The 288,358-nt window shown below is 37.9% G+C and overlaps 3 protein-coding genes, 2 long non-coding RNA genes and 6 other non-coding genes across 34 annotated transcripts in view; 5 read left to right on the top strand and 6 right to left on the bottom strand.

The window, feature by feature from the left end:
* The window catches only part of LOC136827178 (uncharacterized), a 145,652-nt gene extending 116,245 nt beyond the window's left edge, over positions 1-29,407 (bottom strand). The window contains exon 1 of the long non-coding RNA XR_010849788.1: positions 29,170-29,407. This is a non-coding gene — a long non-coding RNA (uncharacterized lncRNA). The remainder of the gene's footprint in view (positions 1-29,169) is intronic.
* TRNAL-CAA (transfer RNA leucine (anticodon CAA)) lies at positions 1,861-1,986 on the top strand. Its single transcript has 2 exons — positions 1,861-1,898; positions 1,942-1,986. It is a non-coding gene; the product is annotated as a tRNA-Leu (tRNA).
* TRNAT-AGU (transfer RNA threonine (anticodon AGU)) lies at positions 6,862-6,934 on the top strand. Its single transcript has one exon. It is a non-coding gene; the product is annotated as a tRNA-Thr (tRNA).
* TRNAL-CAA (transfer RNA leucine (anticodon CAA)) lies at positions 10,176-10,304 on the top strand. The gene is made up of 2 exons: positions 10,176-10,213; positions 10,260-10,304. It is a non-coding gene; the product is annotated as a tRNA-Leu (tRNA).
* On the bottom strand, positions 17,563-17,635 carry TRNAT-AGU (transfer RNA threonine (anticodon AGU)). The gene has a single exon. It is a non-coding gene; the product is annotated as a tRNA-Thr (tRNA).
* Positions 29,408-43,172: 13,765 nt separating the features above from the next.
* TRNAL-CAA (transfer RNA leucine (anticodon CAA)) lies at positions 43,173-43,301 on the bottom strand. The gene is made up of 2 exons: positions 43,264-43,301; positions 43,173-43,217 (listed from the first exon to the last, which is right to left on the bottom strand). It is a non-coding gene; the product is annotated as a tRNA-Leu (tRNA).
* Positions 43,302-50,050: 6,749 nt separating this feature from the next.
* TRNAL-CAA (transfer RNA leucine (anticodon CAA)) lies at positions 50,051-50,179 on the bottom strand. Its single transcript has 2 exons — positions 50,142-50,179; positions 50,051-50,095 (listed from the first exon to the last, which is right to left on the bottom strand). It is a non-coding gene; the product is annotated as a tRNA-Leu (tRNA).
* A 26,153-nt stretch (positions 50,180-76,332) lies between these two features.
* On the top strand, positions 76,333-225,259 carry Nc73EF (oxoglutarate dehydrogenase Nc73EF). 14 transcript variants are annotated; one of them, XM_067084446.1, is made up of 23 exons: positions 76,333-76,449; positions 84,080-84,333; positions 105,648-105,854; positions 134,721-134,823; positions 148,086-148,208; positions 150,828-150,960; positions 152,699-152,786; positions 158,903-159,049; positions 159,163-159,342; positions 164,086-164,266; positions 170,217-170,326; positions 174,556-174,726; positions 175,043-175,108; positions 177,535-177,718; positions 177,862-178,022; positions 191,151-191,168; positions 194,108-194,383; positions 200,662-200,784; positions 200,926-201,089; positions 201,444-201,591; positions 202,094-202,248; positions 212,375-212,539; positions 222,191-225,259. In XM_067084446.1, exons 2-23 carry the CDS (start codon positions 84,112-84,114, stop codon positions 222,288-222,290), a joined length of 3,225 nt encoding a protein of 1,074 aa, XP_066940547.1. In that variant the 5' UTR covers positions 76,333-76,449; positions 84,080-84,111; the 3' UTR covers positions 222,291-225,259. The 14 variants fall into 14 exon arrangements, with proteins under 14 accessions (XP_066940547.1, XP_066940524.1, XP_066940562.1 ...); XM_067084423.1 differs by lacking the exon at positions 134,721-134,823 and adding an exon at positions 127,316-127,436; XM_067084453.1 differs by lacking the exon at positions 76,333-76,449 and adding an exon at positions 76,616-76,670.
* LOC136826957 (uncharacterized) lies at positions 102,275-265,626 on the bottom strand. The gene is made up of 3 exons (XR_010849766.1): positions 265,488-265,626; positions 182,920-182,950; positions 102,275-102,393 (listed from the first exon to the last, which is right to left on the bottom strand). It is a non-coding gene; the product is annotated as an uncharacterized lncRNA (long non-coding RNA).
* On the top strand, positions 246,097-270,610 carry LOC136826941 (uncharacterized). Of its 3 annotated transcripts, XM_067084536.1 has the most exons (5): positions 246,097-246,346; positions 251,537-251,935; positions 269,274-269,315; positions 269,549-269,799; positions 269,938-270,610. In XM_067084536.1, the coding sequence occupies exons 2-5, from the start codon at positions 251,740-251,742 to the stop codon at positions 270,256-270,258; spliced, it is 810 nt and encodes a 269-aa protein (XP_066940637.1). In that variant the 5' UTR covers positions 246,097-246,346; positions 251,537-251,739; the 3' UTR covers positions 270,259-270,610. The 3 variants fall into 3 exon arrangements, with proteins under 3 accessions (XP_066940637.1, XP_066940646.1, XP_066940654.1); XM_067084545.1 differs by lacking the exons at positions 246,097-246,346; positions 251,537-251,935 and adding an exon at positions 265,689-265,818; XM_067084553.1 differs by lacking the exons at positions 246,097-246,346; positions 251,537-251,935 and adding an exon at positions 268,523-268,652 and having other exon boundaries at positions 269,938-270,410.
* Positions 270,611-280,819: 10,209 nt separating this feature from the next.
* The window catches only part of LOC136826851 (uncharacterized), a 39,936-nt gene continuing 32,397 nt past the window's right edge, over positions 280,820-288,358 (bottom strand). For all 9 annotated transcript variants that reach the window (XM_067084366.1, XM_067084350.1, XM_067084356.1 and 6 more), the window contains 2 exons: positions 284,653-284,879; positions 280,820-283,182 (listed from right to left, as the gene is read on the bottom strand). In XM_067084366.1, coding sequence (XP_066940467.1) covers positions 282,859-283,182; positions 284,653-284,879 — 551 coding nt within the window. In that variant the 3' untranslated portion in view covers positions 280,820-282,858. The remainder of the gene's footprint in view (positions 283,183-284,652; positions 284,880-288,358) is intronic.

Raw genomic sequence — 288,358 nt, 5'->3', positions numbered from 1 at the left:
AACTACGAAGTATAAACACAGAGAAGGGTTATTAAGTAAAAATTAATGGGTCTCAGGCAGTGGCTGAGTGGGGTTTGTAAGACATGTCTGGGTGAAAGAGATATTTCAAAGGAGTTGGCGAGAGGCTTAACTGTGGCAAGGTCTAAAAGAATGATACTGGTTAAAATCATGTGCCTTCTGTAAGATAAAAGAAGAACAGTGTAGTTTAAGACATGGTAATGACTGTGAGAGTGCAAAAGCAAAGGGGAAAAAGCTTTATGAGGAGTACGTGAGCCTAGAAAAAGCTTCCACCAGACTCTATGGGGAGGTTCTGGAGGATACGCGGTATAAAAAAAGGTTTGTGTTAGAACATGAAGATACAAGAATGACTGGTGTACGGTAAAAATGGGTTTGGGCAAGGGTTGTTTATACTCGTGGATGAAGTGATACAAGCCAAATGGAAAGTAAGAAACAGACTGGGGTCAAGTGTGAAGATACTACGCAAAATAACGAGAAGGCTTGAAAGCTTTGGCAAGCAGAGAAAGTCGAGAGCAAGGTTAGGAAGTGTAAGGTTAGAAGAGTAAATGGCAATCACAAAGACAGGGCACATGACAGCGGTTGAACTGTATCGGTATTTGAGTATAAAACGGTAGATGATAGTCGGATGAACAGAGTGGTGAGTTACAATGAAGGTGGCAGGGTGTAGGGAGAGAGACATCGGATGCCTATGGAAACCATGAACAATAAATATGAGAAGGCTAATGAGCAAGCTGTTTTGAGAGGAACTGTGTGTAGCACATGTGGAGGAAGAAAAGCTGGGAGTGAGAAATGTTTCGAGATAACCTGGTTATGTAGGGACAATAGAGGAAAACAGGATTGTATAATTTGCAGGTGTTAAGAGGCGACCTGAAAGTATTGGAGAAAGAGGTATTAACAAAATATTTTTACATATATATATATATATATATATATATATATATATATATATATATATATATATATATATATATATATATATATATATATATATAATATATATATATATATATATATATGTATATATATAATATATATGTATATATATATATATATATATATATATATATATATATATATATATATATATATATATATATATATATATATATATATAATATATATATATATAATATATATATATATATATATATATATATATATATAATATATATATATATATATATATATATATATAATATATATATATATATAATATATATATATATATATATTATATATATATTATATGTACAGTATACATATTTATATTGTGTATGTGTAAATATATACATATATATATCATATATACACATATATACATACATACATACATGTAAATATTCATATACCTATATATATATTTTATATATACTGTATATATAAATCTGCCATGGGAAAAATGTTGGCCGTGAGGAAGACTGTGTCGTGTATACTAAATTATAACGAACAGAACGCAAGGTACAGAGAGTAAACGTACAACCGAAATGAAATCTTTTCAGGCTACATGAGACAAACGAAAAGTACAACCACTCCCTGATGATGCAATTTTTGACAATTTTACCGTGTAACTTGAATGGATTTGTTATCTAAGGGTGGCCTGAATTATTATACTTGTAAACAGCTACGTTTAAGTCTTCCGTAACTATCGATTTGCCATATTCCATTCTAATTTTGAACTGCACATCCAGTCCTGTATAACGGTACGGTGGAACAACTTTCACTTAAGCGTCACATGAAACGGTGGATACAAAAATGGCCAAAATAAAATATTCAAGGTTTTGTTAACATTCGAGGGATGAAATTAATGGGTCTTATCCAACACGGGCTTCACGCTTACACAGTGTCAGGATGGCCGAGTGGTCTAAGGCGCCAGACTCAAGATTGACTCTTCCCTTCCGATAGAGGGGTGATGAACTGTGGGATTTCTGGTCCTCTCTGAGGGCGTGGGTTCGAATCCCACTCCTGACAGCGTGTTTTAACTTCACCGGTCTCCAGCGCTGGCATATTAACACCTAGAAGGTTTGCATTTGCGGACATGTATATTAATGGCCTAACATTTCAAATCTATTCGTTCACTTCACTTCAAGCTAATTTCAAATCTATTTATTCACTTCAAGCTATAGTCTAATATCAAATCTATTCGTTCACTTCACTTCAAGCTAATTTCAAATCTATTCATTCACTTCAAGCTACAGTCTAATTTCAAATCTATTCGCTCACTTCACTTCAAGCTAATTTCAAATCTATTCCTTCACTTCAAGCTATAGTCTAATTTCAAATCTATTCGTTCACTTCACTTCAAGGTATAGTCTATAGTTTAAAATCACACATTTAATCTAGTGGCTATCAAAAAAAAATGCTTTACAGACGCTAAAAATCAACGCGATTTTTTTTTTTTGTACACACGCATAACACAAACACGAAGATTATTTTAAGTCCTCGTTATTAAAATGAAACAATGCAAGATTTGAAACAACTACTACATTATATGGAAACAACATTGTACAGAATCTAAATCAGGAGGAAAACGATTACCTTTACAGGTTCTAAACTAAATGGAAAAGTTAATAATTTGAAGTCTCTAAATTCAATTGGAAAAACTTATAAACTTCACAGCTTCTCCACTACATGGAAACACTGGGATTTGTACATTTAAAACTTTCCTAGAAATGCATTTTCATTGTCGTCAGAGACAAATAGTTAAATACCCGCAAACACCTTGAATGAAAAAAAGAAATCGTAAACTTTTGTCTAATTTAAATGTAAAACTTTCAGATTTTATAACCTCTAAATAAAACAGGACATGTAATTTTAAAATTCAAAAGATTTAAATTAAACAGAAAAACTGGAGACTTAGTAAGTTCTAAACCAAAATGAAACTGTACTTTTTGAAAAATGTTACAAGACAATGGACACGCAGAACATGTCACAATAACTAGTCGGTAATGTTGTTTATCATTTACTGGAAGTATATCAATTTTCCACAGTCCATTAAAAATAATTATCTAGGAGGACCTTTCCTTCAAACTGATCAACCAGCGTACTCGTCACAGGTCCATCATAGGAGAATCTGAGAGAAAGCCAGTTTCAAGCAGGATAGAGTACAAGAAAATTTTACTCTTCCACAACATAATCCAGTTTGGTGATGATAGACTAGTACTGTTTAAGAAATAGTGGAAGACCAGTAAATGTTTGCGTGGTAAGTGTCAAATGGACAGGAAAACAGAGGAATAAGAACGTCGAAAACAGCGAAGTGGCAAGACTAAAAATACATGGAGATTGAAAATACAACTAATTATGGTATTTTTGAAAGCAAATGTTAAAGGAAAATAGATAGATGACATTTGAGAACTTTACAAGGTGGAGGGGGAGACAGTAGAATATACAAAATAACTATTAAGGGGGTGTAGCAGAAAGGTAGTAAAATAATTAACAGAAGTGAATATAAAACTCTTGGCTGCATGACTAGTGTTGACCGCTTGAACTGGAAACAGCACACTATCTTGAAATAAATACCCTGCACTGCATATTTTCCACTTCTCTCGATTCCTTTTCTTTAATGTAACTATGTCTCGATATTTGGAACCAATACTGGGACCAGTGCTGTTTCACGTATTTTTTGTCTTATTTCCAAGGCCAAATACCCTACTTTCATTGGGCTGACACACTTCTCATTCTCTTGCATTTCTAAGGGGTCTCTTTTTTCCTCCTAGACAATTAATAACCGCTTTCTTATTTTCATTTATTTTGTAGATGATTAATGCTTTCTCCCAGCCAATTGTTTTTTCTACTTCTTTTACACAGCCTTTGAAGTTTGTCAAACCATTTCTATATACCTCCAAACGATACTGAAGCGAGTCATCTATGATGAAGAATTATAATCTATTTCGGCAGTCTTTTAGTAGATGGTCGACTGTCTTATCCTCCCTCCAATATTTTGCTCGATTTCTAAATAATTTAGGTCGTGTTTTATGAACTTCTATAGAGAAATGGTGGCCAAGTGTGTTCGTTAGCAGACTAACAAGATATGATAGATGCTTCTCATGGCCAAATCACAACCGAAACTTCAGCTATAACATGGTCAAAAGTATTCCCAGCAAGAAGCATTTTCTCCATCGCATTTCTAGAGCAACTCGCGTAAACTGTCACTCGGTACCAGCGACTGTCAGCATTTTCAACGAGGAAAACTGCGGAGAATCAGCAACCAAGCCATCAGCAGCCATAGCAATGCCAACTACAGTAGGGAAAGCCCCGGACCCAAATTCGGTTAAAAACCATTTTGCCAAACTCACTACACAGATGATTATGCCGAGTTCATCTATGTAACATATTTGTTTAGCGAGACAAGATTTGAGACGAGATCAATTTTATATCGGAAAAAAAGAAACACCTTCGCGGTTTTGATCTTGTGCATTTCACCAGGTCAAAAGTGAGATGTCTTGAGTATTTCTTCCAAAGCGGCATCATTTTGGTGTAAAAGATAGTTAATTTTTACACATATGCACACCTAAAAACGGCATCATTTAAGTGCAAAGGACAGTTAATTTTTACACATATCTGCACCCAAAACGGCTTGACAACTGTCTTACATAAAAGCGCTTCTTCGACTACGGCGAATGCTTTGGGTCGCATGCAACCTGAGTTCCCCTAATTTTCCCTACTGACAGCGCTTCAGATACGAATGTTCACTATACATTTATGGTGAAACGCTGTCAAATTACTTCACGTTTAAACGAAATTACACGAAACTATACAACAGCATCCCTTAACTGTACGTTTTCTTTAAACATTTCATTCCGCACAGTCCACTTCCGTCTTTACTGACGAGTGTGGGAGGATGGGCTTGTCATAAACTTGCGCTGACGACGAATTCTGCCCGTGCAAAGGCAGATTTATGGTTTCTCTGGAACGATTTTTACATAGGAGCAGCCACAGACAACGAGAGGCTTTCAATCATACTGCCATTCAAGTTTTCCCACAAAGGAGCCTTCAAGGCATCAGTTAAACAATTATACTTTTTTTTATGGCGTTTCAAACATTACAGACGATATGTTCTATTAACTGTCTTTACGCTTTCGGAATGTAATTAATTGTTCCGACAGAATATTATTCATTCAATTCAAGCCACTCTGGGGATATCCAGATAATTAGTAAAATCCCAATATACCGAGGACCATTCCAATATAGACCACGAATCAAAAATGTTTTTGGAATATGTCTTCACAATCTGTCGATTCCAAATTTAGTTACGGCGTAGATATTTAAATTCTTAATCGATCCATACCTCTTTGTTACTCTATTCATAGTCAAATGGAACACATCAGGATGTTTGCAAGCAGATATTATTACGAATTACAATTTCCTTGTGTAAAAATTACGAGTAACTTGAAAACAAACAGGAGCTATATAATGTCAGTGTCTGGGATTTTATTGTGCAGATTTTAAATCTACCAGCAACGAAAGCTTTAAGGTTCAGCAAATTCTTTAGCTATCTCATAACTGTATTCTTCTGCACATTTACATTAATTCTGAGGACGAGTACAAATCACTGTTGTGGTCAGTCATTATTGAGACAAAACCTCCAAAAAGAAATTATTCAGGATCTAATTCTCAAAAACACGAATAAATAAAAATCGCGATTTCAAACAGTTGGGGCCTACAGGGACAACCTGGCATTTACTGTAGGTCGGACAAAGTTAAAAGGAAATACACTATACAGGTGTATTAATGACAAAGCGTGTATCAGAAAGACACTTTGCAAAACCACCAGCCCAAATAAGAAGGTATTATTTATATGGGAAACAATAAACCGTAAATGAAATTTAAGACCCCTAATAATGGTACGTGTCTATAGCGCACATTCTATCACCCACGGTTTCACGAACTTCCCATCAGAACGTACAAACTGGAAAAAAATAATAAGAGAAAAACAATTACAATTAAGTGTCATGCAAATCTAATGACTTTTAAAATTTTGACAGACCATTTAAACTTTAAAGCTGATTAAGTTTTATTCACCACTGCACAGAAATCGGCGACGAAAGCGTTTTAAAAATTACTTATCAATAAAACCACAGGCCACAGAAAGTGTTATCTGACCTTAATCAAGAGCTGTCTTCATGTTTATATTTTCTATCTTATCTCCAAGTCAATGCTTACAACACACTTCCTTTGTCGATATTATCATATCCTCCTACAACAATTGTTTGAAAACATGATCACTTGTGGCCGCAGTGGTGAGCATATATCCAGATAGTCGAATCAGACAAACAATGGGCATCTGGCAACAAGCATTGTTAATTATGGAATAATAGGGTAGTATGCAGAGTAGGGTGACAGGGATTTCTTACGCCTACCCCTGCCTCCCTACTCTACACCCAGGGTGGTATGCAAAGTAGGGAGACAGCGATTCCTTAAGCCTACTCCTGTCTTCCTACTCGACACCCAGGATAGTATGGAGAGTAGGGAGACAGGGATATTCAGTGTTACTTGGGGGGAACCCTAGCCAAGTCAGGCACGCGCCCTAAGTTAGTTAGGAAGGTCTGGTCTAGGGTCAGGACACGGCATTCTAGGAAAGGTTAGATTTCTAACGCCTAACACCCACCTACATAATCTGCATCCGCCCCTGAATAATAAATAAACAAAACATCTCCACAATGTTACCCCTAACTACCAAGTTCTCTAAAACCTTCATCTTCCGTCTTTTAAAGCTGTCTTTCACGTTAACTTAACTCTGATGTGTGTGAGTGAGGGAGAGTTCAAAATCCAAACATTTGGAACACCTGGAACTCACTAATTTCACAATGGATATATACTTCAAATCCATCTGCCGGGTACCGTTGCGCCTTCATAGCTCAGTGGCTAGAGCGCTGGTCTAGTAAACCAGAGGCCGGGAGTTCGATCCTCCCTGAAGGCACGCAAGTGATGGCACTGCCTTTTGCAGTGATAAGAAAATTATATATTTAACCGATACAACAGAATACCTCAGAGTAAACACACCTAGCAAGAGAAACTGTGCCCTTTCCAACCTTAGAAGCAGCTTCTTGAACAGAAAGTAAAGCCTTTTTTAAATTCCCTGGACAGAATGCAACCTTAACTTGTAGCCTATTTCTTGGGTAGGATGCAGCTTTAACTTATAAACTGTTTTCAAGATTACTTGGTATTTGAAAATAATTATTAAAAACTGTTGAGTAAAACCACTTGCTGCATTATGCTAACAGACATCAAACGTGACTATACCAGTTGCAAAGCTTCAGACAAACGACGGAGTGAAATTAAGTTACTTTAGTTAATTGCACGTCACTACTGGACAAGGCGTGCAGCAGGAGTCTCTTGTGAGGATGCAACTCCACTGCCTTATGGAAGATTGTTAAGACAGCTGCAGCAACCCCGTGAATTGGCTGTCATTATTTATCTTACCGCTGAGAGAGTAAGTGGATAGCACTGAAAGCGGGAACTGGATAACACCTACAGGGGGACTAGATAGCATGTTACAAATAATGAATCTGACACAACCAACTTGTGCAACCAGTTCAATCATTCCCTCAATATATTATAATATAGATGGTGGATCGAATTGGTGGATGCAATAGTAAGAAATGGTATGAATGGTGGAAAATCTGACTGTTACCATTCTAAAGTAGACTCAATGGGAGATGGAAAATTCAGTATAGGGACATGAATGTGATTGGAGTTATCATAGAGAAGTGGATGTAGCACATGAATAGGAGGATGAAAATGGGCAAAAGGTTAAAAGAAAAAGGGAGCATACTGGGAGCTTTCACAGTTTAAGCCAACAAAGGATACTTGAGGCTACGTTGTGTGCGAAGAAAGAATTATTATATGAGGGACAATTAAAATGGAAAAATGTAGAAAAGGGGAATATTGAAGTACTGTTGCATACATAAGAAAGGATCATGAAGAGAAATATCATTTGGGGATTGTGGGAAGGAGAACCAAGGAAAACTGGGCAATTTACAGCAAAATCTCAAGAAGAGGATTTATTGGAGATGTGCTGAAAGAAGAAAAAAAGAAAACTGAGATCTGAATGATGCATGAGTGGAAGGGGTTGATTTAGATTCTATAATGCTTGTTCATGAGACTACAGAGGATGCAAGAAGGCCAATTGTAAAGGCTGGAGAATGTAAACCAGCCTACAAGAAGGCCAACTGTAAAGGCTGGAGAATGTAAACCAGCCTAAAGTTGTTGAAACTATAAGATGAGATGCTTTACTAAGTAAATGAAAACTGAGTGGTTAAACAGTGTGTAAGAGATATGTTTAAGTAAGAGAGGTGACCCGAGTGATAGAAAGAATTATGAACAGGGCATAAAATTATTTATAATTACGGAAGAGCAGTGGCCCAAATCATTGATAATTTTTATTCAAAATGACCAAACATTCGTGTGGAACAAGCTTAATAGGACCCAAGGTTGCAAACCAAGCTTCCATCCCAGTTAAAGTATAGGCTAAATGAAAAGCGAGAACATAACAAATATAGGTAAATTAACAAAAAAAATAAATATACAGCCAGCATTACAAATTAAAAACACCAAGACAATGAAACAAGGCGCTTCAAAAAGTATTCCAGTTCCTCCAACTGAACACCATCAACATCAATAATACTGTAGTGCCAAGCAGTTCCTTTCATATCTTTAGGGTAAATGAATGAAGGACATCTGGTGCTATGACATAATAACAGTACATTATTATGGATGCAGACATATGACCATTCAGTTGCACAGCAAGTTTCCACAAAATAGAATACCCTTTCATAAAGACTAAAAAAAGGAAAGGACAGAGGTTTAGAGCGATTTATACATAATAAAGTTATGTTAATGTGTATTCCAATAAGCAAAAACATGCTTGTATTCATCGGTAGGTAACAACTAAATGAAATAAACTTACCTATACTTAATAAAATGAAAGTGAATATAAGTCTTCTGTATTATATAGTACAGGAAGGAAATGAAATAGTTCAGCTCAAGTGATAAGCTGAGGTGTAGTCTTTTTACCGTTCAAGTTACAAAACTCTTAAAAGAGAGCCTTAAGATTAGCCACATCAATGACATCACGCTAAACAGGCACTGATTAACCACATCAATGACATCAAACTGAACAGGCACTGATTAACCACATCAATGACGTCAAGCTGAACAGGAACTGATTAACCACATCAATGACATCAAACTGAACAGGCACTGATTAACCACATCAATGACGTCAAGCTGAACAGGAACTGATTAACCACATCACTGACATCAAACTGAACAGGCACTGATTAACCACATCAATGACATCAAACTGAACAGGCACTGATTAACCACATCAATGACATCAAACTGAACAGGCACTGATTAACCACATCAATGACATCCAACTGAACAGGCACTGATTAACCACATCAATGACATCAAACTGAACAGGCACTGATTAACCACATCAATGACATCAACCTGAACAGGCACTGATTCACCACATCAATGACATCAAACTAAACAGGCACCAACTTATATCCATTGCTATAGTCGTTTTGGACATTAATCCTCTGAACAAAGATTAAGGAGGCATCACAAGAGCTTCGATTGTTTCCTGCCGTGTGCATCCTGGTTGTCAAGAAGCATGTCACTTGATCGAAGAAATGCATAGAATGGTTTCAAGATGAACATCTCGGCAAGTTAATGACCACTTGAAGGACTCGTGTGAACCTAGTTATAAAATCAATTTCACATAGCTGGAAAATACTTGATACTGCACTCACTTCCAGTTGTTTCGAAAAATGTACGTACAAACCAGCTGTCAAAAAGTGCAAAGTATGGTGAAAAATGTCCTATAAATCTCTAACATTCAAAGGAAAATCTATCTGTACCGTCTATAACCGACTTTCTAGTAAATGAAGGTCTTTTTAATATTTCTAAATAGAAAGGTAAGAGCTGGCGTGAAGTAGCTCAAACTGGCAACCATTGGAATGAACGTGTTTTTAAACTCGTCCGTCCATTGAGGCACTTCTTTTAACTTCAAAAAAAACACGAAACATCCCATAAACAGAAAACTATTCGTATGTGGAACTACACAATACCGCAAGAGAAAAACAAAAAGGAATAAGAAAAAAAAAGTGATCCTTACTTACACCTCACAATCGAGCGCCACTACCAACAGTGTCAGGATGGCCGAGTGGTCTAAGGCGCCAGACTCAAGGTTAGACTCTTCCCCTCCGATAGAGGGGTGATGAGGCGTGTGGGCTTTCTGGTCCTCTCTGAGGGCGTGGGTTCGAATCCCACTCCTGACAAAGTGTTTTTTTCCCCTTGGATAAGAATTTATAACTAGCTCCAGTGACAGTAAAATGTGCAGGTCAAAATATAACCAATACACATGTACTGTATAAGGTCAACACCCATGACAATGTTTTTTTTTCCCTTGGATGATAATTATACGAGATCAAATACTAACACACTAGCTCCCATGCCAGTATAATAATATGAAGTTCAAAGGTTAGCCTATCCATACGTATTGAAGAAGGTCAACACTCATGACTGTTTTTCCCCCAGCTTGGTAATAATTAAACAAGATCAAATACTAGCATACTAGCTCTACTGTCGGTAAAATAATGTACATATCAAGGTATAGCCAATACACTCACACACACTATAGAAGGTCAACAACTCTGTGCACAACACACAAGCGCAGCAGTTTTATTTCACCTCGTTTATCACTCACGTTTTCACCGAATAAAAATTACACGGACTCTGCGCGAGAAACTCCACTCAAGAAAGCGTAGGTTTGTATTCCCATCGGAATAAACAATATACATTATTTTCCCGTTTTCACCAAATGAAAACAATATACATTTCCCGTTTTCGCCTTAAACAATATTTAATGTCATAACAAAATGAAAAATACCGAACGTAGACACAAGCGAGGCCATTTTTAGCGTTATTTACTAATTTCATTTTTTGCTGTGCTCATTTATCAATCTGATTGCTTTCTTTTTTTGCTTTACTCATTTATTAGTTTTAAAGTGGATGTCTCATTTCATTTATTTTTTCCTTTCAACTTTATTATATTTTTAGGCTCTGATGATGGAAAAAGTTTTTCCGAAACCTAAGCAATGATGATGAGTGAAAATGGGAATCACAAGGCAAATACCAGAATCTCTCCGAAGATTCTCGAACAGAATGTGCCTAAGATGGCAAAAACTGTCAAGATAAAGGATTGTTCAGCCAACTCTCCTTCATGGAAATAAAGTGTGGTCATAGTGGTAGGAGCAAATCTAATTGTTTTATATTTGTAAGTATACAGCACTGGCGCTCTAAAAATGTGTATCTTTCTGCTTTACTCATGCACAGATTCTTATGTAAATGTTTTATTTACATCTTTCGTTTAACTTTATTTTTAGGCTCAGACGATGGGAAAAGTTTTTCCGAAAAATAAGCAATAAAGGTGTTCATCACTACTCTGGTGCTTATATTTAAACACACAAACATGCACACACATACATACATACATACGTATATATATTATATATATATATATATATATATATATATATATATATATATATATATATATATATATATATATATATATATATATAATTACATTCAACACCGATCGGCTTTCCCTAACACGTTCCTACTTTAATTGCTCAATCATGGTGGAAAATTTCTTCATGCACATCAGTATGTCTTTAACACGAACTATCCCATTCAGCATTTTCAAGGTTATCATTTCCTCTTGCATAATAACACTTCTGTATTACACATAGTTTTCATCAACCTATTGTCTTCCATTCTTTCCAGATGACCAAACCAACCCTAAACACGCTGATTCATACTCTCCCAATGCTAACCCTTACACCACTTTTGCTCACCTCCAAATTTCTCACCCTTGCAGTTCTTCTCATGCCACATACGCTAAGTGATCGATTTATCCCAACAGCATTTAACTTTTCTCTTCGGTTCCCATTCAACTTCCACAAGAGAGTTAGCTCAACAATCTACCACGCTCCCACCCTAACTTCTATAGTCGTTTAACCTCTTCCCCACATTTTGATCGCACCCAGCTACCTTGTTTGCTACAACTATTCCATGACTTACCTCTCCTCTCATACTACAATGAAACTCACGTCAGCCTAATCAGTTAATAATGCATTTATACCTTGTTGGAATTTCTTAAGTCCCAATGACTTGAATAGAAAGATCCTTCCATAACAAAAAAAAAAAGAGGAAAAAAGCCAAGGTTGCTAGAATCACCGGCATATGTGCTAGGGGATGAATGCTGTAGTCTCGGGGGACCTGAAAGCAAAGGATGCTTATAATTCTATACAAAGCAAATCTTATGACGGTGCCAGAGATTTTATTAAAGTCCTGGAATAAGAAATTTACTGAAGTCGTTTTTAACCACCAATTTAAAATAAGGATTAAATGCCGAAGATCTAACCGGGGGATTAAATAAAAACATTTCCTTAGGATAAACAGATCCCCACAAAGACACAAGGAAATGGTCCACAGATCCCCGCAAAGAGATGGTCCACACATCCCCACAGAGAGATGATCCACACACCCCCACAAAGAGATGGTCCACACATCCCCACAAAGAAATGGTCCACACATCCCCACAAAGAAATGGTCCACACATCTCCACAGAGAGATGGTCCACACATCCCAACAAAGATATTCCACAGATCCCTACAAAGAGATGGTCCACAGATCCCAACAAAGTGATGGTCCACACATCCTCACAAAGAGATGGTCCACACATCCCCACAAAGAGATGGTCCACACATCCCCACAAAGAGATATTCCACAGATCCCCACAGAGATATTCCACACATCCCCACAAAGAGATGGTCCACACATCCCCACAAAGAGATGGTCCACACATCCCCACAAAGATATGGTCCACACATCCCCACAAAGAGATGGTCCACACATCCCAACAAAGAGATAGTCCACACATCCTCACAAAGAGATGGTCCACACATCCCCACAAAGAGATGGTCCACACATCCCCACAAAGAGATGGTCCACACATCCCCACAAAGAGATATTCCACAGATCCCCACAGAGATATTCCACACATCCCCACAAAGAGATGGTCCACACATCCCCACAAAGAGATGGTCCACACATCCCCACAAAGATATGGTCCACACATCCCTACAAAGAGATGGTCCACAAATCCCCACAAGGAGATGGTCCACAAATCCCCACAAGGAGATGGTCCACAGATCCCAACAACGAGATGGCCCACACATCCTCACAAGGAGATGGTCCACAGATCCCCGCAAAGAGATGGTCCACACATCCCCACAAAGAGGTGTTCCACAGATCACCACAAAGAAATGCTCCGCACATCCCCATAACGAGATGGTCCACAGATCCCCCACAAAGGTATGGTCCACAGACCGCCAAAGAAATGGTCCACAGATCCCCACAAAGAGATGGTCCACAGATCGCCACAGAGAGATGGTCCACAGATCCTCACAAAGGGATGGTCGACGTATGTTTATCGGAAGTAAGTTTCCGGTTATGAATGATACTATTTTAAATAAGCTGCATGTGCTTAAATCTACCGAAAACCAGCCACAACAGGTCTACAACGTGAAGATATTATCCATGCATATAGAGCGGCATCACTGTAAAAGCAGTTTTTTCTAAGCTAAACCATATTTCATATATATAAATCACAAGTTGAGGCCCAAGAAAACAAGACTGAGAAACACAAAAAGTAAAACATTACTACAGTCCATCAGCAACTACTCTTTGCAATCTACTATATAAAGAGGTAATGTCGAATATACGTCCAAGCAACTACAGATCTGAGAGCAGTCGACCATTATGTTACTGAGTTGCACCTCAAAGTGTTTCTTGTATAAAATCATTCCATTAAATTGCAGCCGACGCACTCACTCTCTGAACCGCAACTCTTAGTTGGGTATAATTACTGTATGCAATGTCAAATCATATCTGCTGGTATTTCTTTTCCAAAGATGTTAAGCCTGTTTCTCCAATTAAGAACATCTAAAATCACCACTGAACCAGACATTGCCTTTAATATGACAGTTCAGCAACAATGAAGGAATCTTCCTCCCAATCAGGCTGATAAAACTTTCCATTGAAAGAACGGCTATACCTCCTTCTACAACTGTGATCATTTTAATTGTGAGAGATGACTCAAAACGCAATTTCCTATCTCCTTAAAATTTGATCAACCACATCCATTGTCTCGTTATCCAGATATATTTGTAGAGAAGACATAACACACACACACACATAGCATATAGATATATATATATATATATATATATATATATATATAGAGTATATATATATATATATATATATACATATATATATATATATATATATATATATATATATATATATATATATCAATTCAATATATATATATATGTGTGTGTGTGTGTGTGTGTGTGTGTGTGTGTGTAATATAGTGCCTTTCCAATTATGTAGCATAGTCCATAGAGGATTCATTGGTTAAATACACTAAAGACAGCCAGTTCCTTGTAGTGCACCACTCATAGCTAACTAAAACCAATGACCCCATGCTGTCACCAACTAGTTTTAAAAAAGGTCATTTGCAAAGGAGACAAATCACTCAACACCTCAACTCTCAGCCACTGATATCTGAAGCTCTTCCTAAGCAAGGTCACACTTTTCAAACGTGGATCTAGCCTTTACCTCGGGGTGCTAATATACATGGCGGCAGGTGTTCAGAAGCTCAGCTCAGGACCCTAATCCGGGTACTAGTGGACTTCAGCTGGACCTGGGTCTCACTAAGGAGCAGGGAAGCAAATCCATGAAGGTATATACATTCACCAGTTACCCAAAGTAATGAGAAGAGAGTATGACAAAGGGAAGGAATAACAACAGATTGAGAAATGATCAGTGAGGTTGAATCTTTCAAAGTATTTTGGAACAGTGATGTCCAGTCTTGAGTTAGAATTTGGTGGAAGAAAAAAAAGAAAAAGACAAATCAAACAATAGGCATGCTGAATTTGATTTGGCAATCTAATAGACTGAGAGTGCATGTGAAAGTAAGATTATAAGTCTAATATGTTCGAGTATATCAGGAGTTGGATGACAGAACAGAGTTCAGTATGATACCATAGAAAAAATTAGGCCTACATAAAGTTCCCTACATAGATATGACGAGAGGAAGATGGAGATGGCTTTGACATGTTCCGAAGAGAATAGATCTATGTAGATGAGACCAATGAGAAGGGAGGCTCCAGGTGAGAGGAGATTTACGAAAGTTAAAGCACAGGAAAGACATGAGTGGCATAATTTTAAAAAAAAACCGTGTTTATCGTGCAGTGGTGTTGGAGGTTATGTATGTAAGAAAATTTTGTGTGTTTAAATGTATGTATTATATAATGTGTGTGTGTTCAGAATATATATATATATATATATATATATATATATATATATATATATATATATATATATATATATATCTACATTTAGATATATAATCTATAAATAAATACATACATACATACATACAAACACACATTATTATTATTAATAAAATAATTAACCAAACCACTGATCTGATTAACAGCTCTCACAGGGCTGGCCCGAAGGATTAAACTGAAACGGAGTACCAGCTCTAAGCCATAGGCTAAACATTGGTACTAAACGATGAATGAATAATGAAATTTATATATATATATTATATAATATCAACCATAAAAGCATTCAATAAATAAATAAGAGGCACCGCAAGCTGTCATTTTGCAATCTTTCAGGGATAGGTAATCGGTGTTATGTAAATTGATTTTTACCTATCATATTAACGTTTGGAGGAAATGTATAATTAAGCCAGGGTCTAGGACGCCGCTGAACAATGGTCGCAATTCTTGTTCAGCTAATAAAACAAAACGTTAGAGAAAAACCAGAGGCAGTACATCAGATTCATATATTTATTCTCTTATCGTATCTCATAGAACAGGTTCTCGTATGGTTACGTGATAGCAAAAAACATGAATACAGAGAGAGAGAGAGAGAGAGAGAGAGAGAGAGAGAGAGAGAGAGAGAGAGAGAGAGAGAGAGAGAGAGAGAGATGCAAAATCATCATCTCCGGGAGCTGCTGATTTTAATAACATAAACGTGGGATGGAAGCCCTAAATTCACGAATGTAGTAAAAGCGAAAAGAGACAGCATACTTTCTTTGGAAACTTAACCCTTCAATCTACGGAAGGTTATAGGGTTAATTATCGCAAGATAAGAATATGAATCTTCAATTAATAGTCTAATCCTTCACAAATTAGAGAGTTGTTAATCAGCTCAGTGGTCTGGTAAAACTAAGGCATACTTATGTACCTATACATTTCTCCCACATTTCACTGAGAGAGAGAGAGAGAGAGAGAGAGAGAGAGAGAGAGAGAGAGAGAGAGAGAGAGAGAGAGAGAGAGAGACCTAAGAAGCGCGTTTATAAGCTATTCCAATGCAGCAACACTTTTTCCTATCTTATGCCAACACCAGCAATACTGTTGATGACACCACGACAGAAGTATAACGAAATTACAATCAAGCACTCAAGGGACAATTATGCATTAAATGAATACATTAAATGTATAGTATAAATTGATGAATGTCGTCATGATCCACATAAACACACACAAACTGATATCATCATGCAAAACTCATATGTGACCTATTATTATTATTATTATTATTATTATTATTATTATTTTTATTATTATTATTATTATTATTATTATTATTATTAATCCACCATATGCCTTTTCCTTTAAGAAAGGGTTGGTGCCAGAAGAGGACAGTAATCCAGTTTCTCCGAAAGTCTTCAGAGATGAGGCTGCTGGCCCAACACCCTTTTTCTTGGCACAACGAAAGTTGATATCCATTTACTGCTGAGAGTGAACTGGTGGGCGTTAGCCCGGGAAGGATCCACAGACTTAGCAAAAGTGAGCCATCTGCTGCACCACTTAGTCACGGTGCCCCAATAATTGCAAATAAAACTTCCACAAGTGAATAAAATATTAATGCAAACTACAAAAACATATCTGTATCCACGAGATCCTGTCAAATCAGGTTCGACTGAATAAAAAGTACATAAATACAATGATTAAATTTTGACTTTCAATATCCTCTACAGACGGGGAGTGCATATAATCAACCTGTAAACTCCTTACTATAAATCAAAGAAACATTGGCCTTACTTTATTTTCAGAACTTAAAATCTCACTACACAGCAACTGTTTTGTAACAGTAAAATTGAATCGCGGTTAAAGAACGACTCCTCATCCGTGCGTAAGAATGAGAGAAAGCAGTAAACAACAAAATAACTGCAGAACTTTTTCGGCGAAACAAGGAACGCCGAAACAGCAAGACGGCCTTCAACAACTCCAGGTACGCCGACTACAACGGCGAATGAACCCAAGATTACAGCAGCAGCAGCAGCAGCAGCAGCAGAAAACTTCACATACAACACAGAAAGGAACTCTACAAACTTCAAAGTATTCTCCACGTAAAAACGGTGGAGTTGGCACCTATTCTCCGTGCCTTCAGGGAGGATCGAACTCCCGGCCTCTGGTTTACTAGACCAGCGCTCTAGCCACTGAGCTATGAAGGCTTATAACCTCCGCGCCATTTCCTCAAAAAAGATTTTACGTTTAGGCCTACATGTCGGCCGGATGTAAATCAAACATTAAATTCACTATATACATTGCCAGCAAAATGACCCAATAAACACAAATAGTGGCAACTGAAGACATTCACACTTTATGGCAGGTGAATGCACCGAAAAATGTAGTCTGCCGACCGACATCGCTTTCGCATAAATATGGCAAAGTTTATCGCTTTCGCATAAATATGGCAAAGTTTATCGCTTTCGTTAACTATCATTACAGTTTAGGCATTGGGTACCGAGACATTTTTTGACAATATGACTCATTTTATCGTTACCCCACCGTCATGATAAGAAATATTTAACAGCAATTCGTCTCCTTGGTTTCTCGATGCCGTAGACGTTTCCTACCGCGATAGCCTACGAACAGTATCTGTATAAGATGTGATTTAAAACGAAGTGGAGAATAATTGAGACACTCAAGGCATAAACTTGTTCAACAGAAATTAAAATCAAAATGATCTCGGAAGGACATGGAGTGGAGGGGAATCATATTACATCACGGAGCAGAAAACATCGCCCTATTCATCATATCTCACCAACACAAAATACTAAGAATCGCAAAGTTACACGAGAAGCTCCAAAACTTTCTGATTAATATTTTGAACCTTTTCATTAAGGTTTGACGAAAAGCACGTAGGCTATATGACGAATCGTTCGCTTTTTCACTAGGAACACCTGATAAGCAAATTGTACCTGATGAGTAAGTTGTTAATCACGGGGGCCAGTCTTTTCAAGACTAAACATATATAAAAATATAATCATGCAAGCACACATGCATGTAAAAATTGATGGTTGAAATTGCAAATGATAAAAAAATTACACTATTTCAGTTCGATGACCTGAGGAGGGTGTTCGAAATTTCAAAACTGGTATGCTGCAAAAAGCCTGGGCTACTTAAATGTTTTGTTTTTATTTGATATTTCAACGATCTAATTTTTTCATAACACGCGTGACGTCCCATTCTAATTTAGATTTTATACATTTAGACCTTTTATATAATTTGACTTATGGAAATCTTTCAGGCAAGTGTTCACTTGCCTTTCACTGGCAAGATACAGGCTATTCCACTTCACATGAAAGCAGAGTGATTGAGTTTAATTACAATATGCTCTTAAAGTAACAGAGATTGCAGTCGTTTGTACCAAGATACATTGTGATCTTTTATAGCACATCCAGCTTTAAAAATAACATTCTTACCTTTGCTGATGAACCTCCATAACCATCTGATAACCACTGAACTGCTGTCAACCCACATTTATCACGGGAGTTGTAACTTTCCAAGACAGACATAAGAGAGAAAGCTACGAAGACTCCTTGCATAATCCATCAATAAAACCAATGATACCTAAATCACTAACTGCCTGCTAATAAAGATAAAGGCTAGAAGATTTTAAGCAACAGTTTGTATATAAAAGGATGTCATATCTCTGGCAAGTTCCCAACAACCCTTGCCATATACAGAGACTAGGTATGAAGTTCGACAATCCACTCATCTTTCACTAGGTAGGCTACAAGTAATACACTGAGGAGAGGACGACTTGGTTGTTGTTTAGGGAGCTTTCTTAGGCCGCTTGAAAAATTGAGCCAGAAGATCAGTCATCGATTTCTTCAAAAGGTCAGAGAGGATCTCCTTAACAGTGTCTTGGAGCAAGAGATGGGATCTGCCTAATGGAGAGAACAAGAGAGCTGACTTGTGTTGCGGTGACTCCTTTAGTGGCAAAGGAGCACTGCAGCTCTCGCTTCAAGATTCCCATCAAAAACAGGGAGGCGAGCTATGAAGAACCATCCCTGCGCAAGACAATACTCTGAACCAGTCAGAAGAGAAACCTTCAGCCAAGACCAGACAATCCTCAATTTTTCTAGCTCAAGCCCCCACTGTCCAATCAAGGAAGCAAAATTTTCTAATATCTTAAACAGACTCTTGGCAAGATGGTCTAGTTTGGATGACAAGAAGGAAATCTAGGCTGCGGAGAATGCAGAACGAGTGGCTTCAACCAAGTTGGAGAAAACCCCCTGGGAGGCGGCAGAGACTCCCAAGCAGGGAGCTTCCCAATGACGAATAATCAATACTTTTCCTTGAGAAGTTTGGAAAGAGGGCTTTCCCTTGGTCTCTCTTCATGGCCAGCCACTCGTCCACCTCTGGAAAAACCTTCTTTGAGGAAGAGGAAAGCAATAGCTTGGGGAGGCAAACAACGTCAGCAGTTCATTTCCCCATAAGAAATGTCTAGCCTGGGGAAACATGAGTAGTAGGCTTGAAGAAATCTGGAAAATTCGCCAGAAAGAATCTTAGCAACAACGAATAAGCAGGTGAAGGAGCAATACCTTGTTCTAGTTCCTCCTCGTCCTTTTGGAAATGACAGTTTTTTTTTTTTTTTTTAAGCCTATAAGTTCCTCAAGCTGACACTTAATCGGGGCTGATGAAGGAAGAGGCGCCGAGCACCCAAATGTTGGCATCAAACACTCCACAGTTGGCACCGAACTCTCCACAGCTGGCGCTGAATGCTCCACAGTTGGTGCCAACGCTCTGTTGGGGATACAGCCAACGCCCAGTTCTTTCATTGGAGGGTGGCAGAGCTGGTTACACGTTGTTGGCCCAGCGTTCGACTTCTGACCTCGCCAATGAAGAATTAGAAGAATTTATTTCTGGTGATAGAAATTCATTTCTTGTCATAATGTGGTTCGGATTCCACAATAAGCTGTAGGTCCCATTGCCAGGTAACCAGTTGGTTCTTAGCCACGTAAAATAAATCTAATCCTTCGGGCCAGCCATAGGAGAGCTGTTAACCAGCTCAGTGGTCTGGTTAAACTAAGATATACTTAACTTAGCCTGAAGTTGGCGCTGGGCACCGGGAATTTGGCACTGAGCGCCCAGATGACGCCAAGCGTACAAATGTTGGCGCCAAATACTCCACAGTTGGCGCCGAACGCTCCACACGGCACCGAACGTTCCACAGTTGGTGCCGAGCGGTCGGGTGCAAAGCAGGTGCCAAGCAAGTCGAAATAGAGGGGCGGCACTCCGAGCTGATAGTGCACTCAGCAGAGCTGACAATGCACTCAGCAGACAGCAACAGGCACTTACTCGAAGTACTGTAACTTAAAGGTTGGTGACGAGCAGAAGAGAGGTAGCAGGAGGAACAGCAAAACTGCAGGAAGGCTGACTAACACTAGCCTCCTTATATCTCCTGACAGGAGGAGAGCTGTCTGCCACATCGAATTGTCTTTTCAAAGGCCGAGAGACAGAAGATCGACGCTGCTGACGCCTCACTTCTGGCAAAGTCTTCCGAATCCGACAACAGACGAGAAGCACTGAACAAGATGCCTTTTCAGTGGCGCTCTTTCGTAGCCTGGGACCGTGCAACAGGCTCGACAGCGGGGGTGACTGCCCGTGGGCAAACCCCACTGGCCTCCCATGGACTTCCAGTTTGTCTTCTTCCCAGTGCAGGGGAGCGGGACAGTGACCTTCATCTAGGAGCACCAGGGGACAGACAGCCACCTCAACACTCACAACAGTCACTGGGCACAACGCTAACACTTGGTGCCATTTTCAACACAAAATCCCTGAAAGAGGTAGTTAATTCCATAACAGTACTGGCTAAGAATTTTGCTTCGAGACTGGCAACAGCGCTGGGATCGGAAGCATGGGAACCTGGTAAAGGAGTGTGGGGTAAATGTGTAGGAGAGCTAAGGATGGGAACACAACATGAATCAAAGGAGAAGAAACAGCTATCTTCTACCACATCAATTAAAGGAGGAATCTCATGACTAGCTCTACTTTCGGCTCTAAGGGCCACCTTCCTTTTCCTATCTCGGTCTAAGTTGTTCAGATGGGATTTCAAGGTCTTCCCTTTACTATCTACCAAATCCTGACACTTTGGACATGTAAGCTCTCTAACAAGTCTAATTTTACACCTCTCAATGCAATAACAAATTCTTCAAGAGCTGGAGGGTGACATATTTGACTATCTTAGAAATAAAGTTAAATAACGATATTACTAAGATAGGAAAAGCCACCACAAAAAAAAATGAGAGAATACTTCACCAAAAATACAGGACAAAACATCCAAAAAAGATGAAGCAGCAACTGCACACGACTACCGACATTAATCGGGAGCCAGCAAAAAAATTAATTGAAGCTCAGGCTGTACCTATCAGTCCCAAAAGTGGGTGGGACCCTGTCACCTAGCCTATACTAGCGATGGCAGCGCCACCATGATTAGACTGCCATGTAGAAAGCTAGTAGCTATGTAATTGCTTGGTAAGTCACTTATATAAAAATATCTAAGAGCTCTCACAGGAAAAACAGATCTTTCCTCTTCCTCTGGGCCTAAACCCTCCATCTAGTTCTTTACTGTAAAGTAGCAGGGCCAGGGTTTTCAGGATATTTCGTTTTTTGGCAAGAAAACCCAAAGTTAGCAAGCAGAGTGCATCACCCTGGGAGAAAACCACTCTTTTGTTCAAGGTGTGGCGTCTGCTAACCCTCTTAGCTGTCATTAGTGTCATAAGATACAGCGTCTTCCTTGTTAAGTCCCTGAGGGAAGTTAAGCAAAGAGGTTCAAAACGCAGTCCTGAGCTCCACTTAAGAACTACGCCAAGACTCCAAGAAACTGTTGGTTCTGTTTTAGTTTTGGAAGAGTCAAAAGATTTAATGCGGTCCGAGATGTCTTGGTTTGAGATATGGTCCAGCCCGTGACGAAATACCGAACTGAGCATAGCTCTGCAACTTCTAATGGTAGAGGAACAGAAGCCTCTGGAGGATCTTAAATACAGGAGGAAGTCTGCCAGTTGTGTCATAGACATCTTGGAGGATGAGATGTTATGTCTCCTGCACCAAAGTCTAAAGCTGGACCACTTTGCTTGATAGACTTTATTAGGGGACTGTCATCTGCTGCTGGCAATAGCTTGAGCCACACACCTTGAAAATCCTTTCTGTCAAAACCCTGTCAGGGCTAGAGTGGACAGGTTTTGATGAAACCTCCTGGAATGAGACTGTCTGATCAGCTCTGGAATGGTAGGAAGGAGCCTCAGATAGTCCACCAGAAGGGTTAGAAGATCTGCAAACCACTCCTCAGTGCTCTGAATTGAAATACTTTGTTGTGGTACACAAACCTAAAAACTTTCTTGATGCCGGATGAATCGGGATGTGAAAATACGCATCTAGCATATCTAGGGAGATCATCCAATCTCCCCAACGGATCAACACAAGAACTGACTGATTTGTTTCCATCATGAATCTTGTTTTCTCGATGAAATTATTCAGGGCGCTCACATCAAGGACTGGTCTCCATCCTCCCGTTGATTTGGGGACTAAAAACAGCCGATTGGAGAACTCCATGAACATGATAACTTCTACTACTTCTATCGACTCTTTTCAGAAGTGCTGAGACCTGCTCTGACAGGGCTAAAAACTCTGATCCTGCAGAGTACGCTGTCAAGGCAATCGGCGTGTTGACCTGGGGGTGGTGGCATTTTTGAAAGGAATTGAGTACCCTTCCTTCAGTACTCCTACAATCCATGGTTCCACTCCTTTGGCGCTCCAACTCTCCCAAAACAGTTGGAGCCTGGCATCCACAGGTGCATGGAGGACTGCATCTTCACTTCTTCGATGCAGGCTTAGATGATGATTTCTTAATGGCTCGGAAGGAGAAAGTTTAGACCGAGATCGCTGTCTTCCTCCTCGTAAGGGCTGTCTCTGAAGGGGAGAGGTCCATTTGAAAGAAAAAATGGACCAATCCCTAGAATGTCTAGTGGACTGGGCCAAACAGTCTTGGGTTGATTTCTTCTGGAGTTCAAGAGTAATCTCATTCACCACTGCTTGTGGGAAAAAGTGATGGTGATCAAGGGGGGAGAAAAGAAGAGCTGGCCTCTACGAGACAGTAACACTCTTGGAGGTGAAAGAACAAAAGAGCTCTCTTTTCTTTAAAATTCCCATAGCGAAAAGGGGGGCCAATTCGTGGGAAGCATCTCTAATGGCTTTGTCCGTGCAGAAGATAACGCTGAGCCAATCTGAGGAACAATCTTCAGAGAGTGGGGAAAAATCCTGTATTTTTTGGCTAAAGCTCCAACTGACCAATCAAGGAAATTTAACACTTCCAAACTCTTGAAGAGATTCTTCAATAAGTGATCAATTTATGTCTCAGAAAACATCACTTTAGCAATAGCAAAAGTGGACCTGTATGCCGAATCTATCAGTGAAGGTTACACCCCTGGGAGGAAGCAGACACTTCCAGAGAGGGAGCCTCTATGGTAGAATAAGGCTGGTAACGCCCCTTAGACAGGTATGGAGGTGAAATGCAAAAGTGGATTTCCCTTGAATCCACTTCTCCGAAAGCCAAAGGTCCACGTCTTCCAGTCTATTCCTCTGTGCTTGAAGACGGAATTCAACATAGTTCTATGACCCTTGATGGCTGACGTGACCAGACCTTTCAAGGATCTGAGGAACAGCAAAAAATCTGCAATTTGAGCTACAGTCATCTGAGAAGAGGATATATTTCTGTCTCGACACCAGCTTTGAAAGACTGTCCTCTTCATTTGGTAGACTGCAGCAGAAGATCGTCGCCTACATCTTGCAATAGCTTCTGCAATAGCTTTCCTTGATGAGGAAGACAGAACCATACGAGGTAATCTGCCAGGTCCTGCAGGCTGTCGCATCAAAAAGGCCAATCCCGGAGAAGGGACAGCTGGAGAGAAGAATGGAGGATAGCAGATCAGGAAATATCTGAGCAGAGCTGAATAATTCAATGTAGGCTGTTCCTCTTCCACTGGTTCCTCGTTGGAGGAACAGGTGACATCGGAGGGTAAGTGGGTTCTTGAGCTACAGGAGCTGGTTTCTGAAGAAGGCTCAGAACTCTAGCCAGTCGGAGTTGAATCGGAGCCAACAATGGTTCTTCCACAACAGAAGGAAACTCACCTGCAATATCAGGTACTGGAAGCCCTACCTGCAGGACTGCACGCTTACTGGAAAGTGGACGAAATCAAAGGAAGCACCCACAGACACTGGACGCTCGGACACTGGGTGCCCACTCACTGCTGCAGCGGACACAGAACATTTAGAAAACACCACACTCTTAGCGGGTACTCATATGATGGGCGCTCGGAGACTTGACGTCCATACACTGAATCTTCCAATTTGGAACGTTCGGACACTGAGCGCCCACGAACTGGAAGCATGGACACTGAACCCTCAAGCATGGGCACTCAGACACAGTGAGCTCATATGATGGATGCTTGGACACGGGGCGCTCATACAATACACTTTCAGACTCTGGGCGCTCGGACACTTTAGGTCGATGTATGGGACTAGCATACACTCTTTTGAAGTCAGGATGCTCTTTGGACACTGAATGGGCGCGATAATCTTTAATAGGCAACTCCTAAAAGCTACATGAAGGGATTGGTCTATGTCCCCTCTCTCAAGCTCGTTAACGAAATGGGAGCAAACCAACTTTCAACGAAGCACACAGCCCTTTCATTGGCCTCGAAACCTTTGCAAAACGTCCACTGTGCTTACTGGGCCCAAGAGAGTCCGAATCACTAGACGACAAGGTATGAACATCTAAAGGGACGCCTTTCCAATGGCGGTCCCCCGCAGCCTGGGGCTGATGGACAACAGGCTCAGATGAGGCGATGACTGCTCATGGGCAAACTCCACTGACCTCCCTTGGACTGCCAGGTGAGCATGGGGAGCTTAGCAGGGACCTTGATCTAGGAGCATTGGTGGGACGAACAACTGCCCCTTACACTGACACTGCACCAACACTATTATATTTGTCCATCAGGACTTTCACAGAATTCCCTACCTGGGAAACAGTATTAACTAACAAATTAAATTTCTGATCCACATGTGCTTCTAAGCTGGCAATGGCATTGGGTTCAGAAGAATGAGAGCCAGGTAATGGAGTAACAGGAAAAGTCAGAGGACTGGAAATAGGAAAAAAAGCCGTCACAGATGTTGGAGGGACGGGCAAAGCAGCGATATCAATTCCTGGAGAATTAACTGAACTAGCAGAAGCCTTAGCTTCAACCCTAGCAGTAGCCTTCCTCAGTCAGTTACACTGCAATTTACCCAAGTGGGTCTGTAAAGTCTTCCACTTCCCCTTATCCCAGTCCTTACATTCCTAACAATTAAGATCAGGCGAGCAAATTTGCTCCCTACAAGAACTGATGCCAGACAAACTAGAATCTGACATAATTAGTCAAAAAGGTCCAAATTGGGACATTCACAATCAATAACAGCTCTCCTAGGGCTGGCCCAAAGGTTTACACTTATTTTACGTGGCTAAAAACCAATTGGTTACCTAGCAACGGGACCTACAGCTTAGTGTGGAATCCGAACCACATTATAGCAAGAAATGAATTTCTATCACCAGAAACAAATTCCTCTAATTCTTCATTAGCCGGACGGAGACTCGAACTCGGGCCTAGCGAGTGCTAGCCGACAACTCTACTGACTCGCCCAACGAGGAACTGTCAAAATCAATAAAGATAACTGAATATTAGCTAACTAAATAACAGCTGAACACTACCAAAAAACAGAGTACTTCACCAAATGAAGACATCCGACCATCCGGTGAAAAACGAACCAAGAGCTGCCAATAACCAGTGTTACGTCATTGGCTGGCAGAAACGAATTGAGCTCTTTAGTTATGTTGTACCTATTCATCCCCAAAAGTGGGCGGGGCAGTCTACCTACACCCAAAAAAAAAAGAGCGCTACCGCGATTTTTGTATTTTGGGCTGCCGCAAAAGTAGAAACTATAGCTATGTAATTATTTGCTAATTTACTTATATAAAACTATCAGTCTTCTAATGAACAAGTAAATTATAAATACTGTACTTACTCTGGCATACGTCTCCAGTATATATAAATATTTTTTTTCCTGCACAACAGTTGATTTTTACATCAATGGCATATATTTCAATAATTACTGAATTTACAAGACGTTTCTTCCAAGCAAACCCCTTAACAAATTACTAATAACATCAATATGGACCAATCATTGTCCTACGTATTTCTTGCTGTAAGGCCATGTTCAATTATTATTCTCCTCTTCTGTAACATTTGGTGCAACTCATGATGTCACTACACAGTTGCACACATGCAATGGTGCAGTACTTAAACTTGAACGTTCTTTAATACTGTATTCCTCGCTCCCATTCTAGTTTTCATAATTAATCTCAGGCATGTATGTAACACCTGTTATTCTTCATCCCCAACCTATGAAATGGCTTAGACTACCCAATGTCATGAAGTCTATTATTAAACGGTTCTTCACACAGTCCATTTGAAACCTGTTGAAATTGGTTTTTCTAATATAATTTGATTAGCCTTGAATAAATTATATTACTTTTCATCAAAAAACTTGGTTAACCCAAAGATAAACAAAATACTGTACCTTCAGGAACATGTTAAGAAAGGTGTGACAAGCATTCCTATTTGTCATTAGGCAAAAAGTTTCCGCTAGGTCTAGACTAATGTAGGCTATACTAAATTGAAAAAAAAAAAAAGGTATTTCTACATAACAGCTCCGCACAAATTATTACCTTGGAAATGGATTTTTCCTATACTTATAGTGTTGCTGACGAAGTAGGCTAGATAGTGTTGTTTATTGTCGGTCTACTACTATTAACATAAAACTCTATCCAACAATGTTGGGGACCCTGTGGGAATTCGGGGTTTTGGGTGGGGACATACACTGGGAGAAAACCGGACTGTTATGTTGGTCGTACGGAACGGTTCTGCGCATCTGCAAGTTATTAGGGAGCCATGTGTTCAAAAAGGGAATGGCTAAGGAAATCTATTATAAAATGAACCATACTAACTGGTGAAAGTTCGTTTCTTGTCCAAACTTCAGTTCCACATGAGGGCTAGTACTAAACAGTGATTCATCTACACTGTTTTGCTGTTTATTACTAGCCACTGGGGAGTCAAATGTATTTCATCATGTTTACTACTAGCCCCTGGGGGATCAAATGACCCTTCAAATGTCTCGGTGTGCATTTCGCAAAATTGGAACTTAGAAAAAATCCTCAATCATTTACATGTACTTTATTTTTTACTATGATAAATATTAGTTCGCAAGAATTATGTATATAGAATATTTTTTTTTCATTTTGTTTGGAAGATTTGAAAGATATATAAAATTGAGTAGGGGCATTCGGACCGGAGACGAACTTTATCCTACTAACCTAATGTAACCTAACATAACCTAACCAAGTAGGCAGTGTTACTTAACGGTAAATTCTTGATAAGCAACCACAATACTAGGCTACTGAAAAAGATACCATCAGAGTTGTTCCATAGTTCTGGCCACCGCCCCCGCACCCCAAAAAAAATACAACCCAATTTTGGCCATTGTCATCACTGTCTTTGACAGTGATGATACCAAACCTACCAAATTCCTAAGCAACATGTGTAGGGAGAGGTGTAAAATATATTGCGCCTATATTATAGTCGGGTAGAGTGCAGAGTATGGGTCACGGCCAGGTTAGGACACGAAGACGCCAGAAGTTAGGTTAGGTTAAAGTAAGTCTGGGTAGTTTATATTCCCTCTGAAATGCCTACTAGCCTAGGCCTACAGTAGCCCTGACATCATACTCTGCATTTGCTCTTCATGTAGTTCTGCCGAAGTGGTAAGTACTATCGAGGTAAACCATTCATTTAAAAATACCGACACATTTTAGTCCATGAATAGGATTTATATTTCTGTAAAACTTCATTTTGTTGCACGGTTGATTCTCCGCCAGAAATGAGGTTCATCACCAGATAGATAGCTTATTGTGATGCCAGGTCCTAACCTAAGTACATCTTACTAACCTAACACAAGGAGACGTGCCCTGACCTGGCCGGGTGGTGCTTCAACTTCAAAAAAAAAGGCCAACCTGTCTTGGTCAGCGACTGGGGGTATCAGGCCGTGCAGCACCACCCGGTCAGGTCAGGGCACGTCCCCTTGTGTTAGGTTAGGTAGGTAAGACGTACTTAGGTCAGGATCTGGCATCACAGTAAAGGTTATATCTACTAGTGTATGAGGAACCTGCCCCGGTCGACTACTGGCGGGAATCGGGCCGCGCAACTAAAGTAAAGTTTAGTTTTACCGAAATTTAAATCTTATTCATGGACTAAATATGCGTCCAGTACTTTTATATGAATGGTTAACCTCGACAGTACTTAAAACTTCGGTAGAACTACATGAAGAGCAAATGCAGAGTATGGGGTCAGGGCTACCGTAGGCCTAGGCTAGTAGGCATTTCAGAGGGAATATAAAACACCCAGACTTACTTTAACCTAACCTAACCTATGACGTCTTCGTGCCCTAACCTGGCCATGACCCATACCCTGCACTCTACCAGACTATAATTCAGGTGCAATATATTTTACACCTTCTCTCCCTACACGTTGCTTAGGAATCTGGTATACCCGGCGATACATGATTCATTATGCATTAAAATTATATAATAAAAATGCTAAACAATTATCCTTACCTTTATTGTATGACGTCAAGGTGACCTACTGGACTGGTATTCTTGGTCATCTTAACTTCTGTTCTATGGACAATCAGTGGGTTTGCACCTATTATTCCGACTAAATTTGTATGTTTATCACCATGTTCGAGAGTCAAAATGGTAGAAAATCCTTTTAACCGACACAAAACAACGCAAAATTAACAAGCACAAGAAACATACTACGAGGTACATAAACGACGGATGGTAAGAGACAACTGAGAAACTATCGTCGTGACGTCGTGTGATTCTCTATGACGTAAAAAGATGGCGAAAATTACACATAAATTATTACCTATTAATTGTTATATATATATATATATATATATATATATATATATATATATATATATATATATATATATTGTGTGTGTGTGTGAAATTTTTATCACACCGTGTTTATATACAATCATGAAGCTACAAAATTATGTTGTTTAATATCAAATTCACGCTACTTCGGTTTTATCATATCGTAATTTATATATGATCATGAAGCTACGAATGTTGTCTCATATCAAATTCACTCTACTTCGGGAATATTCCCGATGGGGAATTATCACCGAAGGAGATATTCCGGAAGTAGCGTGAATTTGATATTAAACAACATTTGTAGCTTCGTGATAATATTATATATATTTTTGTGAGTGTGTGTGTGTGTGTGTGTGTGCGCCCTCGCGCTTGGCTATTATAACAAGTACGTATGTGCAGTATATTGTGCTGGCTTGGATGTGAGTAAGCTTGACTGTGTACATAGGATGCAACTCACATCACTTATTCTAACATATATGTACGTCACATTTTGTACTGTACTTGTAGCTAAATTATCTGGTAAATAAAAGGGTCCCGCCTGATGGACGGATCTAGGACTGATAGGGAGGCCTGTAAAAGTCAAAAAGCACGATAATAAAACATGAAATTCAGTAATATTCATTTATCCAGTACAGACTTCTATAGCCGGGAGTGTCCTCTGACGTCATATTAGAAAAGAAGCTCTCAGTGACGTCATTACAAAACGTTGACTGCACTTTCCACGAACTGGTTGCGAGTGAACTAATGCGCAATCATCTTACATAGTTTCTCTACAGGGGTGACTTGGGAAATCGAGAATAAATGCTGGATTAAGCTTCTTACATGACTTTCATTGTAATTACTATTCTTCATATTTTTCATTGCGATAAGTAGCCTAATCATTTTGCCCACTCATGCTATTGCTCAACAGAAATAAGGTCGCCCTGTCTCTTTCCGTAACACGCACGATATGGTACAATACATTCAGTCGTCTTAGGGTTTCAGCTATTTTTTATATAATTAAAAGTTTACAACAAAGTCATAGCCGTAATCGACGAAATATGTCAAGATATGAAAGAAAGGACGATTAATCCAGTGCTATGCTATGTTCATTTGGCTACCAAAATTTTTTTTCAAGCTGAAGTTTTCTTTCGTCTGACCCGTTTTGATATACGTATATCAAAATTGATTTTCTCATCTGTGAGGCCGAGAGAATGAGAGAGAGAGAGAGAGAGAGAGAGAGAGAGAGAGAGAGAGAGAGAGAGAGAGAGGTGAGCGTTGGATGAGCACACGGTATAGAGAAGTTTAGACCATGGATAAGGCGGGCTCACCGAGATTCTCGGTGACTGTGGATAAGTTCCACGGGGACAAGAACAGCTTAGTATTCAAAAGGAAATAATAAACCCAAATTCCTTGGAATAATGACGTTTCCACATGATAACTGCACTGACTTTTGACACAGTGATTAAAGGTGGAGATATTTCATCAGCGAACAAGAAGATAACAACGTTCAGCAGCGCTCAGGCTACGTGCGCGGTACGTCATGAAGAAGGAAAAAAGAGAAAACCTGAAAAAATATTCCTTAGGCAGGAAGCCAGAGAAACCAGAATTACTAGTTATTATATAGGAAATAATAGGAAGTAGTAACAAGTGAAGGGTAGTGTAATAATGGTGAAACACAAAGAATGTAGGAAAAGCACGAGATATGATCCGAGAAATATAAGAAATATAAAATGCTATTTATGAAACTGTGGCGTTTGCGTCATTTGGCGATGATGATGATGATGATGGTGACGATGATGGTGGTAATTCCCACCATCTTTGCCAGTGTAGAGACCTGATGAAGAATAAAGGGCAACGAAATGAAGGAATTGGAGATTTGATAGACATGGAAGCAACGCTTGAACAACCATCATCTACACCATCTTAAGTTTAAGAGTTTGAAAGTTTAAAAAGCCATATGGCTTGCAGAATCTAGCGGTGAATATAAAATAAAATGCTGTTCCACATCATGATAGAAGGTAAGAAAAGATTAATGAAAGGATAACAGAAAACCAAATTGGGGCACACCATATAGACTGCTGAGGAGAATGTTTGATAGATATATGAAGGAAGAGCGAAATTATTGTAGGAGTAAAACATTATGCGAAACAAAAGATTAAAGAAGAAATGAAGAATAGAACTGTCAAGGAAATGTAAAAGGATCAGGAGGTAGCAAGGCTTTTACCCTTTCTGTACACTGCAGACAATCAGTCTGGATTTAAGGCTAACAGCTCAACAGACACTTGAATCCAATTCCTGAAAGAATTACTGAGCTATTAGTTATCGTCAGCTCCTGTTTTATGTTTTGTTGATGTGAAAAATATATTTGATAGAGTAAACCATCCGAAACTTTTTTCTGCAGACTCATAAAAGAGGTACACCATTATAATTAAAAAATGGCACATTATATTGCTGGTTCTCCACGCACTATTCGTGTCAAACGCGTTGTCAAATAACTTCGGTTCCTTAAACGGATTTCTTCAAGGCGGCATCCTCCCACCGTACAAAATGCTCTGAATGTCAAACTGAACTTAATCCCAGTCGGATGCATGATCAACGAATAACAATAAACAACCTCCGCTACGCCGATTATATGATTCTGATCTCTCGATTAGCCAAGGTTTCCAGCAACTAATCGAGATCTACTGCAGGTATGCAAAAGAATTTGACATAACATACAACGAAACCAAGACCCAGTACATGAATTCCCATATCTAGGGCACATTATCGCGGACGACCTAAAAGATCAGGTTTCTACAAAACAGAGATGACGTGTGTGAGACTGGCAACATGATCGAAAAAGATTAACCTACTGCCAAATTGCTGCTCTTCTTCTACGGCTGCTACTACTCGTGTGGTAACGTCCTGTGGACGAACTGTGCCTGGGAAACTGTGGGTATTACTGTTGTTCATAATGACACTCCAAGGTGTCTCCGTAACACACATCGCCATCATTCAGCTACGTAGGCCTACTTGTTCGTGGAAAATCGCCGAGATAGGCACAGCATACTCAGTCTGATTTTTTAGCAATCAATCACTTATGCGAGAAGATCTAAATTGATTTTTTTTATATTTTACTATCATTACTGTTCCTATGCTTTTATGTATTACAATTTTTTTACCTTATTGTCTTCTTAGGAGGGGCAACGTTTGTTATACATGCATGGAACGTTCCTGTTATGCTTAGACACTGCTTTCTTTTGTTTCTCTGTGGGTTTCATGTTGCCGCTAACGATGCCGTTGTTAGTATGAATCTCATTATCTTAACTACCTCCTACTGTGAATTCTATTCAATGACGTTAGTTATCCCAGTGCTACCATATATGTAAGCTCAGGTTTCGTCATTGTTCTATCTGCAGATGTTCTCAAGCATTGTTGTCAAGCAGTTATTATCGGATCAGTTAAACTTTTTTTTTTTTTAAACGAAGGAGAACATTGGTGACAGCCAGAAGCGATCTAAGCGACTGCTTCGGGTCCCCAAGCCATCAGGGGGCCCCCCAAGAGCACTTGGAAAATATTAAATTGATTAAAATTAGAAAAGCAAAAATAAGTAAAATAAAAAATAAGTAAAAAAATAAAGAAAAAATCATCCAGTTATCCAGTTATTGGATAAAGCTCTAACTGATTAAAACCTGCTTGAGATTTACCATGGCACAGAAAGACTGAGTGAACCTGCAATTATGAGTGTCGACAACAAAACTGGCCGCGAGATCGCGTACAATGAAATCATAAATGACTTCGCTTCCAGAAAAGCCAGGAAACAAAGACTCTAATGATAATTTAAATATTGAATTAGTTTGGTAACTTTGGTTAAAAAAGCAGTGCCAGTCCGTGCCATGTACTTATTACAAAATAAGAAGAGGTGAAAAGTAAATGCCTGTAGTATAGGCCTATACTTGTATTTTAGGTTAGGGTTCATCTTCGCACCTACCGCTTTCGTGCATAGCTTTCAAATATGATTGTTCATCTTAATTTTTGAACCCTTACTGTTATCATGTTGTGAATTTATCTGTTAATTTTGTGCATGTATTCAAGATTTTTTTTAAGCAGTTTATATATTTATTTATTTTTACGACTGCTGTTTCTTGTGTTAAGATATAAGTATGTTATTTGGTTTTATTTGTAGCGAGAAATTGCATTTTTGCACAATTGCTCCATTTTTTTTTTAAATATAAGCAATCAAATTGGTAACTTGTTTTATTGTAAATGTAGAGTCTTGCCTGCTGATTTGTTCTGTTACTTACAAATACAAGTTCGATATGCCACACAATACGCCACTCTGAAATTTAAAGGGTGCAAATAATACTGGACCATATTGTGAATTTGCTACCCCTATATGGTTAGCGATGCCTTTATAGTGCATGAAATGATCAAGCATTCAAGTACAAGTAATAGTCAAGCACCGGTGGCGGCGGCGATGGTGGTAATCCCGCTTAGGGCCCCATAAAGGCTTGGGCCGGTCCTAGGGACAGCCAATTACTGAATCTACCCCTGCACAAACCGTAATATAATGATAATAAGCAAAGACAACTGCACTAACTAAGGGATAGACGTAGGCACCGATTGCCTCAAGCAATGCATTATGGCTTAATGAAACGGACACAAGCTATTACCGAAGCCAGCAAGTTGTTGACTGAATGGGATGATGGACTTTGTTGTGACTGCATTTGCCTATAAGGGGTTATTTCTTTATTGACGAAATATGCACAGCAAGACAATTCTACGCTTAACATTTTGTTATACACTATGCAACATAGCTAACTTTACAGATATACCCTATGCAATATAGCTAACTTATAGATATACACTATGTAACAAAGCTAACTTTACAGAAATAATTATATTTAAGTACATAAAAATCAATAAAATTATCCAATCTTAACTGAAGTCTTAATTAATACTGTATGTTCATTATTAGATCGCCACATTCATTCATTTAGCTTCCTTTTAATAACCATCTACAGGCTATATAGTCTATTTACTCTCTAGGAGAATTCCGTTGTACCCCAGCAGTTTTTTGTGGTCACGACGAGGAAGGAAACGGTTCCTCAGACTCATTCTCAACAATTTCCTCGAATTGTACTCGCTTAGTCATCACCTCTGATGTGAGCCACGTCTCCGACATAGCATCATTACGTCTGTGTGTGTTTGTATTTTGCTTTTGCTTGATACTGTAAAAGTGGACAAAGATTCATGTGGAACAAGCCTTGAAAAGCAAGCCTCTACAGAATATAATTAAATATTCAAAGAGAGAAAACGAAAGAACACAACGAATCAAGTTAATAAGAATTAGTCTAACTCAACAAACAAACGATTATATTATATCCAGCATATAAACAGTAGTACCAGCTATAAACACTGAAGCATTGTACGTGGGGGTGGGGGTTAAGAGGAGTTTAAAGCCCCCCTCTCTCTCTCTCTCTCTCTCTCTCTCTCAATATCATGTAAGAATTATTTCTTAAAACCCCTCCAATGAATTTGGGAGATTTTTGTGGTTGAACACGTACTTTGGGTTCGATTCGGTGAAGAATCGACGAAGGAAACATTTTAGCCATCTTATGTTAGGCAATATAAACTACACCTTATTATTTTGATACCATTCGTATATTACATACAGTATTTATTTCCACATGCAATTGTCACGATTCACTACTGAGCACTTGTTTTTTTCTACTGTCGGCATCATCCTAATCACTTATATAAGCCTAGCACGTAATTAGTAACTGTAATGGTATCGACATGAGATGCAATTGATTAATTTCGACTTTATCTTGGCCGGTATGGCACAAACTGGCGCTATAAAGGAATGCCCTGAGAAACTCACACACACACACACAGTATGCCGCTAAATAGGCTACTAGAAAACAGATACAAAGAGTGACGGAAGGGAAAGAAAACTGGGGGAAAATCGGAAAGGAAAAAAAGGCGCATTCCGAGAGAGGCAGGGCGGGATGGCGTGTGATGTGCAGTAGATGTGCCCGGAGGAAGCAGACCTGGAAGACGTGCCGTTTTCTGCGTCTCTGAGATCAACCAAGGCCGGCTAACCTAACCGGTTTCTGACGTCACAGGAGAAGACGCCTGTGTAAAATGAATGGTACTACTGTTTAGACAGAATTCCTAGAGTGCTTTTCGATAGCGAAGAGGAAAGTATTGCGGTTTGAGTGGGAAACTTACACTTTCCTGTGATTTTACCCAGTAATAATAATAATAATAATAATAATAATAATAATGCGAAAGTTTTCTGTATATCATCCACGATTCAGTTGCTATTGTACGCATGTAACAGTGATCAGTGTCTCTCTCTCTCTCTCTCTCTCTCTCTCTCTCTCTCTCTCTCTCTCTCGATATCCCATATCAGTAGAAATGGCTTGATGTTGAAGCAGAAATAATAACGACCACAATAATTAATAATTTATTATAATATATATATATCTTTCTGGCTTGTGCTCTTGGCCGCACTACAAGAGGAAAAAATATTTTCAGTCGAGATTTTTTACCTATTTTGTTAGTTATTGTGCATATCCGTTGAAGTGATTACATACATAATTTAGGTTTCAAGTCGTCTAACTTCAAATTTTCTGTTTGATACTTTATAACTTGAGAATGTTATACCGTTTCTAGACAAGAATTGTAATTCAGTATTCAAAGAAGCCTTACTGTGCTTTTGGTTTACTGATACAGGCACTGAAATATATTATAAAGAAAGGAACAAGACTGTTCTGATCTTTCCAGGTCTTGATTTTTAGACGAAACCAATGTTGAAATGAATTAACACACAAATATATATATATATATATATATATATATATATATATATATATATATATATATATATATATATATATATATACATACGGTATGTATGTATATAGCTAATACTGAAGAATTAGAGGAATTTATTTCTGGTGATAGAAATTCATTTCTCGGTAAAATGTGGTTCGGATTCCACAATAAGCTGTAGATTCCGTTGCTAGGTAACCAGTTGGTTCTTAGCCACGTAAAATAAGTCTAATCCTTCGGGCCAGCCCTAAGAGAGCTGTTAATCAGCTCAGTGGTCTGGTTAAACTAAGGTATACTTAACTTATGTATGTATATGTGCAGGCCTATATAATTTAGGAATATATATATATATATATATATATATATATATATATATATATATATATATATATATATATATATATGTTTATGTATATATCACTGCCACATTATCCATATTTAAACTACTGAATCGAGGATGAACCCCATGCACAGAAAACTCCCATAGTATGAACTGCTTCATACAACTACAAAGAAGGCTCACTCTCCTCCCGGATGTAGAGGCACCTCCTTTCCAATACCTCGTTAACGCCATCTAGCCGTCGCTTTCTAAGTTATCCAGTCCCCATTCCGAACATTGCTAAATTCTATTCTCATTTCATCAGCCAATCATCCTCCATTCTTTCAAAATGACTGAACCATATCATTTCACCTTCTATATATATACATATATATATATATATAAATTTTCCGCTTCGAAGAAGTGGCTTAGAAGTATTAATTCTCCATGTTCAACAGTTCTATATTCTGGTAGCTGCTAGCACGGTCGACGAACTAATAAATTATGATACACAATTTTAATTTAACAGTGTGACTAAAATTGTTCGATTGCTAGGGACTTGAGGTGTTGTCCTGACTGTAGTTATATATATATATATATATATATATATATATATATATAGAGAGAGAGAGAGAGAGAGAGAGAGAGAGAGAGAGAGAGAGAGAGAGAGAGAGAGACTGAACAAACCATTTCATACCGAGAAGCGAGCCTGCTTGATGAATAAATGAGATACTGAGCGTTTCTCCAGAGAGGTTACTTATTCCTAATCCAAGTGTCTCATGTAAGATGAGGATTTTTTCTTTTCTTACCAAAAGGAAATTATGGTAGACTGTTTCCCTGGAGCACTTTTAGACCTACTTCCTAGATGCGTAATAAATGTGGTAACGTCTCTAAATGAATAACGAAAGGATTATATTTCGTTGTTTTACCATGAGTGGTTCTGATGTATTCTCGACGTATTGTATTTCAGATCAGCTCATGTTTAACAGCTAATCTCCCTCATTTTCTCTCTTTCACTTGTGGTCCCTTATCAGTTTGACGGGCACTGTCTAAATCATGGACTTTGGCCCCACATCTACTGTATAATCCGTCCCGTAATACATCTTTTTAAGCATCAGTTAGATGATATTCTTTATTAGATGGGAATGATTGAATTTGCTGAACTAATACGAAAGCCTCGGAAGGTTACGTAACAATGAAGAAGAAGAAGAAGAAGAAGAAGAAGGACGTCATTGTTGTGTAAGAGGAAGCGGAGATTGCGCTGAGTGTTAGACTCAGGACCATGGTCTAAAAAGGCGAATGCTCACTCTGCTCAGAACCTTTATCCGTTGAATTATGACGTCACTTCCTGAAAACTTAAGAAAATCTGACATCTGCTGAATAGGAGAATGAAACATTAAATCCAATAAATAAAAAAAAAAGAAATATAATAACCGTAGCTCATGCAAAACGAGTTGACTGAATGCAAACGAATAAGAGAAAATATCTCGTGTGGGTGCAGTGGCAGAGCCACATCGTCTACCCATTAGCGTCCTCTTGATAGACGGACCCATTGGAAGTGTAAGTGTTCTCCTCAGCGTTCATCACATAATTAACTCTGATTCTAAATTAAGCAGTCTTTAAAGAACTCGTACTTTCATTGTGTTCTGTGCTTAAAAGGAAATCTGTAAATATTTAGGCTTGCAAGAAATGTTTATTCTTCATCAAACGGATTACATTTGGTGTTAGTCTCATATGCTGTCTTAGTTTTAAACTCTGCTAGCCATTTTTATAGATTAGTTGGAAGCTTAGGGAACAACGGTGCAATTGTTTATCAGTTGGAGACTAAAACAATAAGGTGTCTTTCAAAGGCAAAAACCAGAAACGATGATCTGTTCTCACTTACGGATTCCTAAGTATACATGAAAAAATAAAAGATAATTTAAAGAAACTGAAGGATCTACGGGTAACTTAAACCTCATTAAACCCTTAAGAACTCTTGTAAACATTTCCCACTGTTCAACTAAAGAGGGATTCCCTGTAATGAACCAAACGGAAGGCAACAGAAAATGTTACTCATAGTCCTGCTGATACCCAACTCTTAATAAGCAATTTTGACAATTATCTAACAGCAAATTACTTAAATAAGAAACTACAAAGTGAGGGAAACCTCCTATCTAAAGCCATCATTACGCTCACCAGAGACCAAATGTCAATTGCAAATAGTTTGTGTGACAAGCAATTTATGAAGCAATACAAAGCAGTGCACGGAACCTAAGTTTACAAGGAGCGATGTGTTGGTCCCTTACAAAATATCTGCAAATGACCTTGACAAGGAAGCAAGGGCCATGAAGAGCGCCCTACTATTACCCTTTCGAAAATATCTACAAATACTCTTCTAAGCTTAGCGTACATCAAACATGTTATTTTATTTTCTTATGGCTTTCGAGTAATTTATGTCAATTTCTTCTTTTTTGCTAAGCCCGATGTACAAAGTTTAGGACTGGGGGTCTCATTTTATAGAGATTTTCATAGACTGCATGCCAAAACAAATTATTGTGCTATCATTAAAAAATAAAAGCATTAGAGAATAATGAAGCTATACTTTGAATAGGTTTGCATGGTCCAAACACCGTAAGATAAAGTGAGAGCAACCCACTACACACCAAGGGACTTGGTAAGAATGCAATAATGGGTTTGGCTATGGTTGGTTGGTTGGTTGGTTGGTCTAGAATAACTGGTTTGAGCCATCACGTATGATCGCGTCCACGGCCAGTTAGACTAACTCTTTCTTTTGTTATAATTTTTGAAAATATTACCTTTGTGAACACCTGTACATATAACTGATGTTTTAACATACGCAGTTATACCAAAACACACGCATTTAGGCTAAGTGTGCAGAAATAAAATTGGGCACATAGGATAAAACTCGCAGTAAGAAAGTTGTTAACACTTGCTCGTGCATATTCTTCTTCGATCGATGAGGAACATTCTCATGCAGAGGAAGTCCCCGTTAAAGCTGATCCAATCTCAGTGCCAGTCTCTCCTGGAGTTGCTCGTTGTGCTCAGAATTAATTGCTTCGGTTCGTTTCACGAATTACTTACATTGCGTAAGAAAGGTACAGATAACAAGGACGCGTACACTTGGATCCACTAATCTATGGCGCTACAACGCGATACCAACTCTTTTAACAAGTAAAACAACTAAAAAATGCGCCGCAGTTTCTTCGGCGCAATCGAGTTTTCTGTGCAACGTAAAATTAAGGCCACCGAAAATAGACCTATCTTTCGGTGGTCTCGGTATAATGCTGTGGTGGCCTGTCCTATATCGTTGCCAGACGCACGATTATGGCTAATTTTGACTTTAAATAAAAGAAAAACTATTAAGGCTAGAGCGCTGCAATTTGGTACGTTTGATGATTGGAGGGTGGATGATAAACATACCAATTTACAGCCCTCTAGCCTCAGTAGTTTTTAAAATCTGAGGGCGGACGGACAGACAAAGCCGGCACAATAGTTTTTTTTTTGTACAGAAAGCTGAAAAAAAGTAATGACGTCATTGTAACTGCACCTCGCAACCCTTTTCTATACTGCATTCTACAACAGGGATTCTCTTCCTTCTTCTGTTTTTCCTGACTCCTCTAACCTTTATTTCTTTCAGAGACAGGAAAGTCTATCGCTTTCTTATTATCGTGTTTAGTAGGGATTAGTTCAGATAAGGACATTTAGCTCCCGTAACATTAATGTCCTCTACAGAAATCATCCCGATATCTGTGAATTCTAAATTCTAAATTCTATATTCGAACTCAAGGATTTTAATTAAAAATATCCAAAATCAACTGAAGAATTCGAGAAGTTAAGTGTTAATTACCTGAAATAATATATATATATATATATATATATATATATATATATATATATATATATATATATATATATATATATATATACACACATACATTCATACCACAAATATATCATAATAATAATAATAATAATAATAATAATAATAATAATAAAAGAGGTATTGGGAGTTTATGACCTTAGTATTCAGTAAGTAAAAAAGTAGGTACAAGCCGGTGTGTAGAGGGGTTAGACATAAGGCTCCTATGTTGGTGTATAAAATAGCTTAATATTGTGAAAGTTTTGTTCAAAGGGACCTCATCAATGGTTTAATAGTTGAAATAGGGCTATATTGTGTTTTTCCGAGAGTCACTCCTGTTAGGGGAAACAGATTAATATACAGAGTGTGTATATATATATATATATATATATATATATATATATATATATATATATTCTACAAGAATACACAGACGGCATGATTGCATCTGTATATCTGGTACAAATTCAGCCCACGCGCCTCAAATTGGAATAAAATGAATAACCAAAGAAAAACAGAACTGTTTGTCAGGGTCAACCAGGCACCCTCCCCACCCCCCCACCCTCGCCTCATTTGGAGTTCCCTAGCCCTCATCTAAAACCCGGCCCCACTTCCTGTAGATCTTAATGCCCTTTTCCTGAAACAGTGATTTTCGCTCTCTCTTCCTCTCTCACAGGACCCTGTCGTTAGGGTTAGCAGATGAATGGCCACCGGCATAGCCAGAGGACGCCATTAGCTAGGAGAATGTTGGTGCGCGGACAGACCGAGGACTGGCGCCATATTAAGGTGCAGTGCCACATGGGGTCCACATGGGCCTACCTCCCATCATGCATCTGTGACTGTGGGAACCGCATGGCTTCAGCTCCCATCATGCATCTGTGGCCTGCTGGTCAGACCCTATAAAAGGGAGCTGCTGACCGGTGCCCTATTATGGGCTGCTCCAGGAGCAAGAGCCCGTGCCAGCACAAGGCTGGCTTAATCTTAAACAACAAACAACGCTGCCCAGAGAGAGAACGACTTGAGACTCCGAGAGCACCAGACGAGAGGCGACATAGCCTCTCTCCTTCGCCCCTCTATCTCTTGTCCTAGAGGCTAGAGCATGGGTTCTCAACCTGAGGGCCATGGCCCCCAAGGGAGCCATGACAAGAATTTATTGGGCAACAGCAGCCATGACAAGAATTTATGGGGGCCACAGCAGACTGTTACAAATTATACATTTCAAAATATTGTTAGAAATCACAGGTTGATTGAACTTTTTCCTAACTAAATTCAAATTTCCTGTGAGGCTAATGCCGCTAGTGACGGCTAATCTTTTGCAGTGTAGTTATTTAATTTCAGGCATTAAGCATACCACAGAAATCCATCAACTGAACTGTCAAGTTTATAATAAATTTAGTTCTGATAAAACAAAGGTGTTTTCCTCTTCAACATTTTATTTATTTATTTATTTATTTATTTATTTTATCAATTTTACCTCTATTGCGGGGGTGGTGGGTGTGGAATTTTGGAGAAAAATGAAAGGGAGCCCACACAAAGATTTGGGAATTCACGAAGGGAAGAATGAAGAGAAAAAGGTTGAGAACCGGTGTCCTAGAGTCTGTCAGTCATAGCTTTGCCTCCCCCCCCACTCCGCAAAGTGCCATAGTTTGTCGTCAATAGCCCACGGAGACGCCCTTGAGGATGAAGTAACGCGAGACTTGGAGATTGCAGGTCACCTTTCCTTCTTCTATTAATAATTTTCATCTTACCCTCCTCTCCATACCTAGAGCAATTTTAGTGACCCGTTTATTGATTAATATTGTACACTGATGAAGCGTTACTATTGTGTTTTGTGAATATTTATGAGAGAGGAATCCCCCGCGTTCAGCAGGACCCTCCTCAGTGCCAAAATCCATTCGTCAGGTAATCTCTTGACTGTATCATTGCAGATCAAACCTGACGCTGTGAATTGCTGTAATGTATCAGGAACCGAGGGGCCCTCCACAACCTTGAATTAATTGTCAATACATTCTTGTCATTACTTCGAGATTTTCTCTTATAATTACCTGTATATTTGAGTGTTTGGATGATATTGCTCTCTGTGTGTAAGCATGGTCGGATGCGACCTCCCCCCCTCTTGTGCCAATAGACTCAAGGATCTGTATTCACATGTATTATATATATATATATATATATATATATATATATATATATATATATATATATATATATATATATATATATATATATATAGATGCAGTAAGAAATAGAGAGAGAGAGAGAGAGAGAGAGAGAGAGAGAGAGAGAGAGAGGGAGAGAGAGAGATAAGAATAAACCAAGTATTGAACAATGGATATAAACAACAGAAGCTGACTCAGACTTTCTGATGTCGTGTGCACATAACAGTGGGTACGATCCAAAACAGCTGCGACTTGGCCCGTAATGAAGGCCGTATATCTGAATGTTTTAGAAAAAAAATCACTGGCATAGAAGAATTGTTAAGGGGAGTGTTCCATATTATGTCAATCAGGTGATACAGATACCCTCTGTAACGCAAGAACTTATTTTTTAGCATGGTCGGCCATGACACTCCTTTCTGGACAGTGTAATCATTTTGAAATTTTTCTAACCACATCACTGTCTAAACAATAGGTTTATGCTCCTACATCATGTAACTCTCGAATGTCTGCCACTACATACTACTGTAAAACCACTTGTCAGGAGTGGGATTCGAACCCACGCCCTCAGAGAGGACCAGAAAGCCCACACGCCTCATCACCCCTCTACCGGAGGGGAAGAGTCTAACCTTGAGTCTGGCGCCTTAGACCACTCGGCCATCCTGACATGGCAGGCGTCAACTTCACACATTATTCCTCTTCGTGTATTCTTTGGGAAAAAACGCATCTTTTTGGGACCTTCAACACACCATCCTTTTCGGAGTCTATAATCTAATCTATGAGGTCAAGCTCTGGTGATAGTAAGAGATTGTACAATTTTGAAAAGAGATTTAATAAAAAAAAAAAATCAACATCATCTTTTTACGCGAAACTTCTCCCCATAATTAAGTTCGGATAACCTGACTGGGAAAACACAGTAGAAATTCGTTAAACTATTTGCCTTCAGATCATCAGAGGTAAGTGATGCCTGGTTTGGTCACCAAGCAACTCGGGAAGCCGACAGCTTATAAACCTTGACATAAACCTTACAGTCATCTGGGTGAATGGAAATGCATAGTGCTTTTAACCTCATATACATACATATACATGCATGACACACATATACATATATATATATATATATATATATATATATATATATATATATATATATATATATATATATATATATATATATATCACACATTACCACAAGTGAAAAACAAGAGACAGGGCGTAGGTCCTGACCGGTTTCAACTTTATTTCCAAGCCATTGACGAAGGACTGATACAGAGTATTAGAAGTCACAAAATACTACAGGAACAGTACTGACGAACATACACAACCGTTAGAGACTACATATCCACCCATTGGCCGGCGGTCATGGTAGGAGTGGCCTTCAAAACTCATTTGTCTAAAAATCACAATATACTCTCAGGGGACAATACTGATGAACATACCGACCATAGGCGACATCAGATCCACACCTGACAGGTATCAGGGAGGAGGGGTTTGGAAAACTCATTAGCACTCCTGCCCCCGTACCGTACTGTGTTTACAAATATGATAATCTCATTTCCATACATCTCTACTGCCAACCTTAAATTTAAACAATTTACAAATTTCTTTTGATATTAAAGGATCAGGTTTATACATCCCTTAACTGATATTCATATTATGGCTGTAACTTTCTTTTATAAAGCTAGATTCAATGATATTCCTTTCCAGTGCGTTATTAGAATCCTTTTTGCCCCTTCCCAGTTGATAGCATGATTGTCTCTAACGGTTGTGTATGTTCGTCAGTACTGTTCCTGTAGTATATATATTCGTGACTTCTAATACTCTGTATCAGTCCTTTGTCAATGGCTTGGAAATAAAGTCGAAACCAGTCAGGAGCTACACCCTGTCTCTTATTTTACACCTGTGGTAATGTGTGATAAGTGAATCACGTACAAAAGTGATTATAATCATATTATATATATATATATATATATATATATATATATATATATATATGTGTGTGTGTGTGTGTGTGTGTGTGTGTGTGTATGTGTGTGTTATGAATATGTGTATATATATATATATATATATATATATATATATATATATATATATATATATATATATATATATATATATATATATATATATATCTTCTTCTCTTCTTCTTTCTTCTTCTTTAACGTGCTTTTATTCCCATTTTTTGTGGGGTATATATATATATATATATATATATATATATATATATATATATATATATATATATATATATATATATATATACTCAGCAGATGCTGCCATCTCTTGCATTTGCTAGTTCCCATATCCGTACCATACCCATACCCACATCTGCATCATACCCATACCCAGACCGATATCCATACCATACACATACCCATATTTGTACCTTACCATACCTATACCCATATCCATTCCATACTCATACCCATACCCATATCTGTACCATACCAATACCCTTTACCATACCCATACCAATACCCATAACCCATATCCATACCCATATCTGTACCATACCCACACCCATACCGATACCCATACCCATATCCTTACCATACCCATACTTATATCCATACCCATACCCATATCCATTCCATACCCATATCCATACCCATAACCATATCCAAACGCATATCCATGCCCACATCTGTACCATACCCATATCCATACCATACTCTTACCCATACCCATACCCATATCAGTACCATACCTTTACCCATATCCGCACCATACCCATACCCATTCTCACAGCTAAATAAACCCTATTAATAATAGTCAGCAAAAGTCTATGGGCAGCACCAACCTCGTTTACCTTCCGGTCATAAACAAACAACTGACCATATCTTGATATAGGCGCAGGGGCAGGACCAGTTTTGAACCAATACTGATGCCATTGGCAGTTCCAGACCATCACCAGCAGTGCCTGCTGTTGTTCTAGAATTACCCGCTGAGTCCATTTCGTTACGAAAGTAACAAAGCTCAGCCAAAAATCCTGTATTATATACCGCTGGGTCACTTAATGTTGAAACTTTCTGGACTATTAAAATATTATTCTTGAAAGACTTCTTCACAACTCCAGGATCCTTTGAAGCAGTCTTCAGCTCCTGAAGCATTCCTGGAGAAACGCCCATTGGATCATAACATCTTCTTAAATCTTAAAGACTCCAGGATCCTGCGAAGCCGTCTTCAGCTCCTAAATAGATTCCTGTCAGATCTGCTTCCCTTCAGGGAAGAAATCCATTATCTGTCTTTGGAATAATTCCTTCCACCTCCTGGAGAAACGCCCATTGGTTTATAACGTCTTCAAATCTTAAAGATTCCAGGATCCTGTGAAGTTGTCCTCAGCTCCTAAATAGATTCCTGTCAGATCTGCTTCCCTTCAGGGAAGAAATCCATTATCTGTCTTTGGAATAATTCCTTCCACCTCCTGGAGAAATGCCCATTGGATTATAACGTCTTCTTAAATCTTAAAGATTCCAGGATCCTGTGAAGCCGTCCTCAGCTCCTAAATAGATTCCTGTCAGATCTGCTTCCCTTCAGGGAAGAAATTCATTATCTGTCTTTGGAATAATTCCTTCCACCTCCTGGAGAAATGCCCATTGATTATAACGTCTTCTTTAAATCTTAAAGATTCCAGGATCCTGTGAAGCCGTCCTCAGCTCCTAAATAGATTCCTGTCAGATCTGCTTCCCTTCAGGGAAGAAATCCATTATCTGTCTTTGGAATAATTCCTTCCACCTCCTGGAGAAACGCCCATTGGTTTATAACGTCTTCTTTAAATCTTAAAGATTCCAGGATCCTGTGAAGCTGTCCTCAGCTCCTAAACAGATTCCTGTCAGATCTGCTTCCCTTCAGGGAAGAAATCCATTATCTGTGTCTTGGAGAAATGGAATAATTCCTTCCACCTCCTGGAGAAAATCCCTCAGATTGCTTCCTTCATCATTCCGTCTTGGAATAATTATAACATTGGATTATTCTCTTAAATCTTAAAGATTCCAGGATCCTGTGAAGCCGTCCTCAGCTCCTAAATAGATTCCTGTCAGATCTGCTTCCCTTCAGGGAAGAAATTCATTATCTGTCTTTGGAATAATTCCTTCCACCTCCTGGAGAAATGCCCATTGGATTATAACGTCTTCTTAAATCTTAAAGATTCCAGGATCCTGTGAAGCCGTCCTCAGCTCCTAAATAGATTCCTGTCAGATCTGCTTCCCTTCAGGGAAGAAATTCATTATCTGTCTTTGGAACATTCCTTCCACTTCCTGGAGAAATGCCCATTGGATTATAACGTCTTCAAATCTTAAAGATTCCAGGATCCTAGAAGCTGTCCTCAGCTCCTAAATAGATTCCTTGTCAGATCTGCTTCCTTCAGGAAGAAATTCATTATCTGTCTTTGAATAATAATTCCTTCCACCTCCTGGAGAATGCCCATTGGATCATAACGTCTTTTTTAAATCTTAAAGATTCCAGATCCTAGAAGCCGTCCTTCAGCTCCTAAATAGATTCCTGTCAGATCTGCTTCCCTTCAGGGAAGAAATCCATTATCTGTCATTGGAATAATTCCTTCCACCTCCCAGAGAAACGCCCATTGGATTATAACGTCTTCTTAAATCTTAAAGACTACTGTGATCCTCATAATGCAGAGGGTTCATAGTTACCACATAAGGTTGATTAAACACTTCATGAATTCTAAAGGTCAAGCAAGTTATATTGTGATTTGAAAAACCTGTACATTACTGTCATTAAAAAATTTACAACTAATTTTTTTAATAATATTCAGTCTCAACACATTTTATTTCATCATAAAACATGAAAAGGAATATGGAAGGGGGAGGGAGGGAAGAGGATGGAAAGAAGGAGGGGGAGGAGGAAGGGAGAAGGGGGAGGAAGAAGGGAGGGGAAGGAGATGAGGGGGTAGGGGGAGGAAGGGACACACACAGAAAAGGCAGCCAAGGAAATTAATATTAATATATATATATATATATATTATATATATATATATATATATATATATATATATATATATATATATATATATACATTTATATATATATATATATATATATATATATATATATACTGTATGTATATCTTTCATTAGAAAGTAATAACATCTTAATGCAACATCATGCAGCAAATAGAATGCATTTACTTTTCATGTGAAAATTTGTTGGTAATTTGTTGACATATCGAAACAGATTAGTGCTTGCTCATATTACCTTGTAATTTCATGAAAACTAATCCAAAATTTTCAAGTCACACCTATCAAGGTTATCTCAACGTCTGTCATATATATATATATATATATATATATATATATATATATATATATATATATATATATATATATATATGTATATATGTATATATGTATATATATATATATATATATATATATATATATATATATATATATATATATATATATATGCATATATATATATATATATATATATATATATATATATATATATATATATATATATATAATGTATATGTAGTCCAGAAGCATGTAATAGCATAACTCAATGTGAGCTTCTTTTGACAGATATCACGTGACGGTAAAGTTATCGGTTAGTACCTTGCAACGCAGCAACACTTCCACAATATGGCAGTTCCGACTGTCGGGATCGATGACTTCAGGGAGAGGAATGCTTTCACCTTCCTGTAACAACACTGTCAACGAGGCGATGTCAGGCTACATTGATTCGTACAAGTATTGAGTCTAATTCGTGCTTGATGTGCCATGATGGCTGTGTACAGACGTGTATAAGCAGCTCAAGCATAACTTGTAGCGTTGATGACTGTTGGTAATGTCTTGGCAAAACTAACGTCCTAAGAATTACTGTTGTCGTTAGCTGAATAAAGCGGGAATATGCCCAGGCTTACCTAAACTCAATCTAAGAAATGAACCAGTGCCAGAATTTCTTAAATAAGATATTAGGCAAAAATCTAGCATAATTAAAGGAAATTAATTTCTACAGCAGTTAACTAACAAGAAGACCGATAACTATAGAGGTAATATAGATCGTTAAGTGATTTACTGGCTACTTAGTTTAAACTCTAAATGACCATGACCTCCATTAACATTTATGAATTTTAAATTGAAATGAAAAAGCCTGAGCTTTGCCAGTTTGTTTGAAATTGTAATTTCTAGTTTGCCTCTCTTGACTCTCTTGTAATCGGATTCATCTGTAACTGTCAACGCCTACGCCTAAAACAATGATTGTGTGAGAACCATTATTAAGTCTGGCTCACAAGCAGTAACTAACTTCGTAATTAAAAGCCATATCATTCCCCATGTTCTGGGAAACAGATTACGTGAAGATTAGGCAAAAGAGATATTTTGATAACTTCTGTGTCATCGCAATGAACTGAACACTTGCTCTTTAGACTATTTCACGGTGCTCTTTGATGGGCAAAATGAGGAGCACCATTACTTGCCGTTTTTGCTTCTTTCGTTTCTTTGTTTACATGTTACAGTGATAATGTTAGCAGAGGCCATGTTCGTGTCCCACAAAGAAATGAACTGTTCTTAATGAATACTATGGAATAAGTTCATTGATACACTTGGTTGAGCTAAAGGAATTAACGGTCGTCATTCTGTGGACGGCATCATGGGGGTTGATGCTTCCAAATGACGATCCACAACCAATTTACAAATAAATATTATAATTGCGACTAATGTCAAACAAATGTTTCATTCCTTGCTCTGTATAAAAGTAAAAAACATTAGTTGACAAGTTTTACAAACCTGTGTCATTCCGTTAAATTTCACCTAGTGACATGCTTATGCATTTTTTCTATCCTTCAGCAATAGTTAATATGATTTGCCGTCCACTATAAGGTTTCGTTTTACTTTTACGAGTCATGTCTCTTAAAAACTACTTGCCAGGAGGAGTAGAATTCCCTGAGAGACAACCAAAAAGTTCACACTCCTCACCACCTCTCTGCCGGAGAGAGAGAGAGAGAGTGAAACTGAGTCTGGCGCCTTAAATCGTTCACCCATCAGATTTTGCAAATTTTCCTCCAGAAAAATAAAGTTCGTTAGGAAGACAAAATTACATAGTGCCACAATCAGAATTTTAAGGAACTGAGTTGCACTAAGGAAAATCATAAAGTAAGATTTTGTGAAGATATTACAATGGGTCTTTTTCTAAAAGTAAGGTCAGTGTTTCACTTGATTTTATCATTCCTCTCATTAAAGACCTATGAACAAAGAGAGTCGAAGACGAAAAAATAATGGCTGGGGTCTAATACGATACTTTTCCATATAAATAATTCTTTCTCTAGAATGCAACATACGCAGTTTGTACAGTAGCCAATCTAATCTGACTTCCATGGGCATCCATCTTCTTCCCTATGTTTGCAAGCTCTGTCATATATAATCTAAATATTTTCCAGTATGTTTGGAAAAGACGTTGTCAGGAGTGGGATTCGAACCCACGCCCTCAGAGAGGACCAGAAAGCCCACACGCCTCATCACCCCTCTACCTGAGGGGAAGAGTCTAATCTTGAGTCTGGCGCCTTAGACCACTCGGCCATCCTGACTGTAGCAAGTTACAAAACTCTCATGAAACGTCAGTTCTAGGGACAAAAAAATGAGACCACTGGGTTTGTACATGCCATCAGCATGTAATGTTCCAAGTGATCCAGACCACAGTGTTGAATAACTCTGATGATCTTAGGACAAATAACTTTGTGAATTATGATTGTACTCTATCAATCAGAAAGTCCATACTTAGTTGCTGAGAAATGTTTCATGTAAAAAGAAGACTTGACTGCAGTTTTCAAAGTGTTACACATTTCAAGTACAATGAATATTTTAAGGAATCGGGGACAAACGATATGTTGAAAAGATTACTCAGAAATAATGCATTTCAGGAATGAGTGGTGTAAGCTGCTAGACCGAAGATCAAATTCTTCTGTGACAGAGGTGTGAGAGCTTGCTGGTCCTGTCTGATAAGTTGCAAGGAGGCCAGTGTTTCAGTAAACAAGATTAATGACAAAACTTTAAATGCTTGTATTGCTGACATTAATTGCTACTCTATTAAACAAAGTTACAATCGTACTGAGATGTTGTTACTGTTGGAACACATTCCACAAAGAAATCCTAGGAAGCAGATGCCCTTCAGAGAATCATCACCAACGGAGTAACACTGAAGTGCTCGTGAGAGGCATGCAAGCGTCAACAGTAGGCCTACAATGACAACCGTAAGTACGAGATTTCAAACTCTTCGTAAGAATGGGGACATCTACCAGAATTTTGTGGGTGTGCACGACAAGGAACTCCTCTAAATGGGGATGGCTATTGGCGTCTTGTTGTCTCGGAAGCAATGCACATCGCCTTGCAGCAGCATATATACTATGAATATTCATATATCTTAGACTGTTTTTCCGGTCAAGCAGAAGGAAGTTCCTTTGCAAAAACCCAGGGAGAGGTGGTCTTGTGAAGCTTCAAGGAGAATCATCTGATCTGTGAAATTTCTTCGTTGATTGTAATTTTACTTCGGTTCTTGTTTTCATCTTTAATTTTTTTTTGTACCGTACTCAGTATATATTGGAGAGTAGTTGCGTTTGCGATTCTGTTGTAGCCCTAATAATCCCCATGAGGTAATGGTTGAAACAGTGGTCGGCAGAATAGAATGAAATGGAACAGCATTACAACAATCTTTTTCTTCAGAATTACAGCTCTGTGAATAAGAAGAGATCCATAAGACTAGAACAGTGCTGTCTTTTAACAGGAGAGACTATGCCAATATATATATATATATATATATATATATATATATATATATATATATATATATATATATATATATATATATATATATATATATATATATATATATAAATATATACATATATACATATACATATACATATATACGTATATAAATACATATATATCTATATATAAAAACGGATGTATTTATGTATGTATGTATGTGTGTGTATGTGCTAGCATAACTCTGAAACGCATTGAGCAATTTCAACCAAATTTAGAAATCAGCACTGTGGGCGTAGGACATGACTAGCACTAAAGGGCACCAGAGGGGTTGAGGGTTGGGAAGGGGGTGACAGAGAGAGAGAGAGAGAGAGAGAGAGAGAGAGAGAGAGAGAATGAGTGAGAGAAAGAAAGAGTGAGGGGGAGAGGATGTGAGAGAGTGAGAGGGAGAGGAAGTGAGAGAGAGAGTAGAGGGGGTGTTAGGGAGGAGAAAGAGGGAAAAAGTGAGTGAGAGAGAGAGAGAGAGAGAGAAAGAAAGTTTATCGGTTTTCATTCAGGGCTATCCCGGGTAACGCCGGGTTGGTTAGCTAGTATATACTGTATATATATATAAATACATATATATATATATATATATATATATATATATATATATATATATATATATATATATCAATATATGTAAAGATTTCCTTAATGGTTTCGTTCAGCCCCTGTGAACTTGGTTAGGCCTGTTTGTTGATAACAACAGGATTTTACCCGTAGTTTTAAAATCATGGTGGCAACAGATTTTGAAGACATACTTTACATCAAATGGGAAGTCGACAGCGAATTGATCCAAGGGACGACATCTACAATAAATGTAAAATAAGTTTGATATTTATTGTGATGAAATGACCGAGAGAGAGAGAGAGAGAGAGAGAGAGAGAGAGAGAGAGAGAGAGAGAGAGAGCTTATACACTAGAGTTTAGAGTATACTTCATTGACGATGCTGTCAGTTAACTGTAACGCTATTACAGTGTCATACTTAAAATAACTTTAGATCGAGAACAAAGTCCAAACTAACCCGTCAGTCGAGAGCAGTGTCAAGGCTCCAGGGAATGCGGCTCCCGGTGTGGAGAGGGTTAGGTGTAACACCCCCCCCCCTCCCCCTCACTGCACCACCCATAATACAGATATCCCCAGCCGAAGTGATCCCAATATTGATCGAACACTTGGAATATTTCAAGGTCAAGACGTTGTGTAAGAAGAGAACGTTGTATGCCTGCTTCATGAGGTATCGGTCAAATTAGATGGGATTACCTTGGGTAGTGCACCTCGCTGTTATGTTGCAATTAGTCTTCTTAGGTGTAGCTCTTTTCGTGATTGTGTTGCATTCACGTGCGTGGGTTTCTGTGTTCGTGAAGACTGCATGTCAGGCAACACCGTAGTTTGCATGTAACAATCTCTCCAAGCTTTTCGTACGTCTAAATTCGAGTCCGCATAGAAGGAGTCATACAGTACGTGCCTACGCGTACTCTCATCAAAAGCCCACCAGGTATATATATATACATATATATATCCCTTTTAACAAAAGAAAATACATCGTCTCTGATGACATAACCAGTGAGAATTATGTACATGGTAATGAGCCGATTGGTTGTCTGGCAGCTGGCTAGCAGCCTCATCCCAAATATATTGACCATGTCTTTCGCCTTTGTTGTCTTGTCTCCAGATTCCGATAACAATTCCCGTTTTAAACAATTCTTTGGGGGTGAGGGCTGGCTGCTAGCAACGACTTCCCAAAGTGGATTAACTGTCATGTACCAAAGTCACTCCTTAGGTCTACAAAGAAACAAATTATTTTATCGGGAAAAGGGCCTGATCAATTTCTTCAGTTAGATGTCGAATTTGAACCGTCATGCACTAATGACGCAGTTTAAAAAAAAAAAAAGTGTAAAAATAACACTCACCAAAGTAACTGAATTAGAACACAAAACAAAAAAAGTTAATTTGGATTGCACATAAACTCTTTACTCAATATTCAGCCTTCGTAGGCTAACGAAACATGTCTTTTATAGGGCAGACGACGAACGTAGCCAGAATTAATGACGGCTGATCTTGTGAAACTCTAGTGTGCTTAAAATTTGGAATGGGGATATCCAGCTGGGATATGCATACCAATCCATTTAGGCAAGAGTAACGGGCATAGGGCTACCCATATGGAACTGGGATGACAATCTGGGAGTGGCATTTGTACATCCTGAATTAGAATGTCCATCTGGGATAGCCGGTAGATACCCGTCTGGGATGGGACTATCAGGGACAAGGATACTTATCTGGGATAGAGATACCCATCTGGGATTGAGATAACTAATGAGACCATAGGCAATGGAATTAGATAAACAGGATACAGTATCGTTGTGTTAAAGCACACTAACCATAGATGATCGCATTCTCTGATATTTCGTGTTTCATGCAGACCAAAGTCTGGAGAGTATATGTAATCTCTAGACCTAGATGCAGACGCTGTCGTGAGGGTCCGCGCTGGTTCCCTGGCGGTATCAAGCGTCAGATTTACCAGCTTGGAAAACTGCCGACATGCAATCTTACTTGCCTACCCACTAGCTCAGTTTTTATTTTTTGATAGCTAGAAGTCGCATTGTTATGAACAACAACTTAAAGGCTTTCTTATTAAAAGAGGTCTATGTACCAGTAAATGTTCGGAGTTCGTTGTAATTTACAAAATTATGTATATGAAAATGACGAAAACAACATGCCGTTTCCACGCCTTTATATTCTCTCAGTATTTACGCCCACGGGTCTTATTTTTAACCGCAGAGAAATAGTTGGATACACTTCAGAGTATTGCAAGTGTCATCTTACTCGGGGGCCGGGGCTTGAGTAATAACGCCTTCTAAATTATGTTCTCGTCTGACCCACTACTGGTCCTAGGAGATACTGATGAACACTCCTCTCTCTCTCTCTCTCTCTCTCTCTCTCTCTCTCTCTCTCAAAGTTCTCCTATGCTAAGAATTCATTCAGGGAAAAGTGTATTTCGTATCATTGCCATCAGTCTCTGTGTACCACTTTGCGCTGGCTCAGTGCCCCAACCTTGGGAACATGAGAAATCGTTTCTTCTCAGAGTTCATCGATGAAGAGGGTAATTATCGTCTTTCCTGGGATATCAGACAGGATATTTTGAAGTTCGCGGAGGAAGCTGGTTTTCTTGAAAATTTTACAACGTATCGTCAATTTATTTTTACCATTTTATCAATTTCTTGGAAATTTTATGTTTTTTATTCCCTTGAGGCCACATTATTTATTAATGGCGATGATGACCATAGGTGTTGCAACGCTGATTTGTATGGGGTCTGTGAAACACCCGAAGAGAAGTCCTATTAAGAAGGGCCCAGTTCATAACTGCCAGCCGCGTTTAAACAGGGAGTCTTCAACTGCCCACCTGCACGAGCAGCATGGCGCGTGCCTCTCGCTAGTATTGTTATAAAGATACTCTACTAAATGCAAAGACCAGCAGGACTTGTCAGTTCCAGAGGTCTCTTGTTCCTCACACCGATGGACTGTGGATCAATCACCCTGAGGATGTTGCGCCCTTAGAACCTCAAAAGTTCAAGTTCAAGATGCGATGCATTACTACCGTAAAGCAATCCACTTCGTGCCTATGTACTTCTTTCTGTATTTTCTATAATCTTCTGTAATATCCTTCAAGTGAACATCATATCCTTGGGAAGCTTGAATTTTAAGCCAGTGGCCCATGAAGAAGGTTCGTCTTCAGTATGTCACCTTTAACATTCTAAAAAGAATGATAGTAGATAAAAGGGAAAATACTTACATTTGAAACTGGGAGGATGTTAGCAATGGTCTATCAGAGATAAAGAGAAAAAGCTGTTTCATATCCTCTCTCTCTCTCTCTCTCTCTCTCTCTCTCTCTCTCCCTGCACTTCTAAGGCCGGTGTCACACTATGCGGCGTCGCCGCTACGGCGAAACCGCATGCGGTGTCGCACACGGTGATATTACACAAACCAATGAGAGGTGTCACACTCAGTGTGGCGCCGCCGTTTCAAGCCGTACCGTGCCGCAGCATGCTGCGGCAGCGCCGACCGCCGCAACGCCGCATCCGTCCCGTTTCCATGGGGAAAACACACTCAGTTCTGGCGCACGTGGTCACACCAGACGGCTACGCCGCCGCTTCCCGGCGCTCCACTGAACCACTTGTTTTTACAAAGATGTTTGACGTTGATTTATTCATTCAATGCAAAGTAAGGCCATCACTTTGGGAAAGGGGTGATAAGATATTGTGATAAGTTAAAGACAGAAAGAAGAAGATCCAGACAAATCATTTTTAATATCCATTCTTCCTGATTACAAGCAACTTAATGATGATGAGAAATAGGGTTCCAGACTGCTGACTCTTTCAATTTTTTCAGCATCCACGAAAAAAATCACAGAACTTACAGCTGGGTCAATTACCCTGGCACCTATCTTTCATCTCATCAGTCCATACGAATCCCCTCTTATCATTTTCAAAGGTATCCTGCTTCTATGTCAAGCACTGATATGCAAGCACCATTACATACAGGGACCACTTCCATAATTATGCAGGCATCATTTCATCAAAATGCAGGCACCAGCTCAAATGCAGGGACCAGCTCACATGCAGGGACCAGCTCATGCAAGCACCAGCCCATATGCAGGCACCAGCCACATGCAGGCACCATCTCAGCCAACGCAGGCACCATCTCCTGTGGAAGCAGCATCTCCTGCACACAAGGATCCTCTGCAATCACCAACTCCTGTCCATCATGGCACCATAGATACCCAATCCACGTCTTCACAGGATCTTTAAATGATTGACGCAGTGTCTCCTCAATCTCCTTACTAAACATCTACTCTGCTTCTGCTTATGAAATACTTTTTTCAGGAATTCAAGAATATTTTTATTTTCACATTTGAATCTTTCTATTTGGATTTGAATTTATTATAATATATTGTAGTTACTGTATTACATTACCATTTTTTCCAGTCTGAATAAATCATGTAATAATATTTATTTTTTTTACTCAATCTTAGTGTAATTGTTAATCTTTCTTCTGGAGATATTGATCTTCGAAACTTTATATTTTAATTGTTAATCTTTCTTCTGGAGATATTGATCTTCGAAACTTGTATTTTAATTGGTTAATCTTCTTGGAGATATTGATCTTCGAAACTTTTATTTTGCTTCGAGATATGAGGCCTCAGCACTTCCAGCAGTTCATCAAAAGAAGCTTTAGATATTCGGTAATACCAAAAACCTTTCATCATATTTCGTATATTCTCATGAAACGTTTCTTGTTCTGCATTAGATGGGTGAATCAGTGGTTTACGACGAGTTGGCTCTTTCTCAGTAAGCCCTGCTTCTAATGCACAAATAACATTCAATTTGGACAACATGATAGTTAACCCATCTATGCTAGCTGTTAGATAGGACTGAGCGACTTCGCCGCTTATGTGTGACAGGATGCAGGTGATGCGGAGGTGCCGCATACGGTTTCGCCGCAGCAGCGACGACGCATAGTGACACGGCCTAAAACATACTGACGAAATATATTATCACCCAGCTCTAGAGAAGCGAATTTAAATTGAGTAGCTTACACAGCAGCAGACTTTGCGCCCTGATGATCCTATTTGTCAGAACAATGTTTGTATTTAAATAAAAGGATTTAAAAATTCAAAATGTCAAGTTGCTAGCTAAAAATGGACCGCCAATGATTGAGACTGCATACCCTCTCTCTCTCTCTCTCTCTCCCCGATCCTATTTGTCCGTATTTCGACGTTTCCACTTGTTTGTGAAGCACACAGCCAACAGCCGCAAGCAAAATAGAACTTGGGTATTTGCCGTCGTAAAATATTGACCATCGCAGAAATTTGGAAATCTAGTCGCAAAAACAACGAATATATATGACAACATTCTGCATTTTCAGTCGACAATGTTCTTTCTAAGATATATCAAACAATATTATTGGATTTCCTGGTAAAAATAAATAGCCTTAAATTTAGAAAGAATATGTTAATGTCAGCTAAATCATTGTTTTCACGTACATTATTTTTATATAAGAATAATTACTGTTATTGGTGTAGCTTTTAAATTGTTTGTTTTGTTAATGTGTTTTGTTGTGTCTGAAATCTGTATTTGTATATGATCTTGAAATTAAGTAAAGTGTATTTTATTATTATTATTATTATTATTATTATTATTATTATTATTATTATTATTAATGCAATATATCTCACTGCCGTGAGGAGGAATTTGCATTCAGAGTTGCACAGAAAATGGATTAGAGAGGGAAACATTTTTATATTTCTTGGCAATGAACTGGATGACCTCTGTACGAAGAATATGTTTATGTCTCTCTTTGAAGCGGAGAATTAACTTAGAAATGATCCGAAACGAAGCTCATTAATAAGTGCGATTAACAATGCTCCAACTTAAACTCTGTTCTCTACGTCCCCATAGCCCTATTATTGATCCAAGGACAAAAGAACCGGCAGCACACACGCACACACACACATACACACACACACACATACACACACACACACACACACACACACCCACACGCTTAGTCACCAGCCATACGCTGCCGTGAATGACGGATGTGCTGACGAGGAAAGTTCTGGACCCTGAACTCTTTTCGCCATTCAAGTTTAAAAATCTATGGGCAATCATCGTTTGGAAGTACCTGCTCTATGCTTAAAATTCGGATATGTACCCAAGGTATTTACCCACATCCTCGGGTAGGGCCAGAATACCCGGTTTATGCCCTTCTTTCGGGAAGGAAGTAATTTACCTTGAGTCTGGCGCCTTGGACCATTCTACCCTCCGTACTACGGTGACGGAAAGTTTTATGTTCTTTAGAAACGAAAGGCTTTGTCATATTGATTTCAAGCACGCCTTTCTGTAACAAAGGCGTATCCCTACTACTACTAGTACTACTGCATAAAGATGTGGAATTCATTAGTCAGTTAAGATTAAGCCAGCAGCTATTAGTGGCACGGGCTCACAGTTCTACAGCGGACCGTAAAGGAACTATGATAGTAATGGTAAAGGATTTATAATGGTAATGGTCTGACACACACCGTTTAGACAATTTAATAAGCAAGATTGTAAATCACTATATTCCTTTTATTTTTCTATTATCGAAAATATTTTAATGCTTCCCTATACCCGCACCTAAACATGGTCTGTTACTAACATTGCTGCATTCCATTATTCAAACAATTCAAGCAAGCGATACTCCAGTATTTTTTCGTAACAAATATAGGCTACTCAGCTTTATAATATAAGCTCAGACACAGATATACATTCGATGCATGACCTGATCTACTTTTGTATCACATGCGAAGCTTCGCTCACTCTCGCTAGCCATAACTGACTTTTGTCTACGATTTCCTTTTCGCTCTATTTTGCAGTCAGTCAATACTGCAATGGAACTCTCGTGACAGATATGATTTCATTTCAGCATTCGTGTGGGTGCACATCCGTTTACCGCTTAATCTGGTCCACGAACCCTTGCCTCGTCCAAAGCATGGAGTACTGTACGCCGTTAAACGTCTACCGAGGTAGGTGCCGTGTCTTAATCCCAAGTTCTTGAAACATTAGCTAATCGTCCCAAGTTCGTGATACATTGGCTAATCGTCTACCAAGGTGGGTGTCGTTTCTTAATCCCAAGTTCGTGAAACATTGTCTGGCTGACAACATTACCATTTGTTATCTCTCGGTTCCTACTGCGCTAAAGCCCTTAACGAAGACGATGTTTTCCAAACTTGTAAGATTAAGTTCAGTTCATATTTTAATCATGTAGAGAGAACTGATTTATCAGTCGATGGCTGCCCTGTTATAATTTCATTATTTGTTTTCCTTGTCACTAATAAACAAAATTCAATAAGTGAGACGAATTCTGAGGCAAATAGTTTCTTTCGGCGAGTTTATGGAGTTTTCATTGTTGTTTTTTAAAGTTGACATTTTGTACTATAGAAATTACTAGCTAATTTTCTCTTCTGTTGTTAGCAACGTGTCGGGGCCTTTTGTCTGTCAGGTACAGCTCATTTTACGTAACCTTATAGTAAAGAATGACGGTAATATAAGAGAGGGTCAAGATGGCAAGCAAAGACCCAACGAACGTCACTCACCGTCCTGTAGCTCGAGAATCACCTTCATTCTGCATTCGCATTGCAGGGTCGGTGAGGAGATATGATTTTCTGGGCTGGAGGACGGCAAAACAAAACACGGAGTTTATTGAAATTAAGATCATGTTTATTAATACACACAGCGTTTTATTGCATGAAGTTGAGCAAAGGTGATGGTTTCCCCTCGTCCTTTGAATGATGTCCTGTCTAGCCATCAACCGTAAGCTTCGGTTTTAAAGGCATTCCCCAAAAATTCGGCCTTAGTGCTTGAGCCCCATGAGTTAGTGCGAGCTGCTCGTTTTGCACACATCAGAGCCTTTATATAACTGATGTGACACAATGTCACAGTCCCTAGTACATAATTGCATAATTGCGGGACAGCCGGCCCTCAGTATTATGGGTGCGAGTGTTCGAAGGAATTGGAAAGGCAGTAATGTAAACGATACTCTCTCTCTCTCTCTCTCTCTCTCTTTATGTGTGTGTGTGTGAGGTTATGCGTCATTGGATGTAATAATTTCACTGTTTCATAAGAATAATAGGATATTGAAAATAATAAGGATACCTAGAAATCTAATAACTGAATACCACAGTCGCCGTACAAAATATTGCCCACTTTCAGCAATGCCCTTCAGTGCTTTGTCTAAACATATATTGCCAAACTCATGCCACTGGTATTCTAGAAATATTTGGTGTTTTATAAGAAAAATTAAGTTCATCAGCCTTCTCAGAAACAGAAATTTTATTGCCTCTCTTATTAATTTTCCTTCCTTCCATCTTCATGTTCAGTTTTTTCCCCCTGTTGTTCTCCTCAAGACGAAGCAGTTGCACGAACCTCTGCTTCTGGTGCATAATCCCCTAGTCGTCTTTTGTCTTCCTGATCCCCTCGCGACTGAATTTGAAAAACCACAAGCCTTTTGCTCTCATCGCAAGACCGTGCAAATCCTCAGGCGCATGAATAGCCTGAGTAACGTGATCTGAAATGCAAAGGTTAACTGTTGCCATCTTGTTATTTCGGTCTCTTGACGTTCAAGATGGCTGGGCAGACAAGGAGCCAACTTCTTATGAACAGCAAAACTAAATATAAAATAAAAAACATACTCCTGTCATTTTGCTTACGACGCTTAGAAGTCAGGAAGGCAGAGAACAAGTGCCTTCCTTTGCAGCAACAAAACATTTGTCCACAAAGCTTGAAATTTGGCTATAATTATTTGATGGCGGGGAGAACCTGCAGAATGTCTACTATGAGGTCAGATGTACGATAAGCAGGATTATGCGTGAGAGCAAATAATTGTCAAGTCATTATTGCCTCGTGGCGTCTGCGTGATCGCAACATCCTTGATCTTGATCTGATGCAAGCAACAATAACCTGTTAATCTCTCTCAGTCAGTACGTTCTGAAAACAAACAGATTTGAATCAATTCGTACGAGTGCTGCGGAACATAACAAACATGGTTTGCCAGCTTCGATTTGCATGGTTACCAGTATTGTGCAACAGAGAAGTTACTCGTTTGCATTTGGTTGCTTGTAATAATTTCACTTATGCTTATATATTGAACGCACACACACATATGTACACACATATATATATGTGTGTGTGCGTGTGTGTGTGTGTGGTTGATTTTTGAGAGAAATAAAAACTGATTGGGCTTCGTGATTTAAATGCAAAAGTAGCTGATTGTGAATGGAATGGTACAATGGAATATTAGGAGTCCTTGCAGTAATGAGAATGCAGTTAGTCTTCTAGAAGCGTATTTAGAAGGTGAGGGACTTGTTTCCTAAGAGTATATAATACTGAGGAAAGGATTGACCGGAAACATGCTCAGGCAGTGCATGACTGAAGCAAAAGTAGAAACTGACAGAAGTTTTAGTTTGACAGGAGGGTCTCAAAACGCGGTTACCGACTTAATTAAGATGTATGCTTCTGATAAACATAGGGGGAAGGATGGAGGAAAAGTTAGGTATACCTTAGTTTAACCAGACCACTGAGCTGATTAACAGCTCTCCTAGGGCTGGCCCGAAGGATTAGACCTATTTTACGTGGCTAAGAACCAATTGGTTACCTAGCAACGGGACCTACAGCTTTATTGTGGAATCCGAACCACGTTATACCGAGAAATGAATTTCTATCACCAGAAATAAATTCCCCTAATTCTTCATTGGCCGGGAGATTCGAACGCGGGCCCTGCAGAGTGCTAGCCGAGAACGGTACCGACCAGTCATGGAGGAAAATAGAATAGTGTAAAAGAACCACATTGGGAAGATTGATGAGGAATATGAAAAATTCAAGGATGGGTTTACTTTATTATTATTATTATTATTATTATTATTATTATTATTATTATTATTATTATTATTATTATTATTATTATTGCAAATCAAGTACCAATCCTCTTTGGAAAAGGATAGTACTACAAGCCCAATAGAGAATGTAGCCCAGTTCAGAAAAAGAAATTAAGGAGGGAAGAATGATTGAACTTCTGTAGCTCCGACAATTCAATTATAGGATTCAACTGCGCTGTACTGAACCTTTTAGAATCAGTTTTACGAGTACTGTCTGGTGGATGGCGTAGTCTGGGAATATCTGAGTGCAGAATTATAAAATATAAGATATTTCATAATTCTGCATTATACCATTTGCATAATGATCTAACTGAACGACGATGCCAGGGATTAATATCAAAAAGGATATAAGAAATCTGAAATATTACATGTTTTCGTCCAGCAATGAAAAATAGTCAGTTGGTGATGACCAAACAGGGGGGGAACAATATTCAAAACATGGAAGAATGAAAGAATTAAAACATTTCCCCAGAAAGAAAGGTTTCCAAAAATCTTGAGAAAACCAATTTACATAATTTTTGAGCAGTTGAAGAAGAGACAGACCATAGTGACTGCAATAAAGAATGTTGCCTATTAACGATCATATTTTGAGTGCTGTTAGGATTCAACTCCATCCCCCATAATTGGCCTCGTGCACTAATTTTTAAAAAATCTCTATCAAGGGAATAAGCAACCATAGGTCTATACTCAAGAAATGAGATCAGTACAAAGAGCAGCATCATTTGCATAAGCAAAGAGCTTGTTTTCGGTGCTAAACCACGTATTGTATGTGTATAATATATAAAAAGTAATGGGCCAAGAGCATTAAACTGGGGAAAACCAGATTACATTCCTGTAGTCGCTATAGACCGAACAGGGAGTGTCTGTGGTTATCGGAGGATAAGAAGAGAGTGTAAAACCAGTGAGTGATAAGGTGAAGTTAGAATTTTACTGAATGATTAGAAGAAAGTCTTATGAGATAGAAGTGCATGATAGCGAAGAGGATTTTGTACAGTTCTACAATAAGCTGGATTAAGTATTCATAAAAGGAATGCAACAGAGAGGAAAAAAAGCAAATAGTGAAATCATCGTATAAAAACTGAGCAGGTACTTTATGTAGTAGGTGTTCTACAGAACAGCAAATGCAAGAGAAGGATATTGGGAAAATAAAATGGATTTTAGAAAAAAATATCCAAATGGAGAAATTCTGTCTGCAGATAATGCTGTCCAGGATCAACCGAGTAAGTATTTTGAAGATCTGTTGAATGTGGAAAGCAGTAGAGACTCAGATATAAATGATCCAAGAATAGGAGGTGATGCTAAAAAGCTAAGAATGCTCGTGGGAATAACTACCAAGGATGCATGAGGCAAAATTAAAATGCTGAAGAATAGAAATGCACACAGAGTTAATGGAACTGCAAGTGAGATATGTTATGGTGGTGTTCGTGTAACTGGGTAACTGACTAGGTTTATAAGGTATGTTTTAGTAAGTTCCAAATAAACATGTGAGACGAATAATTGTGCTTTTCCACAAGGGAAACGATGGTAATGATGACTTCAAGAATTTAAGGACATGGCATTGCTAAGTATACCCAGCTTTGAATGAGAAAGCAAGACAGGTAACAAGAATTGATGGGAAAAAAGACCGAATGGGTCTAGACAAGGAAGTTGGTAAGTAGTTCAAACGTTTGTTATGAAGCATTTCTGTGAGAATCTTGAGATTAAAAGAAAAGGTATGGCATGGGCAAAATACATGGACCTAGAGAACACCGGTGACATAACTGGTAATAAATGACGGAGCTTTCATGTAGAAGGTGCTCATTCTGTATGGTATAGTAGGTAATCACTTGAGGGTTGTTAAAAATTTCTATGCTAAAAGTGTTGGAATATGTAGGGGATAGAACGACCAGTAGGTCTCCATGGCTGCTTGATATCCTTTTATGAGGAACAAAGGGAAGAGTTGGGAAAGAAGACTTGTAGGCGTAAGTGTGTAGGATGAGATACGGGTCATGAATGGTGTGGAATTTGACAGGGAAGTGAACCTGCATAGAGTAATGAAAGAGCTGAAGAGCATTTGCAAATAGAGAATATTGAAAGTATAGGTTATTAGAAGTAGAGTGCAGGGAGCAATGAATGTTAATACGGATAGTGGAAAAGGTTACGGAAAAGGTGAAGATTGGAGGATGTTGAGGATGTGTTGGAATAGTGAGACATCAGTTAAAAGGACACAGTATGCTTGGTCAAAACACTGAGTTTACCCAGGCTTTCTGCATTTGAGTTTCATCCCTTATTTAGTAACCTGTGGATATCTGGCTTTTAGAAACTGCAGTACTGCATTCGCCAGACTGCTGGTCGGCCGATTAGTGAAGTTAAGCAGCGCTGAGTCTGGTCAATATTTGAGTGGTTAACCACCAGGGAATGCCAGACTCGGTCAGCACATAAGGCTGTTAACATCGTGGGACTAGCAACTTCACCCCACCAGTAATTGCTGACAACCGGAGGGGTTACATCCGGAGTCTCACCTCCTAAAGAAAAAAGGGGAATGGTAAGGTATTATGTGTGTGTAATATATATAGGCCTATAAATATAAATGTATATATATATATATATATATATATATATATATATATATATATATATATATATATATACATACATATATACATGTATATATATACATACATACATATATATTTGTGCATGTGTTATACACTGAAAGATATTTCTATACAGGCTTGCGATTTCCTCCATGTTTCTTCTTGGCCGTCAGACAAAAGCTAATCAGCAACTCATGTAGTCGTTGCCGTGCACATATAAACGGTTGATGTTGTCATTCCTTTCAGATCTGGCCGGGTGCCCTCCTCTCCTACTTCTCGGTATGTTGTTTTCTGATAGTTAAGCAACATTCTGGATACACTTCACTACTGCTGCTTATAGAGATGGATTCCTTTCTCTCCTCTTCTTCCTCTTTTTCTTCTTCTTCTAATCGGCAAACATGATGCTATAGTCGGTGGTATTCTTCAGATGATATCACAAATAAACGGTCAAATCACTCTTTTATAGGTTTTTCTTTTGCCTACGCAGCGAGTCTATAAATAAGCATAGCTTCTATATTTTCTATCACTTGTACTCAGCGTTCTCTCTCCCATGAGGAGATTTGACTCAGCAATCATGCATTAGTCTTTGTTGCTATGGACACTCCTCTTTTCTTGTGTTCTCTCTCTCTCTCTCTCTCTCTCTCTCTCTCTCTCTAGACGGAAAGATAGTTATGTAGACAGATATATAAATACCTACGACTTGAAATCATCTCTCCTCATGATCGCCATCTTTTCTCAAGGCTGCCTTTTCCATCGCCCAGCATACTAATCTATTCATCAGCTACCTCGGCAAGCCCTTCCTCAGTGGGTTACAGTAAAACATTAGCGAAAAATGAACGTTATTTTATAGGTTTGTGGGCTAACCGAATGAGGACCTCGTTAGAATGATTAACTTAATGTTATCAACCCTATCGTTTATATACATGTTCTGATACCATGAAAGTGGATTCATTTTAAAAACAAAAGCAAATATGATTATTCTAGTCTGTTCTCTCTCTCTCTCTCTCTCTCTCTCTCTCTCTCTCTCTCTCTCTCTCTCTCTCTCTCTCTCTCATCTACGATTTCAAAAGATCATCTGTTCATAGAGTGAGTTAGGTAACGAACGACTAATCAGAGGCATCCTCTTCTTTTTTTTTTTTTTTAGCATGCAGTGCCCTTTGATCAGAACATGACGTTACGCACTCCACGCTTATTAAAGAACAATCACTGCACACATGCGCACGCGCAACCGCGTCATCGTGCTCAGGCATCCTGCTAACTTGAGCAAAGCATATCCACAGCATTTTCTTTTAAAGCCTCGCGCAAACTGATTTTCTGGTGACCACAGTCACCACACAGTAACACTTCCTGAATTTATGCTTGCGCAGGTTCTTCCTCTTCAGAGCTGCCAATGAAATAAACCGCGTATAAGACTTTCTAGTGGGCTCGAGTCCTATCTTCTTCTTCTTCTTTGTCTTTAGCTTTGCTCCTTCCATCTGAACTTTGGCCTTCCTCTTCTTCTCCTTCCCCCAACCTCCTCGGTCTTAACCATTTTACACAAATGAACTTTTCTCCCCAAAGCATAACCCAACCACTGTAGTCATCTTTCCTGGGCCTTCTTCGATGCTTCCTCTACCTTAATAGTTCCTCTAATAAATCAGTTTCTGACCCTAGCTCTTCTTGTGACTCCACACATCCATCTCAACATCATCACGTCTTCCACAGCAATGGGAAGAAATACGTTTGTGTTCACGCTACTATTCGTTACGATAAAAAAATATTTACGACAAAATTCATAATGAAAAGGGGGTGACAGTGAGTTAAGTGGAGAGGAGTGCTGATGTAGCCTACACTACTCGTAATCTTATTCATTCGGCCGTCAGTACACAAACGCATTTGCAAGATGGCTTCACCTCCCAAGAATCAGATGCTGATTTCTGTTCTCTCGCTCGACTCGCATTGTCTCTGTTCCTATCTCAACATATATCCTTATATTTCCTGTCGTCGAAATGTGCCCGGTATCTTTTTTGTCTCACTGTCAGCTGTTTTCATAACTATGTACCAAATGCAATTACATACACATGCATTTATGTATGTATATATATGTATGTGTAAATATATATATATATATATATATATATATATATATATATATATATATATATATATATAAAAGACAAAATCTAAGAAGGAAAGAGAAACAATGGAGTGCTGCAAGGCCTTTCGACTTATCGTCCTTTACTTAGCTAAGTCAAGGACAGTAAGTCGAAAGGCCTTGCAGCACTCCATTCTTTCTCTTTCCTTCATGGATTTTGTCTATATTTATATATCCATCACGTTCCATATTTTCGTGATTCAGTTATGTATGTATGTATATATATATATATATATATATATATATATATATATATATATATATATATATATATATATATATATATATATAATTGAAAGTTTCAGCACTGGGCTCAATCTTAATTTAGCACTTAATATTTAAATATCGCATTGACCATTTTTCTGTAAAACCAGCCCACATCAGAAGCTGCTTGCTGCTGAATATACATCATTATCATCGTCATCATCTCCACAATCATCATCATGGCCTGGGCCAGCCCTAGGAGAGCTGTTAATCAGCTCAGTGGTCTGGTAAGACTAAGGTATACCTAACTTCTCCACGCCTCGCTAAGCAAAGGACCACTGAAATATGTTTCTAATTTTGGTGATTTTAGGTCAACAGTTTTTCAAGACTGGGTTTTTCCTCTTCATTTTAGTGAAGAGACTCTCTGTTACTTTATTGTTTGATACGTGTAAAGTTTCCTAGTCCCTCAAAACACCTAATGAGAATTATATTACGTTTCCTCTTTTTTAATGGGTTCTTGAGTGTCCTATTGAAGGAGCTGATTAGGGTACCTCAACCCCTATATACTCTTCAACTCGAGACTAAGGGTTTTAAGCCGTACTACTACGAAAGTCGAATTATAGCGCTGGTTCCTTATCGTTACCGTTGCAATTCTGTACTGTAGTACTAGTTTGCAATCCAGACCACTACAAGTGTCACAGTATAACATTTGTAGAACAGTTGCACTGTGACACCGATCTTTTATTTATATGGTGAGTTCCGCACAATAGCACAGGTTTCTGCTCCACTTCACTGAGAGTACCGTATAATGACATACCATACCTTCTAAACACTATAAATGTTAGTCTGTAGCCTATCCATCAGAATGAGCATCTGATTGGCTGCTTGGAAGAACTGGGCCGTCATCTACTGTGACTCAAGGTACAATAGTCCTATAAGAGGCGACGAGAGTAAGCCTCGATTCATCATACGAAATACCACTTATCGACCCTTTATTGCCGTGACGCACAACACTCCACATTTCATCTCTCGTCTCAGCGTTTAATCTGGAATTCTGCGTCCTCAGTGACGCGGACAACGCGACGTGAACTTCAAGGTAAAAGCAAGATACGAGTTGTAAACAACCCACTGGTGAATGACGGAGACGCAGTAGGGACTGGTTGCCTGCCTAGCTCTGTGGAGACGAAGTAATAATTATACTTTGGATTTAGAACATTGGACTTCGGACGGCTTAATCTTATCGAAGTAAAAAAAAACTGAAGTAACCTTTTTTTTTCTCGGCAAACCCTTTAGTTTGCATTATTTTAATTGTGCGAGTGTCATGTTGCTGAAATTTTAATGAAACGTTGTTTTGTATTGGCAACCAATTTATATATATATATATATATATATATATATATATATATATATATATATATATATATATATATATATATATATAGAGCCAATAGGGGACAATATGTTTCACTGAAATTCAGTTATATGATTCTGTGATATACATATGTATATATTATATATGTGTGTGTGTGTATGTATATGTATTCCCATCAATTTTCAAGGTCACTTGGGTTTTCTTCTCTTTAGCAGCAAGGTTGAGCATCCTGAGCAGATATGAGAACACAGTCACGCGCGGACTCATGCACACACACATAGTTTATATATATATATATATATATATATATATATATATATATATATATATATATATATATATGATTTCGACCTAGATTATGAATTAACATCTATTTATGCTATAGTAACACAAGTACATTCGGTATGTCACAGTTGTATGTCGAAAAATGTTTTTACTTTCTATAGCGTCGCAGATTATGCCCTTCTCTCATATTCCATCCATGTTTACGATTATATGAACTACGTATATTAGTCTTAAACATTCATACGTTGGTGATAAACTGACTTTTAGCTAATTTCCTCATGAAATAGAAATCTGTTGAGAAGAAAAAAAAAGCAGACGATATTAACGCAACAGAAAAGAAAAGACAGTGCGTATATCAAATCTATTGCATGGATATTTCCTTAACTTGCAGCGTTATTAGGAACTACGTCCAATCTCCGTGGAAAGCGTCTTAGTAGAATGCTTTTGCTGGTGGACCGAAGGCTCTTTATAAAACAGGAATGCGCGCGCACACACAACGAGATCGACGAGACCACAAAACGTCAAGCACTGAATTTCTCTTTCCGTTGATTGCGCCAGGCAAACAAACGCCAGGTTCGGATATGTGCTCTTGCTGAAAGTGTGATGCGAAGTCTGATTTGGAATACCAGAAGGGGAAAAATGGATTTTAAAAACACGCTCGAAAACATGCTATTTGCCGAACGGGTCCTGCCAGGGACGCAATCTAGTCCTATCCAGTCCTTTCCTCTCATTATACAAATTCTAGGAAATAATGTACTGATATCTGCAATGCGAATATCAGTATATGATGTGGTGTTAAGGAATAACAACTACCCATCACGTTTTTATTTCGCCGTGCTCACTTAAAATGGAATAATTAAATACTGCCGTGGAAACTCGCTTTTAAAGAATTACAAGGTCTACGGAACAATTTTTCCTTGAGCAGTGGTTTTTCATTTAACTGACGTTTCTTGAAAATTAAGTTTTACCTAGTGAAATTTGGCCTTTTTATTTGTCTAATTGCATTCCATGATGAAAAAGGAATTAGATGACATTTTTTATAGCATTGCTACAAATACTTATAGACATAGAACAAGGATGTTAATGAGTAAAATGGAAGTAGTAAATAAACTTATATACGCCTCAACAGGACTGACGCATTTCAAAAATACACTTAATTCAGGGGAATATGGTAAAAATAAGCTCTCTGAAGTATATGCCTAAACGAAAAGCTATAACGCCTTTGAAGTGAAAGAATTCCGGGAACCAGAAGAGGTGGGGGGTCCCAGAACCCCTACTCACTTGTATGAGAACTATGGGATGGGAGGAGGCAGAAGAAGAATGGAGAATTGTGGAAGTTCCCTCACGAAAAAAGCCAAGCGTGGAGGAATTCCACGGAAACCCCTGGAGTCACACGGAGCTGGAGGCGGGGTCATAATAATGCCTATGATAACGACAGCTACGCGTCCTCCGAAAGAACATAATTGACTTTCGGTTAAAGGCAACTCGAAAATTTATTTCAATACTACAAAATTTACAAAAAATTCATATGCCTACTTGAGATTTTTTTTTCCTTCATCGCCATAAACATTTGGAATTGATAAAGTAAGCTACAGACATGAGATGTTTAAGAAATATCCGAGTCTTCGCAGAAAGTCATAAAATGTGGACAAACATTGCTGAATCTTATTTTCAATTTAGCTCGTGGACAGGATTTCCGGTGTCAAAATACACCCAGCGGAAGCTTGCTTGTTGTCTAAGATAACTGTCAATTATGATGTGTTTACCATTAAATTAAAACAAATTGTTATTGACAATTGTTTAATAATCAGTCTGTAGTCTCCGTAAGGCTTTAAATTATAAAAAAAAGAACGATACGTTACCACTTTAATAACTAATATATTTATTACGTATTTACGATTAAGAGAAAATAATAACATTATGGACAAAGATTCTCAAACAAATATTAACTTATAAGTGGCTCTGATATGTTTAAAAAAAGAAAAAGGACTTTTTGTGTGACCATATTTGTGAGCAATTTTATCATAACGTATTCAGCAATCAAAGAAAACAAGGCGATACTGATAGAATTAGCTATCACAAGACTTCAGTTTATTGGGATAAAAAAAACAAAAAGTTTCTGTAACAGTTTTTATGACGAGCAGTTCAGAGAGAGAGAGAGAGAGAGAGAGAGAGAGAGAGAGAGAGAGAGAGAGAAGTCACTGAATGCAGAAAATAGATTGGCGATCGATGCAGTTAATATTTCAAGAGCAGAGGCTAATAGGACCGGTAACCTACTGCCCTTCTCTAGAGCAGGCCCAATGACCACAGAAAAAGGGGAAAGGAGAAAGTAGGAGACGATAACTCAAGAAGAAAACTCTAGATCTGCTGCTTTCAGAAAAGAAAGTTTTAAAAGTCTGGGGGAAAAATAAGCATGAAGAGAATTCCAAAGCTTAACTATAGACTGAGAGAAAACTCACTGGATCATCTAATCTTTAAGGGATTATCGATTTTCAAGAAGAGGAATGAGAAGAGGTGGCCTGACGGGTGTTAGGAAACCGCCTAAGAGGAGGAGAAGGAGGAGAGGATTATCTCTTCACTAGCTTACAGAAGCAGTGATCGGTATAGTACTTAGAGAGAGAGAGAGAGAGAGAGAGAGAGGGTGGTCGGGGGCGTCGAACGATGCCCCCCCCCCCCCAACAAAACAAAATTTCTGGAAGTCCATATCTTTGTGACTATCCTTTTCATTGAACTGTACTTATAAAGTAATAAATAACAATCTTTCAGCTATTAACATTATAAGTAAAATTCTGTTAACCAAAGTCAGTACTTTGAAAAACATCTAATCGGGTAGAAGGGCATAGACCGATCCCAGATTTTCTTCTTAATTTAACTAAAATAACATTTTCAAGTATTTCATCTTGTATATACCTATATATGCAATGAGATATATAGAAGAAAAGGTCCAGCTTTGAGAAAAACGAGCCCCCCATAAAGAACTCTGGGTACGGGCCTGCAACTGACCTAAAGATTTTTTTATATATTTTATCACAGGTTATTTCAAAGTTCTAGTCATGGGTCTAAATGCTTCAAACTTCTTGATCCCAGAGATTATTTTTACTGTCTGTATTTAGCTTCACTTGATTCGGTCCACGATCAATAAATGAAAACCAGTTAACACTGTTCAATTCATTAAATTACTATATATATATATATATATATATATATATATATATATATATATATATATATATATATGTGTGTGTGTGTCATAAATTTATTTCTGTAAAAGACGTGCTCATATGTTCATTATTACCATCATATCTCATGGTGAAGGTGTAATTCGAATGAAATGGTAGCGACTGGCTCGCTGCTGGGTCGGGAAGTTGTGTAAAATTCGCTGATATGTTGGGCTTCTGAAGTCTGCCCAAAAAACCTCAGGTTCGTATAGCACTTAGGTTCCAACATCTTTTATGACGTTGGCAATGGTAAGTCAGTCGCGACCTCCTTGGAATGTCACTGGGTAGACCGAGGTTCGTTCCCGGTGTGAGTCAGACTCTCTACCTCATTGTGAGTGACCGGTTGGTCTCCGTAAAATGACTAATTTTAACAAAGTCACCAATGAAAAGCATGTCTATCATTCCCTAATTAGTCAAAGATAATTAGCACGTCATTATTCATCTTATAGTAAGACGACTTTAATCTCTACTTCAGAATTGTAATCTAAATACTGAATTAGTTTCTTTTGAGATTCCTCTTTTTTTTTCCATAAAGATAAACTAATCTGACTTTCTGGTGAAGTCTGAGGCGCATTTCACTTCTCTAACTTTATCTAAAGTTTTTATAGCCGTAGAGAACTGGCATGCTCTTAAATAGAACTAAACATATCCTTTTCCGTGGTTCATAATATCTGTATCTTTGCTAGTGAAGACAAGTTTCGTTTTCTTTTAGTACCGAAGACAAGCTTTAAATACTTGTACTCTAGTAAACTTTGTAAGTCTTGCTTAGTCCAAATGTCCTCAGACAATGCTCCACCTTCCCGGCTTCGACCACTACTCATCACCCACTTCGATCTACCCAGTAACATTGCCAAGTACAGACGTCTTCTCGCTCCGCCAGCCAAGAAGGCGCTTACCGATGTGTGTCTGTGTGTATGTGTGTGTGTGTGTGACGCAATTTGTGGTGGTTTTGGCCATGCCTCAAATACTTTTATCATATGACTCTCGGTCACAAGAGTACAGAAGAAAATACAGAGAAATAGAAATTTTCTTTATTATGGTTGTGCCATACCATAGGTTAGACCTATAGATGTTTAAACCGCTGGTGGCAACGATGAGCATTTATCAGAGCTGATATTAGTTATTTAGGTGATAAGAGTTCATTGGTATGTTTGATTAGGGTGATAACGCCAAACATCGGTGACAGAGGCTGTATGTAATAAATGCAACTTTCGGTCATACACTATACATTAATAACACTGTCGTTCTTATGTATTTCAAATAGGAACGATAATGTTAATGAACAGTACAGTACACGAACGAAAACTGCCTTCATTAGACACAGCCTCTCTCACTGCTACCACAAAATTATGATGAAAGATTTAGTATAAACAGTTTACTTGAAATGAGTCGTTCAAGTTAAAACGAAGATACCTTGCCACGCTCGGTATTAAATTCATTCACCCGTTGCTTCATTGTGTGCAGATTTGTGTGTCTGCTTATCTTTCAAGTTATTGCCACGAAAAATACTGCAAAGCGCTCCATTATTCATTTCCCTTTCATTCCCGTATATATAAAAAAACTCAGAGCTGCTTGTTAGGTCTATCAACCGGACGTCAGTCGTCTGACTTTAAACGATGCACTTCTTCAATTTACAAAGTCCTTGAAGCATCCTGTTGGTTAAGAACCGTTCATCTTGATCATTACATCCGTGAAGATTTTTACAGCCGAGAGGGCACAACTCTCTCTTGTTTCAGACCTACGCTTGTGCACGGTACTTTCTAGGAAATTTTTTTTTGTTCATTATGAAATTTATACACTCCTTAGTAACTACATGCCAAGCTCATCGTCGAAATATACGTAGGCATCACTTATTTCTCTGTTTATCTGTTTGTTTCTCTATTTATTTATCTGATTATTTATATTTTTACGCACATTTTCACATAGACACGAAAAACTGTTCATTAGTTTACTTAATTTAAAACGCCTTAACTTATATGACAATGACCTAATGAGTGAAATGTAATTATTTTCTCAGTATGATGATTATTATACATTCTACTGAAACACTCGGGTATTTCTTAGCAAGCTTCCACAGAACAGAACGTGAAAAAATAGCAAAAAATTTGTTTAAGGGGACCAACCCTCAAACGAGTACCAGGAGAAGAAGAGATTCTTCATTTGCTGTCCATGTGTGATTACTGTTATTATGTGGATACCAATGTTCCGTTATTTACGAAGACAATTACAGTATCAATAAATCACATCGGTTATGCTTGTTCACGCGCCTGTACGAATGACAATAAGAATTAAAACGCGTAAACAATTAACGAAAGCTAGACGAAGTATAGCTTTAAGATATAAAATATCTAAAAATTCCTAATTACACTTCTCTGATATCTGATTTTGTATATTATGTGTATATATATGTGTGTGTGTGATCATATATATATATGACCTGATTCTCGGTCATATAAAGGTTCTACCAGTACAAATGAAATGAATAAGATACAATGAGCACATGTGTATTTTCCTTAGTAGTTACACAATGCCCTTTTGCTAATATTACGCTACTTAATTATGTAATTATAGTCGGAAGGTACTCTGAGGTGACACGCGCCCATTACTTATAGATGCGACCCAACCGGTCGACCGCTAATCCCCTACTGATCATTAACTTTTCAAACTGAACCTGCTTAGGTCATAGACCTCAGCTGATTGGTCTCTTATAATCGAAAGGAACCAGTAGGGGTCTTCGATGTATGGCACTCATTTGAATTGCCCGCGCCAAACCCCAACGATCGTATGACGTTCGACGAATCGGCAGCGTCTGATCGTTGCTCTCTGATCACAAATGCATACAACCAACTATCTGATTTTCTTTATGTCTCAAACATGAATTTCTATATAAATCAGTTCATATACATCTTCGTATGTATGTGCATGTGTAACACATAGGCCATTCGCTGCATCAAGGGTTGGTTCTAGAGTAAAAAATCAAAGATACTGGCCACAGACATTATCATAACCTAGACTTATGAATCGTACGTAAGCACCATATATAGCCTATACAAGCTCTTGCCTCTTGGTTAACCAAGTTTTTATTCTTTCATACCATTCATCCAGCACCTCCTGGGACTTCCTCCCCTCCTTCAACGAATCCCCATTTTTTCTCTTTTTCAATTCTATTTCAGTTAATCTCAAAAGCTGTAACTGATTTTCTATTAGCATTTAGCATCCGGAGCATAATAGCCTACTTTTCTAGTGGAGTTATCTTTTCTAAAAGCTGATTGGTTTTCTGGTAAACGATGGCATCTTTCAAGATGTTTCACAAACTGCTGGTGTATACAACGTTTCAATAATTTTAATAGAAATGGCAATTTTAATATGTCTCAACCCGAATCAAAAGATTGTTCATCACCTTTATTTTTTAAACGTTGGTTTCATACAAGCATTTTCTCAGGGTTATGGTGTTCTAAGCTCTAACTGACCATTTTATGGTATGTAAAGACAACTCTGCGAAAATTTTCGTTTTCGATGTTTTGTATGGGATATAGTCCCTATGCAATTTTTTTGCTATATTTTTTTTCATAAGAGTCTATTACTCAGTCTTTTTGGTGCGTGGGGTTTCTGGGGGAAAGATATATATCTCTTTAACTTGCTGTAAAACTCTTGCTCATTTTAAAATGCTTTTATTAAAGAAATTTATACTAACATATTTGACTGTTCTCCTTGAGCTGTAACTTGGAAAATTTGTACCCTACTATCCATAGAGCGCTCATGGAGTAAAGCAAGAAGAAATTCACATAATGGTGAACAGCATAATATGATGGCTACTGTATCCACAACACAGTAAATGCTGAAACCGCTTTTGCAACAAAAAAAGGCCAAAGATTTTCATTTGAGTACAAAATAAATTAATGAGGTCAGCTTTTTGCTTACGTTTGTCATGCTGTCAATCAGGCCAATAGGAAGCATATTGACGCCAGTCATTTCGTAAACTGATCGGTATCTCCAAGGTAGAATTTGATAACCCCGATAACAATTAACAGGAAAAGAATGTTTTACACAAGAATGGTGCATCAAACTCAAAACTAAGTTCCTTCTCTTGGATGACTGCCAAGCTATAACCGATGGGCCTTGATCCAATTATTCTGGAAAGAACAGGAAATTTCTGATGACAAAGATGTTATCTTCAGTTGAGTAAATTCAATTTCCCCGGATGCTTTCCTAGTGTTTTAACTGGCCTTGTGCCAATACTCGTACGCACAGGCCCTTGAGGCGTTGTTCCTTCGGGGATCCCTTAGGAGCTTTCACCGAAACACCGCGTGTTAAAATGCGCGCGTAAATACCACAAACTTGATGCATTCGAAAATGGTGCTGAAATACGTTTTTCTGTAAGAGTTAATTCTTCAAAATGTTACTTAAGTGCAACAAGATTCTGAGCTTATCCAAAAAAAAACTATTTCAAAGGAAACAAAATATTGAAAATAGAGAACCCCAAGTCATTACTATTGAGAGAAAATGGCAACGTTTCCTTCAAGTTCCCTTTCATCAGAGAGCGTTATAATAATTTTACCAGACTGAAAAAGAAATTTTAATTTTGGCGATGAATGCGATACACAAATACATTCCAGTGGCTGCAGTTAATGTTGATGAACAGTATGGAGTGGGCTCTGAAATAGATTCTAGAAAATGTATCTGGCACCTGTTGTATTTCGTCATCGGTTAGCAGACATAGTCCAATCTCATATCACCGACGGTCGGGTAGAAGAAGACCGTTCAGTTCGAGGGAAACCCTCTTGACGTGTGGTGGTGAGTTACTCGTGTGTTTGTGTTGAATATGAGAAAATTTACGTGAATCCCATGCTATTTATGTGCATTATTTTGCTACGTGAATTCCTGTGCATATGTGGCGAGAGTTTGCAGCAAACAGTGGAAGCGTTGTTGTGTGTCCGTGTTTACTGTAGTCTAGCAGAAACCAGCTGATCATCTCGGGGAAGAGAGAGAGAGAGAGGAGTAAACACCCGTATACCGTAAATATAACTTCTCTCTCGGCAGGTCTCCAAGTGTGACATAGAAATCCGCCAATGGGCAAAGGGACGGTCGTCCCGATGCCGGTTAATCCAGTGCTTCTATTTGCAGACTCTCTGCTGGGCCCTTGACGCAAATTGCTGTCGAAAAATGCAATGGATTCCCTTGACGTGAAATGGTTGTGAAACACCCAGCACAGTACATTTTGTTTCACCTCTTCCGTTCTCGGCCTTATGCGCAGACCGGAGAGAGAGAGAGAGAGAGAGAGTGAGAGGCTCTCTTCTTCTTGCGTCACCAATCTTGCTTTGCTAATGCCCTGGCTGGTTATTATGTCACGAGTTTCTCATCTCATGAGTAGTCATTGTTGAGTTCTGGGAAACGTGATAGGGTTTAGGCCACGGCAGTGTAGGCTGTTGGAGGCCATTAGCACCTGGAAATGGTCAGGGACCTGATTGTATAGGTTTTAACACTGGTTAAGCAAAGCTGATATATCCCCCACCACTTAATTTAGCTTAATGGCCATACCCTAGCCCTTGCCTTTTTTTTTTTTATTGCCACTAGAGAGTAAATCTTACGTTTGGTTACCACTAGGTTTATTTTTCAGAAGACTCCAGCCACCTCCCACATAATTTATATTTTTCTTGGGTAAAACACATCAAAACAAAACACTTCTTCCCAATACATAACCTTCGCAAATGCTTCATAACAGAGAAAAATAATTAATCATATTACAACTTATAAGGTAAGACAATACCGGCCCTCCACCTCCCTTTATAGCTAAACACCCTTAGGTTACTTTAGGTTGGTATTTTTAGGTTCTTTCTAGTGCCCTATCATTTCATAGCCATTTTTGCATGAAAAACCCAAAATGGTTTTTCCTGCAGAAATGGCTAGCTGGAGTCTTTAGAAAAATTACCGGCAAGTGACTCAGATTGTTCATTTTATCTGCCCAATTAATAGATCTACTGCTAAAGTACTTACCAGCCAGTAGGTTCACAACCAGACTGTACTACAGCTTATACCTAAGGCTGTAAGCCATGAGACATGAGATTCTAGTACAAGTAAAATTATACTAATGGCTTAAAGTATGCACAGTACATACTTTTTATGCTTTCATCACAGTGAAATTTCATTAGTGAAATTGGAGTTGAACTATAAGCACACAAAATTTTCATTCCAGATCAAAGAAAAAAAATGGAGAAAGTGGGAATTCCTGTACAGTGTAGATTTAGATATATAACATGCTGCTGTTGCAACCATTGACTAATGGTTGCACCATTAGATATTTTGATTGCACAGGTAAAATAAATGATTTGGGATATCAGTCAGTAGGTATCAACATATTCTTCCAATCTATATAATTGCCAAAGTGGTATTGATGATATATTTCCAACATTTAAATAATTTGGGCATTTTATGCATTTAAACAAAAATTTAGGGCCAGTCTAGAAATTTACAAAAAATGCGGTCTGTATTACAGGTAGGCTAAGTGGTACCAGAAGAGTGGGAAGACCTACATGAATGACAAATATGAGAAGGTAGAGGATATAGCATGGGAAAGACAGGAATGGTGGAATTTTATAGAGACCCTTTGCATCACTTGTTGGAGGTGATGTGTATAATTATATATGGTATATAGGCTATATGTATGTATTTGTATATAAAATGTAGAGCCTTGGATCCAAATTTTATCTCTGGGAACTTCAGTTGCCCAGTAGTCCTAATTATTAAGCCTCTAGTGATTACAGTACTTTTTGAATTATTTGAAGTTAGCAAATTTACACAAGCATTATCCATAATTGTTATCTCAGAACTGAACACCCTGGATAGCTTGTAATATAGTCTGGATAATAATAACAGAAAAAACTGTTGGCCAGTTCATACTTTTAACAGATGGCAGTGCTAGTTGTCTATACAAGTATCCATGTAGAGTACTATCACAAGCAGATGGCATACAGTCTACTGAAGTCGATAAATTTAGTTTTATGTAAAGTATGGATGGTGAGTGATGAACCTCATAGTGATACATAAGAGGACTTGATGATTTGGTTTTTCTATTTCAGTTGTTTGAGAGGCTTTATTTTACTGGTTAATACTGGAAGTTGAATACTGTACCATCTCCCAAATGTGTTCATATGCAGCCTGATAAGCAATTTTGATCTCTCCCCTGACAGTGGAAGAAATGTAGCCTATATTGAATATTGAAATCTATGCATTTCTTGTCATTTGTTACGTTTTTTCTATAATTGATATATTACTACAAGGATGATATCAGGTACATTTTGGCTTTGTAGGTGCAAGTAGGCACAAAACTGCGTACAGCACTGTATGTTAAACAGGCAGATTATGACCTTTCAGGTCCATCAGTTTATCAAAAGGCTTCACTAGCATTCATAAAAATAAGATTCCTGAAAAATAAGAACTTATAAGTAGGCTATATTGAAGTGCAATATTTTCCACAGCCTTTAGTATCAATATACATAAGACAGTGTACACGTACTGTACATGGGAACTCGTGGGAAATGCTGTATAGTATTTATAGACCTTGAGAAGGTATTTTGCTCTGTATCAAGACAATGAGATGGACAATAGGGTGAGGTAACAAACACTCCCACATGCTCAAGAAAGATAAGCTTAGAAATTATCACAGATGCGTAATGCAGAATGGGTTTTCATTGTTTTAAAAAACAAAGTTTTAATCTCCTACAACTCAAAAATAAATTACCTATGCTTTACAAGGTAACACAGACAGTCTTGAGAGTGCATTTAAGCTAGGGTTTTTTAAAAAATAGGTACAAAAGGATTGAGTTGTTAGGAATACCATGGAATACATTAGAGAATATGGTAAATAGAAAGAATGACAAGTCAGTATTCAGTAATATTTTGTCAGCACGCTTGTTACACAGAATTGCATCAAAAACATTTAATTTCATATAAGTAACTTACCAAGTAATTACATAGCTATGGTTGCTAACTCGCCCAGCAGCCTGTATTTAAAAAAATCGCAGTAGCACTTCAATAGTTTAGTGTAGGTGACAAGCCCCACCCACTAACGGGAGTACTGGAAACGACTTAGCAGAAAATCTCAATCTGTTTCTGCCGGCTCCCGAGTAAACATTTGGGGGTTTGCAGCAGTCCTTGTTCATTGGTAGCCTTCAAGATTTGATAGCTTTCAGGATCAGTTTTCCCATTTTTTGTTGCTATTCTGTCTGATTCAAATTCATCTAGTTTTCGCTACTGTAGCGAAGGTTGCAAAATAGATTGATCAAATCTTCTTATGACACTTGTAGTAAGGAGAAATATAATTTGCAGTAATGTAGTAAGGAGAGAATCGTGCTGAATGTAATGATTGCCTGAGCGCCAGGTGCCAGCTCCCCGGCGCCAGGCACCCGCTTTCAAGCACCCGGCGCCAAGTGAGCTTAAGTGGAAGGTATTTAAATCTCACCTAGGCAAATTAGTGATAGAAAGCTTAGGAATCTCTTGTTCTCCTACTATCTCTTCACCTTGAAGGTGTCGAATTTTCTGGAGCCAGGAGGTACAATGTACCTGGAGTACCCACCCAGTTGATGGGTTGTGGTGTTTTCAGTGTACGTGAAAGCGTCGTCTGGTTGCTTTTTATACTGGTACTGTGCCCAGGGAAAGGGCACTTATATATGCTTTGCTAGCCATCGGTCCTATCCTTTGCTGCAAAGCTCCTATTTAAGTAGAGGTGCCCCATGGCTTTACCGCGTGCCACTACCGAGGCAGTATATTCACCTTCAGTAGCTCTCTTACCACGTAAGGAAACAACAAGCATTGTTTCAGTGCTAGCAGTTTTTCTATTTCAAAGTCATTACCGTGCCTTAATGTTTTGAATTAGAATATGTCCATGTATCCCACCCTCCTTTCAATGTGGGATTCAGCTATGTAATTATTTGGTAAGTTACTTACATGAAAATATCATTTTCACAATAAAATTAAGTTTCATATATACTTACCAAATAATTACAGAATTGCAGCCCACCCTCCTCCCCTCTCATGGACATAAGGGCACAAACAGAATAAGATTTTCTGCTAAGTCGTTTCCAGTGCTCCCATTTGTGGGCTGGGCTTGTCACTTACTCTAAACTATCGAAGTGCTACCGCAATTTTTTAAATAAAGGCTGCCACATGAGTTAGAAACTATAGCAATGTAATTACTTGGTAATTATATATGAAGCTTAATTTTATTATGAAAATGACATGTTCATTTGAACTACCTAACCTAGCTTTGTTGATGCACTACAAAAATATAGTAATAAAAAATCTAGTGAATATGGTGGTAGGTAAACCAGAATAATTTTGGATTCTCCAGGTTTATGGTGATGGGAAAAGAAACATGAAAAAGTTCAGGTGGGAAAATGGCACTATGGATGCTGTAGGCATGTTTTAGGGTTGAATGTAACGAAATTTACCTAATATGATAGATGCTACACGAGGTGCTTACATTTCAAAACTGCAAATAGTATCCTTTTTATGTTTACAGAGGTTTGGTAGTAAGAGGAAAGATGTCAGTGTTGCATGAATGATAGGCATTGGAGAAGTTAGAACTTTGCTATGGCTATCCGAAGTGGATACTGAATCAGGTAGGCTGAAGTGAGGGTAGTAAAAAATATGTAGGAACTAAGTAGACCATTGGAAAAAGAGATTACCCTGTTGGTACTTCTTTAAGGTTTTGAGACAAGGCCACTTGGAGGTTTTGAGGAGTTCTGAATACAAAATGCAAAGATTCACAGCAGAATGCATCGGGAAGTCACCGAGATCTCAAAATTTTAGAAGGTTTTGGTATATACTGTGATGAGAATATCAAGGAACAGTTAATTATCAAAGCCGTAGGTTTTACATTGGCGGGGTAAACCCAACAGAAGGGCGTAGCAGTACAAGGAAAAATATGGAAAACATGCATAGGCATAGATGAAGTCAACCTGCAATAATTCAGGCAGAAAGTGTATTAAAGAGAAGAGTGTGGAGACACTTCATTGCACTTTTAAATCTGTACAGGGAAGTACTGCCATAAAAGTGATGATGATGATGAAGAGAACTTCTTGGCAGTTCTCATATTTCCTCATTTGTCTTTTTTATTTGTTAATTCACTACACAGGTGCTATGTATATTAGCTACTTCACCAGCTTAGGTTAAGACCTTGAGCACATTTGGACATACAGTGCTGTATGTATTACATAAGTGCATTTCCCAGGTGTGCAAGTTTTTAGGATTTATAACATCTCAGTTTTCTTATCTGAGATTTGTTCTGTGCACATGTAAATTGCTTTTTTGTATTTCTATGTTTCTCCACATGTTTTGTGGTTATTTCTATTTCTTCTTAGCTTTGGTGGATGTTTAATGAGTTGTCAGTTTCAAGTTAACAGTTCCAGGATTGCAACTTGATTGAAAAATTAAATCTTAGTCGAGCCGTCTGTAGCAGAGACACCTTAATTATCAGAATTTTAAGGGTTGTCATTTTCCCTCGCATTGGTGTTGCACTTTGTCGTCATTTTGTTTTCTGTACTCTTGCTGTTGGAAGTTTGTATCATTTCTGTCAGAAAGATCTGCAAGTACAATAGTGTGCTTTATGACCAGTCTTTTTTCTATCCCTTACATGCTATTTGAATATCCTGTCCATTTGTTTCTGTATTTTTTGAAGTCCATTAAGAAGTCCATTTCTTTTTACTCTTTAGCATTGGGATTGGCAAAGTTGATGACTTAATAGCTCTTTGCCTTTTCAGTTGCTTGCGAAACAAACTACCTCAGATTGTTCATGAGTACTATCGCTTCTTTCACCATATTAAATTTGAACTTTGCATTATTCATCTTCACTGTGTATTTTGAGAGACAGCAAACAAAATTTCCCACTTTATGCTGCAGTTATGCCCTTTTTTAGTCTGCCACATGCATTGCAACTGTTATGCATCATTTTTAATTCATAAGTGTTAAGTATATCGAGCCTTTCTCAAGATGCCGTTATGTGTATAAATTGCAAAAATCATGTAGTATTCAGTGACTGCCTTTGAGCATGTTATGAATTTTACAAACTTATTCTCTCACTTTTGGCAAATTCCTTTTTAATTTATTTTTCCACTCTCATATCCTGTCCACTTGTTTCTTTTAGTTTTTGATATCCATTCTCTTTATGCAGCAATCCAGTTTTTTTTTATTTTGTTTTTATTTGGTCATTCATTTCACTTTTGAATAAAATTTTTTTAACTTTTTTATGATGCCATGGATAAGGTTATTTTTCACATTAGTCCTGTGCTTTTGCACAGCAAAGCCTCAACTTCAGAGCAGTATCAGGCCTATATATTGTGGGTGTAATAAACACATCAGACTTTTGTACTTACCATCATTGGTTTGCTAGGCTTTCCGTTTAAGGCGTGATACATTTGTGGGTAAATCTCTTCAAATTTAATGTAACGTAAAAGTTTTGTTTAAGCTAGACACTGTGTTGGATGTCTTGAAAATGCTCAAATGTATGGTATACTATACTAAAGCTCCTTATTACTGTACTTTATTTTAAAAGAGTTCTTTGTCAGCAACTTTTGTGTAATGAGATCAGTGCAAATTGTTTTTACTACTTTGTTTAGATAAACATCCAATATGAAAAGTATGGAAAGAGACCTAGGCAGGAAGGTTATCAAAATACTGTTATGTACTGTAATTGATTACCATACAGTACAGTACCTTATTTCATTGGACATATTGTTTACTAATTTAGAATGCGTTGTAATCTGGACTTCCATTTAGTGTTGAGATACTGCCTATGTATCCCATTAATATGTGTGAGTGTAGAGTGGCCTCAGGGTCACTTTCACTTGGACATGTGACCCTCAGCTCTATAGCTGTCACAAGATAGCCTCCCTGAGGTCAGCCAACCATTTATAGATCTGGTTTTTGCTTTATTTTTTACATGTTTGTCTTCTGGTTTGGAAAATGTTTAATTTTGAAATGTATTAAAGTGTCCTCTGTTTACTTGAAGTGCATAAGTGTTTATGGAAGTGTTGTTTGAGTGAGTTTCGCTCTTGCTAAATTATGCATATTCAGGAAATAAGAGAAAATTGGTGGAGGGAAATTACAAAGTAGTTTCGTGGCCAAGAAGTCAAATAGGCCTATATGCTGCTGTAGAAAGAAGTGATTGTGATCTGTTGCAAGATATTTATAGTTATGATGTTTCCAGTGTGTTGTGATGCCATATTGTCCGGTAGTTTTTATTTTATATTCATCTACTGTGATGTTTGTACAGTAAGAAAGTTGTTTTGCCTTACCATTTCATTTAATAGCAAAATTTCAAAGCTGGTTTCAGTTTTAGCTGTTGAAAACATTATTAGTTAAAGCTGGACTATTATATTATTGTTTTGTGTTTTAAAAGGTTTTAAAAGTATTTATTTTTGTTTTACAGTTGTGGGCAGAGTAGCCCATTAGTTATAAACAATGAACAGGGCTCGCATGGTATCAAAGCTTCTAAGCCAGGCACCACCAGGAACTCCCCTGGTGGCTGTCCGAGCCTGGCTTGGTGTTGGTGCGAGAGGAAAGGCCTCCGCACCACCGCCACCTACTGCTCTGGCGGCAGAACCCTTCTTAAATGGATCCTCATCCAATTATGTGGAGGAAATGTACACTGCTTGGTTACAAGACCCAAAAAGTGTCCATCAGGTGAGTCGAGTTTATTATTTTGTTAATATTTCTGTTTATATGAATACATAGTACAGTACTGTGTAGAACACCAAAGCTTTATTAGGTATCCAAGTACAGTAGGCTACACTTTGGGACTTCATTACTTCATTACATTTCAGTTATTTACTAACATTACACATACATACTTATAGATTTTGTTAGAAGTGAAAACTGTTCTGCACTGTATTTGATAACTAGCCTCAGTAGTACATCATTCTATGAGATTTTGTTGTACAGTAATTGAATATAGATATAGTATTTGCTTTCTCATTTCAAATGTATAAATTAAGGAAATGTAAAGTAGAGGGTACTTCCATTATTTCTTTGTGAGGTGAATGTTGCTATGGGTGTGCTTATTGTTATGGGTAACCACATTTTTATCTTTGTATCTTTTATTAAAATGCCATGTTATTTGAATTAAACCATCTTAAGAGTTTATCACTTTGACTTTATTTGGCAACCATCTTATGTTGGAGTAGATGTTAGTACCTAACTGTTACTCATTGAGGAGTCGTATAAAATTTAAAATTCTCTTCTGGTTGCTCTTATTTTTCAAGTGAGTCACGAATGAACAATTATAGTATGGTACGGGAATTTCGAGATTTTTAAACAAGAAAGCAGACTTTCATATCAGACTATTTTGTGACATACAGTCTAACAACAGCTTTTTTTATTTGAGTACAAAAAATTATATGTTTTATAAGGACTACTTACTTTATAATATGAAGCTAATAAACACTGACAGTATGTGTTCAGGCTTGTACAAAAGAGTGTTGCAGTGACCTTTACTATTTAATGTATATCACATAACTACTGTAATGCTTTGTTTTTTTCTGAAAGTAAGATATCTATAACAAAGTGCCTGTTTTATCGTCTGAAGAGTTAAATACAGTTCCCAGTATTGGATGTTCATCCACCTGTTTGGTTTTGAATATGAATGGTGTGAACTGCAAAAAAAAGTTAATTGATTACAATCATTACAGGCATTGTAACTATAACTGTAATTAATTCCTCCCCCCTCCAAAAAAAAAATCAGACTATTCAAGTAGTTTACAGGCATAAAATTCCATCTCATATAAAGTCTCACTTATATACCAAGGGAATCAAGAATCAAGAATTTGGCATCCTAGTTGTTCACTGAAGTGGTTATGTATAAGAAAAACATGGACATTTTATGGATATTGCTCATTGAATTTCTGCATTAAAAGTTTGTAAACTTGTATTATAAGATTATTGTTAACATTAAAATAAAAAAAATTCCTAATTGGAAGTTAGCCTTCTGTCCACAGTACTTTGTTCTAAAGAAATGAAAGACAATTTCTTTTCAGGTGGAAAGTATTGTGCCTCATTTGCTTGTGTTAAAAATATGCCAGCTTGCTAGAATTTCATGGCTACTCATCGGTTGAATGAACTTGTTTTTTTGTTGTGAGGGGAAACTATTATTTTTGTATATGTAACTTACCAAGTAATTACATAGCTATACATTCCATTTGCACGGCAGTTAAAAATTTGAAGTTTGAGGTAGCGATTCATTTGTTTATAGAGTAGGTAACTACCCCGCCCTCTATTGGGGAACAATAGGTACAATGTAACAGCAATTGTCACTACTTTTCTGCCAGCTTTACCATCAACACTGAATGGTTTGGTGGTTGAATTTGATGTTTTTTCTTCACTTTTCCCGAGGATTTGGTGAAGTACCCATTATTTTGGTAGTGTTTCAGCTTGGCCTAGTGGTTTTTCTACAGTTTATTTATGATGTCTGATTCCGGTTCATCAAGTATTAGGTATTGTAGGGAGGGTTGCAAGACCCGAATGACCAAAGTAACCTACGGTAGTCATACAATCTGTGCAAAATGTAGAGGACAAGAGTGTTCGGTAGGTCTTACTTGTGACGAATGTGTTGGATGGGATGAGAAGAAATGGAAGGTTCTCTGGTCTTATTTGGATAAGGTAGGTAGAGATAGGAAAAGGAAGGCGGCTGTTAGAATAGAAAGTAGAGTTTAGAGAGTAGAGCTTACAATGTAGAGCCTGTCACTAACATTCAACTCATTGACCATAACATTCCTTCTTCTCCTGCCCTTGCATTATCCCCTAGCCTTAGTCCTCCTAATAATTCTCCATCTACTCCTACTCTTGGCTCCCATGCTTCAGATCTGTAGCCAGCCTCGAGAGTAAGTTCGATTGTAAATTCGAGCTCGTAGTTAATATTGTGTCTTAGTCGGGTAAATCGCTTAAAGTCCTTATGGACGAAGTGCAGAGTATTAAACAAGTGTCGGTGCCAGTGGAGGAGGTGGCTGTCCATCCCGCTGACGCTCCCAGACGAAGGTCACTGTCACACTCCCCTGAACCTGGGAGCAGACATACCAGAGGTCCAAAGGAGGTTAGCAGGGTTTGCCCATGGCCAGTTGCCCCCTCATCCGACTCAGTTCTTCGTAATTCTGACAGCCGTTGGAAAGGCATCACAGTTAGTGCCCACCATTTATCATCTGACTCTGATAGTGACTGCAGTATAGTGCTAATCAGAGGCATTTTTGGTACTTCCCTGGTGAATCTCGTCCCTTGAAGAGATTTCGTGATAGAGACGCCTCTCCCTTTCTCCAAAGCGTGCCAGAGAGAGTTCTGCTAGTCCACAACAGGGTTGCAGTACATGGTGCAGCCCCGTTCGTCCTTCTTCCAAGCGTTCACATGCTGAACTTCATCACTCGGCTCATAAGTGCTCTTCTAAGAAACATTCCTCTTCTACCAGGCGCCCACATGAGCGTCCTGAGTGTTTGCCAGACCGCCTCCCAGTCAGCGAGTGCCCGTCTTGTACTCTGAAGCACCTGCCTCAAGCCAGCTTGGCTCCCACAAAGCGCTCGACGCCAACTGTCCACCTGACTTCCACTAAATGCACACCTACGTTATCGTCTCCTGCTCGCATGCCTGAAGATCCTTCTTTCACGCATATCAAGAAGCAGTTTGAAGATGTTTTGGGCCTTCTGTATAAGGCTCCCCCTTCACATAAGCCTTCTCAAGACCTTACTTTGTCTTCTGTTTCTTCAGAGGAGGAAGTAGTAGTACTGTACCAGACCCTCCTCCTACGACTTATGCTTCCCTGATGAGATATCTTTTGGCAACCTTCCCCTCTCACTCCCAACCAGCTGCTCCAGTGTTGCCTGCTTCCACGTTCCTTCTGAGAAACCCAGCAGATTCTAGTTCGCCCCTACCGCAGATGGTTCTCTCTTCGTCTGCGCGAAAGGCACTTGGATAGGTAGAGGATTGGTTGTCCGTTAAGAGGGAATGAGGGAAGGCCACTTTTGCCTTTAATTTTGCTAGATTGACAGCCAAGAGATATCTCTCTTACACAACCAGAAAAGCTCCTTCCTTGGGAGATGCTGCCTCTTCCCAAGGTGACTTCTCAGGTCTGATAGACTCAGCTCATTGCTCGGCTTTTTCTTCTGCTAAAGTTTTCTTCACTTCTTCGGAGTTTGTATCATCTTTTGGAGCACTTGTTTAAAGTACTGGAAGTCTTCAGCTTTCTGGACTGGTTGATAGGAGCCTTCGCCAGGAAAATAGAAGATCATGATGTTTTAGTGCCCAACTTGGCCTGCGGATTGGCTGGGCGTTTTATCTTGTGTGGATAAGGCAGTGACTCCGAAGTTACGGGTCTTTTCGCCATAGGAGTTTTGAAGAAGAGGGCGTTGTTGTGCTCCTCAAGTGTTTACTTGTGTTCTCACCCCTCTCACAATAGATGCTGTTACGAATCTTGAACTAACTGGGATCGAATCCTGTAAATTGTGAAATTTGCCAGTGCAAGAGTGAATCAGGGTTTCCAGTAGCCTGGACTTGGACCATAGGCCATTCCATTATGTTCTGTGCCTTACCTAGACTGGTGAGTGACCAACTACTGTGTTTCTCCAGAACCTCTAAATTATATCTTGAAGTGCACCTTTGCAGGAGATAGAACAGTGCTGTAAAGGAGAATAAGATAATAAGTGTCTGTTAGGATCATGTAGGAAGAAGGCTCAACAAAGCTTGTAAGGGAAGCATGGTTGACAGATTTTGTTTTGAAAAAGATTCTGAGTATTACCTCATGGTTTTCAACATATTTTTTTTTCATGTAGTCTTAATTTTTTTTTAGCTTACATGCAGTTGAATAATATAAATATGACGATTAAGTTAATCTTTTAGATATAAGTTTTCTTACATTGTGTATATACAAAATATCATGTACAATGTTATTGGATGTGGCACAGTTGCTGTTGATAATTTATGATAGTAGAAAATGGGGTACAATTTTTAGAAAAACTGTATATGAAACAAATAAGAAATCTGAGTTCCTCTCACTGATGGACTTTTAAACCACCCCAGACCAGAACCATGGATTAGAAGCAGCACTGTTAATGCTACCTGGAGGTTTGCATTAAAATTTAAATAAATGCAGAAAAATGAAAACAGGCCCTTATGGGCATATTTTGTAAATTTGATACAATTAGTGAGTAAATCTAGTGGGTTGCTAATTTGTTTCTTATATCCGTTTTATAAATGTGAATATGCTCATCATTTTTACTTTGGAGACTGAAAACAAGCAGTGATTTTTCTATTTATTTTTTGTATGATTTGTTATGCACCATCACTGCTTTAGTGCACCTCTCAGAACATCAGCACTTGGATTACCGGTATATAAATTTTCTGATAAGGTTTGCTTCTCTTTACTTTTGCATCTCATTTTGTTAGGGACCATATGGTCTTGTGCTACATTTGCAGGTGAACATTTTTTGTGTGTTATCAAGAGTTTGAATGCTACCATAGGAGTCATGTTGACTGCTTTTTGGTTGATAGCTCAGTTGTCTAAGGTTTATGTATTGCTGTTCCCCAGTTGCTTCTTTGGCCAGCTTCCACATTAGTCATGTGCCAAGTACTCTTGTGCCCTTCTAGATGAACTGAATGTTTCAAGGTTTTTGGATCATTTCTTAGTTTAAAGTGTGGTGTTATGTTGCTACAGTTTACTTATTAGATTCAGAACTGCCTGATTATGCTTTATATTATGTGACAATTGCCATGGATATCATACTGCAGTAGAGCATGAAAGGGAAGAGATCCCAGTGGACATTTGTAATAAAATTGTATTTTTTACAATCCAATTTCGTCTTCATAACTGATAGAGAACTGTGGCTAGAAGGCATTGTAAAATGAAGCACAAGATTTTTTTTTTTAAATTATTTGACTTAGTATATGATGTGTTGGAAAGCATGATGGTGTAGTGATTATACTGCAGTTGATACTGTAACCTGTAATAGACTTCTTGATTACTTGGAAAAGAAAGGGGTTTAAGGGACAGTGACCTGCAGTTTTAATGATTCACCAAAATGTAGGAGACCGGATAGTCCTCTGAAGATGCTGTCTCATTGTCATCATTATATGGGTAAACAAATGATGTATAAGATCTCCCTCAGTAGCTAATTCCGTTTTATTCTCTCTTTAGCCAGTTTAGAATAGTGAGAATCTCCCTGCAGAATTTCTTGTTCAGATCCATATCTGCTGGAGAGAGTTGCCAGTCCTGAGACATTCTTTGCTTCAACTTTTGTGGCACTGAAAGGCAACCAGCCTGCAGAAGACATACTTCAGACTTCAGACTTGGAGAATATCCTCAATCATTGATTGTTAGGAAAGACGAATTTAGGGCTCTAATGGGATGATCAAAGCACTACTTTTCCCTCATTCTTCCATTTAAGGTATAATATCTACAGTTTTGCCCTTCTGAGCATCAAAGCTCTTGTTTTGAAGAGTTGCTCTCATTGTTATGTCTTTCATCTGCTGCCAAATCATCTTACAGTGTTTAAGAAAGGTGTTTGATATTTAAAATCTTGCAGACCTGATTCAGAATCTTGAAGAACCAAGCCTCATCCTTCAGAGCCTTTAGGTCTTTGGTTGTCTTCTCACTGGACTGCTCCACCTTCAAAACTTTCATTATTAATATCAAACCTTGCTGTCTTCAAGGATGTATATGATTCCTTGGTTTTTATGGGGTTTATTGGAGGGTCTAGGTATCATTGGCAACCTTTAGAAAGTGTTTTAGTTGGAGAGGTCTGACCGTCTGCTGTCCTCTGGTTTGGGATAGTAAATGGCCTTGAATGGAAGATGCAGCAGTGGGGCTTGATCTTCCAGAAAAGAGTTTACTGAAGGTCTTGGAGGCAGGGGCTTAACCAGTCGAACCACTAAAGAGTTGTTAAGTTGCAACTAATTGTCACTATAGTCTTTCCTTTGAAATTTCTTCTTGTTTGTCTTCCTTATACCTACCATGCTGTCTTTTTTAACTTCCCTTATGGCATGAATTCCTTTAGTTACTCCCTGAATAGTGCTGGTCACTCACAGCAAAAGAAATGTGATAACCATCCCACTAACTGAAAGATAAAAATGCTCTGAATTAGTGATAAACTCACAAAGCGCACACATCAAAATGGTATAAAATAAAAAAGCAAAATGGAGAACAAAACCAAATGGATGTCATGCCACAGCAATATATAACACAACCAATATTCTTCAGAAGTCACTGGAAGTAAGACGCATTGCTGTCTGGGGTAGTGGAGCGTGAGTTGGGCATGCAGTAGGATTTCCCTTCACGATATGTCACGTGTGTGACTTGGAACGGTTTGCATGTCAGTTGTGTGGCTTGGGACTGTTTGCATGGAGTAAGGGTTATTATGACATGGGTTTGTAAGAGCAACTGTTTTATAAAAAAGAAATTTCTTTTCATCGTTACTTGATGTGGGTAGTTCATTTTGAAGTTAATTTGAAGGAACCTCATCTTCAGTAAAAAATCTGTAAGCATTTGCAGTTCCAAGATTCAGACATACTGCCTCCACATAGTTCTCGTAATGCAGTACTGTACACCTGTTTTTCAAGGTTACAACCAACCCTGAACGAGTTGGAAAAATAGTTATGATATGGTAATTTGGTTGATTGTAAAAGAATCATTTGCTATATAAACCCTTTAATTCCTGAGTTGAAATTCAGGAGTGAGGACAAAGCGGATGAGCTTCAGATGATTAAAGTAGATCTAGATGCAATAAGTGCAGTACCTGTAGATGACAGACATTAAAGTTAATGATGACCTTGGAAATCGAGTCAGCTTCCATAAATAATGAATTCAGTGGAATATATTACCCCAGATTGTGACACATGCCAAACATCTGAAGCATAAAGGCTGGTGCCTGAGAAAAAGCACAACACCATGTGAGTCAAAGGGAAGAGGGATGATGGTGGGAGAAAAGAATCAAAAAGAAATGCAAAAACCAAGAGTTAGTGCTGAAAAACTCAGACTTCAAAGATCCCCTGAGGTCAGGCCCCCACTGACACCAACTTCTTGACTCAAGAGAGCTTCTGTTTTTTGTGGAGTATGGAAAGTCAGTCTGTAGATATATGGAAGACCCTAGGGAGCAGGAGGAGCAAATTAGGACGATAAGGTTGAGGCATCTATATTAAAGATGGCGAAGCAAGGGAAACTGATACAGGCACTCTGTAGATAGCATGAAATCGAAAGGGAAGAGCAGGGGCCAAGGAGTTGCGACAGACATCCACCATACAGTAGATTTATCAAAACTCCCCTTGGAAACCTGAAGGAGCAGTGCTTTGCCGAAAGAAGCACAGTGGACAGGCCTGAGAAGGATGTTCCTCACAACATGATTGTGACTACCGGAATGCATTTTGAAATATGAATGTAGAGAACGAAAATAAGCTTAAGTGAGAGGAAAACAGCAATTCCTAGCCATAACCACTGCTAACTGAATGACCTGCAAGCGATTGCTGCGCCTGAACTCCAGCTCTTGCCTTTCTGGGGGCTAAACTCAATGCAAAATGTAGCGCCTAACCAACCCAACACGATACCAGCAATCAAATGAGGGACCAGGGTAGAGGAGACAACCAGGCAAAGGCAAGAGCCATCTTGAGAACAGGTCTGGATCCAAGAATACCTCTAAGGTGAAAAGTAGATAGAGAAATGTGACAACTGCTGCTCAGATGATTGCCAAATAAAAAACGGCTGGTCTTGACTCCCAGAGTAGGGTGAAAAGTGTCAAAATGTGGCCTTGATAGATAAACCAGTAGCGCCACCCTGACACTTTTGTCAAACAGAAGAGTGACAGCAAAATACCTTATAATTAAAGAAAAGCAGGTGTGTTGAGGATCTTTAATAGGAGAGTTGTGCTGTAAATAGTTAAGAGTGCCAGCAAGGAGGCCAAAATGAACAAAGTGAGCAGGATTTAAGGACTGAGTCCAGAAGGGCCTGAAGAAGAAAATTGAAGAAGCACATCAGATAGGGCGAGCAGATTGAGTAGAATGAGCAGGAAAGGAACCATTTGAGATGCAATAGAAGAGAAACAATCAAATGCTGTAACTCATGGTAATGAGTGGCAAGAAAAGAAGAGCCTGCAGGATGAGGTGAGCAGTAGGAAGACTGAAGGGGCTTGAGGGAGACACTGCCCTCAGGGACAGTTTAAGAGCATGACAAAGCTGGGGATCAATTGACTTGCATCTCAAGAACCAGATAATCTGGATCAGCAAGAACAGAAGTTAAGATGATCCTTAATGTGGCTCCAGGAACTCCTAGGCAATTAGGGACTTGGTTTCAAGAGAAAAGGGGGAGGAATCTCATGGTAGTAGCAATGCATGCCAGTGATGAACCTTAAATCTGGATGAAGCAGTAGAAGCCTAGACTAAAAATCGAATGCACTCCCAAGGGCAACAAAATGCACTGGTGTACCAAAGGGTGTCAGAGGTAGTTGTGAAAGATTAAGGAACATTGGAAAACCAAGGCACCTGATATGGGGCAAAGAAGGGGCTTGGGGTGGGGCTGCTGGGAATCTGAAGCAGAGAACACAAGGGCAAACAAGGACATGAGGAAAGACAAGCACATGAGTCTGCTAAGTACCTGAGTCAGTTGGGTACATAGGAACTGAGCACAGAGGCAGGCGAGTGTATGAGAGTCTTAAAATCTGTACAGTCATCAAGGCCTGTCAAGTTTAGGGAATCATGAAGAGAACCTGCAGACATAAAAAAAAACAGGAGCGGGGCCTTTAAAGGCTATACTGAAGGAGAGCCAGTGCCATTGACAGTGAGACAACAGGAGAAGCAGGGGTGCAGTGAAATATGAACTTTTGACCAACTCTGTAACATGGCCAGTAGTTCTGAGAGGGAAGAGTCACCTTCACTGTGTGGACAAGAAGTGTAACCTTATGAAGAATGGTTGCAGGTTTAAAATGAAAAATCTCCAAAAAGGGAAACATCCATTCCATTCCATGTCATCCTGTTGGAGGATCAAACACATGCCTAATCAGTCTAGAGGTGAATGTGCTGCTAATCATACTAAGAGGCCAGAAAGGGAAGGAATGGGATACAGATGAAGAGACCCTAAAACACATTCCAATGATGGGAAGATCTGAAGAAACATCCAAGCAAGGGACCGAGATATGAGAAAAAGGAGGTCCCCTGTGCAAAACCTTCTTAATCGGTGGGTGGCAAATATCGAGATGCTGAAGCCTGCCTAGATGAGACTGATGAGACTTGAGAGACAGACAAGGTTGCAGCGCTACCCATTTCAGGATTCGTGTTGTCATTTGATATTGGTGAAGAAAAGGTGCCATTAGTCAATTTTAATGTTACTTTTTTAGTAAAAGTATAAGTAATTGATTGTAACAAAGATTATTTTGTACTGACCAAATACAAATCATATGCTCAAGTTTGTTGGGATGGTTGTGGAAATTCCCCCATACCTGTCTATAGAAAAAATTATTATTTTTTCTAATTTCTATCATTCATTTACTGGCTTGCCACCTTTAAAAATCTGCTGTCAAAGCTGTTATTTACATCGTAGGTGCTGACAGATCAACTTTAATGGTGTTATACATAGGAACTGCTGCATCCAATTTTCAGATAAGACCAGTTGTATGTCTAAGTATCGGACATTGGAAAGCTCAGATTCAATTCATATTGAAATCCATAGTATCTGCACTTGGGTACTCAAGGCTGCTTCAAATCTGTACAAGTCAAAGGTGATGAACCATTTCTCTCTCTCAGCCCTTAGACTTGATAACAAATTATGATAAAGATTCAGGCAAGACCAACTAAAAAGTTCTGATGAGAGACCTATTAATTAGTAATTATCCATCACTAATCTCATTGATGGGGACATTACCAAAGATGCACCTGTAATGACTAGGTTAAGTAAACCCATTCCCTTAATTGATTTTGTTTCATTTTAAAATCCAGTGAATGGCTGGTCTTGGAGAAGAATAACGAACATGATAACAAATTGAAATTGATTAAACTTGCTGTTTGATTATTTGGCATTCATTCCTCTCAACGAGAGTGCCATATTCTTGTGAACCATTGGTTGCACTGAAGGTTCATGGTACTACTCCTTAAGTCCCAGTCTTACTTTTCATATTATCTCATTGTTTTGCTACGTAGCATTCTAGCTACTATATGTCCTGCACTACTTTTCACTCCCATAAAAATGAATCATTCTGGCAAGCTGTTATGAGTTCACAGACATAATTGGTATCCGTCAAACAAGTCATAAAAATGTGCAAAGCAGGCCTCCACCTGATTTTATCAGGTATTTAACCTACCAGTAGGTAATCTAGGAGTTAGCATTTTATAGAGAGGCTTACTAACAAGGCCACATATTCCCTGTAAAGTTAGGCTTGACAAAAACAATAATTGTAATAATTTGACAATTTTGGGGGGAAATACTCTGATGTTTTTTATTCATATTAGGAATTGTGTGTATGTCATTATGCCAGTCAACAATTATCACTGGCTGCCTACCTCAGCTCACCCTCCTTGAAAATGCAGTTTGATGTGATGCTGGTGCACAGTCTTGACTGTGCAGGACTGATTAACCAGACCCGACGATGGCAAATCAATAGTCCAGGTGCCAGAACCTCACCGCATCAGTGCAGGCAAAAGAAATTTTACATAAGCAATAGAGAGGAGAAAATTATTTGGATTTGGGTCACAATGCTGTACAGTATTTCAATTTTTTTCACTAATTTAGGAATGATCTTCCTCCCTCATTTGAAGATATTTTGAGTTTTAGGATTGATCGAGTAGGTGATATTTATCAACTGGTGTAGTGCAGTCTTCCATCATTATTTTCCACCGCATTGCTATACTTTATTGTCATCGCAATAGGTGCCAGGATGTATCTGTTAAAAATGGTTTATTTCCATTGTGAACTGTTCCCTGCATTCTTATTTGGGCGTTATTCCCCCTAGTTTCTTGGCTTATGTTGAATGGTATTTCAATTATTTTCTTATTTCAGTGTCTCGTTACAGTTACCATTCTTATATTCTTAATTGTGCTATATTTCTGATTATGCCTTTTTTCTCCTATCCATTATTCTTAGGCTTCAGCTTTGATAATTTTCACCTACCATTTCTTAGGTATATTCAGTTTCTTTTAAAATCTTCAGCTGAAAACCCTTTTGGAAAGAGTCAACAGAGTGTAAAACTAAGAGGACTTCAAAGGGAAGCTGCTTGCAGAAAGAGATAAGTTGTAGGAAAAGATGATTAAATATATAAATAAGTATGAGGAGATAGAAATAAAACTGGTACACCTGAATTCTGGAGATGTTAGCAAGAATGAATTTGCTGCTCACTTAAACATATGGAGATCGAAAGATTCCACAATTCCACTTTGCAAACTATTCCACATTTTAGTTGCAGCCCAGATAAAACTCTTAGCAAACTGAGTATTATTAAAACTGGTACCAGAAAATGGCAAACTGTTTGTAGCAGCAGTCTGTTTAATGTTGCAGGCAAAAACAGCTCGGTCATATAAAGAAGAGTGCAGAGGTTGTTTGTTGTTGTATATATTATGCAACAAACATAATGAACTCACTTCTCCTAATACGTATTCCCTACCAGCTTCGTCTGGAGTTTTGTGTTCTTATCGTTTTAAAGTGCAGCATCCTTTTGCTCAACAGATTTTCATTCCACAAATTATATGAAACTGATGTAAATATTGAAATATGCTGGATCCCTGCACATGTTGGCTTTAAGAGAAATGCAATTACTGTAGAGCAGCCAAAGCTGCAAGTGCTTACTACAATTAGCTCAGATATTCAGTTCCTGTCAGTGACCCTTTACAGTCTCTAAACCCATCTTTATTAAATTGGTAGGCTTCATGGAATAATGACTCAAATAACAAATAAAAGTCTGAGAACATTGCCATATTAAAGTAATGTCCCTTCCTTGAATGAGTAACATTTCTGTCTAGAGGTGCAGAGCAACACTTAAATTTTTGTCTTTATGTTTACAGTTTTCTCTCAACATTTAACCCAGCGAGTACCAGTGTGCTTTATTATGCTTTGATATTTATTAAACTTAATTCTGAAGTGTTTTTGATATGTTTGATTACCTGTTGCTAGATTTTTTTATATTTATTAAACTTAATTCTGAAGTGTTTTTGATATGTTTGATTACCTGTTGCTAGATTTTTTTATTATTTATATTTTCATGGAATGTACAGGTATGACTCCCTAGGGAGTCAATGGGACTTCAGGGTATAAGGAATAAATGGAAATTATAAATCCCAGACTTATTATATTTGAAAGCTTTTTATACTGCATTTTATTGATATAAGCATGACAAAAAAGTAAATTTCTTTGAATTGCAATCAAATGAACACATACATGTACAATCATGCATGCAAGCGCAGTCGTACAGCATGCACCAATGCAAAGAAAGCCAGTAAACAAATGGGAATAAACAAAAACGCAAAGTTCCTGTACTGAGTAAATGATAAAGGAAACACTTCATGTAGAATATATGAAAAATACATAACATAAAAGAGCATAATAAAGGGTTTGTGGATAACTGTACAGCAGAAAAGGGTATGTGCACAGCAAAATTCTATTTTTCGTGAAATATTTGCCAGCATGACTTCAGATGAAGAGTGACATTACGTTTTGCGCACTGAATTTTTCCATTCTTCTTACACACAATGCATCTTCTTGAAGTTACCAGAAATCCAGTACAATGATTAGTGTTGTCTGGCCTTACTTCCCCTGGTGGGAGAGCTTTGCTTCCTTTTGGGCCTGACCTTGAGGCTTTTGAATGGATCCTTTCAGGCTTTGCTCCTTTGACAAGGATCTGAACAATAGACCGTCTATATTCTTAGTTGGGAATTATAGTTCCTGTGCTGATTTCATAAAGTCGCCAGCAAAACACCATCCTGTGTTCAGAGCAGCAATAAAAAGATGAAAATACCACTTCTTTCCTCTAATTGCAGGGTGAAAATCTGACAAAGATCTGTCGAACAAGCCGATACCGCCCATGCCATAGGATCCCCTTGGCTTCTTTTTCATATCTTTTGCAGTAGGCAATGGGCATTGCTTTGTTCTGTTTGATCTGATTGTACCTGTGGCATTTATTTCCTTTCCTTCCAGATCTAAAACTATGTCACATGAAGTACAAAATTTGTCAAAATAGAACCTGTGCTTGGTAGGTACAGTACAAGCAGAAATGCATTCCCAGATCACTCTACTTCCTAAAGGTTCCGAAATGCATTCCCAGATTACTCTACTTCCTAAAGGTTCCTTTGACAACTGGTTTTCTGATTTACCTTCATAGATCTTCACATAATAGGGCATCCCAGTTGAACTAGCCATGATCCATGATTTGAAGCCAAATCGTGTTGGCTTTTGTCTGATAAATTGCTTGCAGGAATGACGTCCGTAATAAGGCGTCATAGATTCATCAGTACTCAGAATTTCATGAACAATTCAGAAGATATTACAGAGGTTTCACTTTAGCCATTATCTCATGACCAAGGTTTGCATTGTCAGCACAATGAAGAAACTTCTTGATTCCCTGAAACCTGTTTCTGCTCATAGTTGCAGCCAAGATAGGGCGTTCAAGATCTTGTGCTTTGCTCCAATAATCCTTCTCACTTGATCTGATATTATATCCTGATAAGAAAAAGAGTAATATAAAATTCGTAATTTCTTCAAATGTAACTTCAAAGCTTTGGCAAGTCTTCTCACGTTTTGCATGACGATTAGTTTCATGCACAGGGAGTTAAATAGTCTATGTCTTCCATTTCTTCATCATCTTCCACAGGAATCATAATTATGTGTGCGCACATAATATGTTTTAGTTCATGTATATGCATGTTTTTGTACATATGTGTAAGATGCACGCATGCGCGTGTGTGTGCACCCCCAATCTAAGAGCAAAGGAGAAATCATAATTTTCCCACTGAAATTTAGAGTGCGATGTTATTGTTGATGCTTTTATCTCTTTATATCAATAATCAACAATATATTGTTTATATCGATACCCCTAAGTCCCATTGACTCCATCGGGACTCACTACGGAAAAATAATGTGAATAAAATCAGCTAATACATAAACAATTGCAATACATATGTTTTTGTGAAGGAAAATGTGTATTCTATTTAATTTAGTGGGTAATGAATGTGTAAGGTGACGTTTACTATTTTATAAAAATGAAATAGTGTGTAACGGTGAAATATGCAAAATCACTGAAAATTCAAGTCATAAGAAAAGCCATAAAATTTTAGAAAATCATCATTTTGCTTCATAGACGAGTAGTTTGTATTGACATCTGTATCTTGAAACAATTTAAAGTTAAAATAGTCTTTTAGGTAATTAATAAAGAATATTTTAAAACATGACTCCTCAGGGAGTCAATGGAACCATCTGGGTTAATATCAAAGTTAAGAAATAAAAATGATACATTGACGAAGAATAAACCCTTTAGGAATGTTAACTTGCTCTTTTTAAACTTTGATAATGATGGTAATACTCTTTCATTTCATTCACTCTCTTGGTTTCTTTGACAGCGTTACCAAATATTCTACCATTGATTCCACCCTTGTTTAAATTCCAATTTAAATGATTTTCTTTCCACCTGCAAGCATTGTAGGTTGAAAGGTCTTTTCATATGTCAGTAATTTCTCTTTTGGTTTAACTTTCACCTACAGTATTCAATATTTACTGAATCTCATCTTTGAATTAATTTTAGGTATTACGTCAGTTTATCACAGTAGTTTTGCATAAGTTGTTTCCATACCTTCATGTAATATTCTGCTTTAATACCAAAGGTTCATTTGCTCCTACATGAAAACAAACAATTACCTTTATGTAGGAGTATTACTCATTGCGAGGTGGGATCGGTTGCAGGTGGAAAAAAAACGATTGAAGTGGGAATATGAATGAGGGTAGAGTCATAGGTAGTTAAGTGGTGTAGGTGGGTGCTGTCATCAAGCACTTTTTCTTCAGCCACAGCTGAGTTAAGTCATCTTTCTGTGCTCTGACTGACTGCCTAGTTGAAATTCTTTCATCTTTTGTATTTATGATGTTTGTGTTATTTGTTAAGCATGGGTTCAAAAAAGAAAAGTGAACAGTGAAAGATGTAAAGGGTGTAAGTGGGTGTTTGGCCTCATTATGTCCGTGGTGATAGTGTAACCAGTTTTATTGTTCACTTTGGTGCTAGGAGTATGCTGGCTGGTCTTCTTTGATTTGGAGAGGTTTGGCAGGGGTGGAGGAAGGCCAGGAAATGCTCACCGGTTTCTTCGAGGTAGATTACTCTGCCTTCAATACTGCTGAAACTTTGGTGTTTTCCTCCTGGACTGCCCCCTCTCTCTCTCTCTCTCTCTCTCTCTCTCTCTCTCTCTCTCTCTCTCTCTCTCTCTCTCTCTCTCTCTCTCTCTCTCTCTCTCTCTCTCTCTCTCTCTCTGTGCCAAGCTCTCCCCAGGTGAGAGCAGCAAGATGTATTGATGATTCTTCTCAGCCTACCTGTGCTTTGCTGGTAGCTTCGCTTGAGTACTAATAGACATTTCTGCTTGGTATTGTGACCCAGCTTTCATTGCTGTGTTTGCTAAGGAACTCAGTGTTGTTGAGCCTCCTGTAGTGATTGAACTGCTTGTAAGGAATCCACCGTGTTTTTGAGTACACCTTTGAAGCTGCTGTCTACCTTGGCATGTCTTTACCTACAGCTTGAGAGAGTAAGACTCTCGAGTGGGTTGAGGTGAAGAAACACAAGCATGTCTCATCTATATCCTTTTCATCATTGAACTCTTCATCGTCTTTGTCCTCATCTTTTGCTGCTGCTTCATCCCTCCATGAAAAGAAGTGGAGGGAACCTCAGGAGCCCTTTCACAAGAAGTTCCATTGGACTTCAAGCAAGTGCCTTACTTTTGGTGGGTTTGCAATGGCACTTACATGCAGTAGGACTGCTGTAGATAGGGTTGACACTTGGGTTCTTTGAGCATGCTCAAGACTCACTCTCTCCCTGTTTGCTTGTGAGATGAGGACTGCCCTGGACATTTCCCATGTTCATACCTTTGCCAAGATGTGCAGAGGAGAGTCAGTGACACCTCGCTTGGTGCTGTATGATCCATAAATCATTAGGCTGCAGATATAAGGTTCACATACAACAGGTCACTACTGTGCGATACCACTGGTTATTTTGTTGATCTATGCGTGTGAGATTATTTGAACCTTTGTGTGTTGTTTGGTTCAACCAGAACTCCTGGTGTACACGTACACAGTCCCGTATGCAACAAAGGGTTTATGCTCAAAAACTATGATACTGCTGAGCAACGCAATTTATGTGGAATTGTGCAGCTGCTGGGGGTGTTCCTGGTTCATGCAAGACTCCTGATATGCCAGAGATTTATCCCTTTTTAGATAGATTGGTTTATGGTGGTAGGTTTCTGTTTCCTAACAGTAGCAGTTACGGCTTGGACCATCAACGGGTAGTCTCTTGTTTGTCACTTTTTCATAAGTTGCATTTCAACAGAGATCTTCCACATTCACAATTGCTCCCTGATGCCCTTTACCTGCTGAGAGCAACCAGATTTGCTGAATAGAGCACCAGTGTGCAGTAAGTGTGCCTCGCTGTCGAACTTGTCAGTTCCAGAGGTCCTTTATTCCTCACACCATTGGACTGTGGAACAGCCTCCCAGAGGATGTCATGCAATTGGAACTTCAGAAGTTCAAGCGAAGATGCAATGCATTATTGACGTAATACTATTCTTGCATTTTAACACATTTTTATCTATTAATTTCTTTTTTCTTTTTTAATAAGTGGGATCTCTCTTTATGTATTTCTCTTTACCTTCTCTTACTTCTTCCTAATGAACACCATATTCTGTGGAAGCTTGAATTTCAGGTCAATGGATCCTGTGGGTTTGTTCCATGTGAGTGGGTTTCGTCTTCTGAATAATATAATAATAATAATCTTCATGATCACAATCGACAAATTTTTTGCTTACAGGAGATTATGATAGGCAATTATCCTTTCAATCTTGGATGTAATTTATGCCATTTTTCACTTTTCTCCAATTGTGACTGTGCTTATGGTGGGTCTCCTATTAATTATACATAAGTTTTTGCAGTAGTTTAACTCAAACTTGAATACTGTAGTACTTTGCTACATTCCTCATAATTTTGGGTACAGTGAGAATGATATTCAGAATTTAATAATTCAGCTTCCCTCCCCATTTCTACGACTTGGCAATTTCAGTATTCAAAATTGTATGTGGGGTGGTGATGTATTGGATTGAGTGGGTAGATGGATGATGTTAACAATAATCCAATAGCTGTACAATGATTGGTCAGTTACCTTTTATAATAGCTAAGGTAATCATTAAGCTGTTGTAGACTTAAGCTTGTGCTCTTCCTTTGTACATTCAGATTTTGTGTAGTATTATGATTATAGTTTGTTTTTGAGGTTTCTATTTGCGTACCTTGTATCTTATTGGCCTTGTGCAAGGACCCAAATAATCATAAAACAGAAATGAGTGTTAAATAGTTACTGTATAGAAGCATGAAACAGACTAAGAGAACAATTTAATTACTTTATTTACAATACTTGGAAATGCAAAGCAAAGATTTACAAAAAGAACATAAATGGGCTTCATTAATTTAATCCACTGCCCCTCTTCTGGGGTGAGAATGCAGAATTCGACGATGGAACAGCGCGCTCAAAATTGCGCTCGGGATTACAGTACAGCTTTACGGACTCCTCTCTGCAAATCGAGAGATCCTGAGATTAATTATAACAAGTATGTACAAAATAGAAATGCTTTAAGCGGCCTAGGTTAGCTGAAGGGTAAGGGATGAACTTGACAGTTGTAATTGGACTTGAGGGTCATGTAACAAACTAATCACAATCACACTTCAAGAAAAGTTATGTTACAGTTTAACCAGTGACGAGAAGGGTTGAAGGAGAAGATCACTTGTTCAAAAGGGGTGAATCAAGATTTAAGTGCAAGGAGAGATGAAACACTTAAGATGGAGAAAAGGGACTGCAATGGAGGCTAAATTTGGATCAGACAAAACTTAGTGTCAAATAATTCTAGTAACCAACTAGAGCAAAGCAGCTGTCTTCGAGGACCAAGGCATGCTGTGGTATCAGCTTTCCAGTGAATCCAACAATGTCTCTCACACACACACACACATGGCTCGAGTGACCCTTTATCTCTTTAGCTGGGAGGAAGGAAGAGGGAGTATCCAGAGCTCAAAAAATTATTCTGCAGTTTCAAAGAATGAAAGCATCTGAGATTTCCTTGGATCTCAGCTTTGATGGCAAGGGTATATTAATGAAAAGTTTCCCATCTTCAAAGGAGGTCACTTCCCTCGGAGATGGTACAGGATTATATGAACTACATTGTATATAAAATGCAAAAGCATCTGTGAAAAAATAGTAAGATCTTCCTTTTGAGAAGAATAGCTAGATGTGGGAGACTGGTATACTACTGAAGAACTGGAAAATTTTACCATTATTATTCCTGGAAAATAAACCAAATAAGGATGCCTTTGAATCCAATAGCTACAGACCAGTTATTGTTCTAACCAGTAGTGTCTAAAATAATGGAAAAGATGATAACACCAGGCTAGTTTGATATTTGGAATCTAAAGGCATAATTTCTCCATCCCAGTTTGGTTCTTGAAAGAACTGAAGGCCCCTTATAATACTTGGTGACATGGCATAATTCAACAACTGTGAAAAATGGGTATTTATGGTAACATGAATAGCTTTATGGATTTTTTAAAATCAAATTTATGAAGGTAAGAGTGGGAAACTGTCTGTTTGCAATTTATTCAGGAGGGGGAATCCCACAGAAAAGCAAATTAAGTGTTATGTGTTTTGTGGTAGCTATTGATGACATCATAGAGGTTTTTTCCTCTTCTGTAAAGGTCTCTCTCTGATGATAAATTGGGAATCTACTGCAATAGCTGTGATGCCATAGCAGTGCTATGGAGTAATGGGTTGATGATAATTGTTTTAAATTTTCAACATGTCAGACCTGTATAATTCACCAGATATAGCCTAGATGCACTATAGTTGATCCACATTAACTTTGCAAGGTACTGTTTTACCTTATGGAATGAAGAGAAATTATTGGTTATGGTATTTGACTTAAAACTCACATGGTTTGGTCACATTGATGGCTTGAAATTGATGATTAACTCTTCAGATGTAAAGGAGGTATCTGATCTTAGTTGGGAGAAAATAAGAGCACTTTGAGGTTTGTGTGGTTTGCTATATATGACCATCTTGAGTGTGACTTAAATATATTCTGCATGTAAAATTAAAAAGAGCTATTTTTGCAAAATATGGACCTTAGAATGTACCTGGTGTACTTAGACAATCACCTGTTGGAAACTTTGTGTAAACAAATGAATTACCGCTTGATTAGCTGAGTGAGTTTTTGGATCTTTGGTTTTTTTTATAGAAATGCCCCAGTAACTTTAACTTAAAAAAATGCTGGTGACTCAGGTTCATTGGACCATGGTCTTTTAAGCTTTTTCAAAATAGATTAAATGAGCAAGTTAATGACATTTCTTGTAGGCACTAGATCAGTGAATTCAACCATCTTGAAGAACTTGCCTTTAGAAGGGGCGAGCTCCAAATACTGGTGGATGTGATGTAATCTGTAAGGATGAATTATGTAGCAAACTTACCTGACTGGGCCTTTTTTTTTTATTTACCACAGAGTTGATAGCATCTGTTAAGGCTTTGGAACTCATTTAAAGCAAAGGAAAATTCTCTGCCATGAACTATGACTCTGAGTACATAAGAGTCTAAAGTATTTAAGAGTTTCAACCCCCTATTTGTCTGGGTTCCATGAAAAATTTTATTTTCTAAAAGTACAATGCATGTGTCGTGCTTAAGTGGACTGGGTAGACCAACACCCGATAAAAATAATGAAGGAAATAATTTTGTGGATTTTGATCGGGAAGCAAGAGATGGAGAAAATAGCCCTCTCTGCACTTATACAACCGTCAGCTGAGAGATTGGCATTGTGCCATGCCAAGTGACGGTATACTTTTGTAACCAAGGTTCCTCTCGGCTGTTCATTCTAGAGTGTTTGCAAATGTATTCTATGAAGATCATATCCATTTTTTGGTGAAGGTCAGACTATTGCAAAAATCTTTTACTTTTTATTTGGTTGATAAAAGAGAGTTTACTCTCATTCATATTTAGGATTGCAACTGAATTAAAATTTGTGCATGTTCATTATATGGCTAAATAGCCAGTGCTTCATTGTAAAATGTTAATGTCATAGTCATTGTAGCATGTATTTATAGTGAAAAATGCACAAGCTCCCATAATGATTTAAATGACATAGTTACTACTGTATATGTTTAAAAATATGATATATAAAAACATCTCCAAACATGTATAAAGTTTTTCTCTTATTGGGTATTGCTACAAATCAAGTTAAAACGTGTAGAAGGTTGCAGGCTAGTTATGGTTGCCAGTGTTTTTATGCAGGTAACTGATCAAAATACTCAGATAAATAACGAATTCACTTGTGCACTTTGTACAAGCATAACAGAACAATATTTTTTTTCTATAGATATTAAAAATGTATTAGTTGAATTTTAAATAAAAGTATTAATTCTCAGGGTTTCAGTGGTATAATACAATGTCAAAAGTTTACTATTGAACTTGAAGGAACATAAAAATCACAATGAACTGAAATATAGAAAAATCACAAGCTTTAGGAATAGATAAGTTTCACTAAACAGTTTTAGGATATTATATCCTCTCTTCATTGTGCAGCCAACTTTTGCATTAACCACTCTTATAAGGAAACACGAAGCCTTAAAACTTTTGTGAAGTATATTCCTGAGACTTTTTCATACATACAAAATTTTTATTTTTATGTAACGATAACATTTTTATTTGATTCTTTCTTACTTCATTTATTTAGAGAAGCTTTAGTTTTCGTACTTCATATATAAAATTTAGATTAAAATTTTTTCCCCACAGTCATGGGACACCTTTTTCCGAAATGCTACAAGAGGTGCACAACCTGGACAAGCTTACACTTCACCACCTACCCTAGCAGAACCTACTCCCCATCATGTACCATTATCAGCCCTAGCTCCTATAAGTGCTGGACCACCTGCTGCTGCTCTGAGTCAAAAGACAATTGATGATCACCTGGCTGTTCAGGGTATCATTCGAGCATATCAGGTAAGTGTTGTTGCTTTTCTTAGTTGGGATTAGACATACAAAGATAAGGTCAAATGATAAGCCTTGTGGGATGTTTATAAAAATGCCAAGACTTTTAATGAAACAAAGATATTTATTTGTATATGTATTTTTTGGACTTATTCTCTGGTAGAGAATTCTTAACGCTCTTTGATTCCTTAAGCAAATTCTAGATAAATTAAGCTCAGAGACAGATTCCAGGGCTTGGCCTCATGGCCTAATCAGCATATAATCAAATGAAATTAGTGGTTACACTTATATAATACATTTCTTTAGTTGAAAAACAGCTGTAATATAGTCATTTTTGGATCATATCCCCCTCCAGAATTGTCATGTTTGTCTGATTGTAAAATGGAATTTTATTGGTAATGGAAAATATTAATTTGTAATAGTGAGACAGTGCATTAACATACTTATACAATTTCATTTTCAATATGCAAATAGGACCTTTGATGAATGTCATATTTTAACCAGTTACAAGTATACAGTATGATACTTTTTTATAGTATAAAAGTTATTTGATTTGTGATGGATATGATTTCATGTGAAATGGTTTGGAACTACAGTATTACATGTTTTGCCAAAAATTTTTGCTTTTGGTGTTTTGTTGAGCTTAAGTGTACCAATGTTTAAAGTTCCTCGTGTTAGCGTTGGTGAAATTTTTTTGTTCTTAGTGATTATTGCAATAGTTACATTATTGTTGGCTTTGAAAATTGTGCAGTATGCAGATTATGTAACTTACTGCAATTGTTTGATGTCTCCTAATGCAAAATGTAGTGTCTGACATCCCTAATGAAGTTTTATAGCAGATCAGGAACTATTATTGCTATGGTGAGACTAAGCCCCAGAAAGATTTGCAGAGGTCACAGACTCCAGGTGATTCTGCATATCCAGTAGCACTGAGTATTATCTTTGACTTTGTGCTTCCTTTTCTCTTTACTTTGAAGATATGAAATAAAACATTGCTAGAAAATTAGGTGGGGTTTGTAAGGCTTCCTGTATCTAAAGATGTCATAAGTTTGTGTCACATGATTCAGAGCTTTACTCTTACCTTTGTTTGAGTATTGATTTTTGTATGGCTGTCTGCAGTCTCATGGGATCTTGAACATGGCAATTGTTATGTGGTACAGGCAGTTCCTGGTTAACAACGGGGGGTTCTGTTCCCGGCGCTGATAACCGAAAATCGATGTTAAATGGAACATCACAAAAATTATGGTAATAAATGGTGTTTACGACACACTGGGTGCCGATCAGGCCGATAATCTACTTACTGGTGCTGATAAACCACTTACCGGCGCCAAAAACTGTCGATAAACTGCCTATCAACGCAGGTAAACCATTTACTGCTGCCGAAAACCTGGTTAACGGCATTGTTAGCCAAGCATTGTAAAACCGAAACCAATGCCACTGATAAGCGGGGACTGCCTGTAGTTCCATTTCCTTGCTAAAGGTTATCATGATTTAGACTTTCATGAGAACATATCCTGTTTAGTCATCATACATAAGTTAGGCAATTTAAAATCCTCATTATCACCTTTGATGTCCATGACTTTGGAATTGGTGCCTTTTGCTCATAGCTTGTTCCATCTCCATATTGTTGAGGTATCATAGCCCTGCTTATCGGTACCAAAGGTCGTTATTCTTTTTAATGAAGAACTAGAATACTTTAGTAGTGGTGTGGTTGCTTAAGAAGCTGTACATATATTGTCAGTCAATTTATACAGTATATGTATAGTGTATACTTTCTTCATCTTCATCCATGGCCATAGGCTAAGGGGTTGTTTGCCTTGGCGTTTGTTTTCCAGCTGTCCGTGTCAAAAGCATCGGCATCCCCTAAACCATTCTCAAAACCACCTTCACTTGATCATGCCATCTAATCCTTTGCCTCCCTCTTGCTTCCTCCTGATTCATGTTTACCACATGCCCACATGCAGACTATTAAGCGTAGATGTCCATGAAGGAAATGTCCATTTTTATGTCATGCCTACCTTGCAATGCAGTCGTGTTACACACTTGAGGGTATTCCTGTCAGGCTCAGTTCATAAATAGACCAGTTTTCATGGTTATAAATTCTTCTTCAAAGTTTAATTCAAACATTCAAACTTGTTATAAAGATAGACCATCATGCTTAGGTACGCTTGAAGGGAGATCGTCTTGTCTCTCTGTCTTTCTGCATACCTAGCATATTTGTTTTAGTCAGATCAGATTTAGAGCGAGGTAGTGGCGAGTGCAGACTTTATACCAAACACATCTTGTTAGGAGAAAATACGTAGTATCATTGTGACTTACTACTGGTCATTTTGGGATGAGTTTGCTGGTCTTATGCCCATATTTAGTTGTTCTTGCTGTTTTTCTCTACTGTATTTCAAATGATCTCTCAGTTTAGTAGAAGCTTTCTCACAAATTACAACATTTTTGGGCTGGGCCCTTGTAAATGTCTTTTTACAAGGAAATATTTTTCATACGAACCCATTATGTGATGAACCATTTGTGTGTACCAAAAATAATCCCAGACACATCCCCATCTAAAGAAAGAAAGAAAGGAAGATAGTCGGCTGTTACATCACATGTACTTGCAGATCCACAGGGTCTCCAGCCACAGTCAGGATCATTTGTTGTCATCAGATTCATGAGGTTTTAAGAAATTTCAGGGCCAGGGGGTGGGGTGGTAACTTACATTAAAAGTTATGGGTTGTAGAAAAAAAGGATTTTGTTAAAAATTGCATTTGTTTCACCACAAACTCCTGACTTATTAGCCTAAATCTCAATTTAGATGTGAAAGGGCAGTTAGCTAGACCCCAGAATTAGCTGATTGAGACTTGAAGGCTTTTCCCAAAAGCTTCTTGAGGATGAACGTCAGCATAAGACCCAGTTTCTCTCAAGGTGTTGCGTGTAGTGTTGTTGATTAGGAAACTTTGTAAATAAAAGTACCTCTTAAATAGAAATTACATCCACCACTTGCTTCAGTCCCATCAGGGAATAAAATTAGCAGAAGACAGCACTTAGCTACAAAGAATGATGTAGAGGCAAATGATCCCAACAAGAATATGTCATAGAGAATACCATAATGGAAAAATTAAGGGTAAGAGATGAAGAAACTGACATATTGTCAGGAACCACAGGCTACAGTGAGTGCCCTAATCATTAGTGTGTTGCAGCCTTCAAAAAAAGTTTGGTAAAACCTGTGGCACCTTCACATGCAGGCCATTTAATAAACCACACCCACCTCCAGTGAGATTGAAAAGGTTGGGAAGTTAGGAGAGCTGATCTTGTGGACAAACCTCAAAACTTTTGCTGCTTTCCCATCAGTCATACTTTTGTAAGCACTTCACATAAGTGTCATAGCCAGAATGGGACAGAATTATGATATGGCCTGTAAAATGGAACTTCTCAATGAGAGATTGCTTTATGTCACTATAGAATAATCTATGATGAAGCCATATGTTGTGTAAGAAGGCTTGTGAACTGTTGTCTTTGTCACTCTTCCATTTTGTAAAATTCCAATTTGTGAGGTACATGTAATGTAATTCTTCCTCTGTCAATGATTTCTAGGTACTTACACCTAACACTGGCATCTCGTAATTGGCCAGATTCAGCAGAATTGCTAGTGAATTAGGCTGTGGAATCCTGGGAGACGCAGCATCAACTTCCATCATAAAATCTTAAACGCAACGGCCATTCCATTGTGCTGAGGTCTGAAGAGTTGCTAGTATGTCATTTATGGCTTGTTCAATCAATCTGAATGCTTTTTCATGAAATTCATTCAAATATCATGGAGCAAAATAATGATTCTCATACGATGAGTGCCGAACCCCAACCTAGTTCTGTTATTGCACCTCAAATGATACTTGCTAGACACAAAGGGTCTTATTCTATTTAGAACCGTAGAGCTAATCCCAGTTGACCATTTCCTGAAAAGAATGCACACGCTCCATCTGGCTAGCTTCTTAGTGCAACTTGCATCTGCACTCATTCTGTTGTGCATGATGGCAAAATTTCAAGTCCATCGGATGAAGGGAACAGGTCAAAAATTGAGTTACAAGTTTTGACCCAAACAGATGCAGAAGTCAGGTTGAATAAAAGCATGTAATAAAATATTCTGTTGTGTACTTTTATGATATTCTTGTGTACTTTTATGGTATGCGTGATAATCATACTTTGTCAACTAAACTTGTAATGAAATACTCTACAGAAAATCAAGCAAAGCAAAAAAGACAAATGGCAGACGTGTTACTGTGCTATAAACACACACAAACGCACACACTATGTAGAGATGGTAACATCAGCGTTGATGAAAGGTCACGTAGATGTACATAAATGCACACACACACTGGCATACACATAAAGCGTCTGTGATATTATGAGGTGAAATTAAAAGCATTTATACCAATAAAACGGAAAATGATCAACTACTTTTTAGTAGTGTTCTTAAAATGAACTTGCTTTGAACAGTCATCATTGAGAAATGCCATATGTACTAAAGATGTAAACACAGGTTGTTGTAATGTCATACACAAACACAATTTGCTTATGTAGCAATTCATAACCGTCCATCTCTTATAATTAAAAAACTGACAAACAACATCAGGTATGACGTACACGAGCGAATTGGGAAACATCTGATTCATGATTTGAGGGATTTTACTTTTAACATAAAATATGTTAGTTTACCTTGTATACCCATTGCACATTTATGTACAAAATTGAAAATAATAATTCCAGTAATGCATTCATTTCTTTTAGCAACTAAGAAATTATTCTCCTAAATCTTTTGCTAGTAGGCACAATCAGCTGATTCTTAGAATATAAACATTAGTCTTTGCAAATGGCAACCGATTGTTTTCTTATGCTACACATATTAGGATGATGATATAACATGATAGTAATAGAGTAAAAATGGATTCGGCAAGTAAAATATCAGTTTCATTACCATTATCTCTTATCTTGAATACAGCTGCAACAGCCAATTTGACTTATGCAAATGGGTGGTGTGAGTATAATGTGTTACACTCACAGTATCCATTTGCCTAGGTCAGTAGTTCACACATACAAAACTTGTATCTCGCGTATGGTAATACAATATTTTAACAACTGATAAAGTTGCTATATAAAAATACAATAATGGTCATAAGACCATGGTAGGATGTGGGTAAACACAGATAGGCTACCTACCTACTGGATTGTGTCATTTACGAGAGAGAAAAAGAAGGGGTAACATTTTTTTTTTAGGTGTATTTATGCGGTATATTATGTTACAAATATGGGGGAAAATGGTAGATAATTGCCTTTTGCATAAAGTTTTCAGTTTAAAGTGTGATGGGTGATGTTTATAAGCATATTGAGTATTTATAGTCTTGTGGTATTGACAAGGTTAGGTGAGGAAGGGTATGGAGTTGCCGTTGAACACCCTCTTATCCATATTTTGCCATTATCCGACAGGCTCTTGGCTCTATTAATCTGGATAATTGAAGGATTACTACTCGTATCATCCGATCTCATTTATCATGCGCACCTTAAAATTTTGTCCCCAAAAATATTTCATCATACACATTATAGTTTATAGTGAAAGATGCATTTCTCAGTAGGTTACTTGAGGATATGCTTAATGTGCAGGTTTCTTTTCTAGTTTATTTTACTAGGCTAGGCTTTCTATGCCTTTCTCAGTTTTGGTAGATTTCACTGATAAGGAGTAAAGCTAGCTTTTAACTAATTGATAGACCAGGGAGCAAAATTTCAGTAGGTTAAGTGCGAATCATCATACATCAAACCAGGCTTACCAATCTTGTGGTTTGTGTAAGAATTCAATACTATTTCTTACAATTAACTGCATGCAATACACTGGAATAAACAACAGCAAGCGTTGGCATAAACAACCGAATCGAGAACAGCTGTTTGCTGGTGTTAGTTACCGTAACAGACATACGTTTATTAAGAGTTGCGTTGTGGTTCAGATAATGTAAATCTGGATAATTGAGGGATTCCTCTAACACTAAATTTATTGTTTCTTGTTAACGTAAAAAATAAAGAAAGGCACTCCTTTTATTATAGTCCATAACGGCTTTGGCTTTCTTGATGATATTTCCCCATTTGTCAATTTCCAATATATCTCCATTGTGAATGGTAGGTAGTTGTTACACATCTGTTGTCTTTCCATGTTGTTGCTGTAACTTTTGAACTTCCCTTGGAATCTGAAGATTAATATGTGCTGTTATGTTCATCTAAATTCACTAGGTCTTCATAATTATCACTACTAGTTCACGGTTTTTGATTGCAGAGGTTAATGAGACTACAAAAATAAGAATGTACTTTGGCAACTGCTTGGGAGATTTATCATCTGAAGCTCTACCTTTCAGATAAACAAAACACACTGCCATTTATTTAGGAAAATGCACAGTAAATGCTGCCTAATTTGAGAAAAGGATAGGGAATGGAATGCATCAAAGAAAGAATAAAATCAGTATCATAAAAATAAGATGGTTCCTGATTATTCTTAGGATAATAAGGGAAGGGATTAATCATAAGATGCATAAAAGTTATTTAGGATGGAGGATGAGAGAGAAGCTTCCCAGATGTAGCAACTATGTGATCCAGGTGACAGTCTCTTCGAATTCTTAGAGTTCCCTTGAATGAAGGTTGGCCTGAAGCAGGTTGTTCCTGTATGTAATTTCAGAGGGCCAGGAAATAAAGCAGTGTTTGTACTCAGCAGAAGAGTAGGATCCATGAACCACTTGAGTACTGTACTCATTTTAACAATGGGTTGATCTGTTTTCTGAGTCCTGAAGGTGCCAGGGAGAAGGAAAGTTAAGAGGAAGGAGTAGTGGCCCTTTCCTTACCATCCATTTGAACAGTGTCCTGCTGTGACTATAGTACCTAAAAGACAAAACCTTTAGATATCTTAGTGTTATATCTTTGAGATAGAATGTGAAGTGGTATCCAAGGAGGTTGAATCGGGTGGAAATGTCACAGGTCAGTTTCCCTATACTATTCCATGAAGCCACTGGGATGTGCAGCCACACCCTCCATGTAGGGCAGAAAGAACCAGATCCTTTGCCCGCCTCATGACCGTCTCAGCCCTACCCTTAAAAACACTCACTTTCTTATAATTTTTTATTATAAGGAAATTAAAATTCTATATTAACATTGAAGTATATTTTACAAAGTTATAAATACAGCAAGAAAGACATATCAGAAGTAGCCAATTCTCCTGACTCATTAAAGCAGGTGAGGACAGAATATCCACGATTGAAGTGAAATCAGACTGTTAAATTACTGAACATATTAAAGGTGGTCAAGGCACTTGAATTTCTCTCCAGGAAAGTCATAAATATAAAATTAATATGTTAATCTTTGAATGGCAGTTTGTCTCTGGTTTTTCTGGTTTAGCAGCAAATTTAGATTAAAAAGAAATAAAAGGGGCTCTGTTAAAAGGATATGAGAGAAGCTCATCCTATGAAACAGCTACTAACAGCAATTGTCAGATTAATATAAGATTTGTAGATGCATCCATAAAAGGCACATTAACTACTGGCCACTGAAATGAATCAGTTTTCTATAAGTTTGGCAATTTTTAATTTTATTTTGGGCTAGCAATTTTGCTGAGAAGTGCTTAGCAGCATAAGTATATCTGGCTTGGAGATACTTTTCTGCAACTGCTTTCCATTTTATTTTGGGCTAGCAATTTTGCTGAGAAGTGTTTAGCAGCATAAGTACTGTATATCTGGCTTGGAGATACTTTTCTACAACTGCTTTCCATTTTATTTTGGGCTAGCAATTTTGCTGAGAAGTGCTTAGCAGCATAAGTATATCTGGCTTGGAGATACTTTTCTACAACTGCTTTCCATTTTATTTTGGGCTAGCAATTTTGCTGAGAAGTGCTTAGCAGCATAAGTATATCTGACCTGGAGATACTTTTCTGCCACCTCTTTCATTTTATTTTGGGCTAGTAATTTTGCTGATAAGTGCTTAGCAGCATAAGTATATCTGACCTGGAGATACTTTTCTGCCACTGCTTTCATAAGTAAGACCAAGTGATAATGTGATGGTTCAGTATCGTACATAGGCTCATGTAACTTAGAAAAAATTTTATTTTTTATACAACACTATCACCAAGATAACAATTTTCTGAAATTTCTCCCTTCCCAAACTGGAGTCTGCATTCTTGGCATATGATAGGCCTACTGACTTACGAAACATCTTTTTTCACAACACAAACATATTTCTCTGACGTCGTCTGATGGGTGAATTAGATGACCTTTACTTTTCAGCCTAATTAAAGGTTGGAGTGCGCCACTGTCACTATCAGTAAGGGCATCTATACATGTTTCACACTTCAGAGATTTTTTTTAGTTTGTGCACAACAAATCCAGCTATATAGGCAACATAGTGACAGATGATGAGTGCTAGGAATATGTGTGTACTCATTATCAATATCTCCTTCTGGTAAAATCTCAAAAATGTTATGATTCAAAATGTTGATCTCAGCCAGAGAAGAATTTATAGCTAGAACTGAAGGGTTGCCTAATTGTGTTCTTATAAAACACTCTATCACCGAGATAACAATTTTCCGAAATTTCCTTCTCCCCAAACTTAAGTTTGCACTACTGTATGGGTATATGATAGGCCCACTGACTCACAAAACATCTTTTTTCACAATACAAACATATTTCTATGACGTTGTCTGACGGGTGAATTAGATGACCTTTACTTTTCAACTTAATTAAAGGTTGGATTGCGCCACTGTCACTACCAATAAGGGCATCTACAGGCAGTCCCCGGTTATCAGCAGCCTCAGTTACCGGCGATCCGGTTTTACGACACTTGTCTAGCAACGATGATAACCAGATTTTTGTCACTGATAACCGGTTATCGGCGCCGATTGCCTCTTATTGGCGGCGTTGATCACCAGTTATCGGCACCGATAACCAGGGATCAGTACTATTATCGCCGATTTTCAGTTGGTGGTGATTTTCGGTTACCACGCCGTACGTGTTTCACACACTTCAGAGATTTTTTAGTTTGTGTAAAACAAATCCAGCTATATAGGCAACAATGCTATTTGAACATAATGACAGATGATGAGTGCTAGGAATGTGTTTGTACTCCTCACTATCAACATCTCCTTCTGGTAAAATCTCAGAAATGTCATGATTCAAAATGTTGATCTTAGCCACAGAAGAATTTACAGCTAGAACTGAAGGGTTGCCTAATTGTGTTCCATTTTTAGAACTGATTGTAATGGAATGCAGTTTCCATGGCATACACCTTGCAAACATTATGCTCCAAAATCCTTTTGTATGCTGCAGACAACTGACAGGCTGTAGGATTGTTATTGCATCCTCCCTTGCTTCTGACTTGACTGGAAAAAGTTCTGTGTGATCCTGGCTCATTTTATATTTCATCAAAAATTTTAATTGTGGCTCAGGACATCCAACTAAATTATCATATACAGTAAGGTAATCGAATTAAGCAAAGGAATACTGTTATTGAGTTTAAGTTCTCTGGTGTACTCCTCAGCTTCAGACAAAAAATCTTTAATCAGTTTTTCATTTTTTTCCTGAAATGGCCTTTGGGAGCCAAAAAAAGCATAAATTTCTCACATTCATGATGTCAAATGGATGTTGAAAATTTTGATGAACTTAATTGTTGCCTCACACCCTCGAAATTCTCTGAGGTCTTTATAAATACAAAATTGCTGGGATTTTGCAACTGGTTCACTGAGTAGTTGAGCTGCTAGTTTAACACTTATTTTTTCTTTAACCAATCTATATGTGCATATCTAAGTTTGATCCCTGGATGCAATCCTTCATTAGCCCGCATATTGTTCAATCTTTCTATATAATCCATTTAATTGAGTTTTCTCCATCAATAAAATGTTTCTTATCACCAAACGAGTTTCTTACCAGCTTCAACATATGACAGGGATCAAAGAAGATGCAGGCTGGTTGCTGAGTTATTGGTTGTGGGAATGAAGTTTTTTAAATTACCATAGTCTAAACAGCATCCCAACTGATTTATCATTGTAGCATTGCTTGACAGATGATCAATGTCAATGATATAATAGTAACCCCAGCTGAATGAAGCCTACTTAAACATTGCTGAATCAAATTTACTTGTTCATGAGAAGCAAGACCTGCAATCAAGAAATATCCAACAAGTAATTTTCATCTACCATTTACTACAGTTACCATAAATACAAGAGCCTCTCTAGCTAAGGAAATGCTATCATTATCTAATTCTGTGCCCATATCAACAGACCCATATTTTTTCCCATCCCATTCTACCTGCTGTTTGATTGCCATTTCGTCCCTGATTAAAGAACAAATTAGAGGCTTGCCCTCTTCCAATGCTGCTTCAGCGTTCATCTTTAATGCTGTAAAGAGAGATTCATGGATCCTGGTTGGCCGTCTACATGTTGATACCACTTCAAAATTGTTCTAGGATGCGTTAAACACGTAACAAACATTTTTCGAACATAGCAGTGTGCATGCTGGGAATAAAAGTGATGGGTGATGGCAAAACTTCTCAGTTCTAAGGAACACTTACCCCCAGATGGAAGATTTCTGTTCTTTGCAAATTGCCTCTTTGAGAGATTTGGCACACCACCAGCATACTTCTCTAATACGTCCAGACTAGTGGTGCATATGAAAGATTCCCTCCTTATTCACATAAACATTATTGAAGTCACTATTCTTTTCGACAAGATGATGTTTCTTTATGAGCATACCTGAGCTTGAGCATCACTGAGTTTTCACTTTACACACAGCCTCAGTTACAATTATTTAATTTTCACTTATACAGCCAGGTGAAGGCACATGATCCCCTAACTGCTCTTTTGGTGGTTTTCTTCTAGGCATTTTTTTATCTTGAGATAATCAGGAAAAGATTCAAATATGCTCGGTATAGTCTCGGTGTGTAATCGAACTTTGGAGAGCAACCGATCAAATTGTTCCTCCTTGAAAAACTTCGAACAAATGGGAATGCTTGTTTGGAGAAAAGTTTTCACCCTTTTTTTCTAAGATCATCTTTTGGAAAACTGCAAGCCAAAACATAAAGAAAAAAAATAATAATTTAACTTGCACAATTGTGCGTATGTGTGTGTGTGCACTCGCTTGCAAAGATAAGCTTTTGAATATATATGATATCCCATTATAAGACTATTTCATCGTAGCTACTACATCTTTTTACAAAATATAATAACAGTGTGTAACAGTTGAAAGTAAGAATCTATGTGTTACTATAATATCCAAATATGATACTGTACTTGATACCACCACTTATTGCAAGATACGGGCAGTGTGTCACAAGTGAACGAGGTAGATAAACATGTCACTAACATAAATTATTAAATGAAAATGTGTACTGCTTGTTTTCTAGTATAATTTACATATTGTCTTCTCTGTCTTTATAATGATTATGAAAAAAAAGATGAAAAGTAAATTTTCCTATAGGGTTTGTCTAATTACAGTATTCATGTGCTGGTTGTCTCCATGGTTTAGAAAAACAATGTGCAATAGTCATAACCCACACATTACTTACTGATGAAATGCAACCAATGGATTTAAGGTTTTTCTGAATCTTTGAGGCATACATATGCAGCACATGAATTAGGCATCCTTTAAGACAATAAAATGAGAGCTTATGTCATTCCAAAACAGATTTTCAAGCTGAATTGAGCTACCGGTTTTTTTAGTAGGTCTTGCAGTGGGTTAGGTGAGTGAGCTTTTTGCCCTACACACACTGACCAGGTCGGCTTCACTAATCCGGCAATAGAATATCTCCCCCCGATTAAACCTCTTTGGTGGTATCTACATTCCTAACCAGAGGTTTACTGTTATCTCCATATTGTGCTTTAAGATCACAGAGGTAAAGATTGCCCAAGCCTCATGGGCATGACTTGCAGTTGTGGTTAATCCTTCTTTGACTATAAGTATGCCCTGAAAATGGTTACCTGGGCTACAATGATGCTATATGCATATAGACCAGGGCCTTATTCACTCCCATTTTGAGGAACAATCTGGAAGCATGCTCAGAAACCATCTTGAGGAGGATGCCACAGACCCTATCCAGGAATCCCCCACCCCCACTCTTCTCCAAGGCTTCATCTTGCAAGGTTCTTTTATCCTTGGTGGGTTCACTGTCAGGTTCCTCTGCTAATGTTACATGGTCCCAAGAATAGATGATCTTGAGAGGAGATGAACTTTGTCGTCTGCTTGGTGGAAATTGTAGGAACACTTCCCTGTGGTCAAGTCCATTGAGGTGGAAGCAGTGGGGTGGGTTAAACTTTCTTGCTCAGTTAAAGTGGAAGGAAGTCTTGTTGCAATGTGTTCCCGCCTCTACTCCTTGACACATTCATTTCCTGGGATAGCAAAATGGACTCAGATCATTTCTTGCTGGGGAGATGAGGGGTCCTTGCCTGGGACCCTAGGAGATGGCAAATCACTAGTGGAGCTGGAAGCAGGAATGACCAGGAATGAGCTTGGCCTACCACTAGGGAATTTGTGGTAGCCATGGTCTTCCTATCTGAGTTGTACCAGCTGAGGAGTCACACCAGCAGGTTTTTTTCTTAACTGGGGAAGCAGTGTCTCTTGGGTCAACTCTACTTTGTGTGCCTATCCCTTTCACCTGTCTGGAGAACACTGTCATGATATGGGCCTTTGGCAGGGCCAGTGGGATATAGTGGCTCAAATACCAAGTCTGAATCCCTCATGCATGGGAACAATGGGGTGTCACTACCTAGGGTGAGCACAGGAACTGGAAATACTAGTCTGTCTTCTGTCCAGAAAGTGAAGCGAGCCCTGGGAGCTTGAAGCACCTTATCCTTCATTAGTGGTAGAGGTACAGCTCTCGTAGTTACTTTGCCCAACAAAACCTAATCTTTTATCACAGGAGAGGAAGACTGGAACCTGTCTCCAGCTGAAAGAGTCCAAAGATGTAGGGAGGAATCTTGGAGACAGCCCGTTTATGCTGTCTTTTGTGCAAACTTAAACCACTGGTCCGTGTCCTAATCCATGCAGACTGAACAAGTTTTCTGTGGCGAAGGCTTGTTTTCGGCAAGCACTAGAGGTGGGGTCTTTGTCCAGGAGGACATAAAAGAAATGCATACCTTACCTGGCAGTGACAGGTGTGGCGAGGCAAATTAGAGCCAGGTCAGAACAACAATAGTCTCAGGGCAAAACTCCACCAACCCTAATTAGCTCTTACTATTCATTGCCGTGAAGGAACGAGACAGACATCCAAGCACTGCCAAAAACTTAAAAATTACTTTTAAGAATAAAAAAGTATTGCGCAATGTCCATCTAATAAGTAAATAGAGACATGAATTTTAGTTGGAGTAAAAACAGATTACATAAAGTTGTCAGTGAAGGAAGTCCTAAAAAAAAAAAAAAAAAAAAAAAAATATTGAGTACTTACTCAAACCTTACAATGAGTGTCAAATGGAAGTTAGTTCTTTCCAACGCACACACGTGCACATACACAGGCAATGAAGGTAGTACAGATCCAAGATAAAAATAAAGAGCAGAAGTGAGGAAAAAAATTAACAGGAGAGCAAGATCGCACAAAGGCTAAGAAAACTCCAGGATATAGTTCTGCTGAGATGTTGACACTACAGAGTAGATGCAGAGATAGAAGGCCTGCCAGATGGAGCAGTTTGTTCTTGATAATAATGTAAATGGGGTTAGTTCTATTGCTCTACATGGGATAAAGCATTTTATGATACGTATACGGTATACGGTTTGTAGTGAACAGACTTTTCTTTAAGTAGGTATACCTACAAGTTCTGCATAATTATACTTTGCTTTCTGAGTATTGAAGGAATATTGATATATTTTGTGAATTTTTCACAATTGACTATAAGTTATGTCATAACCTTGTTTTTGCAAATTTGCCAACAGTATACTGTATCATAAATAAAGTTGCTGAAAGTGCAAGGTTCCATGTGATTGGTAACAGATTTTATTATTCCTGCTGAAGGTACCACAATATTTTTAAAAGAACCAAGTCAGGAAGCTGATCTTCTTCAGCATTTTGTAAATTTTTGAACTTCTTTACACAACAGAGTGTAATTTAATGGGCTTTTCATGTTGTACAGTTAAGAAGGCCTTCCTGCTGAAATAAGGATTTATTTCCCCTTTAAGAAACTATACAGCATACAGTGTAATGTTTCTCCTTGGCTACAATTAGTCTAATGATATCGGGCAAAAGTTAGTAAATGGCGTTATGATAATTTCCTAAGTGGCACTAAAATTTTGAAATAAAAAATGAAAGAGACCTATAACAGATAAAGTCTTGTTCATTTTTAATCCAGAATGCTGAAATAGTTTTCTTCTCGATATACAAGTGTCAGTTATAGCTGCTGATGCAGAGACAGCTATGTGCTGTTTTACAATGTTTGTGAAGCTTGTGTTTGTGCTCTGGTAGTTTTGCTGTAGCAACAATTCTCATTTATTTTCCTTTATGCTCTGACTTCCACAGTCATCAGCTTTATTGTTTATCGACAGTTGGGCACATCCATAATTTACAATAATGATAATTAAAAATTTCTTTTGAGTTAACGGTGGAACGCTCTTCGTGTAGGGACTGATTAGGTTTACAGATTATACTGTACAGTATTGTGATTTCTGGGTTTTTTTTATGCAATTGCTGTACTGTAATTTATTTTCAGAAACAATTAGCTTAGTGCATACATTGAATTTTAAAATATATCGTTGTGAAACAGTTTCTGCAGTTAAGCCTTAAATTAAATTATTTAGAATGAATCTTACTTACTGTTAAAGTTAGCTTTATCTTTGTGCTGTTTGGTGTGTTCGGCATATAAAAAAATCAAAATATGCTTGGCTAACCGATTCGGACTGTCTGTAGTCATCTGTTTCCCACCAGATGGTGCTGGAATGCTTACGTTCTTGTCATATTTCTTCAAGGTGACCTGTTATACAGACGATCAGATCGGTGTTAGTAATATTTTGATGATTTTTGGCTAATTTTCGCCTGTACGGTATTGTGCTCGTTTCTGTTTTTGCTTTATGTCACCTACATCGAGCAGAGCTGAAATCATTGGGCTGTATAGGAGAGACTGTGAAAACAGAACGTTTAGATTTTGCAAGATGACCATGTAGCCTGTGTTAGACTAGCTGCTCAGTCACAAGTGTGGTTCTCTTGGTATGTAGATTTTGAGTCATCTGATGAGAGAATGTAAATTTTGTGCAGTATTGGAAGATGTTAGAGGCTGATATTTATGTAGACAATTAGTTAGGGCATACCAGAAGCCTACTTGGTCTTTTCCTTTTGTCTTCCGGTGTTGCTTCTCCTCCAGTAACCTACCTGATAGCCTAGGTTGATTCCTCTCTCGCTGTCATTCTGCTCTGCCTGTTTTTGCTTCCTATGTGGTTCAGGAGAAAAATAATAATTGACATATATTCTTTTATTAGTTAGGGTTTTGATTGATTGAAAATATTAGGGCCAGTTTTCAACCTTTTCGGTTTCCCCCATGAGAGAGGTGTCGGAGCCTTGGCATTTGTGTGTAGCCTGCCCTCTGGACTGCCCTGAGTCAGTTGGTTGTCTCCTCTGATGGAACCAAGGTATGTCTCTAGACCAAGGTTCTGTGCCCTTCGACACCTCTCTCTCAACCGTTTTTCTGGTTCGGGTTCAGCGCCGAGCCGCCAAACAACTCCTGCTGAGTTCGAAGTTTATCTCAGGTTCGTTGGCTCCAGTATTGCCAATTGTGATAACCTGAAATCTGCTAAACGTAGCAGTTTTTCCTAAGTTGGCAACACTGGCTGGCTCCTATTCCATCCCCTTTGGAGATGTATTGTGATATAGGTGGATGGTAGAATTAGGAATTCAGACTAGTTACGTTTGCTTCAGTCATTCCGAGCCACGTGTCAGCTCTGCTCTTTTCTTTTGCCCCCCCCCCCACTCAGTTTTTCTGTCTATTGTCTCGTATTCGTCACCTTGTGACATTTATTCCTTCTCGTGTAGCGGCTCTCCTTTTCTGCCGCTTACTTATCTAGGGTGAGTTAGCCCAGTAATAGCTCAGCTCTCGCTTCTCAAGTATTCGCCTTTCGGATGTATTCACGGCTTCCCACCTCCGGTACTTACTACTGGCATCCCATGACGCCTTTGCTGACATCATGTGGTCCTTCGATTAGACTTGAGGTGTTTTACAGTGGCCTTGTTTCAACCGTGATTTGGTTGATTCTCCTCTAGTATTTAAGCAATGCATAGCTGGCATTTTTCCGTTTTCACATCCTTTTGCTGAAGTTGAATCTGGTAACCGGTGCTCTTTAGTTTACTTTTACCTTGGGTAAAAGTAAGAAGTTAACACTGATTTTGGTAGGGTACGTTATCATGAATGTAGAGCCTTTGGGAGATGGATGAACAGTCAAAGGGAAACGGAAACTGTTTAGTGTATGCTTGCTCTCAGATGTGACTGCATCTTTTTCCAGTTTTGAAGCTGCTCAGAGCTGGGTTAGGTCTTACATACATTATACGTTTTTCACCTTCCTCTGTTCAACTTGCAGTTTGTAGTTCTTGGACCTAGGAAGCGAAGACTCCTCTAATAGGTAAGGTAATTTGGCCTAATAGTGAGGTGAAAGTATCTTTGAATGCAGTATTTCATTCTTACACTTCTTCATTCTTAGCACTTCAACTTGATTACTGTAAGTGTAATATTTATGTGTATGCAATGTTTTTGCTCGCATTTGTAGGTATTTATGTATATATATACATATATATATATATAGATATAATGTTGTCTGCTTTGTCTACATCCCTCCCCAGTTTTGTAAGCTGTGTTATAGGGCATATAGGTAAAAAATCAACATAGGCTACAATACATTAGGCTAAGCTATCCCATATTTCCTATACCTTAAGCTAGAGTAACAAAGGCCTAAATGCCATACCTAAAAATAACTACTGGTGTAATGGCTTTGTTACCAAATTTTGGGACTTAGGGGTGGATATATCAATCTATAACAGATAAATACTGTAATACATTTAAGATATGATGATGATAATAGTTGTATTAGTCCTGAAGATGATAGACCTACTTCCAAGACTCATGGGGGGAATGTCTTATTCCTTTTGCAACTCTGTTGTAAAGTAAAGAAACAGTTATGTAAAATCATATCGATAGCCCTGCTCAACCATTAGTAGCTGTTTTAGACAATGGTCCATCATTGTCTCCTTAACCCCTAAGTGTTATGGCCATCACCGTAGATGTCTCGAATCCGGAGGTTAGAAGTTCTTAGCACTACCTTTGAAGTCTTCCCTCTAGGGTCTAGCTCCTACAGGCTTTTTTTGCACCAAAGTTCCATACAGAATCTCCCAATTTTTCACTCTCGATTTCTGCTCCAGTAGAGTTCTGGCTCACATTTTCAGTGAAAATTTTACACATGTAACCTTAACTGAAGTTTTGTTGAACTCCCAGTCCAATTAGGCCAGTCCAATTAGGCTGTGTGGATCCTCAGGAGGCTGGCCTAGTGCAGATTTTCTGAAGTGTCTGGCAAAGTGTCAAGTAGAGCATTTGGTAGTGGTGGTTCTTAGGGAAAGATACTTTGTACTTTTTTGTTATATTTTACCCCCCATCAAATTCCTAATATCCCTCTCTCCACACTCTTCATACAGAAAAGTTCAGGGTGTGGAAGGTAGTTTGGATAGTTGTTATGCAGCAAGGCCATTGAGCCATGGGCATGTCCTGTCTCAAGTTTATTCATATTAGGCCCTTCTCAGTGAGTCATTCATTGGGTCCTGGCAACTTTTCAGAAGGGCAAAGAATAAATTCTGTCAACACGCAGGACTTGTACTTCCACTTCCCGGTAATCCCTCAGTTAAAGTAGTCTCCCATGAGTTGAAGTCTTAGGAGTATGGATTCATCTGCTTGGTATCAGAGTACTGTAGTTCTCCCATATTTGGATGACTGGTTTGTTTCTCACCAATTTGTTATGATGATAATTTTGTTTTATGTCTAGCCTTAGGAGTGGACATTTAGTCAAGGTTGACTGTCTGTGCTTTTCTAACCCAGTGAGTTGTTGTTCATCTGAGGATGAGGACCAACTGTCTTGTTGAAATTTTTTTTCCCAATAGATAGAAGGATAACAATTTTCTGCCACTGTTGAGAACTATATGGAGGGCCTTTAGACCTCAAGAACCTTTACAATGTCCTCAGATGTTGTGGAGGCAGATTGACGGGCCATTGTGAGAAACATTTGGTGTGAGGAAGTGAAAGTGTAAACATCCTACAGCTCTTGACAGTTTAGAATAGTCTTATGCAAGTCTCAGTTCTGACATAAGACAACAAGGAGATACAAATCAAGAATTTTGTTCAGGCTAGCAAAGAAACTACCTTTTCCTTTGTACAGGGTCCAACAACATCATTCCATTTCCTCATTTTGTCCTAAGAAGAAACCGTGGTACTGAAGACCAACTCAGCAGAAAGGGCAAGGTCTCCAGTCAGATAACCTCCTCTGCCTCAGGTTTTCCAGAAGTTGTGGAACCTTTAGGAAGACCCAAACACCAATCAGTTCACGACTGCCCAAAACACTACACTACTAGTTTACTGACCTCCATGCCAGGATCCTCAGGCATGGGCAGGTGATGCCCTCCTTCTAGAATGGTCAAATTTAGATCTTTAGGTATTTCCTTTGTTGGATGTTTATGAGGAAGTGCTGAACAAGTTCTGAACTTTGCAGGTCACAGGGATGATTTTGTTAGTGCATTCTTGGCCCCAAGGGAATGGTTCCCCTAACTTTCTCTCCTGGTGGTAGATGTTCCTCGTCTTCTTTCATCCAGGAAGGATCTTTTCAGACAGTCTTCTTCGAGAAGATTCCATCAAACCTCCACATACTTCATCTCACCGCGTGGAGATTGTTAATTGCCTGTTAGAAGCTAAGGGGATTTTGAGAATTGCCAAGGAAGCAATCCTTAAATCTAGAAGGCCCTTCACTGTTAGACTTGTGTATCAACAATGATGGTTAATTTTTTATCTTGGTACTTTTCCTGAGTGATATCCAGCACCCATTCCAGTAGATTTCTTTATTTAAGCTTTACCAGTATTTCAGATATGCAAAGCAGTTTTTCTGTCACAGTGATCAAGGATACCACTTTACATTGCTTTCAGTTCTGCATCATGCTGATTGGAATATTGCTCGCAATTTAAATTTTGAAAAGGTTTTCAATCTTTTGTGCTGGGAATTTCATCTTCCAATCATGTTTTACAATGAAATTTAAATGTAAGCCTTCAGATGTTAACATAACCTCAGTTAGGCCCTTTGATAAGGCATCACTTAAGAACTTTGTGGACACTTCTTTTAGGTCTCATTGCGGCAAAGTGTATAAGTGAGCTTCATGCCCTTTCTTGTATGAGGTCTTTGTTCTAGTGGCAACCCGTCTCTTTTCTTTCCTTGCTTAGAAAAGATATAGAGAAGGAAGCCCCTCCCAATTTTGTTAGTGACTAAGTTAACTGCTTTTGTAGACAATGAAGAAGTGGCTGTCTTTATGTCCAGATTAGACCTAGTAAGAGGTTATAGTAAATAGCTTCAAGCCCTATGTAGCTCTTTGGCTTTGCTCTATCAGCAACCTCTCTCTTCTCCTTCATTGCTTAGAGGATAGACTTAGAATTGTAAACCCTTCCCAGATTTGTGACAGTGCATAATTTAACTGCTTAGGTAGCAGTGGAGTAATGGCTTTATTATGTACAGTTAGAACTCTTAAGGGTTTACCTGGACAGTCATAAACCTGTAAGAGGAGAAGTTAAGAATTTATCTGTGGTGTTAGCAGGCCAAACATTCCTATGTCCATGATGGCTAAAGTCTATGCACACAGAGTTGATTCCTAAGTTTTTACCATTTTTGGAAATAATCCTCATGGCTTCTGTACCATAAACATGTCTTTATTTCCTTTAAAACCTTCGTCTAGAGAAGGTTGTCTTGCAGCTCAGGGGAGTCATAACTGTTTTTGCCTCATTATTTGCGAATGTTTAATTTTAGCATGGGGTGTTAAGTCTTTAGTCCTTTCGTTGCGGCAGGGACTCTTTCCCCTGAACCAGATATGATAGTAACCTTGCTTTCTGTCGTATCATTAGTTTGTTAGAAATCCCGCTATTGAATTTTGGGAGCGTAAAGGTACACTTGGTGTATAAGAGCACACCTTCTTATCTGACGCTAGTAGTTTAGTTTTGGACTGTCGGTTATGGACTTTCGACCCAGGCACAGGAGTCACCAGTACTCCACATGACAGTCCTTTTTTCCTTGTAAGGATCCTCTGAAAAGTCTCGCTATGAGGACCTTACACCCTGTTGTGGTTCCAATGTCTGGTGACAGTACTTACCAGTAAGAATCACACATCAGGCTGAATGTTGAGAAACTTTTTCTCCCCTTTGAAAAAAAGCTTTTAGTTTGCTTGGCCGCACACCGTTTCTCTGGTTGCGCTAACCCACCATCCTCATTCAGTGTGGTAGTCAGCTAACTTTAACAGTAGTTAAGATTCATTCCAAATAATGATAATTTTCATGATAAAATTACTTATTTGGATACTTCCCTACTGTTAAAATGGAAGCCTACCCAGCCTCCCCAAACATAGTGGGTGGTCATGAAGAAATATGACAGGAACGTAAATATTCCAGCACCATCTGGTGGTAAATAGATGACTACAGAGACAGTCCGAGTGGGTTAGCCAAGCATATTTTGATTTTTTTTAATGCAGACTGTACTAAACGGCACGAAGATAAAGCTAACTTTAGCAGTGGGTAAGTATCCAAATACTTTGTTACATCATGAAAATTGTCATTACAGTACTATACTCTGTTATATTGAGGAAAGATAAGCCAAAGGCCTGTGAACTACAATACCTTATGAAGGATTTAATAAGGTGGTTTAGTAAAATATTGTGTGGCATGTAGTATTCGGATGCATCAGTTTTTTATTTTACATCAAGGAATACCTTCAAAGAGTACGATGTGGGTCTAATTTTTATGCTAAACATTAGTACTGTATTATTATTTACTTTAAAAGTTGACAAATTTATCTTGGCAAAGAAAAAATTATATCATATTTTCTTGTGATTTGAATAGACCTGATTTGCTTTCTTTTTCTGATTAGGGATTTTATTTGTCACTTTTTGTTTTGATTTTGATAATTCAGGTAGGATTTTTGTGATAGTCATTTAGTCAAGATTTTTCAGTGCATGGTAAAAGTTTTAATTTTTTAGTATTGTGTACTGTAGGCCATTTATTTTCTCTTTTAACTGTATTGTTTTGTGTTAATATTTGCATGTTTATTTGTCCTTTTAGTTAGATCCAGATGTTTAGCTGTTTAGTCGTACACACGATACAGTGTAAGGCTGTAACTTTATATTTTAATCAATATATTTAGTAATGAGATGAGAATGTAAAGTAAGGTACTTGTTTACAGTCTTTGTAATTGATTGTGTAATGTGTGAACATGTAACAGGCTCGTGGACACTTGATTGCCGCTCTGGATCCACTTGGTATCGATCGTGAGGGTGTAGCAGAACGACCAGCAACAACGATGCCAGCAAGAACTGTCGTGAGGCAGTATGCCGATGCAATTGGTATGGCTTTGAAAATGTAATAAGCCTTCTTGTATCTTTCAGGAATTCTGTAAATTTGACTCCTTTCTTGTTTTCTAGGTTATTGTTCTCTTGCTGAAATGTAACAAATGCTTTGCTGTGTATTTTGAATACATAATCTCGGTGTTGGGGTTTTTGTTGAGGTTGTTTCTTGATACAGGTGGTGATTCTGTTGTTTTTGTTATGAGGCAACATTATTGTACAGTATGTATATGTACAGTGCATTGTTACTTTTTTCACAGCACACCATCTTTTGTTTTATTACATTTGTGGTTGATCTTCATGTTGTATACTGTACCTTTCATATACTATTACAGTATGCACACTTTTATAGTACCCATAATGTAGATTAATATACATTACATTACAGTAGTTTATGCCAAACAGGAGTGCTAACTTTGATTTACAGTACTTTATGCCATTCTAGAGTATTAGGTCCAGTTACTTTCATGTTATTGTATTTTTTTTTTTTTACTTTTTTATTTCAGTAGCCAGGGAATAATTTTTGAGGCCTGAAGAGTATGTTTTACAATATTTATGTTTTTGCTATGCCATGTGAATTACATTTTCATTGAAAAAGCCAGCTATGACCAGTTTCTTGCTGTTTTGAGTAAGGTCAGTTCACTGAGATTACTTTTACAATGACTGATTTTGAAGACATTACAGTAACAGAGTTTGCTGCCAAGACAGAAATTTGATTGATGAGTTTCTAGGGACTGGTGTTGAAACTATTGTCTTTTGAGGCCTTTTGTTGAAGGATATTGTCTTTAAACTATTAACATTTAAATTGCTAACCTTTTATCATTAAATGTTAGTAGCTTTTTAATCCAAAAATGGAATATCATGAAATGATATCCCATAGTGTAAATTTTCACGTTGGTTCCTTTTGTAGCTTTTGTGGATGTGAGGAACTTGGAATCTTTGTGTTTGTCATGTATTACTTTTGATACAGTTTTGAGATGACAGTTTTAAAAAAAGATATTGAAGGTTTTGTAACTCTATTGCTCTTTTCTGTCTGAGGCTAACATACTTGTTGTAGGAAGTTTCATCGTTGTCAGAGATTTGATTTTCACCTTTAAACACTGTATAATGAAGCATGAAAATCCATATTTATTACTGCACAGAAATAGCTTGGCTAGAATCTCTTGCTTTTGCTTAGCAGATTCAAAATTAGACATTATTATGTAGAAGAATTTCTCATTTGTAAGTGTTTAAATTTTTTGCATGTCACTCATATACAGTTTGGTGTGAAGTTCAGTTCATGAGCATTTTGGTTTGACATTTCACATTGCTGCGTGTTTTGCACCTAATTGTTTTGGTTGGAAAAGTTAAAACCAACAAGAGTGTGCTGCATTTTTTGCACCTAATTGTTTTGGTTGGAAAAGTTAAAACCAACAAGAGTGAAACTGTTGACTTGAGAAAACTTTAAATGGTCGCCTTCTATTCAAGTGTTCAACCAGTTGAAAAAAAATTTTTTCCTGAGGTATTTTACTTTCACCATATCAATAACTTTGTATGCTTAGGCATTCATACTGTTTTGAGATAATCAGACAGATGCTTTAAAACTGATTTATGTAGGTTCGATGACATAAAATAGTTTGCTTTCTAGGCTGCTTAGGAATGTTTCTCTTAGCCAGCAGACAGTTTAGGTTTTAGTTTCTGGAGGCAGTTGATAACAGATCGGTCGTGAGACTTTGAGTTCCTAAACTTTTATGTAGCAAATCAGTCCATAAACTTTGAGAAAGGTCTGTGTAAGTGATGTTTCTAGTCTTAGAGCTGAAATTTACTATCTGTACGTACTTAAGACAACTTATTTCAGGCCAACATAGTTTTTAAAAGGTTTAGATCTCCTGGATTCTCAAGGGTAATTTTTTTGCAAATTAAGTAGTAGAATTTGACATGGAGAGCATGCTGAGTATAAGTTATTTGGCTTATGTAAAAAGCAAAGCTCATATTTTACTTAGAATGTTGCTCACTGCAGAACAGGTTGCTAAAGAACAAGTATTATGCAGCTTCCCTGTTCAGTATGTCAGTGCTAAGTGGAAGCCCTTCTTGTATGTTGTGAAATGTTAACGCGATGCTTGTCCCACTGCAGATTCCATGACAGTAATGGTGCTCATATGTTTTCCAACTTTTACTTTTTTTTTCTTCATTGTTCCTTGTCCTAAGTCAGTAGAGTGTATAGTCACCAGTTATTCTAAATTGTTAGGTGATATATATTCTTTTTTTTTTTTTCAGTGGAAAGACTTGAACACTGATGAGTATGGTGACCGATCAGATGTTAGTGACATTGTCATGTGTTGATTAGGGGTACATTCTTAGCCACTCAAAAGCATTGAATTTACGAAGTCTAGAGCATTTATTTGTAATAGATACACATATAGTTATAATACACTTACAATTATATTCGAACAAAGTATGGAATGATGAAAATAAGAAGTCGCATAATGAGAGAGAAATGAAGAGAAAAAAAGGTAAGGCTAGAAAAATGGCAGAAAATTAAGAAAATTATTGGAGTTGCCAGCATAGGAACATTTGCTTATTTGCAGTGGTTGAGCTTCAGACCGTCATTCGATGGGCCGGAGTTCGATTCCCGCCGCCGGCTGATGAAGAGTTAGAGGAATTTATTTCTGGTGATAGAAATTCATTTCTCGCTATAATGTGGTTCGGATTCCACAATAAGCTGTAGGTCCCGTTGCTAAGTAACCAATTGGTTCTTAGCCACGTAAAAATAAGTCTAATCCTTCGGGCCAGCCCTAGGAGAGCTGTTAATCAGCTCAGTGGTCTGGTAAAACTAAGCTATACTTACTTTTGCAGTGTAAATGCTGTATGTACTGTATACTTAGTTGATGAATTAAAACTTACAATTATTTAAAGATGATCAAGTGTGCACAATGAAAAGAAAATAATAGAAAAGAAAATCTTCAGAAATAAGAAACGATTGCACTCATCAAATTATCAAAAGTGTTAGCCCATTTGTATACATATCATTTGCGACAAGTTCCGTACTGTACAAGTACAAAATTATTTAAGCAAATCATGAAGATAAAATACATATATATGAGAGAAATGAAATAGAAAGAAAAAATCAACAAAATCAAATGATTCAACACTTCAGGTGGTTGTGATGCTTGTCTGGTATATTTTAATGGCGAGATCATCATGAAGTCTTTTGGCTAGGTCACTGTTGGTATATGTCTGATGATGGGCTGTAGGTTGTTGGATTTTGACTGTTCAGTGTATGTACATCCGGCCTTAAGGGGTTAACTAGGTTTAGGGTTCAAATTTTTTTTTTTTAATGGCCTATGGCTGTACTATATATATTATAAAGAATAAAGATCATGCGCATTGGTTTTAGCTTCATAACCATTCTGTGACCCTTTTATGTTTGCCCCTTTCAAAAAAAATACTTACTCCCCTATATTAATTGCTCTGCATGAATGAATTTCTCATACAAAGGCCCTATAATATCTTTTGAACAAATACAGGAATACTGTATCTTTATAAATGTCATTAGCTGCAAAAATTAAGTTTTACATTTTTTTTATCATTCCTGAAAAAATCCTGCCAAAATTAGAACCTGTCTGATATAAAAATACTGTCATTTGGACAGGTTTAAGCCTATTGTATGTGAATTATTGTAATTCAGACATTTTGTACTGACCCAGCGCAAATCATGTACTTAGTTTGTGGGAGTGGTTGTGAGAAATCCCCCATAACTACAAAATTACTTTGAGTTATGCTCTACTTCATATTCACATTGCCATATATATAAAATGAGATATAGGGAGAATTTCCAAATTTTTTGGTTTCCCTAGTTTTAAGTTGTTGGGCAGCCTCTTTAAAATCACTTGAGGGCAAGTAGAAGTATAGTGACTTTCTTTACAACATTGATTCTTTTGTCTCATTTATTGTCCTCAACTGGATTCTTGATTCAGCAAAACCTTGATTTGTCACCTAGGGTTTGATTCACTTTCTGGTGGAATTTATTTGATCATATAAGTAAAAATAATGATGATGATTATGATGTTGATGAAAATAATCAATGCACAGTCATATGTGTACTAGAAATAAATTTGTAATTGACATTGGGATCAAACCCAGAATTTTCAAGTGAAAAGCAATTGCACTACCTACTGGTTTACACAAGTCATAAAAGAGGTTAGAACCTGAGCACTTCTGTACTTGAGGCATTACTTGGACAGGCTACATGCTTTGCATATCAGCGAGTTTTACCCAGCTTCATTGGTGGGTCAGGAAGTTGGGCAAAACTCACTGGTATGCAGGTTCTTTTATGACTTAAGTGGGTCAGTTGATAGTGCTCTTGCTTTTGATTTAAGAATCTTGGGTTGATCCCAATACGAGTGAGAACTTTAATAATGATTTATTATTATTATTATTATTATTATTATTATTATTATTATTATTATTATTATTATTATTATTACTACTACTACATGCAGTCCCCAGGTATCGGCGGGGGTTCTGTCCCGACGGCGTGACGATAACCGAAAATTGTCGATAATAGCGTCGATCCCCAGTTATCAGTGCCATTAACCGAGCATCGGCACATATCAGTGCTGATAACCGGAGATCGACACATATTGGCACTGATAACGGGATCAGCGCATATTGGCACCGAAAATCCAGTTATTCTTGTCGCTAGACAAGTGCCATAGAACCCGAGTGCTGATAACTGGTGATGACTGCCTGTATTATTACTGTATTGTTATTTAAAAGTACTCATAGTAGCATAAGTCTTAAAATGGAGAAGCAAATCCACTGTTAAGTATATGTACATATATTTAAAATTTTGTACAGTATAACATGACAAATTGAAGGCAATTAGTAACAGTCCATTACCGAAGAAAGTGGACAACTTTCTGCAATGGTACAGAAAGAGAAAACTTTTCTGTGCTGTGAATTTCAATAATTATGAAATTTTTTTCATTATTAGGAGAAATGAAGAATCTAGGCAAATCCTTTTGGGCCAACCATATGTGAGTCCAGTATAACTCATTGGTCTGGGCAAATTACCTTATGATAATACAGATGTAAAAGTAATAAGGATAATGATGGCAGATTTCAGATTGGTGTCATAGGTAGCGTTGATAAAGGTCATTCTTTTCAAACATATGAGAGATTTGAGATTGTCACTTGACCACATCAGTGAGACTTAATCTTTATGTTGAGAGGTCTTATGGCAGAACTGTATGAACCTTTGAATCAGGCCCACTTTTCTTAAAACTTACTAGTGCTGACAAGGTAATTCTTTTCAAACATATATGAGAGATCTGAGGTTGTCAATTGACAGCACGAGTACAACGTGCTCATTATGTTGGGAGGTTTTATGCCAGAACTGTAGGAACCTTTGAGTCAGGCTTACCTGAAGGATCTTTCCCTTAAAATACTTTCTAGTAACTTTGACTTCTGGGGACCATATGACCCTGTTAAGCATGTGTCCTTCCAGGACCCTACTTTTAAAATTTACTTTCAGCCTTTGCCTCTTCCAGTAGTGTCAGTGAGCCATATAGATTTACTCTGAAGTACTGTAATCGTAAGAGGATGGGCTTCAGTGGGACTTCCATTACTGTGAGTTTCATGGCTAAGAACTAGCTAGATAGGCCAGAGGATACCATAGCACAGTTTGCATTTCTATCTGTGTGGTATAGTTGCAGGCAACCCAAAGAATGTCCCTCAATCAATATCCATAGAGACTGGGATTATACCATTTACAGGTAATAAAGTCCATTTAGTTTCATTCAGTTACCCTATCCTTATCAACATTTTGATTTATCACAATTAACAGTGAAAGCAAGGAAGTGTGATTTGATGGAAAAATGCTGAAATATCACTAGTATAGGATGTGGCAAGTAGATGGGCAGAGGCTAATTAACTAAAGGCTGAGGTGGTCAGGGAAAGAGAATAGAAGAGAAGAGTAGTTATTTAGAATAGTAATGTGTATGAAAATTTCAGGACAAAGTTCAGTGGGAACGTCCATAAAATCATGGGAAAACAGCCAAAATGAAGACCTTGGCTAGTTGAAATGCAAAACAGCCAAAATGAAGACCTTGGCTGGTTGGAAATTCAGGCAGAAAGTGCATATGTCAGAAGAGAGCGGAGCGCACTCATTTTATTCATAACTCCTTAAAGGGAAAGTCTTAAAAGAAAATGTTAATGATGAATGACTGTTATGGTGGTGGATATAGTTAGCAAATGGGTAACCCTGGAAGTGGCAGGGCACCAACCTGTAGGAAAACCCAAAAGATCTAGGAGAAAGGTCATAGATGACAACATGGACCAGATGAAATAGAGTGAACTCAACACGTTTAATTATGTGGAGGTAGTTATGGATGTAACAGATGGATGATGCTGATTAAGAAAGATTGTTGAAAATGAGTTATAATATATTTCTGTCATGCTCAAGTTATAATTTGAACTATACACCAAGTGAAGTTAATAGTATTTTGTGTACAATACGTGTATAAACAAGGGTTAATTGCATTGCTTAAGTTTTGGTAGCACATAATGAGTTCGTGGTGCATTTGCCTTTTTATTCAAAATATAGTAGTATTGTCTTCACTTATACAACATCGGGCAACCATACAAACTATTAACAATTTTGTAATTTCATCTTTGTCATTGACCTAAATTTCATCAGTATTCAGTGCATAGTTTTGATTTCACCAGGAGGTTGTCTTCTTAATTTTAATGAATTGCAGTGATAAGAGGATTATCATTATAGGATATAGCACTATCATATAAAAGTGGCTTTTTATGCTTTCAGTGAGAGCAGGGGTGTTTATGATCATATCTTAAATTATCCTTGTACTCAAGTGTCAGCTGCCATAGAGTTGGACCTCAGGGATATGTAGTTATCCATTTTGAATCTGTGATGTTAACTAATTTTGACTTGGTGTTACAATGAACATTGTGTTGTCAGTTATTCCAGAGGTTTATTCTGTATAGTTTTTTCAGAATGATGCTTCATGAATTGAAGTAAAATGCTTTTCACAGCACTTGAGTTTTGTGTTGGTTGCCACTGCATAGTATTTGCGGTCTGTGGAAATGAGATTGAAGGGTTTGGATGTATTTCTTGTGATGATCAACACCTGTTTTGTGATATTGCTTTGGAAATCATACTTTCATCGCTGTTGCTGGTCGATGTCTGCTATACGCTTAAGTTGTGACTGTATCCAAGAAATTCTCATTCGCTTTGTTCTGTATGTTTGGTCAAGCAGATTATTTGGTTGATCTATTCAACAGATTCGAGGTCACAGCATTGCCAATCTTGATCCTCTTGGCATCAACACACCAGATCCCAAGAATAAGAGAAGTCTTGTCGTCCGTAATTATATGGATCAATTCCGTAAGTTTGTTCTAGTCGTTGACTAGCAAATGCTATTATGTATTTATATTCGTGGATGGGATTCAGTAGGATTGAATGTAAAATCTTTGTTAAAATGTATTGCTGTGTATGTACATAAGGGAATGTTTAACCCTTTACTAGTGTCTTTCTGGGTTTTCATTTTGGTTTTAAAGACGAGTTTGCCTCACCCAGTGAAATAAGCTTCAGTTATATTTTACTTGTCTTGCTGCCTTCTGTTAAGGCAGAGTAAAATGGTCTGGTGTTAAATTTATCTGATATGAAACCATTATGGTTAATGATGGTGCTTAAAGCATGCCCTCGTAACTGAGTCTCATTCATGAGTAATGTCTTGGCCACAGCAAATTTTTAGAATAGTCCACTTAATTCGAAACTATCACTTGACTCATTTTTTCTCATGGAATTGTTGACAGCAACTCAGGTGACAGTTTTAAGGTAGAAAGGTTCTTTTGAGAGGCTGTTTTTAGCTAGTGATTGCAATATTTAAGACTGCTATTGACTGTTTGCTCTCTTTGACAATGACAGTTTGATTGTACTCTTTTCAAAAGCTTTAAGTTTACAGTATTTTCGGGTAACAGTGTTCAGTGTAATTGAAAAAAGAAGGCATTGCAATAATTCATGGAAATTTCAAACTGCAGAAATTGCATTGCTGAATCCTGAATCTGGCATAGTGGTAGATCATAGATAATTAACCAAAATGTATCAGAAATAACTTTGGTTAACCTTTTAAAGTATTGAACATAGAAAATTTTACATTGTTGCCGTGATTTATAAAAATAAAGTCTGGTTAGTAGTTATGGAAAATTATGAAAATATCTAGATAAACTTATTTATAGTTAGGTAGTTGATTGATCAATCCTGAGTATTCAACCCCTCATTGAAATTAGGTACTTGATTGATCAATCCTTAGTATTCCACCCTCCATTGAAACTACTGCATTTTCCTTGAAATTTTGTACGTGATGTTATACGTATGTTGTAAAGATGATAAGCTTTGTGATGTAGGAGCATCATTGGACATAATAAATAATGTTAGCTTAAGGTTGTGTGCTCTTTAGAAATTGATTTACCATAGCTGTCTGATGGTCAGTTGAACTAACTTAGATAATGAGGTTTTATTTACAGTAGTTTAGTTTCTTCTTGTAGTCTTGTAGTATTTTGTGTCCTAAATAAACAAGAGAATTCAGTAAAAAAAAAATTTAGCTTGTAGTCGGTGTAGTCGTGTGTCTTTCCAAAATTGTATAATATGTTAGAAGTATTAAAATCCAGAAAAAGATTTTCCAGAAATGTGAGTATCATGTCAGTTTTTTGTATCTGATATCCAGAATAAATACATTAAATCTGTAATAAGTTACATTAGTTGTCAATATGAAGAGCTATACTGTAGATGTGTGTATAAGTAGCAGTATAGCATTGTATAGGCATAGTTTTTGCACCAAACAGCATCTTAACTGCAAAGAAATGATCTTTAACTTTTTTCTGTGGGAAAATAGGATTCTCATTACCTTTAAAAGGAAATGGAATATATGGTAGTTTGATGGAATAGTTTTAGAATGTAGTCTTATACCACAAAAAATGTGGGAAAGGACATAAATTTTACATGAGCATTTCACAGCTTTTTCTGCAATACTATTGGTTTTTTAATCATAGGCATTATTCTAGCATATGCAATCATAATAATAACATATGATGGTTGATTGGTTTGAAATTAGGTTCTAATACTACATTTGTGTGTATGTATACATATTTTTTCCTTTCCCCTTTCCCCCTTGGAGGCGGGGATATCTTTAGAAGCTGTTAAGTTTCCAATTCTAAGCTAGTATTGTATTTTGGACTGTAATATGTACTGTATGTATGTTTGCTTTTTGACATTTGGAAAATGCTCTGTAAATATTCAAGTTTAACTATAATCAATCAACAGTTCATTGACTGATTGATATGATTGATATGTAAGTATTAGGAATAACATTTGTGGTAATGTATGAGTGTTTGTAAGGGTAGATGAAATTACTCACATGCTTATTGCCTGTAAGGAGAATCGTTTCTTGACTGAAAGCGCCTGCTTTTGACTTGGCTGTACACATTATGTTATAGTTTTAATACTTTTGTTGCCAGTTTTCAGTCAAGTTGTAACTATTGATTTGCAGTGCTGCTTTCTAAAGCTTTTTTGATTTTTGTTGAAGCTTCATGCCTGAACTGCTTTTATTTATTGTTAGGTTGTTTAGTTTAGAAAGGACTGCCTATTGCTGGCTGTTTGAAAATTTGATTTCCCATATTTTTTTGCTAACTGATTTTTCTTGCTTACCTGTACAGTTTGCTTCCAGTTTAATTTTACCTTTTCCTGTAGGATAAACTTTCTTAGTCTTTATATTAGAAGTTAGTGTTCTTGTGACGAATCTGAAGCTAGTCTCTTCAGTTTCATGCAAGTCTTTTTGTATTTGAAGTTATTTTTTGATGTGTAAGTTACTTTTGAAGCACCAGCTGATTAAGCATAAAAAAATAAATGACCCATCTGCTGATAAAGTCTGGTTATAGGCAACTTGAATGGAATCAAAGTTCCAGTGGATGCTAGCTAGTTATACAACCTCATATTCCCACATGCATCAAACACACTTTTTCCCCTTGGAAAGTTAGCTTGTCCTATTACTTATGAATGGCATAAATACTTGTGCAAGTGTGTTTATGTAAAAGAGGGGATGTGGTGTTCTTTAGTAGAACATGTAATTTTTTTTTTTTATTATTTTGAAGATAGTGAACTCTGTCTTATCCTAAACTAATTGATTGCTTGAATGTCATCATTCCATTGTGCAGTTTCATTTATGTGAATGTAGTCTTGTGATTACAACTATGGTTATAGTTGTAACTACACATACATGGCATGCAATTTTGACAAGTTGGTGAAACACCCGGGCATTGCTTGCCGTGGAAAATATGTGTGTTTTGTCACAATTGTTTATTCTTTTTCAAAGAGTAAAATTGAAGGTGTTAAAGCTAATGAAAAGTTGAGACAGAAGTTATTGCCTTGGTCATTCTCCAGCCACTGAGTTATGCATGAATCGTTTGCTCTGAGTATCCGTGAATATTATTATTGTTGTACCGGTACTGTTAACTTTTTTTAAACAAATACCTGTTTCTACTCTTAATAAGATTCATCTTGCATAGGGGTACCACTTACATATGCCCTACACATCACACTAAAGGTTCTTTGTGACTGCCATTCAGTCCTACCAACATTGCTTTTTACCTTTTTACCTTTCATCTGTTCCTTTTGATCACTTTCTACTTAGCTGTCCAATTTTTCAGCTTTTGCATTCCCTGATTTACTCCTCATTTACGATTAATCTTTTTTGGCAATCCATAGCATTTAGAAATGGAAACCCAGTGGTGTTACTAAACTACTCTAGAAAAAGTAAATAAATATAAGAATAAAAGAGGCTGTCTTGTATAGTAACAGTATATTATTGTGATATGGAAGCCTGATGTATGGCTCAGTTGTATCAGAAATAATCTTGAAAGTCTTAGGATCAGTTCAAGTGAGAAGGGGTCAGAATCTTATTACAGTGTTTGAATAAATCAAAATAAGTTAAAAGGGAGAACTACTTCTGTTTCTACACCATGAGTTGGTAACCATGCAGAAGGCAACAAAGATAAGGGAAATTAAGTGCCAAAAAATGGGTTTTTAATGAAAGAAACATTTACCTAACCAATCATTTTCTACCTTTCCCTGTCAGTTCTGCGTAATCAATCATTTGCCATCTTTCTTAAGACAGCACTAGACTTGTTTTTGAGTTAAACAGTTTGATCCTAACATGTGCTCCAATGCTTGAACACTCCTCATTTTATTATATTTGAACAGAAACAACTCACTTTATAACATGCAAGACTTAAGGATCCTTTTTTACACAATTTTTATTTCTAATGGGTGGGGGCTTGCTGCAGCTTTAATGTTCACAATGAATGAACATTTATTTGGAAAAATCTTTGTGTAAATTATTCCAAATTCATCTGTATTGATTACAGTTTGTCCAAGCTTTCTCTAATACTTTGAGCTAAGCACTCATTGAAAGAGTTATAAGTGAAATAGCAATGCTGAAGTATGCATAATCTCAGTCACAGTAGGAATTACAGCAAATGAGGATGCTGTTACTGTAACTAGATTGAACATAACCATTTTTGTGGATCTCTTAATCAACCATTTTTGTGGATCTCTTAATCTCACTTCAGTATCAGGGTACCAGTGGGTTAGTTTACATGACACACTGTGGATGTCAGATGGTACCAAAGATTCACTTGCAACTTTAACCCCTGCTGCATTGCTTTCTGTTGTTTACTTTTCATCCATTCATTTGGTTTCTTACCACCTGGCTGTGTAGATTCTTTTACTTAACTTCCTTGTTCTTATTTTCACTTCAGATTTTAGAACAATCACTTTTGGACTTTTGGACAGCCCTGTGAGATTGTAGAAGTGTGACACACTGATATTTATAAACTAGTTTTAGTGAATAAGTATACATTTTATGGAATATTAAATCCAAGAACAGCTCCTACTGTGTTAATTGAGAGAGCAGGGTAGGAAGGAGAGCACTATTGAGTTTGTAATGAATGGTTTGTATAAGTGTTTATAACGAAAAAGTTTATTACAGAAACATATATTGTAAAATACAATTAATCACTGTTCAGAAAGGACAGAGCAGATGAGTCCAAGATGGAAAATACTGCTGCCAAAGTCCATTAGAAAGAAAGAAGACATATCAAGGGCAGGTCAAAATGAAACACTTCAATTCTTGAAGATTGCAATAGAAGGATCTCCAAACTTTGGGCATTTCCGTAAGCAATGGGTCTGCAGTGGATGAAAGCCCAAGGAAGGATGATGTATATACTGTGAGATGACTGCTGTAGCCCAGACCTGAGGTGAGGGGATGACTAGCCTCAGTGATGTGCTGCAAAGAGGGCAGATCCATAGTGTTAAGAATGACACGAGGAAAAATTAGAGCTTGGCAACGCACATTGCCTGTCCTAGAGATGGCAAATATCATTGGCTGATGAAGGGGCACCAATGTCCAGAACCATAATCCTGAGTGAGGCAAGGTCCTCTGAGGATGCTAGAGCACAAGTTCAAGATAAATTGTCCTTAGCCAGGACGAAACATCTCTACTAAAGTTTGGTTTTACTACTCGGGTGTTCGAACAGTTAATAGGTAAAAGATTGAAAACAGACAAGCAGAAAACTTGTGGAACGCACAAAAGTTTTCTAATGAAATTTGGAACATCCCTAGCATGTGACACACTGGGAAAACCTGGAGAGAAGACAGAGCACACACATAGGTGCACAGTAGAATTAGGAACATCATTTAGTATCTCAACTTTTAAGGAGTTGACCTAACTTGTGCAGTAAAAAAGTTTATTTTGGAACTCTCTGCTTTGTGCACCTGGATGAATCCTTCAGTTAATGACTAATGTATGATGAATTGATTTATAATAATAAACTGTGTACTGTATTAATCTCAACCTTTCAGTGATATATGCATGTAGGGAGGTAAGAGCTGTAGAATGCCTGTGTTTTGGCATGCTTTTAGGATGTTTTAAACAGAATACGGGGAAGAGTGTATTGGTATAACCAGGTACCTGCATATAAAATAAAGACACAATCATTTTGTGTTGAAAAACAACAGAAGTAGAAAGGGCTTTATTACATGGACTGGCTATTACCTGCTCTGCTTTGTCATGTGACATGTTTGTTACAATCAGTTCTTAGAATGACTTGCCTTAGCCAATAAGGAATCCCATTCCTTGTAAGCTGGTTCCTCCATCTTCTTGTAGAGGGGAACAGTCATTGAGTTGTCACTCCTGAAATCTGGTTCACTGCAGGTAATACTGAATACCCCTTACTGGACAAATCAGAAGGGCCCCATTGCTTGACAGAACACAAGTAAGCAGCCATCCCTATGTCCATTGTCTAACTTGCTTGACTCCTACACAGTATGAGTTCTTGCTAACCTTTCATGAAGATTACTATGCCAGTGGAACTACAGTCTTTAGTGTGGGATCAGAAAAGATGCTGCCAGAAGTGATTCTTATGGAGGCGTGGTAATTCTGTAGGGTTTGATGGTAGATGGACAGGTTCGTGTGTAATTGACACCCTTCTCAGTGCACCAGCTTCAGAATGAGCTCCATTTAGCTTGTGCCCAGTAGATGCAAAGAGCCTTACAGATGTCTGATGGCTGGACCTGCTTTCCTCAGCTTGGACTCTACTGTTACATGTACCCTGTGGGGCAAATCATGAACTATTTCAACTTCTTTTACCTCTGTCCATACAGAGATATCTACTGTCAGTTAACATTCAGTTTAGGATTGTGTGCCGCTCTGATTCAGTAAGTAGGACAACATTGAAGTGGTTGATCATCACACTTACAACCTTTCCTTACAGTAGCAGAGCGAATGCATGGAGGCATAAGCTAACACCCTTGAACTCAAATAAGTTGATGTGGTGCCTTATGTCATATGACATCCAGGTTTCTCTTACCTGATTACAGGTGTTGACATAGTTAACATAAATTGATTGGTGGAAACTGCTGAAGCAAGGTATACAAAAGGCAGCATAAGTAAGTTTGCAGTGTGACATTGGGGAAAGGTTATATATATATACAGTTGTACATTGGTTAATGGACTTAATCCGTTTCTGAAGACTTTACTTTAACTGAATTGGCCATGAGAAATAATGGGAATGGGTTGATCTTTACCACCTCTAAAAATATAGCAAATAAAGGCATTTTACCTTGAATTTAGCAAGTCTGGCATGCAGAAATTTTTCAAAAAAATCTTAAATAGATTAAATACAAATTTGTTTTCCTGTAACAGGAAGAGTTGATGGCCCATGTGGAAGGTGGTGAAGAAGCTGAAGAGGAGGAGAGGTGTTATTGTTTTGAAGGGGGATTCCCTTCCATAAAAACAACAGGCAGCTGTCCTGGGCTTGTTTTTTTTAAATATCTTTACTGATTTTTCTTGAGACTCACTATTTTTTCTCACTAAAAAAAAGTCCAGTGACATTTGTTTTTGCCTTGTTTGCATAATGTTCCTAAAGTGAGAGATACCATTGTCATTTAACAGGTTTATTTCTCAGTTTATTACAGCTTTGTCGGGGTGATATTGTTCAAGAAAACTTTGCAGTTCCCTTCCTTTTTAACACATTTTTTTTATACTAATGAACTGGTGACAACCTCCCCTTCATCCACCTTGGAAAATACACATACATGATGTGTTAATCTTATACATCTTCTAGGCAGTTGTCTTTTTCCATCCTTTAACCATATCCAACCCTGGCTCCTTCTCCCATTTGTCATCGAATACCGTCATGTCCTCCAGGAACTTCCTCTGGTATAGTCATTTTGTTGCAACAGTAACACCTTGGTCCATTGGCTGAATGAGTGCAATTACATTGGTAGACGAAAACATAACCCAAATGTAATATTTGTTGCAACTGGTTGTCTCAGGATGCACAGCCACATTGTCCAAGAGAAACCGAGCCTCACCTAATGTTTAGCAGCACCAAGGTCCTGTGTCTGATGTTGAACAATTGCTGTATGAAAGTGATTATGGCTCCAACCAGGGACGATGTTGGAGGGGAAACAAGCTTTTGCCAAATGATACGAAATCACTTGGAGGTTATTCATCAACCCACGCAGGGCGCTTGGTTGCTTTGCATTTCCAACTACTACTGGCTTGCAGTGATGGCTACCAGAAACAGTTGCACATAACAGAGTAAATATGCATGGCTTAGAAATGTTCCAACCCAGTAAATTCTCTCTCATCAGCCAAGGTGTTAGTGGGTAAGGAGCGATAGAATAGACCAGTTTCGTCAGTGTTGGGGATTTGACCCAAAACGAGGCCTTCTTTTCCCATCACATCTTGCAATGTCTTGACAAAATTATTCTGTTCTCGGAAGCATCCAAAGCTTCACCATGAGTCTTGTTAAAAAGCCCATGCTGAATCTTGAACCGAAATAGCCAGCTCTCAGATAACTTGAGGTCTGCAACCCCATGCAGGCCTGCAATTTTGTAGCTGCAGCCTCCAACTCACTGCTGCACACGTGCATGCCAGCTACCCTTTTCTGACAAAACCAGATTAAGGTTGACTGTTCAGTTTCTTCATGATGTTGTTTTGCCATCACTTTGCGGGGTTGGGTTCTCAAAATCCTCTTCCCAAAGTCCATCGCAGACTTCATCAGCTTGTCCTTGGCATTCTTGATATCCTGCAAGGTTGACTGGGCACTGCTAGACTCCTTCATTATACGCCCCATAGACAATCCTGCCTTGATTCTTCTGACAATTTCAAGCTGCTTCTGAAGTGTCAACACCTTCCTTGTCCTTTTAGGACGAGATGGGCCTGTATATTATAAATATATTTATATATAAAATGTATATACAGTCAACTAACTGCATTCATAGGGACCACAACCACCTGCAAATACTGAAAATCTGCGATATATTGGAACCACCCCTCTAAAAAAAAAAAAAAAAAACATATGTAACTCCCTATTTCAAGCCAAACCGCATTGAGGAAAGCTGGTACCCTGCTGTGTGATTGGCTCCTTCCAACCCTTCCAGCCAATAGCTGTTATCATGGAGAGAGAGAGAGGAGAAGGGGTGAACTAGTACAGTATACCTTGAACTAAAAGCTAGGTTATAATATACAGTGTCAATAAACATTAAATTAAAATCAGTCATAAAAAAAGAGGGAAAACTCCCTCACAAAGGATTGGAGTTACAAGCCAATCAACAACTAGCAAAGCAGTTACGCTGCTGTGTGATTCGCCACTTCCAACCCTTCCAGCCAATAACTCCCTTTCTATCTTTCTATCTGTCTTCTGTCTGTCTGTCTGTCTGTCTGTCTGTCTATCTATATCTATCGATCTATCCATCTCTCACATTCTACGAGTATCCTTTGACGTAAAGAGAGAGAGAGAGAGAGAGAGAGAGAAAACTGCTGAACTGAGCTGTTTACATCAGTTAAACAATTAAAAATGTCGGGAAGATAGATTTTTTGTACATATTACATTGATTAGATCTATCTGTTTATTTGTTACGTTGATTAGCTCTATCTGTTTATTTGTCCATCTCTCACATTCTATGAGCATCCTTTGGTGTAAAGAGAGAGGGAGTGGACATCATTTTTTTATACAATATATTATGTCAATAATGAGGGAATTTACCTTAACATATGTTGGATATTTGCTGTGTATACAGCAATATTAATATTAGGAAATTATTAAATGAAATTATCATAAAAAAAATATATTTAGTTACGAAAATAAAATTAAAATACAGTGTTAATTAGTGAATATTGCTCTACAGAAATGTTAGTGAATTAGTGAATTTTCCATCGATATATTTGGAGATACATTTCACAGAAAAAACCGCGAATGACTGAATCTGTGAATATTGAACCATGATCTAGGGGCGTCATATAATATGTATATTCATTATATATATATATATATATATATATATATATATATATATTATATATGTATATACAGATAGATAGATTAGATAGGTAGGTACAATTAGTTTCATGTAATGAAACCTTAATTGTAATTAAGAACACTGTAAAACCTTTGAGTAAGCAGTGCAGTACTGTATAAAGTTTAGGATTTCAGTTTGTCTCTAAAAGTAAATTCTTATTGCATTGTAAGCCCAACAATAGGCAGAAGTTTAATTGAAATGTGGAAAATGAACACTAATTTATGACATATTTTTATCTAAACTGTAGCAATGTTAGGTGCTACAAACAATGCTTTATATTAGGGACTATTATATGAAATACAACACTGATATAATAACTAGTACAATACTGGTATAATGACAGTAATAATAATGCCAACGTATTCATTTCTATATAGAATGGATTGTCAAATCATCCTACACGGAAAATTTAGTTAAATGTAATTTCTCAATGTTTTTCCTAAGATATAGCATCTATTTGATTATGGGTACTGTAATAGATAGTCAGAGATATTCGTATTTGAGGCTATGTGCTGCCTTGGACAAGCTTATTGGTGTTGCCTTTGGTTTTCATTCTTGATTTAAAAATGATTTAAATTGTTCATTTGTTGATTCATATTTGAAAATCATTTTTTTATGCATCGCTGCAAATTTATTGTTCTTATTTAACTTAAGAATGTTAATTTGAATATCTGGTTTTCTTGGTTTTATTTATGTTGTGTTTTATTTTTAGAAACTGAAATGGAATCACGCTGCTGACTTCTTAGGTCTTCAGATTGTACCGCTTGATATATTTATTTTTTTGCATGTCTCAACTTCATAGTTTCCATCTCTCTCTCATTTTGGTCTTATTTGTGCATGCATTTATTGTTATGAAGGAATTTGGTACCTTGAATTTCAAAGGTCAGGAACTAGCATCAGCGCTTTTTTTATCATTTCTATTTAAAACAGGGGCTGTTGAGGAGTCTTCATTTAGTTGTGACAAAGAGCTTCCATGAAAGTGCAGTCTGATAATGTATTTGGGCTGTTCTTAACCCTTAATGGATGGGCATCATTGTACGAGTATCTATAACAGCTTTTGAGTGATGGATGGGCTAACTTATATGACTATTAATTTTGCGCACCATGTGATTTGGATGAATTTAGTTGGAAAGATGTTCATAGCACTTCAATGGTCGATAAAGACATATGTAGCTGTATAGCTCAGCATAGGGCAGAGGGTGGGATTAGTGTGTCTTGAGACTTGACGGGGGAATGTATTGCCCCTCTCTATCCCATGATGTCTTTTTGTTCATTTGCTCACAAATATACCCAGGGATTGCTGTTGGTTTTAGTTCTTATCTTTTATGATAGAATGTCAGCTATGATTGTAATTTTGCAAAGAAAAGTGCAAAGAAATATTAGAAAAAACATGTATACCTCACAAAAAGTTATTGCATCTCCCCATCTCAGTAAATCTCATAAATATTTTACAACAAATATACTCAGAATTTGTTACTAATTTTAGTTCTTATTTGCTATGGTATTGTGTGAGCTGTAATTATAATTTTACAAAATGAAATAAAATAAATTATTAGAAAAAGCAAGCGTAACTTGGTAAAATTAGCATATTTTTACAAGTGTCTTGTAAAAGGGGGCCCACACCGGGTTGTAAATAGCCACTTTTAATTTTCTGTAGAAGGTGGGGAAAATTTAACAAAATTTTTTTATGTACACTATGTGCATTTGCATATCTTCCTCCTTCCATTGATGTGTTTTTTTCTTGAATTGGCCAACCTTAAAGTTTGCCCGGTCTTGGGGTGTGTTTAATATATATTTAGCCCATCCCTTAAGGGTTAGTAAGGGATTCCTGACATGGCACTTATGCAAATTTTGCAACATTTATGTTTCAGCCATACTGGAAAAGCAAGGTTTTGTTTTTCGTTGTATACACATCATTCGCCTACAGTCGACCTCCGGTATTCGCAGGGGATAGGGACCACAACCACCCATGTATACTGAAAGTCCATGATAAGTTGGAAAACCCCTCTAAAATTGCTTATAACTGCCTATTTTAATAGTTCAAACACCAAAGATTCCCATCTAAAAATGCTTATAACTGCCTTTTTTAATAGTTCAAATGCCAAACATACCTTAAACTATCATCTTACAGCACTACCCTTACAAATATATGTGGCTTACATACGAGCAAAAACTAATCAAGTTACCCCTATATTCAGGCACAGCCATTTTCTCTCATATAGTTTTAGTTTGTGTCATACTTTTATGTTTATGATACAGTAATTCATATTTCATTAAAGGATATGTGCAGTACTGGTATATATATATATATATATATATATATATATATATATATATATATATATATATATATATATATATATATATATATATATATATATATATATATATGCACACAGTATACACACACACACCCTTTCTGTGTATCTATCAATCTGTCTATCTCTCACATTCTACTAGTATCCTTTGGCGTAAAAGAGAGAGAGAGAGAGATAGACTGCTACCCTTCACACTGTCAAAATGTGAAGATGATTGACAGTTAGGCCTAATACAATGATACTAGATCAATATTGAGGGATTTTACTTTAAGATTTTATAGATATTTTGCTGTGCTTATATTAAAATTAATATTTGAAAATCTGTAAATAATTTTATCATAAAAAATGTATTTAGTCATGAAAATACAATACTGCAATTGGTGAATATTGCTTTACTAAAAATCCATGAATTAACTGAAGCCGCAAATATTGAACTGCGATATAGCGGGGGTCGACTGTATTCAGTATGTGCTTTGAACTAATCATCTCCAGAGGAAAGGTTTCCCAGACTTAGAAATGTTTTGGTAGCGAATGTTGAGTGAGTGGAAATTGCAAGAAAAAAAAAAAATACCAGAATAAATGTTAATTATGGGGATGTGAAAGACAGTAGTGAATACAAGTCTAATGTATGTACATATGTTTGGGATGTGAAAGACAGTAGTGAATAACAAGTCTAATGTGTGTGCATATGCTTGACATCTAGACATCTGTCTTGCTATTTTGAGGCTTTCAAGAAGTAATTGTTGTGGCAGATCAATTAGTATTTCAGAACATTAAATTATTTTTTGACTGTTAAGGCAAAATTATGTTTGATTTTTTGGCCTAAAATCCCATCCTCATTCAGAACTGATAAAATGCCAGCTTGAGTGAAAGTTACGAGTTAGTTTTAATTTTCAGCTCATGACCTGCACAGATTGATTTTCCTGGTGTACTTTCCTGTAGATATTAACTACCTATTCACCACACTTGTTTTTATTTTCTACAAATGTGTATCATATTTCCTCTTTACCTTTTCTTCATTATTGTAGGGGTTGGTTTAATACAATTTTTTACATTCATAACACTTTTGTATCTTGTTTCATATAGTGCACTGTGCTGTAAGTTGTTGATTCTAACAGCAGTAATTTTTAGCATTTTAGTATTTATTGTTTGATATAACAATATTTTTAGTTTGCGCTTCTGGTTAATATAGCTTTTACAAAATAGAAGCCTTGCTTGATAGTTCTACTAGTCATTGGTAGCTCATTTTAGCTTATGTAACTAAATTTATAAAATAAAATATGCACTTTGAGATAAAAAGTCTAGTATTGTTTGCTGTATTACATTATTGTATAGGGTTAGGTTAAAGTGCAATGAATATTTTTGTTCTCATTGTCAATTCTTTTTTCTTGTCTATGTCTCCAACAGAGGAAGCAGACTTGGACAGGTCTTTCACATTGCCCATGTCAACATTCATTGGGGGGAATGAAAAAACCCTTACCCTGAGAGAAATAATTAAGAGGCTAGAGGATACATATTGTCGTTCTATTGGTATGTATCATGCTCTGCGAGAGTATTCTTGTTTTATCTCTATTAAGTTAACTTTTTTGTGTAGACTTAACAGATTTTCCTTCCTGTATAGTTAGAGTGTAACTTGTCTGTTGCAGGAATAACTTGTTGGAATAACTAGTTACGGTAACAAAATTAAAATAAGAGCTGGTGTTGGTTTTCTACATAAAGAGAGAATCAAATGTTAAAAGATATGATGTAGATGTTTCAGAAGTTCTTAAGGTAGTTATGTGAGTAGTTGTTAAGCATTTCTTTTGGGCTATTTGGTCAGTGTTTGATGTCTGCAAAAAAATAAAGAGATAGTAATATATGTATATATCAAAATAAAGTACCTTCAAGGAAGATGTGACCCCCAAACTCCCAGCTCCTTGCTGTTGAGTGGTGTTGGAGGCGCAGAGATTATCTGCAATGAAGTCAGTAATTTGAGAATAGGGGATAATGAAAATGAACCTAAGAAGGTATGACAAAAGACTGATAGAGAATGTGATTTCTGAAAAGGTTAGAAGTGTCCCCAACCCTTTAACTGTTACCCATGGTAAACAACCTCTCGGCCTCAGGGGTCAGCTTAATTTGTGCTGATTAAGTATTTATGGTGTCCAGAGTGTCAGCAAAAACCAGTAATAGGCAAGCATGTTTAGAGCTTGTAATTCAGGGGAGGTATTTTTTTTTATAAATTCATACATAATGATAATACATAACCTTTTCACCTAGGGGCTTACCTAATGCATTCCAATAATTGAAAGTCTTTCTGATGCTTTTATGTTTCCTTATGTATTTTTTCATTTACTTACCACTGTTTTCTCATCTCTGTAAACCATGTGGCTAGATTACTTGCTGTTCATTGGTTCTTTCTCTGGTGCTGTTTTGTGCACTAAACTGGTTATCTTTTTATCATTGTATTCCATTCATTCTTTACTTATCACAAGCTTATATAATAATAATTTTGTAAGAATCAGGGTATATTATTTGCAATAATAATTTTAAAAAAATATGAATTTTAAAATTTATTTTACATAATTTCCTCATCAAGTCCTTCATTTATAAGATAAAAGAAGTATTACATATTATACTTAGAGGAAAGATGTAAAATTTTCATAACAAAGAAAGAAGAAAGTTTAGGTGGTTTTTTTACTTAATGAAATATTTTCTTCAGTGCCTTTATTTATGACATATATATGTGTTATCAAGTAAATAAAATGACACATATTATAAATCTACTAGGATAAATATAATGGAATGTCTTTGTCAGGAACTGAGCGACAGCACAAACCCACCTATCTCTCCAATGAGTGCATCAAAGGAGGACAGTGAGGAAAATAGAGTAAAGGGGTTAAGGAGACATTGTTATTGTTAGGGTAGGATTCACAAGACACCTGTAGGCATAGAGAGCAAGTGTTTAATTGGAATGGTCTTGAAAGAAATGCAGGAAAAATGAATCTGATATATACTTACTTGTAAAAGGATTGCTGTCTGTGAACATGTGTACTTAATGTCCTGGTTAAAATATCATGCTACTTACATATAAGTATTACACAGTTAAAAGTTAAGACAAAAAATGAGAAGGATCGGGGTTTGTCAAGAATAATGTGGGATTTGTGGAAAACTCTTGAAGAACTGTTCTTAAAGACCTAGATGAGCATATGAGTAAACACAGAATAGGAGTGCATGGGACCAGAGACATTTGACAAGAGCATTATTACACCAATAATATACAGACCCAGAGGAAATACATTACCATTTTAAAAATCTGGAGTTGTAGGATTTTTTTATCTTGGTATTAGAGTATGGGGAAGATGGAAATGTTAAATTTCTGGAAGCATCTAATGGAGAAGAGGGATTGAAAATAAGCTTTGTCAGGAGCCTAAAGTATGGTGAATGCAATAAATATAGAAGAAAATTATTTCTGGAAAGTGGCCATATGGGCATGGTGTAAGAATGAGTGCAGTTGTTTGTTATACAGTGAATGTGGAGTAGGAAGGAACTAATAGTGAAAAGGTGAGGCCATTTTGTTAGATAGGGACCCCTTGAATGAAGTAGAGTGTTGATGGTACTCTTGATTTTTTTGCCAGAATTGAGAGGGTTGTAAGAGAAGAAAAAGGACTAGTATTCAAATTAAGGATGAAGTGGAAAGAGATTAATAAATGGCAAAAAGGGGTGATGGAATTCAGATGGAAAGTGTTGAAACTTGAAAAGGGAGAACTCAGTGTAGGGACCTAAACTATTGCTAAGGATTTAAATTAGCTTATATGTGGAGTTGGCTTTTATACTATCATTCGCTTTTATTGCAGTCAGTTTTGGAGTAATGGTACTCAACACTGTAGGACTGTACTCTCACAGTCAAAGTTTGGCAAAGTTCCAACACTACAACTATGGTAATTTTTAAGCTTGAACCTTCATTATTATCACAAATTGAAGCAGATTCTCACATGATGGAAGAAAGGTTGGAATATTGTTATCCAACAAAAAAAGGATTTTGGTAGGATGGCATGAGCATACCTTCTTATGGTGGACATCTCACTTATGGTAATATACTCTGTAATTTTCTTTTTGGTATGATTGTAATATTTGGTGTGACCTGACTAAAGATATATTGTTTTATAGGTGTCGAATTCATGTTTATAAACTCCCTGGAGCAGTGTAATTGGATTCGACAGAAATTTGAAACTCCAGGTGTTATGCATATGGAGCCTCAGGAGAAGAGACTTCTCTTGGCACGTTTGACAAGATCCCATGGGTAAGTGGAACCTCTTTGATGTTTTTATTGTTGTTATAATGAAAGGATTGTTAACCTGATTTGCCCCTGTCAGTCTTTTAAAAGATGTCTGCTCTTATGGAAATACAAACCATCACCTTTTATCATAGGTATCCTTCAGCTTGATCTGTGTAACAAAAACATGGTGGTTAACTGATGATAAAGGTGGTTTAGTTGGTCACTGACCAACGTTAGCCGCTCTTTCTTTGACTGCTGTACAGTGTGGACATGCTTTCACATCTCTCCATGTGATCATTCAACTGAATAAGTAACTTGCTACCTTGTTTTTTTTATATTTTTGTTAGATTTTTTTTACTGTGTACTTTTTGTTAGTATTTTTCTTCATTTGGCCATGTTATTCTCTTTTATGTAGAAGAAACATGACCAGTGCTGGTGTGGGGAACTTGGACGCCCATATGGTCATTTTATGAAAAACTGGCTTTGCTCAGGGCAGTATAATTGATTAACATGTTGAGTGCACTGTCTCATCGACTTCAAATTTGTACAGCAAATAGTTTTGTTACTGGAGATACACTTTTCCAGCAAAAAGATATTTACAAACATGCTAGGACATCTCCAGATGGCAGGCATAGAAACCAATTAGATCACATGGTCAGTAAGCAAGAGAGAAATAAAATACAAGAATGTAGGAGGCTTAGATGAGCAGATGTTGGTGGTAATCTCCCAAATACTGCCATGCTAAAGATGAAATATGAATAACCCTTGACAAAAAAATTTTGGTGCAGTTAGGTGTAATACAGTTGAGCATCTTGAAAATGAACAGCAAGAGGCTTTTGCCATTGAATGTCAAAATAGATTTGCAGTTTAGAAACCATATCTGAGGAGGAGCAGAAAATCAACAAGGACTGGTTTAGCATCAAGAATGCATATCAGTCTTCTGGAAAAGAGCTCCTGGGCCACAGGGTAACATGACAGACAACTTGGATATTAGATGAGACCTGGGATGCAATGATGAGGAGACCAAAGCAAGTAGGTATTAAAGAAAATTCGTGGAAGAGATGAATCTAGACTAGAACTTGCTAAGTACTCAAGTCAAGATCATGAAGTTAAAAGAACAAGAAAGATGGTGAAGATATAATAAAAAGGTTGATGATGTTGACATATTCAGGGAATGCCATTGGTGTTGGGATAGACCACAGAATTATTATTGAAATATCCATATGTGAAACTAGAGAGGAAAATACTTGCCAAAAGATGCAATGGGTCATTAATAACATCGAAAGAAGAAGGGAATATAAGGCAGAACATCACATGGATGTGGTATGTTGGAAAATCATAGTTCAAAGGAAGTTGCTGAAAGATGTGGTGTCAGTCTGGAAAACATACTGAAACATCAAAGATTGAGATGGTTTCGGTATATGAGGAGGTGATAATAGCAGTTTTTCAGAAAAGAATTATTTGGCATTATCAGGACAAGGCACAAGAGAGAAAGAAGACAGTTTGTCTAATCTTTTAAAGGGAAATTATAACTTGAAAATGTTAATAATGACTGTGAACAGGATTGCTATGACACAGTACTGTATTGTTTTAAATGCTGAAACAGTATCTTAAGTTTTCTTTTTTATGAACATATATGAAAAAAATTTTTTGTTCTTCATGACCCAGCTTATTTTTTTATTTTATGCTAACACAGGACTCAGAGATTCGCCAGCACCAGCTGTAGTTGTAAAATTAAGTAGTTTTTCTTTTCCCCCTGTAGGTTTGAGGCCTTCTTGGCAAGAAAGTTTTCATCTGAAAAGCGCTTTGGTCTTGAAGGATGTGAAATTCTAATTCCTGCAATGAAACAGGTAAGATGTTTCTTTGTTCTTAATGGAAACAGATCACCTAGGTTCTTAAGTCATTCCTCATGTGTAATTATTTATGGTATCTTTTATTACTTGTATAGATTGCTCCCCTCTTTATATCTCTTAACTATTTTAAAAGGCCTTACGTTTAGGCGTGGGATGAAAAGTGAAGGGAATCAAGATTCCATCCCTCATAATTAAAACTACAAATGGAGGACTAGAGCTGCAGATTTAGCCATATCTGTCAAAAGATGTAAGATCATGGCCACATTATACAGACACTTCACTGATGACCGAGTCCCATTCCTGTTACTAGGCTGACAAACAAATTGGTTGACAAGTGAGAAGCCACCCCTTAATAATATTTTGAGCATACTGTACTGGTAGTACATCTGTCAACCATCTGTAGCTGCCTTTGTTTATAACATTTTCAGTATCTTTTTAAATGTTTATACAATAGTGTAGTGTAGTGTATTGTTTACTGAATAAGCAAAATACTATGTACAAGATCAGCCCTAATATTCATTGCTTTGGTTGGTAGATATACAGGTAATTGTTTTCACTTTTTGTGAATAAAGAAAAGGCTTAAAAGCACTCCATTCCTTTCACTGTACCTCTTTCATATTCTCTTTCTTCCATCAGACTTTCCACCCTCTCTAACAATTGTTTCATAGTGCAGCTGCGAGGTTTTCCTCCTGTTACACCTTTCAGACCTTCTTCCTGTTAATTTCCCATTCAGCGCTGAATGATTTCATAGGTCCCAGCGCTTGGCCTTTGGCCTAAATTCTATACAGTGCTCTATCCTCTTCTAAAGGCATTCCGACTTGATAACTTCCTTTTAATTTGCATAACTTACAGAACATAAAAATATAGTCATCAAAAATTATTCAAATGATGTATCAAAAAAATTAGTTACAAAAAAGTCCTTCAGGTCAGTGTTTGGTTGTTGAATCCTTCAAAGCGTGGTAGTGATATGTGTCATCATATGAGTCATCAGTATATTTTTGGGAGCAGTAGAGAGCTCAGGTAAGGGAGGTGTTGGCAAGGAAAAGGAAGGGCATGTGGGGGAAGAGGTCCTGTGTGTGGCTTTCAAGAAGTATCCTGTTAGTGTGGTCTGTGTTGTAATTTCATATAAGTAGCTTACCAAGTACTGTGAGTACCTAATTATACTTTCCACTCGTGCTGCAGCTTAAATTTTAAAATTCATGGTAGTGCTCTGATTGTTTAGTGTTGGTGACCAGTCCCGCCCACTGACGGGAATACTAGGAACGACTTAGCAGACAACCTCATTCCCTGTCTGCCGTGCTCGGTGTAAACATCGGGTGTTTGCAGCAGCTGTGTTTATTATTCACGGTTAGGTAATCGGATTTCGGTGAAATACAGTATTATCGCTGTTTTCAAGTAGCCTTCAAGTCTGCAGCTTTCAGGATCAGTATTTTATTTTGTTATTAAGATCCAATTCATGTTTATCATATTTCACTACAGCGATTTTGCAATCAATTAATTAACTCGCCTTTACTGAGTAGTGCATTATAACAAAAATATTGTGTTTGCTACTGAACCGATGTTTTTGGTGGTGAATACATATCCGCTAGTCTCAAATAATGTTTGATAAGCAATTGAGATATGTTTTGTGAGATGGTACTTAGTGTACTTCAAAATAATTGTCGGTAAAGAATTGATTTACAACATTTTCGTATTACACTTTCCTTTGCAGAGAACTGAAAAAGTGTAAGGGCAGAATGTAGTAAGGAGAGAAATTACTTAATTTGGCAGTGATGGGCCTTTGGATAAATAGACTTTCTTGACAGCTGAACGCCCAGGAGCACCCGCTAGCTTCGGTGCCAAGCGCGCGGGAGTGATCACTAGCTTCCGGAACTAATTAGCGCGCATGGCGCCCAACTACAGCGTGTGCCTTTCACATCTTAGGATCACCCAGCGCCCAGCACCAGCTCCCGATCATCTGGCACCAACTAATCCCACATTAATTTTTTCTCTCCTACTACTAGCCCTCTTATTTTCCCCCATGCCTGGCTCCCTTGCTTCCTTCTCATGCTTTAGCCAGTCTTGTGTATGGGTTAACAGAAGTTAACCTTGTGAAATGTAATGTTGTGCAGTAGAGGACGTGTTTATCCGGCCCGTCGGTTCTCCTAGACCTAAGTCTCTCATACTTTCCTGAACTTGGGAGAAGTACAGGTAGTCCCCGGTTATTGGCGGGGGTTCCTTCCCCAGCAGCATGATGATAACCGAAAATTGGCAATAATAGCGCTGATCCCTGTTATCGGTGCTGATATCCAGTTATCGGCACTGATAACCAGGGATTGGAGCCGCTGATAAGTGGGGATCAGCATCGATAATCGGAGATCGGCGCATATCGGTGCCGAAAATCTAGTTATCGTTGTTACTAGAGAAGTGCTGTAAAACCGGATCACCAGTAACCGAGGCCGCCAATAACCAGGGACTGCCTGCAATACTGAAAGTCCAGTGGAGGCTGATGGGAAGTTCCACAGGTAATTGCCCCCTCAGTTGAACCTTCTGTACGGTCCTAGGTGGCGACAGACAGCCACTGAAAAGGCATCTTGCCGGCAATGTAGGGGACAAGGTGACTATCCAACCCATCGGATTTCCTAGACCAAAGGTCACTGTCCTGCTCCCTTAACCTGGGAGAAGACATACATGCGGTCCAACGGAATCCAAGGGGGTTTGCCCCCATTTAGTTGCCGCCCCCCCTCAGTCGAGCCTGTTGTCCGGTCCCAGACATCGGCGGACAACCATTGAAAAGGCGCCCAAAAGGATGTGCTTTAGTGATATAGACTCTGGATTGGAAGTCCAGGGCGCTTGTCTCCTGTACTTCCAGTTGTGGAGCGCTAGTACAGTATTTAGCAGCAAAACTGTTGTCCAGCGCTCATAGGTGCCCAGCACCCGAGCGCCCAGCAGTTTCCAAGCGTCCAGTGGCTCCAGAGCTCCCTCCTCCTGATGCTCCTAGATAAAAGGAAGGTGATTATTCAAAAATCCAAAGGTGGTTGGTGGGGTTTGCCCACTGGAAGTCACCTCCTCGGTAGAACCTGTCACTCATAGTTCGTGTAGTGGAAGACCCTCAGACTGCTGTTGGAAGGGCATCCCTTTTAGTGCCCACCAGTTGTTGTCAGACTCAAAATTAGCCTTGACGAGAGGCGTTCTAGGTGTTTTTCATGGCACGTCCCGACCCTTGAAGGATATAGTGACAACGAGACGTCTTCTGTTACGTTCCAACGGACTAGAGATTCTTCTCTCGGCGAAATACAACAGTCACAGTCTCTGAGCGCTTAGCGCCTGCTATCTACCTCTGTGCTCTTGCCACTGGTTGCCAAAAGTTCGGCGCCAACCCGAGTGCCCGATTCCTGAACGCTTGGCGCTTACTACAGGGCGTCGATATCTATCCAGTACTTGACTCCTGCCTGTGAACATTCATCACCTGCTCACAGACAGTTTTTTAGAACACACTGTTGTTCTTTCTTGAACGCCAGTTTCCAATTGAGCACCTGGCTCTGGTTTTTTCAAGTGACTGGCGCCAGTTCCCGGTAACCTGGAACCAGTTCTTCAGTATCAATCTCCCATGTCTGGTGCCGTACTGAGAGCATTAGTCTGCGTATAGAGAGGTCTCCTTTTCGGAGGGCATGTATGTCCAGTATTTATGAGCTTTGAGAAGAAAGCTCCCTCCTCTTAGACAGCAGGAGCTCTGGTTAAGAAGCTAGAGGACTTCCAGTTTTTAGTTGACAGACATTACCTCGGTTGATCTTTTGAGTTCTGTCCTGTGTGGGTAAGGACGATTGAGATGTCTTTTAGAGATCTCCGCTCTTTACTTTGAAACCTCAAGAAGAGAAAACTTGGGTGCTCTTTTACTGCTGAGGAAGTCACACAGTTACATTCAGCCCTGTTATTTTTGCCTCCAGGCCTACATTTCCTCTTCCTTCAGGACACAGTTGAGAGAACTGTATTCTGCAGAAGGGTTTGGCTCAGTTTGTCAAACCCGCTGTTCTGCCCCTGTTAGGTTTCCGTGTTTTCCGCATATGTCTTTGGCCTAGTGTTTGACTTCATGTTCTGGAACATCATTCTTTACCTGGATGACTGACGCCTTCGATTACCTTTGAAGGGAAGTGTGAGGTCTTGTAACATTTGGGGAGGGAAACACAGCTGGACACTTTTATTTTTTCCCCTTAGCCCTGAATTAGGTCAGACCTACAGTAGTGGCTGTCCGAACATAAACCATTGGAAAGGAAGTGCCTTTGTACTCCAAACCCAGACCTAGTTTTCCATTCAAATGCCTAGGATCTGGGTCAGGAGGCCTGCTTGGGGAACTGGGTAGTTTCTGGGACGTGACCTTCTCAGGAACAGAATCTTCTTAGATAGCTGAAAGCATTTCACTTACAACTACAACGCGTATCGACCCCATTTCACTCCTAGACTGTGGTAATCTTGTCACAGGACCACAGTCCTAAGTATATTGTCATCTGTGTCAGATAGCTGAAAGCTTTCCACTCACGGCTTCAATGCTTCTCGACCCTTTTTCACACCTAGATTGTGGTAATCTTGGCTCAAGACCATAGTCCTTAAGCATTTGGAAAAGAAGGAAGCAAAAAGACTCTCTCTCTCGCTCTCTCCCACAAATCAGCAGAGAACTCTTACGATGGGCATATGAAATCGAGTTTACTAGTCAATTGATTTTTTCAGGGCACACAAATTAGTTATAATGGACTCACTGAACTGTCAGAAGCTAGTCCTTTCTGCCAAGTGGACCTTGGATCCCCTGGTCTGGCAGAATCTGTGGAATCTATGGCACAGATCAATTATGGCCCGGTTTGCCGCCTCAAGGGACCACTGCCTTCTTCATTTCATTCTCCAATCGTAGACCCTCTTGAACAGGCAACTGACACCATGCTGCAAGTTAGGTCCAACCTGAACCTTTAATGCCCTTCCGCATTCCAGCTTGGTCAAAGAAGGGCTGAACAAGTTTTCAGGTTCATCGCAATGTAACACTGACACTCTTAGCCCCGTTCTGGACCATGATATGGGTTCCCAAACCAGATATGGTAGTTGGTGGGCTCTTCACGACTCCTTCCACATTCCATATCTACTCAGACAACCTCACTTCAACAGATACCACTAAAGGGTGGATGACTTTTCTCAGACAGTTTTTTGATACATTTAAAAATAAAAAGTGCATCTAATATGCCAGCCAATACGGTATATGTTAGAGATCACAAATGTTCAATAGATAAATAAAAGAACATTGAATAATTGGAGGTATTGTTTAGGAAATTTTCTTTTGTTTACAATCTTAAACAGTTGTCAGACATTTCATTAAATGGACACCTCTTGAAACTTGATTTGGTAGGCCAACACATTACTGGATCAGAACTATGAAGGTGTTGGGGATTGGTTGGGATGTTCTTCCCGAGAGAGTAAGAGAGGGATAGTTGGAGAAATCTGGTAGAAGCTCTTTGTATCACACAGTGTTGGAGGTGTTAGTTAATTAACTGATGTATTTTTTTCTTAAAACAAACACCCTGGGCCATCCTGTAATAACATTAATTTGGTGGTCGGGTTAAACTACTGTATTTATTGATAGTATCAACAAATATTCCTAGCGCATAATGAAAGAGAAGTTTATACTATGTCAAATTTGCCCATTATGCAAAACAAGTACAGGTATGTATATTTTAATTAATGTAGGATTTTGTTTTTTTTTTAAATATACACCATTTTAAAGGAACTTCATGGACATATTTGAGAAGTTTGGAGTTGAACCTTTGTGGACTTAAGATTATCATAAGTTCTGGGTATGAAAGGCTTTGCAGCATCCTGTATGCCCTAGCTACACTGATCTCTGCATTTTACTTTTCATCCTTTAACTTCAGTCTCTTTATTTGTCTAACATCTTAAGCTTTACCCAGCTCTAATTTTCACCTCGTTTAAGAACAAGCCTTTTTTTTGGCAAGCCCTATGAGAGTCAAGAAATTACTTTAGTAGGTATTTTTGTAAGATTCTAGTACATAAGGGCACAGTTGTATAAAAAAGTCTATTTAGAATATTTGTTGTCTAAAGCAGCAATGAAGTTACTTTTCTATGTTTGTCAACAGGTAATAGATCGATCTACATCCCTGGGCGTAGAGAGTTTTGTTATGGGAATGCCACACAGAGGCCGACTTAATGTGCTGTCAAATGTGTGTCGGAAGCCACTGGAACACATATTCACACAGTTTATTGGTTTAGATACTGGTGATGAGGTAATAACTTTACTTGGTTGCATTTTTATTGATGGTAATATTTTAATTGATGGTAGTATCAATATTTCTTTTAAAATTATATGAACTTGAAGCTTTGATTGCTTATTTTGTAGGGATCAGGAGACGTTAAGTACCATTTAGGAACATATCAAGAACGACTTAATCGAGTAACGAACAAGAATATTCGCCTGGCTATTGTGGCCAACCCTTCACATCTTGAAGCCTGCAACCCAGTTGTTCAGGGGAAAACACGAGCTGAGCAGTTTTATCATGGTGATTCTGAAGGAAATAAGGTAAGATATTAAAAAAAGGAAATTTTAAAAATCACTAGTGATGTCGTTATTTTCAGTACGTATAAGTAGAAAGTAACCACTACAATAAAACAATTAATAAAGAACACACTTTCTTATGCAGCTAGTGAAAGAGCTATAATGAACTTATGTAGCAAACTTCGTCACAATAAAATGTTCATATACAAAAGAAAACATATTGAATTAGAAGTAGAACTGAATATAGACAATAATAAATAAGAGATAAAGTATACTTGAACTTATGAAATAAATCAATAAAATTTGCACATTTTATCGATGTGATTAATTTTTGGGAAGGTAAAAGAGATAACATTCAGTAGGCCTTGCTGGGAAATAACATAAAAGGCATTAGGTTCAGGACAGCATAACATACAGGCTTTGCTTGTATTATTGAATATCAGCCTTAAATGTGGGTTGGCAACATGTACACAAATAAGAAATAGGTGGTTGTATATTAGTCTTGATGTGACCTTAGAAGTAATAAGCAGTGGGTGACTGTATACAGTGTAAAATCATTAAGTGAGTCTTATAGTGGGTGACCCAGGTATTTTACTTGTGCATTATTACTTGGAATGCATCTAGCTACTTAGAGTTATCACCTGTGGCCTTTAGTCTCGTAAGCTAATGACTAGTATTAATGTTCTCTCATATTTCACTTTCACTTCTCAGTACAGTATTTTCCTTTTGGATTGAGTGAGTATTAGTGATGAAAACTAAATACTATTGTTGGTCTGTTGATTGGCACTTATTGGAAAATTGTTTTTGCTGTTTGTGGAAGTACTTTATACAGCATCAAATTCTCGACGTACTCTTGGTATTCTTCAAGTAGACACTTGAAGTGTAGGCTGTCAGTTCTGTGTATGAAAAACCCATATCCTGTGTTTTATATAGGTATTAGATGGAAACATAATTATGATGTTAAATTTAACACGTGAGACTACCTCATATCTGGTAGCTAAACTAGAGTTTGGAGGCTTTTAGGTATTTGATAAAATCTCAATATGAAAACTAATAATGTTATTAATAATAATATTGTAATAATTATTAGTCCTGTTAATTAGGATGGCTGCATGATTTGAGTTAATTTTATTTTGAATCTCTTCAGTCTTCCTTATAATTCTTTTCACTTCCATGTTAATTTTGGATAGTAGTTGGCCAATGTTTATATTTTGGTAAAGAGAAAATACAATAGCAGCATATTCAGAGCAGTTTTTATTCTCTGTACAAGAGAAGATATTGAAACATGGTGGTTAAACCTGCAGAGTTCAGCAGTAGGTTACTGAGAGATGTTTTTCCAGAGTCTTCCTTTTGTTGTCGCCATTCTGACCAGCCTGATGCTTATTCTCTAGATGGGTAAGACAATTCTGTAGATGAAGTTGTGTGGTTGGAGGTATGTAGAGAGGGCCAGCGTTGCAGGCAAGAGCAAAGCCGAATTCTCCTTGGTTGCTATAAGATTATTGTCTGCAAGCGAAGCCTTCTCCCAGACACCAATGATTATGCTCTTTCTCCTGTGTGAGGATTGGAGGATGCGGGGATGGCTGTGGTGATACTGGGATGAGCACTGTCAGTGGATGGAGGCCCTTCATTGGTTCGTTCACCAGGGATGTTGGTGGGACATGTCCTTTGTGGTAATGTCTGAAGGAAAAGTCTCTACTTAGTGGTAGGGCTTCCAGGAGGCATAGGGGGCAGTGGGCAGTTTTATGATCAATTATCTAGATGTTAGGGATGATGTCACATCTTTTTATTCTGATATCGTGTAGTCCTGGCATGATCATGTATGGTGCCTTCCTGAGCATGGCAGGAGATCCTCTTGGAGAAGCGCGTGGTGTTCATACCAATGTAGGTGCCAAGGCATTCTCAGACAGGGTATTATTATTATTATTATTATTATTATTATTATTACGAAGGAAGAAGACTCTTTGAGGCAAGTTTTGTTGAATAAAATGGCTGCATTTTGCAAATTGATTTTATACTGAGTTTTCTCAATTCTTCTAATATTCGCTTTTCCTGCACATCAGTATTAGCCAATAATTGTCCAATGTTCATATTTTGATGGATGAAACAGGATATTTCTTACAGATAAAATTCTTTATTCTAAAGCAGCATTACAAGCAATTACTGAAACCTGGGATGTAAATCCATAGATTTCTTGATGGTATTTTTGGTGGTATTCCTTCTTTTTTCTTTTTCTGATGTCTGTCTGGTATTTTCAGTACTTTTTCATCGGCATGTTCCGACCAGCTTGATGGTCATCTTCTGGACGTTGGGATGAGTCTGGAGACAGGGTGCTCGTGGTGGTATATATAGGGGGTGTTAGATCAAGCCGATTTTTCATTGGCTGCCTAAGGCGATTCTCCTCAGGCGAAGTCTCCTCTCGCGCGGTGATGGTTGTATGAGCTCTTGCGTGCGTGCGCTGGAGTGCACATTAGTGAGTGTATTGTTCATAGGGTTGCTGCCCGCATTCGGAGAGCGAAGCCGAGTCTCAATACTACACAGGAGACCTTCCTCTTCCCGACATCGGCACGAAGGGCGGCACCTATGGGCACCCCGGATGAGTGAACCAATCAGGAACGTCCATCTGCGGGCAGCAACCTACGAACAATACAGCCTTCGATTGCCAGGTTCTTTTACTATTTCTATCCTTTTACTGCCATGCTTTGGAACTCTGCCCAAATTTTTTTTTTTTTTTTTTTTTTTTTTTTTTTTTTTTTTTTTTTGCCGACTTATAAACATCTTCAGGAAACAGGTCAGTGTTTTGCTTTGTGGTCAAGCCCACAGCCTTCTTCCCTCCCCTCTTCTTTTCTTTTCTTCAAACCATGGGCTAGAATAGTGAATTTGATTATCACACCCTTTGGGCTTTGTGTTGGAGAAACAGATGAACCTCTGGTAATACATGCACATTTTGAGGCATCACAGCAAAATTGTTTGGAGTTTTAAAAAAACCTGTCAGTACCATTAACCCCTTCCCTTTCAGGACTGTCAGTACCATTAACCCCTTCCCTTTCAGGTTTTTTTCGTAAAAATATATAAAAAAAATCGAGAAGGTTTTTTTAATTTATTTTTTAGGTATGTATAAGATATGTGGTACATAATTTTTGTTAAAATTTATAAAAAATTAGGGAGATATTAAACTCACAAAAATGTCATGTTTACATTCCTGAGTTAATTCGGGAGTCATAAATTACACTTTTTGACTGTGTATGTAAATTGTGCTGTATTATAAAGAATTACTTTTGATGTTAGAAAAGTAAAAAGAAGAAAATAAAATTTAGATTCATGCAGCATTCAAAATTTAACATATTTTCCATGCTTTGAAAGTTATAAACTTGGAGAGAATTTTACAGTAGCAGTGTTTGACATTGGGAAGTTCTTAAAGTAAATAAGGCACACTACCATCTATGGACAAAAATGCATATACAGGTATACTAAATGTTCCTATGGGGAGAGGAAATATAGAAAACAGGAATTCATGAAAGAATGAGGAAAATCGGGACGATAGAAATAAACAGGAATATTTTACGAGCATGAATGTGTATTCTCGTGATTGTAAGAATAATACAGGCAGTCCCTGGTTATTGGCAACTTCGGTTATTGGCGATCCTGTTGTATGGCACTTGTCTAGCGACGACAATAACTGGATTTTCGGCAATAATAGCAGGATTTTCGGCGCCGATGACCAAAGATTGGCACCAATACCCATAACAGAGGCTCCAATCCCCACTTATTGGCGCCAATAAGCACCGACATTTTTCAATTTCTGGTTATCGGCAATTTTCACTTATTGTCACACTGTCGGAAACGGAACCCAGCCGATAACCAGGGACTGCCTGTACGTGGTAGTTAATCATGAAAATACTTGGGATAATCAGGGAATGGGTTAAAAGGAATGAACATTTAAAGACAGTGTCAAATAGTGGGTTTTTGAGATTCTTGAATTGTCGTAGAAGCATTGCCAAATTGTTCTAATTAGGTAAATTTTAAAAAATTAAATAAACTATGTATAACTAATGGATAATATTGTGTGCCTGCTCTTAATAGATAGGAAGTGAAGTGAAATTAGTCATAGAGTGTTCAAGACACTGTTGTATATGTAGACAAAACTCGAAATTCATAGATGCCTGTGGCATATGATAATCAGTTCAGTGGCAAACTCGTGGAACAGTGAATCTAATAGCATTTATCATAACAAAGTAATGCCTCATAGGAGTTTTATGCTATTTTAATATTGGACACAGTTTTTTTGACATATGGTCTTCGCTGCATAATGTCATTCAGTCCATATGTTTGTAGAATGCAGAGCTGTGTGTTATTAAATTTAAAACATTTAATGACAGCTAATTTCAGCCAGAAAAGAATAGCATGTTTTGGACAAGACAAAGAAATTCTTTCTGATAACATCAAATTTTAAGAAAGTTTGTTGTTCAGCCATTTTTTAAGGATACATCTTTCTGGCTTACCCATTGGTAGAGTAGAGTTTTAGCTATTATTTCTGATTGAAGTACTTACTAATTCTAGTATGAATGCATTGGTGTTGGGGTCAAGCTGCATGAATACTGTTAGGATGAGGTTGCATGAATGCATTGCTGTTAGGATCAGGTTGCTAGATAGCACTACATGATTAGCTACTTAGTCATTGATGCAATTACTGAAAGAAGATAAAGTGAGATTGGTGATGTCTTATAATATCCATAATACCATTTCAGTTGCATTTGTGCTTGCTTTCAGGTATTGTCTATCTTGCTTCATGGAGATGCTGCTTTCTCAGGCCAAGGCATTGTTTATGAAACCTTCCATTTATCAGAATTGCCCCAGTACACCACTCATGGTACTGTTCACATAGTGGTCAACAATCAGATTGGTTTTACTACAGATCCTCGTATGTCCCGATCATCCCCATACTGTACTGGTGAGTAGCTTTAAGGGATTGGTATTGTTGAGTTAAGCACTACGAATTGTTCAGATTTTACCAAGTGACTAAGTTACTAAACGGGTTTGACTTCATTCATTATCTTTTTGTAGTGCTTTGTTGTGTTTTCTTGTTTTCAGATCCTTTTGTTTTACCTTGGCCTAATTTTGTTTCACCAAATTGACAAAGCCATCGGTCAAAACTAGATTAAACAAAGCTCCCACATAAATAGTGCCGGTCGCATTGCTCATATTAGTAAATCCTTTGGGAAACATAATGATAATGAACATAATAAGCCTCAATATGCTAAATCTACAGTAAATTCACATGATTTTTTAAAATGAATGCTAATAAAGAAATTTAGTAACATATGTAGGTCAGATGAAAAACAGACTTACAAGCTGTTATTTCTTTTATGCCCTAAAATTACTATATTCTCCAGTGTTGAAGATGCTCTGACTTTGAAGGCTTGCCAAAATTTTGCTAGTAGAGATAAAAAATAAAATTACACCTCCTTTATGAGTAGCAGGTTTTGTTTTCATTGGCATGCTGAATGCAGTCGACTCACATACTAAAATAGTGTGGCTGTGGCTGGTACAGCATATTGTATTGTAATTTTTTCATTGCATATATTTTAAAAATAGTGTGCTTTGCTTAATGAATTTATCAGATCATTGATTTTAATATGTAATAATAAGCTTTTCCAAAGCTGACATACTAGCTTACTGAAGAATTTGAATAGATTACAAGTAAGGTATACAGCATAACCTGTTGAGCCATGTTTTGTCAGAAATTTTCTGGCCAGCAGCCTCAGTGCTTGCAAGTGGATGGAGGTACAGCTTTTGCAATATTTTAAGATGTTGATGCTGTTGGATGCAGGCTTATGCAGGAATTTAATCTTAGACAAAGGAAAAATTAATACCATATTAAGAAATTAGAAGTATGAAATAATTTTCACTATATAAAAACAACACGCTAACATGATATTGTAAATAGAACAAGATAAAAATAGAATGAAGATTAAAATCCACACAGTACAGATATTACAAACAAGAAAACATTTTAATCTTGAAAACCGGATAGTTTGCATATTACTATTAAGTTTTTCAAAAGTACTGCACGAACGTAATGTTTTATTATGATAGTCTTGCTATAGTAAGATTTATCGGTAAATCCTTTCAACTTTGAGGTTTTGGGGGGGGTTCAAAATTTGTACAGTTTGCACCAGAACACTGTCCTCTCAGTGAATGAGCAAAAATGCTTAGCAATAGTTTCCTTTGATTGCTCCCCCCCTCGACTTAGGACCACCTTGATGTGGTGAGGGGTTCTTGAACCCTTGGAATTTGTTGCAGGTTCGAGTCCAATAGTCTTATATATCGTTATATCTTAGTTGGGGTTAATTTTGGTAAAATTTTTGATAAATAAATTTTACCACCGTTGATCAAACTTATTGGACCTGATAAACAGGAAAAGGTGTCATAGCTGTGACTCGGTTTATATCTGAAGCTAATACAAGCAGTCCCTGGTAATCACCAGGCTCAGTTATCGGCAATCCAGTTTTACGGCGCTTGTCTAGCGACAAAAATCTCCGATTTCCGCTTGTCGGCACCAATAATAGGGTACTGGCGCCAATACATACCTAACAGAGGCGCTGATAACTGAAGATGGGCACTTTTTGGTGCCGAAAATCACCAGTTTTCGGTAATCAGCGATTTTCAGTTATCGTCACACCATCAACAGAACCCCGCCGATAACCAGGAACTGCCTGTAGTGAGAACTGTGGTTGGATCATCAACTGCCCGATAATGTTTGGACCTGAGAGATATCACATTGATAGCTCAAGGTTGGAACTATTCTGCAGGCCTGGGCCCTGTATGCCAGGTGTGGGCTGGTTTTGGGGATAGGACCCTGTCTAGTTTACCCATAATATGATTAGGGTGGGGATGTTTGTATTCTTGTAATACTCTCAGTCCCAACAAGCAGGTTTGGCTTACACCTGAGCTACCCTAATTGTGTTGTGCCATCCCCTGTGGGGTAGGGTAGGGTAGGGAGCAGACATTTGGGAGTCGGCTCTGGAAGAATAAACTCCATGCAAGGCTGATATCTTTTTAAGGTTTTCAGGTTTACTTAATTTTTTTTATATTTAATTTTTATGGGCAATAGCAATAAAGAATCGAGCACCCCTGGACCCTCTGATGATACCATTTTGGCACAGATGACGACCTTTGCACCCTTTTCTGACAGTCTGTGTTTGGAAAAGCTAGGAAACCTCCGTAATTACACTGGAACCCTATGCTCCAGCACAGAACAAAGGGAAATTGACCAGAAAGGTGAAAAAGGACCAGGAATATTTGAAACCTCTTATGATAAGTGTTTGACCTTTAATCTGGAAGATTCTAATTGTGATATTTTTAATGTGCATGGAGACACTGTGGAGTGATGTGGTCAAGAGCCTAAGGTATCTTATGAAGGTTAAGGAAAACTGACAGTAGAGTCAGTCTTGGCAAAACAAAGTGAAAAATTGAAAGCATTATGGGCTTTCTGGAATCACTCCAAGGGAATGATTTGCACCCCAATTGATGACATACTTGGAGGAGAAACTTAGAGAAGAATTAAAAGATCAAGGTGTGATTAGAGTTGAAAGAATGAAGATCAGTGGAGCCTTAGTTCCACTTCCAAATTTTATTATTACGTTCAGTTCTACTTGCTTACCTAATATAATAAAAGCAGCATGGTTACGTTTTAAGGTTGAGCAATATATCCCAAGACCGAGGAGATGTTTTTATTGTCAAGAATATGGACATATGTTAGGGTCTTGTAGGCAGAAGTTATAAGGCAAGCCTGCCACGTGTTAAATGTTGTGAACCAGAGCGTGGTGTATGTTATAAAGAAGCAAAATGTATACATTGTGGGGACAGTCATCCATTATTGTCACAGAATTGTGTAACTGAATGTATCACATTGAGAGAGGCGAGAGAAAGTATTAAACTAGTATATTTGAGAGAGGCAAGAGAAAGTATTAAACCAGTATGTTAGGCCAGGAATATCCTTTTCCAGTATTGCTGCCAACAAATAAATGTAGTAGAGCACTCAGAAGTCTCCTCTCCAGGATTTGCTTAGAGCTCAGTATTATGTACTTGAATTTGGAAAGAGATGGAAAGAGAAACCCACAAGATTCCTGTGTATAACTTGTTTACTTGAATACCAGGGAGGAGTGTGCTTGAACCTTATAAACCTTGATCCTGAGTCATAGGAGGTACTTCTGAGAAAATTCCAAATAAGCCTGTTAAATAACTTGTTGCAGCAATAGGAAACAGTATTCTAAAACTCGAAGACATTTCTGCTGACTTGTGTAAAGGAACAGGTGAGGAGGAGAAGGCTGAAAGACTTGGGTTGGTGCTCTCAGGAAGCAGAAGAATTATTTTATGTAAAAGGCAAAGTAGGAATTATAAAAGAATGAAAGAGCGAGCTGCCTGTGCCCAATAGATTGAGGTTTGGCTATTAACTTTTGGGGGGACGAAAGACCAACTAAGGACCAACAGCTGGAATGAGATACCTTGCCCAAAAGGGCTTGGAGCTTCCTGATCAGAACAAACAAAAATTGAACCAAGGACCAAAGGCTGTAGTGAGGTACTTTGCCTGAAAGGTCATGGAGATAGCTGGCATGCTTAGAGGAGGAAAGAATCAAATACAAGAGGGAGGTATCTGACAAGGGATTGCAAAGAGATTTATTGAGGCAGCACAGCACCAAAGCCAAGTCCCAACTTTTAGGTTTAACAAAAACCTGTGGAATAGAGACTGACCAAAATGGTGAAATAGGTTGGAAGTGTTCTTATTGTTCTGCAGTTTTAACATGCTGGAGGAAGACTAAAAAGAGAGTGAGTAATAACATTTAATAGCTGAGAGAAAGTGTTTCTTAACATTCCTTAAGTACTTGAACTCAGTTGTTACAGAAAGAGTAGAGTGGACGAGACCTACTCATCACACACAGCCATGAATCTGACCTACTTTTTCTGATAAAGAGCAGTGGTAGAAGACTAGGGGGTATTGATAGCTTCTAAAGCAACTTCAGAAAAGCCACTTTCTTAGGTTATTTTTGATAGTTGCAGCTTGTGAAGATATAGTGTCTCTGTAGGACTTCAAAACCAGAGGAAGTTGGGCAGCTTAAGAAGCAGAAGAATTTCTAAGCAGGAAGAAGCCAGGAAAAATCCAAAAGGGAATGATGTGAGTCATCAGTGTTTACTGACACCCTAAATATCACCAGAAGCCTTCTCAGCAGACAGTTGGGGAAATGCATTAGTCCAGACCATCCCAAGACTTGAGTATGGCATCTACTGTCCAAGCTGCTCAGTCTAGCATTGGCAGATAGTATAGTGAAAGTTTTGCATTTAATGATGTGGTGGGAAGATCCAGCAAGGATGTCTCCCACACTTACAATTGCACCAGAAGCCGAGTTCACAGGAGCAGTCAAGTATGCAGAAGCAGTCAGGTACACAATGACATATGAATATAGAGAGGGAACCAAGATTACAGGAACAGTTGAGAGGATGAGATCTGTGCAGTAACCAAGGCTAGACCAGCAAGTGAAGCAGCCAAAGAAGGAGATATTGAACCATCAAAAACAAAAACCTTCAATGATGACACCTGAGCAAGAAGAGGCACTGACACTGGCAACAAGATGACTAGTGGTGTGGCTACAGAGGCAAATTTCAAGGCTTTTGGTAACTGGTTTATGGATGGCTACAGAGGCAAATTTTAAGGCTTCTGGTAACTGGTTTATGGACAAGTCATCCAAAGCAGTCAGTCAGATCCACAGATGAAATGATGCCAGGAACAACAACTAGAGCAGGGAGCCATGTAGGTGAAATGAAGGGAAATGAAGGTAGACACAGGGCAGCAGATGAGAGGACCTCCAAATCCTTCCTTGGGGTGACTGAGAGACTGGAGAAAAAGAGAGACATCCATGGAAGAGAGTCCTTAACAGGCAAGAAAACTGTTGTTCATGTTGGCATTGGGTGATGCTGCTTACATTAGTCACTCTTAACTACAGGAGGCAGCATTGCCAAGGAGAAAGATTTATCAGGAGAGAATAGAAACATGACAGTCATGATCGCAGAACAAGAAGAAAAGTCTGATGAATCCTTGACTGTGGAGATGGTAGCATGATGTTTAAAAGCCAACTTCTTAGCATACAAATGCTCCAGTGGTGATTGATGGACCCGATTATCACATACAACACGTTTCATGAGGGGCAAACACTTTTACCTTTTGCATGAAAATACTGCAAATGCAGGCCTTTACCTAAGGAAGCCATCATCAATAACAAAAAGAACTGAGATGCAACCAAAGTTATCCATTACTTTACATTAAGGTAAGGCAAACAAGACAGAGCAAACAATCCCTTCCATTAAGGCCGAGGCATGGGTAAAAAGCTATTCTACACAGCTCATTACACTCTCCAGAAAGAAACTCCAAGCCAGAATTCTGTATTGTGGAAGTCACCAGCCATAAGGTAAAGTGATTCAAGTGATATAACCACTAAACACTGGACATTGCATGCAAGACGAAGAAAAGTTGTTGAACAGTGAAATAAGAAATACAGTGGACCCTCACCTCTTTGGGTTTCAGATTTGCTGCTTCACGTATTCACAGATTTCTCTGTGGAACATATATACACATTATTCATGGTATTTTTCATAGAGTAATATTCACAAATTAAATGTACTGTATTTTCATATAATTTTTGTGACTAAATGCACTTTTTGTGATAAAACTATTAAAATATTCAGGTACTGTATACAGTATGTATATGGACTCAAATACAGTAATGGTAAATCCGGTGTTGCAGATGTTTCCAGGATTGTCACTGTGCTTATGTTTCATTTCAGATGTCTGTTGATTTTATTTCAGGTGTTGCCAGGATTGCTAATACTCTTATATTTTATTTCAGATGTTGCCAGGGTTGTCAATGCTCCTATCTTCCATGTCAATGCTGATGATCCTGAAGCTGTAATGCATGTTTGCAATGTAGCAGCTGACTGGCGCAACACTTTCCACAAGGTATTTGTTCATTTTATTTCTATGATTTTTCCCATTTTTCCCAGGCAGTTGCTTAGATTTTTTGGTATGATTTATGATGCATAGTAGTTTTGTAGAAACTCTTGATTGTTAAATAGCTAAATTGTAATTTGTTCCTACACAAATATAAACCATCGGTCTTTACATAGGAATTCCCTTCAGTGCAAGCTGGAGCAGGCTATTCTACACAACAAGGTTGTTCAGTAGTTGCACTACCAGTGGGACAGGCGAGGAGTACCCTCACCATCTCCCTTCACCAAGTTGCATAACCACTTGCCTTATATAGCCTTCGTCGAGAGTGGACGCAATACTGTCCTCCTCTGCTCAAACATTTCCTGACTGTTCTACCTGCACTTCATCTTGGTTTTTTCCTTCCTTTTGTTGTGCTTGGAGTATAATTGTGATATATTTTTTCTTATTCTTGGTTATAATGTAAACCCAAGAATCATCTACTAAGCCAAAACCTCGCTTTTGCCTGGGTGTGGGAGAGCGACGTTGCAACTGCTGTCTCACCCTTTGAGGTAGACCCTCACACCGTTCGCACCAAATGACGCAAGTGAGTGTGTTCAGTGACTAATACTTGTCCCAAGTGTTGTGATTGGTCCCCTGAGCAGAAGATGAGGTTCGCTGGGAAGAGGAAATTCAAGAAGGCTGCTTGTCCGCCTTTGGAGGGGTATTCTGCTCCGAGGACGCCGGGTAGCTCCTTGTCTCTTCTCATGTGATTCCGTTCTGCTGCTTCTTCATCTAGGGGAGAAATCACTCCTCCACATTCCACTGGTGCTTTGACAATGGGGGTTTAGTATGGGGGAGCAGGGCCCTCACAATCTATCGAGGGCTTCCTCCAGTTGCTCCATGGGGGAGCATTCTCCCACTGGGCAAAGGGGGAAGCCTCTGATATCCCATCTTTTTCAGGTCTGGGGGAGATTGGGAAGACCTTTCAAGATCTTAGGAACCTCTGGCCATCCCTAGGTCATCCAGGGGAACTGTTGGTGTGGGACTTGATTGCACATCTTGGTGCCTCCAACCAGCCCCGTCTCTATGGCTTCAGTAACTGGGACTACGGTTTCAGTTACGGGATCTAAGGCCGCCATGACTACTGTCACAGCTCCCTCGGTCATTCATCCAGTCCCATCAACATCGATGCGCCCTCTGATGTCTCCTGACATCATGCTGACTCTCTTGACTATACTGCTCCATCAACTCATCCAGGAGAAGATTAAGGATCTTCGCCAGGATGAGTTGATGGAGCTGTCCTGATGAGAGGACCCTCGAGGAAGAGACCCTGTTTCCTTCGGGACATCACTACATATCTTCTCCACCGGCTTGCACCTCCCCAGCTTCTGAGGGTCCCGTTAGGTGGACAGACCCAAGGAGGAAGAAGGCAGTGGCTCTAGAACGTAAAAAGACCCCTTCCCCATCTGAGGGTCCCGTTATGCAGACAGACCCAAAGAAGGGAAGGGCGGCGGCTCTAGACCGTGGCAATGCCCGTGGGCCCTCTCACGACGTATCTCGTTCCCTAGAACGAACACGAAGATCTCTACAACTCTTCCCCATCCCAGGACAGGGAACCTGCGCCTCAGGTGTTCTCAGACTTCCTGAGGTGCGGAATACAACTCTCCCGTCACAGGATGGGGAACCCACGTCTCGGGTGTCTCTGGACATCCGAGGTACGGAATGTGCCTATCTCCTATCTGAGAACATGGGAACCATGCCTCAGGTGGCCGTGGACATCTGAGGCACAGTAGCAGCCCAGCCTGGGACCAGCCATGACACAGCTGACCCCCAGGGTACCAGTACCAGACACTGTCTGATGCCCAGTAAAGATTCTTCTTCCATACAGAGTTCCAAGGTTCCAACCTGGAGGCTCATTCCCATCACTACAGAAATGTCGTCGGGGGGATACTCCCATGCCCCGGTCAGTCCGCTCTCACGTGTCTCCTCGACCCGTGCCCCCAAAGGTTCTTACCTGTGGGCTCCAATGGACCACGCTGCTGCAGTAAGCGTTCACGGTCCCCGGACCGAGATGCGTCCTACAAAGAGAGAGAGGGTGTGCAACATGCAGATGTCGCTCCCACCCCAAGTCCCCGACCCAAGACATGGCTTCATCGAGCTGAGCCTTGGATGTTTGGAGGATCGGGTCCCGAGTCAGCAATGCTGACCCTAGGGTTCACACAATAGATAGACCAGTAGAGGCCTTTGGCCTCGAAGAAAAGTCTTGCATGTTGTTGGGACCAACCTTGCTCTCGCACGATAAGGTGTGATCATTCTCCCGGGGGTAGTTCTCACTCATGCGAACATGAACGAGCCTACTCTCCCCACAATAGCTCCTGCACATGTTCGCGAGGGTATGCATGCTCTCCCAGGGACAACCCGTTCACCCTCGCGTGATGGAAGTTCTCCCAGACCCATACACTGATCGTCACCACGGGTTGACAGTCATTCACAGCCTTCCTCTCCTGCCAAGGCTTCGGCCTGCGGAAGATCAGCAAAGGGTGCTAGGCCCCTCTCACCAGTTCCCTCAACCTCCTGGGGCTACACAGGGAGCCGTGAAACACACAGGACTCAGGTTGGCAATCTGGATTTGGCCTCCCATCACAGCCCTTCGTATGTCTGATGTAGGTCTCTCGCCTGCAGAAAGAACATCTAGGGAGGACCACGACTTGGAAGGGCTGGAAGGTCCTCTCCCCAAGGATGCAAATAACCCCAAACTGCAGAGCTCATACATTGAGATTGTTAAACTGATCCGTCAGTACGACAGTCTCGGCGACAAGTCCCTGGCTGACAAGGGAGTTGTTCCTTCGGGCCTCAATTCCCTGGTCGGACCCTGCAGGGGATCCTTACCATCAGTAGAGCTACCATGGTTGAAGCTTGCAGAGTCAGTCCTGGGTCAGGTGAATTCTCGTCTCTGGAAGGGAGAACTCACTTCAAGCCAGCTGCTCGTCAGAAGAAATTTTACAAACATCGAAGAGGTCAGTCCTGACTGCACAGATCAACCCAGACTTAGTTCATCTTGGTCCAGGTCTGTCGGAGCAACTCCGAGCGGAAAACGTCTCCCTCTCACATCAGGAGTCAGCCACATTGGAAACGACTGCTATGGCAGCATTTCAAGTGGTCTCTTGCATCAACCACTGGTCTACAACAGTAGCCAAGGTTATCACTTCCTCTTCATCATGCCCCAACGAGGAAATGGATAACCTTAACAGACTGTCCCTGTCCAGAGGTAAGACCACCACTTACCTGGCCCACCAGACAGCTAACTTATTGGCAAACTTGATACCTTAGAGGTGAGACACAGCTCTCTGCCGAGTTCTGAAGTTTGTAAGTCCCGAATCGGTCTTAACCTTAAGGAACAGACCTTTGCTGGGTTCCACTTCTCTTTTTGACAGAGAACAAGTGGACGCAGCAGTGTGTCGTCGAAGGGCGGATGACAGTGACTGCCTTGTCCACCTCACATTGGCAAAGACTTCAGGGCCTTCGCTCACTGCCGCAGCCCAACCCTCAAGTCATGCTGGCCCCTCTTCTGCAGGTCCTAGGAAAGCACAAAACCCTAAGGCCCCTGGCAAGAATACCCAGCCTTCTTCTTTACTGTCTCCGATGTAATGTTCTTCCAAGCCTTTTTCGGAGTAATGTTGCTTTCACACCCATTACTTTGAAAAGCCCAGTAGTCTGACAGTTGAGTATACTTTTGTTCCCCTGATCAGAGACATGGGGCTGATTCCTCTGCTGGACATTACACAACCAGGAAAAAGTCCAAGGTGAGGCAAAACTCCAGTTGGTTAGGAAGCCTCCTCAGATCCTTCCACCAGTCAGTAAGTCTTCCTATGCAAAGACTGATGGTTTGTATTCTTGTAGGAACAAATGACAAATTTTAAAAGTAATTTCTATTTTTCCTAACATACAAACCTGAAGTCTTTACATAAACTGCCCACCTTTAGCCACCCCTCATTCTGTTTCCTGGGCTATAAGGCAAGTGGTTACGCGACTCAGCGAAATGAGATGGTGAGGGTACCCCTTGCCTCTTCCACCGGTAGTGCAACTACCGAACAAACAACCTTGTTGCATAGAATAGCCTGCTCCAGCTTGTGCTGAAGGTAATTCCTATGTAAAGAACTCAGGTTTGTAAGTTAGGAAAAATACAAATTACTATTAAAATTTGTCATATTTTCACCCTGCTGTTTACTACTGTGAATTATACTGATTTAACTTTTCAGGATGTTGTCATTGATTTGGTCTGCTACAGACGCAATGGTCACAATGAAATTGATGAACCTATGTTCACCCAGCCTCTCATGTACACACGAATAAGGAAACTCAAGCCTGTTGTTGAATTGTTTGCAGAGAAACTAATGAATGAAGGGGTTGTCACTAAGCAAGAAGTAAAGGTATAGATCTCCTCTTTTTGTATTTTCCTTTACCTCCTCTTACTTCTTAATGAATACCATTCTTTGGAAGCCTGAATTTCAATTCAATGGCCCTTGCAGGCTTGTTCCATATGAGTAGGTTTCATCTTCTGAACAATAATAATAATAATTTTAAATTGTAATGTTTTTTATTAGTAATGGATTATTTGACCATTTTGTTTCCTATTCCCTTAACTTCCATTTTTTATATATGTATGTAAGAATTAATTGGCTTTGTTTATAATAGACATAATTTTTCTTTTACAGTATTGACCAAAGCATTTCCTTTGTTTTGCAGGAAGTGACTGATAAGTATGAAAAAATCTTAGAAGATGCCTTCCAAGCAGCTCAAACAGAAACACAGGTATATTGTGATACTTATTATCTGATAAGATTATTGATTAATATCAGTGTTACAGGGCAAGATAATGTAAATTTTCTTGTAAAGTTTAACGACCGGACTTTCTGGCTTCACCGAAAGTTATCCATATGTAAAGACTGAGGGTATGTTAGGAAAAATACAAATTAATGAAAAATTTGTCATGTTGGAAGACTATCCTGTCTTCAAATTGGTCACATTCATCTGATCATGAGTATTTGGTGAACAACCCACATGACCCAGTCCCTGAATGTGGGGAATGTGGAGTAACACAGTCAAACATGTCTTTAGGAATTATAAAACTGTCAACCAATGTCATGTATCAACTATTGGAAACAAGTCGTTGAAAGAAGTTTTGTCAGACACTTCAACATTTCCAGTTTATCTAATCAGATTTTTAATAACATGCAGCATACAGGTATTATCCTACTTTGGATGGGGTAAGGTTTCAAAAAACCCATCGTTTGTTGGAAAAAACGAATCTCGAATATAGCCTAGCCTACACTAGGGTATTCAGTACCATGTATACACATATGGTAGTCTAGCCTACACTATAAGTTATACCCTATACATATATGGTATAGTAATGATTAATATCAGCTAATTTTGGAGGTTCGTGCAGATTGACTTATGATAATTCAATACAAAGAAAATTGAATAACAAACAAGAATTAGCTTAGCCTACACTGTGGTATATCGTATACATATACGTTAGCCTAGCCTACAGTATACTGTACTCTATATTCACAAATTAATATTGTATTATGTAAACATCAGCATAACGAATATGCATCTTTTCCTTGGATCTTTTAAAATGTTATGCTTTACTTCACTGTATCCAATAATATTGTATGTATTCTCATATTACTGTTGTATTATAAATTGCGATCATAGCAATCAATGTTTTGGTTTGGAAATCAATTACACTGTGAATTAGCGCAAATGAATCTCTGGATACTTTATTTATATGGGACAAAGCATTGCTTCTTAAGGGAAGCGGATAGGATTCCAGATATTCAGATTGACCTTTGGCCCTCCAAAATTCAGAGGGAGAAAAGGTTATTTTTTGTTATACGAAGTGTTTTTAAGTCGAAATATAACTTAAATTTGTCTCAATGTTAAATTAATTTAGCTATTTTTTTTTTTAATAGATGACGTTGGCCATTTGGGCCATGTTTGTTTTGTGTAAAAAAGTCAAGATTGCGTTCGCTATTTTCGCTTGATTTCATCATAATATGAGCTTTGAGTATTTATATTTTATTGGCGTGAAAACAGCAGTAATATGTGTTCTTTCATGCCCAGTTTTTATTAAAATACTTTCTCTCCAATTTTATTTAGTTGAGTTTCATCCATGTTGCCGATGCACAATAATTTATAGTCATTAGCAGCTTGAACATTGTTTTCTCAGCTCCAGCTACAACTTGCAGCTTAAGTTTATCAATATATTTCCTTGCCGATCTTTTATCCATAGCGAATAGGGTATAGTGTAAAAATATATCAGTCCTATTATACTTTATGTCATTTGTAACATAACTACGTAATTGTTTACTACCGCAAGATGGTTGAAATACAAGCAAAACAGCTGTTGTTATCCAATTCGGTTATTAGCAGAACAACAGTTTCTCATTCAGTTGTTTATGGCTGTACAGATTTTTGCAGGAGTATAATGTTACTAACAATACTTTTATCATTCTCTTTTGCTTTTTGAACTAGAAGATGGGATAAAGAGATGGAGGACAAGAAGTTGCTCTATTGTAATTTGGTCTCTCTCGCTGCTTGATTGTATGCTGCTGCCTGCACCCACACGAAATTTAAAAATATTTTCTAAATATTGTCGTGTCAGTATTAATTGCTAACCCCATCACAAAATCGGAATTATCATAAGGGCAAATTCTCGTAACTCGAGCACCACCTGTATTAAATCAGATCTAATGTATTTCATTGAGAAAAAATCCTTCGGTCCAGTCCTAAAAGAGCTAGGAATGTTAACTCAGTAGCCTGGTTAAACTATTTAGTAATAATGATATAAGGGTAGGAGAAGATTATCAGAACAGAGCAAGATACCAATGAAAATATTTAAATAACATAAACAAGGAAAGAGTGAGGACAACTAACACGCAACGAGTATCTGAAGACCAGAACTTAGGACTGGGTAGTGGTTCAAAGCCTTATTTGAGTTACCTTCACCACCTCACATTATAGTTTTGTCATCCTCTTAACAACCAGAAAATGGAGAGTGAGACAGTGATGGTCACAGATATAGGCAAAAGGGAGCATTTATTCATTTGCGCTCACATACATTATGGTCATTTGAATAAAATAGCTGCAGTTTTGTAATGTTTAGTTTTATTAAAAACCATCTTAATGTAATTAATTCTAATTCTTTTATCGATATTATGTCTATGTTTCAGGTGTTCAATAAGCATTGGATAGATTCTCCTTGGTCTGGTTTCTTTGAGGGCAAAGATCCTTTGAAGGCCACACCTACTGGTGTTCATGAAGACACCCTTTTCCACATTGGGAGGAGATTTTCAAGCGTCCCTCCTAACGCCAGTGATTTTGTGGTTCATCGTGGCCTTTTGCGTATCTTGAACAGTTAGTAGTGATTTTATGTTATGTATGCATTTGGGTGTTAATTATGGCTGATTTACTGCTTCATTTTAGTTTCATGATCTTTTGCCAAAAATTTTTTTATAGGATAAAAGCTTTTCATATTTCAAAATAACGTTAAATCACAGGTCGTATGGAGATGGTAAATGCTCGAACTGTTGACTGGGCTCTTGGAGAAGCTATGGCATTCGGTTCTTTGTTGAAAGAAGGCATCCATGTACGACTGTCTGGCCAGGATGTCGAGAGAGGAACATTCTCACACAGGCATCATATCCTTCATCATCAGAAGGTAACATTATTTAAAAGTTCCTTAAGTAGATGGATTCAGAATTAAGCAAGTTGGTTTAGTCAGACAGTGACTTGAGAGTAGGTTGATGATGCTGAACTTATCATCATAAAATGCATTCTAAGGTCAAATAAAAATCTTGAGTGTACTTATGTACAGTAATTGATTACAATTCAAAATGAATATCACACTCTTGTGTGCACAGTATGAGTCTGGAAATCATCTTATCTTTTATCTCCCAGATCCATGATTTTAAATGTTTTCAAGATATATTAAAGTAAAAGATATACAAAACACACTTTTTGAGTTCTGGTGTGTTGTATCTGGAGTGTGACCTATACAGTACAACAACAGGACTCTTGAAACCAGTTGTGAAATAAAACAAAAAAGAATGCTTTTAAGTACATTGGAGAGTTACTTCATGTTTTTAAGATGACTAGTATTTATTACAATTTAATTGCACTGTGGATACATGTTTGCTCCTCTTTAGCTTTTTAATTTTGCTTATTGCTTGTTTTCTTTAGTATATACCAATAGCTCACATTTTCAGTTAGTAGTGCAGTAGTCATAAATGTAAATGCAAACCCTGACATTTTAAAAAATGCTTAATCTGTCTTGCATGACTGTACAGACTATATTGAATTAAAATGGAAAATCAAAATTGGGTACCAGGGCTATTTGTGTGTTGAAAGAAGTATCTCAGATAAATTCAGCCACTCCAGTTAATCACAATCACAGTGATGCTAGTCTCACAGGCATGCAAACAGTCTTCTCCAGCATAGGTGATGGGCATTATTTACATGGTTATTGTGTTTACTACTTCTGCCAACAAAGTTGGACGAAGATAATGTTTTTGCCCATGTCTGTATATCTGTGTATCTGAACAAAATCTCTGAAACTGATTAGGATAAACTTTGGTGAACTTACAGGGAGACTTCCCTCAGATAAGTAATTATTGTGTTTTGTTACATATTGGTGAAGACAATAATTTTGTTTCCATGGAAACTATCTGAATCATGTAACCTTAAGCAACTGCTAAGTACTCTAGGTAGCAAAGTTAAATGAAGGTCAAGGAGAGATTATCTGGACAAGCAAGCTGGGAATGGGTTTGTTGTTACAGTAGCCAACAAAATTATTAATGAAGTATCCGTGGATAAAAAAAAGAGAGGAAAATGCCTGTGAAAGGGAGGGATGGGTCAGTAATAACCCCAGAAGAAGCAGAAAGTAGACAATGCTGAGTGAACATTTTTTGTAGTCATGAATAAGAGATATGAGGGAATAATTTGATTGATCTGTCAGAAGTTGATGAAGGCCTAAATGTACTTATGAATAAATTCAGTTCTTGAAGTGAAATTAAAAACAAAGAAACTCAGGAGTTGGAAAACACCAAATTGTGATGGGATCACTGCAGAGAAGATTTTAAAATCAGTTGTAATGAATATATTCAATATGCTTCTCAGTGGGCCAGAACAAGAAATGAATAAGCAGCTTTGCAATGAACAAGCTGGTAGGTCAATGTGTTCCTACAGGAATACAAACCACCGCCTTTTATATTGGAGTATCTTTCAGTGTGAGCTGGAAACTGGTCGAAACAGACATGTTGCTATCTGCCTGAATGTCAGTCAAAAGTGTGGTTAGATGATTATTTTGCCCATTGCCTTTTCCTATGTGTGATTGTGTTCTTTTGTTGTATTATTGCACTTTTAATGTTTTTTACTGGTACAGATAAAAAACTTGTTGGCAGTTTATATCACCAGTAAAAATGGCTCCCCATACTGTTCATCTCTCATGTAGGTTTCTTGCTGTAGGGCTTCTCCAGGCAAGAAATGCATTGACAGGAATTCGCTGCTATGGGTTAGGTTTGGGAAGAGGGGGAAGAAGGGCAAATAGTGTTCACTGGCTTGCTTTTGGGGGAATACTCCAGGGATGCCTCCAAACCATTCTTGTTCCTTCTTACTCCCATCTTCCATTCCCTTTTGCTGTGAGTGTTACTCCTCGTCCGTTGAGTAAAACTAGTCCTAAACCTACCCACAACATTCTCTTAAGGAGTAGCAGTGTCAGGTGGAGGAGCTCCATCAGCAGTTGTTGCCCCTCTCACTGCAATTCTTTTGGGCAGCACAGAGAAATGCATGCACAACCTACTTGCTCAGCTCAGGAACAGTCTGCAGTCTGGGCCCACATCAGCAGTGGGAAAGGATCTCCATTGAGGTCCTCTAAGAGAGGTTTTAGAAGGGAATTTGCACCAGTTCCTTTCTCAGGACATTAAGATGTTCTCTATCAGAGTGATCTCTCTCCAGGGAGAGGTCTCCTTTGACTTTTTCCACCTCACATGAGCATGGTTCACTGTGTAGGTGGCAGGGAAAGGGGAGTAATGTGCGAGATCATTCATCTCCCCTGTCTTTTTTATCCATAGCTGTCAAGTCTAGAAGCAGGGGACAGCAATTTCATAATCAGAATTGGGATCATATAGCAAGACTGCGGGGTCTTGTACCTTTCACCAGCAGGCAACTCATCTGGTTTTGTACGGGATCAGGAACACCCTAGGGAGTGAAGGTCTGGTGCGTCTCCTCCTTTGCAGTTTTCTAAAATTATTTCTCACATTCATGAGTGGAATAACCTGGGGGAGGCAGCTTGGCTTCATACTAGTCAACTGTCTCATCAACAGAGATAACCCTTAGATCCACTCCAGAGGCAATGATCCTTGGCATGTGTCTTGGAGGAAGTGAATGCCATGTTCTGCAGGTCAGTGAGTTCCCTCACCTCCAGTAGATCTTGCAAACTCCTTCCCCCAGCCCCTTTCATGCCAAAGGAGGTACTATGCACCGGATGATCCAGAGGCTGCTCCTTTGGTACTTGTTGCGTCAGTCTGCGGCTGAAGGAATAGTGAGATAGGTGGCAAATGAGGGATACTCATCCACTCACCCCACCTCCACCTGTTAACCACCTAGTTAACTATCTTGTTACCAAGTTTCAACTGGATTCCAGCTCACGCTGAAAGATACTCCTATATAAAACGCTCTGGTTTGTATACCTAGGGAAAATGCAAATTATTAAAAATGTTATATTTGTGTTAAACATCAAATATAAAAATCTATTCTGATGGCGTTTGTATTTTGTGAGAAGGCAATTTACAGCATCCACAGACCAGTATTTTGGAAGATCTTGTGACTATGGCATTCCCATTAAATATTTAAGGTTAATTGAAATTATCCATAAACAGAGTAGATGTTGAGTTGACAACTCATGTTGATGTGGTTTTGTCAAGAGAATTTTCAGAAAATAGGGGTGGTATAAAGTTAAGTATATCTTAGTTTAACCAGACCACTGAGCTGGTTAACAGCTCTCCTAGGGGTGGTATAAAGGAATGTTATTAAACATTAGCTGTTTGCCCTTTTACTAGATTTTTTTTGTGCAAAAAGTGGTCAGAAGGGGAAAAGAAGGTTTTGGGTGAAATAATAAAAGTTGGCAGACTAACACCAACGATTTTTAAAGCTTGCTTAATTGAATGCATCATATCTTGAGATTTGGGACTCAGAGAAATCCCTAGAAAAAGAGAAATAATGAGGGCAGACTATATGCAAAGACATGGAATATTTTATAAAGAAATAATGAAGTTGAATCTTTCAAATATTTTGGAACAATATCTGTTACAGATTCTTTTGAGTTGCAGTTAAGGGGTGTGCCGACTGCTGAATTTTGAGGAGTTATTGAATTTTGTATATTAACAGTTTTCAGCTGTTTTATGTCTAAAGCAATAATGCTTAAAAAAAATTTAGATTGGTTTATTGACAATTTTGTTCATTGCTTTTATGGCACTGTGAACGAGAAATTGTAAAAAAACTTGTAAAAATGTCTGTGTGACTCTAAGTTCGGTTAGATGGAAGGAGTTACACACGATTTTGGACTTTTATGTGTAAAAGGAGTTATACAGTTTTCCACTGTTTTATGTGTAATTAACATATCTTGAAACGTTATTGTTAAAAAAGTGTTTAGATTGGTTCATGGACAATTTTGTTCATTGCTTTTACGCCACTGTTAATAGCAAATTGTAAAAAAAGTTTGTAAAACATGTGAAAGAAAGTTTCAAAAATAATTGTCCTCCACTAAAATATTCCATTCTCTACGGGACGTGTCAGAGAAAACGTGTTATAATGATATAGGGATAACTTGCTCAAGATTTCCTGATTGCTTCAACTTTCTTGAACATCCCAAAATTTTTTTCTTTTTCCTGAAAACTTACTTTTTTTCAAAACTAAATGCTTAGATCTCCAAGAAGACTGAAACAAGATTCGTGTTTATTCAGTATTAGTTGTAGAATAAGTGGTAAAAATTTGGAGCAAATCCCTTCAGTCATAAAGTAGAAACAGTCATTTACTTTATAATAAGGCCGTACAGCATCGACGCTCCCCATAAATGCAAATTTTAATTAACATATAAATCAAGATAGAGCACAGTTCTGTTCATTTGATGATATTGTAAATTTCAGGGCATATTTCTTATGTGAAGAAATAGTTTTAACACAGAAATCAGCCTTCTAACTGTCATAGTCAGTGCAAAATAAGCAATAATTTTTCCTTTTGCTGTTTTCTCAAAACTAACTTTTTTCAAAAATAAATTCTTGTTTCTCCAAGAAGACTTAAACAAAGTAAATTAAAGTTTTACAGTGTAGTATAACTATATATCTTGATTTTGTTGTCAGCAAATTCATTTTTGAGTGAAACTTTTTTTGTTGCATATTATTTTTGAAAAGTCAAAATGTTTTTTTTTCAGCTGCAAAAAATGAACTTAGAGGTTGAATTTGTAAATTTCCCCATGAGAGAATTTTCATTGTTAGTTTTAGAATAAGTGGTAAAAATTTGAAGCAAATCCCTTAAGTCATAAGGTAGCAACAAGCACTTACTTTATAATTGGTCCTTGTGCGTCAGTGCTCCCTGTAAATGAAAGGGTAAAAAAGGAAAATCAAATAGTGTAAAATTGCATATGAAAGTAAGATCATATTTTGTCTGTTTAAAAGTGAAACCTCTAACCCTTTTACTTATGACCGTTATAAATAATTACTTCAATGGAAAGTGACAAAATAGTGTCGCATTTTCTGTCGCCCACGCAATACACATAAAAAACTATACTTTCTTTAAGCTTTACTTCCGAGCCAGCGGTAGTTCGACAGATTGAAACAAAAAATGATAACTCTCAGTTTTCTATGAAATTCTGTTTCTATTCATCTACTTCCCCCCCCCCCCCAGAGGAACGATAGGTACAAACACCCGTAGCCGGTCAGTCTACTTCTATCGGCCAGTTCAGTAGAAGATTACTGGAGAGTTATTGCTGCTCGGTTTTCTGTTGATGACTTGGTTTGTAAATTTATTTGAATTTTCTCTTGGATATGGATGGTAATTATAGAATAAAGATCTATAAGGTAAGAGGTTGCCAGATTACGCTGTATTATTCTAATTCCACTGATCCTCATGACGTGTGAAATGTCGAGGAAAAGAGTGTAATGTGAATGACTGTTATCAAGTATGTGAATGTTGGTTAAATGAATTTATGGTAAATTGGTTAAACATCATAAATGAAGAGAGGCTGTTAAGTCTGCTAAGGGAGTGAATGATTTGTCTTCTTCCCCTTCTAGTAACTTTGTTAGGACCTCTTCTTCTCTTTGTTCTGTTACTCCTACTAGAGCATCCCAATCGATTCAGGACTTAAGATTTGATAGAATTTGATTCAGATATTAAGGGTTTAAAGGGCTTGATAAATCAGTTAGCCAAAGTTTCACGGAATATTTTATCAGCTTTGCCCTCCCTGGGATCTTCGTTGGTTTTGGGTAATTCCCCTTTGTTAGAGGAAGGTAGTGCCCCCTCTCCTGGATAGTCGTGTCTTTGGCATGTCATGTCTTGCTCTCTTATCCCCTGGAGCAACAGGGAACTGGGACATGTCAAGGACCAGTGTGGATCTGCTCATTGTAATCTTCCTTTGGTCAGCCTGACAGCAGTGTAGATGTCAAACTTCGTTTGCCAAAAGATCGTTCAGGTAGAGTAAAGAGAAGCCGCCTGTCGTCATCTCCACATTTAAGCTTGATGGCATCGGGACATCTTATTAGTAATGTTTCTTCGTGTCTTTCTGATAATGTTAGTAGAGTGAATGATAGTAAGGGTCATTCGCAGTCTAGGACTTATGTTAAAGATCCTGTAGTTTCTAGAGATGTGTCTAGAGGTTGTTCCTCTTCCCGTGTTTCTCAGGATTCATCAGCTATGCAAGAAGTGTCCACTGCCATAGTTGGCTATGAGCAGTTTTGCTCCTTTCACCACAACACAATAAGTCCTTGTGCCTCTCTACTATCCAGTCTGCTTCTACAAAGGTTTCTCCTTTGGTTGGTCAGAGAGCAAGGCTCTGCTCTTGTTCTTCTTTAATTCTTTCTCCCTAAAAGGCATTAATCTCCTATCTGACTATCGCCTGTACTGATAGCACATTCGCCAGTGCACCAGTGCTTACTAAGCACTCTCATTCTATTAATCTTTGCTCTCGGTCTGCTGTGCATCACGTTCCTGTGACATCTTGTGCGGTGTCTGAGAGAGACTTTGGTTGCACTTCAGGTTCTCAGACTTGGGCCGGCAGTGATGTGTCTCAGTTTTCTCCTTTGGATTCTTCTTCTCTGCTTAGAGATCCTCCAGCTAGGCGCACTTGCGTTTAGAACCTCCTCCAATTGCAGGAGTTTCGGCCCATAGATTCCCCTGTGGCGCAGGAATTGGCTTGATGTCGCAGGTTGCTTCCTGATCAGAACTTAGATTTGTTCATTGAACCGGGAAATGCTTCACAACCAAGACCCATACCTTTTGAAGTTCCTCGTTGGATGAGTCGGTAGAGTTCTCGGCTAGCACTCTGCTAGGCCCGAGTTCGAGTCTCCGGCCGGCCAGTGAAGAATTAGAGGAATTTATTTCTGGTGATAGAAATTCATTTCTCACTATAATGTGGTTCCAATTCCACAACAAGCTGTAGGTCCTGTTGCTAGGTAACCAATTGGTTCTTGCCACGTAAAATAAGTCTTATCCTTCGGGCCAGCCCTAGGAGAGCTGTTAATCAGCTCAGTGGTCTGGTTAAACTAAGGTATACTTAACTTTTCATACCTTTCGAATTAGAGAAAGCCGTTTCGTTAACGGTGGCCAGGGAGGAGTTGCTACCCAAGAGAGAAGTTGTTAGAGAGTTTACTTTGAATCAGTCTACTGCTACTTTCCTGTCTTTGCTAGCAGACGTCACGGCCCCAGTTGTGAAAGATGTTGTCGGCCCAGACTCAGATTCTTCTTCTTCCTCGTTGTCGGAGGTACAGGTTGCGGGGTCTTCTATGAGTGATGTATTGGGCTCTGATGCAGGATGTAATGAAGAGATGGACACGACTTAGTTTTTTAAGAAATTATTGGTTTTTTTGTAAGGAGAAGTTCCTGAATTATTTTGCAGAAGTGAATAAGCCTGACCTGTTTTCATGCAGGGAGGAAAATCTGGGCCAGTCTTTTTTTTCCTTCTTTTGTACCTCAGTTCACTAAGGCTGTTTTAGGTAGATTAAGGCTATTGGTCATATCTTGGATGAGAAATCCTCATCCAAGAACACTTACCCTTTTCTGCCGCTATATATAGGTAAAAGGAGAGCTAACTCTTACTCTACTGGCCGCCTTCCTAGTCTTGAGGTAGCTTCGGGGAAGGATTTGGCTTTCTTCTCGTTCTTGGACCCATTGAAAAAGAGAATAGTCAACAAAGGGAAATTAATGTTTTCTCAAGTGGAATTGAATTTGCTTATCAAAGCTATGTTTAGAACCTTGGAGATCTTCTCATTCACAGATATGTCTGTGGGAGTGATTGATGGTTTGTCTCAACATTCTTCCGTGGTCCTTCAGGACTCTGCTGTGGGCAAGGAAGTTTTGAATTCTATTGGCTGTTTAGATGGAGCAGTGAAGGATGCAGTGGGCAAGAGTGCTTACTCTTACACCAATTTGATTCTTAAAAAACGGGAACAGTTGTGTTCTTGTCTTGCCAAGTCTGTGACAGGTTTGCAGAAAGCTGCTGCCCTTTTTCAAACTCAGTTGGATAAAACCTTGAGTTCTGAAGCTTTATCATCCATCGCACAGGAAGTAGAGAAGACAGAAACATGATCTTTGATAGCCAAGGCTCAGACACCCAGGTTTCCTCCTCCTCTTCGCCCTAGGCCCTCTACTTCAGCAGGAGTTTCTCGTTTTGGATGGAATTCAGTTAGACCTTATAGATCTAAGGAGATATTTCTAGGATCCTCCAGAGGATCTGGGAAGTCATTTAAGGGACCTGTTAAGTCATCAGAATTAAGTTTCTAGCCCTCAGTTGCCATTAGGAGGAAGGCTTTCCCATTTCTGGGAAGTATGGAAAGATCTGGGCACAGGTCCCTGGGTTGTGGAGGTGCTAAGGGAGGGTTACTTGATTCCTTTTGTAAGGTCTCCTCTGCTGTTAGATCCTCCAGTGACTCTCTCTTCGTATCTCCACAATCAGGAGAGGTGGAATATCCTTTAGTTGGAAATCCTGAAACCTCTAGAGAAAGAGGCAGTAGAAGTTGTATAGCCAGGCCCTGGCTTGTAAAATCGCCTTTTTGTAGTCCCCTAATCCACAGGGGGATGGAGACCTGTTGTGGATGTTTCCAGCTTAAATGCCTTTGTAAGGCTGATGAAGTTCTCCATGGGGTCAGTAAGCTCAGTTCTAGCATCTGTTCAGAGAATTGACTGGATGGTATCGATAGATATGCAGGATGCATATTTTCACATTCCCATCAAGATGGAGTTACAGGAAGTACCTGAGATTTGTTTTTGGGAACAAAGTTTTTCAGTTGAGGGTGATGTGTTTAGGCCTAAGCCCAGCTCCACAAGTTTTCACAAGGGTTTTGGCTCCTTTAGGAAGGCAGGCCATTTGTTGGGGATAAAGATGATCCTGTACCTGGACAATTGGCTGATTCCAGCTCCCACATTGGAGGGCACTCTGAGGGCAAGAGAAATGATTTTGAGTCTAACTCAGTTGTTTGGGAAAGTCATAAATTTCTCAAAGTTGACCCTGTCTCCTTCACAGTAGATTACTTATCTCGGGATGGAGATCAACACAGTGAATTCAAGGTTTTCCCTGTGATGAAATGTGTAGGTTCTTTGGTGTCAACTCTCGAAGAATTTTGAAGCTTCAAGCCAGTTCCTACGAAGAAGTGGTTGTCCCTGTTGGGGCACATGTCTTCGTTGGAGAAATTTGTACCAGGGGCAAGGCTAAGAATGAGGCCTCTTCAGTTTTTTCTGAAGTAACACTGGGATCGGAGGGTGCTCCCCAATTTTCATATGGTGGTAATTTCCAGGGATCTGGAAGAAACTTTCCAGTGGTGGAGAGACAAAACCTCGTCACCAGCAAGGAGTATCACTGGATCTCAAGAACCCAGACCTGTCGTTGTATACAGACACATCAGACAAAGGCTGGGGAATTATTCCAGGGGTGGGGAAAAGCAGTTGTTGGGTCTGTGGACTCAAGAGGAACAGCAGCTGCATATCAATCTTTGGAACTATTGGCAATATGGAAAGGACTGCAGGAGCTGGAGGATCTGGTATGCAATCAAACAGTGGCAGCAGGCAACACCACCTCTCTGGCGTACTTGAAGCACCAAGGGGGGACAGAGTTCGGGTCTCTTTTACAGTTGACACGTCAGATCATCTTATGGTCAGAGAGCAAGAACATCACCTTACTGCCCCAGTTTGTTTCTGGGAGAATGAACGTTATAACAAATGTTCTCAGTCGCAAGGATCAAGTAATAGTGATGGAATGGGCCTTACATTTAGAGGTGTGCAACAAGTTGTGGAAGCGGTGGGTGTCCCCCTTCATAGACCTGTTTGCAGCTAGGTGGAATCATCGTCTGCTGGTATTTTGTTCACTCCTTCAAGATCCTCTTCCTCTAGCTTGGGCGGTAGATGCAATGTTATTAGACTGGTCAGGTTTAGACTGTTATGCTTTTTCCCCCGTTTGCTATGATCCAAAAAGTCATCAGCAATTAGGCAGTTTTATCAGTTGCCGCATGACCTTGATTGCCCCTTGGTGGCCAAGGAAGGTCTGATTTCCAGACTTGCTTCAGTGGTTAATAGATCTGCACAGACTTCTCCATGTCAGGAAGAATCCCCTGAAGCAACTAAGGGAGGAAAGGTATCATCACAACCCCCACATGCTGCAGCTGACCACGTGGAGACTGTCCGCTGTCTCCCTCAAACTTGAGGCTTCTCGAAAGCTTGTAGGAAGGCATTATCAGTGCCAGGAGGGATTCCACATATCAGGTCTATCAACGCCAGTAGTCTGTGTTTAGATCCTGGTGTCGAGGTAAAGGGTTTTCCTACACCCGTACCTCTGTAAACATCATCAAGTTTCTGTTATTTCTTAGGTATGAGAAAAAGTTCTCGGTAGCAACCGTTAAGGCTATAGGGCCACGTTGGCTTCTGTTCTTAGGCATGTAGCCCTACATCTGTCTGAGGACAAGGATATCAAAGATGTCAATATAGGTTTTCAGCAGGAGGTTCCCAGGTGTCTGGTGCCCTCTTTATCTTGGAATCTAGATTTTGTTCTAAGGTTTCTCTTGTTACCACCTTTGTAACTTTTGGAACAGGCCTCATTGAGGGAACTTTCAATAAAAACTCTCTTCTTGGTGGCCTTAGCTACAGCTAAGAGGGTGAGTAAAATACAAGCTTTGTCTTTTAGGGTAGGTTTTGCTAAGGACAAGGCACTTCTTTCCTTTCTGCCTTTGTCTCAGGCAAAAAATTATTTTTGGATTAAACTCTTGCCTAGAACTGTGTCCCTACCTAGTTTGGAATCTTTGGTACCTAATGAGATAGATTCCCTTTTGTGTCCTGTGAGGGCTTTAAGGATTTGTCTGAATCACACTAAAGACAGCAGGGCTAATGTAAAGAATCTCTTTTGTAGTGTCCAGAAGCCAGACCTTCCAATGAGTAAAACTGCAATGTCCTTTGGTTAGAAGCAGATGTTCAGTAAGCTAAATGCAAATTGCCATACATTGAACCGGGCTCACCAAACTCTTGGTTTGTTTAATTATTTATTGCTATTTCTTATTATTAACAACCTCTTACTGCAGTAATCCATATTTTTTTAACTACTGTACAATAAGGAAGTGTAAAGAATAAAGTATATGTAATTGCACACTGTATGTGTTAAAGTTTTATATGGTTGAAAAGTTAACATGTTGCAAATTGATGGAATTACCATGAGAAATTATAACATATGCTATATAAAATCTATGAAAGGTAATAACCATTCATAGAATAAACTAAAAAAATGTGAGTAAAGGTGGAAACATAAGCAATACCACCAAAAGCTTGCTGCACATGTTACACAAGCATTGCATAAATGTTTTGGAACATTATGACGTGAAATGAGATAATGGTTGAGATGAGACAAAAGACTAGTGATGGTTAATTATTATTCCAATATAAATAACTGATTTTTTGTGATAATTATCAAGAATGCAGTGAAATGAAGTTAAATTGATTGTATTTTGGATACATCTCTTGGCTTACCAACAGAGCTTACGAAACACAAATGTAAGCCCTAGGCAAGTTAAAAAACATTTTGAGTTGTTCTGAAAAATCAGTTATTCAGATGAAATATAATATCAACAGTGACAAAATATTATCTTGTGTACTGTAATGATATGTGTGATCATTGTATTAAAGTTAATAAAAGCTAAACTGATGTCATTATTGATGAAATGCCATACATAGGTGTAAACACACACCACACATGAGCAAAGCTCATGTGATATTATGAGGTGGAACAAAAACTCATTTAATACAATAAAACAGAATATGATAAATTACTTTTTAGTGGTGTTTTTAAAGTGAATTTGCTTTGGACACATCATCATTGAGAAACTCTGTATAGTTCTTACTAAAGATGTAAACTTAGTAAGTTGTACACACACACACAGTTTCTGTGATAAGGTAAAATGACAAATCACTGGTCACAATGTTCTTGAAAATAACATACTTAAAGAATCCAGTCTATGGTGCAATTTGAATGATGCAATACGGTGTAATATATTTTAAGGAAATACAACAATGAATCAAAAATGAAAATTTATGAAATAAGTAAAACAAGTGAAATATTATACAATTTGGTAACAACTGATAAGTGTGTTACTGTACAATAGTACGCTAATGGTAATAAAACCATGGTAGGCAGTGGGGTAGCCCATATATACCTATATACTATATGGGAAAACAAATTTATGCCAAAATTTGGATTTCAACCTGAATGCTAGAACCTAAAACCCTATTCGAAACCTATGTCTTTCTGTATTTTATAATTTCATGAATTATTGCATTATGGTATCGTATAGCATACAGGTCAAATTATGATATTTGTTCAATAATTATCATACATCTGGGAACCCTAAGTTGGTCTCTCCTGCCGTTAGTTAGTGTGGCTGTAACATCATTGCCACTCAGGACAGTCCCAGGCACGCAGCTAAATTGAAAACAAGTGTTTATGAGTAAATTCATGTTAAATCTAAATTATCACATTAGTGAAACATTTTTCCATAAGTATTTGCTTTTGTTAAAACAAAAATGCGTTATTCAAACTCGTGTTATTCACGAGGTGAGTGCGACTTGGGTGAACTGTATGAGTGTATAGAAATGCTACTCAGTGATCTTCTTAATTTCCTAATATTGATAGTAATACTGTAATGGAAATAAACTCAAAATGATAAATTCAGGGAGGTCAGGTGAGTGGACCTTTTACTACCACCATTTGTACCTTCTGATAAAATTCACCAAATTGGTATGGCCTTCTTTGTGTGTGGACAGAGGATAAAGTATCTATAAAATGCAGGAGTTATGTTAAAACATCATTAATTTGGAAGGCTTGAAAGAGCTCAGGTTTAACAGCCTTGCCTAACAACAAATTCTAGGTGCTGCTTTGTAGGAAATACTCAAGGAGCTGTTTATTGTTTGAACAATGAAGATATGCACTAGAAGTAGAATTTGTAGTATTTATTGAAAACTTGAACACTTAGCTAGTCTTATTCCTACCTATCTATTTTTTACATGCAGATTCATCTTTAACTGTAGTGATTCTGTTTTAATTTTTCAGATGACTAAAGATACAACTGTAAGGGGACACAGTATAGCTTTTACTCTTGCTTAAGAAGACTAACAAATTTTGATAGATGGGTTTTTGGATGGTTTTGCTTTTTTAACAACAGTAAAACCTTTTTAAGTGTTGATAGATGAGGTAAACTTAGTCGAGACATGCCAGACTAAAACGTGAATTGAAATGCCTAAGTCATCATGCATTGTCTCATTACTGTATGTAATACATACTGGACTGTAATCCCTGTAAGTATGCTCTTGTAGCATGTTGCAGGTAATTTGCAGTATGCATGCAGATACCATTTGTTTCTCTGTTACTAAGAGTATGAAAGTTTTATATGCTCATTTCAAAAAATTGGGAGGTTTAATGTTTCTTTTTATTTTTACATTTTTCTGTACTATATAAGACACAGCTAGAGTTGAAAGCTGATCGCAACATTACTATACATGCCATTGCATTAACAATACTATACAGATAACAAAATTACAAGAAATGCGAATTGAAAACAGGGAAATATGAAAATCCAATAAAACAAGGATGTAAAATCAATAGGGTTTGAATAGAAATGAATATAATAAGTGCACCATACACCAGCTTGAGGAACTGTAACCTTGGATTGGAATACCTGGAGTTAGATGCATCAAATATTGCTATATTTATAAATATTTTTAACACTGAAAATTGTTCAATGCTAATAATAAATGAATTATCAAATGAAAATAGTATAACTGCCATGCATTTTGCTCTATTTGAGAAAAAACAGAAAAACCCTTATTTTTAAACCAAAGTTCACGCTGATTAACATCTTTAAAAGACTTCAACTTAACAAGGTTTTGCTGTATTTTTGACACTGCTTTTGAAATTAAGTATTTGCATAGGTTTATGTAATTGTATTAGAAGTGCTTATCCTGTTGAAGCATGACTGAGGAGTATATTGCAGCTGGTGATGTTATTATACAGTATTATTATATGCTTAATTAGCCATTTCAAGTTTGTTTTACTGTTTTTGTTTTTGCAGCATGCTTAAAGTTTCATATTTTTCTTTTTGTAATTATGAATGCTATTTTGTGCTTGTCTCCAGGGTAGTCATGGAACATTGTATATCAGTAAACTGAAAATTGGACTTGTGCTAAGTACTGTACTGCATTCAAAAATTCACCTGAGGAGTTGCAGTTTTCTTTTGTATTTACTTTGCATTAACTTCATGCTAAAATCTTAGCTTGAGCATATTACAATTGCCTCCACACCCTGGCCTCAGTATCCACATGGCTACATTCTAGATAGCACATTTGTTTTTACTTTTCTTGTCACCCCCCATAAATTCCATATGGAAAAGAATGTTTTGTCTTTTATGCTTGCTCTTCTTTTTGCCATCTTTGTTCGTGAACATTGCTGATTCTTTTCACTATCTTAATAAATTTAGTTTGGGTATTATTTGCAGTAAATATTTTGCATGTGATGGGGTTTATTTCTAGTGTGTATTTGACATGTGAGTGATACAGTTTTAAGTTGACATTTTAAATAAAATAAACAAGCACACTTCTTAGAAAACTTTTTTTTACAGATAAAAGTGGTTTTGAACTTTTTAATGTATTTAGATATCACTTTCATATATAAATATGACAATCTGTAGTTCTGATGATTATACATTTTGAGGTACAGTATTCATTTTATTACAGACCAGGATATTTTGCATGACATCTATATACTATTTGATATACAGTAACACGTGTATTCTTTTTTGTGATTTGTAGGTAGAATAATGATGAAATTTTTGTATTCATTATAGAAATTATCTCCAGGTCTTTTGTGATTCTCATAAAAGAGTATCACCTTTTAGATTTTTTATGTTAAATATTATCTCATAACAGCATCATCTCTTGATTTTTTTTAACATAAAATTAGAGAAATGGAATCCTGCAGCTTACTATACATAATGAAACATTTTTGAAAGGTGCGCAGTTTTATTCGTTCAGATTTGTCTTTTCATTACAGGGCAGTAAAAGTTTTATGTTAATTGACACATTCTCATTTTTCTTCAGTTTAATTCAAATCAATCCTTCTTGGTGTATCCAATAGTAAGTTGCTGTGTCATTAGCCATTACTTTGATAGTATTAGTATCAATAAACTTGTATAGCTATACACATTTGAAAGTTGAACCATTTCATATGCTAGTGCACAATGTTGTATTAATAAGTGTAATGTATTGAACAGAGCCATTTCGAAAAGTAAGTGTACACCTTGTAAAAGTAAGGTTGGTTGAGAGTTGGTTTTTAAAGTCCTGTAATAATTTCACTGGCTGATGGGCTTTTCCTTTTAGAGCTTTGTAATAATTTTGTTAGTTCTTAGTTGTTCTCTCATGAGTGAAAATGCTGATTCTGCGAAAGGTTCTACATACACTATAATTTCAAATTGACTATTTTTTTAAAGTTTTTAACTTGAATCCTGGGCAACTATATGCTTCAGTCTAGAAAAAAGGTGAAAATCATCACAAGAGCAAGGGATTTGACTGATACCTAGGGAGAGACTAAAGGGAATGGATGTAAAGTAGAGGACAAAAAGCAGTAGTGCTGGTGACTGAAGGGTCACTGTAAAGAACGATCAGTTTTACCTGCAGTGCACCTCAGAAGTCCATTTCATTTAGTACTCCTTGGAGTGGCCAGTTTAGTGGTTGTGTTGAATTGCAGAATGGTGTTACTGCTTGCTCTATTAACTGAAAGGACAGTGAGTGGTTTCTGTTTGCTTTATTTGGAGAAAGACTAGTTGATACAGAGCTGCATGGTACCTATTTTATCCTTGATCTATTTTTTATAACTATTGGTAGCTCCCATGAAAGTTGGAGATTTGTATAGCTAATTAAGAATTAATTTTGTGCTTTTATTCCTGCTTGTTTTGTGCTTTATATCTAGATGAAGATTTCAAGTATATTAATTCTTCTTTATTTTTCCTTGTGCAGGTTGACAAGTCACAGTACAATATTCTAGCAAATCTGTATCCAGATCAGGCCCCATACACTGTGTGTAACTCTTCCTTGTCAGAGTATGCAGTACTTGGCTTTGAACTTGGCTTTTCCATGACCAATCCTAATGCACTTGTAATCTGGGAGGCTCAGTTTGGTGATTTCAACAACACTGCTCAGTGTATCATTGATCAGTTCATATCGTCTGGCCAGTCAAAATGGATTCGCCAGTCTGGATTAGTCTTGTTGCTTCCACATGGCATGGAAGGCATGGTAAGTTTAATTTAAAATTAAGTTAAGGTATCTATGTTCCTAAATTTCAAGCATAGTATGTTTCACCAAATTACAACAGAAATTTATAAAGAGTTTGTTTGAGAATACCATAACCCAGTGACTAGTATAAATGTACAGGACAGTATTTTATATCTAAAATGGAAGTTGGAGTGTTGTTGAATGTAGGCTAAGTAGTTTTGAAGTGTAATGACAAAGGGTTCATTTGTAAAAGAAATCAGAGACACTATACTATAGTAAAAAGAAGAGAGGTTTAAAGTTCACTTCACTGCTATATGATACCCCTTCAAAATTAAAGACCTCCACCATTGTTTGTATACTAATAGTATTTAGCTGAAAATAGACTTTTAGAAAAGGATATGTACAGTGTATAAGATAACCCAGCTGCATAATTTTTTGTATTTCAAAGGAAGTACCATGTTTTCATACAAGCCCAGTTACCATATTAAGTCTTCAATACTTTTGCTTAAGAACCTTATAAACAATTACATACCGTATATGGGAAGTGGCAGTAACTCGAACAGTTGGTATAAAAATGTTTAGACCTTTTTTTGTTCAAAGACAGGTAGCTCCAACAATTTTCAAGGTAGGCTGCTAGGTTTTTCATTTTGCAGCTGAATGATTGCTCTATACAGTGACATGAAAAAGCCCTATAAAATAACTTTATGTAGGTGGAATAATAAGTAAAAATTATGAGATATGAGAAAATTTTGCACTTTTTCCCCCAAAAAAGAATTTGCCAAAAACTATTTGCAGTAATCTTCATTTTTTTGTCCATAGGACACAGATAAATTACCAAGTTATTGTAATGCAAAAGTTGTAAGTATAGCAAGAAAAATGTACAAAAATGAATGACAAATTAGCAACGTGTTTTCTGTAAGAAAAGGGCCAGTCACCCACATGATGCATGCAAAAACATTTTTTACCTATTTTTGATCAAAGACATGTAACTCCAAAAATTTTCAAGGTAGAATGCTTAATTTTGTTTCATTTTGCAGCTGAATGATTGATCTATATAGTGTCAAAAAGCCCTCCCAAAAAACTGTATCTAGTAGGTGGAATAATGAGTAGAAATTGTGAGATACTTTCTTGTCACATTTTCTGTAAGGAAAGTGGAGTGCGCAAAAACATTTTATACTTTTTTTTTTTTTTTTTTTTTTTTCCAAAAAATGCAGAGCTCTGAAAATTTCCAAAGTAGACTACTCAATTTTGTTTCATTTTGTAGCTGAATGGTTGCTCTATACAGTAGCATAAAAAAGCCTTGCCAAAATAACTTTATGTAGGTGGAATAATAAGTAGAAATTATGCACTTCCCCCCAATAAAAAATTTTCCAAGAAAACTCTATTTGTAATTTAGGTCTTTGCTTTTGTATATCGTAGTCGCTTGTTTCGTCCTTAAGGAATTACCCTTCCATGGTCTACCAGAGCTCCATGGTGACCAGACTAATATCAAAGAATTCTCTTTTAGCCTGGTCTTGTAGCCGGATATTGTGTCGTAATGATAAACACTATAACACTTGATGGAGTATAATGGACTCAAAGATAAAAGGGCATTTTCCCTTATCTTCAGCAAAGCTGAACCCAGTTTTCCAGAATCAAAACCTGCAAGAAGGAGAAGTGACTACAGTATTGTGTATGCGCATCCACCATCTTGTTTACAACCAGACCAGTACAGGACCAGGGAGCCATTACTCTCTGATCAAGTGACAGGAAAGTTCACTGAAAGCCAGTGCTCCTTATGTCAGCTTTTTATTCTCTGTTTTCACTAGCAAGGATCATGCAAACATCTAAAATCGAAAGTTAAGTGCTTATTTTTAAGTTCCAGTGAAAATGTTTAGTTTTAAACTCTGGAATGGGTAATTAATATGTGTGTGGAAACCGTAGACTGGCGTTTCTTGCGAGCGTATGGTCAGCGCTTACTTACGATCGCTATTTGTAAAAAGCGCAAATTGTTTTGAAGAATTTGCCATTCTACTTAGAGGTTTTAACTAAAGAAATGTTCCACAATTTTTTGTTAATTTAGTGAATAATCCTTTCAGAAAACGATGTCTACAATAGCCTAGGGAGTAGCGTACATCAGATTCAGTGAGAATATTTTAGACTATAATAGATGTTGTCTGTAGCCTATAACCAAGGATTACATATCCTTAAGGGTGAATTAAATAACCTAGATTAGGTAGTAACCTAAATTATGGTAAGAACTGTTTATTACACATCCTGTTATGGGCCTAGGCAGCAGTCTAGTTTACACCAAGGACCCTAGGATTAGATAGACAGGCAACAGACGTTTTCCTTTTATATAGCCTGTATACTTAAGCATGATCTAAGTAATCCAGGACTAGGCAGTGCCTTATATTAAGTTGATAACTTTTAAGGAAACATCCCATTATTGGACTAAATCGTTAGCATAGATCATGTAACCTAGGACTAGATGAAATAGTAGCCTGTGCTGAATGAGATGGTAGCCTAACTTTAAGGCTGCATACTAAGGTAATTGTGTTTTATGTAACCCATACCCTTAAGTGTGAATTAAATAATCTGGATTATTCAGTAGCCTAGATTAGAGTAAGTGATAGTCCAGCTATAAGGTTACACATTAGTGAATTACTGTTTTATATAGCAGATCAAATAGCCTAATATTGAATACAAGCAGCAACCTGGGTTAGACAAAAATAGTAGCCTAACTATAAGCTTACATATTAGTAAGTTTCTGTTTTTATATAGCCTAAACATTTAAGAGTCATCTGTAATAATCTGGATTAGGCAACACCCTATACTAGGCGAAGAAAGAACAAATAAACCTAGGATTATATATAAAATCATCCTAGGCTCAATAAAATCGACTTCATGAAAGGAGTCGAAGGGTTGGGAAGATACTCCAGCCGTGGACCTGGAAGAGGGGTCTGGCAAAAAGGTCACCCTGACTCCTCCGTCTTTACAAGTGATAATACACACAGATGCCTCCTTGACAGGTTGGGGAGGCCATTTGGGGGATCATCAGGCAACAGGGAGGTGGTCACCTGCTCTGAGGTGTCATATCAACTTCCTGGAGCTGATTGGCTGTCTTTCTGTCCCTCAGGAAATTGGAAAATCCAAAAGGGACCCACATTTTATTTGTCTTAGACAATATGACTGCAATGTCCGGTAATAGATGCAAACCTGTAGATCATATACAGTAAACCCCCTGTATTCATGGAGGATGCGTTCCAGACCCCCACCCCCACCCCCTTCAAATAGTTCAAATCCGCAAATACTTAGAACCCCCCCCTCTAAAAAATGCTTATAACTGCCTATCTTGAAAGTTCAAATACCAGTTGTATGCTTGAAGTATCATCCCATATCAAATATACCTTAAATTATTAAAGTATCATCCCCTATCAAATATACTTTAAATTTTTGTCTTATTACTGCATTAAGGGTATCGGCGGCCTGCGATTTTGGTGATATTGGCTCAAATTCGTGAAAATTAGTTATCGCTCATATTTCCACAGATCTGGGTCCCGCCATTGCCACACGTGAAGATAATATCGACACGAAGCCTTAAACAGTTTAAAGGCCAATTTAAAGGCCACACCCAAGTAGAGAATTAAAGGTCTGGTTAGGTGGTTTTACTATTTCATTTTGCATTCATTCTTCAGGTATTTCTATTTCTTTTCATTGCGTATTCTTTCGTATGCCGACAATATGTTTTCCTGATAGAGATGGCAACGCTTCCCAGGACTGAATAACGCGAGCCAGTTGTCGAGAGAATTCTTATATTTCGTTTGATGTAATCGTATTTGTTATTTTCAATCCATTGCAACACTTCCTTGGACTTTTGGACGCCAATTGTGTATTATATATATTACCAACATGCCAGAAAAAGAAGTTTAGTAACCGAAGGAAGCAAAGCTCTCGCAATATCAAACTTATCTTGAAGCTAAAAGTATAGACAGCTAATGTTATGGCTTCTCACAAGTTGCCACCAACCACGGTGCTGAGGGAGATGCCAAGTACTTCCTATTACTTAAGCCCGCTCTGAGTGAAATCTATTATTCCCTTGCAAAATATTATATCAAGATGATGATGATGATGGCACTGACGACTTTGTTTTGAAGTTATCTGATGATGAGGAGAGGGAGGAGAAAGAGAATGAGCATTTTCTTGAGATGTACTGCTGTCCTGACGTAGCTTCTGGAGATATTAGCTGCTGGTGCTCTTGTTATTGTAGCAAAGATCACTAGACAGGAATTCATATACTATAAAGTATTTGTTGGTGAAGGGGATTGGACAGCATATAAAGGAGTATGCAGTTTGAATGAGGGCACTGGTCCCGGTGGCACTCCATATCCAGTGCTCAAGGAAGAATGCATAAACCACGTTAGGAAGAGGATTGTCTTTCATCTTATGGCCTTGAAAAAGATACACAATATGTTTCTGAAATATGTAACAACAACAAACAAAGTTATGTTTAGGAGTGAGCTTGGGGACTCAATAAATTGAGTGATAGCACGATCATAAAGATTGGAACATGATATCAGCTATGCAGCAAGTTCATTGCTGCCTATTATGAAAAAATGACAGGGGAAAGCCTGAAAGGCCTTCAGATGAAAGAGAAGACCAGGAAACGAATGTCTGCTATGCATTCAAGAAAGCAAAGAACATCAAAAGGAGGATATGAAGGAGGGGCTCATTAGCCTCCTAAAACCTGGCAGCACAAAGAGTCGAGTGGCATTCTATGATTATCCCCAAAATAATATATGATAAACTATTTTCTTTAAGTGATAAGTGTTTTTTTAGAGGGAATAATATATCTCTTATAAAAGAGAGGGGAACAAGTGCCATGGAGGCTTTTCCAAGAAACTTTATATGCTTCTAAAAGCAAAATAAATGGTTAGCAAAACTTTAACTGCATTTTTTCTCAAAACTTACTTTTTCTACATTCAAATTCCAAAACTCCCGTATTTATGAATGGATTTTAAAAATCTAAAAAGCAATTTGAACAAAGATAGTGAGAGAACACATCGCAAATTTATTTTTCTTTTTTTCTAAAAATTTTTTTACCAAGATTTAATATATAATTTTTATGGTATTTTTATTGCACTTTTAAAATATTTTTTAAAATAGCATACATCACATATTAGATTTTTGAGTTTGCCCATTTTATTTGATAGGAACTAAACTTTCTGCTATTACTTTTGTTTTTAAATTGAATGATAAATAATGAAGGAGATGTACTTAAAAAAACACAAAAAAATGTTATGTTTAAAAGAAAAATATTCGTTAAAAAAAAAAGTTTTCATCCAATTCACCTGAAATTTTGTATGCATCTTCGGTCAGACTAGAGGTAACACCTGTAGAAGTTTGAACACCGTCACTCAAAATTAATCCCTGACCCCGCCGATACCCTTAATCTTTGAAATTATATTATTAATATCATTTCAAAGTCATCTTAATCATTAGTACCCTTAAAAATATGTACAAACGTACTTCCAACCCTTCCAGCCAAATCAGAAAGAGAGTGAGTTACCACTGGCAAATTCAGCCAGCCTTGTACTGGAAGGACAACAAAGAAAGAGAGAGAGAGTGAGTTTATCTCTTTAATCCCTTGAGGAATGTTATAAAATTGATTTTATTGCTGTTTACATTAATATTAATATTTGAAAATTAGTAAATCATTCATTTATCATACAAAAATAAACATACTTCTCAGTAAGAGAGAAAGAGAGAATTATTATTTTTATTATTTAATCTTATTAAACTTAATGTTAATATTTGGAAATTAGTATTGTAAATCATTATTTTATAATAAATTGTATATGTAGATAGAGCACAGTATTTAGTCACGAAAATATGAAAATACAGACTATTGCTCTATGAAAAAATATGTGAATGGGCGCGTTTCCCACCCATAATTTATAGATAGGTTACACAGAAAATTCCACGAATTGTGAGAACGTGAATATTAGGGGTTTACTGTAATGAAAGCCCCCTTCCCAGTCCAAAAACTATTGCTACCCTACGCACTGTCTACAAAAAGTAAAGCGTGGGTTGCGGCATGCCTAGGGATCCACAGGATGCATGCATGGTGAGGCTGCCTTTGTTTGTCAGGCTAAAGAATGACAAATTTGGGAATGAGAAAAAATTTTTATGGGACATATGTTTGATTATTACCTTGAATTTATTTTTTATTTTTGAGTACCAGCCAATCAATAGCATAGGGAAGTGAAATTTATTCAAAATTTGGATGATATATTTATTTTGAGGATTTATTTTTTCAGGGACCTGAACACTCAAGTGCACGACTCGAACGATTCCTTCAGATGACCGCAGATGATCCTGATATCTTGCCTGCTTTCACTGAGGACTTTGCTATTCGCCAGCTATCAGATATCAATTGGATAGTAAGTGTTAATTTGTTAGCTTTGATTCAAATTCCAGGTGAATATATGAAATTTGAGTGCTAGTTAAACCAAAGTTATGAGTATTTTATCACCTGAAAATATCTTGTGTGTTCTTTATTGAGATTGTTATTCTTTTAACAGATAGCCAACTGCTCCACCCCTGCAAACTATTTCCACATTTTACGGCGACAGATTGCTCTTCCTTTCCGTAAACCTTTGGTTTTGATGACCCCGAAGTCACTCCTCAGGCATCCTGATGCCAAGTCGTCTTTTGATGAAATGACTGAAAAGTCTGAATTCCAAAGGTAATAAGTAATTCTATGTTTCATGTTTCTAATTGTGCCAGTTTCATGACAATAGTTTCTTTTTGTCCTTTCACTGCTGTACCAAGTTAAAATTTTTCTGTTATGTTCTGTGTAACATAAGTGATTGAGGTACACATGATACTTCTTATATGCTTTATTTTTGGTGCTTAGTCAAATATTTTTGCCAGCAGATCTCCAGGAAAATAAACCTTTATTTGACACTTGCATTGTTACATTAAAGATTTAGGATACAAAATACTTAAATTCTTAGTGGGTGTTCACAGACTTATTTTTGCTGAAAGACCAATAATTACATAGACAATAGAGGTCCTATCTACTCCAACATCTTTGCAGAGTGATTCCTGAAAGAGGCCCAGCTTCTGAAAATCATCAAAATGTCAAACGAGTCATCTTCTGCTCCGGTAAGGTGTATTATGACCTCATAGCTGCACGTAAAGATGCTAACCTGGAAGACAAAATAGCTATCTCAAGAGTTGAGCAGGTGAGTTTGCTATTTTCATAATTATGGTATTTTTTTCACTTGAAATTTTTCTGAATAAATCTTGGCATTAGGGACTATGACAAAATTTTGTACAAATACAGAGGTTTTATAACAAAATAGTTGTTTCTTACAACCCCACCAATCATATACCTTCATTTGTGGTTATGAATGCCCCTAGACGCACTGCCTTTGTCTTCCATGCAGAAGAAGAGTGATTGCTAATGCACAAATGTCACAAATCCTCTGGATCCACCAGTAATTACCAACCACCCTCTTCATAGATTATGTAGAATGAATGTGAAAAAGGGAGATTTAGGAGGTACAGAGGTTGACACTCTATATAATTGTTGAGTCTGAATAATGGTTGTAGTTGTCATGATGAAATGTTGCATAGTATATGAGAAATAAAGATTAAAAAGGTGGCAACCGTTTATTCACATTCAGACAATGATAAATAATTCAGTATACGAAAAATTATGAGTAATTAATTTCCACCCAACAGATTGCACCTTTCCCATATGATCTAGTGAAGCAGGAGTGTTTGAAATACCCAGGAGCAGATCTTGTATGGGCACAGGAAGAACACAAAAACATGGGTGCATGGTCATATGTTCAACCACGTTTTGCCACAGCTCTCAATCAGGAAAGACACCTTACGTAAGTACTATAATAACAAAGTATGGTTCGTTAGATGCTTTAGAATACAATTGACGTATCTTAGAATGTAAGTATTTCATGTTTTCTTAAACTCAACTTTATGCCTTTGACCATCATTCCTTTCTTGATGAGCTTATTGGCATTATGATATCATCTTTTCTCTATCTATTTGTTGGTGATTTGTTCATACAAACATACAATCTATTGCAATATAAATGCACCTGTTTTCTATTGTCAACCTTTTACACTAGTTAAAAGGTTTAAATTGTCATATTTATTGCCTGGAAGGAGTGAGTAGATATGACTTTTTTTTTTTTAATTCTCTTGATAGACATTCATTTGGTTGCCAATGCTGATGACATTTTGGTTCAATTCTTATCCAGTCATCCTTGTTGTGCATATATTTTTTTATTTTTTGAAATATACTTGTGCTGCAATGGCTGGCCCTATCACTTAAAATTTTAAACAACATTAGCAGCGTTACATAATAGTAATTGAGTTATATGATTGCATTTTTTGCACATTATCATGTAAGTTACTAGTATTTACATATTTGATGGCTTTGTCATCATATTTAGTTTATGGTTGTTTGTCTAGTCAGTGAGGGAGAAGCATAATTTAGTAAGATCTTTATTAACCAGGATTACATGGGGAAAGATCTATGTCAGCTCTGCCAAAATTTGTAAGGCTAGCCTACCAGATTTCATATCGTTGGGTTGAGCTAAAGCAAGCCTAGGATATATAAAACATATAAAAAACAACAGTGTAATACAATTATATCCTTTTCTTTTGTTAAAACTTGTCATTATGAGAATCAGAAATACATTAACAATTGCATAACAACTAAGGTTGCCTTTAGGCTAAGCAAGTGACCAGGTTCATATTGATGGAAGTTAACTAATTAATTACGGTGTAATATTATTCCAGAGATATAAGTACATTGATAATGACACAGTTTTATGATTATATTGATGGTTTTCACCAAGAAAGTTCAAATTTGTCAAATTGAAACTTAAAATATCCAAAGATATATTTTTAAGAAAGCCAAACCACCAAACTTCATTATGCATTATGTGTTATGAGAAACCAAGTACAGATACCTACTGTTTAGTAAAATTAAAATTGCTCTGATGTTACAGTTCTAGATATTTTGCAAAAGTTTGTACAAATTAATGGATTAAACATAAGACCGAGACATTTGACCTATAGGAACTCCTTTAATTGCACTGATAGGGCCAAGGTGATGTAGGTATGCCTATAAAAATGTACACTAACATAAGTATACATAAATTTTGCATAAATTACAACATAGGTAGTATACATAAATTTTGAATAGAATAAGTGTCAGCTAAGCACAAAATACCCAAAATATACATCAGTATTTCAGCAAGCAAAATGTTTTGCAAGACTTTAATTACACTGTAGTAGGATATGTGAGCCTAGTCAAACTAGTATTCATGGTCAAGTAATTGCATCATCACATATACATAAACTTGTATGAAATCCTAGAAATTACTGCAAATAATAATGACGTACTCTTAAAATGAATGAGGAATTAATAATACCTAATCTACTGTAACATCAGACCTACTGTGCTGTGCTAAATTGATTGTTAAATTGAACTATCAAGTGAATAGGTATGGAAAAATCTACCATGCATGATGCATTACATAAAATTGGTGGGCAGAGTTGAGACAAGTTAATGTTATTGGTTTATCTTATGCGTAAGTTTTATTCTTTTTGAAAAAGGTTTTACATTTAGAGATAAAAGAGAGGAAATTATAGAGCTTATAATATTTTTTTACTTTTATTTTTCTTGTAAAATACTTTTGTCTTTATCTAAGGTGTAATTGCTTCATGGCCTTAACCTTATCAACTCAACTCAGTTGTAGTTTTTCATACATATATTTCAGGAATTCATACCAGTAATGATACCCTTGTTGGAATTTTTTTTTCTACATTAGCGAAGGTTGCCACTTGAATTTTTATTGGCAAGCTTCACAGGATGTTTGAGAAATAACCACTTTTTATTTTTTGCTCGTTTGCGGACATAATATTGAACCCTTCTTATCCCTATCCTTGTTGGATTTTTAGGTGATTGAACAGAAACTGCCCTTTTTTCCCCCTCACGTTTGCCCCAGTTTTTACTGGAAGATGACAATTTCCTTCTGCCAAAGGTTTCATTTTTTCATCATGTTGCTTGATCTTTAACACCACCATCTCCTACTTTGGTTACCTAAATTGTATGGGATGTACTTTAAGCTGCAGAATGGAACTGTGCCCTTTATGCCCTTTACTACAATCATTGAATTCAAAAGTATTTTTTTTACATTTTAAATGGTTTTTAGAAATACCCTTTGAAGTTTGCTGGTAGAAATCTTGGTTTATCTTTTCCAGTTTGTATTATTCACGCAAAGATACATAAGAAATCAGTGTAGGGCCAGTGGTTGTTGCCCGACAGCTTGTGTGTGTTTGAATGGTCATTCATTATAATTGCCCTTACTAAAAATGACACTTGAAATCCAAATCTATGCTTATATATAAAACAGTATATCATTGTTTTGTGAGTGCAAGCACAGTAGAGCTTAGAACTAATTAAAATGGACTACTCCCTCCATGGTGGGACAGGCATTCAATTCACACAGTAAGAGACAGTTTAAACTCTGTAAGTTGTATAACAGCTATTAAGATAGTCCAAAAAATTATACTTACAAAGTAAGGCTTTTTGTTTTATTCAATTTTGTATTGTATATGGAAATATATGTATGCCTGCCATTTTAAATTTTTTCTCTATTTTTCTTTTATCATTTTTCAGCACTTATTAGCTAGTACAAGTGCACATCATATTTTAGATTACATACACTTTTTATCATTTTGTTTTTTTTTATATACACAGATTATCTTTTTGTTTTTTCAATGTTTGGTTATATGTAAGTATTTTGCAGGAACATACAGTGTGAAAGCAATTTCTTGCAATGAAACCTTTTGAGTTAGTTAATTGTACAATTTAAATTTATGTTCAGCAATTCATGGAAGTAGATCAAAATATAATGAAACTTATGCAAACTCAGAATTCCTGTAAAATATCTTAGTCGAAAATTAGAGAGAGAGAGAGATTGTAGGCTTAATTTGCATCATAAAATCTCAATGAATCTTTGCACGTTAACTGTTATCAGCACCCTTTTGTCATTGTTTTCATGTAGTGTGACTCCATTTCTATTCTTTTAGTAACATGATTTTATTTATTGGAATTTAACTGAGAGATGTTTAGGATAGTGTAAGACACCTGATATTGTTAGTATTATTATTATTATTATTATTATTATTATTATTATTATTATACCCAGACAACTCGATAGTATTTCTAGACTAGGGCTAACTCAGAAGATTTGTTTATAATCAAACGATGAATATTGGAGCAAAACTGGGTTAAGGAAGTTGGTGAATTTAGTGTGAAGATTGAAATGGAATGGATGAAAAGGAAGAGGAAGTAGTTAGTGAACTTAAGGTTAAAAGATATAGCAAAAAAAAATAAAGATTTATAAAAGGAATTCAACAAGCACCTAGAAATGGGATAAAATGGAACACATTTGCAGCACAGCAAACAGTTTTATTGTTACTCTGTATAACTATTCTTGTTCCAGGAGTATTGGTTATTGAATCAAATAAGATAGTGTGTACAATGAATCCCTAGCCAGCCTAGGCTATTCTACCAAAGACCGTGGCTAGACTAACGCTGCCAAGCTCAGACAAAGCTTAATAAAAAAAACTGATACTAAATACTGATAATGGAGAAATTTAGACAGTTTCAGCAAGATACAGTCCATCAAGCAATGTAGAGCATTGCAGTACCAGTTACAACCTAGTAAATAAATGTTTATTGAAGCACAGTTGCCTCAAAGTATTCCTTTACCCCCTACCCATATGTTTTATGAAAATGGTATGGTAACACCGCACTGAAAGCCTATTGTCTTGTAATGACGGACTTGAATGGTCGAGCTATTGGTACGCCAATGCTCATATTTTCTAAATACTACTGTAGACAATATGTTAATGATATATGAATAATAGTTCACGTTACAAGAGAAATGAGTACTTGTTAAATGAATAGAAAAATTCAGTAACAAGAGTAATAAAACTAGAAATGGTAAAAGTCACATTCATTCCTGATTAACCATACATCGTCAACCTTCATTACATTCAGGTGTGGCAGGCGTTTGCTGAAATCCAACTTTAGTTCATAGTAGATATTTGGGGTCAATGTCAGAACATATTTATATGAATGGAAATATGCTTTTGACTTACAAAATCCATCAATTTATATAGTAATGAGATTATAAAATATACAGTAATTTCATAAAGGCAGTTATGATAGCCATTGACAGGTTATGATACGGAAGGCTTGGGAAAAAATTAATAGACAACCTGATGTATAAAGTAACAAATAATCCTGTGTATCACTTATATATATATATTTTTTTTTCATTCGAGCCACATCTCACCAGAGTAGCCTAGATGGAAATTTCTCTGAGCGGCAATTGAACTCGAGTCATCCGAGTAACAACACACCTTAACCACCCTGATGGTCTTTATATCGGTGGTAGATTGGTTGCGCACCAATAAATTCAGCACAGGCAGTCCCTGGTTATCGGTGGGGGTTCCGTTCTGATGGCGTGACAGTAACTGAAAATCGCTGACTTTCAGTTATCAGCGCCTCTGTTAGGCATGTATCGGCACCAATACCCAGTTACCGGCGCCAATAAGTGGAAATCGGCGATTTGGCGCCAAAAATTGCTGATTTTCGTCGCTAGACAAGCCCCGTAAAACCCCTGAGAGAGAGAACTTTGGTTTTATTTTCTGTCAATTTCGTTGGTATTGTTAAACAATACTATATAGACCTTTTATAATGCATTGAGAATAACAATAGGGACTCTATTAGATTGTTGTATAACCATGTGATTATAAAATAAGTCCAATATTATTGTGTCTTCATCAGTACTTATTAAAATACAGTTAGGGTGTGAAATAAGTTATTGAAGTCAAACCAACTGTTTCATAGATCTTGTTCAATATTTAAAATTTCCCTCCACATGTGACCTTACAAAACATCAAGAAGAAATCATCAATTGTGTTTTCATTTTTATGGAAGTAAATTCCATGCTGATCATTTGCGGAATAGTAAGGTATGAATTCATGACAGTGGTAGTTGAAGAATTTATCGGTTGTCAAAGACCCACTTGACAACGGAATTACCCTAGTGAATGTAATTAAGTGCTTCGTAAGATATTTCACTTTTAATACTGAATATTTGTATAAATGAAATAATTAGCAATTTGGCCTTGCAACTAGATGCACCATAGATAGGTAGATACATAGAGATAAAGAGACATGTAGATTGAATTGCTTTCAGTATTCATCAGGTTTAGATTTTTTTCCTTACATTTAACTTAAATTACTAAATTTCCCCCTCAGTTGAGCTGGTCCTTGGTCGTAATCATGGGTAAAATATAAAATTGATTTCAGTAGTCATCAGGTTTAGATTTTTTCTTTATATTTATTTAACTTAAATTACTAAGTTTCCCCCTCAGTTGAGCTGGTCCTTGGTCATAATCATGGGTAAAAAATAAAATTGTTTTCAGTAGTCATCAGGTTTAGACTTTTTTTCTTTACATTTATTTAACTTAAATTACTAAGTTTCCCCCTCAGTTGAGCTGGTCCTTGGTCATGATCATGGGTAAAAAATGAAATTGATTTCAGTAGTCGTCAGGTTTAGATTTTTTCTTTACATTTATTTAACTTATTAAGTTTCCCCATCAGTTGAGCTGGTCCTTGGTCATAATCATGGGTAAAAAATAAAATTGCTTTCATTAGTTGTCAGGTTTAGATTTTTTCTTTACATTTATTTAACTTAAATTACCAAGTTTCCCCCTCAGTTGAGCTGGTTCTTGGTCATAATCATGGGTAAAAAATAAAATTGCTTTCAGTAGTCGTCAGGTTTAGATTTTTATTTACATTTAACTTGAATTACTAAATTTCCCCCTCAGTTGAGCTGGTCCTTGGTCATAATCATTGGTAAAAAATAAAATATAAGCCTTTTATGATTATATAATTGTGAATTTTCTTTATTAAAATCAGCTGGATTCATCAATGAATTTATAGCAAATATCAGAAAACTATGTACTGTATTACACATTTGTGATATTCAGTGTTTAATCACAACCATAACTTCGTAGTAACCTCTTGTGTTAGGACTCAAGCGATATACATTGATCGGAGCGTTATTTTTTTTTAACAATTTCCATTATCATAACATTCCTTACATTTGTGGTCAAGGTTTAGTGAAATGACTATGGAAATAAATCTTTTTATTTTTATTTATTATATAATGTTGAATTGCAATGATGAGACGTAGTTATACACAACTTGTGGTTGCTGTGGAACTGTTCCCAATAGTTGAGACCATGCTGGAAAAGACACTGGTGGTTATGTTCCTGACTCTGCTCCCAGCTGTTGATGTTCCCCCAGACATTTTCGGTCAGGTTAAAGTCACATGCTTTGCTTGGCCAGGGAAGGAGAACGATGTCATGCTGTTCAGCAAACCATGCTTGCACAATCCTCGCAGTATGGCTGGAACAGTTGTCCTAAAAGATGTAATATATTTGATTAACCATATTGGTAGAACAAGGTGGAAGGAGAAAAATTTATATTTTCAATATAAATAACGACAAATAATGCGGTTTAGTCCAGCAAAAGGAGTCACAATAATATAATTAATAAAAGGGCTCGAGTAGTAAAGGAGGAGGAGACTTGGAAGTTGTGTGTTTATAAGAAAATTTGGTCTACTTTTCATGGAGAGGCAAGAGAGACCTTATAACAGTTTCACTGGCTTTCTTTGGCTGCTTTAGATTCATCAGGGAGTGTAGATCAATGATGTTGATGTAAGATCCTTTTGCAGTTATAAAACCAATAAATCCAAGACGAAAGTCGTATTAAGTAATTTGAAACTACTTTATGACCAATATCAGCAATGAGTTGAGACCATATCAGTTGTCAAGAAAGGATTTTCGTATATGAAATACTAAAAAAAAATGCACATACCTGCATGAAAATGATCTGCTCAGGATAGGGAAGAGCATAAGAGTGAACAGAAGGAACCATCACCTCCTCCAAAATTTTGATACTGCTCAGCATTGAACCTTCCACTGATCTCAGCCATGTATCCACCCCCAAAACATTACAGGTGATATGGCTGCTTTTGGCCACTTGATAGATATTCATTCTGGCTGTCGTATCTGGTGTTATCACGCCCCCAGCACTACAGACGACCATGCATGTTAGAAGCAAAGGTCTTTTCATGAATAAAAATTACTCTGCCCCAGAAGTCTAACCCCTCTTCCAAATAATGTTGAGCAAATTCCAACCGTGCTGCTTTATGCCAATCCTCCACCTTTTGTTTCACTGCCGGAGTCCTATGGTGGATACCGTCTGCATGGAGCCTGTTTCTTATAGTTCCAGCCGAAACACGCAAGTTCAGTGTGTCCCTTATGGCAACTGCATTTGTAAGTTGGCTTTGCGTGGTTACTTCTGTAATTGCCCTCTATCTAATTGCCCCAAACATCTACTATGAACTAAAGTTGGATTTCAGCAAACACCTGCCACACCTGAATGTAACGAAGGTTGATGATGTATGGTTAATCAGGACTGAATGTGATTTTTACCATTTCTGTTTTTATTACTCAGTTACTGAATTTTTCTATTCATTTAACAACTACTCATTTCTCTTGAAATGTGAACTATTATTTGTATATCATTAATGTATTGTCTACAGTAGTGTTAAGAAAATATGAGCATTGGCATACCAATAGTTCGACCATTCACGTCCATCGTTACAAGACAAATAGGCTTTCATTGTGGTGTTACTAAACCTTTTTCATAGAACATAAGGGTAGGGGGGTAAAGGAATACTGTACTTTGAGGCAACTGTACCTTACATAGTACTAAAATTAACATCTTCGTATCCCATTCCAAGAGCTGGTTAACTTTGTATGTCTTTTTCAGTTCAGTTCAATGCAGTATTTTTCAGTGAGTCTGGTATTGTCTTTTGCACCAGGACATTGTATCCTAAGATGTTTCTTATTTATGTTTTGCTCCCCCAGGGTTTAAGGGATGAGATCATGGTAACTGAGACCATTGAAGAGAAGATAGTTTTTTCCATTGTAGGATAAAAAAAAAAAAAATTTTTGATACTCTTCTCCAAAATAAGTGCATTTTATTATACAGTATGTTTTTGAAAATATGACTTCATCACATGAGCTAATTTTGTGCAGTATGGTCAGTTGCCATCCTTCAAGTGCACTTTAAGGTCATCAAAGGTGAGCTTGTGGCAACACTTCTTTTTATGGATCTTGTACCTTACAGCTCTAAATTATGGGTGTTTGCTTCATTCCACAGTGGGTCAGTGTATGGGAATTTGTAACATGTCCTCTTTTAAGTGCAATGCCATTTATATGCATTGGTTTTCTCTTCTTTGGTTGTTATTAACATAGCATAAGTTCAAGAAACCTTAGAATTAGGTTTGAATGAGGTGATTTTGGAAATGAGAGAATTAGGTTTGAGTGAGGTGGTTTTGGAAATGAGAGAAAACTAGCAGGATTTTATCAAGTTGCTTAAACATAGTCAGTTAGTTTGATTGGTATTATAGGAATTCATGATTGTACAGTGTATTGTTGCCTTTTATAGCATCTTCTGTTCATGATTGTTAGGAAAATTGAGACCAGAAATACTAGAAGGCCACTGTACAGTATTCCAAAATATTATATAATTTGTAGTGAGTTGGGTCGTAGTACAAACAGGGAGATGCATGTTGGGTCTTGTATTATGTCTAGCAGGGTTAGCAGACTTTGACTTTTGTAAGCACTGTATTTGCATGTAGAATATAATAATTTTTAGTTTTAGCTTTCTCAAATTTTTTGTTGCTACAGTATGTATGTAAGATTTTCTAGAAACCTTTTTTATGAAAAAGGGTGGCCAACTGCTAGACAATTGAATCTTATAGCAACAATATTAATGGGATGCTTCAGTTATCAGATGGATTGTCTCATTAGATTCAAGTGTTATGTATACTATATGCCACTTTGATGAAAATGATGCATACTATATGCCACTTTGATGAAAATTCTTACAGTCCATTGTTAATCAGCAAGTTCCTTAGTTAAATGATTCACTGTAAAAAATAATAGCAAAACTGACCCTAGAAACTTGTAATGGGTGTTTTCTTCCTTGTCCGCATATGTTTTACCTTATCCTGCAAGGCCACTTTTGTGGCTCTGCTAACAGCCTGGTTAGCCATGATAGTGATTGCTGCCAAATTTTACCTCAAAAAACAGAAATCAGTGAATGCATTAGCTTCTGCTATGGCTTCTATATATGTAATAAAAACTGTATCTGATGGCTGGAGTGGCAGTAGGAAATGCATGTAATGTGTTTTGCATTATTCTTGTGTTTGCAGCTGACATATACATGTGTTATTTCAACTTCAGGAATGTTAAAATGGTTCTAATGCCAGGACATTTTTGCTACTGTGCCAGTAAGACCATGTAACATTTTGTACATCTGTAAGAACTACTTTCGCTTGTTTACATATATATCAGAAATTTAAGTACCAATGCAGCAATGTTACAGCAAATAGTTTTTAGGTTAAATAAGTTTTTAAAACATTTTTCTATAAGTTATTGATTTTTAAAATACTGAACAGTATTACTTTTCAAAGCAAATAGATTTGAAATGTAGAGGGACAATTAAGTAGTTTGCATATCTGTACTGAGCATTTAATTACCTGTCCACCAACTATTAAAGCATATTGTGCTACTTTTACATCTAAGATTTATTATTACACCAAATTGTGTGGTTTGCTGTCTTGTAAGATTTAATACATCACTAATTTTATGTGAATTGAGACCACATCTAGCTTTTAATTCAAAGTGTAGGGAGGTTATTTTGAAATGTCCCCATATTGTATGTGTAGAAAACTGGTATTTTACTCACAGTTCAACGTAAAAGTATTTTGATCTGGTCTCATTTCCCAGTAGCTATGCCCTTTGAACTAATTACTAACACTGTCCTCCAGTAATGAGATTCAGAGGCACACACAAGGCTCAGTGGAGCATGGGTCTCAGTCTTGGTACGAATATTGGTTCCCTTGGCTCTTTCCAACGTCAAGCCCTACTGATGTTGCTGCCGATTCAACTGATAGTCAGAGCTCTACGATATCTTCCCATAAAAGGGTAGTGAGGTGAGCACAGACTCACTTTGGAAGCACATTACTTTTCCTGGTGTAATTACAGTAGCTTATAAAGTTTAACTCTGGATGAAGGGGGTAATGCTTGCCTGTTGTTGCATTTTAAAATCTATTTTAGATGTGACATTCTCACCAAATCCATATGCACGTACCAAGACTGAAGCTAGATGGCATTAGGATTGAAACCTGCCAGCAGTGATAAGATTTATGTCACTGAAGCTTCAATAAAGCTTGATAGCAATTTTAAATCTCTGTTGCTTGCAGTTATGTATTGTAATTTAATTATTTAGTTTTACATTTTTCGTGCTTTTATTATTGGTTGATGTACAGTCGACCCCCTGGTATTTGTGGGGTTAGGGACCACAACCACCTGCGGCAAGTTGGAACCCCCCCCCCCCTTTTAAAACACTCATTATAATAGTTCAAACAACAAAAACACTATTATCATTTCAGAGTCACCTTACAACATTACCCTTAAAAATACATGTCTTACATATGTGTGAAAACTAATCAAGTTACCCCTATATTCAGGCATAGCCATTTTTTCCTCATACAGTTTTAGCTTTGGTTTTGTATTTTTATGTTCATGATAAAGTAATTTATATTCCATTAACAGAGAGAGAGAGAGAGAGGGAACAAAATTACAACTCGTACACTAGTGACAGTAGTACACAAAGCATCTGAGCTATAAGCTGTGTGATTGGCTATTTCCAACCCTCCCAGCCAATAGCGTGTTGTCCTACAAGCCTCGCTGTTACCCTTATGTGATTGGCTACTTCCAGCCCTTCCGGACAATAGCATATTGTCATGGAGCCTACGTCAAAGCTTTCTATCTATCTATCCAACTCACATTCTGTTAGTATCCTTTAGTGTAAAGAGAGAGAGAGAGAGATTCTCTGTTTGCCCAAGTGCTACCCTTCACACTGTCAGTATTTCAGTATGTCAAGATGACTGACAGTTAGGCCTATGTCCCTCCCCATAAGTGGGAGACTTTATAACAGTAAAAGATTGTGAAAAGGAAAGAATTGTGCTAAAATCTTATCCAATTTACTATATTTTCCTTAATGAATTTATATTTTGCTGTGTTTACATCATTGATATTATAAAATTAGTAAATAATTTTTTTATCATACCCTGTATACCGTAAACTAGAATGCTTGTAACTGCCTATTTTAATAGTTCAAACACCAATACTGCACACTATAAGAAACAATGATAAGTTTAAGGTTACATGAATCATACAGGTACTGTATACCCACATAAATTACCTAGTTATTGAAATGTAAAAAATTGTAATTATAGCATGAAAAATATGAAAAAATGAATGACAATGTAACATCACGTTTATCTATAAAACTACACGAAACAAATAAACATACATGTTACATATGCATAAAAATTCTCTCTCTCTTATCTCAGTGAGAGAGAGAGAACAAAAATACAACTCATACACCATACTATTTCCAATCTTTCTAGTCGTTTTAGGCGTTTCCTTCCATGCTGCCAAATGTATTTCATTGGAAGTGACCATGTTTATTCCTTTTTAATCCTTGCCCTTATGAGCAATAGTAATCTTGGTTTGATCCTACTCTCCAATACATCCACGGTAAATCCCCTTAGGATATCTATTTGGACTTTAAGATATGGCAAGATCAATAAAAATAGTGTGAAATTTCATTGTAACTTGTAATTTCATTTGCAATTGCAAGTTTGTTTTTTTATAACGTCACATCATCCAGAGCTTTGTTGTTTCTGAGGAAACTGAAGTTAAATCCTCTTTTTTATCTTAAGATAATCACTACCTTCTTTTACACTGACCACCTGCATTAAGCAAAAATCTGTGTTGTTGGTATCCCCCTCTAAAAATGCTTATAACTGCCTATTTTAATGGTTCAAACCCCAATTATACCTTAAATTATCATCATAAAATAAATTTAATATTTCGGTCATCTTACAATGTTAGCCTTAAAGATATATAGGCACATGATATGGCTTACAGCTACGTACTATCACTTTAAGACTTAGCAGAGAACTGTGTGAGGGTATGGCCAGCTATGCATCGTGTACTGTGCAACTGTGCCTTTTATTGATTTTTTTGTGTTTTGTAAGATGGATTTGAAATTATATTACAGTACAGTAAAGTGTTTTAGGATGAGTTTAGAGCATATCTAAAATACATGGGTAGTTTGTAGAATGATGTAACTACTGTCAGTACATGTTGTACAATACGTACGTACAAACGAAACAGTAGGCTTGCTTATGTCACAGCGATCTGCGTATGTATTTTTATGTTAGTATTTTTGTGAATGAATACATTTGTGATAAAAAATGATTTACTGTACTGACTACAGTACCGTACTGTAACATTAATATAAATACAGCAAAATACAGTAATCAGTATGTACTGTAAAGTTCATTTTTATCTTTTGAAAAATGTTCGTCCCAAGCATCAGCAGTGATAAAATATTCTCTTGTGTATGTATATGTTACAATAGTTTACTAATTTTCAGACATTGATATTAATGCAAAAACATTAATACGTTATTTCCTTACAGAAGTCATCTATACTGTAGTATTATTTTGATCTGTTCTTATTGTAATATATATATAAAAAAAATGATTGTCCCACATTTGTAATGTTTACATTCTCAGAATCAGCTGATTGAGGCTCACCACTACCGAAAGAATTAGGAAAATAATTTTTTCATCGCTAAAAGAAATGAATTTATTAATGGAATTATTTTTAATTTTTTACATAAAAGTTTACGATACAGTAATTCATATTTCATTGAGAGAGAGAGAACTGGTGTTTACTACAAATAGTCTCAGCACAGCAGCTGGTGACAAACCTTGACTTGACAAGCTGGGGAGGAGAATAACTGTAACCTTATGTTGCTTACACATGAAACTTGGATTTTAAATATTTTTACTGTGATTAGCTACGAAACATCAACAGTGATAAAATACTCTCTTGTCTACTAATATGTGTGATAATCATAGAGCCAGCTACTAAACTGTTAATGAAGCACAGTTCAGTAAATCAGAGAAAGAAAAAACATGGCAAAACGTACCTGCAGCAAAAACAATTACAGATGTCAAGACAATTGTCTTTGTACTATATATTTTACGATAATAATAGATCAGTATTATAGCTTATTTTGTAAGTGAAATAAAGTTTTAGTGAAATTTTGCTGTTTTTGCATTGAAAGATTTGTGGACTGAAAGAGAGAGAGAGAGAGAGATTGAACTGAGTGTTTATGTACATTGGTAAGCTGTTTTGTGATTTTGTGGGGTTTTAATTTAACATTTTATTGATATTTTGCTGTTTAATATTAATATTTGAAAATTAGTAAATAATTTTTCATCATGAAAAATGTATTTACAGTAGTTATGAAAATAGAGTAATTAGTGAATATTGTTCTATGAAAAAATTCGCGAATTAGTGAATTTTCCGCGATATATTTGTAGATAAGCACCACAGAAAAACCAGCGATTAACTGAAGCAGCTATTGCTGATATGTGATGTAGCAGGGACCCATTTATATATATATATATATATATATATATATATATATATATATATATATATATATATATATAATCAATATTGAGGGATTTTACTTTAACATTTTATGGATATTTTGCTGTTTACATTAATATCTGAAAATTAGTAAATAATGTCACAAAAATAACATGAAAATACAGTAATTAGTGAATATTGCTCTACAAAAAAAAAAAAAATCCACGAATTAGTGGATTTTCCACGATATATTTGGAAACATTCCACAGAAAAATCTGCAATCAACTGAAGCCGCAAATACTGAACCGCGATAAAGTGGGGGTTGAATGTATTCTTCCGTAATTTATTTTCCCTGTTGCCTTTGTTATTTTTACTACACTAGAGTCAAATAGGACAAGAGTTTTATAAGCTTTTTAGAAATTTTTCAAAGAGGATTTTATAGAAAAATAAGCTTTGGAAGAAGTCAAAATAATCTTATAGAGTCCTTTGAGCCTTATGAACATCTGTTTTATAGTTTTGAAATCACAGAGGAAATAAGATTTCAGTGTTTTACTGTATCATGGCACATTATACAAATATGTTAGGTTAGCATCTACTCATCATCAGAATTCAGCGTTTCCCACAAAACCTTTTGAAAACTGAAACAATTCTAGCTTCCTAAGTAATGTAAAATTTTGTATCTGGTGTTGGATTACCTCAACTATTTTCATGACTGGAGTTACCTACAGCACTATGAAGGTTTGTGAGTAAAAACCTCAGAATTTCATTTTGATGTATTGTAAATGTCATTGTAAAGTATTGTACAATGATTCATATATAAATTGTTCATGCTTGTTACCATTTATTATGAAGAATAAGCAAACCTGCTTTCCAGCAGGGCTTTATATCAGTTCTTGCTTTCCACAAATGTTTTGAAGTATGGTATCCTTCTGGCAGCTAAATCATTGAAATTTGTTTTAAATTTTCACCTTTGAAAGGGTAGAAAAGTGATAATCTGGTAACAATAATTTTTTTGTAAATAAGATGTGTAAGAACTGTAAAATTAGGCTAAAATCCTAAGATTTTTTTTCCAATGCTCTGAAGTAATGTGAATTTTATTCCTTCTATCCAATTCATTTTAATGCTAGTTTTAATATCAAATCGTGCTTGCACTGCAAACTGTAAATAAGGTTAATGACATTAACTTTATTAGTTAGTACAGTAACTCCATTTTTTTTTCTTTTAGAAAACTGCTTTCCATATGAGATATTGGTTGAAGAAAAGAAGACCAGAGTAATTCATGTAGATTACCATTATCTGTGTTACATCATTAGTCAGATACTATACTGATTTTCTAGTTAAGTCAGTGATAGCCAAAGCACGCTATGCGTGAGAAACTCCATTTATGAAAGCATAGGTTTGTATCCTAGGAAAAGTACAAGTTACTTTTAAAAACTTGGTATATTGAAGAATGATGCAGAACACTTTTAATATGTATATATATTTAATTTCCTATATAAAAAGGAACTTTCCATTAGTACAAAAATAATTTGCAATTGGATAATAGATTCCTTTTGTATCTTGAGATACTGTAAATTACAAAATGTTCTATTTGCAAGAATGGACCTTTAGTTTTTATAAAACAAGAAATAAGGTATTAGGTTCAATAAATTTATTTATATTTTTGTATTTTTACAAACATTAATAGAATGTTATATAAATTTAATTTAGTAACATCTTTATTATGCAGTGACAAAAATTATCCTTATATTTTATTGCAAAACTGAACTGTAATTATGAATGGGAACCTTTCATTATTCAGGCATTTTTCCTTATCTTGCTGAAGTTTCTCTAAAAAATTTGAATTTTGTGTAATAAGATTAGGCTATTAGGAATGGGAAATTAGGAAAATATAAGGCTTGCCCAGTAGATTAGTTTATGGAGGAGGTGAAAATTAGAGCATAGTGTGAGGTTGAAGTTAGGTTGTTAAGTAGGAACACAGCACACCAAAGGACATGCATGAAAATTAAATGACAGAAAGGAATGCAACTGGTGCCAAAGGGCCACTGCAAAGTAATTTAAATCTAATATGTCATAAGAAAGAGGCTTATGTGCAAATACAATACTGATTGCACCTATTATGAACTCCTAGTCTAAGTTAATGCTACCTTAAAACTTTGTGCAGGTTTTGATAAGAGCTACAGATACAGTAAAAGAAAAGGCAAAACTGGCCTGCTCATTATGCCTGTTACTAGCTCAACCCCGCATTATCTGTCAGTCGGCATGAAACATTTAATTCACATACTGTACATTGCTGAGAGAGGGAGTCACTATGCCTGTTGTAATATATCAGGTGTCCCAGATTGAAAATTTCCAAAATTTAATTTGCATATTGATAATGATTGTAAGTAATCACCTTTTGACTATATGCAAATTTGTATTGCCAGACCATTGTAAGTAAATCAGTTATTACCCATAATTTCCAGCCATATTTTTAGGATTTTCAAGCCAACAGTAGGCCAGAAACATTACAGTGTTACCTTTCAGAAATATCATACTCTTACAAAAAATGCAGTTAAGAGTATAATTTTGTCCTTATAAATTACTGTAATTGCAAATGAATCTTTGAAACCAAATTGTCTGCAGATGGAAATCCCCTTGTGATTGGATTCTGTGCTTTTAAATTTGAATCAACCTCTTTACAGTTGCTTCTAGAGCTTATTAATGTTTACAGGGTAGTCACTTGTTGTGTTGTCAGTTCAATTACGTTTTGAGCTCAGCAACCACCATTCAGCCTGTGGTATACATAATTATTTGTTGTTAAAATACTTAACTTCCTTAGGGCTAGTCCTACAGTATAAGCTAACTGGCACATTTTGAGCCCCTATGTTATCTGTAAATCATGTGATTACATAATAATCCTCAGCCAAAAGGATATACTAGTATTCGCAGTAACACTTTATGGCTCTGGCAGGGCAAATGGCAAGATTTTCCATGTTAGACTGCTGCATAGGCTGAGCACCAATTACAAAGCTAGGTGACTGGTGGGGGAGTGATGGGTTGCCAATTTTTTATACGAAACCAGGCACCTTAGCCAATAATCTGTCAATTTTGGAGAGAGATACCTGATTTAGTAAGGCATTGAGTTTGTACCTCTTGAGCAACGGCTACAGCTAAGAGAAAAAGTTTTCAGTCCCATTCTTTGGGGATGCATGATTAATTGGGTCACAAATATTACTTTGAAGGTATTTGAGTACTAATTGCAAATCCCATAGGTGAGACTGAAGATCTAAAGCCTCCCTCTCAAAATGCTGGTGCCTGCAACATAGCTTATGTAGATTTATCCCAAATTAATGGCTCTGCATTGGAAAGCTTGTGAGAGGGCAGATATGTAGAATTTTTCATCTGATACGGACAACTTCCTATTATCAGTAATTACAGTAAGAAATTAGCCTTTAAGGAAACTGTGGCTTGGAGAGGATCTGCACTGCAGAACTGTGGCTTAGAGAGGATCTAGAGCTGCACCAATTATAGAAGAGGCACCATTTGTCCTTGGAAAGTCTGGAAGTTGACACATTCCCACGGGTGGCAGTGGCCTCTGTAGTTTCTGTAGAACACCCTGTCACCATCTCATGCAGGGGCATTACTAGAAAATGATCACATGTGTAGCAATGGGGGGGAAGGTCCTAATGGTAACATCAAAAGTTGGGCTATCAAAGTACTATAGCTTCTCCTATGATGACAGAACCTGTTGATGATCTAATGGAAAGGCTAGAGCTCCCATAATACTCTGCACACTTTTGGAAGTAGAAATCACTGGTAGGTATTTTTGACTTCGACTTCCCTAACTAAAGGAATCTGCCAGCTCACTGTCCCATCTTGGGACAGACCTTGGGATTGGTATTTTATTTTTAGCTTCTCAGTATAGAGGATTTTATCGTCAGCAGGCAAATGGAGGATGATCTTCTGAATCCTTCATTGTGAAGGTAGGCCACCACAGTAGAACTGTCAGACATTATGCAGACAACCATACCAGCTATATGCTTGGCGAATGCTTGCAGGCTTAGAAAGACTACTTCAAGCTCCAACAGGTTGATATGGCCCTTGAATTTTTTTGGCCAAAGTTATGGTGCATTCAGGTCTGACATATGGATGCCCCAGTCCTCCTTTTGAGATATCACTGGACAGCAACAGCTCTGTGGCAGACTGGACTTGAAGGGCTCTTATTTGGAAGTTGGCTGCATCTTGTCACCACTTAAAATACAGGATTTTCTGGAAGAGCTTAACTGCTAATCCTTGGTTGTTGGCCGGTGAATATTTTTCAGTAGTTGGAGCTGTTGGGGGCCCCAGTAGAAGGGAACTGCGGAGCACTATCATTTCTTGTGATGAGAGATGGCCTATCTCAGCTACAACTGAGCTGAGGAGTTGATGTGCAAAGAAACTGCTGATTCCATTTTTGGTCCCATCTAGGGGTAGGAAATAATGTTAAGAATGCAAAGGGAGCATTTGATTATGTTTCATAACTAATTTTAGCCATGTTCTTTTTTACTGTACATTATTGTTGTAAAGTTTGTTTTGCTTATTTTTAATTTTATTATATATTCAAAGAAAGTAATCTAACCATACCAGTGCCTTTATTGCTAGTTTAGGCAGTAGCGACTAGGTGTTGAATAAAAAAATAAAATGAAGCACGAGTAAATATATAGCAGGCAAACCATTTTTTGCAAGGTTGAGACATATGCAAGTGCTGCAGTTCTTACTTTCTTTTAGTGTATGTTGAATTTTTTCCTCTTGCTGTAATTTGTCGTTATCTGTTATGCTTGCTTGTGAAATTTTGCACATAACTCACTCTGCTGGACAGTGTACTGATTTGGAAGAAATGAATAATTTGAAACAAATGTATAGTAAGTGGCATAGAGTAAGTTTAGGGTGGGAGTTCACACACTGCTAAAGGGTCCTCTGTGAAGATGTTGAAATTTTTTTTCACAGTACATTCCTTTATTCAATATATATCTTTCATTTCTCTCAAGCCATTTCCTGTTAAGGAAAAGCTGCTGTTTCATCAAAGTATTTTTTCATTTTTTTTTTTTCATTGACCAATATTTGTTCTAGTAAGGAACTATGTAACTTGGTATTTGTCACTTTAGATTGTAGTTTTCTGAATAACTTTCTTCCAAGTCATGACATTTTTTTAAATATATATCTTCAGTTTCTTTTTTAATATTCAAGTTCTTGCAACTTTTATTTCATGGGGGTAAACTTTCAAATAGGTAACTTTAGTTTCTTTTTTAATATATTCAAGTTTTTGCAACTTTTATTTCATGAGGGTAACTTACTCTCATCAAGTGATGTGTTCTAGTCTTTTTTTTCAATATACTGTTCACAGTTGTGTGTCTTGCTTAGCAGTATAAATGGTACTGTACTGAGTTTCCTTACAGTATCATGTTGGCAGTAGATGCAGTGCACTCTTGTTTCATTTTTTATACATCCCTTCATTCTTTTATCACCGGATAGTCCAACTTCAACTCTTACCATGCTTCAATTTTCACTATTTTTAAGAATGAATCCTTCAGCAGACTATCTTTAGTATTGTAATAACTCACATCCATAGCTATAAGAAACTTTTTGGCCAGCCAAAGATGCTGAGACTCATTATTGGATCCTGTTGAATTATTTAATGATAAATGCATATGGTTCCTGTTCATTGACTTACAATAAAGACATTTATTAAAGTAAAATTGACCTGCAAACTATGTAATTGTCTGAATGTATTACTGTTAGTCTTTTTTTTACAGTTTTACTCCACACCTGATATTTGTGCTTGGCATGCATTTTTTCAAAGTAGCTATAATACACTGTACTGTATTTCATGTTACAAAAAGATATTCAGGTTCCTTAGCTCAGCAGCTTCCACACTCGTTCATTCTTATGAAAATTGTTGTTGTTGTTGGTAGCATAATTATTAAGGCTTAAATTTCTCAATTATTGGGAAGGTTAAAAGAGAAAAATGAAAGCCTTTAGATGTGTCCTTGATGATTTTGATTATTAAGATGTAATTTAATTGAATTAATTTCTGTACATTTTAGCCATTTTTAGTAATGAATAATCTGTGTCATAAGTTTGTTAATGTTGAGATTCTCATTTAGGTATGCTGGGCGCCCTGCATCTCCATCTCCTGCTACTGGAAGTAAAAAGACTCACATTCGAGAATTGAAGCAACTTCTGGAAGATGCGCTTGCTCTTTAAGGATTTTTAATAGGAAGGGTTGTAGTGACAGAAATAAAGCACTACAATAATTCTTTCATTTTTTGAGATTTCAAACTAACCGTTAACATCTTAGTTACATAACTGCTCTTTATACAGGTTTAACGAAAAAGAATGTCGAAACTGGCCTGCAACTGCTTTTATGACTTTTGTTATAGATTGACAGTTTATCAATCTCCTTAACAGAATCCAAAGGCTCATTGAAATAATTTGTTATTTTAAAGTTAAATGTAAGAGCAGTCAAAATCTTGGTCTCTAGAATTACAGTTCAGTTATCGTAGTATGTATGTATGTGACACTCTTATGTACATGTGCGCGCACACACAGTAGAGACCCTTGTATCCAGAACTACTCAAACTGAGAGGGATCCAGATATATGGTTTTGTATAGTGAACCATTTTTGTAGTAAAGCATATCATAGCTAATCTACATGTACAAGATAGTTTATGAAGATTATATATAAAGAAGAATAATCATTAAATGCAAATAATATAAAAGAAATGACAATTTATAAGAAAAACTAACGCATAAAATGAAATTAACTCAAATTCTTAAGGAATTGTTTTCAAAGGATAAACTGAGTACTGTATATGACACAGAAGATAACTGTGAACATATTAATTACATGTATGCATATTATAATAGAAAAGTTGTTTTAAAAAATGAAACAGGTAAATCTAAAAATATGCTTACTCAGTCAACTAGCTGGACTAGGCTGATCATTGGTTTTTAATAGAAACTAACTTTTCTAAAAGATGAAGGAAAATATTGGTGAGTAACATTAGCTGCATATGATGGGATCCTTGAAGATACTGTACACATTTTATCTTGTCACTCCCTAATGGTTCAGCAGTTCAACTGTACCTCATATAAACACAGCTTGGTTGAAGTTACTCTGGATTTTCTGTTCATTTTTTATGGAAATGAAACCAACTTATGTATTTATAAAAGAATTATCTTTAACCAAAACTAAGTGCTGTATTTTAAAAGCCTCTTTTCAAAAACTTAAGCAAAAGCATTATAATTAACTCCATTCAAAACTAAAGCATTACTAATCAACACTACATTATTCTCATAGTGGCCTTGGCTGCAGTCAATGTGACAATGGTTTGAAATTTATGCACTGCTCTCAACATCCAATATCTTAATGTCAGCTAGGTGGGTTCTGGATATAAGGCTCTATATTGTGTATGTATATACATAAATAAAATATATACACATATATACTGTACATGTATGTAAGAAAACTATTATTTGAATTAGTGTATATATATTTTCCTTAGTGTGAATTACCTTTGTTTATACAGGATGTTGTATTCTCAGATGTTATCCAATATTTTCAATGTATTTATTTTTTTCAGTTGCAGTACATTATATTTATGATTTGGGGCCGTTTTTAAATGCAAGAGTAACATGAGCTAGTCTTACTTTAAATTTATTTCAATCATATCACATAAGTTGAAAATATTTTTTTTATTTGATGGGCAAGTTCATGTTTAGTATGTGATGTAAATGAATATATTTTTCTGAGATTGCATAATTAAAGTACAGTTTGAGTTGATGGCTTTGGAGGATTGTAGATTGTTAGAAGGAACTCATATGTAGTAGCTTTTAAATTTCTGGCTTCATGCTTTCGAATAAGCTCAGTGTTAACATGCAGTTTTAAAAGTTTTATTTTTTTCATCACAATGATGCTCAAGTAGCCAAAAATATGCAGATTTGTTGACCATATTTTATACACATTTTAACAATTTTTAACATTGTTAATTAAATGTAAAACTTATTTTCCTATGCTTTAGAGGTTTAAAAAATGGGGAAAAAATCACTGGGACACCCTCTCTTTTTGGTCTCCTCTTTCCCTCTATGTATGGGCTGTCCATGACTGAAATGCTTTGGCAGTTTCTGCCATTGACATTCAGTGGTGACTCAAAATCTACCTAAGTATATTGGAATTTTAATATAGCCTATGGCAACACTACTGCTTTGGCAGAGGTTGATCCTGTTACATTAATATTAAGGAGAGTATTCAGGAGCAAGGGTGTAATATATTGTGGTTGTGCTCTTTTAAAGTGCATTTGCTCCTGCTATTTTTATAGGACTTTGTACTGTGTATCTCTTCATGCAAATTCAGTCCCTCCATGATCCACTTGTGGTTAGAGGAAGTCCTATATTCTCATGCCTAATATTAGGATGAACCCACCAGGCAGCAAATTAGTGATAGTTTTTTCCCTTTTAAGCTGAGCTTGTTTCATTATGCAGTGGCTATTTCTTCATGCATAGTACAGCTGTAGAGCTTTGTTTCTACATATAGAATCAATCAAGTTGAAAGAAAACTTGTAGTATCTAAATAGTTATAAATGATTAAATGTCACTAAAGGAACATGGTCTTATTTTAAATTTATTTATTGTTTTTTTATTCAGCAATACTGATTTAGACATGAATATTTGGGTATAGTTATAGGATTGTTGATATTTTAACTGTTGAGTGGTATAATATAGATGTGTGCTTACACACGTTCTCACCAATGACCAGTATTGTTTCAAAAGTTTAGGAGTGCTTACATTAACTCTCCCAGTTTAACCGATAACTTGTATTAAAGTTCTAGTATCAGTATACATTAGTCTCTGGGCACTTAATAAATTTAAATTCCTTAATGAGTATAGCCAATGTATATTAGCTTTCTTTGCTGATTTTGAGCACCAAGTGCCTACTCTGCACCATCTGCATTTAATCTTTGTTAATGCTCCACCTCATTCTTGTGGTATATACATTATATTTTAGCCTCATTATAGTGGGTAAACCTCAGGATTCACCAGCTTTGTACTATGCATAATAAAAAAAAATTGCTTGAAGTCACAGTAGGGGAAAAATTGAGATAGCCTTTCATTGAAGATTGTAAATATTCATATTTTGCATCAAAAATATATGTTGATAAAGCAACCATCACAAATATAATATTTTTATTAACCTCAAAATAAACTAGAAAAGGATACCTTGAGTTTCATGGCATGCATTGAAAATACTGGTACCTCCATTACTGATTCAGTTTTTAAGTGGAAGTCAGGAATACAATAATGGACTTGGAAACAAACCATTTGTTTCCACAGCAGAATTGTCTGCAATAATAGTCAGCAGTTGAGTTTATTAAAAACATACCACCACAGAAATCTGTAATTTTAAGTGATTCAAGAAGTACTTTAGAAGCCCTTCAAAATTGTCTTAAAAATTCGTTTTTGTTCATACACGAAACAAACCTTCGGTCTTTACATATGGGGAAAATCTCAAAGCACAAGCTGGATCTGGGTTAAAAATAAAACAAGGTTGGTGGCATGAGTGCATTAGCCAATGGGGGGAGAGAGAGGTGGAGCCTGACCTCTCTCCCCTTTGCACATATGCCGTGTCGCACCAGTTATCTCTCAAACCATCTTCACACGAGACGAGCATTGCCCTTTCTAGCTTAGAAGCCAATATGTTCATATGCAGAACAAACCTAGGTCTTAATATGAGGATAAAATCTAGCGCTACCTGGAAACTGGTAAAAAGCATAAAACTGTACAACAAGGTATTGGTGGCAATGGGGTTTGGCCACTTGGATGAGAGGAGAGGCATCAGCCGACCTCCCTTAACCCGAGAGCATCGTGACACATCCTTCCTGCCTTGCTAGAAGGATGTGTTGTTGCCTTTCCTTCCAGAAGCTGGTGTTTTCCTGCCCGTTTACCTCCTTTGGTTTGCCCCATGTGTTGTGAATTTTAGTGCTATTCTGTGTGTTTGTGCATTAGTGCTTATTTGTGTGTGATTTGTTGTGTGTTTGATCATGCAGACCCATAACTCATCTCAGCCTCCCAGTATTAAGTCTCGGAGAAAATATCTTGTCGTCTCGCGTTCCAGTGTTGTCAGCGATGACAGATGCCAGCCCTGCCAGGAGCTATGGTTGAACCTGTGTTGCCACATCAGTCATCTGTGTACTCAGCCCAGCGTTTTCAGTTGGCATCTGCAGTAACTACTGCTCATGTCCCAAGTTCGTCTGTCATGACAGTTCCCAGTTCAGTGGCTCTCCTCATTCCTTATAGGCCTGCGATCCCTGTGTCTTCTCATCTGTAAGCAGTGCTCTCATCTCAGAGTTTTGAGCCTTCTCTGCAGTGGCGACTTCTACTCCCGCTCCGTCTTTTGATGCTCTCGTTCAAGCAGTAGTCGACACAGTTGACATTGTTATCCGAGACAAGTACTAACGTGTTATGAAGAAGAAGCGGCGCAGGTCTCCGTCTCCACCTTCTCCGCCATCGTCGTTGTCATCTTCATCTTTGTTGTTGTCATCGTCTTCTCCTGTACAGTTCTACTCCATTAGACGGAGGATTAAGGACTTCATCGCTGTTCCTCTCCTAAGAAGACCTATAACTGTCTCCTCTTCTCCTTCACCTTCTGACCACATACATGGGTCTCCTGCTCCTGATTGTCCCTGTTGTGGTTGTGTAACATCGAGCTGCTTCTCGTCCCTCATTTAATTTCTCCAAGCAGATTTTTGCCACAGGGAAATCTACAACATTGTTTTCTTCCCCTGATGTCCTGGTTTGTATTCATAGGAAGGATGATAAAGTCCCTATTAAGAAATCTCGTGTGGAGAAGTCTTCTACGATGGACGTTAGCCTTTCTACATGTACGTGTATTCAACATCTGCCGTTGTCTCTTCGTCAATCTCTTCATTCCAGAAGTCCTTGCCATTCACGCTCTCCAAGGAGGGCACCTGCACTCCAGCTCCCACGGCCATGTTCATTCGCACGTCCATGAAGACCAGCACATTCGTGCAGATAATCCGAATCCTTTAGTTCAGCTTCGCTTGTTGTCTCAACTTCTCTTTCTTCTTGATCTCCTAAGAGAAATCAGGATCACAGTTAGGTTCACTCGGCTGCGGACGGTACATCATTGCCGCAAGACCATATATCGACACACGTCCGTCACAAGGAAGTGGAAATTCAGTCTCTCGCTCTTGCGAACCAGACGACGCTCAGGACAAATTACCATCGTTATCATCAGGCGTCCAAGCTCCCAGGAGGATTTTAGGACCTGAAAAGGGATTCCGCCCTAGTTATAAATAAGGATATCCCTCATTCGTCTGACCCGAGAGATAAGAATTGATCCCCGCATCCAGGAGATAGAGGATCATGAAAACCAAGAATTTATTACAACATATGCTGAGGTTATTGAAATCATTCGTGAGTAAAATAATCTTTCTCATGAAGCAGCAACTAATTCTTTGGATTTCCGTATGGGTATAGTAGCTTTTCTCGGTCCTAAGAAGGATGTAAAGATTTCGGTGGAATTACTGTGCTCTGATCATGCTGCTTCTGTCTTGGGCCATTTGAATTCTCTCGCCTCTGGTAGTGATAATTCTCTTCGGTCTAGTAGATCTTTTAAACTTCTACCTGCTCTGCTTTCTTGACATAGACAGTTTTATTCAACCCCTAATATAGCTCTTCATCAAAGACGAATCAACCCAGATCTGGTCTTTTTAGGCCCTGGTTTGACCCTAGATCAAATTAGGTCGGAGGACCCTTCCCTCACTCATCAGGTGGTGGCTACCTTGGAGTCAACTGCCTCTTCTGCTTTTCGGGCTTTTTTTTTTTGTGAGACATGGTCTACAGCGGTGGCAAAAATATCTTCTTCTGCATTAGCCAACTCAGAAGACAGTGCCCCTTATATTAGAATTTTACAGTCAGACAATAAAGCTATCTCTTACCTGGTCCATTTAAATGCTAATATTTGGGTTAATCTGTTACTGAAAAGAAGAGATACAGCCCTTTCCAAGGTTTCAAAATATATCAGCAAGGATTCCTTGTTGTCCTTGAGGAATGGGTATATTTTGACTCCCCTTCTCTCTTCAACCTAGGCCTCAATCATCTATAAAGACCACTAACGCAGCTTCAACTAGCAGAGCTACTCAACCTGCCTAACCATCTACTAAGAAAACTCCCCAGCAACAGCCCTTTCAGCCCTCTATTCTAGACCAGGAAGAGAAGCCAGGGGAGGTGAGTGATAGAGTAGGCACCCCTTCCAACACTTTGCCACTAGTTGGGGAATGCCTGGCGAGCCATTGGGCTACGTGGAAGAGTTTCGGAGCAGAATCTTGGGTAGTAGATGTTCTGCGGGCGGGATGTCTACTACCCTTCAATTTCACTCTCCGTCTCTCCAATCAGCCCCTCCATCACTTGTACGCCAAGGACTCTCCGAAGTTTCTAGCTCTTTAAGAGAAAGTGAGGAAAATGATGGAGAAAGGAGCAGTAGAAGTAGTTGAACATTCTTCTCCAGGATTCTAAAGTCAGGTTTTCCTAGTCCTAAGGCGACTGGTGATTGAAGACCAGTGATAGACCTTTCAACCCTGAAACTGTTCATCAGGAAGACCCAATTCAAGATGGAGACTCCTCGAACAGTCCTGTCAGCTGTCAGAAGCAACAATTTTATGATCACAACAGATCTGAAGGATGCTTTTTTCCAGATTCCAATCCACCACTCTTCCCAAAAGTTTCTCTGCTTCAGCCTGGGAGAGATAGTATTTCAATTCAAAGTCCTTTGCATCGGCCTAACAACAGCCCCTCCAGTGTTCGCAATTGTGTTCACCCTAGTGTCATCTTGTGCTCATTCTAAGGGAATTCAGCTCATGGGATATCTTGACGACTGGGTGGTCCTGGCAGATTCTCAGGAAAAGTTAACCCAAGACAGAGATCATCTTCTCCAGTTCTGTCATCACCTAAGCATTATGATAAATTTGAATCTCCTCTCTAGTCAAAAGATTCATTACCTGGGAATGATAATAGACATGGTGTCATTAAGATTATTTCCATTAGACCAACATATCAAGAAGTTCAGGGAAAGTGGTCCGGTCCTTCCAATCAGAGCAGAAGCAGCCAGCCTGTCAGTGGCAAGTAGTTCTGGGTCTCTTAACCTCACTAGAAAAACTCATTCCCCACATTCGTCTCCACATTCAATCTCCCCAATGGAGACTGAAAGAATTCTGGTCCCCTGCAAGGGACTCGCCTTTGTTCCAGGTACCTCTGTCTACAGAGGTGAGAAAGGACCTGCTGTGGTGATTAAATGATGAAAATTTTACTTCAGGAGTGCCTCTTCATTCTCCTCCAAAAATTCTCCTCTTCTCGGACACCTTGTACAAGGGTTGGGGAAGCTCATTTGGAGGGCCTTCTGACGTTGGGAGTCTGGAGTCTTCAGGACAAGCGGCTGCACATCAATGTTCTGGAGCAAAGCAGCCTTCCTGGCACTTCAGGAGTTTCAAGAAAGAGTGTCGGGGCACTCTGTAGTTCTGATGTCAGACAACACTATTCACATGAACAGACAGGAGGCTAGTCTCTCGCCAACATCACTCCCTGATGGTGCTTTTACACCACTCGGCCAGGTATATCCCTCAGGTAAGAGGAATGTGGTGGCTGACAAACTGAGTCATCAGGGTCAGGTCCTGGGAACAGAATGGTCCTTACATCAGGAGACAGCGGACAGGTTCTTCCTCTTTTGGGGAAGGCCAATGATTGATCTGTTTGCAACAAGGTTCAACAGGAAGCTAGAGGTCTTCTGTTGGGTTGTCCCAGACCCCTTTGCCGTGGCAGGGTACACCCTACAACATCCTTGGGACAACCTGGAAGTTTACACCTTCCCTCCCTTTTGCCTGATCCGTCAGGTCTTGAACAGGGTAATGATTTCCCGGAATCTCAGGATGACCCTTGTAGCTCCTTGGTGGCCTCACACAGAACGGTCCCCTGATCTACTAGCCCTGCTGTCAACAGTTCCCAGAGAGATCCCTCCATGGCACAACCTCCTCTGCCAGCCTCATGTTGAGAGATATTACCAGTGGGTAGGATCCCTATCTCTTCGCGGCTCTAGACTATCCAGTATTTCCTGCGAGCGAGAGGCTTTTCTCACAGAGCAGCAACAGAAATGTCTGGCTATCTCAGAAGACCTTCCTCTGCTGTGTGCCAGGGAAAATGGGCCATCTACAGGCAGTCCCCGGGTCACGTCGTTCCAGACTTACGGCAGTTGCCTCATGGCGTAGCTAACCCAAATGTTTTGGTGCCATAAGTGAATTTACGGTGCTGTTACCCGGACTTACGGCGCCATTAACAGCTCTGTAAGTGTTATTTATTCCCATTATAATTATGATGCTTTGGGTTATGGTGCCCCGCCGGGTGGTACAGAACCCCTGCCATAAACCGGGGACAGCCTGTACGTTGATTGGTGTCATCGAAGGGGTCTCGCTCCCGTCGTAACTTCTGTTCAACAAATAGCAATTTCCTAGTTTTTCTCTGGAGGGAGAAAAGTTTTTCTGTCTGCCCTCAAAGGCTACAGGGCTGCTTTGGGTTTGGTTTTACGTATAAAAATGTGGACCTGTCTTCTTGGGATATCTCAAGGCTACTCAAAAACTTTGAGCAGTCTTGTTCTCCTAGAGAACTTAAACCTCCTATTTGAGATCTGACTCTGGTGCTAAGTAGTCTCACTCAAGCCCAATATGAACCGTTTCGACGGTCATCTGATAGAGACTTGACCCTTAAAACGGTCTTCTTACTGGATTTAGCTTCATTGAAGAGAGTGGGAAAACTCCATGGTCTCTCTTTTACTGTTAAACACACGAGGGGTTGGGGGTTGGTACCCTTCGAATTTATCCCGGAATTCATAGCTAAGACTCAAAATCCTTCAGTTCATGATGAGAGCTTTGAATCCTTTTCCATCCCTTCCTTGGGAGATTTTGTTGATAATGACCCAGACAAATTGCTCTTATGTCCTGTCAGGGCACCGCGTTGTTACTTAAAAAGGAATCGTCACCCCAGGCCTGGGTGTCCAAGACTTTTTGTAAGCACAGGCCAGATCAAGAAAGAAGTGTCCAAGAATACCATCTTCTGGCTTCGTTAGGTTGTTAGATGTGCTTACCGCTCTTTTACAACCTCAGAATCTAACTCAGTGCGTGCAAGAGCACATAATGTTAGGGGTTTAGGCACTTTATTAGCTTTTAAGAAGATCTTATCTGTTCATAGGACATTGAAGGCTGGTACTTGGCTTCATCAAACCACCTTCACATCATCCATCTTCAGGATGTTGCCTACAGGTTCTTGGACACTTTTTCCTAGGGTCCGGTGGTGGCTGCTCAACAAGTGTAGCTCATCCAGTGCCCCTAGTGAGACAGTTAGTATCTTACCTAAGATGATGGTATGAAAGTGAGAGTGAATGAGATGACTGGTCTTTTTTCCTTTCCCTTTTCCCCTTCTTTACCCACGGGCAGTAGGAAGATTGATCCATCATGAGCTGGAACTGGTTGGATACAGAAGCTAGTCCTTCCTCTCTCTGACAAGGGGAGAGAGGAATAATGACAAAGAAATTGGTGGCTAACTTCCAATTATACAGTGTCATTCCACATTGTGTATTAGCCCAGTAGAGTGACCATTTGGTAAACTTTTTGTCTGACAAGTCAAAGGCATACATCTCCTTCCTCTGCTTTAGCCTAACCAGGAAATGAGACAAGGTGTGCTGAACCTTGAGTCAGTTCAAGACTTTCCTTTCCTTTCTTCCCACCAAAGGTGGGTCTATCCTCACGTTAAGACCTAGGTTTGCCACCCCTCAAAGTGATTCCCTGGGCTGGGAGGAGCTGATGTCTCACGGCGCTCTCGGGTTAAGGGAGGTCGGCTGATGTTTCCTCTCATCCAATTGGCCGAACTCCTTTGCCACTAATACTACCTTGTTCTACAATTTTATGTGTTTTTTCCTGGTTTCCAGCTGGTGCTAGAAGATTTTAAACTCACATTAAGACCATATGTTTGTTAACTATGAAAAATATAAATTAAAAATTTATCATTTTTTACACACTTCCTGTTCATTCTTCACCTTGGCATTCTGGTTTTTTGTTTGTCTCTCTCTGTCATATATTTGTGAATGTCTGTATATTATTTTATGTGTATTTGCATTCGAGATGCAAACCCATGAATCATCTAAGAAGGCTAGGCCTCAGAGGAAATGTCCTGGGGTAGGTAACAACCCTTGTTTTCATTATCTACCCTCTCTCGATACTGATCGTCATTAGACTTGTAGCAGATGCAGGTCAAATGGTTGGTCGTGATTGGTGTCCGGAGCAAAGGAAACATTTTGGTAGGAAGAAGAGATACAAGAGGAAATTGGCTGTTATGTCATGAGAAGGCTTTGTGCCTCTGATGGTCTCAGATGCTGCCATGCCTTCTTGTTCTTTCTTTCCACCAGAATTTCCTAATGTTGCGTTGTAAACAAGGCAGGTGGATCTGGACCTGGTTCGCCTAGTTCCGGTCTGTCTTTTATCAAATCTGGGCAGAGGGCACCTCCTTTATGCACCAAGAGTCGGCTACAACGGAATCGACTGCTTCTACAGAGTTCCAGGCGGTCTCGTGTCTCGATCTGTGATCAACAACAGTTGGCAAGATTTCTTATGCTGCCGTGTCTAGTGACAGTGAGGAGAGTGCCACCTTTCTTAGAGCATTGCAGTCTGGTGGCAAGACTAAGAGTGGACAATAATGACCGTCTGGTCCACCAGGCTGTTATTAAGTCTTCTGGTCCTTCATGTGCCAATGTAGCTTGACCTAGATCTCAGGCTGCTGCTTACCCTTCGCCTACGAGATCTCAAGACATGTCGGGTCCTCATAGGGGCAGCCAGCCTTCGACTGCACCTGCTAAGAAGACAACTCAGCAGTGTCACTTTCAGCTCCGTCATACCAGAGCCAGGAGAGGAGGCAGAGCCACGGCTAGAGGAGGGAAATGCTAGAGGGTGTGCCCCTCCCCACCCACTGCCATTGGTTAGGGGGTGCCTGGTGAGTCATTGGGCAACTTGGCAGCAGCACAGAGCGGAGACCTAAGGTAAATGTTCTGCCGGTGGGTTATCTACTCCCCTTTGAGTTTCCTCCTCCTCTTTCCAACTGTCCATTCCATCAAAGAACATATATTCAGGGCTCACTGAAGGGTCTGGTTTTCCGAGAAGAAGTGAAGGTAATAATGGAAAAAGGAGCTGTGGAGGTCGTGAAGGATTGATTCCCAGGTTTCTACAGCCGGATCTTTCTAGTTGCAAAGGCATCAGGGGATTGGAGACTAGTCATAGACTTGTCTTCCCTGAACCTTTTCATCAGAAACACTCAGTTCAAGAAGGAAATGTTCCACACAGTTCTAGCAACCATCAGGAAGTCTGACTCCATGCTGACGATAGACCTGAAGTATTCTTACTTCCAGATTCCAATCCATCAGTCATCTTGCAAGTTCCTTTGCTTCATTCTGGGAGAGACAGTATCAGTTCAAGGTGCTTTGCTTTGGCCTCTCTACTGCCCCACAGGTGTTCACAAGAGTGTTCACCCTGATTTTGATCTGGGCTCATTCACACGGGATATGCATCTTGAGATACCTTGACAACTGGCTGGTCCTGGCAAGTTCTTGGGTAAAGTTGATCCAGGACAGAGACCGTCTACTCCGATTTTGTCACAGTCTACAGCTAGTGATATATAGTGATAAACTTGGAGAAGTCAAATCCTACGTCCAGCAAAAGACACAGTAGTGATGAGGGTCTTTCCATCAGATCCACGCATCAACAAGTTCAAGACCATTCCACAGTCCTTACTTTCCAGACAAAAATAACCAGCACATCAGTGGCAGATTGCTCTAGATCACCTGTCACCCCTAGAGAAGCTTGTTCCTCACGGACGTCTCCACCTTCAATCCCTTCAATAGAGATTGAAAGAGTTTTGGTCCCCATCAAATGATTGTCCCTTTTTCCAAGTTCCTCTCTCAAAGGAAGTGAGACAGGACTTGGCATGGTGGCTGGACAACAAGAACCTGACCATAGGAATGCCTCTTCCTGTTCCCCCTCTGGAGATTCTTCTGTTCTTGGATGCCTCAAACGAGGGTTGGGGGGCAAACTTGGAAGATCTGATTTCAGGTGTGTGGGATCACCAAAACGAACAGCTTCACAACATCCTGGAAAGGCGGCTTTCTTAGCCCTTCAAGATTTTCAGGATCGGGTAATGGGGCACTCTGTGGTTCTAATGTCGGACAATACCATGGTGGTGGCATATATCAACAAACGGGGGCTAGTCTCCCGTCAACTTAATGAATTGATAGTACGACTGCACCAGTGGGTAGTGACTCGGTGGATCTTTCAACCAAATACATTCCAGGCAAGAGGAATGTAGTGGCAGATAAGCCGAGTCGTCAGAGTCAAGTGTTAGGGACAGAGTGGTCACACCTGGAGGTGGTGGAAAGGTTCTATCTCTGGGGAAGGCCAATGATAGATCTTTTAGCAACCCAATACAACAAGAAACTGGAGGTGTTTTGTTCAGTCATTCCAGATCCCTGTACTGCGTTAGATGATGCTATGCAACATCCTTAGGACAATCTGGACGTTTACGCCTTTCCTCCCTTTTGCCTGGTCCTTAGCAGCCTTGCTTGTGCACCATATGAACCCTTACGAGGTTCTTCAGACAGAGATTTGACCACGGTATTCTTACTGGCCTTAGCCTCAAGCCTCAACAAAGAGGCTAAGGGGTTGGGGGTTGGTAGCCTTTGAATTTGTCCGGGCGCTTAGATGAAGAACTTGGTTGCACACTAGAAGCAGGGCACGGAGTCAGAAAGAAGACGCTTCTTAGATGATATGAAGCGGAGTGACTAAATACTCGTTCCTGGCGTCCAGGAGAGGAGAAGCATTCAGGGCTGTCCCACTTACTGCAAGAGGGCTGAGAACTGAGAGGAGGCTCCCTCAACCTTTTGCTGGGAAGTCGAGGAACTAGATCCTTGGAAGAAGAACGCCTCTTCAAGGGATGTGACTCGTCAGGATAACGCCATTGGCGCCCTCAGTACAGCGAAGAATCTCCTGAACTAGACAAGAGCTGATGCACATCTGAGATGCCTTTCCAGAGGCTGTCTCTTGATGCAGCCTGGGATGCAACAGGTTGGTCTGAGGGGGCAACTCCTCACGGGCAGACCCCACTGACCATCCTTGGGCTAACGGTATTCCTCCTCCCTGGTCCAGGGGAGTATGGCAGTGACCGATGCCTAAGAGAATCAGTGGGACGAGCAGCCACCTCCACTAACACTCCACTTTCGCTTTTCTTATCGAACTTATCCATAAGGACACGCATCGATGCTCCCAGTTGGGCCACTATACCTACCACCATATTAATTCTCTGTTCAAATTTATTTTCCATGCTGGCGAAGCAATCGGGATCGGAAATGTGAAAGTCAGGAGCAGGAGTAGGTGGTCTAGGAGTATGTAATGATACAGGGGAATCAGGAACTATAGGATTAGATAAAGCAGGAATATCTACATCACCAGATTTAGGAGTCGTCTGACTAGCTAATTTCTCGCCAGCTTTAGCGGCTGCCTTCCTCCTTCAATCTCTCTCTTAATTTATTTAAATGAGAAGTCTTCGTCCACTCCACTACTGCACTATATCTGATTACTGGTGCTGCCCATGTGTTTATGGCTTTCGTCATGTTTCCGGCATTGAGTTTTGACTTGAGTATCGCCTCAAGTCTCTGCATATATTCTTTCCTGATCGTGTCCTTCTCTTGGAGTTTTATATCCTCTCCTATTATTCCCAGGTATTTGTATCCTGTCTCATCTATGTGTTTGATGCTACTCCCGTTTGGTAGCTTTATCCCTTTAGTCCATGTTACTTTGCCTTTTTGTATGTTGACCAGGGGGGATTTTTCTATTCCAAACTCCATCCTGATGTCCCCAGATACAATCCTTAGTCTGGATTAGGGTATCAATTTCCTTGATACTCTTACCATACAGCTTGGGGTGCCGTGGCATAGTGGTTTAGCTCATCGATGGACTGGTTAAGCAACATTGGGGCTGCTCAGTCGTTGGATGAGTGACCACTCTCCTCGGCGTTGATTCCTTGGAAGAGGATCTTTACCACAATTTCCTCAGTCTACTCAGCTGTAAATGAGTATCTATTCCCGTTAGGGTAGGATCCAGCTATGGGTTAAACAGCAAAACTCAGCAATGATGTTAAGAAATGAAAGAATAAAACGACAACGACGTAAATGGAACCTCTGGCAACAAAGGAACTTCGTCCAGCAGCCAGGTATACAGCCCAATCGACGAGGAGGACGGTCAGGTACTTGGAGGTTGTCTTCCAGCAACAGACCACCACAACTACAGTAACCAGCAACCAGAGACTGGAGCTACATAGGCAAACCAGAAGAAATTATTATTATTATTATTATTATTATTATTATTATTATTATTATTATTATTATTATTATTATATAGTTGGAACACTCAAATATCATTTCTGCTGCCCAGAGCGCTCTAATCTGGTTTTTATTCTTGAAAAATAATAATAATAATAATAATAATAATAATAATAATAAAGCTGTCAGTCTTAAAAGTACATGCCAGGGAAACTTGAAAGTAACAGTTATTTGGCTAAATTTCTCCTCTAGCTATTAACTGGTTATGTATTTGTTTTAAATTAGAGTTGGAAATTGGAGCAAGTTAGAGTTAGACAGCTACGTGGGAAGAGGTAAACAGCAGAAACTAAAAGTATAAGGCAGAGAGCCACCCACCTATGATGAAAGAGGCATCGAAAAAAATCTATAATATACAGTACACAGTGGAGCCTGCAAGGCCACCCAACGCGGTAACAGCATCTCGCCCAGGGGAATTTACAACACTAAAGACCTCATTACCATTATGCATGTCTCGTTTGTAACTGCAAGATAACCTATGCAACTCCTCAGCGCTGGAATTCTCGTATGGCGAACGTTCAGTTCTGTTGAATCTTATTTGAACTACTTCACACGCTATGCAATAGATATGATTTCTTATAGTATGCTTAAAATCCAAGGCTCTTATGTTTTTATATCGCTTACATGTTCATATGTTTGTAATTCTCTCTCGTCTGTTACTTCAGTGTCCGCTTACCAGCAAATTTCGCAGGGGAAGATTTTTTATTACCGACCAACATCCAGGATACTTCGGCGACGACAATGTCGTGTGGAATAACAACACATCTCTTTACCATTCCAGTTAAATATTGGTAGAAGTAACGATGATGGTGGTAATGTATAACAGCCATTAGTACAATAATAACTTTGAAAGGTTAGCAGTCTTACCATTTATAAAAAATTTCCATTCACATGGATCCCGCGCCCCCAAAAATACTAAAAATACTTGGATACAATTGAAACACGAGTAAACTTGTTTAACATCCAAACTACAACAAATATCTAACTATGGTGATCAAAGTAGAATCGCTTGATATGTTTTAAAACAGGCTTAGCCTAACGAGACCGCTGAGTTTCAATACATTTGAATACATCAACACCAAAATTACACCCACAAACACATACAAATCATAACAGTTTATAAACCACCAAGCTAAAGTTTAAACAGACCACTGAGCTGATTAACAGCTCTCCTAGGGCTGGCCCGAAGGATTAGATTTAGTTTACGTGGCTAAGACACAACTGGTTACCTAGCCACGGGACCTACAGCTTATTGTGGAATCAGAACCATATTATAGCGAGAAGTGAATTTCTGTCACCAGAAATAAATTCCTCTAATTCTTCATTGGCCGGTCGGAGAACCGAACGCTGGGCCAGCAGAGTGCTAGCTGTCCAATGAGGAACTAAACCACCAAGTAAGAGATCATTCCTAGATGAATTCAGTGACTTCCTCGACCTGCTAGCTGATAACAAAAATATACTAATTTGTGGTGACTTCAATCTACATCTGGATGGTAATGATGACAAATATGTCAAAGAATTTAGAGTCACTTGAAAGAGGCGAGAGAGCATTTGTACACTGCGCACCAAGACTATACAACAAAATACCGCCCGAAGTGAAGAGCATACAAGAAGAATGTAAATTTAAAAAGAACTAAAGTGTCTCCTATTTTGCAGGAGCTACGATACTGACGAGAAAACACTGAAAGACAATTACAAAATAGAAGAAGCACCTTATTTTGAAAACGTATAAGGGCCCGCCAGAGAGGGAATTATCCCTGTGGAGGGCTGTACATAAAACAAAAAGTGAACAGTGAACCCAAGACTCCTAGCAACTACCCGATTTCGAATTGCATTATTCGGATTTATCGAGTTCCTGCTGGATTTTTTCCTTTTGACCCAGTCTTTTTTATTCTTTTATACGATCTGGACAGATCTCTTGCTGGTAGAACCCCGCACGGCATTCAATTGCTCTTACTAAATACCCTTTGTATCTAATGGAAATGCTATACTAGTTTTACTATTTGTAGCCTACTATCACCGAACGTGAAAGGGACCGAACATAAGTCTATCCCGAAAAAAATCAAGTAACTGACGAGTTGAAGCTAGGTGAAAGTTGTATCACCAGCTTTACTCTCCACGCTGGGTCTGACCTTGACGGACTGATGTTTAGCTGGGTATGTTCCCAGTGAGAGCGGGGGGAGGGATACTGCCCAACAAACGTATCTTCGTGGCAATCACGGGGAATCACCTAGTCTAAGTCTGTTCTAAAAAACCCACGTTCTATGGCTAGCAACGCTTCAACTTCAAACGAAGCATATTCTGGGTGCACAGTTACATCTAAATGGCCTTCCCATGAAGAGCAATAAGTCATATCACAACGTTAAGAACAATCATGAAAAAGAAAATAAAGATCTAATCCAACCCCCATCAATTTATATTCCCTTTTGTTAAGAAAATTAGCCGAGGCTTCTAATAATAATAAAAACTATTAAAATTAACATCTCCAAGACTTGAAAATTGTTTATTATCAAAATATATCTCTCGTACTATCAAGAAAAACGAATGGATAATTAAAAGCAGCTAACAGCCTATGAAAAAATTACCTGCTGACTGCTAAACCTGATAGTGTCAACGTCAGATTTACTAGGTCTAGTGAGAGGTTGTGCAGATCGGACGTGCTTTTGCGTTGCTCCGAGTGAAACAGTGCAATGACGGACGAAATTGTTTATAACTCTGTCCCACCTCCATTAATGGAGTTACCTAGTCGTTATGGTTAGTAAAAACACTGTAGTGATCTGTTCTTCTTGCAAGAATGAAGGTAGTGAACAAGGAGAATGGATTGGATGCGAATGTGGTGACTGCGGCCACAAAGAATGTGTGCTTCTCGGTGAAGTAAGAAACACACTACGAAATTGAAGTGGCCCTGCCCAAACTGCTATGAGTATGCCTGGAAATGGCGAGATAAATTATGAAAGTCTTCAAGATGATTATAAGAGGTTTAAAATGAGAGTTGAGAGTCAAAAAGCCAAAACTGCTGAATTGAAGACAGAAGTGCTGAGTCTGCACATAGCCCAGTTACCGGTGTTCCGAGACTGGGCTACGAAATTTGAAAATCTTGAAAAGAAAGTTGATTTATTCATGAAAAATATGGCTACTCCTCAACCTGAGAAGATAACTTATGCTGACAAAGTTAAACTAAAGAATCTGTCGATCATTCACTCAAAACAACCGTCTGAGAAGATCACTGAAAGGAATGATGATGCTTCAAATGCCTTAAATGACATCCGTATTATTGAAGCATGGGCATGTTATTTTAAATTTTGCAAATGAACGTATTCGGGATGTGGCGGCGAGTAAGTTTAGCAATAAGGTTCAGGGACTGACATTAAGAAAATTGGTAAATATAAACCTAAGATCATGATTTGCAGTACATATGAAGCAGAACGGGATGTGGTAAACATGATTCAGAGGAATAGTTATTTGCAATCAATCTCTGAAATTAATAAGAAGATACCAGTTGTGATTAAAAAGCCAGCCTCCAGGGGAACCGTTTCATTAGATACTGAAGTGCGAGCCTGAAGGAAGGCAGTTCATGATAATGGCGATAAAGTGAAACTGAGATGGGGCATTTATTCGGTGAGAGACAGGTATCATGTCATCACTTGCTATTATTGTCAAAGATATGGTCACTTAAAAAAAAACTGTGGGTTCAAACATAAAACTGAGGAGTTAACATGTGGAAAATACACAGGAAATCACAAGACAAAGGTCTGCGACCCTGTTGGAATGCGCTGTATTAATTGTGAGAGACACAAATATTACAAATGTGATCATGCGGTGAACTCAAAAGAGTGCGAAGCTCAAGATTATGAGATGAAGAGGATTGCTGCCAACACATCATGGTTATACACGCTAACGGAAATCTAATATGTGAGTGCGTGAATATCCAATCTGTGGGAAATAAAACATTACAGATGAGAGACTTGAAAACTGAAAATACAATTGATATTTTTGCCGTCGCTGAGACACGGCTAAAAGGTTATGAAACTGCCAAGATTGCTCAAATGACCCCACCTACACATAGTTTCCTTCACGTTCCGAGGTTGGGGTCGGCCTTTTCGTACACAAAGGATGTACTTCAGTAACATAAGGCTCGTAAAACGAACTAATGTAACAAGTTTCGAATATCTTGAGGTAAATTTTACATACTGTGGTGCGAGGATGTCTTACGTCGTAGTCTATAGACCTCCCTCGACAAGTGTAAATGTCTTTTTAGATGAGTTTGGCCTACTGCTTGACGTTACTGATATATCTGCAGTGAGTGTTTTTATCTGTGTGGTTTTAATCTATGGATGGATGATCCCACCAGTGATGACGTCGAAGCGTTTAATGATCTACTTGAGTCGCAGCGTCTTGTAAACAATATAAATTGCTCCACTGCAAGAAGTGGTCACACGTTAGACCTGGTTCTGCGTGATGCTGTAAATCAGTGTTATTAATATACACGTTGAGGACAGAGGTACGGTTTCTCCATTGCACAGTCTGATTCCTTTTTATTTACTAAGAAAACGCAATGCGATGAAAAAGCTGAAATATAGAAACAAGTCTAGTTTTCCCCGTTGAATTTATAGGGATTGTAACTCAGAAAATAAATGGGGATTCTCAAAATCTCTGCGATCATCAACCCCTTGAATTGAAGGAATCGGCATGTGTTGAATGCCTGATAAGTGTGCATAATCGCGTGAATAAGCAAGAATACAATCAAGTGTGTCCATTTGTGGAAAAAAACATAGTGGTTAATGATAAATCTCCATGGTTTAATGGTGAAATACTGGAAAAAAAAGAGAGAGAAAAGACGAAAGAGAAACTGTGGAGTAGATTAAAAACTGCGAGAAATTATTATAACCTTCTGATAAAATGGAGGAAAATCGATTACTAAAATAGAAAAATTCTTGAGGTTGGAAATGATACAAATGTTATATAATCTCCTTGACCGTTTAACAGGAAATTCAAAGAAGAAACTCCCTGAAGGTTATAGTGATCGAGTTCTAGCCGACAAGTTTTTAGAGTTTTCCAAGAACAAAACTTGAAAATATAGTTTCTGATTTTGCAGAAACACCGCGTCACAACATTACTACTGCAGTGGTTGATACGAGATTTCCTATTTTTAATAGAATAACTATTGCCGATGTCACTAGAATTATTAAGAAAGTCAAGAATACAAATTGCTCATCAGATCCGGTGCCGATATCGGAAATAGTTGCAGCCGAGAACTTTTTGACTTTTGAGTATACGTGATTTTGGAGATCGTAAATTGCTGCGTATCTGAACGTAAATTCCCGATGTCTGAGAAAAATGCAATTGTTAAGCCAGTTTTAAAGGGTACTCTTAACTATCAGGAGATGAGTTCATATAGGCCCGTACCAAATTTATCTTTTATAGCTAAAATTATGGAATAGGCGATCATTGAACAACTAGTGGCTTACCTAAATAACGCAGGTGTTTTTGCTGATCGCCAGTCTGCACATAGACAATTATCTTCCACAGAGACAGCTATTACTGGAAATGATGGATGAGGATAAGTGTGGTAATTTAGTGCTCCTGGATCTTAGCGATGCTTTCGACACAGTTGTACATGATTTACTCCTAGATGATCTCCAATCCATCGTTAGATGATGCACTTGAGCTTTTGAAGGACTATGTGAAAGATAGGTCGTGCTGTGTACAGACTGGAAATGCCTTGTCATCGTATGAACCCTTGATAAGAGGAGTTCCTCAGGGAAGTGTGCTTGGCCCTGTACTATTTTGGATCTATACACTTAGTTTGTCTATTATTGTACAACATAATCTTGGAGTAGAATTTAAGTTGTATGCCGATGACACGCAATTCTATTTCATTTTTATAAATATTGAAGATACAAGTGGAAAATTAAATTAAGTTCTGTCGAATATTAAACAATGGATGACTTTGAAACAGTTGAAATTGAATGAAAATAAGACTGAGGTTATGATAGTTGGTAAGGAAAGTAACTTAAGGGGTTTGGGTGTTATTCAAGCGTGTGTATAAACGAAAATTGGGTCCAGACAACTGATAGGGTCCGTTTGTGTACTTGGATTGTAATTTGACACTTAGCTCACAAATTAAGAATACAGTAAAAGTTGCTGGATATCATCTCAAGAATATAGCCTTTATGAGGAAATATCTTGATGAGAGCTCTGTTAGGAACCTTGTCATCAACTGTGTCATAAACCGTCTGGATTACTGTAATTCGGTGTACTATAAGTTGCCCAATGGACAGCTCAAGAAACTGCAGAAAATTATGAACAGAGCTGCTAGACTAATAAAAGGTGTTGCTTCGCGGGACAGGATTTTACCCGCCTTAATTCATTGGCATTGGCTTCCGGTGAAGGCCAGAATAATATTCAAGTTACGTGTTTTGTCCCAAGTTGTTAAGACCGGCTCTCCTCGATATTTGAGGGACTCATTACAGATTATTACAGATTAATCGACCTGATACGTGATTAGTTACAGTTGGTTTCAAATTGGTAGAGCCGCGTTTTTCCTCAGTCTGTGGCTCCAAGAGCCTTTAAATACGCAGCTACAAGACTATATAACGAGCTTCCTCTTGAGCTGAGGCAGACTGAGGACTTCAATATCAAACAGTGAATGTGGAATATGCAGCGTGAGCAAATACATCTGATGAATGAACTATTAATTTGATAATGGAGGGCCTGCGAACGCTTTGGAAATGGTGCGGGATCTGGATAAGCCGTCAACAAGTAACAAGTAACAATGTATGAACAAGTAATTACTAAGCATTAACATGAGGCAAAACATTTGGATTCCTGCAACGATAAAAAAACTGAAAACATCGAAATATTTAATAATCCTGAAGAAAATAGGAGCCCAACTGAAGGCAACAATAGTAAGAGTCACTGGGTAAAACCCACTCGTGAAAATGAAAAAAAACCACGCCATGCGTTCCAAAACCTCCTGAGTGAACAGCACAGCTACGAATATTGTCGTGTTGCAAAAGAGGAAAAAAATGGAAAATTGATAATAGGGAGACGCTTTGTGAATTCTGCCGATCAAATATAAGTTGCATCATGGAATACTAATTCAGCCACGCTTCTATTGACGAATCATGGATGAACCTCCAGGCCACGTGAAACATCTACACAAATGTTCATCAGCAGCGCTTCTAATAGACCCTCATCCTCCAACAATATGTCATTCATCTTCACCTCAAATGCATTCTCGCGCTTCCTGGACTTAATATTAAGGCCTGACCATTCCATTAGCTCTCCCAGTCCACCTATCCAGCAATTTTTTGGTCTTCCTTTCCTTCCGCCATACGATTCTGAATTACAGACTTTTCACCAAATCTACAGTCTTCCATTCTTTCTATTTGACCCAACCATCTCAAAATCCTGATCCATTCATTCGCCTTCGCTAACCTTTTTATCGTCTCTACACATCTCCACATTTCTCAGCGCATTGGTTTATCTCAGCAGCTTTAACCTTTTTTTCTTTCATTTGCACACAACATCTGCACTTCACTTCCATTAGAGAGAGAGAGAGAGAGAGAGAGAGAGAGAGAGAGAGAGAGAGAGAGAGAGAGAGAGAGAGAGAGAGAGAGAGAGCTGTCAACAATACCTTCATACATTCCCACCTTGGCTTCTATATGTACTGAACGTCTCTGCCCAGTCTTTTACAGATACCCTGCTATCTTCCTGGTCTCAACTGTTTCGTGACTCACCTCTTCTCTCATTTTTGCTTTATCTTTGTGGTTTCCACTTGCACACAGCTCGTTTTTACTCTAATTCCTCATACAAATGCTTTCAAACCATTTTACTAGTGCCTACAGTTTCTCTTCACTATCCCAATCAGTACTGTATCATCTGCAAACATCAGCCATGACTCATGTTCATGAAGTTTATTAAACAACCATGAGAGATATATCACATCCTGGGCTCTTTGACATTTTTACACCAAACCTGTCCTTTTCACCTCTTCATACTTCCACACAAATTTTAATTACACCTTAACAATTTCTAAATGCTTTTAACCTACCTTTTATAGTATACATCTTCAGCTTTATGCATTGCCAGTCTATCCATTCCCTCATAAGCTTTCTCTCGGTCAAAGTATATCACATTCAGCTTTTCTCCTTCACCTTCATATTTTTCATGTAATTTCTTCATAAACACTTGATCAAAGCACCCTCTCCCTTGACTGAACTCATCAATACATCTTTCTCGTTTGAACCCACACTGTTCTTCCCCTACCAATCCTGTTGTCACCTGTCTTTCTCAAACAAAATTTTACCATGCACCTTCCCTGGTATATAAGCAGTGCTGTGTCCTGTAATTCTTACAGTTTCCCCTGTTATCTTTACCTTTGACAATGGAACAATTACTCTTACCTTTCACAACCTTTCCCTCATCCAAAAATGCCTTATCAATCTTGGTCAGTCACTCGATCAAACTTTCACCACCACAGTGCAACATCGTCCACGTAATCCCATCGAATCTCCTTGTCTTTCCATTGTATGATGGCATATTTGCCCTCCTCAAATCCTCAAAAATTAGTTCCACGAGGATCTACAAGGATTCTCAAACATACACTAACGCCTTCCACTTTTGAATCATTCAGTTCCGCCGCTTTTTTATTTCCCATGTACAGCAAACCTGAAAAATATTCACTACGTCGGCCAAGGATTGCATTCCCTTCAAATGATACATTTTATAATAGGAGAAGATTGACACTAAAGACAGGTTTGTTTCCTAATATAATTTAAAAAACAGCAGGATACCTAAAATGAAATGGAACTCGACTTACACTACTATAACCGAAACTTGCATTGGCCATGCATTAAGAATTATGGTTAATTTACCCAAATACATTCTCTCAGATATTTAGGTATTCGGCCAGAAAAAAGTATTCCACTGTCCAAAAACGGATCAATAAATAGTTAAACACTACAGTAGAGCTTTATAGCTATTGAACAAAGGAAAAAGTAATGATAAGCTATTAAGTAGGTCTTAGGTCACGATTAACAATTACTGATGGTTTCATACCTACACCTACCTACCTACATACATACATACATACATACATACATACATACATACATACATATATATATATATATATATATATATATATATATATATATATAAATATATATATAAAATGTATACTGTACAATATTATGCCGATCTATATTTGCTGAATTTAGATACGGAACGCGACGGCAGTATGAACGCGATGACTAACAAGAGGAAATCGTGATGTCAGACGGCAATTATGGTCATTTTTCTCGTGAGAATCGCAATCTTACCCGTAGACCGTTATCATACTAAGCTCATACAGTACACTCGAAATCTTGTAGAGTCCAGATAATAAACTTTACAAATAAATGAGCAAAACTGTGCACGTAACTTGACGCCTCAAGAACACTCGTTGGGAAATTCCTGAATCACGGGAGGGTAACAGGAGAGGGCGAGGTAATATGTGTCCGGGATCCGGTGGCCCAGCCCAGGCCAGGTAGGTAGGTATGAGTGCACAGTCAGGGAAGTTGCCGCCGAGAGAATACCTGTCTCGGCAGTCTCGCAAAGCTTCAGTTAACGCCAGACAGTTGTGGGTGCGTGATGTAGCATCAGTGAAGCAAACGACTGAAACCTGGAATTACTTTTACATTAAGAAGTTACTGCGGTTAAGGTTTATTTACTTATTAGTGAACCAGGAAAAGATTCTGCCGTCGATGTATCAAAGAAATATCGGAAGGTAGAGTGAAAAGTAAGTACCGTTTCAACATCAATGAACATTTGTGTAATACTCTTTGTGAAGTGTATATGAAGAAAAACTACTATTAGTGGAATCGTGAATCATGAACTCTAGTACAGTGCGGAAAAAAAGGAAGAGGAAAAACTGGCGGTATCCGTTAAAAAAAAGAAAAACTGAAGTTTCATAGAAATTAACATAAAGCAAAATGCAACCAAAAGTGAATCCAGCTCTTCGGTTTACGCGCGTTCTTCCAGGAACGCACTCCTCCCACCCATCAACCATTGTGAAGCATCAACCCACTTATTTATCATGGGCGTAATGCCGGAAAGCTATGTCCGACCCGCGGAGGAAAAAAAGAAACACTCACAATTATGGTCGCGTTGTAATAAAAACGTTTCTAGCCACTCGGTATGATGGCGATACTACAGCTTCTACTACCCGCTGGGCTGCCTGAATAAACACGTAATATTAAAACTGTCACCTTGCTCAAATAAGTTCTTTTTGCCATTTACATTCTAGAATTTACGAATCTCCTTTCTTCAAGACGATTTCCATCTTACAGAGTCACAGGCGGCAGGGTTCTTCAAAAAGGTGGCTTGAGAGAGAGAGAGAGAGAGAGAGAGAGAGAGAGAGAGAGAGAGAGAGAGAGAGAGAGAGCTTTACTCTCAATGGATACGTCACCTATTTCCAACAATGCCATTAAGGTGTTTGGCAAGGAATATATAAACTTAAGACGGACACCATTCTTGGGTATGATCTTAAGCAACTGTCAGACCGAGATAGCCAATGTTGCCAACGGACTAATATTCCTTGACACCACCTCAGGTCACATATTTTCCGGCACACTTTTACTAAACAGGACCAAACCAGATACTGGCTGCTTTTGCACCACCTCCATCTTCATTCCTGCTGAAAACTCATCGACGATGAAGATTCATCCGGCGAGCATCATGAGAAACGACTTTTTTTTTTTTAAATGTATGCAGTATCTAGTCATTCGCCATCTGTTACTATCTAAAAGTTATATGACATTAGGACTATCTGAAACGTACGAGACAGTAAAACAAGTTTTTCCAGAAAACTTTTCACTGTAACTGGCAAAAGTAAAAGGGGGCCCGCCTCATGGACCTACTAGAGGACCTCCAAAACTGAAGTCTATTGATCATCATCCGACCAGAATAAGAATGCTCAAAACAAAAGGGATCATATAATTAAAGATGAATACATGTTGCTCGGTATCATACCGTCTTTTCTGTGATGTCTAATTTCCTTCCCAATTCCGAGCAAGATTAAATACATAATTGAGTGTGTTAAATATAAATATATATATATATATATATATATATATATATATATATATATATATATATATATATATACACACACACATACATACATACATGCATACATTCTGGGCTGCACTAGATTTACACTGGAACTACATTATAATATATCTGATCGAAAAACAAGAATCAAAATTTGAAATTCAAAAACAAATTTCACAAGCCAAGATGCTTCTCTCTGGATCCCCCATCTCCAAAGAGAGCCCCAAAAGCTTGAAGCCACTCTGCGCCTAGCACAGTTCACATTGAGAGAGAGAGAGAGAGAGAGAGAGAGAGAGAGAGAATAATAAATGACCCCACTGTTTTCCGCAAGAAAAACAGGCCGACTGCTTCAAGGTCGAAGGCTGAACTGCTTCAAACCGTTATGATTCTCGATCTGAGCAGGGTGAAAGTCCCGACCCACTCGGGGATGAAACGGCAATAAGATGTTGTAAGATGCCTTTAGCTGGTGACCGAATTACACTAGAAGAGAGACTGAATTTCCGAAACCCAAATTAATTTTCAAGTCAACGTAAGTGAAGGACTATGATAACGCAAAACATATTGGCGACATTTGTCAATACAATAGTTGTGTTTACGGCCGTTCGATCAGCCAAGTTTAGCACACTGGTCAGGGTCTGACAGGCTTATCGCCAAGAGAAGTCACACGCCGTCAGCAAATACAACCCTTTGAATGCCCAAGAATGAAATAAATATTTCTGAAAACCGGAAGGTCTGCATCTGACGTCACCTCTGTGTAAAGGGGCAATATAAGTCACGGACTCTTTGTCCAATAAAGGAATTCAAGACAGGCATCTCACTGTTCATAAACTTACGAAACACATTTTTTCAGACATAACTCTCAAAGTAAAATATTGACTCTTTAGCATTCTATATGACATTTTCTTTATTTAAAATTACACACGCGCGCGCGCGCGCGCGCTTTGTAGCGACAAGCGCATCCAAAAAAGCGCGAAGAATTCGACGAAGTTAAGAGGGCATTGTGGCTATTACAAATATATATATATAAAAAATATATATATATATATATATATATATATATATATATATATATATATATATATATATATATATATACTTCTCCGTTTAACGTGCTTTTATCCCATTTTTCATATGGGGTAAGCACATATATATGTATATATAAATGATTCAGACACGGGCAAGAATGAGAGTGAAAGTCAATATTTTTGGCCTGGTGAACCTGAGCCAGGCTGGGTTTGGAGGACGATTTAAATGCGGAGGCAAACGAAAGTGAGAGAAGTGACAATGTTGTTCGGGACAGATTTCTCGGAGTACTAAGAAAAAGTGTCTTTTGTGGAAATTGCTTGTCAAGTATACCGTAACTGGGGAAGAGAAAATCGCGAGGAAAAGTCAGCTGGACAGTAAGTTTCAATACTGTTGGAAGATCAAGCTGATGGGTGCAAAGACGATTAGAGGAGTGGTTGGAAGAACATTTGATCATTGAGTTGAAGTGGAGGTTAAATTTAAGTTGGAGAGGAAGGAGTGGAAAATGAGGCTGTAAATACATTTAACGGAAAGAACTTTGATAACAGGGAAATCAGATGAGCGTGTTTGGAGAAAATTGATCTAATATAGGCCAGGGCCGAAGAGACCGATGTAGGAGGTGGAAAAAAGTAGTAATTCAATAATGGGGCTACACGGGAATGGAATGGATTATAGAATTAAGGCCAAGCGCTGGGACCTGTGAGGTCATTCAGCACTGACAGGGAAACTGAGAGTAGAAAGGTGCAACAGAAGGGAAACCTCGCAGCTGCGCTATGAAACAATTGTTAGGAGACGGTGGATAGCAAGATAGAATAAAGAGAAATTAAATGGCGGTACAGTAATAAGAATGAATGGGGTTGCAGCTGGGGGCCAAAGGAACGCTGCCAAGAACCTTAAGCAATGCCTACAGCGCGCTGCGTGAGGTGCACTGACCGTACTACCCCCATACGGGGAGGGGGGGAGGGCTACATGGGTAACAGCGAAATTCCGTGTGTATATGAGAGAAGGAATGAGGATTTGAAACAGTAAGTGTGGGAGGATTTTTTTTTTTTTTTTAACGTTAGTTTAACCAGACCACTGAGTTAATATTAACTCTCCTAGGGCTGGCCCGAAGGATTAGACAAGCTATTTAAACCCTAATAATTTAATTAAACCTAGCGACATATGTTTATCTAAGAACTAATTAAGTTAATTAGGAATATATTATAAATTATTCTATGAATCTTATATTTTATCGTATAAATGATTAAATTTAAGGAATTTTAAAATATTAAAAAGTGAAAATTTGTCATTTTCTGACAGCATATCTTTAAAGGAGGAAATGGGAGTTATATATTGAAATAAAAGGATTATTTGCAATGCAATTACATGAAAGAAGAGAAGATCATTTGCAAGTATAAGAGAGGATGGATTGGGATACTAAATTGTTCTACATAAAAATATAAACAGAGAAAGGTTAAATGGAAAACAACTCTATCTTAGAATAAACGATGATGTCTGAAGCTGCTACACTCCTAGGTCAACGGAGTGGGTGTTTGGAAAGATTTGTAGAAAGTGGAAGGTGGAAAAAAAGATGCAGAGCTAAATGATGAAAGAACGGAAGAGGTTAATGAGAGCACGGGAAGACTTGTGGAAGTGCTGTTGAAGAAGTAAGGCAATTAAAAGGCTGAAGAATGGACAGACATCAGGAGTTAATATGATTGCAAGTGATATGCTGCAGTGTGTTCGAACTGCTGACCAGTGTTTGTATGGTAGCTTTGGATGAAGGAAAGTAAGATTGATAAGAGCCACCCTAAGTAAATTAAAGGGGCATGACGTTACTCAGAATACCAGAGAAGGTATGTAGTAGGATTCTGACTGAGAAAGTAACGCAGATTGAAGGCGGGGAGGGGGGGGGACAGTGCGAGCTTAAACAGGCAGATGTGTGAATCTACTTATGAAAGAATGGTTCTATGACAAGTTTACAAGTAAATGGAAAGTGCTGTATATGATAGAAATGACAGAGGCATTGTGGAAGCTGTTGAGGATGTAAGGTAGATTAAATAAGATACTAGAGTGATAAAAAGTTTTTATGATGGCCGCAAAGCTCATGTTCACATAGACAGGAGAGGGTCTGGTTTCATTTACGAATGTTTCTCAGACTAGAGCGTGTAATGTTTCGGTGGTCATTTAATATATTTCTGGGTGGAGTGATGTGAAGTCATAGAAAGAATTCAACAGAAATACAAAGTTGTAGAATAAGACAGAACTGTCAATGGACTGTACAATGGATGATGTTTCCAAATGATATAGCACTATATAAGGGATAGTGAAGAGTAACGGCAGAAACTACTGCAGGATTTTGAAGTCCTTGCGTGAGTGAGAATATGAGAGCAAATGTAAGCAACAGCAAGGCGATAATGGTAAATGGAAACTAGGGAAGATGGATGACGGAATGAATGTTACTATAGGCTATATGGTGAAAGAATGGAAGTGGTTGATTCGCGTAGATATTCGGGAATAAACATGACCGATGATAACTGGACGGGTGAAGGCAAGTTAAAAACTAACTGAGGCAAAGAAGGCAGCAGTGTGTATAACTGTCTGCAAAAGACTGGAGAGAGACTTGGACTGCTTGTGAAAGCCAAGGCGGGTATGTATAAACGGACTGTTGAGTCAATTTTCCTTCGTGCAAGCGAGGTGTGGATACCGAATGGCAATGAGAGAGAGACAGGTAAAGGGCAAAGCTACTGAGATTAACAGTATACGGGTAACGGCTTAATATATATACAGTAATTATGTGTGTGTTTGAATTTGTGTACATATGCACTGGCATGTCTGTAATGAACTAACAAACATCCATTTCTTTTTCCAGGATCTAAATAACTATATACAATGAAAACTTTGGAATACGAAGCAGTGGTTAACAAGAGGGATGGTTTAATCACGCTTATCTAAAACTTTTTCTACGCTTCATAACGAAGTTATTTTTAAGTAAAACGAAAAGGCGTGACGCGCACCAAAGATCTTGAAAACGAAAGTCCAGGATCATCCGTAAAAATAAATTTTCTCGACGACATGGAGTCCTATCTCTTCAAGTCTGCTGCATACTTCTCGACAGCTCTTGTCTTCGTCCTGCTGGCAACTGTCGAAGCCGTTCCCCTGGAAAGAGCAAATTTGTGCTATTTCATCACCTGCAGGGAAAACTGCGATCCGGACAAACCCGAAAAGTATCAACCACAAAGATGCGAGAGGTGCACCTGCCTGGAGAACGGTAAGAATCAATCCGATTTGCTTTGTCAACACTTTTTATTTGCCATTTCTTCATTTTCGCGTGGTCTTATCATACCGTTAAGACTACCAGATTATCAAGGGCCACCGCAACCATTACTTGTCACGGTTGTGAAAAACCACAACTGCTAGAGCTAGAAGGAAGTACTGTAGTAGTAGTAGTAGTAGTAGTAGTAGTAGTAGTAGTAGTAGTAGTAGTAGTAGTAGTAGTAGTTCTGAAAGATTCTGTAGGCAAACCTAGAGAAAAATATCAATAATGAATTACTTAGCTCAATAGCAATTATATCTATCGATCTATCTCAGCCTATAAAATCTATCTTTATTCTTATATGATTCAGTGACAGAGAACAATCGTAAAAGGTAATGTAATCTAACACATCAATCTTGTACATAACACAGGATGTGTATTTTTCATTATTCTCCAATGACAAAATATGGAACACAGGATGTGTATTTTTCATTATTCTCCAATGACAAAATATGGAAATTCTTGGGAGAAATATACATAGTAGTTCTAGCTGATTTACCCGCGCAATTATTTATTTTTGTCCTTTCCTTTCATTCTCTTTTTCCGCATGCCGGCATTCAGTATAATTTACTTTTTCTGTTGGGTTCCATTACGTTCGCTTGGTTCTAAAAATAAAGATAATCCAATGTTTTAAGGGAAAGCTCACTGTGATAATATATATATATATATATATATATATATATATATATATATATATATATATATATATATATATATATATATATATATATATATATATATATATATATATATGTATGTATATACACATATATGTGCGTGTTTACATACATACATACCTCTTAAATGTTGAGACATCACACAATAACAGACAATTAAAATTGGGGTGGGTGCTGTATCTCACAAAGAAGCGACTGGTGACTCACGCCGGTAGTTTCGCCTTCCTGCGTGTTCTCTCCGCGACAAGAAGTACAAGAATTTCCGCTCTACCTAAGTTTCTATGTTGCAAATGACTGAAGTTATAAAAAAGCTTGACATGGCTCGTTTTTGGTGGTACTGCAAAAGAGATATGGGACGGTAAAGAATACCTGAGTTTAAAGTTTACGGATCGAGGGGTTGGCTATCATCCTTCCTCTATTTACCCGATAACTATAGTAGGGCACCCGTCGTATATTCGGCAGAAAATGACTTTCGAATTTTGCAGTTGTTATATAAAAAGCGAATAATTCTACTTTGATTCGTTCTGAGGACACTAACGATTGTTTTTTGTGTTGTCTTTCATTTTTCACTTAACTCTGACTTCATATCAAGGTAAAGAATAATCTAACTGGAACTTTACTGACAAATCTAAAGTTGCTCTTCATCGAAGGTGAACTGTTCCACTCAGTCGTTGATTTTATCAGAATAAGTCACGACTCGAAGACGTTTTCTCTCTTACACCAGAACACTGTACAGAACTTTACCTTTATTTTTTTTATTTTTCAGCAACTTTACCTTTACGAGTCAGAGAAGGTCACCCAGTCTGTATGCCACAACTACTACCCTTTTCCACATGTACACAAGTACAGTTAGGCTACAGTTACAACACACATAAAGGTCAACACTGACGCATCATTGCCAAAAGGAGGAATAAGAAATACTCAGTGTAATATCAAAAGACGGCAAACATACCTTATAACTGTGAATTGTAACGCAGCGACATTAATATTTTTGATTGTACAATCATGCATCTAAGATGGTAAATATAACCCGCGTAAGGCTGGCTTAATCTACAACTACTTGACTTTACGATTTGTTGCAAAATAACTAGAAGTAGTTTTGGCTTGCCCAGTTACGAATGTAGCAATACTTGAGGAATAATGGTGAGAAATATCAGTGTGCATTTATGTCATCTTCAAAATTCGGCTACACATTAAAATTCAGGCCATACTGATTTTTATTAACCTAGTCCTCTTGCAGTTTAAACAAAGGCATGACAAAGACATAAAAGGAAAACGTAAGATATGAAAAATATATCGAAAAACCCCTAAATTACAGAAGGGAACACATAAATAGTTCCACTGATTTCGTTCATTTTTCAATAACCACTGACGATGACCCCCGTTGCTATGACATCAAAACCTGCATAGACCAGCTATATTCAGTGAAAACTGACAGAGTTTATGATAGTGCATGAAGTGAATAACTTTTTGCCTCCATTACCCAACCAGTAAAGATCCCTTTTAGAACATCAGAGAGGAAGGAAATCAGAATAATGCAAAGTCAATACTGCTGTTAAGAACTGCACCAGTGAGAAACTTTACAATTTCATATATGTATAATATATATTCCACAACTCATATCCTTCTGTGCTTTCACTTCCGTGATTCTCCACTCATCATTAGCCTAACTTCTATCTATGATCCAAGTAGATCTGGGTTTCCAAACTCTTCTGGTGCCAACGGAAGAACAATCGACACTATCATGTTCGGACTCCTTAATACGAAATTCTCTTACCTTGGGAATAACTTACTCCCAAAGGAAATTGTAACTGCTTCTACAATGGCGACAATTAGAAACTGCCTTTTTGACATTATACTATCCTTCCCAAAGTGGGCCGAAAGACATGCCCAAACCATCTCCATATCCCCTTCATCATTACAGTATCTCGTCTTCACCTGGAATTTCTGTAATTTTCCTTAGGTTATCATTTTTCATTCCGTATGGATATCTAACGCCTAATATTCTAAGTAAAGCGTTATGCTCCAATCAAAAGCACCTCTGACAGGCAGCCAGTGGAACACAAATAATACAAAGGTAACCCTGTCCCGAGGTGTAACACTACTCTTGCTGCTCACCTACTCAAAACTGGTTAGGCTGCCTGAGGTCTCTTGAGAATTTAGAGGGAAAACAGCTGAACACTAGAGGACAACACTTCCCCGCCAACCTACCCTCTCTCGGAGTATGAATATTACAAAACGGCATTTCAAAACGTTAACATTTATATCTGTGGTCAGTATTTGTCCCCAGTCTCATTTCCGCATTCGAAGCTTCGACATTTCTCCAATTCACCCATTGTTCTGGTATCTTGTCATTTCTGTATCGTGCTTTTTTATACACCTAGCTTCGTTTGAATTGCATTCTTTCGTTGCGTGACTGCCAACAGAATTACCACAAACTATCATCATTTTTGAATTTACGTGTAGAAACAGCTCAGCACATGATGCCTGTTTCGTATGTTATACGTTCCCCACGCAATATAACTTTTTCACCATAACCACGGAAAGTTTGACAAATTTCAGGATCACATTTCAGATGTGGGTAGTCCCACCTGCAGCAGATTTCTCAAATAAGCTTATCTTCTTTACTTCTAGGATTAGCGGTAGGTAATACTTTTGTCAACCAATGCACCAACCACATCATCTTCCTTGTTATAAATATTACACATCATTTTTTAGTTTAGTTTCCCCATATGTTTTGTTTCAACATATTCTACCAGGATACGTATTTTGGGTGCTGCATCATTTTTACTGTCAGTATTAGCAAAACTGAACACAACGTTGCCATTGGAGGTAGACCTCGTATCAGTAACGGGAATATCAAGACCATTAGCAACCTCACTTTTCTTACCGACGATTTTTGCCTGAATCCTGTCTGTCTCTGATTATTATCATCACCTCATATTACCATCAGTTTGAATCAAGGAATTTCACGCTTCGCTTTTGCATCGAAGAATAAAAGAATCTTTTTAACCTTTTCATGGTGACAGACTCAATTTTTAAACGACTATTTCTCGAGTTACCATATAGTATATGAATTGCAATCCACGAAAAACTCAACTTTCTCACAAAAACATTTACTTTACTGCTGTGTCATCTTCGAACATATTACGCGATCAAAGAGTACTTTCATGAAAATTATTCAATGGATTCTTTACATTTGCATTTTACTGAATGATGTCCTACCCTTTTTTAAGAATGTGAGTACCCAGCGGTTATGAGTGCACCACCATTATTCCGGAGATTGTAAAGAAGTCCAGTTCTTAAAACTTATTTCAATCCTACAAAACTTCAAAGTATTTACAAAGAAAAATCACAAATAAAACTAGTAATACTCGGATATTATTAGAAATTATTAACGCATTATATATATATATATATATATATATATATATATATATATATATATATATATATATATATATATATATATATATATATATATATATATATTATATACCAAAGTAGCTATGACGTGCTAAGAAGTCTGCTCATACGGACAGCGGATGTACAGGTACCCTGTTAAATGTGTCAGTGTTTGTATTTGTTTATAACTTTAAATTTCGATGACGAAGCTGGAATTTTAAGCGAAATTCAACTTGCTAGATGAGTTTAACACAGCAACTGAAGAGTTGTAAAGCTATAGGAGACAAGCTCATGTTTTGAGTACTATCAGCCTCAATCCAGACAAATGACTAGAATAGGCCAACTAGGATTGATTTTGCCAGCTTAGGCCGGTGTCACACTATGCGTCGTCGCCGCTACGGCGAAACCGTATGCGGCACCTCCGCATCACCTGCATCCTGTCACACATAAGCGGCAAAGTCGCTCAGTCTATCCCAAGCAGCTAGCATAGATAGGTTAACTATCATGTTGTCCAAAATGAATGTTATTTGTGCATTAGCAGCAGAGGGCTTACTGAAAGAGCCAACTCGTCGTAAACACTGGATTCACCCATTTATGCAGAATGAGAAACAAGTAAAAGATTTGAAAAGTTAAATGAGAATATACGAAAATATGATGAAAGGTTTTTCGAGAATTACCGAATGTCTAAAGCTTCTTTTGATGAACTGCTGGAAGAGCTGAGGCCTCATATCTCGAAGCAAAATACAAAGTTTCGAAGATCAATATCTCCAGAAGAAAGATTAACAATTACACTAAGGTGAGTAAAAAAAAAAATAAATATTATTACATGATTTATTCAGACTGGAAAAAATGGTAATGTAATACAGTAACTACAGTATATTATAATAATTCAAATCCAAATAGAAGAATCAAATGTAAAAATAAAATATTCCTTGAATTCTGAAAAACTATTTCATAATCGAAGCAAGATGTTTAGTAAGGAGATTGAGGAGACACTGCGTCAATCATTTGAAAGTCCTGTGAAGACGTGGATTGGGTATCTATGGTGCCATGATGGACAGGAGTTGGTGATTGCATAGAGGATCCTTATGCAGGAGATGGTGCTTCCACAAGAGATGGTTCCTGCATTAGTTGAGATGGTGCCTGCATGTGAGCTGGTCCCTGCGTATGGGCTGGTGCCTGCATATGAGCTGGTCCTTGCATGTGAGCTGGTCCCTGCATGTGAACTGGTGCCTGCATTTGATGAAATGATGCCTGCATATGAAGTGGTCCCTGTACATGTAATGGTGCTTGCATATCACTGCTTGACATAGAAGCAGGATACCTTTGAAAATGATAAGAGGGATTCATTACGGACTGCCGAGATGAAAGATAGGGTACTTGAGGTAATTGACCTGGCTGTAAGTTCTGTGATTTTTTTCGTCGGATGCTTTGAAAGAATTGAAGAGTCAGCAGTCTGAAATCTATTTTCTCGTCATCATTAAGTTGCTTGTAATCAGGAAGAATGGATATTAAAAATGATTTGTCTGGATCTTCTTCTTTCTGTTTGGTGCTTATCACAATATCCTTTATCACCCTTTTCCCAAAGTGATGGCCTTGCATGAATGCATTGAATGAATAAATCAACGTCAAACATCTTTGTAAAAACAAGTGGTTCAGTGGAGCGCCGGGAGCGGCGTAGCCGTCTGGTGTGACCACGTGCATAGAACTATGTGTGTTTTCCCATGGCAGCAGGACGGATGCGGCGTTGCGGCGGTCCGGCGCTGCCGCAGCATGCTGCGGCGCAGTGCGGCGGAAACGGCAGCGCCGCACTAGTGTGACACCTCTCATTGGTTTGTGTGTGATATCACCTTGTGCGACTCCGCATACGGTTTCGCCGTAGCGGCGACGCCGCATAGTGTGACACCGGCCTTACACGGTAGCAAAAATCTGAAATCCAGGGGCGCTGGAATTTGAGCTAACAGGAATTAAGCTTGCATAGAGACCCACTTTATAAAACAAGGCCTTTGGGCTTCTCTGGAAAGCACCAGTGGGCCCCCTACAGCTCCAGGGACCAAAGATTCTCTCCGGAATCCCGAAGGATAGCCTATAGTAGTCAAAACTGATTTGATTTAGTGTTGGAAAAACACGTCATGGAAGACATACAATCCCTGACCCAACTTAAAGTCTCCATATCCATGGATGGATTCCAGGAACTGTGTTGTGTTTTTTTTTTTTTTTCAAAATTAAATCGTATCAATTTGGTTAAGAGAGGCTACCCTCCGGAGATTCCGGAGGTATCTCTGGCTTTGCCGGAAAGCCCAGCGACCCTGGTTACCTAAGGGGACCTACTCACGTCCTTTCTGTAGAAGCTTGGAAGAGATAGGGTGCTCCTTTTCGGTCAATTACCATCCACTCACTTCAAATGGGGCATTTAAGGGTAACTGATTTGCCTTTTCTAATAACTTTCTTTGCATGTATTTGAATGATTCTGAATGAGTTATTACTGCAAAATTTTGTTATTATTGTTACTAGGCATCATGTTGGTAGAGGGTGGAGTTCGATCTTAAGCACAAGAACATGAATTCAGGAGGAATATTTAAAAAGTCGAAACTAACCTTTATACCTTGATTGCCGAGAGGATTAGTTCAATGTTATCCTAGTAACGCTGACTCTGTATGAAGAAAATTTCTGAACAAAACAACCAAAATAAGTAAATTGCCTTACTAGATTCTCACCTCTCAGGAGCCAAGGGCTGACAAAAGTACATTAACCGGTTACTTATCATCCAGTATACGTATCAGGAAGATTTCATTCAAATCCCGCTCGCCTATCCGCCACCCCCCCCCCCCTCCACTATGAAAAAAATTAATCAAAATATTTAAAATGAACAATTATAACCTCCTATCAGAGAGAGAGAGAGAGAGAGAGAGAGAGAGAGAGAGAGAGAGAGAGAGAGAGAGTGTCTCCAGCCGCCCTCAAAAATAAAATTGATCCAGTGGGCCCTCCAGGCTTGGATTCGAACCATTTTGGTATATCTGGAGTAAGTTCAATTTAGCCCGTCGTATGCTAGTTTTGGCACTGGGACCCAATTTCGACCCTGCAATAATCAAAATAATTTACACAGACAAGAAAGTTATTAGGTACAAATTCCCCATCTGAAACGTGTGGTAAGCACAATGGCCGGAAAGGGGCACCGTGTCTCATCCAGGCTTCTAAAGGAAGAAGTGTGCGAGTCCCCTTGGATAACCAGGGTCCCTGGGCTCCACAATTGATGTGGTCATCCATTTCTGACTCCAATATATACAACTGACAGATGTTATCTCAAAAATTGACGTACATTTTCAGAATTAACCGTGCCATGATTCATGTCACTAAACTCACTGTAGTATATCAGTGTGTGAACCGTCCCGGCAAAAGAAAGAAAGAAAAAAAAAACTATCAGCCCTGTCGACCGTACGTACCAATAGACTTGCAGTTCAGGGGTATGGGTACATATTGGTTTAATAGAGTTGCGAACTTGAACGCGTTCGAAGGGAGCTTTGGTCGTTATCCCTCTGCTAATTATGTTATTAGATGACTTGGGGCGCCTGCAAAATGGGAGCGATCTTTCCGCTTTCAGTTGGCGGTTCAGGGTTGGTCTTGGTAATGAAATGCAGACGGACTCTGCTATAATTAGTCTATGGTGATACTGTTCCGTACAGATGATCACCAGCATAATCAGCAGGGGGGATAACGCCTAAAGTCCCCTTCGAACAGATTCACGTTCGCATATACTGCAAACCTAATTTGACCGCTTCCCTCGCAATGAACATTACCCAAACCCGAACAAAGAAGACGGTACTAACGTTTTTACCGTTATACTTGCCCAAAGAGGATGTGCCAGTTCTCCGAAAAAAACGTACGCTGGACACACTTCTACAGCGTTAAAAAGATGTCTACAAGCCCATCGTAATAACGGAGCCAATCACCAAAGCTGCGTCGACATTCACAATCGCAAACCGACGACGCAAGAACTGGCGGAGAATACCAACACCGTCTGTACGGATGGGAATCAATGTAAACTCATTATAGCAGAATCCGACCGCATTTTTTTAAAAAAGACTAACCTTGAACCGCCAACTGGAAGCGGAAAGATGCTCCCATCTTGCAGGCGCCCCACGTCATCTAACACCGAAAAGATAAGTAACTCGGATCATAGCAACAACCAAGGTCTAGAGAGTCACGTCTCTCTCGATCTCTGGTCCCTTACCCTTCATCCTCTCCCCGCAATCTCAGTGGTCTGGTTAAACTAAGATATACTTAACTTGTAACCCAGAACTCCTATTTAAATGATTCGTTTGTTGCCATAACAACCAAAACACGTGGTTTTTGTTTACAGTGCAGTTCACTAAGGAAATTTTGTTGTAAATCTTATTGTAATGTGCTGTTTCTGGGCTCGACCTGTGTCACCCAGTGAAATGGTTCCATTTAGCACTCATTTCTAGGTATATTTTTACACAACTTAAAATCCGTTAAAAATATTTTATCGTAATTTATTATACTGTACTGAAATGTATTGTCAATGTTTATGGACGCTACAATTCCGTCCGCATAATATAATAAAACAACCGGACGCAGAGATCATGTGTCTTTACGGGCTGCTCTATGAGCAAGAGCCGTTGCTGGCATAAAGGCAGCTTAATCAAAGACAAGTGTGTTTTTATGGGCTACTCCAGGAGCATGAGCCCATGACACCACAAGGCTAGCTTAATTTTAAACAACAGATCATGTATAACAGGCTGCTCTAGGAGCAAGAGCCCGTGCTGGCATAAAGTTGGTTTAATCTTAAACAACAGGACACGTATTACGCTTTGAAGAGGCCACGACAAGTGAGGGAACAGCTTTGGTGTTGTGTTCCCAGTAAATGGAACAGAGTCAATCTTCGTTTCTTTATCCATCAACTACATTTGGAAGAACGTAGAAGATTTAGAAAGTATATTGTAAAACTAATAAAAGTTGATCAACAACCAAAGACCATCGAATTCAACGATATATATATATATATATATATATATATATATATGTAATATATTATATATACTTACTTATATATAGATAGATAGATACATAGATATAGATATAATACATGTGTGTATATTGTATCTATCTATCTATATATATATATATATATATATATATATATATATATATATATATATATATATTCAGAAAGCTACAAACGTCCTTTAATATCCAATTCGCTCTACCTCTCTTGTGGCCGACTGCGTTAGTGCGTCACTGTAGTCCTGATTCCTCGTCCGTCGCTGGTTCGACCCCACGGGACGGTGGACTTATTATCAACTAAAAAATTCCCCTTCGGTAACATATATTCAAATATATTATTTCCGAGGTAGAGCGAATTGGATATTAAAGGACGTTTGTAGCTTTCTGATTGTATATGAATCACGGTGATGTGATAAATAGTCATATATATATATATATATATATATATATATATATATATATATATATATTTGTTTCAATTTTATGAAGAATTTTAATTTTTATAAACAAGGCATGATTCACACACAGTTCAGGATAAAGGAAAATAACATCTTGCCTTTATGATTTGTTCAACATCCATCAACAGCAACGCATAACTCAAGTGTTACTTTTTCGTTAGGATTTTCTAATGAACATGTTTAAAAAAACAATTAGCAAACTTCTATCAACAAGGAAACAGTATTTATTTTTACGATTTTTCTTAACAGGTAAGGATGGCAAAATCCTGGGAGTGCCCACCGATATTATTATTATTATTATTTGCGGGGAGTAGACCTTCTTTGATGCATGTTTTGTTGAAAATAATGGCAGTTTTCAACGAATTATCCCGAACATCGACATTATAGATCAAGCATCAGACCATCGCCGACTGCGCCTCTTGGAAGCCTTTCATATGGGAAAAAAAAGACCACCATTGGACATCACGCAAGAGACCTTTCTTCTTCCTAAGGCTACCAGGAGACCCACAACGCGCGCCCCACGCAACGCGACCATCGACCAAGATTCATGATATAACGGAAGTGCCTATCAAAATTCCCCTGCTCTTGCCCCGCGATGCAGCGCTCGCATGCAAAACAGACCATCGACGCACGAAATGCAGCTTAGAGCGAGAAGGAATGCCCGCAGGCCTCTATGATAATTCAGCGCCGAAGTTGACCCCGCCCACCACTCATATAAAAGCCGATCTAACCATCTAACCCGTATTACGGGCTGCTCCAGGAGCAAGAGCCCGTGCCAGCACAAGGCTGGCTTAATCTTAAACAACAACAACTAACCCGTTATCCATTTTTACGGGCTGCTCCAGGAGCAAGAGCCCGTGCCAGCACAAGGCTGGCTTAATCTTAAACAACAGTTATCCATTTAGTTCGTCTTCACCAACGTCCTGGCGACGACCACGGAGATGGTTGAAACATGTAGACTACGCAATGTACAAGATATAAGCAAAACATATTTCCATAAAACAATCTTTGACAAATATCCCAATCTAGACAAATATGAATATTGGAATTCTACTCAACAACGTAGCTGAGCCAGAAAAACGAATTGTCAGGAGAACTGAAAAAATCCCTTATAAGATTAATTCGTTGAAAACTGCCAATATTTTCAACAAAATATTATTATTATTATATCACAGAGATTTCTATAGGACAGAAAGCATACGAGGGAAAAAATAGAACTTATTAAATGTGTATTAAACAACAATTAAACGATATTATAAATGTATGTTTATTAAGTAATAAATCTATAATTAAAAATGAGTACATTTACATATATTTACATATATACAGAGTATATATATATATATATATATATATATATATATATATATATATAATATATATATATATGGCATAGCAGGATACAGGTTTGTCTCTTGCGATAATATATTACTGAAAATACATCATTAGATGGCAGTTAAAATAGCCAAATGAACGTTACAACAACGAGAAACAATCTGTGGAGTACCCGCCAGACTAGAAGTACGGACATCAGAATTGTGGAATTCCCTACATCTAACCATTGAAATTCCCAAGGTATTGCTATTCAAGTTTCAAAGGTTACAACCACTAATGCCCCAAAAGCATAACCATTACAATTCCCAGGGTATTACCGTTAAAATTAGACATCGACAGAACAGTAATCAGAATTGCAGAACAGTTAGGGTTGAACTTTGAAAAGCGGCCTTCAACCAAAACCATGGGACACCAGCTGAGACGCTGGGCAGACTGGTTGTAACAAACTGGACAGTCACTGGGTACGACTGACACTTTTGTTCTCGTAGTGAAAAAAAAAAAAATGTGGTAAATCAGGCAAAATGGACAATGGAATGGTCAGCAGTACGGTGAATAAAAACGACAGTGCATACAATCGAAATTCTTACAAAGAAAAGCGTATTGCCTAGAAAATGCTTAATTATCTAATATACTTTTACACACACAAGAAGAAGCTAACTTCAGTTTCATCCATCTTATTATCATCAAGAAACAACAAAACCACAGATGGTTAAAGTACAAGGTTGACTTTCATCGAAGCTCTGCGCCCCATGAACTGAAAATGGAATGAATGTAAAATAACCATAGGCCAAGCCCCGGGACCTACGAGGTCATTCAGCGTTGGAAGGGAAATTGAGATTAAATTTTTAACTGTGTAACTGGAGGAAAACCTTCCAGTTGCACTGTGAAACAAGGACGGAGGTACAGTAAAAGGAATGAAAGGGGTTGCAGCTACGGGTAGTAGGGGCGCTGCAAACGCCTTAATGTACAGCGCAACGTGTGAGGTGCACTGACAGCACTACTTTCCTACGGATTATGAATTGAAAACGTCATTTTATGACAAAAAAAATCGTAGTTTTTATATTGCTATAAAATTTGCTACTACTGTAAAACAAGGAACGTGAAGTTTTCTAATTAAATGTAAACCCGCTTATCTTTACTGGACTATTGAGCTATACAGTAATCTAATGAATCTAAAGTTTTCAGGGTAAATTATTGTGATATACTTTTTTATTGTTTAGTGCATTTTAACACAATTAGTGGTACTACTATAATATGATATCTACCAGCCATTTTCTACATTGGACCCCTCAGGGGCTAGTACTAAACACGGCGAAAGTGTAGGTGAATCACTGTTTCGCCGTGTTTAGTACTAGCCCCTGGGGGATCAAATAGTTTTGTATATAGTTCGAGGAAGTACAGTAATAATTGCCATAGGCCTTAGTTAGGTTGGGTAGTTGACAGCATCCTTATTTTTGGTAGGTCGCGAACAGCTCGGTAATCATAGTATAGTAGTAACCAATTTGTAATCCCATGTAATCCTGGGAAGTTTGACAGTTATCTGGTGTTACAATACCAAAGAATAACACCTAAATATTTTAAAAAGCTCAAAACATTATCATTTAATTAAGGTTATCTTGCTGTAAATTATAATGCTCTTGAATACAAAGGGAAATAAATGAGAAAACTGGATGAAAAATATGAGGCCCATTGCGTTATTCGTGAAAACGGGCCAAAGACTAACTTGCTAAGCAAACTCCACAGAGCGGAATGTCTCTGTGACGTTAAAATTTAGAAACTTTAAAGTAAAATTCTTTAAGTAAACACAATGACGTTTTAGCCAGTTTCACGTTTTTCCCAGTAATTCAGCTGTTACGAATGATTCTGGTCGTTATTACGTCGGCCTGGGCAAACCATTTTTGTATTATGCAACTGCCATTCCTGGCCTCACCCCCGTAACTCGGCAAACTAGGCCTATGGACTCCAGGCACTCCCCGCGCCCTGAGAAAAAATACGAACACTTTTCAAAACTCATGCAAATACACCAGAAAATTCATGATTCAACAGATATACATCCTAACTATCCTTCCCTACGACAAACCCCTTGAAACCCCAAGACCTATACTTGACTATGGCGGTTACACATTTACATAATGCGTATTGGATATTTTAATTCATAAATACACCTCAATTAAAAAGAACATTCAATGGCACGGGATGTGAGAAACCTCTCTTACCATTATCTTAAATACATATTCCATTATTGATAAATCAAGAATTCGCGCTGGTTTACTAACGAAACTTGAGCGAATTCAACACTCCGAGACAAACACTGAAGGAATCATTCTGTTGAAAATCGTTCTTCACAACACTTTTCAAAGTGATTTTTATTCAGTTTTAACCTCATTTTCATTTCATTAAGTTCACTGGTGTCTTTACGAAATATGATTCATGATCATAAGCAATGGCAAAGTATGTCCATAACATAATACACATACCGAAGGCGTTTACATGAATACCCTTGGCAAGCAATGCAATATGGAGTAGAACCATGTCAAACAGCCTAGGCTTAATTCTTATATTTTGTAAATTTTAAATAATTTTACTAACCGAACAGTAAGTACTTACCATCTATGAAGTTATCAAATTCTTGCCTATGTACTTCTGACAGTCTGAAGTTGACTGGGTGTGCTGGTTTTAGGCTAGGGCTACACCTATGCCTAATCTGGTGTTCAATTCTTTGCCTCCCTTGTTATTTTCAGGCCTCTGGCACGACTTTTTCGTCCATTCTTGGGTAGAGATTATCACAAAACACACTCAACAGAATGGCAAAACACACAGCACAATTAGGGAGTACCTGCTCTCGTTCTGCTGTAGTCTGTACGGCGACAGAGTAACAATAACATTACAAGGAGCTGCTGGCAGGTGACTGCCTGTGACTGATGAATGAAGATCCCTGGTGAGAGAATGGCAGGTTTTTCGACGCCTACTCTGAAGTAGGAAAATCTTACACTCGTTTCAGTCGCGTTCCAAAAATTTCTAGTAACTTTTGCCGTGAGTTACTATTTTTTTTTTTTCACAAAGATTAGTACTATAGAGGGTATCTAATTGGGGTCGGGTGCTTTTTGGCGCCGTCTTTTTAGCCCCAGTTTTTCGGTGCTCAGTTACTGCGCTCATGCTTTTGGCCCACCACGGTCTGGCGCCAAAATTAAAATTACAGGATGGCAGAAATGGATTAAATTAAACAAGGATACAAAATTATGCGAAACCTTTATTCTGGCCTAAAACATTTATGTAAAAGAAAAAGAAAATTATAATTAAAAACAGTAATTTAATGTATTTCGTAATTGTGGGCTAAACCACGCAAATATTCTGATGGTTCCATTTCATCAAAATGTCGCACAGTATTCAAAATGCGCTCATCAGCTCTCACATACTTAAGAAGTCCTTGTTTAGAAGCATGGCCAGCAACCATTTGTTCATAATGTGTATCTCGGCTCTTTAGAATTTTTTCCCAGTCCATGAATAAATTTCCATATAATGGGGCAGTGAACTAATTCCGCGTATATTTTTCTATGCGCTACTTCTGCGTGACTGTTAGTTCGGTCCTCTCCAGCAATTGTCCGATTGTACTGGTTCCACATCTCTGAAGGAAATAGAGCGGCCTCTTCTCGTTGGTCGTCCTACGTAATTATCTTCAAACCAGTTAAGCAGTGGTTGAAGTTCTAGAGGCAAGTCTTTTGAAAGGGCATCGATTTAGTTATCCAAGTAAGGAAAGGGCACAAAGCTCTTAAAAGTAAATTCTGAATCATTGTTATATAAAACCTGGAACCCAGTCTGTTTAAGATGCTTATGTATATTATGTGCTAAATAGAAGAAACGCCCTTATATCATTACTCCTGGAAAACATTCTTCCATTGCAGAAATAGGTGCTTGTTCAAAGCCACAAGAAATTTTTCTTGAATTTCACCCTGGGATTGTGTCATGAACCATCTGAAACATGCTGGTACCGTAGTATGACGTACTTTACTAGACATCCCGCCAATATACTTTATGAATGAAGACTCAGAAGTTGGTAGTAGTAGTAGTATATGGAATTCTTATATTGTTTCACACACTCAAACTCCTACCCTACATACTCTCTCTCTCATCTTTTCGATGAGTCATGTCAGTTTTGTTGTTTCTATACGTTTGATTCATTAACTTGAAACTGTCACTAATATTTGTTGTAGGGTTGTTGAGTGGTTATCAGTGCGTCTATGTAGCCTATTCCCAGTTTTATCTATTTTTATGGATTTGAAGTTACTCATTCTTTCAATTTTCAGTTATTTTGATTATTTCATTTACATCGTTTATTATATATATATATATATATATATATATATATATATATATATATATATATATATATTTTCTTTTTGATACCTACATTGTAGTGCTGAGCGAAACTCGTAACCCATAGTCCAAGCACTTGGGTTATGCCCTAAATTTTATAATCCACTAATCCATTGATTATACTGAACTTTATTGAAATTGAAGGAAATATGAAATAAAGAATTGTAATATAAGATTATGTAAAATATGCTGTTGTTTAAGATTAAGCCAGCCGGGTATTTATCAGGGTCTTGCGATTTGAGCAGAACATAAGTGAAGAACTTTCGATGGAAATAGAGAAAAAAAAATTCTTTTTCGATAGTTATCGCATATCCTACTCGAGGTATTGCTTATTGTACAAGAGGGTCAAATACTTGTGTTTTTACGATCGTTATCATACTACTGGGAACCCTGCTATTACGTCTGATGTCATAGTTTACGTCACAACTAGCCAGCTTCTCTCTGGGTGCTTACTAGATTTAGCAAAGTTTCCCTTTAAATTTCTTTGATTTACTCTGATAAGTGCCTTAAATTATCAACATTAGTCTTCACTGCATGTTTTTGCAAATTAGGCTGTGGCTTCAAATAGCTATTTCCAAAATACGATCCGTATCCGATGCTTTGTAAAGATTTTATCGACGAAAATCTATTAGACACGGCCCTGAAATGCACAGTTGTAGTATGATGCACATGACTAGATGCTTAGTAGTCACGAGGCAGTTCCTATACTTGTAATATTTACTTTAAAATGTTTTTCAAGTTAAAGAGAAACAGATGTAAGAAAAGTAGTTTTGGTGATAAGCATGAACTAGGTAACACTGGCTTTAAAGGTTTAAGAAAAATAGTTTGGGTGATAAGCATTACTAGGTACTATTGACAGCGCCAAATTGTTGAATGCCAAAAGCATGAGCGCCGAAACGATAGTGCTATAAAATCGGAGCCAAAATGGCGGAGCTAAATGGTACCATCTCGATCTAACTGACAGGAACAAAATTCTTTTAAATTCTTATGTAAACATTCTCAAAGTTATTATCTTAACACTTAAAGAATGTAGTCCTAACATTGTTATGTTAAATGTTCATATGACTTTGGAATTAGCTTATTTTTAAAGATTAAACCGTCCCCCTTATAAAGACTGCCCCCCGAGAGAGAGATAAAAAAAGACAATGCTGACTGGAACATTCATAAGCTAACTGCTGAATCGAGGATGACTCCCCACAACATTAGCTAATGGAGGCACACCAACAGCAGATTGACAGCACCCAGCACACTGCGTTTTAGACTGAGCCAGCCTTGTACTAGCACGGACTCTTGCCTTAAGGCAACCCCAACAGGCCTTAAACTTGCTGCAAGTCACCTCTCGCTTTCTGGACATATCGTCCTTCCCAACACCTCCTCTACACTTACCCAGCTAAATGAGTGAGGGTGATATCGTATTAAAGTATTGTACTTGCGTATCTGTTAACTCAGTCTGCCATTGTACTTGTGATACTTTCCATCTGAACCTGTGATGTGTTCACATATGAATTTGCTACAACACTTTATTTACTGACGATGAATATAAAATGCAAAACAAATACTCTATTAGGCTTTTTTAAAATACAGAGCTGTAAAGTTCAAGAACAAACAATACAAATGGAACAACTGATTTTCGGTAGACTTGAATATATTAATTGATGCAGGCTATCAAGAAATCATATGTGACGATAACAACTGTTATCGTCACATATGATTTCTTGATAGCCTGTAGATTAGGCTGTTCTTTCGCCAACACGGGGTCTTGTTTCTGGAGCAACTCGAAAACGCAAGGGGAAATTCAGGTTCTAAATGCAGTGTCACTTGACTCATTTCTGTTCTCAGTTTCTTCAGAAACTGCTTTGGGTTAGACCCACAAGTCTATATATTTGTTTCAACTGTCAGTCTCCCCATCTTAATTAAAATGGATTAGTTACCTAAGCAGTAACCTGTCAAACATACAGGTCATCTCGTTAGCATGAACAAATTGGAGACTGTAAGTAATTTTACTTTATATCTCCACAGGGCTTGGTCGGTTAGATCCAAATTCTCTCTCCATCCCAGAAAGTGAGTATAATTTCCCAACCTAGAAGTAATTTCCTTGCATTTCTTATGTCTATATTTTTTAAATGATAGACGTTTAAATAGGTGTTTGTTAACAGCAGAGTTTTGAGAGCCAAAGTAAACAAAAGTTTCAGATTCCTTATCACTTCACTTCTTGATGAGAAATGGAACTTGAATTAGATTACAAGTGTGAATGCCTCAATAATTTTCTTCTTTTGCCTCTCCTATCTCCAAAGGAATAGCAGCCATGGAGTCTTCTATATCAGAACTAAAAGCAACGACCGGAGTACAACTATGTGTGGTACTACTCATGCTACTAGTAATGATTGTGTTATTTGTCCAGGGCGCTGACAATTTCCCAAAGCTTGATCTTCCAGTTTTCTTCTGCAAGAAGAAAATGATCAATGCTTCTAAAGATAATGCACCAACAAAAAACAGTATTGGTGTTGCTGACACCTTGACTATCAGCAGGATAGTCGATAAGCAGGTATGAACTCTTAAATGTTGTCGAAAATTCCATATAAAAATGCTTGCAGAAGATACTGCCTGTCTGAAAAACAGTGATGTATTCTGTACACGATATAATTCTTACATTACTTAATATTAACATCTTGAATCTTTTCAGAGTGATAGCAGCCTTCAAGTAAGAACATCATCCATGACACAATCAGCGTCAGGTGATTCTAGTCTACAAATCCGGCCTTCTCACTGCAGAATGAGACAGCCGTCTGAATCATCTTGCCCCGAAGAAGGGAGTGATATTGGACCTCAAGGATATGACAACCTCGGTCTTTCAACTTCCACCATTGACATTGCAACAACCAATAACGACGCAAATGCTTCGACAGATACACTAGGGGCCGGAATCTCCACAAACACTCTACACACCACACTACCTTCGGAGGACTACCAAGCCTCAGATGAGCATACCAACACAAGGATGTGATCTACAAACTTTACATCCACGATTCAGATATTATGTTCCCTGACGGGAATGTTGTCCTATTGAATGAAGACAGTACTACAACCAAAAAAAATTTTCCACATTGTGTGATCCCCATATGCTTTGAAAAAAAAATGTCAGTGTAAGTTGCACATATAACTCAACAAAAATCTGATACAGTAGAACATATACCACACTGTATTTTATACTACGATTTGAGCAGGTATATGCTGTAAGAACACTTGGACCTTCAAACTAGGAATTACTCTATGATATGGATGATTTTTTAAACTTTAGTCAAGATTTTAATTATGATATTTTTACTTTAAAAGTAAAGAGATCTCATGGAATAATAGCTGTCTTTTTATTTATCTAAACCAAGATTGCAAATAACTGCAGTCAAACCTTGAAGTACTGAAATGCCAGATGATCAGCCGATACTCAGCAGAAGCAATTAAAATACTGTGCCTTGTTCTGAAGACAGTGTATCTTTCACGTAGCAGATGTCCAGCTGCTTTCCTCATGTATGGGAACAGGAAAGGGAACCTGCCCTTTCATCTGAACAGGTCAGTCATACAGATTGTACGGGTACCTTCAAGTTACTAATACATCACTGTTTGCAGGCTGTAAGATGTTTTGCAAGGAAGTCCTCCAACCTCCATTTGCAAGACAAATTCGTCTTGTCACGTGGTACCTCATGTAAGTGATTGGTTTTTCAAGAGGATTACTGTACCTTGGAGGATACACAACAGCTTTGGCTCCTACTCCACAGATAACAGGGTCAGTGAGATTCAAGTTCTTCAGGGAAGTCTAGCTCCTTTGTACAACAACAAAATGGGGAGACTTCATCTCCGTTAGTAAGGTCTAGTCTGTAAGTTCACACTAGGCATTTCGTTCTGTCTTTAAATCTCCAGGTGGATCCATTATGGATGCAGTCAGTGGACTACAGTATAAACCCAAGACTGCTTCAAAGGGAAATCCATCTGCAAAGAGATACAAGGCAATAAATAATTAAATATGAAGGAATAGAAAATAAAACCAATACAACTGAATTCAGGACATGTCAGCAGAAAGCATAAATGAATTTGCTCCTTCCTCACACACTTGCAGATAAAAAGACTCCACAGCTACACTTGGAAAACTGTTCCACATTTTAGTTGTGGCCAAGATAAAACTCATAGCAAACTGAGAATTTATAAACCTGATAATAGAAAACAACACACTGTTTGCAGCAAAACAGCTAGGTCCAGTAAGAAGAGTGCAGAGGGTGTTTTGTCATTGTAGCACACACATTTAATGCAACAAACATAATGAACTCACTTGATGTCTATGGCACAAGCCAGCATTAACAATTGACAAAATATGCTTCATTGATGACAAAATTATCCAAGAGTGAGGTGAGAAGACCACACTGAAGAACAGTACTTCAAACATGGAAAAAGAAAGTTAAAATGCTTAGACATGATAGCATCAACATGAAAAATCTGAAAACACTTCTGCAAGATACCAACTTTTTGAAAAAACAGTTAGCAATATTATCAAAAGTTACACCTAAAATCTTAAAGAAAGTCACTGACATTTAAAACTGTACCATTTAGATGCGAGTCAGAATCCAAAGACAAAAGTGTACTGGATGGACCATATACTGAGTTGCAGAAATATATGTAATAGATCTCCATTCAAGGAATCTGCAACCATAGACCTAAGGCATGAAGACCGAATAACAGCCAGACAACTAGCATCATCAGTGTTTGAGATCAATTTGTTCTCCAGACCTTGCCACATGTCACCTTTACAGATAATAAATAGTAAAGCCTAAGAACACTACCTTGAGGAACACCTGAAATGACTTACTAATACTGCTCTGTTGGCCACCAACCATACATGCATCTGCACTATTATCAAGAGCACTCAGCAAAATGGTAGACATTGACAAGAGTGCATCACAAGACCCAAGGCCTTCAAGAAACCTTCAGAGATGCTTAGAGAGCAGTTTCTCAAAAACCTTAGCTAACACATGGGTAATTTAAATCTGCCTATATTCTGAGGAGCATGAGGATATACTTGGTCCCTGAGTTAATGTAGCAGTGTGTCCCTTCCTCCAAACAGAAGGAGAACTTGCAAGTCCAACAAACTTTTGGAAAACAGTAGTGATCTTATACTCTTTAACACCTTACCACAAGATCCACTCAAAAGGAAGGGATTGTACTGGCATGAGGCCAGTTTAATCTACACCAATCAACCATCGCACTGTGATGACTTGCAGTACTTCAGTGTCAGTTTTCCATGTTCCTAACTAAGACCGATGCTACCCTGAAGTGACAACAATTAATTTTAGTAGAATTATTGTAGAAGTTTACAAATTATCTTCTACAGTAGCAACTACCCTGCCCCTAGCTAGAACATACAAGTTCCCAGAGCACCTCCTAGGGCTTCATACAATTTTTTACCATACATCAATATAGCACTGGCAACCAGGGAGTGTCTGGGGCGGCAGAGCAAAGCCCTACAATAAAATCTGTAAACAATTTGTTTGCAACATTAAAATTACACGAACAACAGTATTAATATTTTTCTCAGCTTACTGACTGATGGTTAATAAAGCAAGATAATGTACCCAAATCATCATGCTTCCTACTAAACCCATAGAATAACAACTTACCATGCATAATAGACATATGGTAGCACTAACCTGTAACCCTTAATGGTTGGCACTGGCAGGCTCATTGCCATTTCTACCTGATATATGGAAATTTGCTATCTTTGGAACTTAGGGAACAATACAGTAACAGGATATTTTCTTGGTACCAGTCACAAAATATGGTCAACATAGTAAATGTTCACTGTTGATAACAGCCAAAGTCTTGCAATCTTTTGTAGCGAACCCACAGCAATCCTCTCTGTCTTTGGAGCAGGAAGATGATCTCCAAGCACTCATGTTCATGGCAGGGAGATTGTGATGAAACCTTGCACTGTAAGTCACTGAAAGACTGGCCATTTTCATGATTCCTCAGTGGATGCCTGTTAGAAGAAAATGGTGATCTACGGGCAACATTGCTGGGGCAATTGAAATCAACAGTTCTTTGAACACAGCCACTTCATTAAACAGAAACATCAATGGACAGAATACAAGGAATACTTATGCCTGAAAACTTCCCACGTCATATACTAAGACATCAACTTTTGCATGCAGGAACAAAGAACACTGTATCCAACAGTACAATTAATTTCAGCAACAGAATGCCCAACACCATCCATAGATGTTGGTTTTCCTAAGAATGTATCACCCATTACAAAAGATTCACTAATTTCTCCTCATCTCAGCATTAGCTGTGACATTTCTCCTCCCTGGAACAAATCTTTAAATTAATAGTTGTTCACATCCCTGCAAGGCAAAGAAGCCTGAAGTCTCTGCTGAAGAAAGACTGACTTGCTACACACATCTCTGACAGTTCTTGAAACTAAAATAAAATTTAATAATATGGATACATACTGTACTGCTAAGTACCACAGTGAGTTCTCGTTTTACATGTTTGTACGTTGAGCAAAAGGGCAAAGATATATATAACTCTTTTTTTAGGTACATTAAAAGTGGATGTTTTAGGCTTAACAATGTCAATTAAAAACCCTAAAAATTTTCTCAAATAGGTGGGATGGATAACAACTTCTGCTAAAACAGTTTTGCAAGAAAATTACCTCACGACATTTGACCCAATTGCATGATAAATTAGATGCCATACATAACAAAGTTTTACAAGCATAAGTTTAAAAACCAATGGATAAATGCTAAAAAAATTTGTTCCCAATCAAGTAAGTCTTTTTGAAAACACCTATTAAAAACTGACATTACATCATGAAACTGTTATATACATCTAAAAATGGCAGTTCGTTATCTGACTCTATGTCCATATTAAAACTAATGTTCGAAAGAAATGGGTTCATGAACTTCAGGAACAAATGTGCATGATCTTTTTCTTTAAAAAGTACAAATGTATCACCTATGTATCTTTTACAAAAAACAGGTTTAAAAGACGGAGGACAGTGATCAAGAAACAGTTTTTGTAAGTGATACAAAAATATGGGCAAAAGTGTGACCTAAAGGAAAACCCATTGCCATGCCATCAGTTTGTTTAAATACTTTTTTTTGCTAAAAATGAAATATTTATCCATCACAGCCAGTCCCAACAGTGTCCTACAAGAATTAGTATCAAAACCTTCAAAAGCACTTCAGTACGAAATAAAGTGCTAATTATTATATATATAGTTTCAGTGAGAGGTACGTTTGTGAACAATGAAGATACATCGTAACTAACCACATGGAAATAAATAAATTTATAACTGAAAATGCTGAAGTTTCTGCTGGCCATACTGTTACTATTAAAGATTTGACTTTCTAGAAGCAACAATACCATTCCTTATATATGTACAGTTATATAATCATCTATAAGCAGACAAAGAATCCATAATATAAGTTACCAGACTACTGCAGTTGATATACATGTACAAGCCTGGTCTTCTTAGTTGACAAACTAGAAATTCAAATGTTAAGAAGTCCTTGAGCCTATTTAAAGTTTTTTCATACTAACTGAAAAAACACTGATCTTACAAAACTAATGTACACTTACAGACACCTTAGGAAGTTTTTTTCAGCCTGGGAAAAGTCATATTTGACCTCCTATAAAAGCCAACTCTTCCTGGAAAGTTAGGAAAAATAAAATTATGGTTTGTATACTATCCAAGCCCTCATTGGTGTTGATCAAAAGTATTATAAATATTTTACCTCATTAAATAAGTCCATGTTTAATTTTGTTACAGCCATTACATTTTTTAAAATTTATTACTAAAGCACTTGAAATGGCTGTTTTTGTCAATGATTTTAAATTCAATGTAGACTAGGTTTGGGGTTGCTTTAAACAATAGGTTGTAAACAGTACTCATGATTCTTCACAGTTCCCCATTAGCTCAAGGTACATTTCCTTTTACACAGTACTTTTTACTTTTCCTTTGGTCTCTTCTAGTCATGTCAAATTTCAGATTGTAAACAGTACTCATGATTCCTTACAGTGCCCCATTAGCTCAAGGTACATTGCCTTTTACACTACTTTTTATTTTTCTTTTGGTTTCTTCTGGTCATGTCAAATTTCAGTAAATTGCTTTATAACAAAAACAATTGGGTTTGAGGCTATTTCTCTGATGCTAAAAACAGCATGTTCTTAATTGTCAATGACATACTGCATTTTGAATTACAAGCGCTCTGATACTTTAATCCATCATGCAGTAGTCCTTATGGATAGTACTACAAAGTCTTAGATGGTTTTCTCAAGTCATCATGGTTGGGATACTAATTTTTCCTAGGTGCCAGCACACATCATGTAATGGCAATAAAAAGCATGCCAACTTGGCCAAGTACAGTACATCTCCAAATAACATGGTGAGGGAGTGGTTCCAGTGTCACTTGAAGATAAGTATACCTTAGTTTTACCAGACCACTGAGCTGATTAACAGCTTTACAGCTTATTGTGGAATCCGAACCACATTATAACGAGAAATTAATTTCTATCACCAGAAATAAATTCCTCTAACTCTTCATTAGCCGGCCGGAGAGTCAAACTCGGGCCTAACGAGTGCAAGGCCACAACTCTACCAACTCGCCCAAGGAAGAGCTTGTCACTTGAAGATACTATACAAATATTCCCTAAACATTCAAATAAAAATGGATCTTGGTAATTTCACTCTAAGTTACCACATCAACTCTGCAATGAGAAATTACCCTTCGCTAGCTTCTTCTTGGCCTCGCACAAAAACGTCACCTCATTATTTTGTGGAGGGTCAACCACAGCCATGTTGCCCTTGCTGCTTTCCCACTTGTGTGTACGGCACTTTCTAGTCAAGTGTCGTAGTCATGGGGGTTTGAAAGAACATTTCCTCACTACATGCCAGATGAGGCATGTGATTACCCTCTTTCCAAAGATCTTTGAGAGGTTATTGCTCTGAAGTCCAACAGGAGTTTTAGGTTAGATTACAAGATTGTTGTTCATAAAATACAAATTTCTACCTGATATTTATGAGTGTTGTTTTCATACTTTGATTTCAAGCCCTTAAAGAGTAAGTTTACATGGTTATTTATCAAATGTAGCAGTCCAGTGGGCATTTCCGGTCCTTTGCAAGCTGTTGTATGTTGAGGTATCCCATATTTTCAACTATCCAGCATTTACTCTCACAAGCCTTAAGGACTGAAACTTCAAGAAAACTACAAAAAATCTTACTATTGCTGAAAATGAGAAGTCATCCAAGTGCCTCTGCAGTTAGAGCCAAGCAATCAATATTGTACATTACTGCATCAAAAACAAAACTTTAAAAGCCATCATTGGAAACATGGTGACATGTTTTCACATATCTGGCTTTCTGATAAGTAACAAGGTCCGTTAGGTAACATAGACCCTTTACCATACCCTACACTTGAATGTTTTCTAGATATCTTACTGCTAACATTAATTCAACATAGCTCCTAACCTGAAGTAACCTGCACTTAACACTTAGGTTTTATGAAATCTATTTGAAAATGCATCAAATATAAAATGGGAGCATAGCAAACAATTATACATGTAATAAAGTATCCAATAAGCACAAAGTTTGTCAAGTTGAGGTAACCAATCCACTAAGTATTAACATCTCAAACTCACACTGACTAAGCACATTTAAAAGATACAAAAGGAGTAAAGCCATACAGTACAGTATTTGGTAAAGCCTAAGATCTCATAAAGCAGAGGCCAGCTTGATAATACGTACCGGGAGACTTGAAAACTTGGCCTTGCCATCCTTTCAACGCATTATGTTGAGAAGTGTAGGAAGCAGAATCTACTGCTGTGATCACTACCCCTTTATAATCATCTATACTTAGCCTATGATAAGTACAGGCGACTAGCACATACCACACTCTTAGCCTCTCCTTTTCCTGATACTTCTGCTTCTTTAATTACTACTAATATGGAAGTAATGCCTCTCCTCATAAAACTGCCTCCACCTCTACTCAGAAACACGGCCCTCTCTAATCCTCTGTCTCTACAGACTTTGGTCCTGGGGACTATAGTCTCGATCACTTAATTTATCACATGCTACTACCTGTACACCAACGTCTGCACCAGAAGCAGGTTGAGGCTGGTTTGAGTGGAGTCCTTTCGACACTCACTGCTGCAATCCTCCCACTCACTGGGCTTTTGATGGCCATCATCAGTGGCCACAAACAATGCCCCACCTGCTCAGTATCAGGAAAATGATTCAGCCGCATATCAATTTAGGCCTAGTTGCTTATTGTGGCATGTTGTTACACACTTCTTACTGGATTCCAGCTTCCATAGCCACCACCTGCTTTTTATACCAAACAAGACCTTCCCACAATGTGCCTCTCTTACATGTTATGTACTTGGAGAAAGTTTTATTTCCACTACCATAATAATTATTATTATTATTATTATTATTATTATTATTATTATTATTATTATTATTATTATTCAGAACATGCACACTATTCATATGGAAGAAGCCAGCAGGGGCCACTGACTTGAAATTCAAGCTTCCAAAGAATATGGTGTTTATTAGGAAAAAGTAAGAGGAATTACAGAGAAACAGAAAGAAGAGATCTCACTAAAAAAGGAAAAAATAAAGCAAATTAATAAATAGACAAAAATATATTAAAACGCAAGGAGAACAGTATTAGGATGGTAATGAATTGCATCTTTGCTTGAACTTTTGAAGTTCCTATTGCACATCCTCACAACAAGAAGTTCTACAGCAAGGCACCTTTACTGCATACTGGTGCAACTGTTCAGCAAGTCTGGTTACTCTCGGCAGGAAAAGGGAATCAGGGATCAACTGTGAATGTGAAAGATCACTGTTAAAATACAAGTTATGAAAAATTGACAAACAAGGATAACATCCGTCAATGGTCCAAGTTATAACTGCTAATATTAGGCAACAGCAACCTACCACCACGAACCACTCTATCTAAAACAGATAAATATTTGGCAGAAGCAGACATCCACACTGGAGAACAATATTCTAGTAAAGGAAGTACAAATGACCTAAAACAGGTTGGTTTGATTTTATCACTGTTATAAATATATGAGGCCTAACTTCCATGCATCATTTGGTGACACTTTTATTAGATGTTTCTCAAAAGTAAGATGAGTCAAAAATTACACCTAGAATAGTTATATAAAGCTTCAGAATCATTCAGCAGTGTTCAATCCACCTGAAGGGAGGATGGGGTGGAAAATCTGTACAAGATCTGCTAATCAAGTGTTTTCGTTTTACTGGAGTTCAGCCTCATGCAGCACCAACTACACCATTCACTGATCCAGTCCACATCTCAAATGAGGCTGACGGCAGCTTCATTTCTCATAAGTGGAGACTTTACTACGCTCATAAGTGTTGCATCATCGGCAAACTGAGCAATCTTGTTTTCCAGGCCAACAACTATATCATTTCTATACACTAAAAAGTTTATAACTAAGTTCCTTGTGATTTCCTAAATCGAAAGCAGCACTAAAATTTAATTGAATTTCTATTTGAATTAATCTGCGCTCAAAACCCTATCAAGGTTCTCTTGCAAATGGCATGGGAAGCCTAAAAGAGCATCGCAGGTACCTAGCTGCTTTCAATAGGCATATTGACAATCAGACAACAATCATTTAACTTCCACATACCGGTACTTATATGGTAGCTTAAAATTAAGTTTTTCAGCGACTTTGGAGAGCACAGGGAGAATAGAAATTGGCCTGCAGTTACTGCAGGTTGCAGATATGCCACTCTTTGAAAGAAGAAAATCATAGTTCTCAACTTTGGCAACTCTGCTTCTCAACATATTACCTCCCCAGTATATTCTTGCCAGTGAAGTCCATACTATTCTTGCACCCTTTTGGTTGATCAAGGGATCAGTCCTAACAATATTCAATCATAATCCCTAATAAAATCTGCCGTTACCTCTTTAGCTCAAATATTAAAATTCAGCTGTCATCCTTCCTCTTAGGAACATGTGCTGGTTAACCGCCTAACTTACAGCCTTATTGTTTTAACTTCAATAAAAAATGCACTAGAAGCTAACTTGTAAACAATACTTTGGATCCAAGGTACATGATATGCCAGGGACCTTCTTCCTTAACATAATGATGCTTTGTCATTTTATTTGTTACATTTTATAAAACTTTCTAGATATCTCAATGGCAGTTGACTCTAGAACTTTATCTAATTGCCTTCTCATGTCCTTTGTGATTCTGTTCCATTACTCTTCTTTATCAACAACCTCATACAGCTTATCTCCTTTCATATACAATCTTAATGATGATTCAGCTATCTACACTCCTTAGCTTTCTAACCCTATGCTGTCTTTACCAATTAACTCTTGTTATGTAAGCATACAGTATATAAACAGGATGGTTATATGGCGCAAAGATCACAGCCAACACTAGGATATCTCCACATAATGGCAATCAAGTTACATTTTGCCAAAATTACTGTGTTATTATTCACTCTATCACATTTATTTTTCTGTTTAATGAAAATGTAGAGTAATTAAACCTTTCACTTCCAAAATTATTTTGGGTGTCAAAGTTACTTCCAACTTGTCTGGGAAAGAGCTTGTTGTCGAGATAGTTGAATCTGCTTCTAAGGAACTGTTTCATTTACACACAGCAAGTCCTCTTTTATCACAGCTATTAACCCTTTGGATTGGCCTTTTCTGTTCCCGTCTGTAATACAGATTAGTGGGAAGATCCAAAAAATTATGAATGGATTTAGACTAGATCCAACAGGAATTTAAGCAGAAAATGCACAAGAAAGACGAGAACATATATTGCACAAATTCTTTTCTTCTGCGATTTTTTTTCCAATAACAATGACGGAGGTTCAATGTAAATCCCACAACAGGAGTTAATTTGTCTGATCAATGACCCAGCAGTGACTTGTTCCCTCCTTCTGCTGCTGAATGTTAGCGTTCTTTTCCCTGACTATGATGCTTCCCATCCCTGGGGAAGCTGGGGGTGTACAACTTTCATCAAGTTTGAGCCCTGAGCTAGATCAGGGCATCATGCTGCCTGTCAAATTGACCTCTGAAATATAAAACATTTTGTCTTTCTTTTTATGTTTTCACTTCAAAACCATGCACATTGCCTATAATCTTTGCCAACTGTGCGTTTGTTACCTCAGTGTAATAACTTCCCTAGTCCATTCCACTCTCCTTAGAAAACTCCGTTGGATAAAACTTACAAATTTGGTTTTCTTACATGTAACTTTCTATTATTCTTTTCTCTCACTGGCATTAATCACCCAGGCAGTTATGATGCCAGAAAACAACTAATAATTCAATCAATTTTCTTCCCTCGATAGTTTCCACTTAAAAACTTTTATCTGCTTTACGTTGCATTTTTGCAACCAATTTCTTCAATGTTTTATTTTGCATTTTTACTCTTACTGCTACTGCTGCATTTGTAAACATGATTATAATGCTCCAAATTGGTACTGTTAACTTGTAACTGGTAGGTAATCTAAAGGAAAGTAACAGGCACTGTTTGAATCCTAAGCAATGACAAAGGAGCCATTTTATTCTGAAACAGCTAACATGGATCACATCCCATGTGATATGTAACAGGAAAGGCCTTCAATGTCAAACAATATATCTCAAAAGCCAACCACACTTGTACTTGAATTACGATCCCACATCAGTATGTAGGTTCTTGTTAAAAAGTATGATAAAATCTCAAAAAAATTCATGTCAACAATCACAAGGCTTTGAAGATACAGTATTGAGCAACTTATGAGCTAAAACAAAAACCTCTGTGTTCACCCCCTGGCCTGGGATAGTGTTGCTAAAACTTAACTGATATTTGAGGTTTCCTCTGGACAGTAGTTTGATCTGCAATGAAATTTTACTCATGGTAAGAGCTCAAACACAAGCACACAATGTAGGCTAGAGACTCATTCACCATCTCCAAATACGATCGAGTATAAGTACTGGCTCTTACAAATGATAATTTTATACATTTTATCATTTCTTTCCTTTCTGGGTGTATCATTCTGGTACTGTACTAGATTGATGCCATGTGACATCTAATTCATATTTAACCCTCCCTCTTTCATTCTGTTTTCTGCAATCCCTCTTATCTTTTTCTCCCTGGCAATTTCTTGCATTTGATGCATACTTTTACAAAATAACTAGCCTCATCTGGCTTCAGCAAGTTAGACACACACACCAGAGAAAAAACCCTGTTGGGAGGGTCAAGTCAGACAGGCACTGGGTGAATTACATGAAAATTAAAATAATTTTCTCTTCTAAAATGGTTGAAAGAGAACAAGTATCAAAACTTGGATAAAAATGTTATCTGAGGATGTGTAATATCAAATTAAGCTACTGGGGTATATAATTCCCCAAAACAGATGTGCCTTGTCTCTTTAGGACCTGCCCTTGACAAAAGTGCTTATAAAGTTTTGAACAAGTTCCCAGGCCTCAAGAGTTAAAATATAAATATTTTCCTATATTACTTTGGAAGTTAGTTAACAAGAGCAAATATATGTACGTAAATAGGCTTCAAAACTTTGATAAAATTGCAATGGGTAAAACCTCTCTACATGTATAAATATGTTCATCAAAACCTGTATAAACATCTAGGATAAAAGTACACTTATCAAAAATACTGTACATCTTTGTATACACACCATGACTGTTATATACAGTATATCTGACATGTATAGGCTATTTGATAAACTTTTGATCACTGAAAATTTCATGTCTGGACATTCCATTTGTTAAACCTTGTTTCTCTACCAAGGTGGGGAAACCCATAAATCTTACAAATATGTAGATTTGCACTAAATAACTGTAGGTCTTTTGTGAAATAGCAAATCAGAATGTTAATACTGTTCATCAATGCTCATTGTATATCCGAGTAATATGTCTTAATGAATACTTACTGTACAGGTTGTCTTTAGTCCATTTGCACTTCAGCCCACGTGTACAAGAATCTTAGTAGTGGAACTGGACTACAGCTCAGAGGGCATCATGTTGGTTTTCCCTTATTTTTTGGGCATTTACCTTGAATGTGCACTCTAGTTTAATGATCCTATCTTAAGCCATATTTGGGCATCGTAACAAACCTAACCCATCCTTCGGCGCCATGTCCTACTAACACGCCATGGGTATATGACAATAATAAGTTACCCAAAGGGTCTCAGACCCTGACATGCCTAGTTAGCGTCTGTCATCAAATCTTGAAATGACCAAAGAGGTTGCATCCTGTTTCATTTTATCACTTTTGCAACCGTAGTCTCACAAAAACAAAAAAACACTCGCCATCATGAAACGGAGCTGTTAGTAAATTTCAAAAACTCCCTCACAAGGCTCAATGGCACAGACTACACAGTAATAACAGCCTGAAACTGAATATTGCACTTCCAGTGAAGGAGTTGGACGACTAACTTTTTACGCAACTACAGCCACCATCATTCGGCCGTTGCCTAAAAAGGTTGGCCTTTCTGTGTATATATAATTTGACCTTAGCACTGCCAACCAGGGCACTCATATAAAGTATTTTCTGCGACTAAAATTCACATTTATATTCTCGCATGAACATGACCATTGGAAGGTGAATGGTTAAGGGAGGGCAAAGTGGTGTGCAAGGTGTTTGTCGAAATGGCTGGGCCCAGAGTATCCGTGGAAGAGTTGGAAGTATTGTGGAGTGCGTTGGTGTCGATGGTTGAGGTTGAAAGACCGAAGTTGTCATATCCTTGTGGGGGTATGTCATTTCCCTCCTCAGGGCAAGTAGATTCCGAGGGTTGGCGTACTCTGAAGGGACGTGGCTGTGGTTCTAAGCTCGTATCACCAAGCGTCGACGGCTTGGATTCCGAAGCTCTTCGCCGTTGAGGGCTGCAGTCACTCTATAACGCATGACAAATTATGGAATAAAATTAACGTTTCTGACATAAAGAAATAAAATTTTCAGAACAAGAGTCTTTTATAATGAGCCTCCATTGCATATATAAAAGACTTCGAACTTTAAAAGACTAATACGTTGCTTAAGAAGCAAGTGTTGTCACAGGGAAGATTTTTCTTGCGTACAACCAAAAAGTATACAGTATACACATGGGCGTAAGAGGTGGACTTTATTTGCCCGAATTTCAGAAACCCCCAGAGTTTTTTCAAATTGCCATATATCTGTGTGTAATAAACACCAAACAGCTGTCAAGTTATGTACAGCAGGTACGAGTTTAAAGAAGTTTAGCAAAACCATCTTATGAGTAACGTTTTGTAATCGAATGGGGATATTCTAAAGTAAATGATAAACTGATAATCATAATTCATGTGCAATTATTTATTACCTAGTTAACTTAAAAATACACGTTTATCATCATTTTTATTCTTGCTATTTTTTAAATTATAGAATTTTTTTTCCTCCGAATGCCCGAATATCCCAACCCGAATATCAGCATATTCCCGAATCCAGGGGCTGGGGGCAGTTGTCCACCCTGCGCCCCCGCCCCCTACGCCTATGAATATACAAATATTTTTCTTACTTCAGAGAGCAGTATAAATATCCGTTTAACCAAGTGATATACTTTATCCTAACCATGGATTCGGCTAAAAATACTAGCATACATGTTACAACTTAATCAATGTTAAAAGCGGTAACTATTATTCTAATACAAAGAAATTAAATACACATTTAATCTTAGAATGTTTTAAAACATCAATAGCAGCGCTAAGCGTTCATGCTTCTATTGAGCAGATTTAAATTATATTTTCTCCGGTTGGGTAGGCTATTCTTCTCGTGCAAATATGCCGACTCGACTTTTTACATATCCGATCACTGGCTGCAAGATGAACTTAATTTAAAAATACAGTATGGATCAGAAACATGGGCTCTAAGAAGAAAAGAGGAAGTAAAGCTTGAGAGAACAGAGATGAGACTGCTGAGGTGGATTATGGGAATATCACTGCTTGAGAGATTGGAAAATGATGAAAGAGCAGGCTTAGTAAAGATAACAGAGGTGATACGAGTCACGATTGAGATGGTATGGGCATGTGTTACGGATGGATGACGGGGAGGAGTGACGAGGGCTTGGGAAGAACCTGTTAGAGGAAGAAGATCGAGAGGGAGACAGAGAATTAGATGGCGAGATAAAGTGAAGGAAGATATGGAGAGAAGAGGTTTTGGTGGAGGATGATGCCTTTGATAGAAGGAGACGGAGAAGGCGCATCAGGCAACCAACCCCTTAACGTAGGGATAACGGTGGGAAAGAAGAAGAGTAGCTGCTTTCGCAGCACTTTGGCAGCAGAGAAAGAGAGATTCCAAATAGGCTGGCCGTGTAACAGCCGCTTCAGCCCCAGATGGGCCGTGAAATGATTACCTGGTGGTTGGCCAATCTGCCCACGGTTGCTGGCGGGTTTCCGACGGTACTGTTCGTCCGAGGAGCTCTCTTCTTGCAGAATAAAACACGCTTCAACTTCAGGAGAGGTGTGTTCACGCGCTGGATAAATAATAATACATATGCCAACAGGAGTAGTAATACTACTGCCAGAAGCACACCCGTCATCACCTTCAGTTGAGACAGGGATGTTTCCACTGCACTTAATCCTGTAATAATAATAATAATAATAATAATAATAATAATAATAATAATAATAATAATAATAATAATAATAATGCTGGAAAATGCTTCCACTGTAATAGCAATAATAAGAATTTCATGTAAACACGTTATTTTCAATAATTGAAATAAGTCAGAATGTATGACAAGGGAACGATTATGGTCTAGAGGTATGTGGCATAATAACAGACAGCGAACAAAATATACAGAAAGAATTTAACACGGGTGAGAGATATAAAAATGAAGACCCTAATACTGTATCTATGGACGACATAATGTTCCCCACCACAGGAGACTGCTAGCGGCTATGCTACAGTCCAAAGCAACTTAAGAAATTAACATTTAATACCAAGTCCAGTTAGTCAGCTGCGTTCATACTGGATAAAGACCTAAAGAAAAGGGAAGCTCACAAATGAACAGATGTGAAAAACGGTTAAGTATGTGATACAAGTAATACGAGAAAAAAAAATACCTAGGCAAATGGTACACACGTAATGGATCAAAGGTGATGCATTTAAGAAGAGGGATCACAAGGTAGCGTATGTGTGAAGAGAAACTAGAATATCCAGAGAAGGAAAGAAAGCAGGAGCGATAACATTGGAAGTGAGGTAAAAGTTACATAAAATAGTTGTGGTCCTAACATCATATGTTAATTTAGAAGCCAGGAATAACAAAACTGAAAAAGACGTGAATAAATTAGACACTATGCAGCATAAAATCCTAAGAGGACGTATAACGGAATATAGTACATGGCCAGAAAAAGTACAGGATTATCTAAGTCCCCAATGGACAGTGCAAGACAAAAAACATGGCACCAGTTTGAAGTAAATACAATATACAGAAACACAAGAAATAAGAACATACATTAAGAAATCAACACTGAATAGTGATGCTCCTGTAAGGAGTCAAAGAAAATAAACTATCAGAGCATAGAAATCCTGAAACATTCTACCAAAAAATGGTCAAATACTAATGGATAGCAATGAGTAAATAATTATGTTAGCCTGGGAAGCGGTCGTTACTAAACCTAGAGACACTGCATAAACTCGGTGACAGTAAAATGCAAATTGCATTAATAGCCTGTTAATTTTCAATTGCAAAAATTAAGTAAAGCAGCAACAACTCTAATTTCAGGAGGAAGTTGGACAAGGGCACGAGAGTGCGAGGGCAATGGTCTTTGAACTGAAACAAACATTCAAATTAATGAAGTTCTAAAGATGAAGTTATCCTTTAAGTAGCATTTAAAATCAAATAAGTGAAAGAAACACTGGAAAAAAGTGAAATCAGTTTCAGATGAAAGAAGAGATAATAAACCGTAAGATAAAAAGTTAGAAAATCCATCTGAAGCTATAAAGCGCTGCATCTAACTCGACTAGTGCGGTGTGACTGCAATTACGTTTGCGCAAACCGCTGAGGAACCTCATTGGACACCTTTAAAACGAACCTCCCCAAGCATAACGTTTCAAATGCTGCGTAAGAATGTAAGTCTCGGGTAACTCTGAAATATATCTAAAATTTTTAAATGTAATATCCCATTTTTAATACGTTACACTCAGAGCAGTGTCATAAGGGAGTCCGAAAATGGTACAAGGGCATCTTCAATACAGAATTTCTAAAATTCAAACAAATCATTCCACAATTTGGTAGCGATTATACAATCACCGGTAAAGTATTATTACTGCTCCGCCTCCGTCAAGAATGCCTGCGTATGGTGAGTGCGCAACTTCAGTCGTTCACATGATTCTTCTAGCACCTTTCCACCCGTCTTTACTAACCACAAAACCTCTCTCTGACCCTCTGTCCCCAGAAGTGATAATAATAATTTTTCCCAGTTACTTATTTTGCACATCAATCTGAGGAACGCAAAAGCTGTCTCCAAATTTTTCTCTTCCCTATAATACAGTTATTCATGTGAAAAAAATCGATTTAAGGGAAAAGAATCATCCCTCGTTCCGTTTTTACCCGCGGGAAGTCAAAATGTTAATAAACTCCACACATTCTCACAGTGGCGGGAAACGCCTCGCTGAAATCGCTCGCCGAAAGGGCAAATAGGACGGGGCGTACTCATGGAACGAAATGCTTATATCATAATGATTACAGCACCAACAGCAAGTTCGTAACTCTATCATTTCGATTCTCACAAGCATTTCTTCCCTTATAATTTAACACCCTATCATTTGACAAAGAAAATCTTTTCCTATCTCACTGCTATCTATCTGATATCAAGCACCATTAAAGCACCTCGAGCCGACAGGGCAATAAAATATTTTACAAAGTTCGTTGCCACTAACCACAGCTCAAGGTTGTGTATATATGTATACACTTAGCGATCATTTGCAATTCAGATACCCCGTGAGATCTCCTATAAGACAAAGGACGTAAACAGTATTATCAAAACCTTCACCAATCTTAATGTAACTCTTCAAAAAAGGGTACATGCCATTAATACATCTATAAATATCAAGCAAATCTGTCGCAAGCGTACTGAGGTAGCTTCCTGCATGTTGCGAAGTAGCGAGAAAGTGTTGTTTTGGTTCCGGTGGCTGGACCGTGCGAGGGAGAAGCAGCCAGCCCGGGACACCATCATCACGGATGAGTCAGTTCAAAGTCGCTTCAGCGTCGTGTGAGCACCTGTACCCGCAGGCCGTTTTACTCCAAGCCCGCACACATAATCACCCTTCCCCTCCTTATATTCACCCTGTTTATTGGTCTGCTGTATCCCAGGTATTTGGCGCGTGGCTAAACGCAGGATCGTCGGGGGTGTTGTAGCTAGTTAGGAATTCATTGCTTGCTCCGTTCTGCTGACTGCATATATAATATATAATAAAAATAATTGTGGAAAGATGGTTGGTCGCCTAAAAGAGTAATGAAGACGATAGATTGCAACATTTCGTGTTTCAGGGAATGCACGTTACAATTTGATCACACAGTTCCCTTAAACTTGCCAGTTATAACTACAAAAATGTAACAATAACGCGGAGACTTCAATATGGTATGGTTTCCATGAAATTTTGGAATTTTCAGCCCAAGCATACTGGACTTCTTGTTGCCAGTGAATCTTTGATTTAGCTTTCAACGAAAGACCATCGGCGTGCTGTATTTTAGATTAAATATACTTTACGAGATGGTTATATAATTTCGTCCTGGGCTTTCCTCAGTCTCCCGTTCTTTAAAGCTACGTGATTTTTAGTTTTCTGTAAAAGAAAACTAGTGAGATGGCTATTTGTCTGTCCGTCCGCACTTTTCTGTCCGCCCTCAGACCTTAAAAACTACTGAGGCTAGAGGGCTGCAAAATTGGTATGTTGATCATCCCCCTCCAATCATCAAACATACCGAATTGCAGCCCTCTAGCCTCAGTAGTTTTTATTTTATTTAAGGTTAAAGTTAGCCATGATCGTGCGTCTGGCACCGCTATAGGTGCCAACAACACAGGCCACCACCGGGCCGTGGCTGAAAGTTTCATGAG

Source organism: Macrobrachium rosenbergii, chromosome 3 (assembly GCF_040412425.1).
Source record: "Macrobrachium rosenbergii isolate ZJJX-2024 chromosome 3, ASM4041242v1, whole genome shotgun sequence".
In the NCBI taxonomy this organism is placed as follows: Eukaryota; Metazoa; Arthropoda; class Malacostraca; order Decapoda; family Palaemonidae; genus Macrobrachium; species Macrobrachium rosenbergii.
Note: the sequence above shows the minus strand (reverse complement) of the source record. Positions and strands in the feature narration are given on the sequence as shown.

Excerpts from the sequence above, each read along its gene's own strand:
- Nc73EF (XM_067084423.1), top strand. The coding sequence starts at position 84,112 with ATGAACAGGGCTCGCATGGTATCAAAGCTTCTAAGCCAGGCACCACCA. Across the intron at positions 148,209-150,827 it reads TACATATTGTCGTTCTATTG|GTGTCGAATTCATGTTTATA; the intron begins GTATGTATCATG and ends ATTGTTTTATAG. Across the intron at positions 200,785-200,925 it reads TATCAGATATCAATTGGATA|ATAGCCAACTGCTCCACCCC; the intron begins GTAAGTGTTAAT and ends TTCTTTTAACAG.
- LOC136826941 (XM_067084536.1), top strand. The coding sequence starts at position 251,740 with ATGGAGTCCTATCTCTTCAAGTCTGCTGCATACTTCTCGACAGCTCTT. Across the intron at positions 269,316-269,548 it reads TTCTCTCTCCATCCCAGAAA|GAATAGCAGCCATGGAGTCT; the intron begins GTGAGTATAATT and ends CTATCTCCAAAG. Across the intron at positions 269,800-269,937 it reads GCAGGATAGTCGATAAGCAG|AGTGATAGCAGCCTTCAAGT; the intron begins GTATGAACTCTT and ends GAATCTTTTCAG.